Source organism: Sylvia atricapilla, chromosome 1 (assembly GCF_009819655.1).
Source record: "Sylvia atricapilla isolate bSylAtr1 chromosome 1, bSylAtr1.pri, whole genome shotgun sequence".
Classification (NCBI taxonomy): Eukaryota; Metazoa; Chordata; class Aves; order Passeriformes; family Sylviidae; genus Sylvia; species Sylvia atricapilla.
The window spans coordinates 5,503,912-5,792,269 of NC_089140.1; the positions used below are offsets into that span (position 1 = coordinate 5,503,912).

The 288,358-nt window shown below is 44.1% G+C and overlaps 2 protein-coding genes and 2 long non-coding RNA genes across 5 annotated transcripts; 1 reads left to right on the forward strand and 3 right to left on the reverse strand.

Annotated features, from left to right (window-relative positions):
• Window positions 1–15,933: 15,933 nt before the first annotated feature.
• EXOG (exo/endonuclease G) lies at window positions 15,934–34,958 on the reverse strand. Its single transcript, XM_066314157.1, has 6 exons — window positions 34,794–34,958; window positions 33,446–33,595; window positions 32,125–32,264; window positions 30,314–30,390; window positions 27,181–27,295; window positions 15,934–16,515 (listed from the first exon to the last, which is right to left on the reverse strand). Exons 1-6 carry the CDS (start codon window positions 34,939–34,941, stop codon window positions 16,054–16,056), a joined length of 1,092 nt encoding a protein of 363 aa, XP_066170254.1. The 5' UTR covers window positions 34,942–34,958; the 3' UTR covers window positions 15,934–16,053.
• Window positions 34,959–37,510: 2,552 nt separating this feature from the next.
• On the reverse strand, window positions 37,511–43,956 carry LOC136358212 (uncharacterized). The gene is made up of 2 exons (XR_010743026.1): window positions 40,838–43,956; window positions 37,511–40,447 (listed from the first exon to the last, which is right to left on the reverse strand). It is a non-coding gene; the product is annotated as an uncharacterized lncRNA (long non-coding RNA).
• A 2,390-nt stretch (window positions 43,957–46,346) lies between these two features.
• On the reverse strand, window positions 46,347–142,747 carry ACVR2B (activin A receptor type 2B). The gene is made up of 12 exons (XM_066319644.1): window positions 142,172–142,747; window positions 141,816–142,098; window positions 66,262–66,469; window positions 62,209–62,318; window positions 60,511–60,662; window positions 58,865–59,008; window positions 57,650–57,793; window positions 56,672–56,820; window positions 53,009–53,123; window positions 51,107–51,245; window positions 48,656–48,786; window positions 46,347–46,630 (listed from the first exon to the last, which is right to left on the reverse strand). Exons 1-12 carry the CDS (start codon window positions 142,745–142,747, stop codon window positions 46,436–46,438), a joined length of 2,346 nt encoding a protein of 781 aa, XP_066175741.1. The 3' UTR covers window positions 46,347–46,435.
• A 12,027-nt stretch (window positions 142,748–154,774) lies between these two features.
• On the forward strand, window positions 154,775–159,891 carry LOC136362671 (uncharacterized). 2 transcript variants are annotated; one of them, XR_010743837.1, is made up of 4 exons: window positions 154,775–155,882; window positions 156,411–156,641; window positions 159,064–159,117; window positions 159,807–159,891. It is a non-coding gene; the product is annotated as an uncharacterized lncRNA (long non-coding RNA). The 2 variants fall into 2 exon arrangements; XR_010743836.1 differs by lacking the exon at window positions 154,775–155,882 and having other exon boundaries at window positions 156,317–156,641.
• The last annotated feature ends 128,467 nt before the right edge of the window (window positions 159,892–288,358 follow it).

Sequence of the window (288,358 nt, forward strand, 5' to 3'; positions counted from 1 at the left end):
TCAGGCTGCTCCTCAAGTCAGGAGAAGGACGATCAACTGATGTCTGAAGCGAGGGTCAGCCCAGAAAGTGGCTTGTCAGGGGGTATTTATGAGCTGGAAAGATGCAGGATTCTGACCCTTTCACCTCGCATTTCACTGGGAGGGATTTGGAGCAGTAATTTTCCCATGCGTCATCCAAAGGGGCACCAAAGAAAGTCCCTAAAAACTGCTGTAAAAACTACACAGCAAGCAGCAAGAGTGCCTTTACTTGACAAGTGACTGTGTTCACAAACATGTAGATAAGCATGAAAAACTCTGGGAAACAGAGACAAAGAGCAAGAGAAAGAAAAGTAGTCCCAGGCTGCCCCCATACTTGAGCACTGAGCCAGCCATGTGCAGGCCCAAGCTGGAAAAGCCCAGCAAATCTTTGTCCTTTGCTCTGTTGTGAGAATGTTCCTGCAAAAGCATCGCCAAAACCTCCCCGAAACCACAGCCTCTCGAGGTGTGAAGCTGTGGTTGGTGCAAGAAGCACAAGACGATCACCAACAGGGGTTAGGCTCAAATGTCTCACAAAATGGACAAGACAGATAAGATGTGAAGAAGTTTTTCCTGTCCCAGGAAAATCCCATTTTTTTTCCTGTCCAGGGATAATTCCATTTATAATGGTTGTGGGCAAGAAACTCTTAGAGGGAAGCACAGGATTTGGATGAATGCCTCTTGTACCTCTGAAATTTTCCTTGCTGATCTGTAAATTGTTCCCATGACTCAGCCACACATTCCAGCTATGGTTTAATAGAGACAGGTCTTTTTTTCCTCCTGCTACATATGCCTGATTCACCTCTTTCACAGAATCATGGAATCATTAAGGTTGGAAAAGACCTCCAAGATCAAGTCCAATGAAATAAAATTCAGGTAGATACATGCAATGTCACAGGAGCACAGAAACAGTTGCTGCCAAGCAAGGAAATACTTTCCAGACCTGAGGTTTGTGTTCTTGTTCTCCCTTTCTCCTACATTATGGTTGTATATTGTATAATATGTATAATATTACACATTATAGTTGGCAGAGAAGTTTAATATCCAAAATCAGAGTCCCACTGTAGACACTGTGACGTTAATGATTCAGCCAGTGCCTTTCATCCTTATAGAAGGGTGTAATGCATTACCTGGTTTTGGTTTAAATAAATTCTGACCTTTTTTTTTTTTTTTTTTTCTGATCCTTTGATCTTTTTTGAGATCGTTACAGGCCACCACTGGGCTCTTTTAGTGTGAGCTGTCACTGATCAGGACTGATGATACAGCAGAAGTGTGACATGATGGGTTTCTTCACATCTCAGTCATCCATATGTTGATGAGAGCAGTCCCAGATCAATTGTGTTGCTGTGAATAAAACCCTCGAAAATAAAATATTTCGATACATAGCTTGTTATGAGGTTTTATTTGGCTGGGTATTTTTTTGTTGATTGGTTGAGTTTCTTTACAGGGAAAAGGAATATATCTTGTTTAATATAAACTCAAAATGAGGGAATAAATGTAGACCAAAAGCAACTTAGACCCTTGGGCCACCTACAAATAAGACAGCAGTTGAGCCACAGAATTTGGAACTTGACTTATGCCAAAATGTCTCTCTTAAGTGTTTTCCTTTTGGTTTTTCAGTTAAAGTTGCAAGGGATTGAAATTCCCTTCCAATTAATTTTACTTCTCCAGAATGTTGTAATGGGTCATTAATATGTGCAGTTTATTAAGCAGGCGCTAATAGCATTACAACAGGAAAAGAAGGGGAAAAAATCAGTGCAGTAACTTAATCAAGTGGCTAAGCCTGCAAAAAAAGGGGGAGAGCTTCTGAGTTTCACTGACTCCACATTTGACCTTGAGACAGCCCTGTCCATCTGTTCATTCATCTCCAAATTGATAACCTGGGTTACGGATGTGCTGCAGATTTCCAGCCCTGCCTAGGGAGACCTCAAGGTGCAGGTGATGAGTGCCCTTCACAAATTGAGTCTGCAGAGCAGCGGGCAGGGAAATCCTGTCACCAGAGACCACCGCAGTGTGGTCTGTGAAACCCCACAAGCACCCGATTCAGACTCTGCTGTTCCCTCATTTCCATTTCTTTCCGCAAACTTTTATCATGGCCATTGATTGTTCTGCTGATGCCCGGCAGCAGCCGACCAGCCCTGGATCAATTAATTACCTGATCAGGCATCACGCCCCATCACCTGCCTAATTGCATCCCTAAAATGAACGCTGCTCAGCCCTGTAATGCTCTACTTAAAGGTGATACAGTTGTTATGGCAAGATGCTAATGGTGCTGTGCTGAGTCTGGAAACAACACAGCTGTTAAAAACTCATTTGGGAGGAAGGCACTGATGGCAGGCTTTGAGAGAAGTGATGTAAAGCCTCTGTGTTTGCTGTTCTAATTGTTTACTGCAGGAAAACCGGCCGAGCTTGTCAAATCTGTCTTTGTTTTAAAGGCAGAGCCCGTAATTCGAGGGCACGCACAGGGAGGACGGGGCACACGGCCACTGGCAGGGGCTGGCACTGGCCCATCGGGGTCACCACACAGTTCTCCCATCAGCAGCAAATCTGGCTCTACAATTACACCTCTCCAAGGAGATAATTGCACGTTTCATGGCAGGCTCCGTCCTACCAGAGCAGTCCTTGGTGCTGACTCCTAAATAAAAGTGTATCTCAGAAGGGTTTGACACCAGAGGCTGCAAGCGCTATTTGGGTGATCTGCTGAGGGGATTGACATGTGCACAGGGACAGCAAAAATGCTATGTAGGGACGGCAAAAATACTGTGTGCTTTGCTACACCGGCATGATCCAGACTGCCTAAATCATGTCTTGCTACACTGGGATGATCCAGACTGCCTAAATCCCATGTGCCTTCAGCAGGAGGAGACCTCTGAAGCTGTAGCTGAACCATCAGAGTTGATGAGCTGGTAGGAGGCAACAGGCAGAGACAGGTACCTGAACTCCTGCCTTTCCTGGAGCTAGGGTCTCCCATTAAGTATCTTCAGTCACTTTGAACTCTCTTGTGAAATCAAAAGAGAGCTCCTACTCTCCACAGCACCAGCAGTGAGGGAGCCACCACCCAGCCTGTGCAGGATGTGTTGGCACTGTGCATCCTCAGAAGTTATCAGATGGGAAGTTGAGTTTCTAAGCAGCAAGAACAGGGTCAAGCCTACAGCTCCTCAACTCTCTCCTCCCACAGGCTGTGGGTGTGTCAAGATTCAGGTTTTCTCCATATCCAGCTCTGGAGCTGGAATGGCCAAGATGGACCACTGCCAGAGAGATGGACAATTAGACCATGCCCATGTAGTTCAGGCCACACACAGGAGCACAGAGCTGCTTTCTGGCATCTCCTCACAGTCCTGAGTTTTTCAGTCAATGACTGTCTCCTCCAAAGGGAATAAGCCATGCTTAAAGCAGGGATCAGCACCCTCAAAGAAGACTCAGCAGCACCCAAGGATCACTTGAGCCAGAGTGTCATAGTTCATAGTTACGATGGCTTTCCCTGAAGCCTAACTTTGATTTTCTTTGATGAAAAAATATGGCAATTTATTCCTGTTCTTCCTACACAGATATTCCCCACCATCCCAGATTAGAAATTCCTAGCACACAGAATAAAACTGTGTCTGCTCATTTCCACATTCTGCTCACCATTTTCTTTAGTCACACCTCTGTAATACTTAATAAGTTCCTCACTGGATGTGACAGCAGTCATATGCCAGAAGCACAGACATGGCATTAGTCATATTTCCTCTGGGCTGGAGTAATGCAATCATGGCTGGGTAATTAAAACTTCCCCACACTAAGGTTTGGCTTCATGCTTTTCCTTCTGTATATTCAAAATCTGGTCATTTTTCCCTGCTGATTAGCCTTGTCTGGAGTGGGCAAGACTAAGGAACTAAGGAAGAGCCAGTGAAATAAAAACAAAACAAAAAAATAAAAGGAGAAAGTATATGAAAACAATAAGATAGATGGAAAAATGAGTGCAGGACTATCTGTGAGCCACAAATACCTTGGGCCATTTTCCAGTACCTGTGCAAAGTCACTGCAAAAGTGAAGCGACAACACACCTCCACCTCTAAAGAGAAAAAATTCCTTTTTATGAAGAGCTCCCTTGGAAGTAATTGAGAATTTTTGTGTGAATAAGGGTTTGTAGGATCACACCCGAAAACTTTTAAGCCATTTGGGTAGGAACCTCATTTTCTTATGCATACACAGGGTAGGAAGTAAACATGTGATTCCTGTTGAATTATATGTCATAGTCAAGAGCATGTTGGATCTGTTCTGTGCTCCATTAAAAACAGTGGATCTACTTGACAGCTACTGGAACTGAAAATCTCATCCTGTGTTTTCAGATACAATGTCAGAATCAGAGGGACACCACGTTTAGGATGAACTCCTCAAGCAAGCCTGTCCTTTTGTGACCTTCAAGGCAGGGTCAGGTATGCCCGTACTAGTAAGTTAAATAGTGGCAATACAGAACAGCTTGAATTAATTACTGTGTCTCTTCCTTCCTCCTAAACCAGCTGCTTTGTTCCCAGTTTCTCAGGAAGAAAAGTCACCAGCCCATGTCATCACCCCACCTATGCCCAAGTGTCCCACAGAAGAGTGGCAGATGGCATGGGCCAAGCTTGGGATAGAAATTGTGCTGCTCCTTTGCATTGCATCAGCTTGCTCCCTGCTGCCTTGGAGTTCCCAAAAGCATGTTCCCCAGCCCTCTGCCCAGCTCAGGCAGCCCCACTGCCTGGGCACAACCCCCTCCAGAGATATTAGGCACCATCAGAGCAGGGCACAGCACTGTTGTGTCACCATGGGGGATTTCACCTGCACCAGGTGTCCTCTGGCATTTTTTGTTCTGTCTCCACCAAAATGTGGTGGATCTTTGCTACCAATTGCCCGGAGCTGGCCTCAGGCAGCTGCTTCTGCTGTGTCCCAGCAGATTTGTGTTAGCAAGCCCTGCCAGGGTGAAAACAGATCCTTTTGGGATCTGAGTACACTGAAACTACATCTCTCCTGTCCCTCAGCTCAAAAACAATACCACACTTCCTTTGGTAAGCCCAGTCCTTCTTTCCAGTTCCCAAGGATCTCTGAATGGTCGTGAAAGCTGCAATAACAATCCTTAGCAATGTCTCTTTCCTACTTGTGTTATGTGTTGGACATTGCTTAATAAAACATTCACCTGCAGGGCACGAAAACACCCCCTCAGATGCACACACATAAATACTGTGGGTAAAAGATCCTTCTAATTGCAGCAGGAAATATAGGAAATATGACATTTCCAGCTGGATGGATGAAGGCAGAAATCATCCCTGGTGAGGAGCAGTCCTGCGAGGATCGGGAGAGGGAGTGGGCAACAGAGCTGCTCCTTTCCAGCTCAGTGCCAATGTGCTGTGGAACATATTTTCTTAATTTAATAAATAGGCCTTTCCTCCCTCACACTACCCACTGCTCAGGAAACAAATCCAAAGCAGGGAGAGCCTGTGTTGCAGCAAAGGTTGGAAGCTGGTTTTGGTTGTGAGAAAGTTCCTCCACTTGTTTGTGCCATATGCAAATTACTTCCTGCTTCCAGGGTATTAAAGAGGCAGGTGGTTCATTGCCATTGACAGACTTGCAGTTACCATTTAATCCTTTTTTACTTCAAGAGGGAGGAAATCTGTTTCACATTTATTTGAATACAACCATATATCTTAAATACACCACACATAAAGCTGCTTTACTGCCTGCTGTTGTCCACTCCCCCAGGCTGTCACAGTTCCTGCGGGAAAGCCAAAAAATTATGGTAGATTCAGACCTTCACCTCAGTGTCAACCCACATATATGCAATGGGATATCTCTTGTTGAAAGGCACTTCAAATGACACATAGACACACTGACACATGAGCACACAGATAATAAATTATCTGTGTCTAATTAAAAAAAAAAATCTCCTCTCCCCTTTTCTCCAACCTCCAACCACTCCCTCTCAGGCACATATTTGCTGTGTGGATTATTTTTTCTGGTTTTCTTCCTTATCATGCCTCCTTTCACAGGCCCAGCCTCTGCCATAGGGTGGGAGGTGCTGGAATCAAGGCTCAGTCCAGAGTGCCCAATGCCTGGAGACCCAGCACAGGCTCAGCACTGATTAGGTGGGCAAGTCTTGGTGTCTGCCAGGGAAAGCCAGAGCTTCCCTTGGAATGGAGAATGTAAACCACCTCCCTTGAAATTATTATTCTAATTTTGAAATTAAGGGGCTTTCAGGTGAAGATACAGGAATAGGAATAATAGTTCTTTACTAGGAATATTAAAAATAAAAATGTAATATTATTTAAAAAAATAAAAAAAGGAAAATACTGTCAGAGTCAGAAAATAACCGTGTTGGTCAGGGTGCTGGGAGCAGTCCAATTAAGTCCTCCTGGAGTGACAGATGTGGTTCTGTTGGAGCAGAGATGATCTTCTAGAAGGGTCCAGTGGTGGTGAGATGGGTCTGGTCTTCCTCTGGGAATCCAGTGCAAACAGGCTGTGCTGGTGTAGTGACTCTCAGGTTTTATCCAGATGGGAATGCTTGGCTCCTCCCCCTGGGTGGAGCCTCTCCCAATGGGATGATGTAATTGTCTCAGCCCTGCAGTGAGCCTGGATGGCCCATGAACAGCAGATACCCCTGCAGGGAGGATGGGTGGTGGGAGAGATAAAGAACACTGCCCCACCTGGTTTGAACAGATGCCCATTAACAGAAGACACTCACCTCCTACCCACAGAGTAATAAGGAATGGGTTACATAAGAGATAAAGAAAAACACCTCCCCAAGGGGATCCAACCCATGGTAACAGAATACTTACTTTTGGCTACACCTTGCATTGCAATCCCAGACAGGGCACGAAGTCCACAAGAGGCCACCAGGAAGGGCTGACTGCTGCGTGCTCAACTCAGACTCCTCAAGGCTTGAACACGCCAAACTTGGGACAGCGTTGCCATCACCATGGACACCTTCCTGAAGACAGATGCTCAAGATGCTTTTTAGAAAGTCTGTCTGGGTGCTGCACCTCCTGATCCTCTGTTGGGCAACGCAAGAAAGGTGAAATTCAGCTTGGATTCATCTTATGTCATCCTTCCCTGCCAAGGCCTTGCCACAGCACATAAAGGAGAGGGAGATTCCCCATGCAGAAGCATCAGCAGTGTTTTCAGTGATCAAGCTGTGCAGGATCAGACATCAGAGACAGATGGATCTCCAGACATCACTGGGATTCTCACATGGAAAACAGGAGACACCAGTCCATGGACTGAGGGAAAATTGAGCATTTCCTTCAGTGACAGTTCAGTCTGGGAAATGTTTCATGGCTGGCACTGGTGGGCACCTTGTCCTGGGGCTTTCCTTGCCCCAGTGGTGGCTGTGGCCATCAGGGTGGAAAGGAGAGTGTCAGGAGGGACACACACTGTGCTCCTCCCATTTGGTGACACTTTGGTGACAGGAATGGACAAGGCACACAGGATAGAGGACACCCCACGCAGGGACACAGAGGTGAGTACTGGGATATGACGACTTCTTGGGCTACCTAAAAACAGAAGTCAGACAAAATTAATAGAATAAAAAGTTGTTATATTTATTAAAGGGCCTTTAGGTACATTTCAGGCAGACTAAGCCCCCACAGGGGCTACACCCAAAATGGAGAACAGGTCACAGGTTTTCATATTTTTATAAGTTTGGTCAATTTGCTTATTGCAGGTTAATTTTCCAATTACAGTTTCAGGTAATGAAGTCATTTACCCCAAGTTGGCTCCCCCTTAACTAACTTTTGTTTACATTTCTCAGAGCCTGAGACAGAGAGGTGTCTGATTCCCAGGTCTAGAGAGGAATTGTTCTGTTTGACCAAAATGGGAAAGCAGTAGGTAACACTCTATATGGAGTTTATGCACTGAAATATTGCAGGATTACAAATATGTATAAAGGCCAAATTTCATACATACAAATATGTATAAAAGCCAAAATCCTAAGGCATCAGATATTTGCCCACAGGACACCGACCATGGCACAGGCAAACCTGACCCACTGGGAGAAGGGATCTGGATGTGAGTGGCAGCATCATCCTGGGAGCAGGTACCAGGCTTTGGGCTCATGGGAGCTGCAGCAGGGATGTCCCTTGGCATGGTGTCACCACTACCAGGTGTTTCCCAGCCCCTTTCCAGCTCTGCCTCGATGGCATCTTGCTTTTCTTGAGCTTCTCATTTCAGTGTTACTGTACAGCTGTACTTGAGGTACAAATTTGTTGTCTTGGCGGAAAGAAAAAAAAGTAATTTACTGTGAAGCACTGGCTGAAAATCATTTTCTGAACCACTGCACAATTTTAATCAGACAACCATACTGTATCCAATCAAGGGAGGATTTGTGAGGGGGGCAGAGGGGTGTTTCACTGTGGCCTTCCCCAGAGGACAGTAAATCCAAGCTCTGCTCAGGAAGACGAGACATCTCGGGCTTCACAGCCTGCCCAAACCTAATTTGCACTAGAATTACATGGCCATTACTAATGTATACAGTGACTCAAATTGATTACCTTGCTATTAGTAAGAGCAACACGCTGGCTTTGGTGATGGCAGCTTCCGACAGAGGAGGAGGACAAAGGGGCAAGAGTAGAGTGAAATTGTGCTTTGGAAGACTACGTGGGGATGAGGGGGTGAGGAGGAAGGAGGGGGTGAGGAAGGATGTGCTTCAGGGAGAGTTCAGCACGAAAAAGAGCCTGCAAATGCCTGGACTTCACATTTTCTGTGCTTATCACATGTTGCATTAAAAACATCACCTGGCTTAATCGTCAAGTCCCTGAAATCTCAGCTCATGTAACAGGAGTGTCTCTAACTTAGGACTCCTTAAGCCCATGGGAAATCCCAGATCTCCCAGGGTTCTCCTGTTCACGTGTGCAGGACTGGGTGTGCTGCTGAGAGGGAGACCCCAAACATGCTCCTGCACAGCCTCACCCACCTTTTCCCAACACTTACAGCCTCTATGGGGTGGATTAACACCTTGCAGCACCCACAAGCCCTGCAGGAAATACTGCATCCTGCCTTGTTGGCCCAGTGGCAGCCAAACATTCTGACCAGCTTAGATACAGTAGATGCACTTTAGCAGGAGGTAAATCCCACTTTTTCCTACATCCCCACTAAGGAGATGTGTGCCCTGAAACAGGGAATGTGGAGTTCAAATCCCCAGTGCAAATCAGACACGGGTGGTTGAATATTGGCCTCCAGCGTATCCAATGTGTGTGTCTGCTTTTCACATGACTTTGGAGAAGAGCATGGCCTGCCCTGGACACAGACCACCTGGTAAGGGCTCAGGACAGGCAAGCCCAGAAGAGGTAAAAAATGCTGCTCTGCTCCCGGTGGGATTTATCCCGATGGCAGCAACAGCAACTTCTTTTCTGGAATCTCCCACACGCCACAGCACGGATCTCACATAACAAAAACACAACCCTGGAGCCAAAACTCCTCTCCCACACAGCCACACACCGATCCCAACTCCACACATTTTACATTCCCCCCCACGGGAATCTCCCCACACTTTAAAACACCTGAAGACTGGAACAGAGATAAGAGAGGATGGGGAAATTTCCATGCAGATTTTTGCTGCTCCTGTACGGCTTCTCCCTGTGCAGCTTTTTCCTTTCAAACTTTCTTGGCATTCCGGGATGCCTATGACACAGGACAAGGAAAGAAGTAAGGTGTTGTCTCACAGGATAACACACACCAAGCAATCTCTTCATCTGCTCTTTAACCCTGGCAGTATTTGCAGGGCTCCAAAGACCCCCACAGGCAGTGGGAAAATCAGCCCTGTCACCAGCACACCTCTCACCAGTGAGGTCCTGAGCTCTCAGTGAGCACTACTGGATTCTCTGATTAGATTCCTCTTGGCTGGAAAGTCAGTCTGATGTATAAATAATAAAAAAAAATAAAGTTAGCAATAGGGTAGCAGTAGGAGTAGCAACACAGATGTCTTCAAGATACAGATAAACCTTTATCTGGAGCTCCAGCACATCAGAGCTTGAGGTGAGCTGGTGCCTAATGTCAGGGTGATGCTCTGTAGTCCTTCAGCCCCCACTGAAGCAACTCAAGTTCAGTCCAAGTGACTTACTGAGGGGCACAGTTTGGCATCCTCCCCTCTAGCAGTGCCATCGGTTAGGTCAGCTCTCTCACCTACTTTCAAATCTTACAGTTTTAGCTTACCTTGCACCTTACACCACTTCATAGCCAAAATCCAAGCTTAAGCCCAGTTTTTCAGCCAGGCTGCCTAATCCTTTGTGTCCCAGTGTGCCTCCCCAGGAGGTGGGCATGGACACCCAACTTTTGGAGGCACAGCAGCAACAAAGAGTCTCAAACCAGCCATGTGGACAGGAATACTATTTTCTTAAGTTAAAAGAGGCTGGCAGGGAGGTGGGATGGATGAGATGGGAGATGTGGATGCATCCAAGGAAAGATGGGACAGGACTCAGGGCTGTAAGCACCAGCAGCTCAGCATTTGCTCCCCTTCCCTCCCTGGCTCCAGCCTGCTCAATGCCAAGCCCTGCCCCATCAGCTGCCAAGAGCTTACAGGGAAAACTTGCACAGTTTTTATTTGTTGTCTTGGGAAATATTTACTCTTGACACAACCCAAATTTATTTTTGTGATCTGCTAAATATCTCTGCTCTGTTTCTTACAAAGAGTTGGGACCATTTCCTTCCAGACCTGTCTCCTCAATCTCTCCCCACCCACTACTGTTGGAGACGCGGGGATGGCAGCCATCCTACTTCTCAAACCAACATTGTCAGCCTTGTGTTCAGCTCTTAGGAGGGAGTATTTTTGGAACACAACGTTGCCACAGCTGTTCATTTTTCACACAGCAGGTGGGGAACCTGCCCCGTTTGAATGGCACCACGGGAAAGGCCAGTTGCTCCATAGCAATTCACAACATGGGAAAGAGGGGGGTGTTGAGCACCAAGTTCCAGAGCATCCACACACACACACTCTTCAGATATTTGAGGCAAATACTCAAATCCCAGGTTCAGTCTTTTCCTCCATGGTACAGCAAAAGCAGAAAAGCCATTAATTGCACAGGCAGATGGTTAGGAAGTGTGTGAGATCTGGCTACACCACCACTGTGTGGGTGGAGCTGATTAGATGGACCTGTATCAAAAAATAACAAAAAAAAAAAAAAAAGAAACATTGAAACATTTCCTACATTTCCTTTGCTGCACAGTGAGAAAAGCTTTTCCCACGTGACTGCAGAAGAGAATTCAAAATTAACAGCAAAAATTGCTCCTCACGTCCCCACTGAGCCAAGTTATCAGCAACAGCACGCCGGGGTTTGTATGCAATTCTTCCACAGCTTCACTGCTGGGAAATAAACACATGGGCACCAGGACGGGCACAGGAGGCTTTGGGGTTTCCTTCACCAGGCTGGCAAAGGTTAAACAGGTAAAGAGACCCAGGTGCTGCAGTACCAGAGGTGCCACTGCTCTGCAAACTGCCTCCAAAAAAAAACCCTCCCTCTTCCTCTGCTGCCCCAGCTCTGCCTCACCCACCTGGGGAAGCACCTTTAGGGAGGCTTCACTGTGGAGACCTCCCACCAAAACCAGCCAAAGCAAGGCTGCTGTTCCTCAACAAGCCCATTCCACCCACCAGCACAGATGACAAAGGCAGCTGGCAGGCAGGAGACTTTCAGATTCTCTGGGGCTGTGTCTCCAGCGAGAAGCCCCAGGGACAAACCAGCTCTAGATGCCCAGTTTGGCAGGAACTGAACAAACTGGGAGTTCCCACCAGAAAGGTCAGGGGCTTCAAGTCCATGAACCAAATCAAACAAGGCTGTAAAAGCACATCTCAGTGGACACCTCACTTAACCAGGTGGTGTACTGGAAGAAGTATGGAATCATAGAATTTTTGAGGAAAGAAAGACTCAAATATGGAATCATAGAATTTTTAAGGAAAGAAAGACTCAAATATCTGGTTATCTTTGTGTATCTTCTGCCCTTCCAATTGTTGCCTGGTGTATCCAATATACATCACTTCTTCAGGAGAGAAGCTGTTTCTTTCTCAGTTCAGTGCAGCACTCAACACAACTAGTAAAGATCCAGCTTTAAAACTACAGGACAAATTGAAAATTGCTCTGAAATAAACCAACCACACAGAAAATTAAAAGGAGAACTTTTAATTCCACCCCCTTCTCCCCACCCAATTGTGTTTATAGATGTAAATCAACAGCAATGAAAGACATCAGTGCAGGGTTAAATCCTCGGTTAAATCTTCGCCTAGAATGAAATTCATGATGAAGTTGGATACAAAATTGTCTTTGCAGCAGATACACAACTTGGGAAGTCAATGTGAATGCACTTCCAGACATTACTGTCAAAACCCTTATCTAGGAAAAATCATTAGCTTCATACTGCACTTGATAGAGTGCTTCAATATAATGCTGGAAACAGATCTTTTTAAACGGGTATTTCAGTATCACAAAGAGAAATACAGTTATTATGGGCCAGAGACTCTCGAGCCACGTCCCCCATCATTTTTTGGCTGCCGGGGCAGACACTGTGGAAGGAGTCTGCCCTCAAAAGGCCAAACACTAAAGTGCACCGAGCGCAGCCCAAAGTCCATGAGCACAGCTACAGCCCCTCCCTTCCAATCTGCCTCGTCTCCCACCACTTCCACCCTGATTCCAACTCAGCAGAAACAATCAAGAGCAGCCAGCCAGGAGAATATCCGAAAACCACTGTGGACAGCCTAGCTGTCAACTTTCCCCTGTGATTTGGTTATTTACCTGCTAAAATAAAAGAACAGCGCAAGAACAAAGGACAAATTTCTCCATTTCCAGGACTCCTGCTGCTCGGCTGCAGCACAGAGGTTCCCACTGTCACTGCAGATGCACATGATTAATTGTGCCACAGGAATGACAGATGGACACGGACACCAGCACAGTTCTCACGGGCGTTGAATCAATTACTCACAGAGGTGGCTCAAACGAGTGTGTAAAGCCTCACCCCTTTGCTATTACTCATCTTGTATTTCCTAACTGTAAAGAAAACACTTTTTTTTTTTTTTGCTCCATGCCAGACTCCACAGTTAATTGCGATCAGGAAACCAGCAGGAGGGGAGCAGGTGAATGTTCTCTTTGGCACGGAGCAGCTCTGGAAGCGGTTTCACGGTTCACCACCTGCTGCTGCCCTCCGAGGGGAGCCGAGGAACACCAACCATGCTCAAACGGGGCTGAAAACGATCCAGGGAGGCCAGGCCACGCTGTAAGCCACAAGGCATGGAAATTATGGTAATTGGGGCTCGCAGGAATCCAAGGGGGCATGTAAGGCCTGAAGAGATTCTCTTAGGGAGCAGCTGTCCCCACAGCAGGACTCCACAGGAATGCGCTCGGTGCTTCTGCTGCTGTCACAGTGGTGAGCTGTCAGCAGCAAGGGATGGTACCTGGAGCTCCTCAGGCACACCTGGAGCTCCTCCACACACACCTCAAGTGCCTCACACACACCTGGAGCACCTCACGCACACCTGGAACTCCTCAGGCACATCTGGAGTTCCTCAGACACACCTGGGGCTCCTCAGGCACACCTGGAGCTCCTCAGACACACCTGGGGCTCCTCAGGCACACCTGGAGCTCCTCCACACACACCTGAAGTGCCTCACACACACCTGGAGCTCCTCAAGCACATCTGGAGCTCCTCACACACACCTGGAGCTCCTCACACACACCTGGAGCTCCTCAGGCACATCTGGTGCTCCTCACGCACACCTGGAGCTCCTCACACACACACCTGGAGCTCCTCACACACACCTGGAGCTCCTCAGGCACACCTGGAGCTCCTCAGGCACATCTGGAGCTCCTCACGCACACCTGGAGCTCCTCACACACACCTGGAGCTCCTCAGGCACATCTGGAGCTCCTCACACACACCTGGAGCTCCTCACACACACCTGGAGCTCCTCAGGCACATCTGGAGCTCCTCACACACACCTGGAGCTCCTCACACACACCTGGAGCTCCTCAGGCACATCTGGAGCTCCTCACGCACACCTGGAGCTCCTCACACACACACCTGGAGCTCCTCACACACACCTGGAGCTCCTCAGGCACACCTGGAGCTCCTCAAGCACATCTGGAGCTCCTCACGCACACCTGGAGCTCCTCACACACACCTGGAGCTCCTGACACATCTGGAGCTCCTCAGGCACACCTGGCACTGTCCCAAGGCAGGCTTTTTGCTATGGATGGACACAGATCTGTAGCACCGAGATCTGCTTCAGCCATCCAAAATCTCCCAGCAGGGGAGATCCCTCAGCTGAAAGGATACAGAGGAAGGTGGAAGGCTGAATTAAAAAACATAAATAATTCAAAGAATTGGGAAAAAGAGAATGCAAAGGCCAATGAAAAAGCACTTGTTTCAAAGGGTGACACCATGGCAGTGCCCAAAGGCTGCTCACACTCCAGTAAAGCACTCACTGGACCACCAAAAGGCACGTGAAGAATCTGGCATTTTGTTATTTCAGGCAGCCCCACTCCCAACATCTCCCACATTCTGCAAAAGGAAATGTGGCTTCTTGTTTTGCAATTTACTGCTTTTGTTACATCTGATAGGATTTACAACCACAGTTCTGGGCTAAAATCGAAATGAGCAAATATTTTGTCAGGATTTCACCCAATTTCTACTTCAAGTGAGCAATAGGCTTTTATGATGTCCTTAGCCAGTGACATTTCTCTAGATTTAACTGTCTGGATTTTGAGTACATGTTCTTGGCAAACACAAAAGTGTCATGGGAACCATGGCTTGCTTTATAAAGTGATCTGCTTTGGGATACTGGAACTGGGCAAAGAAGGAAACTTCCAGAGTTCTTACAAGCCCCAGCTGATGATTCACAGCATCCAAACAATGCTCCTGATTCATCCTTTAGGAAAACAGCCTCATTCAGCCAGGCACTACATGACCCTTCTTTCATGTGAAAACTGCTGAAGGTGTTTTTATGGCACCAACTCCAAATGTTTGTCAATTCTCACCATCAAAATAAATTCTAAGTATTTCCAGATTTTACTCTTTCTTTCCAGATATAAGATGTCAGAGGATACAAGTCACAGTCAGTTTCACAAATAAAAGTACGAAACTAACGAAAAAGAATTTCATTTAATCTTCCAAGTAGATGCATATCTGATAAACATCAGTTGCCACTGAAAAATAACTGGAAATGAATTTTTGGTCAATAAACAAGTTTTGTTGCACAGTTTATAGCCCAAAAGCAGATGTTGAAAAAAAAGCCAGTGAGTGACTATGACAACCAAAAAGAAAGTAGTGCTCACCTCTGAAATCAAACAATATGCAAGAAAACATGTTTATCCAAACTTAGTGGTGAAAATGAAACATTAAGCTTACATTAATTTGTGAAAACCCAAACTACACTGGTAGGCACTTGATTAAACTTTAGTTCTATTGGGGTTTTCTGACAAAAAAATTGCAGAATTACACAGGATGGAGTGAGTTTGCCACAAATTATGACAATTGTGAGCCCCTGACATGCTGAAGTATCCAAAGCACACAAGATCAGGAGAGGTTTTGGTTAATACAACTAAGGGAAGACCAGATTATGTGTTACACGTCTCTAATAAAAGAGTGTTAGATGAAATATTTCTTAATTTAATTTTCAAAGTATTCCAGAAAGTCCAATTGCTTCTACAGCACTGCAGTGAGAGACATTTGTGGGCAGAATTTCATTTAAACATGTTCCAGCAGTACTCCCAAGATGTCTACTGTCTATTTTTGTGATATTCCTAGAAGGGATTCCATACAAACCCTAAGTCTAACATCCCTGCTGGAAAATAGCACAAAGCTTTTCCTGGAGGTCCAAGTGCTCTACTCAGGCCAGGAAGGGGTCATTTACATTTCCCATGTCTGAGCAGTGCAGCAAACCACGTGTTTGCATTGTGTTACACAAGAATGAGCATTACTCCAACCCCATCAGCTTCCAAATGTTTCTTTATTGTTTTCACGACTCAAAAAAGGATGATTCAAGGAGCCCTTGTCTTCGTGTTCACCTTCAGTTCCTCTTTCCAAAAAGCCAAACAACCTCCTGAATCCTCAGCCAGCTCTCCCCTCTCTAGCTGCTACTGGTTTTTCCTGCAGCAGTTCTTCCTCCTTCTTCTTGTAAAGCTTCAGGAGATACTCATCAGGCTCGATTCCTGCCTCCTGTAACTCAGCCATGGCTTTCTCCAGCCGGCGCAGTGTCCGGGCGCTCCGCACTTTGCGGGCGGTGATGTACAATGTGAACTCCTTGAAGCCCATCAGTTTGCACGTATCCACCTCACAGATATTTTTAACGTCTTTGGTCTTGTCCACCTGAGGGAAGAAAACTAAACCTGACATTCTTTCCAGGTCTTCAACGCTGACTTGGAAGTCAGTGAGCTGGTGGCTGAAGCCTATGGGATCGTTTGGCACCACAAAAGCCCCCAGGACCAGGGGCTCCGAGGACGTTCTGCTCCTCCTGGCGAGGATCACCTTGTACAGGTGGGATGGTACAGCCACATCATCCTTTCCAATGACCTGCCAACAGGAAAGGACTGTTACAGATACAAAAACATAGAATTGCTTTGGTTGGAAAAGGCCTTTAGAATTGTCAAGTGCAAGCACTAATCCAGCACTGCCAAGTCCACCACTAAACCAGGTCCCTAAGCACCACATCTTCATGTTCCCTCTCTCGAGCCCCTCTCCTTTTTGGAACTACAATAACTTATAACATACAGTGAAAGTTCCTGATCTGACAGTTCCAAATCATGGAGGTTTTAATATCCATTTCAAATCAACTCTAAGTTACCATCTGTCACTTATTTTTTTCTCTCTGTTACCCACATCCGCATAGCATTAAAAAGCTACTTTTCCTAAGGAAGCATTTTTTGAGGGGATCTAGATATAAAGTGCATTCAGTGACTCAGTACCTTCTTGGAAGAGAAGCCTATCCAAAGAAAGTACACCTATTTCTTCCATAAATTCCCTACAATCCAACTTCAGTGCCTGTACGTGTTGGGTTTCCTCCTGTGTCCCTCAGAGCTGGATCCAGGGATTTAGGGGGAGCCCCAAGAGCGGAGAATCAGGACTGTTAAAATCTCCCACTCACATGTACACAGGGGGCACCCCACCCTGTGCCAGGGATAACTCCAAGGGAATTCACCTATTGATGCCAAATGTAATCTCTCCAGGACTCAAAAAGTTATGCTCATACATGCACTGAATTAGGCTTTTTTGTTTCTTCACTATTGCTGAACTGAATCTGTCACCTTAAGAGAGTGTAACAGGCTCACACGCGGAAAATCTGAGTTTTGCATAACCCTTCGTGAGTACCCTCCTCAAATCCATGCTTTTATTCTAACTGCAACAGAAGAAAAACCCTTACAAAAACCACAAAGGCATTTTATTCTATATATAAAATCCAGTAATTTGGAGCTGTTTCCAGGATTTGCAACACCTGCAAATGTAAAGACTGATTATTTTGATTTTTTGACAGCTTTTGTTAGATACAGTTAAAATATCATTTCAGGGAAAGCAGGTATTTAGCACATTAATTTAAAATATTTTACAAACTAATCTGGTGTCAACAGTTCAGACATGCCTTGTCCACTCATATATTGAGTATAACTCAATCCACATAATAAACACTTCCTATGTACACTTTCTTCTGAGTATTCAGCCCTTCTGCAAATGAAAATACATTTTTAAAATTAAATTTTGCCTGTGGCTACTGAACCAAGGTTCATGTTAGTCTATTCCAAGAGTTAATTAAATTTCAGCTACAAATTCTTTCAGTGATTTGTGTCCTCTACCTCTGTTACAGTTTTTTAAATGACTGGTCCTACAGTATTACTGGTTAGACCAAAACCAGGCTTAGTACCTTCAGGAGAACTCTGATAAATTTTTTCATGCTTTGTGCAATAACGTAGTGGAAACATTACTCCTTTTCCTGGAAAACACATGCTCTTAGATTTCTTTACTGTGTTCTAAAACACTTCCCTCCATTGCCCTAAATTAGGCTTTTTAATAGTTCTGCTGTAGTTTAAACTTCTTAGATTGTTTGGGGGGGTAGGGTTTTGTGGATTTGTTCTTATGGGGTTTTTTGTTTGGTTGAGTTGGGTTTTGGGTCTTTGAGGAGGAGTGGATTATTTGGCTTTTGTTTTCTTACAAAAATTATCTTGGTTATGCCACCAATCTTCTCCCAAGTAATACAATGCCTAGGCATCAGTCACTGAAATTGGTTAAGGAATAAATGTCTTATGTCAAATCTCCTCTCCCTTTCAATGATGACAGATGTGTTGATAGGAAAACGAAAGCTCCTGAGTGTCAAAGCCCTGTGCATTTAACATTCTGTGTATGTGAAACCAGAGCTATAGCTCCCCAGAACCAACCATAAATAATCAAAACTGACTGATGCACAAGTAATGCTAAAATGTACTAAAACCAATGCAACAACACGCTGTTGTATCTGGTGAGTTAACACTGAATTACAAAATGAATGGTGCAGGGAGTTTTAACTTGTTTGTTTGAGATCAGTGGCACTCAAGCTGGGGAATACCTGAAAAATACTGGGGGTGAGAGGAAGGGAACCAAGAAAATCCTTGAAAGGGTGAGTAAGGAGTTCATATTTCCATATTCACCCAAGGAAGCCCAGTGATGATACTGCCAAAGGCTGGGGCTCCTTTTCTGGAGCTTGCAGATTGCACTGCAATCCCACCTCCTGCACATTTTTAGGGCAAGGAGGAAGGTGAGGAAGAAGAGGCTGTAGCCTCCTGAGAGAAGGCAGTAGTGAGGCTAACCCCCAGTCCTCAGCATCTCCCCGGGCCACCAGCCTCCTGACCTGCAGCATTCCTGTGCAGTATGGCCTTTTCCAGGCCTCTTTGCATCCTTTTCCCAGTACAAACCCATGGATATGTACCAGCTCCTCCTCAGCTCAGCTCCCTGCTTCTCCACACCTCCCACACACATCCACACCCCGGCATCCTCACTCTGGTGCACAAAAGACCAGAGGAAGGGCGAGCACACAGATGGAGCTGCACAAGGATCTCAGTTAGGGGAGGTATGTGGAATATGTAAAACAAACAGGTGAACTCGTGTGGAGCGAGCTGAGGGAACTGGGGATTGAGGCTGAGGGCTGAGTGGGTGGATAGAGAGGCTGGGGAATGAATAGAGCTGCACACAAAACACTGAGGTATGAGATGGAAATGCTGAATGCCTGAAGTGGGTGTTAAGGGAAAACAGACCCGGTGCTTATGTAATATTATGCAAATATATATATTCTATGCAAAATAATGCACATTTATGCATAATATGGGCACCTAAGAAAGAGAGAGGAGAAGAAACAGAGAGGACTAGTTCAAAATGAAGGAAGGGCTGGCCTTTTGAGAAACACAGATCTAAATTCACCTCCATACATGTAATGGTCAGACTTGTAACTTACGTACCATTTCAGTTCTACGTAACCTCTGTTTTGAGAATTTAAATAAAATTTAAGCCGTGCACAGGCTTCACACCAATTTCTCTGAACAGCAGTAAACTACTACTGCAATGACTTCACTGAGTGCTAATACTGTTAAAGCAGTTAAAACCATCTTCAGCCTGCCAAACTGCCAGAGTCCACAGGTGTCCCTTCCTTACTCAAAACAGGGCGTGGAAGTTCTATCCCCAGCTAACTCTGCAAAAGAAGAACACCATCAGAGGGCAGTACCTGATTTCTCTGACAAAGTAAATATGCATGACTAAGAATGAATGTCTTTTTCTGCAGTTTAACACTTAGGTGCACCATGCACAGGATGCATCACCAGTAATTTCTGCAGTGTGACCCAACGATTTCTGTCAAAAAAGGAAATGCAGCTCTGGAGCACGGCAAAGTATTTCCATCACTGCTCCCTGTAATATCCCACACTTCGCTGTTTTATGGGAGTAAATAGAGAAGCTGCAGAGAAATGTTTCCATAGAGTTGCCCCCCTCCACCAGCTCAACTGCCAGAGAAAGAAGTGTAATCCTGCAAAAGTAAAGTTTGGAACAGGAGAAAGAGTTAGGAAAAACAAACTCCATGATTCCATTTCCTATTGCCACCTAGAGGATTTTCCTCCCAAACTTCAGCAGTCTCAATCATTACCCAGATCTGCACCATCCCACTTATCTCAGTGCTTTGCCTAACAGAGGCAGAGACCATATGCTCCTACTGTAACAGGATGGAAAATGGTTCAAGATTATCCATGCACAGATGTTGACTTTGATTTGTGCCTGTCTATCCACAGGCAGCAGATGATCTTTCAGAAATCAAGGCCTGAAACGGCTCTGTCTCAGCTGGAGAAGAGCAGCAGTTTTTTAAGAGTATCTGTGATTCAGAAAGGAATTTTGTGCTCCAATACAAGCAAGAAAATACAGCAATGGCCTGTTGAAATCACTGCTGTCCCACATGCTTTCACACCATGTTGGTAACAGCCCACAAGGCAAATTTTTGTGCAACTCTTTGAAAATTCCCATTTTGCTGCTGCCATAAAATTTTGCTTAATCTTCTGAATTTTCAACAGGCTCATAATACATTAAAAAAAGGCACTCAAGCTAAAAGCCTTCTTTTTATAGCATTAAATATATTTCTTTGCCATCCTCATTTGGGAAACCAATATGAAATTTCAGATGCTTTGCTGTCTGTATCAATTCAATGTAAAAATTTGCATTGCCCTAAATTTTTGCAGCTACTTATTCCTTTCATTTTTATTTCTTTGACTGAACTGCTATCTCCTAATAATGTGACACTACCATAATGTTATTTTCAGAGCAGTGTTTATTATTTTTCTATCATTACTGACATTGTTACTGACATTCCACAAGTGTGTGTGTGAATTTGTTATTCTTCTCAAAGTCCAATTAAAAGTGGACAGCTGTCACGAGGGCAGGCATTAAAATGTGTGCAATTCCTGATATTCAGAGATGTTTACATATCACTAAAACAGTAAATGTGTTGGTAAGCACTTGTCAAAGAAATCTAAAGAGCTCACAGGGGCAGATAAGATATTTCTTAAACCAGAGAGAATTCAGAGAACTTTGATAAACTCAGTCTCACAGCCAAGGCACTGGATGAGGATTTGTCTTAAGCTTGGCTCTCTTCTCAATTCTGGACAAATCTTGTTTTTGACTGCAGATTTTAAAAACAGGGGAAGCAAATTTGATAATATCTGTGGAGTCCTTAAGTATCAAAAGAAATAATGAAGACATTTGCTAATGGCATCTAGGGTAAGTTTAAGCGCCTGGCATTAACTAATGCCACATTTATGGTGATAATTAGGTAAACACAAGGCAGGCCCTAAAGATGTCACTCTGGAGTTTATGAGATAGAAAACTCCATGAACAAGTGAAAAAGAATGTAAGAAGTGTAATGGCAGAACAGCTGAGATTACATGAGAAGAAAACAGAGTGTTACTATTACGGGAAATTTTAAACACAAAACCAATGTTATCCAATTTTCATTTTACACTGGACTTGTTACAGCTTCCCACACTGCACAAAAAATTACCTTCCTCTGCAAGGGTATGGATAATGTTTAAAATAAAGGGCTCGTGAATCCAAAAGTGGTATTTTGCCACCTAGTGACTAGAAACTGAAAATCCACCGTGCACAGAATCAGCAGGAGGGACTAACAAGCCCTTCATCAGCAAGAGCCAGCTCTGGATTGTCAATTATCCATGATTCTCTCAAAAGCTGGCAAACAGAAATCACACTCAATCATGCCTTAACCACCAGCACACACTGCAGAGTCCTCACATTTGATGCTATCATCATCAAATACTTAAAAATGTCAGGTCCAGAAACTCCCTTGACACTCCAGCAGCTGTTTCTTCACTCTCTGTGAATCTCTAACTTGAAACCTAACCTGAATTTCTAACCTGAATTTCTAAATATGCCAGAACTGCAAACAGAACTGTGTGAAAAGAAGCACAACCAGGTTCCCTGTGCCAGAGTCCTTCCCTCTCCACCTGGCAGTAGCAACATTAACACTTCCATCACATTTCCTGGTGGCCAGAATTTAAGGAATCATTCCTGTCCCCCAAGCATGATTCTAACCAGGTCCCTCAGATCTTTCACTGGAGTTATAACATCTTTCTTCCTGATGTGATCCCATGTTTGACAACCCAGAATTTTATTACAACTTGATACTGACTTCTGTATGGAAACAGACTCTCTGGCAGTACAGAACATTCCATTTACTATCAGTGTAACTTTATTTACTCCATCATTGTGACAGCATTTACTGCCTCCACTCAAGTTCCTTCTGGGTTTGTTAGGCAGCACTGATTCTGCCCCAGAGTGTTTTCCCCCAATATTTGAGAGAGCTCTGTCAGATGGCACTGAGAACTGAGGGGGTGTGAAGGCAGATCTAGCAACACACAAACCAGAAAACATTACAGACAAAAATCATTGTAACAATCTGCACAGCCAAGCACTCCAAAATGCAAATGTATGTACTTCAGGAAAATTTAATTTGTTATGGCTCGTCTGATTGCTATTGCCAAATCATTTGGCAATCCTAAAAAGGAAAGGGAAAAAAGAGATGGTAAAAAAAGAAAAAAAGCTGCTCTTGAATACAGAGTTATGACATTAAAAGACAGATGCCCTAACCCCTTTTTACTTTTCTTCAATAAAGAGGGTATATATATATATACACATAATGTATGTAATACACTAAATTTACATGATGACAAACTACTGCTTCTACAGAACCCACTCGGATTAACTTAAAAATTAATCCACCCCATTCCTCAACCCTCTTTTCCTATAACAGCACGACCTTCAGGATTAGTACAGTACTAAATAAAAGCAATCTCAATTAATCTCTCCTGCACCTTCAGTCTCTCTTCCCCTCTCACCCTAACCCAAGGCAAATTCCACTCATTTGTACCTCACATCTGAAGTTAAGGCTGACAGAGCTCTGGTGGTTTACACCAGCTGACCTAAGATTGAGCCCTTTGCATAAAGCTTATGGGAGTTCTACAATGGAACTACATCCAGGAGTTACCTCTGTAGCCTTGGCACCACTTGGAGCAGCCAACAAACAAGGAAGAGTTCCCAGGTTTATTTCCCCCTTTAACAAGCATTCCTTCCCCTATAAGTACCTTAGTAAGAGACAACCTCTACTAGTTCTGAAGTTAACTGGGTAAAACTATAAAGTACCATCTTATAGCTGAGAGGTGCAATTTGTTTCCCAGTTATTTGCCACAGACACAGATGACAACTGTACCTTCTGGAATGGTTATTGTGCCTCTCTGGCCCAGCCTGGTGATTCAGTTTAGAAAATTAAACAGCAAACACAATTCCAGTATGAACCTCATGGATCAGTAAAAAGTACATTAAAATGTCTTTTTCAAACAACAAACAAAATATTATCTAAACTGCATTTTCATTTGCCAGCCACAGCTCATTCTTCTTAAATTAGCATTCACTAGGATGGCCTTGGGAATGGGGAGGGTGAGCACTGAGCATGACGTAGTTAATTATTGCAAAATTTGTGTTTCAAACTCCAAATCTGCTGACAGAGGAAAATCACTAAAGTGACAGTCACTGGAGAGCAGTAATGTATAAAACAAGACAATGTCATTTTGATTTGAACTGGACAAAGATGAAAAACCTGCATCTGCCTCTCCAGTGACACAGAACAGATTCTTCCTGTTGGCATTCCATTCTACATATATTCTCAAAATATGTTTTCCAGATACCAAGCAGAGTCATCAATCTACTCTTTGCAATAAAAATCTCTGCTGGAGACAGATGAAATGACAGAACATAGCTGAGGATCCCACAAGTTCAGCCAGTAGATAGAACAATGCTGGCATCTAAGGAGTTCAAGGTTAATTCCCTTTCTGTTGGTACCAGAGTCCAAGCAGGAACTGGGAACAAAGCCACGACTGATGCTCTGTTTCTCCTCTATAGTGATCTAAAAATAACCTTTTTGGACGTCTGATGAGAAAAACACCAGCATGTAAAGCCATGGATACATATTTCACCAGTCCTTTAGCCAAAAACAAGGAAACTAACAATGAAGAGAGGATCTGAATCAAATCAGTGCAGATACATTCACTGTAGCACTTCTGTTTCTTTTTTTCCTTTTCACAGCTCTAGTTTGAGAGAACAAAAACATTAGAGAGGAGCTGAGCCTTGCAGCAGCATTGCCAGATTACAGGTGGTGAGTTTCAGCACTCTGGTGTGTCTGCAGCACCTCTCCTTGAACAGCACAGACAAAGGAAAGGACACGTTCTCACACCAGCTTCTCATGCCCAAACAATGAGGATTAAAACCTCTTTCAGTCTGAAGTCATTAGTGTGAACTTAGCAGAGTTCACTCAAAGACAGCTGAGAGATCCCTTCCCTTCACAACCCTGAGTGTTCTTCCCTGAGGGGCAGAATCCCAGAGTATCAAAATCAATGGCAGTGACTGCAATTATATTCAAGGTGTCTGTTTGAAAAGAACTTCTCTCTCTGGTGCTTTTACACCTTGTGTCTCCTCCTCTAAGTGTATGTGTTGATAAAAGGAAAACAAAGAAACAAACAACCTCAACACACCCCTCTACTCTGAAGTCTCTCTCCTCAAAGTACAACTGCAAAGCAAAGCACAAAAACTTTAGCCATGAAAACATTTCAAAATAAAAAAAAACCTCAACATTCTCTGCCTGTATTTATTTAGAGGACTCAAATCAAACAATTTAGTATTTTAAACAAACAAACAGAAAACCCACAAAATCACTATTTTCCTCTTCCCACCTGGAGACAGCACTATCTGTACTTAATAAAAATCAATTTACATAATTAATCTCGCTGTAGGACGCTGAGTAGAAGGATTTATGAATGTGAACAAGTGGTGACACACAAACAGGAACACCATCACTTCATCATTAACAATCCCATACTGAACTTCAGTTCATTCTAAGACCAAAACCAGTAAAACATTCCTAAAAGATCTGTGTTGTCATCAAACCCAAAGATGACGAAGACAAAAGACAAGAATTGAATGAGGTGACAATCACAACAGCATGGGCATTTTGTGCCACTCTTATTTCACCACTGTATCCAGGTATCAAGATATTTTGAATAAAACCAGTAAGATGAAGCGTCTGCTCTGATTTTCACCTGTGAAATACTAAAATTTACATTTCAAAACCAAGACTGAGAATGACAATAATTTTTCAGAAAATGCAATCTTCCTCTTCTAAGCAAACACTTTCTCTAGAGAAGAAGGAGAAAAAGATGAGCAAGATTAAAGTGAAGCCATTGATAGATGCAGTTGATAGATGATTTGACTTCTTCCTGGAAACGATTTCCACTTATAAAATGTTAAAGTCAGCTCAGGATTTTTAATTCTTTGCTATGTAAGATGAATATATTTTTTAAGGATGAAAAATAAATGCAATATCCTGACAGCTACAAGGAATCAAATCCCAGCAGGCAGCTGTGCAAGCCTGGAGAACTCTGTACCATTCTGAGTGACAGGAAACCAAATGCTCAGTTAAAGATTGTTGAGAGGGAACATCTCCCTCCTGCTCTCAGCTATGTGCTTTTGGACATATCTCATGCTGTCACCAGGAAGCACTGGACTACTCTGTGTGCTGCCTCAATCTTTCTACAGCAGTACAAAACAAGCCCAGGAAATCCAGTATGGATGGTTTCCTATTGCACTGGGTAATTAAGCTTTTTCTGCAAGGATCTGACAGTCATCAGTCCTGGAAGATAAAACAAAGGCAGAGGAAGACCTGGAAAGTAGAAGGGGCAAGGGTGAAGTGAGCACTTGTGGGTAGCACAGGATAATTGCTGATCTAAAGCTGGCTTTGCCACTAATTTATCATCTGGCATTGGTCATATCCCTTAACCAGGGCTTATTTACCCACTCAAAAAATGAGCACAGTCTGCACCTCCCTCACAAAGACGTGAGAGCTGAAGTTTGGAACTGCCACTGAACATGAAGGTAACTTATTACTACTGCACTTTTATAACTCCCCCCAAAAATAACAAACACAAATCCAAAGCTGTGATTTTGTGACAGTCAAGGTTTGACATGTGTGGCTGGGGACATAACGGACAGTTTCTCAAGAAGTAAAAAGGTAGAAGCAAATGGGAAAAATCACATTCTATCATGACCGAGTTCTAAGTTCAATCAAATGGAAACCAGCTGTGTGTTTATAAAGGAGAAATAGTGCCTAACTCTTACTGCTAAACAGACCAGTGTTGAAAGCTGAACATCTCTCCCTTTTGTGTCTCTCACATCCCTCTGAAACGGGGTTGTTTTGGCAAGTTCATTCATTGCTCCTCAGAGAGCTGGTTGGAAGCTGAACTGCTCACAAGCTGAAGCTGCAGTTCATTCAATTACTTACTTTCAAGGGAAAGTGGTTTTGCACTACCTCCACTAATGCTGCAAAACGCAGCATTTATTATTTGCATTATGCCAGCTCTCATCTGCAACTGCAAATAGCAATAATGTGTCATTGCAGTGGGGGCAGAAGGTAACACTCCCTTGAATAACTTACTATGCTCAAACCTTTCAGATGTCTAAACATAAGTCTGGGTGAGCAACAATAAATTCACCTCTCAGCTTCATAGCCTGTCCCATCTGTCTGTCAGTGATGGGACTACAGACTGTACATGATAAATCTTCAGAGTATTTTAAGGAAGTAATAAAAATAGGGGGCTAAAAGAGGGGGAGTGTCAGTACCACTGAGCAGTGATTACACTGCACTAGAGTGAAGCTTCCTAAGTGATTCTGGCATACTCAGGATCTCAGCTTCAAGGCCTCATCCAAGTGATATCTGTGGTGCAGCCCCAAACAACTGCTTGTGAAACCACCAGAACACTGGCACACCAATATCCTGTAGAGTTTTGAGAGACTCATGCTGCCTTTGCATTCCAGTGTTTCTACAGCACATGGAGAAATTGATTGAATAGATGCCTGTGCATTAGTAAACCCCACTGACTCTGACTGGACAAACAGTTCTACTGCTGACTGTGGACATGAGATAACCTCTGTAAATAAACAAATTATTTTAAAATTATGCCATTTCATGTATAGGCAAGATGTAACATTTCTGCTAATCTTGTCTCAACAAGTATTGTACATTTTATACATTTTGCTGTACTAAGATGCCCAACTTTTGCTTTATGAAGTTATATCAATTTTAAATTACTGCACTATTATCCCAACAACATATATACATACCTGATAAGTAACACTCTTCTTTCCATCACCATTTGTTTGAGGCAAGGTAAGAGGTCCAGAAACAACCCAAACATCTTCAAATCTCTCAGTCAATTCCCGACAGTACATTTCCATTCTGGAACACATTGTCAGATAGGGAAAAGTCAGCTGGGAAGATTTAATCTTTGAGACACACTGTGAAGGGAAGGGTGAACTACTGACAGGGAGCATTTTTCCAGATTCATCTGAGTGACTCACAAGCCAAAGAAGATAAAATGTAGGCCCCAGTCCTGCTTCCCATTTGTCCTCTGTAAATGAGGTTCATTTATTTACAGATAGACATGTGTTACTGCACACATCTGAAAATGGTTTCTGCAGCCTTAGCACGTCTGAATAGCTGAGTTCTCTACTTACTCCCACACTTGACACTAGAAATATACTGTTGGTGGTCACTTGGGATTAGAAAAATAGAATTGTTCTAAACAGCATTGAGGCACTTTTACTTTGAAAGGTTTTATCATATTATTGGATTTATGTGTTTCTCCCCAAGGAATCAAAGTTCTGCAACACAGTTCTTTCTGCAGTTCAAAGTACGGAGGAAAGTTTCTGTGTGCCTGTGTGCCATTTTCACTAACTCTACCTTTTTTTTTTAATTGATATAAAACTGTTCAAAAATAAAGCAGCAACTCCTGAAATACTATCATATTTTTGCTTTTAAAACTGATTCAGTTTACAGCATATAAGATGTCTCAAATAGGAAGGTATCTGGATCACACCTGTTTTACAGAAAAAAAAGATTAACAAGGTCAGACTGGATGGGGCTTTGGGCAATCTGATCTAGGGGAAGGTGTCCCAGCCAATGGCTGGGGGGTTGGAATTAGGTGATATTTAAGGCCCATTCCAATCCAAATAATTCTATATTTATAGCACCTTTTTTGATCAAACTGTTACAGAAATCACATACAGTAAGCAAGCACTGGTTCTCTACAAAGGTAAGAGTTGCACTTCACACAGATGGACAGAGCAGTATCAACCAGATCATCCCAGCTAATCTGCCTGCCTCTGAAAGGGGGAAGTTTCAACTCCTTCTCTCATTCTTGTTCCTCACACCTCCCAAGGCTCCACCTTTGGGCCACTTGAAAATTCTTCATCTATCAACAATCCTCAATAAACCCGGGATTTTTTTTGGTGCTGGGTTAGTGAGCTGTATCAGCAGGAATGAGCCACACAAACGAGAATGAGCAAGAATGAGCCCTTTCTTCACGTGATACACCAAAGCATTGACTACCAGGGAATTCTTTTCCTACTGCCACCAGCTTTGCCTCCAAACTGCCCAGCTCCTCAGGCTGTCTCATGGCAATACAAACACCACCTGGAAAGAATGGGAATAAATGCAGCTAGGGGGCAAACTGCTTTTGGTGGCAGGAGGGGAGAGATTGCAGTGACCATGACATCACCTCCAAAACAAGATAGCAAACAGTTAAATATCAGTTGGAAGAGAATGAGGAATACTAAGGTGGGGTTAGAGCACACTACAGAGCCAGAGCAGCAGTTTACTATTATTATAGCTTGCTGGATGATTACAGTCCTGCTCTCCCCTTTCCTACAGCTCCCCCTTGTCTGTCTCAGCTGACCACTCCTAATCCATGTTCCATGTTGGTTCTAGAACTCACCTCACGAGTTGATCCAATTTTCTAATCTGGCAGAAACATAACCAGGCAAAACGAAACGAGAATCAGTTTTTAACTGGGCTGGCAAATGAAACTGACTCACCACAGTCAGCCTACTGCCAGAGCTGGAACTGGGAAACCAGAAAAACACAGGGCAGGAGGGGAAACACCACTTTAGAAAACAACAGACACTTATAATGACTAAGCTGCATTGCCTACCTGCACCTCAGATGACAAGTCAAGAAGGAAGCAATTAAAGCAAGAGAAAGGAAGAGGATACTGACGCTAGGAAAGGATACAATACATGTAAAATACAGTATCCTCAAAAATATTTATTATTAAAGAAATGACTGACAAAGAAAGTGGCATTGCTGCCTTTTTCATACATTTAAACTCTGGGAACAGGGTGCTGGGGTTGGGAAAAAGTGGCAATAATTCCTTAAATTGCAGGGTTGATTGTGCCAGAGGAAATTTTCAAACACTCCCCATAATTTCCTGATTAGGCTGCTTAAGGGAAACAAAAAGGGTTTCCCTACCTTGAATTGGTACAAATGCCTAGCTTTGGTATAAGGAAAATTTACACTTGAGTTATTAAAATAAGAAAAAAACCCTCTTAAAATGTTATGGCATTTTATTTGTCTATAAAACAATGTAACCTTACTGAATGGCTCATCTGATTTTATACACATTCTTGTAAAACAGGAAAGCAGTGTGTAGATGAGGGATGATGCAGTTTTGATGGACTTTTATTACAACACTGTACATAATTTTGCTGACCTTCCCTTGAGTGATCCTTGAGAAATCTATGATTCTCCCCTCCTGTTTCTGAGCCTTCACATTCTGTAAGTCCTATGCAAGGAGCACTGGATGAATGCTACTTTTACTCCATTCTCTGCTCAAAGGAAGGGAAGAATAAAAATCTTACATGAAGCAAGTTTAAATTTATCAACCACTCCACCTCAAAGCGGATGCAGTCAGCACTGAGAAGTGACAGAGACCCTGCCTGACTGCTCTTTGGGAGCCAGGACCTGAAGGAACACCTCAGCCCCGAAGCAGTGACAGCTCAGCAGGGAGTGCTCAGTTCTCCTATTCAAAGGGAACCAACATCCACACACAGACATGGGAACACTCTCACACTGCAAGTGCTTCTTTGAGGGAGATCTAAACCCTCTCCTGCTTCTGCTGAAACTTTCTGAAGGACAGCTAAGCCTGGCACTTTTACTCCACATTAACCAGAAGAAATAACTTTGTCTATTTTAAATAAATGTACTGGACAGTTTGACTGAATAAAGAACTAAAGCAGTCATTATACCGTTTCACTGAGAGGACTGAGCTGCCTTTCATTTCAGAGAAAGCTCCTATGACTTCTACAGATAAACTGCTCTAACATACCTGGATATGAAGAACCTTTAAAAATAAAAGATTTTTGATTTATGCTGCCGCTTGGTATTTTTCATTTAGTTTACTTACAAGTAATTTCTCACCTGTTCCAAAACCCAGCATTATTTTCATAATTCTGAGGCACAATGTTAGACAGATAAAACGTTTCAGCCATAGCTCTCTGCATAGAGAAAGAAAATAATATAATTTCACTGAAACATTCATGAGCTGAAGATACATTTTAGCAGTCTGTGGATCAGAATTCCATTTCTAGTTTAGTTTTAACATCTACTAACACAGAAAATCAGAAAAACCTAAGTCAGAACACCTACAAAATTATTTTGGATTAAGAAGTGCATAGTTGAGGTGAAACCTTGCAAAGTTATCTATTTTTTTTTTCCTGGCAGAAACAGCAGGACAATGTGCAATTCCAGAGGCACAGGAATTACTATCACCCAGCATCAGTTTGGTAATGTCTCTGAAAGCAACTAGTCATTTTTCATTTTGAATAGGAAGGGCACTTTCAAGCATGCTTTTCATTTATTTGACTGCTTAATGGCTAACTTTTTCTTTCCTTTACAAGAAAAAGGTTTATTAGATATGCTCATTAATATTTTACATATACATAATGTACAGGCAATGAAATGATTTATGAGACCATAATGATCAAACATCCATATATCTGCTTAATTTTATCTTGTAGAAGTGCCATAAACATCTCTGAATAGAAGCTCACATACCTCCAGAGGTGAAGGACCTGGTGCTAAAACACTAGACATATGCAGGGAAATACAGAGAGAAAAAAAAAATCCAAGATCTTAATTCAGAATTTTCACATGTCCTGTATTTGTCAGTATTTTTCACATACTACTGTTGTAAAGTGATGGGACTGACAGAAGTCTTTAGGATAATGAGCAAACACTACCTCCACTAATTAGACTGTGAAATTCAGTTTTTATTATCCTCTATTTGAAAGACTGTATCATCTCACTGCATTTCAAGTCAGGTCTGGAATCTCTGTGCACAGGGAGCTCGATAGCAAAAATTCCCAAGATATCACAAATAAATAACAATAAAGACACTTCTAACAGAAATAAAACTACTGATTCTTTCATTTACCACATGCCACTGTGCTGTCACTCCACCCCACTGAATACTATCTGCCTGGAGAAATACAAATTCAAACTGCTTCTTAATTAACAAATTGCTGCATTAGGCACATTTCACAAGAGGATCCAATAAATTCAAGGCTGCTTTGTAAGTCAGCCAAGGCATTAAGGCATGCTTCTCTTGAATAAATGGCAGGTGAAGACATTTTATAGACTGCAAGAACTATGGCAAAAGGGTCTAATTTACCTCATACACATTGCAAGAAAGGAAAAAGCCTTTTAAATCATCCAGGCAATCCCCTTGCCAATACAGAACAGTACTTAACAGCATCTTTGCTTTGCCCAATCTAGCCTTAAATATCTCAGCAGCTGTTGGCCACAATGACATCATTGTCCCTGTCTCCCTTTAACTGAGCTTTGAAGACGTTCAGGGTTTTCTTGGTGAAGGTTATCATCACTTTACAGGTAGACAATGTGACATGCAAGAGGCTGAGAAGACTTGCTTAACACCACAGTGTTAAGACATCATCTCTGTCAAAGAAGCTGATGTAGGTGTGATTTAATGAAGAGAGGTATGTCATCAGAGCACCTGATTTAGATGCTTGAGGCAGACTGTGAGAGCATCCTACACTGCTCACTCAGGAATAGACCTTAGAACTCCAAATCCAGCTCTGTGCATCAATAATGACATCATGCTCCACCCCAAAACAAACTGCAAAAGGAACACTGCACATTACTTCTAAGGGTCCTTTGACCCTTTCCAGTTGATAAACACAAATTTAAAAGATGGGAGAAAGCAGTCCTACTGTTGAAAATTTGTTATCTCCTGCTGGTGCCATGTGTCCTCGTGACCATCCACTGCCAAGGTAATCTTCATTGACAGCACTGAACATCAGAGGGATGTTTGGGTCTGGTCTGAATTTGCAGTGCCTTCGATCTGCATCACCTGAAGAACAACACACTAAATGGTCAGATTATCATGAAACCATCATAACCACAAGAGGGAAAAAAAGATCTAATTCTGTCATATCTTGCCAGATGACCCAGGTTTAAGGATTCAGTGTATTAATCTGAATTCTGTACATCTCATTGACAGGTAATGCCAATTTCTTTCTGCCATGTGTTTTAAATATTTAAGCTCTTACTTACCAATAAAATGTATGGGGTTTTGCATCATGACTTTTCAGTCTTCCCCAAACAAGACAGGTCTGCCTCAAATCTCAATTCCAGTAGCTACAGACATAAATCAGAACTGAATGCCTCAAGATGCTTAATTTCAGCTTGCAGGTTAGTTGTATCTGATTATTTGGGAAACATTTTAACAATCCAGCTCTTAAGGCCCATTTAAAAGTAAGCCTGAAATGACTGTTTTCTTCTCAGAAAGAAGTGGGATCAATGATGCTATTTAGGGGCTGGTCATAATGTTTTCAAGATCTTGCTTTTAATTTTGAAAGGTCATTTGAAGACAGTGATTAAGATATATTTAGAGGGCTATTGCTTTCATAAAACATTTTACAATTACACAGCTACCTCCATTACTAATAATCTGCCGTATAAAACTGAAGTAATGGTATAAACTTGATTTACAATGACTGTATACCACTCATATTTCATTCACCACTAACAGCAAAAAATCACTGAGCCTCTGCCTTGCATAAAGAACAGGGGAGAGAGCATGAGAACTCTATCAGAGTAAATAATGGCAGTGAGGAGTAATGCCCTATCTAGCTTTGAAGAACTGCTGATGCTCTTTGCTCAGTTTTTATCTCACAAATGGACATTCTCCTTCCATTCTGAGCAAACCTCTAAGATCTGTACAATAAAATCTCTGGCTATCACTGGCATTGACTCCACTGACATAAACTGGACCTCAGAGCTAACTCCACTACTAAAGAAGCAGGAGCCACTTTCATGCACTCAAACAACTTTGCAGATCCAAATCAAGTAAGGAAAAGTTAATTTTCACTGTTTCATCTTCTCTCCTTCATGTTATAAAAAGGCAAGTTGAGCTTCCCTTCCAGAGATCACTACAGGACTTTTCTCCCTGACTGCTCCAGGGTCCTCCTTCAGTGAGCAGCAAAGCCCATCCAGAGCATCACAAATGTAAGGAAATGAACACCTACGTACCCAGCATCTTTTGTTTTGAAAGGTGTTCAATCACCCATCTAGGCACCCGTTTTGCCTGGTCATAAGACAGTGCATGATTTGTGTAACATCTGGTCTCTGTTCCAGCCTCAGGAAATCCGTATCTTTCCAGCAGAGCCTCTTCTATAGGTTCTAGAAAAAAAATAAACAGAAAACCATCCAAAGATCAAATGTGATCATAAACAGGACCAGGAAGAAAAACATCTCAGTGGGTGTCAACCTACTGTATAGGGAATTATTTGAGGTTACAGCCACAATTAAGACCTAAAAAATATTAAGAGAGCTATCCAGTGAAACTCTCATCTGCCAAAACAGTTGTGGTTCTCATCACGTTTTAACATGAGGATCTCAGCTCTAGGATGAACTTATCTATCTACTCTAATGCCTACAGAAGGCAGAAGAAAAGTTATCAGGCATTTTCTTTCTGCAGAAGAAAAGCTATCAGATGTTCAGGAACAAATCAGGTAACAAGGGGTCACAGACACAGGAGATCAACACATGCATTTCTTTGGAGCTGTCTAGCTCCAAATTCCTCACAAACTGAGATTTACAAGTGGACCTAAAGCAAGTCCCACCCTCACTGGGAAGGCTTATGAAAAAAAAAAAAGCTGTGATAAAATAAAGTGAGTTATACTCTGTTAGAGTATATATACTGTTAAGAGTATATATCCAGTATATATACTCTGTTAGAGTATATATATACTCTGTTAGAGTTATACTCTGCTGAATGAATGAAAGCTTCACTGAATTTCTTTTTAATTTTTTTTTCCAAACAATAATATTTTTTTATCATGGAGGAATATTTACATCCATCTTACTGTCTTGTTCATTCTCGAGCCATCTGTCCAACAGCAACCCATGTTTTTAGAGCCGTTCTTCCTCTGCCTTCCAACAATGCGGTACTTCTAAAGCCTTGGGTGCCCCAAACACCTCTCCCCACAGCTGAAATGATAAACGAGCCTCATCCAGGGCAGCAACAGCTGAAATTTAGTTATGGTCTGACCAAAAATGCGTGTTTAAAACTAAATCCACATTCCTCTCCTGTCACCAACACCCTGCCGTGAGCAGGTGCAAAGGGAACCGCTTTTGATCACAAGCTACAGCCCAGCATCCCCAAATAATCTCCTCCCCACTCGGCCCGGCGCAGGTACTGGGGAAAACCAACGATGTCCCAGCGATATTTGGGCATTCCGGGAATGGAGGAAGGAGGCAAAAGGCTTTTCTGAGGGGAGAGTTTAGGCACAGAATTGGCTGCGGGGAGCGGGGCCGCGGGACGCTCCCGCCTCTCCGGCCGCTCACCCGCGGCGTCCTCACTGCCCGCGGCTCTTACCCTCTGCCGGGGCCCGCCCGGGGCCCGGCTCCGGCTGGCTCTGGCTGCGGAGGAGCCGCCATGTAGCCCAGCAGGACGCGACGGCCCCGGCCGCGGCCCCGCAGACGAAGCCGCCGAGGAAGCGGCGGTGGCGGGGCAGGGCGGCCATGGCGGCGGCGCCAAGAGAACGGAAGGGAAGGGAAGGGGCGGGCGCGGCCCCACAGCGCCCCCTCACGGCACAGCCCGGGGCCGCCATGGCGGCGGGTCTCCGTGCGGGGACACGGCGGGAGGGGACACACACACGGCGTGAGGGGACACGGCGGGATGAGGGGACACGGCGGGATGAGGGGACACGGTGTGATGAGGGGACACACGGCGTGAGGGGACACACGGAATGAGGGGACACGGTGTGATGAGGGGACACACGGAATGAGGGGACACACGGCGTGAGGGGACACACGGTGTGATGAGGGGACACACGGAATGAGGGGACACACGGAATGAGGGGACACACGGAATGAGGGGACACGGTGTGATGAGAGGACACACGGTGTGAGGGGACACGGTGTGAGGGGACATACGGGATGAGGGGACACGGCGGGATGAGGGGACACGGTGTGATGAGAGGACACATGGTGTGAGGACACACGGTGTGAGGGGACACGGTGTGATGAGAGGACACACGGAATGAGGGGACACACGGAATGAGGGGACACACGGTGTGAGGGGACACGGCGTGAGGGGACACGGTGTGAGGGGACACACGGGATGAGGGGACACACGGTGTGATGAGGGGACACACGGAATGAGGGGACACGACGTGAGGCGGATGAGCCCGGCGGGGTTTCCCCGATAGCTGTGATAAAATAAAGGGAGGTCCCTCACGGGGACTGCAGGGACTGTAGTGGTTAAACTGTCCCCATCCAGTTTGGCTGGGGGCGATCACTCCAAGAGCAAAGGATCACTGAATCACAGAATGGTTTGGTCAGAAAGGACCTTTAGAGTCTTCAGCTGGAGAAGAAAAACTCACGTCCCGTATGCAGAGAGACTGTGTGGGAGCTGGGTCTGTTCAGTCTAGAGAAGTTCTAGGAGAAGATCTCATTAATACATTTAAATATCTCAGAGGTGAGTGCCGAGAACGGTGCTGCACTCTTTTCGGTGATGCTCAGTGACTGGATGAGGAGCAATGGCCACAAACTAAAACTCAAAGAAGTTTCACCTCAACATGAGGAAGAACTTCTTTACACTAAGGGTGGCAGTGCACTGGAACAGGGAGGTCAAGGTTTTCCTTCTCTGGAGACATTCCAAACCCACCTGAGCACGTTCCTGTGTCACCTGCTCCAGGTGACCCTCCCTTGGCAGGAGGGTTGGGCTGGGTGGTCTCCAGAGGATCCTTCCATCCCAAACTATTCAGTGACTTGGTGATAATCCAACCCCTCTGCAATGACCAGGGACACCTTCAACCAGACCAGGTTGCTCAGAGCCCTGTCCAACCTGACCTTGAATGTTTCCAGGGATGGGACATCTACCACCTCTCTGGGCAACCTGTGCCAGAGCCTCATTACCCTCATTGTAAAACATTTCTTCCTTATATCTAGTTTAAATCAACCCTCTTTTGGTTTTAAACCATTCCTCCTTGTCCTGTTGCAACAGACTCCATTAAAAATTTGTCCTCGTCTTTCTTACAAGTCCCCTTCAGGGACTGAAAGGTCACCAGAAGATCTCCCCAGAACTGTATCTTCTCCAGGCTGAACAAGAAGATTGTGGTATGGGGTTGGCTTTAGTCAATATAAGATGATGTTACATTGGGGTTCTTTTCAGGAAAACCACAAGCCTGAAAATTACTATTTTTCCCTCCCAAAAGCCTGCTAATGTTCATATTTGCCTCATATCCGTCCACACTAAGCATCTCCAACCCAGCACCAAGCCAGAGGCAATTCTCTGGAAGAAATGATCAGTTTAGCAATGGAAAACAGCAGAATACAAGGATTTCCTGGCCATACCATCACTTTATTGCATGCAGATTTTCTGGAGTGGTCTGCCCATGCTTCAGTGTGTGGCTGAGGGCATCTTCTTACCTCATATGAGGGTTACAGACCTCATATGGTGCTATGAGTACAGGGAACTCAGGTTTGGGTATTTTTAATCTTTTTTTCTGTCAAGTTCCCCTGCCTTTGGCTTCTGGCAGTTGCAGCTACACTGCTGGACTGCCTTGATACAGCTTCACGTGCCCATATTGCTCTGTGTGAAGTTCTTTGCTTGAAGTGATAAGCAGCGTTACCACAGTGCTAGAAGAGGCAACACACTCAAAAGGGCAAATAAATAATGAGTTAAATAACAATAAAATAATAATTATAATCGAACAGAGGTTGCCCAGAGATGTTGTGCATGCCCCATGTCTGGAGGTGTTCAAGGCCAGGTTGCTTGGGGCTTGGAGCAACCTGGCGGAGTGTGGAAAGTGTCCCTTAGCAAGGGAGTTGGAACTGGATGATCTTTAAAGTCTCTTTCAACCCAAACCATTCTATGATTCTGTGAATTTGAGATAACTCCCACTTCTCTTTGGGTACTAGAGGCAGGCCTCAGCTATGCCTCTGCAGGGACTTTTTAGGGATTTTGGATAGCAGAAATGCCACTGAAACACCGAAAACCTCCATCAAGAAGGAAATCCTCCAGCTAGATGCCAAAGGCAATAAAATAACAATGAGTTTTAATGTCACACCAAGGAGGGAAACAGTTAATTGTAATTTACTGTTTATTTTCATATACAAAAAGATAAACTTGAAATAGTTCTTTCTAGGTTTTTTTCCTCCTATCTGTTGGGGTGTAGCTGCTTCACACAGGGCAAATACTACATTCATACTGGTTTATTCGGACACCCAGTGCAAAGCTGAAGCAGCAAAACTCCAACTTGGCAGATCTAATTTCAAACTTGAGACTCATTTCTAAAATACCACAGTAAAAAGGAACAAAGATCCACTGCAAATTCATGAACTATGATACAATGTTCTTTCCAAAATGTCTTCATTTCATAACTGCAATACAATGGATGTCTGCATTAGGCCATTTAATACATACATTTTATATATGTATACTTCTACAGAATATATATATATATAAAATGTACATATATAAAAAAATCAGCACACTTCAATCCAAAAGGGGTTACAGCAACGAGCTTAACTCTCTATACTTTTTTTCTTTAACAGGATACTTTAGTATAACTTTTGTTAACTCAGTAGTACAAGCTATCTCTGTTCTACATTTTTTTATAGCTACAAGAGTGAAATATAACCTACAACATTTACATTTCACATATCTTGGTATACAAACAGTACTTAGTGAATTTGAGCCAAGGACCAAAAGACTCTTTAAAAATTATTTCACCATCTGATAGAGCTTCCTGTAATTTACACTCAGTTTATTCTGCAATCTTCTAAATCATTTAATCTCATAGTTTGAGTTTAAATCCATTCCAACTGGAAATCCTGGAGAAACAGGTTACTGCAAACTCTTATGTATACTCTATATATACAAGTTAAGTAACACAGCGTAATAAGACTTAGCTATTTATCCTAAAACTGATATACACATATTTCACTACGCTAGACAAGTCTTAGGATTTTTATTTTATTTCTTTAAATAAAGCACAAATTTAGAAGTAGCTGGTAAAACTTACAATAGGATGGTTTTAAAATGACAAATGGTTAGGGTGAGATTTCTTCCTGCTGGTGCCAAAACATTTTCTTGTGAGTTTTTGTACTATGCTGTGTTGTTTAACTGTATGCATCTAATGTTACATGCAGAAAGCTCTTTCCACAAGAATTGACATCAAACTGTACTTAAGTCAACTTTACAGTACAAAATTTGTCGAACTTAAGGACGAATGTGAAAATATTAACAGGTGAAAGATCAGGCTTTCAACTCTATCATGAGAGTCATGCAGAATTCATAAGCAGATATTCTAAACAGATTGACAATGGCATTGTGCGGGCATATGGCATAGAATTGAGGCCAAAAAATGTTACTTAGTTTGCAGTAACCACCTCCTTTAATCCTCACTCACTACGAGATTGATTTTTTGCATCATAGTTATTCCATTGGAGCCTTCCAGCAACATTGCAAAATACCTCCTCTTGGGAGATTGTAGTACTTTGATTTACCAAAGATAATAATTGTCAACCATCAATAGCCATAAGAACATCAGGCAGTCAAGAAAAAAATTGAGGAAAGGGAAATACCTTGTTCTCTTCTTTTAGCAACAGTAAATTAATTACTATCCATTCATTATCAGTAATTAAATTACTAGTAATAGTAAATTAATTAGTATTTGGACAGGAAAGATACTGTGCTGTCCAAGTAAAATACAGACTAATGTATCAAATACATGGATACAGTGTTTTAAAAAACAGACATTTGGGAGGAGAACACATAAAATAAAATGGTAATTTTAAAAAATGGTCCAACTTTTATTTTCCTGCCGAAGTATAGCCTGAACATAATTCTCTTCAGCAAAGTAAGAAGTTGCTGTAGTTGAAGGTCTGATTTTATGAGTTTGTTCTTGGGAGCAGGTATTTGGAAAAGGAAAGGGCCAGGCAGGTCCTAGGTCTTGTCAACATATTTTTTGTTATCCACAAAGTTGCTAAGTCCACTTTCCAAAGCTATGAGATGCTCCAATCTCCTCCTCGCCTGTCATGGCTGGATTTTTTGTTTTAATTGTTTTCTGGAGTTTATTTTGGTGTTTTAACAGGAGTGGCAATGCAGAGATGCCAGTGACTACTGAATTAGGATTTTAATTGACTAGGATGGTTACTGGTTAAACTTCAGTTCCTCAAAACACTGGAAAACTGAGTGAAGTATGGCCTTCCTTGTCACAAAAACAGAAGCTATGAATTTTTCCTAGAACATGTTTGAATTTTGCAATACCAACCTTATTGGAATGTTATAAACTGAGTTTTTGGGGTTTTTAACAACTGGAAAGATTAAGAGGCTTCTGCTTCTAAATGGGCCAAAAATGCAGAAGTGGATGTTTATTCACATCATCTGCCCCATTAAAATACTGAAATAAAAGGCTAATAAAGGAAGCACTTTTCAGTAAACACTTTTTCTTTCTAGATATCCAGCACAATGCCATTATAGAGCTTCAGAAAAGCCCTTTTGGTTTCAATGTTGGAATACAAAATAAGTTTTGCTTTTTTTTCCTTCAGTCCTTGGAGATCACTTTCCATTTACATATATATATCATATATATACATGTGTATATGTATATGATACATATATATAAACACCCATATAGAGCAAGGTTCCTGTTTGTGTATGTTACAATATTGTAGTATCAAGGAGAATCCAGATAGCAACACTGTTTAACATGAGGTTTGAGGTAATTGGTTCTTGAAATACCTGGATCACAGACTGCATCCAGAAATGACAGCTGGGCAATGAAAAGTGGTTTTTTTCAGATGGAAATAATAATAATAAAAAACCTAGTAAAAGAAAAAGAAACCTTACAGCAGTTGCTTTTACATGGAAAAATAAAGGCACAACAGAATAGCATTACATTTCAGAACAGCTGGATGGACATAACACAAGTATGATCTCTTTCTGTGGAAGTGTCCTGACAAAAAGCATTGCTGCTTATTCCATAGGCTGCTACTTCAGTCAGGGAACTGAGCATCACCCTAAAGCGAGTCATGAAAAAGGAATTCCTGTGTAAGTAAGGGACCAGGTGTGCTTAGAAATTGTTCCAGGAACACACACACACACTTGTGGTCACACAGGATTGGATGGAAACTTCTTCCCTGGTTTCCACAGGGCCAGGACTTCACCAGAACACAGCTGAGGGACTCGGCAATCGCAGGAGCCTGCTCGAATTAGCGAGCACTAATTGCAAAAGGCACACTGTGAAACCAGCTCCAAGGCAGTGCCATGTATCATTTGGTTTAAAGCTTTTTTCAGTACCTCTCACCCACTGACACTGTGCTATTGTGGTTGAGAGGACTTAAGTCCAATGGAAAATTAGGTTAACCTCCCCACACACACATTTTTTTTCTTTAATACTTTTAGAATACCTTGGATTGGTTGCACAGATTTGAGGAGCTCTTTCTCTTAGTAGGACTTTGGACGTGACAAGTGCTCCTTTTTTTTAGTGCCTCAGACACAGACTGTTAAATCTGATTTTGGGAACACAGAGCACACATCTGTGTGTTCTGGTGAAGCCTGATTAGCTGTGTCACTTCAGAGAGAAGGAATTTCTAGGAACTGGTTTTATCAGGACTCCACTGGCAACAGCTCCTTACAGATCATATTGTCAGTGCAGCAGACACAGCTGCTACGAACGGATACGGCAGCGAGCGAGATCAGCCTGGCTGTTTGGCCTCAGTAAATTTTTAACACCCTGACTTCACAACTCACTGCAGCACCACAGCATATGCCAAAAGACACACTGCCCACACATGGATACTCGCATGAACACGTGATAAAACTCCTCCCAGGTTAACTGAAGATGGCCATAGGAAAGCAATAAGTATCTTTAGCAGAAGGGATGTGATACGCAAGATAACCTAAACATATACTCAGTGCCATCCTCAAAGCATGTCCAAGTACATCCAAACTTGCTTCTCAAACTGTTTTCAGGCTACACTTGTTCTATCCTCTAGACTTTGATGTAGTGCACACTTAATTTAAACATTATATATATATTTCTTTATTTATTTGCTGTGCATACACAGACCTTTCTCCCTTTTCCCTGCAGAAACATATTAGACATTACAAAAATAATTTGTGGTATAAAAGAATTCTCACGCAATGTAGAATTTTTTGTTTGTATATGTAACTAAAATATATATATATATTTCCAAAAGTAAAAAAGTCAAAATGTCCTTATTTTCCTCTATTATATAGTCTATTTTATTTACAATGTTACCAAACAATATCCTGTATGTAAAAGTGACAAAAAGTTTGTGGGACACTTCCTGCTTAGCAACTTCCCAAGCTCAGTGAGGCTTGAAGAGGACTGCACCAACAGCACTGTCACACCTTATCAGCCAGCACCTTCCTCTGCAGTACAAGTTCCTTCCATGCTGAGTGAAACCAGACCCTTCCCCTGCAAAACAGGGCAAGTTCTGACAGTCTGCCTAGAAAATCGTACAAGAGGAATAAAACGTGTGTTCCCCACTTCCAGTGCTGTGATGTTAAGGGGCATGGCCGGGCCTGACCCAGCCAGCCTGGAAATACCTGCTTCCACTGAAACCACTGACTTCAAGTGGGAACAGCAGGGAGTCAGGAGACCCAAGGAAAATGCAGGGGAGTTACTGAGGGGCACTCACAGACCTCTTCAAAACAAAGACCTCGGCACATCCATAGGTGTAACTGTCTAGCACATAAAGATATTCTGTAAGAGAATTTCAGCTGAAGAACAAGGCAGAATAAAAAGTGGGGTTTTGTCTTAATTAGAGATTTCTTAATGATCAAGACCAGCTAAAATCCTTAATCACAGCAAATAGGCCTGGTACTACTTAACTAATGGTTAGGCTGATTTATAGCCATCTCTTATAATATGCATGTATATTTCAATATAAGCCATATACAATTTCCAGCCTTGCTGTACCAATGCAATTTCATCAGCAAGTCACAGCTCCATCATCTCAAAAAAACACCCCAATTTTAGTTCCTGTGGTGTTTCCAGTTTGAAAATTTGAACTCAAATTTTCTGCAACTAGGAAACCAGCCCAGCCAGTGCGATAAATAAAAGAGAGTTCCACCAGAGAGATGGGGAATCCTGGCTCCTAAAGTCAAGGAGGATTTTTACTCAGGATATTCAGTGTTAATATTCACCTGAGAACTTCCATATGAGAGAGAGAGGTGACCAATAAATTCTGCAGCCAAATTTTTGAAGAGCTGCTTCCTCTAAGTCTGAATGGGAAGTGAAATTTAGCAATTGGGAAGTAGCATAAGAGGTGTTGTCAATCACCATCATAGTCAAGGGAGTGTTAAGAGGAAAAGAGCTACAGTTGCTTATGACAGCTACCTCTGTGGATGTGCCCAATTCCTGACTTGGAAAAACCCTCTGCAGTACCAAAGAGAACCAAAATTATGTTGTCAATGAGAGTTCAAATGGAGGTGACTACTTGCTTGACAGCTCAACTGTTGAAAGACCAAGTTAATTAGAGCTTGTCTTTGTTAATAAAATAAATAAATACCAGTTTAAAAAACAGCTCCATCCAAATTCATACAAATTCAAAGTTCAGGATTTCCTTCCATGCTGCAATAGCAAGACACACGTACCTACATACATATAAAACTTGTTACCCAGCACACACCCAATTTGGAAATTCTTTTTCAAATCAGTTTCTGAATCCTGCTGACAAGATGATCTATAAGGAGCCATTACTCCAGGAAGATGTAACATTTTACAATCAACATTCGGTCAAGGTTTGTACGGTCGTGCAGTTCCCCGCAGTAAAGATAAGCTACATGTGAGAATTTGTGTTTATGCTTTCTCAAAAGAGAAGATTTCAGACACTGTTTAATAGGCTATTAAAATAATATGGCACTTTCAATAAATACTTTAAAGCTTCTTAAAGAAATCAGGATAAAAAAGCAACTGCTGTAATGAGCCTGTTTTAGCTATAATACGTAATGCTGAAGGAAAAAATCCAGAAGAGCAAACAGATATTAACAGTTAAAAGACAGTACAGCTTTTTTCTTTCTGCAGCAATAGGAACTGGCTCCCATTCCCAGGGAAAAGGGAGCGAGCCCACCCCAAAACAAATATCCACTCAGTCTTAACTGTACGCTCCACCCCAACCCTTACATCACTTCACTTCTAAAACATAGTCACATTTTCATATAAATCTCAGTGCAGAAATGTATTAAACATGAAAAATACTGATCCTGCAAACATTTACAACCACACTTAACATTAAGTGAGTGCCTAATGTCATGACACCAGAAGAGCTACCTACACCCTCAATGCTAAGCATAGGTACGTTGCAGCATCAGGCCCAAAGGTGCCAACGGCCACCGGAGACATCGGCTGGGTCGAATGGTATCGTTCTGTCTGGTTTTGTCAAGGTTTTCTCAACAGAAGCACATCAAGAAACAGAAACTTTCAAACCTACACACGGAAACACAGTTACATGTGTGTACATACTAATATGCAATATACATTCAGTAACTTGAAAGAATAGGTTAAGACTTTATTCAGATAGACAAATTAAGGCAATTCTCTTAATGTCTCTTCAAGATAAAGGACCATGTCCTCGTTTGTGACCTCTAGGTTTTAAAGCTATACTTTTCAAGAAATATATTTAATTTTTTTTTAATATTTTCTCCAATTAGCAGTTTTGTTTGCTTAATAAATTACATCTGTGCAAGAGTGCACACTGATAATTTGGCAGTGGAGAGAAGTCCAATCATTTGTATATAATACAGACTTTTTACATTTCCATTACAGGGTGATTACTTTAGGACTGCATTTTGGCTTAAAAGAAAGAAAAATTTAGAAGATCTGGCCTTCCAGTGGACATAACTTTGTCAGTCTAGCAAGACACAGAATTCATGTTATAGTCAAAGTAAATAAAAGGAAAAAAAATTAAAGAAAAAGAAAAATTTAAAGAAAAAGAAAAATTTAAAGAGAAAGAAAAAGAAAAAGATGTACTGTCCTTTCACTAAAACAGACAAAAAAACCCAAAACCACAGAATGGAAACAGCCTTCACAAATAAGAGTGAATAATGCCCAGGTACCTTATATAGGCAGTTATTCTACAACTGTATACAGTTATTTACAATGGTGCTTTATTAAACAAAACAACAAAAAAATGGTAGCACTTCCTAAAAGATTTTGGAACTTTTTTTCTTTTTTTTCTTTTTTTAAAACTCCCTTGTCATAAAAGCCAACTTACATTAAAATATACTTACTACAAGACAACACAACTAACAAAATATATAATAAAACTCATACAAGTAGAAAATTTTGAGGTATTTCTGGTTTGAGGTGGTCTGTGGTCATGAAGTTTTTTAATTTTTTTTTTTTCAGTTTAAACCTCGGAAGCCACGTAATGTGTGTGTGTGTGTGTGTATGTTTTGTGTTTGGTTGTTGTTTTTTTTTTTTTTTTAAGTTTTTTATTTTTTTAAACATTGCATGTTTTGCAAATTAAAAAAATATTTCAATGTTGAATCAGCAGCATTAGGAACATTCACTGACTAGAGCGAGTTTATGGCATAATAAGAGTAACGGTATTTTCGGATATGCACCACTTTAAGACAAAAGAGTTTCATCACAGAGTGAGGAGAAAGCAGCGTCAAAGGAACCAGTGGGAGAGGTGCTGTGGGAACCACTGCTGCTGCTGAGCTGCCTCAGCTCCCTGCAGCCAGGCAGCTCTCAGGCTTCTCAGATGCTACAGGAGCCAGATGCCACCTTTCATTCCCCCAGTCCCAAATTAATAAAGAAAAAAATTTATACACCCAGTTTTCACCCTTTTCGTCCTTCCACCATCTGCATGCACCATTAGCTTGGGCTGAGAGATAAATCAACCCAAGGCCGAATTTTCTTAACTGACTCACACTTGAAACGAGATGCAAAAATTTTCTCATCTTCCAGTATTTTACCAAAGTGCTTCTGAAATCACACTTCCTCACCTGTCCTGATGACGTTGCTTAAAAGAATCCTTCCTACTAATACCTGGAACTGAAATATTGAAGTTACAGTCCTACTTTGTTCTTTTACTGCCCAAACCCAGACTCTGGAGGAAGAAACAAGTGCCTGTCTTCCAACCACTGCCTCTTTAACTCCGCTTTCTCCATACGCTGCGGCCGTAAATACTCTGCCCAGAAATGTCCTTCCCCTCCTCTAATGGTTACCTGAGAAGTAGCTCCATAGCAAATGATGTTTCCCCAAATGCTGCCAAGTCCAACGTCACTCTGCCCACCCCTATTCTACGCTCCCCCCTTCAATTATACCATCAAGAATTAACATTCTCTGCCCAGTTACTTTTTCTTTTTCCCATGTTACAATGACACCCGTTAGATCCGTAAAAGACACATCTGCTGTTTTTTTCTGAAGCTCACTTCCAAAAAAAAATTTAAAAAAAATAAAAAAGAAACTGAACCCAAAACCAAAATGGGGAAAAAATGCTTTTGAGGAAGGTGTATTCTTTACATAACAGTCTTAAGTTTCCTCCACAGTTTGCAGCATTGCGTTTTCGAAGGTGGTAGGTGGTTTTCCTTTATGTCACATAAGCTTTATGTCACAGATGCTCTGCTCAGAAGACAGACTGATAAAGAGAAACCCAGAAAACTGAATAAAATAAAAACAACTGAAGTGAGTTTGTTGAGGTTCTGAGGTACCTGCACCTTTTCTGCATTCATTAGTCGGCACCTGAATGCTTGCTGAAATGTCCATTTTTTTTTAATACAGTAGAGCAATGTGCTGGTAAAATTGATCCAATCCAAAAAAATAATAATAATAATAATAACAATAATAATAAAAAGTCAAGATAAAATAGCAGCTGCATTCATGGGTTTGTTGAATTTTTCTGATTTTGTTTTTTTTTTTTGTACTTTTTTTTTTTTAAACTCTTTTCCTTGTTGGTTTTTTTTTTTTTGTTTGTCTGTTTGTTTTAAATCCGCTGAGTCTGGAAAGACAAAAGTGAACCAGGACCCAGGACTCAGATACTAGACTCTTTGGGTGGCAAGTCCACGTTGGTGACGGACGTCACGATGGAGACGAGGCAGTCCGAGGTAGTGCCGTTGACGGATTTGCGGATCTGCGCGATGCGCTCCTCGACGCAGCCCGCCGAGAGCCGCGCCTCCGCGTCGTGGTCCCAGCACTCTTCAATGGTCACACACAGCTGCGCCAGGCCCTGCAACGGGGGGAAAACACCTTCAGCAACGTCACCTGCTCTCTGGGGGACTCCAAAGTGATATTTGCAATGTCACCTGCTCTTTGGGGGACTCCAAAGTGATCTTTGCTTTTGCGTTTCCTTCATGTACGTTTGTGGACCTGATGTTTTCTGAGCCTGAGCTCTTCCCGAGGGAAACTTTTTAACAGTTTTCTTTTTCCCAAAACAACCTTGTGTAAACAGTATTCCTTTCCCATAACAACGGGTGTTGTTTGCTATTTCTGTTACTTAGCCAATGGGAGAAGTGTCAGTCCTATTGACCAATAATGTGTCTTCTTAGTGCAGCATGTTATAAAAGGGCTGAATGAATTGTAAATAAAACCTTCTGATTTCTACTGCCTTCTGACTAGAGTCAAGCATCTTTATTTTGTGTGCTATTACGATGTATGTTCATAGCTCTGTAGACTATTGTTGTATAGTTACATATTTCCCAGTCACCTCCAGTACTTTTCCTACCCTGGTAGGCAGAAAGACAAAACACATTCCAAAGGCTCCTATCTCACATTTTCCTGGGAACCAAGGATGAGCTACCCTCTCAAGACACTTTCTCGTAAACAAAGTAGAGTTAGTACTGTACATTATAAGGCTTTTCTGAAGCTCTGTAATGGCATTGTGCTGGTTATCGAGAAAGAAAAAGTGTTTTCTGAAAAGTGCTTCCTTTATTAGCCTTTTATTTTAGTATTTTAATGGGGCAGATGATGTGAATAAAACTGGGAGTTCCAGAAAAGGTTGGACCAGGAGGGGGAACTACCTCATCACCTGTATTTCTAATTGGGGATTCTTGTCAATTATGCTAGTCTGCTAAACTTAAAAAACTGTATTCGTCACGCCTGTGACGTGGGCGTTTTTCCGTATCTGCCCCCTCCAATCAAAGACCAGTTTTTATATTACCTCCTATACTAACATTGTCTAAAAAGTCTGTTGTTTTATTTCTGTATCTTTAAGGCATCATGAGCATCACCTTGTCAGAGGGTGGAGAGGTCCATTCAACACAGCCAATGCTCTAAAAAAGCCCTACAGGTATTTTTTCCACAGTATGCCAATTACTGTGAGATAAACTTCAAAAATTACTTTAAATATGTGTTTTCATGGGTTTTTTTAAGCAACTGCTTTCTAATGCTTGGTTGCATTCAGCCCCAAAAGTGCTTTTTTTAATATAAAAAAAAGTCCCAAGATTCAGCAGTTGAAGCTTTAAAAGACAACAAGTATTATGATTCCCAGGATGAAACTGTGAGAGCTGGCAGCACTGTATCAGTTATTATGAAACCATTTGCTTTGTTTGCAATCACTTCTCTTGATATCCCCAAAAAACCTGAATTCAGTGCTTGAAGAATGCAGCTCTTATTTGAACCCTCATCTGAAATGGAACAATCATCTTCTTTTACAATCCACAGCTCTCCCTAACTTCTGGGAAATGAGTTAGTACACCTGAGTCCAGCCAAATCTGAAGCAGTCTGGGCAAAATAGAGGCATTTGACTTCTTACTGAAGCCCAGTGAGATGTCATCATCTCTCATCTTCCTGATCTAAGAAAAATCAGCTCTTTTATTAAAAATGTGAGCCTGAAATGTACTACCTCTGGGAAACCCATACTGCATTTTGCTTCATTGTCTGCTTGCTTTCACATCTAATTAATTTTTCCTCCATAAACGGCTCCAAGTCTTGCATGGTATCTAGCTTGTGAGGAGTGTGTCTCCAATGGTATGGATCATTTTCTTTTTCTTAATGAAAGGACTTTATTTTCCATTCTTTCACCAAGCTGAAGGAGCCCTACTAAAGCACCACATGCTCCCCATTCAGCACTAGCTGATTATTCAGCTTCTTTCGTCTCTAAAAACAAGAGATAAAAAGAAAATGGAGAACAAAGGTGTTGAGCAACCCCTCATTCCCCAGAGCTGACTCTGTCTAACGCTGGGAATGCATAACCACCTCCCTCATTCCCATCACACAGGAAAATATTTTCCTCTGTTAACCAGGAGGGACGTACGGGATGTTTTAGCCAGTGATCCTTGAACACAGGGCGCATCTTCTTGTGAACCACCACTTCCTGCAGGTCCTCAAGGGATGGGTGCTGACCTATTTCTTCTTCAAAAGGCAGCATGTATTCATCCACTGGACCTACAGTGCACACAGAGAATCAGGTTAGGGTAGAAATGGCCTCTGCAGAGCCATGGTGTCCCCATGCAGGAGTGAGCTGCAGCTCCAGAGCAACCTCAGCCCACTGCAACAAAGCCTGACGTTCACATGTCACTGCAGACAAATGTGATTTACATTCCTCCTGCACAATGGTCTTTGCTGTCCCTGCTGCTTGTCTGGCCATGCATTTTCCACCTCGCTGAATTACGAATCCGAACCCTCAGCCAGGTCTCTGGATCCCGCCATTTCCTTGAGGAATTTTGCCAGGTAATCTGTGATCTATTTTAATATAAAGAACAAATCAACCCATCCTCCCCACATTTTAACACAACAATCCAACACATAATAACCCAAAGAAAGATTTCAGCAGGAGATTAATTTCATTTTAGCACTTTACTAGCAAGGTCAAGTGTATACAACACTTATAATTTCTTGCTTTGTGATCTGGTTTGTTCTGAGTTTTGAGTCAGCCCTGACACACTGGAGCTGGACACACTTGTCCCAAGTACCAGCTCCTAAGTGTAAAATTATTTCTGAATGCTTTAGTTATACCAGTTTTAGCTGTGAACTGCCCAGGGCCATGGGAATGAGACAACTGTTATGAGTATCAGTGCAGATGCTGGATGATAGCAATAACTTCTGCTTATTGAAACATCATTTAGCTTTTGGTAACACTTAGATGCTCTCTCAGAAAGAGCAGCCCAACATAACTGATGGGCTTCTCAGGGTGCTCCACAGTATCGCATACAAACCGGTTTCTCAGTAGCAAAAAATTACCTCTTTCCAGAGCAGAGATACTTCCAGAGGGTCTTTCCAGACTAAAATTAAAGAGCTGATCACTTCATCTGCTCATGAATTGTGACACCAACAACACAGTGTTTAGATACTCTAAAGAATGAAATCACTTAAGTGGCTTACTGTTATTCTTGTTTATTCAGTGGCAGTCACTAAACCAAACTGAAACACTCCCTCCAATGTATGGCACAAGGTCACTTATGACTTTTGTTTTCCTCCAAGAGGAACCCAGGCTGTAAAGAGCTGCACTGGTGATCTGCAAGCTAAATGTGCTGTTTACACAACATCACTTCTGAGCTGGAAGTGCAGGTGAGGCTCAGTGTAACTCCCCCTCCTCCCAAAAGATGCCTTCCCTCTGACTCAGTGGTGCTGTGTGTGGCACCTGGGGTATCTCAGCTGCCTGAACTGGCAGGAGATCACAAACATGACAGGAAAAATGGAAGTGGATATTTGGATCACTTCAAGAAGGGAAATTTCTACGAGTGATTTGTGTACCACTGTTTTACCCTACTGTGCTCCCTGCTCCTCCAGCATGTTACCTCATAACATTTCTGAAGATGAGACCTTCTCTTACCACACACTTACAGGAGGCATTTTAATTATACTCATGCTCCTCAGTCCTACTGTAATGCTAACAAAAACATTTCAAGTCTAGGCGAGGTGCTGTTGTTTTATGAACCTGATATTCAGCTCAGAGCACCCATATCTATACAAGAATAAAGAAGTTGGAGGAATCAGCCTTGGAGCTACTACAATGACATGACTGCTTCCCTGTCTGCACGTGGCAAGGGTCACTGTGTTTGCACAGAAAAGATGCTCCACTTTGCAACATTCTTTTAGGAATAAAAGGAGAAAAGAGACACCATGGAGTTCATGCTTTTAGATCCTTCAGGAGAAAGTGAGATCCTCCAAAGCTGTAAATGAAACAATAAACCTAAGCCCACTGCTGAGAGACAGCTTGATCAGCAAAACTCAAAGATCAATAACTAATAACTTATAATAGCAGGGAAATGGTCTTGCTGACCCAGGGGGGTTCTTCCAGCCCCATGTTCCTGCTATTTCACTAAGGTGCTTTCCTTCAGGCTACCCCACCGCCCTGCCTAAGCAAGGTGACAGCCAAGCTGGCTGTGTGGCTCTTCTCAGGAGCCCAAGGCATGCCCTGGTCACAGGCAAGAATGTAAACTGCCACTGACACCAGCACAGAGCAGGCTCAGGAGCAAAGGACACCCATCCTGTAGGGATCACCTTCTCCCTCTGAATTCACAGCAATTTGCAAGGCAACCAACATAGTAAAAGGTACTTGGAGGCTTGAGCACTTACAAAGGTTATTACCTAGGGAGAGTAACACCTTAGGTTAAAAAACAAATGAAAAACAGGTTAGCTGCTTTTAATAAAAATATGCCATTGATATATTTTTTTTTTCAAACAGAGACAGATCCATTTTCTGGACAGCTGAACCACACTGAAACAGAACCCTCCCCAGGGAAGAGAGGATCTTTATTCTTACCATCAACTGCTCTACATCTGGAGACTAGCTCCCACAACACCAGTCCCATTGCATACATGTCTATTCTCAGGAAGGCGTCTCGCTGGAAGTTGATTGCTCCCTCCAACACTTCGGGAGCCATGTACCTCCTCGTTCCCACCTACAGAGAGAAAACACAGCTCGAGTTACATTGCTCTTGGGCCCCTCAGCCTCTGCTGGTTGAAGGTGAGTGACAGCTGGTTTCATTGGCCTGGAGGCCACTGCTGCTAAAGGTGCACCTCGCTCGAAAAACAAGCAAAGGGGAGCTGTTCCTTCTGACACTGATTCTCATTAAGATCACTCCAGTCCAGATAAGCTACATGAAGGAGGAAGCCAAAGTGCAAGGCTGTGTGTGTGATACTCATTCAGTGCACACTGCAGGTCTGCATCCTGCTGCATGTTGCTCTGGCAGCACACCCTGCATGAGAAAATGCTGTCTTTGGAGACACACATGACACTGTTAGGTCAAGTTTGACTTGGTTATCCTAATTATTGAATCCTCAATCCTCTTTCACTCAGAAAAACAAACCAAACCAAACCACCCAAAAAAAATAAAAACCCAAACAAACAAAAAACCAAGCAAAAAAAAAACAAACAAAAAAAAAAACCACCAAAACCAAAAAACTCCAAACCCAAACAAACAACCCTTCCCTCACCCTGCTAAACAAAAATACAATCAAAACAAAACAAAACAAAACAACAACAAAAAAAAAAGTGAGAAAAATTATGTATCCTGAAATAGTAGAAAAAGGTGTTGATTTGACAGCCCTAGATAAAACAAGTCTCCTGCATCCATAGAAGTAGTAAAACATGAACCCTAGTTTGCCATGGTTTGGAAAAGACCTCCTCTTGTTTTGAGGGAATTCAGTCCTCATTGTAGGGCCTCCATTGATATGTTTAGTATAGCTCACAATGTAGGAGAGTACACAGGACAGCAAGGAGAAAAGCACCTTTCTTGGGAATTGAAACACTTTAATAATTTCTTTTAGGGAAATTCTCATCTCTTCTTTCTGTTAGCTGAGGCAGTGGGGACAGAGTGAAGCCAGGATATGGAAAGAAGTGCAAAGTACTGGAAAAGTCAGAAATAAGGTGACAAAAATGAGGAAAGCTGAGTAAGGCTAACCATAAGAGTGTTCACTCCTTCTGAGATAAAGGTAAGAGAGGGAGTCTACATTGGAGATGGAATTTGGAAAGCACTGGAGGCACAAGGAGGGGATGATGGACTTGCTGTCCTAGCCTGAGAGCAGAATGAGGGGCTGCAACACTAAGGCAGAAAATTAAAAATCCATAAAATTGTGGTATATTGTTTACACAGTGCATGGCCAGCACTGTCAAAGGTCATCCAAGCAGCCAGCCTGGCTGAAATCTTCAAATTAAATCAATAATTTTAGGATTATTAATATTTGTATTGTAGTAGCAGTATTTATATTTAGGAACTTTAATATTTGTGCTATGGCCTAGAGTGGTGGTATGTGCAGCAGACTCCAAAACTAACCACTTCTAAGATTCAGCTGGACTGTCTTGCCTTGCTTTGGTCAAGAAAGGTTGGATCAGATGATCCTAGAGCTCCCTCCCATCACAGTATGGTTCTGTGCATATGATTCTATGGTTCTGTGGATATTTATAACCAAAACAATAGAGACAATGTGTCTGGAGGAGGAAGCCACCAGACCCCAGGGCTGGGGGAACTTCACCTGCACAGAAATCAGAAGGGTTTGAGCACCCTCCCCACTCATCCAGATTAAGGCAGCTCCCAGAATTTATGCCAGAACACAAGTTTTAATGGAAAAAAATGCATATCTCAAAGACAATTAAATGCATCTACACAAACTAGCCCCCACTCCAGAGAAGCCAGCTTTTTAAAATGTTAAAGGTGATGATTACCTGTCCATGAGTGTCCCCTGGAGGTTTTCCAGGTTCAAACCGTACGGCCAGTCCAAAATCAGCTAGCACAGCCGTCAAGTCGTTCTTCAGCAAAACGTTTTTACTCTTGAAGTCCCTATGGACAAGGCAGGGAGTAAGGGAAGGGTTTATCATGGTATGTGTGTAAATCACACTGCAGCACACACGTTGTCTATAGGCTTAGCAGCTCCCAGTAAATCAGCTCCTTTCCTCCTTTCTTGCCCAGATTCCCAGCATGGTCAGTGCTGCAAACTTGGCTGCTCCTCACTGCCCTTGTCCCTGAAACATGACCAGCAGCCCTGAGCTGACCAGCACAGAGTCAGCCAAAATCTACAGTGAATTAATGTCTAAATAAAATCTGATCTGAAGGGGCTCTTTTAATTAGAGCATGCTGTGTATAAGGCACCATTTCTTCCTTCAAGCACCAGCTCTGGACCCCCATTTTATGGGCCCTTCTCATTCCCAAGAACAAAACCAAGCAGGTTAATGGAGGACATTACTCTTTATCCTAGTGGGGATGTTGGCTCCTATCTACAAAATTAGATCTTTCTAGAAATTCACAGATGCTGGTGAGACTCTCTCCACCCTGACTCATGCTTCGACAGACTTTTGCCATAGTCATCTATTAGCCTCCTCTTGTAATTGCTGGATTGATCTTCCCTGGAGAATTCAGAGGGTTGGAAAGCAAGAGGGAAGGGGGTGAGGCCACACTCAGACGTGATGTCAGGGTTGGAGAGCAGGCAGCTGACAGGCAGGTGTAAGAATTTGCAGTAGAGATGGTGGGTCTGTGCTTGAAGGGGACATTTGTGTCAGCCCTGTGCTGCGGCAGGATCATTTCAGGGCAGCTGAGGTAAATCTGCAGGGGCTGGGAAGGGTGGGGGTTGGAGGAAGATCACACTGAGATGCCTAACCAGTCGAGCCCTGTTCCCTGAGCTTCCTGCATTTTCATCTGAAAAGGAATGTTTGGCAATCTAATTAAATTACAGACCTTAGACAGCAGATGGCAATTGTCCTGTATGCTCAGCATTATAACTTCCCTATCATCAATTCACTCGGTGACCCTGCTGATTGCAGGACATTGCAGGCCTGCACAAAATAATTAATGAGGGCAGATACGATTGTTCTGCACTAGAGAGACCTGTCAAAATTCTTTGTGAAGAGAGAAACTGCTGGACCATAGAGAAGGGGCTGCTCCTTGCAGCCTTAGATGCCAGAGCATCAGCTCAAAGCACTGCAAGCAAAAATCATCCTGTGCCACCCAGCCCCTGATTCTGAGCTTAAAATATCAGGAGAGAGGATTTATCCTTTCTAAGCTAAACACAGCATGATGGGCATTTCTGGCTTGAGGATTAAGATGGGGGAAGTGAACCCCATCAGAAACCAGCCTCCATCAACTCTAGGAACTCAGTACAGCTTTGCAAGCCTCCTAAACATTGGTACCCCTCCATTACACAGAAAAACTGCATTTCCCACTATTTGTCATCCTAGAGACTGCCTGCTTCCCTGCTACAGCAGTTTCCCCACAGGCTTAGGAAACAGCCATCATCTAATGACATGGATAAATGCCTTTGCTCGTTCAGCTTTAGGGGATTATGCCCTCAGGATGGTACAGATTGTGCACGAGATTTTTGCAAAGCTGTGGCTCAATGAGGGCCACAGAGAAATTATCAAACAATCTGCCTGAACAGTGTGATTCCAACGTGAAACAAGGTGTGAACCAGCATTGCTGTACAGGCATGTGCTGCTGTTGCTCAGCTGCAGTGCCCTTTGGGCATGCAACAGTTAACTCCTACATCGTGATACACGATGCAGGGATTTCTCTTTGCAATTCCATTTTTCCCCCTATTTCCATACATTCCCCCATTTTTCCATGCTTTCCTTCCTTCCTTCCACAAACCACCTTGAACCAGCACATCTGAGCTGCAATGCAAAATGTATCCAGGCCAGGGAGAAGGACTTAATCCAAGCCACACCAAATAGAATTCACATAACATTATATGCATTAGACTATCCTAAAATGGTCACTGACAAAGAAAAGTGGCACGAAAAGAAGATTTTGTTTTCCATATAGCACTTCAAACTAGGGAATACAGAGCAAGCAGACTTTGAGTAATGGGTGAGTTAATTCGATTGAGACACTGGAGATTTTATTTGCAGCTTCCACGTGGGGGCACTTTTGCACCAACAAGTGATTCCATAAGCTTAATCCTCCTTGTAATGCCGGGGGCCAGAGAGGAGTTTGCTGAACCCCTGCCCAGCAGTGATTGGGGAGTTCCACCTGGCAACCCCAGCATCTCCATCCATGTGCACTGTGGTAAGCCATTCAAAAACACCCCCCACGCCCCCCTCCTCAGATTTAAAATGCATTTAGTGTTTTCTTTCAAAAATAAAATTAAAAGGAGTGGGGTAATCCGAGGGAAATCCCTTGTGTCCTGAAATCCCTCCTCCACTAGGTATGTGCTAAATTCGCACAAATGCTGCATTCTCCGGCTTTTATCACTTGCTAAATGGACAGAGACACTAATGAGCACGATCTGTTGCTTTAAAGCCTTTCTATAGCCTTCCTCTGTTCCCCACCCTCAGGAATTTTCATCTATAAACCACTGCCTTTATTCTACAGGGACAAATGTCAGGGACACAGGGGTCAGCTCCAGGAGCAGCACAAAGGCAGCTGCAGGTTCTTTCAGAAACCCCCAGCTCTTCTAAACTTTCAGGTTTGGGGAGGTGGGATGTTTTGGGGGCAGGGATATCAGTGCAAAAACAGGGATTATCTTGCCATACATGAAGCCAGGCCTGCTAGATCTGGTACAAATTGCTGCAGCTGGACGTGGGGTTTAAGTCCCTCCTAGATGAAATGCAGTGGGTGGCGGGGGAGTATGGCCATGGATTACAGCCTGTAAATCCCTTCTGGAAATCTCCCCCACCCTGCCCTGCCACGAGCAAACCACTCAGAAGAGATGCTTTAGTCTAGGGCAAGCAGTGTGGGACTTTGGAGAAGGGCTAAAGCATGAGGATGGTTTAAACCAACTGCTTTCTTGTTGTCCCCTCTGCACTGCCAACCAGGTGGGTTGAAGCATGTGCCAGGAGGTCCCAGGGGCAGGGTGGCACCTGCTGTGGTGTCTCTCATAACACTCTCTCACCCTGGCATGATTTGGGCCTTATAAAACTACAGGGGAAAGGAACTATCAGCCATTTTCTGCATTTCCACTGTTTCTCTATTTTTACCTAACAATCAAAGGGTCTGTGGGAAGACATGCAGTGGAGTCATCAGTCTAAATCAGGGAAAAATAGGGTCCAGCTCCTGGTACAGCCATAGAAATACAGGGATCATAATGTGATGATATTATCAAGCCAGGCCCTGTCAAAGACTGGTTCTGCAGCAACAAGAATTCCCTTCCCAGCACAAGAGAAGAGTTGATGGACTGGGGAAGCCCTTACTCTTCATTCACCATCAGCCACTACCAACTGTGCTATTCCACAGGCAAGACACTTACTTGCTCCTCACCATTTTATATGTCGTCGAAAAAAATTCTTGTCACAGCACAGGATTTACTGGGTTAAAAGGCTTTTACTTCCTAAAAGCACAACTTCTTCCTCCATTCAACAGCATCATCTCAATGACAGTGTCAACAAAAGAGGCTTTACCTGTGTGCTATGGCAGGTTTGTGTCCTTCACCTTTGCACCAGGGGACATCTTCATGAAGATAGGACAAACCACGGGCCATTGTTTCTGCAACGTGGCAGAGCTCATTCCAGCTGATAATGTTGCCTTTCAGGTAATCTGTTAGAGAACCCTGCAGAACAGGACATGGTAATTTGTTAATTGTAGACTTCTCTACGTGACAGATGTGCCGACTGTTGGGCTGGGAATGGTTTAGAGAGTGCTTGAAAAATCTGAGCCTTGATTTAATGGGGGAGAGGGGAAATCACAAATGAAAGTAAAAAAGAAATAAAAATCAGAAGTGTCCATGAGTTTTCAACCCTTAACAGTACAGACCTCCTGATGGCTACTTATCTGCCAGGGAGGGGGAGGGTGGTAATGAAAGGAAAAAATCATCTTTAAAACCAGAGCAATTCACCTAACCTCAGCAAGAGGAAAGCCTTCCATGCAAGATGAAGTATTGTATCAGCTGGTTGTGGCAATGATTGACTCAAGTAGACCTTGGGTGTAACAGGAGATTACAACTACAGGCTCAGCCTCAGATTTGCACATTTATTTTAAGTGTTAGTCATTCTTTATAACTAAAGCATTTCATGAAGTGCCCCAAGCCTCAAAAACAAACATGGAGCATATCTGCAAAGAGGCAAGTTGGGTCTGCAAAATCTGCCTCCTGTGAAGCTCATTAATGTACATCAAGAGATGGTGACCACCACAGATGTGAGCTGTGGCCTTTTGTCCCTCTCTCACTTCCTAAAATCTCATTTTTATAACTGCTTTGTTAGTATAGGAAAGCCTTGAAAACTAAAGGAAGGGCCTTTGAAGCCGGGGAGCTGGAGCATTTTGCTACCACAGAGTCATGGCCCATCAGGTGCAGACTGGATAGATGACAGGGATTATAATCCTGCTGTATCACAACCAGCTCCCTCTTTGCCTTCCCAAATGTTTGTGCAATGATACATTACCTTGTCATGGAAAGCTGTGATCAGCCAGAGCTCTGTCTCCAGGTTTGTCCCCCTTTTCTCTGCTGCGATAAATTGCAAAAGGTTTTCATGCTTCATGCCAGGAGTGTTGAAAATCTCCCTCTCACTCTGCCAAGATTGCTTATCCTGAAGCAGGGAGAAATGCACCATCAAAGATCACGCTTCCCTTTAAAGCAAACAGCTCCTTCAGTTCAGTCAGAACTGCTCACACTATTCTAAAAATCATGCTCCAGTGTTAGGATGTGATGTAGCCCTTCAAAATGAGGCTGTTTTCCCTAAAGAAGAAAGACAAGTTGCTGTCCTCAGTCTCCCCTCTCCAAAATTATCCTCAGCTGTTCCTAAAGGACATGTGTGGGGAGCGGAAAGGAAGCCAAACTTAACCCTACTGAGAAATCAGATTTTTCAAGATTTCCTAAGGATACTTGGAAGAAGAAAGCCTGTGCATACAGCACCCAGGATCAGCCTTGTAGTGTAATTGTTGCAATTGCAAAATCTAATCTAGGCTTTATTGAATATTTACTCATAGGTCACAGCTGGCTTGGACAGAAGATGTGCAGATCTCCTTTAGCAACGCTATGACAACAAATACGAGGTGAAAAAGTAATGAAGGAGAAGCAGTGGAGCACAAGGATGTTTTAGTCATTTTTCTTTCACTTGACTTTTGATTGCTTTACTCTTTTCATCTGCAATTCCTAGAGAATCAAGTCAGGAGTGTTCAAAGGTTTCCTAGAGCAGAAGACAGGAGCTGACAGAAACGCTGCAGTGCAATTTGCTTTCACAGCACCAGGGCTCTGCCTTTGGAGGCTGTAAACTGCTCACAAGGTTTGGATCCAGATTTACAACCCACCCAGGCAGGGCACACAAAGCCAGGGCTCTGGCCCTTTGTGTGCACTCTGGGCACCACAGCTGCACCCTGCCTTGCTGGATTTAAACAACACAGGCATTTGAGGGAAGTTAACATACCCTGTAGATTTCAGAATGTGCTTGTTTTTGCCCTTCTTGCAACAAGTACTACTACAGGAAGCATTTAGTAATGAGATAATGCAGGGAGAAGTGTAGGAAGGAAGGGTCCTTGAACTTTTTCCCCCTGCCCAAATGCATCTTTGTAATGGTCTCAAAAACCACAATCTCCATAGCATCTCAATGCTGGTAAGGAAGTCCCTGGCAAGTAAGAACCTAATGCAGTGTCCCTCTCACCTGAATAGGGAAGATTTTCACTGCTACATAGTCGTTCATCAGCTGAGCCTTCCACACGCAGCCAAAGCGTCCCCTGGCCTTGATCTCCAAGAGCTGCAGGGGCTTTAGGCCAACCAGGGGAGAAGGGGGTGGTGGGCCAGGATCCTGCACAAGAGAAAAAAACACTGTCACCAGCTGAAGCTGGACTGTAAAATAAAGGGAGGGGAGGAGTCGAGAGACTTCATGTGGGAAAAGAGGCATGAAGAAGTGACATTTATTTAACACAAATTATTTAGGTGCACTGTTTGCAGCAAGAACAGCCTGAAATGTCCTGACTTGCTTCCTCTGTAGGGTATTGGTATAGAACACATATAAAAATTGACACCTCCAAGTGTCACTTTGTGACATTACTGCCTGCCATGCTCTGGGCAAAACCTGAATTCTCCTGTGTTTTCAAAGGTAAAGTTATTTTGGGCTGTAAAGCATCCATGTCCTCAAGGCTACATCCTGCCAGAAGTGGGAATCTTTTGATCTTTGTGACCAGACAGCCTACTACATCTAAAACCTCCCACTCATCTTCACTACATTACCATGTTCCATGTCGCCCCAGCCATGGGCAGTGAACAGGTTTGTCAGCATCATACAGATCACATCTGTTTAAATTCTGCATTTGTCCAGGAGAACAATGAGACCCTGTAGGATGTGTGGGGTTGGAGCTCTGTCCTACCTGCTTTCAGATGGGCAAGTTTCACAGTATGATAGAATGCTTTGGGTTGGAAGGGAACCTTAAAGACCATCCACTTCCAACCCCCCTACCATGGACAGGGGTACCTTCCACTAGAACAGGTTGCTCAGAGCCCCATCCAGCCTGGACTTGAGCACCTCCAGGGATGGGGCAGTCACCACTTCCCTGAGCAGCCTGTGCCAAGGCCTCACCATCCTGACAGGGAAGACTTTTTTCCTACTATCTAATCTAAACCTGTTCTCTTTCACATTTAGTCCATTCCCATTTGTCCTGTCACCACATACATTGTAAGAAGTCCCTCTCCATCTTTCTTGTGGGCTCCCTTCAGGTACTGGAAGGCTGCAAGTAGAACACCCCAAACCCTCATGCATCCATTCTCTAAGGGCTCATAAAACCTGGGCTTCATCAGGGAAAGCATCTTCCCTCCTCCCACAAAGCCACCAGGAACTTTATCATCTCTCAGATCTCTGATGTTCTACAAAGTTGGCTAAAATCAGGCAATGGCTTTGAGAGTTTGGGAGAAAGGACAGCCACCAAGCAGGGCTGTCTAATTCCCTCCCTCAGGTATCTCAGACATGGTGGTAACCCCACCTAAACCCCATCAGTCTGACACTTCCACGGAGGCCAACTGTGCCACCAACTTCAAAAAGCAGAGAAGAAGAGTTAGGCCACCTGAAAAGAGTACAGCAAAAGTGGAATGGTGTACCTGGGGAGGTGGTGGATTCACCATCTTAAATACATCTCTGGATGTATTTAAGAAAAGACTAGATGTGCTGTGGTTTAGTTGAAGTTAGGCTTGGGTTGAACTTGATGATCCTGGAGGTCTCTTCCCACCTAACAATTCTGATTCTGGATGTGAACAAACCCTGAGCAGCCCCTGTGCCTTTGGCAAGGCCCAAACCAAGGGGAGCAGCTCCCTCACCTCAATGATGTCCACGTGGCCGTAGGGAGGCTTCCTGTGGCGGTACATCCAGAAGGCCAGCAGGATGGCCATGGACAGCACGGCGATGGGCAGCAAGGAGTACACCAGGATGTTGAGCAGGGAGGGCGTTGGCGGCGGCGGCTCGTAGATGACTGTGAGAAAAGAGCAGGGGAAGTGAGGGGAAAGGACCTTCAGGAATGCAGCAGCACTCTCAGCTGCGCATCCAGGGGTGACCAAATCTCTGGCTGTCCCTCCACTCCAAAGCTGACAGTGTTGGTTGGCACATCCCATCACACCCAACAGTATTCGTAAGGCTCCATGGTTTTCTCTTCTCTGTAGAAGTAATGGAGTTACAATGGCCCAAACCACACTTTGCAAGCTGAGCCTCCATCTGACCTTTATTTAAGATGGGTGTTTCTTGTTGGGATACATAAAAGCAGAACATTTCCTCCTCTTAACCCTTCCAAATGCATTAAGAGAGCACGAAATCCCTTGCAGCGTTGCTTTACCTTTCACAGTGATTGACAAGTTGTCAGTTTTTAGTAAAATGCTGCCGGAGCCACAATCAAATGCACTATTCCCACAGTAGTTCTTGTTCCAAATTACATCAGTGCAGTTGAGACACAAACAATGGGAATACTAAATGGAGCCATGTTGCTATGTTGGAGACAGGGAAGGAAAAAATAGCAAGACTTGCCAAATTAAACAAAAAACTGTGAGAGAAAGAATATTTGCTACTAGGTTGCTACGGGTACGTTAATAACAGGAGATAATATAACCCATGTAAACAATTAAAAACCTATCAGGACAGCCCAGGAAAATCTGATAAAAGTCTATTGGGACATCTCAGTAAATGCAGGTAGTTCAAACCAACCTAAGGGAAAGATTCACCTGTTTTAATAGTTTTTCTTGAATGATACTTTAAAAAGTATACACCTAGAAGAATCATTGTTTTTCTATTACCCTCTGAAGAAGGTCCTGCTATTACTTTTATCCACAGACTCTGAAAGCTGGCACACACCCTTTCCCTTTCAATCCCCAGACCAACAAAACAGAATCAAATGCAAAAATCCCACACGCTCAAGGTATCTGGAGACTCATGACCCATGAATTTAATGAGGAAGGCGTCAAACACCTTTTAAGAGTTTGAGGCTCAAACCATGCTATATAAATCACTCTCCCCTCTTGCCCTTGTGTGGTATTTTGTTTTGTAACTCTGACAGTGAAGTGTCCACCATAAAGAAAACCAAACCCTTTACTGATGGTATCCAAAGTGTTGGTACAGCTTTAGCCATAGAGTGAAACCACCTTTTAAAACTATTCTTAAAGAACTGTAGCAAAAGTATTTCTGACTTCATAACCAAAACATCCAACAACTCAATGCTGACATGAAGCTGAATTTTAGGAGGAGGTTTAGGAGAAATATTAGGAAAAAGTTCTTCACCCAGAGGGTGGCTGGGCAGTGGAACAGGCTCCCCACGGAAGTGATGACAGCACCAAGCTCAGAGCTCAAGGAGCATTTGGACAACACTCCCAGGCACATGGTGTGAATCTTGGGGGTTTCCTGTGCAGGGCCAGGAGTTGGACTTGATGATCCTTGTGAGACCCTCCCAACTCAGGACATTCTATATTCCTACTGCAGTCCTTCGAAACTGGGTCTAGAAGAGACCCCAACTCCCTGTCCTCCCAGTCACTCACCTTCTGGGCCGGTGACTTCAGGCAAATGGGTAAATTTCTCATTGCAATAGTTGCCCTCGCAGCAGCAGAAAAACACCTGAGGGTTTTCTTCTGTGGCTACACACTCCTGCCTGTGCCAGACACGGAATGAAGGGGAGAGAAAAACATTGTCAGCCAGCTCCTGCCTCGTCTTTGGAAGCCAACCTGCCCCAAATTGTCTTCTCCACACACCTTTTCCTGCACAGATCAGCAGTCTCCACTTACACAAAACAACTTGGCACTCAAATACCCCAGTGGATAGCAAAGACCCTTGAAAGGACTGCAAAGGAAACAAATGCTTCCACATGTACTGAGGGCATTAGATGGTGAGTAATAAATAACAGCCGCTGCTGCTCACAGAATGAGAAGGAGAAAAAGGACGGAGAGACGCCTCAGTCCCTGAATAGTGACTTTCCCACAGCCCATATGAACACTGCCAGGGCAGAGAAGTATTTGATCATGCAATTAAAGATTGTGCCATAAAGCACACATGACGAGGGCTGAGCTAAGGCTGCTCCCACAGCCTTGAGCATCACCAGCTCTGCACACTCAAAGGGCACCAGACAGCAGCAGCAACAACAGCCCTGCTGCAGGTCTGAGGACATGCAGTGATAGCTCAAGGTAATGGCTTTCAACTGAAAGAGAACAGATTTAGGTTGGATATTAGGTACAAATTCTTTACTGTGAGGGTGGTGAGGCACTGGAACAGGTTGTCCAGAGAAGCTGTGGATGCCTCATCCATGGAAGTATTACAAGGTTAGGTTGGATGGGACTTGGATCCTCCTTGGTGCTGTGGAATGTATCCCTTCCCATGGCAGGGGGTTGGAACTAGATGATATTTAAAAGTCCCTTCCAGTCCTAACCATTTGAGGGTCCTATGATTCTCATTTTGTTTCTGGGGTTTTTAAGTTTAATTTTCAAGTGCCTTCTCCTCCATGAAAAGCTTATTTCTGCACAAAAACCTTTAAGAAAATCAGGTTGCAGCTCTCATTTTCTGCCTTTGCCTCTTATCCAGGTACTGCTAGAGCCTTCCCAGCACTGAGATTTCCTTCCACATTGTGCAAGGCCTTAGGGGACTTCCATGGATCAAACCAACTCCACTTCCACACATCCTCCTTCTCCCCACAGATCAATGCCAAAAGAGATGTGCAGTGATTTTTGCAGTACTCTAGCTGTCATTTCTTTCTGTTTCTTAAATGCTGCTTCCCTTCCCTGCCACCTTTTGCTGTGCTATGCTCTGCTTTTAGTTATTAGGCTTGCAGAGCTGCTCTCCACAAAGAACTGTATCAAACTATTTCCTGAAGCCCAGTTAAATTATATGCATAACTTCCTTCCCTTGACCACTTGGAGGAAGTAGCAAAACAATCATATGCGTTTGACATTATTACACATTTCTGAACCCATGCCAAGCCTCCCTTTCTGTGTTATCACTGACATACTGCCACGAGAAGAATGGAAAGGGCTCTCTTCAATCCTAGCACTGGTTAGTTTTCAGCGCTTTTCTCCCTTTGGAGGAAAAAAACTGGCTATAGCCAAACTGTCTCCTGCAAGGTCTCAGCTGGGAAGCACTTGGTTTGTTTTTCAGGCTCACATTTTTTTCAACTTCAAAGCAAAAAACCAGCCATTTGACTTATTCAAATGAACAAAGATGTTTCAACAAGTTAAACAACGTTTCCAGATGCTTTTTCCTGAAATCAGATAACAAGCCCTTTGGATTTAACAGCATCAGTGTTGGAGCCTTCAATAGAAAACACACCCTTTGCTAAATCTGTTGGTTGAAAAAATCAAGCTAATGAGTGAAAACAGCCTGCTCCACATCTGCAATTCATTATCCCTGTCTCAGAGTGAAGCCATCCAGGTATGTATGACATGTTACTCTTAGCAAACATTACAACTGAGGCAGTGGTAGAGAATGACACATTTTTCTGTTGCAGTGAGGGCACATTTCGGAGCGGTTCACGTGCTCTGCAGGGGAATGTGAACATGACCTCTCCAGCAGGGCTGTGTAAATAAATGAGAGCACACAAGTCGATTTTTAAACACTACCTTTTTCCTATAGCCTTAAATGTACATGTGCATCATTCTTGTTTCCTCAAGATAAAGACCAGAGTAAGGAGCCATCACGTTGAACATCCCAACTCCAAAATTTTTTCCACATTCTAGTGACAAAGGAGGCAGCGCTCAGCACATCCTGGCACTCACTGCCTGTGCTACAAAAGCAGCTGCAGCAGCCAGAACAGGACCATGCTCTGCATCCAGGGAGACAGAACACAGGTGCATCTGCCAAGGCTGCTCCCAGAAACTCGGCATCCGAAGGTGCCAGAGGCACAAAGGGCATCAGCACAGCACCGCTGATGGAAAAATCATCTTCTTAGTCATTTTTGCCACCTTGAGATGCAACACTGCCTGCATGGAAGTCTGCCAAGAGCACTCAAGGGAAGAGAAAAAATGAAAAGGACTGCATTTAAAGAGGCTTTATTCCTTTATTTAATTAAAGCTAACCTTTATTTTAAATGCTGCTTTTGATACTTGTACTGTTTTTTAATCCTCAGAAGCTCTTTTAGCTTTGCCCTGGAACTTGTGGCTTTGAGAAGTCAGGCAATGGGATTTCTAGGGCTGAAAAAGGCTGGTGAGGAGCCCTGGAAACTTTTTACCATTGTAACAGAGCAACACATTATGACAAAGTTTAAGAACCACTACATCCCTGCAGAGACACTCAGTGACAATACAAGTGTCACTGGATATGAGAGCAGGCACTGAAAGGAGAAATCTGTTTACAGTAAACACTTCTGCTTGGAAGTAGGAAACTACAGTGACCTTCTGTTCTCAGAAGAATCAGCATTAAGATGACTAATGGGCCAAGGAGGATTGATTTATTGGGAAAGAATAAAAATTTAACTATATATAGAGCCTGGCTACTCAATTGGCAAGGGAATAGGTGTGGTAGGAAAGTAACTCTGGAGCTAATAATAGAACAAAGATGAGGAACAACTTACAGTGGAGATAAGCCAAGAGAACAGGCACAAAAGCAAGGGAAGTGTACAGCCACCAAAGGGAGAAGACACTGGAGCCATGGGGCAAATCTAGTTCCAGCTTAACCCCACAGCTTAGCACCTGATCTTCCTAAAACTTTCAGAACAAGAAGCTACAAAGATGTACAGCTGAGAATTGCACAAAGGTGAGATCGACCTACATTGGTGTTATATCAAGGGAAATCCTTGAATTTTATGTTGCTAATCCTTATTGAAAGGGCTGGGCTTGGCTTGGTTGGTCGGTCATTGGTTTGGAGTTTTTTTTGACAAAACCCCTGAGCTTAGAGCTACTGAATATTGTCCTTTTCAACTGCGAAACTTCATAGGGCTGTTTTCTTTAGCTGTAATTCTTTCCTCCTTTGTCAAACTGCATCAAGGGAAGTGAGAAAAGACTAGTTAATTTTCCCAGCTATTTAATGAGGCTGGAGCCTTTGCACTACAAAACCTTACTCCTTTTCAGCTCGCTACAGGCAGTGACACACAAACTCACATTGCTTTTGCTGCCCCACTCTTTCTCCTGGCCCTTCTCTTCACTCAGCCAAAGAACAGTGGAACTTTTTTACAACATCATAAACGCCAGAATATCTCAACCCCTAACCACCCCCAGATATCTGTGCTCTTCTAGACAGCACCAAATGATTCCAAGTTTTCACTTCTATCGCCAAATGCTCCTGGAAGAACATATTGTTCTTCATTTGATGGTACAGGACAGGTTTTTCAATGAATGCCAGAATTATCAAAGCTTTGCTAGGGAAAAAACAAACAAAACAAAACACAACACAACCCAAAACGCCTAAAAGCGATTTTTGCAGCTTCTACTTAGAAAGTCAAAGCAGGTAAGTGACAATTGTGAGAGCTACATTAGCAACAGAAATAATTACAGGGGATGCTTTTGCCAATTAAACCGGACTCGCCTTCTTTTCCTCTATGCAAAAAACCCCCGAACTTTTACACTGAGAGGATTGATCAAACCCGTATTTAGGTAAACCAGTTGGGCTATTACCTGTCATAGCAGTTGAAGTCATCTAACCAGCAGCCTTTCTTCACCAGCTCGATGGAGCCGGAGTTGTTTCTCCAGGAGGCGTAGCAGTGGAGCCGCTTGTCCTTCTCGCCCTCGCAGCGCTCCACGCCGCTCTGGTTGGTCTTCTCCAGCTCCCAGTTGGCATTGTAGTAGATGCACTCCCTTGTCTCAGCCTCCCCATGGCCTGGTCCTGGAAACAAAAATCAAGCCCCAAGAACATTCAGGTAAAAATCAGATCGTGGGGATGGTATGGCTCCGGTTTAGGTGATGTATATATTTGATTCCCTGGGAGCTGAGCAGCGCAGCAGTGTGAGCTTCAGCTCAGTGTGGAGATTATTCTTCTCCTTTGGGGTGAGGTGGGGGATAGAGAAGTAAGGTTTGTTTAAGCTCACATAGGAGCTCATGGTGAAGTCAAGGGCCCAGCTGAGACCCTCCCAGATCTCCTCTGGACAATGCTTCAACCTTAGGAACATAAAAAGGGGGTGCACAAGGCAACGCATAGCCAGTAATGTCTAACCACAGGAACCCTGTTTAGCAAAGGAACCTCCAGGGTGCTACTTGCTGCTTGCTGGGATGTCATGCAGTGGATTTAATCTCCCTCTCCATCACTACTTTGGAAACACCACCTAAAAATACACAGTTTCTTCATGGTTGTAAATGAGAACAGATAATATTCATCCTGCAGAGGAGGGTCAGAGCAGTGGCCACACCTCACTCAGATCCAGGTTCAGGCTTATTTGGGTAAGACTCCATATGATAAATTCCATGTTTTTAGCTGCATTTGTCATGGCTCACAGTGCCTCTCCACCCAAGCAAGACCTTCAGCAACAGAAAATTCTGTTCCCCAAACAAAGCTGGCCACCCCAAATGGATGCTTGGCCACCACAAACAAAGGAGTCTTCATAGCCTGTGGGAGGTCCCTCCTACAGAGCCTTGTACCAAAGGACTGTGGAGCTCCTACTGTCCCCAGGGAAACAATTCCCTCATAACCACCATGTGGAAGAACTGAAATACAATTGCAGACACATCTATTAAAAGCAGAGTCAAATAAGGGAACACTGATATTTGCAGGTTGACCTGTTCTGTCCTAAACCTGAGAAATCCTCTCTTCATCTGGAAATATTCTGCTTTGTGGCATTTTGAGGATTAGTTTGAAACAAAACGAAGAATGAAACAAACACACGTCTTGCAAGCAGACAAACACAAAAGGTACTGTGAGCTCTCTACCATGATGATTCTGTAAATCCTGAAATGCCCTGCAGCCATCTCTCTTTGGGATTACCCAAGCTAAGGTAAGGTCAAGCCTGGCCATTATTTTGATGGATTGCAATCATGGAAAATGTAGGTATCTCAATAAAATGTGTTGACAACTGGGTAGAAAACACAAATAGGTCCCACAGGATGGTGAAACGAAAGTGCTGTGCTCCCAGAATAGCCAGACCTCTGTGAAGGCTAGAACTAATTTTCTAGATAGTAAACCACAGTTCTGAATAAGACTGGGGTGATGGGTCCAACCTGCTCTCAATCCCAACATCTGGACTCAGCGATGGGCAATTTGCATTGCACAGAGCAAACTCATCACACTAGGAAGACTTCTTTGCAAGCTGCTGAGGTGTTCAATCCTCCAATAACACTTTTTAGGAAGATTGCTTGATCTGCATCGTGGGAGAGACTGCAAGGGAGTAGGGGTATGAGAATGTCATAAAGCTGACTTCTGAAACTGGAAATTATATTCAAAGCACACACGAACAAGAGCTCAATTTCAATAGCACCTGCAGGTTTTATCAGCGCTTGCAAAGCTCCATCAGAGTTTTCCTGTGACAAGTTGCTTACAATAATGAAAACAACCTACCAATATCCCTCAACACAGAACAATGTCAATATTGACACTTCTTGTTAAAGCCTTGATATTTGTTCTCTTGATACTTACACCGTGCTTTTTTAGGGCAGATTAAGCATTTTTGCTAAGTACTGGTTAAATCAGCAGGAAAGCAAAAGAGCTTTCTCTTGTGTGGGGGGGTGGAGGGTGATATTTTTTTTTTACTTTTTTAAAGAATAAATATCCTATCTGCATAGAATCATAGAATGGTTTGGGTTGGAAAGGATTTTTAAAGGTCATCTAGTCCAATATCCCTGCAATGAGCAGGGATATCCTCAACTAGACCAGGTTGCTCAAAGCCCCATCCAACCTGACCTTGGATACTTCTAGAGCCACCACCTCTGTGGACAACCTGGGCTACAGTTTCACCACCATCATTGCAATAAGTCACATGGCTTCCAGCTGGCACCTGACACCTAACCCTCACTCATTATCTTCTGTTTCACTCCTGGAAATACACTTTGTAATATCATTTTTATCATCCCAAACTGAATATCACTTTTGATCAAGACAGAAATTTCCTCTCCCTCTCCAACTCCATCTCCCAGAAAGCTGGAAGGTTTAATGAACCATTTCACTGGAAAGCAGCCCCAAAATCTAATCCTGGCTCAGCCACCATCATTTGCAACCTCAGGCAATGTTGTGTAGCCTCTGTTTCCTCCACCATAAGTGACAGCCAATGCAATGCACAGGGCTGAGGTGAGATTTGGTATTTCCACTGTGCTTTGGAAAGGGAATGTTGAAAAGATGTGAAGCAGGAGCTGTATCAGCTCTGGGACCAACAAACCAAGGCTGCTAAATCCTGTGTTGAGCCCAGCCTCCCCTCCCCCAAGACAGTTGTCTTTTCTGGAACAAGTTTCTGCTGAGCACTAAGAGCTGCTTGCAAACACGCAAACCCAACTCTGCAAACAGCAACCACGCCAGGAAAAAGGCCTTTCCCAGTTTTCCACACCCCCCCCCCCCTCCCCGCTGTCAAAGTTTAGATGATTTGAATAAAAGCATGCATAAAGATTTAGATGACTAAATAGATGTATGCTTTCTTTATAACAGCTCCTAAGGATGCTTGCATTAAGAAGACACTTTAAAAACCTGCGTGTTTGTTACCTGCTTTCAGATCTCTTTAAAAGCCATTTGGTAGGATCCTCACCCCGCTGGGTGCTCACGACTGCAAGAAACCCTTCTGTTTGTACCCAAGATGGTCTCAGCAGGAAGGGGCACGGCTCCAGGTCTGGGTATTAATTTACCTGCTGCTTTAGCTCATCAAGAAACACTCACACCTTGCTCTGTAATGGATCATGCAGAGACCAAAGTTTGCAGCTAACTGCCTGTTCTGCACTCGCTGCGGTAAAACCCTCACTGAACAGAGGGAGGGGGAGTCAAAACAGGGGCTTGTCCCTTGGAGGGAGAAAAGTGGTGACTAAGACAAGGAAATCTGAGCTTTGCTCATCCATCCCCAGGGAGCTGTGCAGTTTTCCTGCCTCCTCTTCCCTCCTTGGACAATGGATACCCCCAAGGCCACTGTAGGTCTGTAAGAAACACTGATCCGGACATTGGGTAATGGTTTTAAACTAAAAAAAAAAGATTTAAATTTGATATAAGGAAGAAGTATTTTTCTCAATTAGGTGATAAAACACTGGAACAGGTTGCCCAGGGCGGTGGTAGATGCCTCATCTCTGGAAACATTCATGGTCAAGTTGGACAGAGTTCTGAGGAACTTGATGTAGTTAAAGATGTCTCTGCTCACTGCCGAGTGAGTCCCTGCCAGCCCAAACTATTCTGTGACTCTGCCAAGTGACAAAGGCATGGATAACCATGTCCTGCTTCTCATTTCAAGTTACAAGAAGAGTCAGAGGAGTTGCCTCAAGATATGTGGAGGAAGCACTTGTCTCCCTCCACCAGACACAGCTGATGCATCAGCACAGCAAAGGATGTGACTGTGCCCCCTGTGCCCCCAGCAGTACAGCCCAGCTCAAGAGAAGTGTTGTACCAAACTTGAGCATCTGACAGGGGTGACAACATTAATTTTGGCCAAAAGAGCCTTTCCTGAAGCAAAAGTCTTTCAGTGCAGTCCCAAACCTCAGTTTGAGACACATTAAAGTGGTTGTGTCCACACAGTCCTGTTCTCTCCTCCTCACTGTTGTCATCTCCCTCATAGCAGCCTGGGCACATAGGAAAGCTCCTGAGCTCCTTCATTTGGTGGCACTGCCTGGTAACATCCTGCTCATGTGGGATGGAAAATAAACACCCCAGAAAACCACCTAGCTTTTGGCAGAAAATCAATGGGACTTGGGTGCAATGAGAAATAAAACCTTTGCTAAGCAAGTGTTTGAAGATCACTGTTGGAACTTGGTCTCATTCAGTGGGCCCCCATTTCTCTCCTGCCAAAGCCTATTCCACCAGCCACAATGCAAAATTTGGGAAAACATTGCAAAGCAGGAGCATGGATGTGGGCAGGTGCATGGACATGGGGCAGGAGCACAGCACCCCCAGCACTGCATCCTACTCTCAGCCTCAGCTCTCTCCACAGAAAAGAGCCTCGTGTCAGCAGCCAGGCAAAAACAATCAACTTTTTAATACCACAATCCACAAATAGTCATTTAAGCAATAAAGCCTGAAGTCCTGTTTGAAATCAAAGTCTAAGGAAGAATCAGGCTTTGCAGGAGCAGATGGGTTTCTGGCATCCCACTGCATCCACCCAGCGCTTTGCGGATGATGCAGCGCGGCTTGTCCTCCAACAAAAGCCACGCAGAAATACCTTTACACAAAATACCAAGCCCAAATAACTCCCATACATCATTCAGGGGGAGGGAGGCTACCCACCATCACCCATTTTTGGGGTGGAAATCAACTTTTTGCCCTCAGTCCTGAGGAGCTGTCATTATGCTGATTCCCCTGGGTCAATTTGCTGTTCCAAATGACTGAAGTGTCACTAGGTTCTTGCCAAGCAAGACCCCCAGCACCCATCTGAGGCACATAATGATGGGAAGAGCAGTCGAAGCACCAAGCGACATGGGAAGACCTCTCGCCTCTACTTGGGAGTTGCAAGGCACAGAGGGAGCTCATTAAAAAAAGATCCTCGTGAACTGAAGAACTTCAGCCTGCTGAGACATGGGACCTTGCTGCTGATTTGAGACTAAACCCTGCTCTCCTAATTTGGAGTCGCTGACAGATCACTGAGGCTGTATCATTATCCTACAGCTTCTAAATTATAGTCAAGATCCAGTGTAGCAACTCCAGGTCTAGGTGTTAGCAGTTGCCGGGCTCCGAACTCATAATTAGATACATAGGGAATATCTTCCCCAAGGCTGAAGGCTGCTATAAATCCCAGCTCTTTATCTCTGCCTGTCCCCTTTTGAAAACCTAAAATGAAAGTATATACGAAAAGATGGGATGTGTCAAAATAGTCTGCATAAACACTGAGTGATTTACCAGACAGTCTGTTTGCCTGACTGTCAAAACCACCGGGCTTTATATATGAAACAGTGTATGCAACTGAAGTTATTTGCAAACACTTCGTTATGTCCCTATATAGCTATTTGTACATGTAATTTTATAATATAAAACGGCGGAGATTGTACACTGAATTGGGGTAATTGCCCTCTAATTTGGAGGGTAATTGCACGCAGCAATTAAGCAACTGTGGATGCATTCTTGCACGTGTGATTATGGAAGTCGGGCCCTTTGTTTGAGCTTTGGGTTTGCTTTCAAGAGCTCTCCCTCAAACCGTGACGGGGAGAGCAGAGCTGGGAAATCAGGGGCTGCTGGGTGCTCACCTTTCAGTGCAGCATCTGCTGGGATGAGCCACTTCACCCCCTTCCCAGCTGCCTCCAAACCCCCAGCTGCATTCTGGCACACCCCTCAATGGGGGACCACAATCCAAGCATTCGTGGAGCACTCTCGGAGGCACTGGTGGGGAGGGAAAGGCAGGGAAAGGGGGCTGCTGCCTCCCAGCTCTCCCTCTCCCAGACACCTGCCCAGAAATCACGTGCAGGACTGCAAATTAAAGCATTTCAAATAGTTGTTGCTAGAAATTGAAAATCAAGCCAGATGAAGGCTTGCGACTGGGAATGTTTGGAAAATGTTGCACTGCAGAGACCACCCAGTTGCATCTGTACAAAACGAATGTGAGATTTCTAAGTGTTGCTCCAGCACTTATTCCCCAAGCAGGGTGATTTCATTCCTGCTGTACTTAAATAATAGGAGCTAAATACATTTTTAGGCAAAGCATCAAACTTGTGATGACATCTGTGGTTAAGCACGTACCTGCACACGAGGATTTGGAGACTTGTTGCTTTTATCCCTTGCTCTTTCACAAAAGTCTTTAAACAACACAGCAGAAACAAGCCCCAGTGACTCTGCAGAGCCTCTTTCTCAAGCCAAAACTTCACTTCACCTTTGGAGACCTCAATGGCCAGGGTTTGTCCAGGCAGAGGTGCCCCATCCAACCAGCTAGATGCAGGGATGGCAAATTAGAAGCATCTGTTATTGCAAAATGTTTTGGTTCTTAAAGGAGATCAGGTAAACCTGGGCACAGGCAGCATTGAGAAAGCAAAGGTGTAATGCCAAGGGAAGATATTGCTTGGAATTTTGTTTTCTGTCAATAGATTTGGCTTATCCCACAGTAAAAGAGCTCCAAGTTTTTGAGTCAATCAATGGCTGTTAATCTATTATCTCAGCATATATTGCCATGGTAACCTGCAATGATGCCATTGACAACCACTCTCAAAAGGACAGGAGGCTTTAAGTCATTTTCTTTTAAAATTAAAAAAGGAACTTTAATATTAAGAAATACATCCTCCCTGCTCACCAGGGATGACAACTCAGGGCTTCTATATTCACACCATGACTCACACTTCACAGCTTCCACGGACATCTGTGTAGCTACCCCCCCCTTACCCCCCCATATATCTCTTTTTTAACTTGGGTTTAAGTCAGTAAATGATAACAAGAAAATTATTCCCAAGAATTAGATCTTTATTAGAATTTCCCCCCAAACAGACAGCAAAACCTGCTTTGTAAAATGTAAGGAGTGTGTTTTTAGGAGTTCTTACTACCAGCTCCAGGGAAAGGAGGAGGTTTAATGGTTTAATTCTTCTGAATGACTTCCCTGGTATTTTAAGTCAAACAGAGTGGGTAGGAGAAAGATCTGGAGAGGGACATGAAGCTTCCCAGCTCCTCACAAAGCCATAAAACAGGCAGATCCTGCAGAGGGAAGACTGAACCCAGTGAGATGACAGCGATGCTCAGTTGAGTGAAATACTGAGTGTCCACACACATACACATGCACACAGAGCTGATGAGATTGATCTCCTGGCGCAAAGGGGAGGATCTCTCAGGAAAAGGTTTAGTAAATCATTCCTCTGGCCAGGCAGAGTGATCCAAGGAGGTTTGGCCAGGTCACCAGCTGGCCTGCTGTGCAGCAGGACAGAAACATCGCCAGCAGTTAATCAATTTTTGGAAGCAGAGCATTTTTGACTTGAACTCAGAGGGTCACTTCTATATTTTATTTAAAGAAGAGATCATTTTAGTTATCCATTAGAAAAATCCTATTTTGTATCATTTCAGTTAAGGACAAAGCCAAAAATGTAATTACATTTCTCCCTTCACATCACTAACTGTATCTGTCTCCCCCAAAAAGGTTTTAGTTCTTTAATAAAACCATCAGGGAGATCAATCAAAAGCATTTAATGCCGTGGTGCTTCTGCAGTTCATGTTTAAATGCACTTTGGGTCACAAACGAGGCAATTTGGACAGCAGAGCTCAAACCAGATTAGAAATAACACACAAAAAAGGCCTAATTCCTAAGTTTTTAATTTTTTTTTTTCACAGAGACATACTCCTCCTCAGCTACACCCAAGGGAATGAAATCAAAATCAAGCCAGCCCTGACAAGCACGAAGTCACAGATCCAAAAAGGGCACTGCTGCAGCCTGCCTGCCTGTGCAGAGGAGAGCATGAGAAATTGCAGATCACCCATCCAAACTCCCAGAGCTGCTGAGCTGCTGCCTGTCCGTGTGTGACCAGCTCTGAGGATGCCACTTCAGGCAGCATCTCTGAAATGATGCCCCTCCAACCCCCCAGTTCACTAGAGGACACCTCCCGGATTCCTTTGCACTGCCACACCAAGAAAATGCCTTGCTCCACAGAGGAATTCCATAAAGGAGAGGTTGTTTTTTTCCCCCAGACCACAAGTTTCCAAGCAGGCATTTAGTTATTAGGATTTTTTTTCCCCTTGAATTTGAGGTGTGCATTTATAAAAGCATTAAGCATGGCCATTTATTTGGCTTGTAACAGCAGTGACTACTCTTTGGCATGAAAAATGGCCCCTTGTGGGCTGAGCTCTCTGCACACAAGCGACCAAGAAGGTGTCTCAGCAGCCAAACTTTGGAGCCTCTGCAACGGAAAATATTAGAGCTTAATTGCAAGATTAAGGTATTTCCAACAGCACTCCTGAAAAATCAAATAGAGAGCGAGTCTGGACCAGATCTCACAAATCACTAAGTAAAATACGCAGTGAATTCTGAAGTGACATTTAGAACACAATCATTTGTTCTCTCCCATTCTCCTCGGGAGCCTGCATGGGGTCTCCAAAGAGCATGGGAGGAGGAAGTGAAATCACGTACGTTCGTAAATATTTTCCCCACACACAGAGAAGTTTTGAAAGGCTTTCAAAGCAAGCCTGGAAAATTAATTTCCTTCCAGGCAGAGGAACGAGGGTAAGGGAGCATCTCCTTGTGGAGTGCAGAGGTTTAAGGAACAGCAATAATCATGTGGCAATGCCTTTCCCAGATTTTTCATGTGCATCTGCTCCATCCCACTGTCCTCATCATCCTGTGACACTGCCACCAGCAGAAATGCTTTTCAGAGCTCCTGGTTTTTAAGGTCCTCTCCAGGGGGAGAGTGATGTGTGTCTGACACAGCACAGCACACCTGGCAAGCCACAGAGAGCTTTGGTACCAGAACAGCAGCACCTCAATTCATAATCTACACAGGGTCCTCTGAGATGTATCAGCAGGGACATTTCAAATATGCTTTAAAATGTGCTGAGTCTACTAAGATTTAGCCCCAAGTGCTTTTCTATTGATTCTGCTTGACATTTCCAAATACCACAATTCCAAATTTAATTCACTGGTAATTGGAAAAACTGTAATGCATGTAAATGGACAAGAAGATGTGGGAAGTCCAAAAGGTCAAGCATCAGGAAAACGTTTCCCCAAGAACTAAATGATGCTTGTTTGTGTTCCTGTCACCCTCTTCTACTTGAATAATCAAAGCTTGGAGTTGAGCAGTTTTCCCAGCAGGACGGAGGAAGAAAGGCAATAAAAAAACACAACCACTCTAAACCATGGAACCGGTTCAAAAATCACTGTTTTAAACTCCATCACTGACCAGAATTCAAATACACCATAGAGATGAGTCACTTAATCAGCAGATTACATGAGCAAGTGGGAAACTCAGGAAAGAATTAATTTGAAAATGTTCTCAGTGGAAGAAAATGATCTCTACCTAGAAATCAGGTTTCTAAGATTACTTTTCTGCTACGTCACAGCTCCTCCTCGCCAGCCAGTTGAAGGGGAGACAGTGACAGAGAGAAAATCTTATAGATGTCTAAGTTCAAACCTCAGGTCCAGCTTGATGATCGAGGGTTGTTGGCAGGTGCCAACTGAGGTCTCGTCTTTATGGCCTGAGAAAACCAAACTTCTCCTTCAGAGGAGCCAAGGGCTTCAGTGACAAGAAATGGAGCAGGAGCATGCAGGGCATGTTTGCCCAGCTCTTTGCATAGAGCCCTGAGCTGCAGCAAAGCTCGAGGTTCACTGTGTTGATGGGGAATCCCTTTTGGGCAAAGACCATTCATATGCTGTACAAAATACACTATGACAAAATCCCAGTATTTCTTCATGTTCTAGAGAATAAAACATGCATGTTTTAGCTGTCAGGCTGACCTGCATTCCCCCCAACACAAGAACAATCACCAATGGTCTGACATCCTGGTGCATTTCAGCTCAAAGGGTAAGAACATGATGGAAGTGCAGTGCCCCAAAAAAGCACAAGCACAGTTTATAGCCAGTCTTACACTGATGAAGAACAAGCATCTAGTACCACAACCCAAACAGAGATTCCTCCAACCAGCCCACAGCAGGACATGTGGAAATACTTGAAAACTCCTTGGTGCAAGGGACATCTTTTGCATTACACTCTAGACCTTCAGTCCATTCAAGGTTTGCAGAAGAAACTACTGATTTTTAAAAAGCTCTCTCTCCAGTATACACTGGTATTTCAAGAGTTAACAAACCAGCAGAACCTAGCCTGAAAGAGAAGGGAGGCAGGAAAAAAAGCAAGTCTCTGGCCCTTGCAATCACAAACTAGCTTTAAGCCCTCCAAAAGGAAGTAAAGACATTCCTAAAATTCTTCGAGGATGAGAAGCAAGTTGCCAGCCAAATCAGAAGTCCATTTCTCCAGCCTTTATGCTCTTAATGGCAAATCCCACATGAGCAATTTTAAGAGCTTCTTTTACAATGGAATTTTCTCCCAAGTGGCTACAGCACATCTAGAATTTGTCTCATGTTTACAGAAATGTACCTTTCTCCTTTGGGTCTACTGAAAAAAGCTGCTGTCAAACGACCTGAGGAAGGAATGTAGCACAACCCAATACCATCATGCAATTTCCAGTGATTGTTTCTATCACAATAATGAAAGGCACGGAAGAAATGCCTGAATAACAGTGGTGATTCTCTAAAGGCAAGTTATAAAAGAGATGCTGAAGAGATTTTCTCTAAAGGGGCATGGGGGAAAATAAAGTCACCTATTAGCTTTCATTTTGATGACATGCATTAACCAGAATCCAGATCCCACTTTGAAATAAAAGTAGTTTTGAGCAGATTGTCCCAGGAAGCTGAAATCCTGCCTATTTCACAGGTGGGAAGCAATAAAATAACTGCATGCTTTGGGACAGGTCTTTTCCTTCCTGGTTTTCTCACACCATAGGAAGACTAAAACACTTTGGACCACAGTGTTCACACGGAAAGAAGAACTTACCCTACATCCACATCCAAGCTTTCTGGATAACCTGAGCTCAACAGCTCCAGCCCAGAAACTGGGTACATTCCCTTCCAGTTCAACTTTCTATTTGGATGCCATTTAGTTCCCATGGTGGCCAGGCTCCAATATTATGTACAAGAGTATAAAGTAATATTCTAGGATTCAGCAGAGTACTCCCAATTTCCTGACCTGGGATAGGTGAGGGTCTCCACCATCAGCACCATCTTGGATGCTGGGCCCACATATTTAGAGGCTGAAGTATGTGAATAAGAAGATGGGGGTGCCCTTGTCTAGGCACCTTCAGAGATACCATGAGTCTTTAGAGGGATTTATCTGTGGAAATACAATAGGACTCAACACAAGAGAAGACTCCAGGAAGATCTGACTGCAGCCTTTCAATGTGCAAAAGAGGTTTACAAGAAAGGTGGAAGAAGACTTCTTACAGAGATCTGTAGCGACAAGGAGAAATGGTTTTAAAATGAAAGATGTTAAGTATAAGTTAGGAAGAAATTCTTTGCTGTGTGGGTGGTGAGGCACTGCAACAGGCTGCCCAGGGAAAATGTGGATGCCCCATCCCTGAAGGTATTCCAGGCCAGTAGGGATGGGGTGCAGAACAACCTGATCAATGGAATGCCCATGGTGGGAATCTTTAAATGTCCCTTCCAACCCAAATCTATAACCTGTAACATGATCATTTTAGGCTGCAGTCAAACCCTTTCCTTTCACCATCAGCGAGATGGAATAATCACTTGTTTTGGTCCACGTGCTTGAGCTGAAGCATGGGAGAGGTGCCTACAGGAACATACACACAGAGGAGTGGCAGCTATGGAGAGATGAGCCAACTACTACCTGAACATGTCTTTTCACTGCCTGCCCTTACTCAGACTTACCTGGGGACACAGGCACACTAACTACTCACACTTCTCTAATAAAAAGGGACTTTATGTGACATTACTGTACACTCCTGCTAAATCAGCAGGAACAGAAGTGGAAGACATGATGCCAGTAAATTCATTTTTCACTAAAGAAAATAAAAAGTTCCAAGACAACGTGAAAAGCTTCACAGTGACAGCAGCCAGTTGAGCAATACAACCACTAATCTCCCCACTAGGTTAGAACACATGGATCCCAGTGCTCTTCAGCCAATTTCCCTGAACTTTGGTAAGGTGTTGCAGCCATCTGAGAAGAGCAAACAAAGCTTTTGATAACTTTTTGGAGGGCGCAGGACCATCTGCTTCCACATCAACAAGCAGGTGAACACACCTGGCCCAGGCAAGGCAGCAGCACAGAGGAGAATCCCTCCACCTTTATTTCTTTCTTTGGGAACAAAGACCACAGGGAAGTGTCAGCCCAAGCTGCTTGGATGTATTTTCTGTGGGCATCATGACACAGTGCAAGCTTTTCAATAATAATACTTTAGTAGAGGATTCACTTTCTTTAATAGAATAAGTCCAGGAAAATATAACCTACTGTTCTAGCTATATCCTGGGAGCTCTGATGAGCACTGAGAGATGTGCTCTTCTTCGTGCTGAATGAAAACCAGGGAACAAAACTCATGGAGGTGATCAGCCTCCTCCATCTCTAGAGGACCCCTGCTTTGCAGGAGTGAGGCAACTGCTGAGGAGTGAAACAAGTGATGAAAGATGAAATAAGTGGTAAACAATAAGTGATGAAGGGTGAACCAGTCACAGCTGGTGGGATCAAAGCACACCTGGAGAAGGCAGTTCCTCACCCAAAGGGCAAGTGATGTGGGGAGCCACTTCTCAGAAGATTCCCCATAATGTTTTAAGAATCATGTGCACTTGCTTGTTCTGCTGTTCCTCCCCTGTCATCTTTCAGCAAAAGGTGGGGTCAGACCACCAGGCTGGGTGGGCTTCTGTTCTGGCCTAGTCTGGCCTTTGTCCAGTTCCTATACTAAATGTCACCAACCTAAAAACATCATTTAAAAATAATTCAAATGTTGCAAGACCCCAGCAGCTAGTGACCAACTAAATGCAGTATGTCATTGACTGCAACTTTGCTCTTGATTTCCATCCCCACCCATCCAGGCTGCCTGCATTTCTTTTCCTGTTGGGATTTGAGGAACCCAAATCCCTCTGAACAACTGCCCTGAGCCCAGAAGTGCCATTTGGAGCCAACAGCTGCTGAGACAAGAGCACAAAGCCCTATTCCTGCCAGAGTCCTTCCCTGATGCTCTTGCAACCATTTCTCAATAGACAGAGATTTTGTACAGGCTTTTTATCTCTTTGCCGGTATTTTCCATCTTAACAAGTTTTTAATGTTTTATGTAGCAAGGATGCCTCTGCCATTTAAAGAGGAAAGCATGCAGTAGTAATTATTCATTAACAACACATCATAAGTGACCTTTACACTGAAGCAGAGGAAGCCACGTGCCTGCCTGGCTGTATTCTGGAAGGGCCAAGAGTTTCAAAGGGAGTAAGTGTTTTTATGCAGGATAGGCAGCCTAAGCTGTCTTGAAAAGGTGTCTCATCCTTGAGAGAACAAAAACTGTTTAAAACATCTCAGATTAAGTATCCGTAAGTAAATATACAGTTTTGAAAAATCTAAGTGGAAAGAAGAAGTCACCATAGTGCTTGGTCCAAGTTGGCTTCTCATAACCCCCTTTCATGTCAGCAAAGTGAGAAATTAACATTTTGTCTTCCTTGCTATACAAAGTACAATTTCTAGATGGAACAACTATTGGGTACTAACTGTCTTACCATGAAACATGAAGAATATTACTGTTTCTACTGAAAAGTAGTTCTACAGATTGAATCAAAATCCAAGGCACACCTACAAGCCTTGCAGCAAGAGCTGGTGCACTTTGCAGCAGCTGTTTTAGTGGGATATGAAGGCTAGTTTTGCTCAAACAAGCCACATAGCCCTAATGCAGCAAAAATATAAATCCTGGTTTTGCAGAAGGAGGTAATGTAGCTCTTTTATTCCTGGAAGAGGACGAGTCCCATCTTTGGTTTGTGTTTCAGGCATACATGGATGAATGTAGGAAGCAGAGCACCATACAAGCAAGTGAGAAGCAGAGCCAGCACACACACAGAATCCAGGCACCAGAATCATTTGCAAAGCAAAACTAATGTACATCACTTTATGCATGATTACATTTTCAAAAGCAAGAAGTGTTAGGAAATATTTTTGAAGACAGTCAGTAATGTTTTGCAAGAATCGCTGACTCAAGCCCTTGATCTGGCCATTTAGCTGATGACTGGAAAACAGCCCTGGTTATGTTTATTCTTTAGACAAAGTCCAGCTAAAAATGCATCCAGGCTTAAATAATCTGCATAACAATGACCTCAAAACCCCAAATACAACACTGCATTGCATGCAGGTTTCCCAACAGGATACAGCATTGTCAGGGCTCACACCCAGCTATCCGCTTACGATGCACAGTCTCCCAACGCGGCGTTTTCATCTTTAGACCACTCTTGGAAGTTATGCACTATTTCATTTCCATTTGCATTTCAATATGGCCCCAAGGGCTTTACATACATCTGGTCCTCACTGTGTTAAGATTCTTCCCGAACACCATATTGCCTAAAGATGGTGAGACAAAGGATGTGCTGCATTTTGAGCAACTTCACGCGTCGGCTCTCGGCCAGAACAGTGAGCGGAGCATCCTGCATCCTACCCCGTTTCACTCTGCAGGTCTTCATGCCAGCACTGCTCTACAAACAGCAGCAAATGTCACCATCCCAGCTCTCTCAGGTGGGGAGAGCCGGAGGAGGAGGCACAGCTCCAAGCTCAAGGCTATACATCCAGTCAGGAACGAGCCAACAGGAACGTTTGACTCATCCATGTCAGAAGATCCCAAACCTTCCATGTTACCTAAACAACAAAAGCCTAAGGGAATACACTATAACGGGTCTACTGAGCACAGCTTGGGAACTACAGATCTCACACACAGGCTGGGAGCTTTTTATCCATCACCTTGCTGTAAGTGCTTCCCTCTTTTCCCCCACACAGCAGCAGTTTTGCTCCCATCATGCATGTCACCTTCAGTGGGAGAGGACTTCATATATTTTTAAGACATTCATGCTTTTGTACAGTATTATTAAGGATCTGTGAGCTCTTCCAGAGAGCAAAATCTTGGGTTTTTTTTCCAGACTGAGGAGAATTTTTATTCATGCTTTCGATGCCTCCTGCCTCAATACTACCCCTAATTCCCCTGGCACACCCACCATCCTGGGGCTGAGCACAGGCAGAGATGATAAATGAGACCAAGTGCCTCAGACCAGCCATGAGGCTGATTACCCCTCTCTTCTCTTCAGAGAGCTCGGGTTGGACACATCAATTTTACCTGTGCCACCCACAGGGGCCTGGCAGCGCAGAGATGGTCCCCCCTGCCCGGAACAGGGTCAGCATCCAGCTGCTGGTAAGCAGAGAACTGCAGACAGGAGGATCCTCAGATCCATTTTAAAATCATCTTAAAATAGGGTGCTGCCTCTGAGCCGAGCCAGCAGCACAAGCCTTGCCAAGATGCTGAAGCTTTCAGGCGCTCACTCCTCACATTGGTGTTTACTCCTACCCAACCACCCGCACCTCCCAGCCCCTTCCCAGCCTCCACCACCGACTGCTGAGCTTCCTTTTGGCACAGGTGTCTGCAGCAAGGGCTCACTGACGTGGAGCATAACACACTTACCTCTCCATCTGTAAAATAAATATATAATTTTCGAAGCAAGGACACATATCAAAGAGCACAGGATGCAGCGCAGTGACTCATGCAACCAGCAAAGTAGAAACTTGGCTGCATCCATGCCTGCACAGGGCACTCTGCATCTCTTCCTATAATTAGTCCTTCGAATGCTAGAGGGGAAAGGAACAAATTCAAAGAGGTTTCACTTCTCAATTATTCACATATTTCCAAATCAAATGGTTGTCTGTCAGAGAGCAACATGCCATTGCCCTAGGATATCAAAATGCAAACTGAAAAGTCTCTCCAGGAACAGGATTTGCTTTCATTACATTTATATCACCTAATTCATTTTAAGATTATATATAATTAGTCTCTCCCTCCCTTCCCCACCCCAATCCAATATACTCTCCCAAGCAATTTCAGAACATGCCACACATGCCAATGGCACTTCTAAGGCAGCCTTTCAAACAATACATGGGATTTTAATTTCTTTTTTCAAGCATTTTCTTTCCTTGAATTGCCATATCTTTCAGGTGTGCATCAGTACCAATCTGCTTCTACAATATTTTTGTTTTAATATTTTCTTTTTGGAGCAAACACCTCTAAGGAACTTTATATCTTGACTCTTCATTTGCCTTCTGACTGTCTGAGATTTCAGTCTGCCATCCCTAATGTTTCACAGCCATTTTCTATCACCATCAGACTCTGTGTGCTACCTTCATTTGAATGTCTCCATTTTCATTCTACATCTCTCTGATTCCAGCAAATAAACCTGCTGTAAGGTTTAATTGAGAGAAAGCCAAAGTGCCTGGATCACTTCCCCATCCACACGTTATTACAGCATCACTCCCAGCAAGGATGCAATTTTCTTGAATCATGGAATGGTTTGGGCTGGAAGGGACCTTAAAAATGTTCTCATTCCAATCCCCTGCCAGGGGCAGAGACATCTTTCACTAGACAAAGTTGCTCAGAGCCCAGTCCAGCCTGGCCTTGAGTACTTCCAGGGATGTGAACTAGAAAAAAGTGAGCCCTCTCATCCTGTAAAAACTCCCAACAAACACGTCAGGAAAGTCCTGAGACAGGCAAGGGTATTCTGACCAGCTGTGAACATAAAATCACTTTTCCTTGTTGTTATTCTTCTGATTGGGAAGGAGGAGGATCTTTCCCCATGAGGGAGAGATGGTGTTTGCTGCTGCTTCCTGCTCTGCACCACCCTTCTGCTGAGATTTCCTTGAATTTAGTGGGGAAAATCACATTAACCATCAACCACTTTAGCATGGACGATGTTGGGGCTGGATGAAAAGCATCCCATTTCTACCAGAGGTGAAACAGCACATTATCAAACACAAGGAATCTGCCTGGAGTGCCACTACCATCATCCCAAACCAAACTCATTGGGTTTAACTGAGTTGAAATCGAGTGTTCCCCTATGGCAAGAAGATGCCACAGGGGTGTGATGAGTCTCATTAGTCCAAGATCCCACAGCATTTTACTGCTTTGCACTTTCAGCTGCAGCCCTGTACCTCTTCACTCTTTCAAAACAATGGATTTTTGATTTCTCAAGCAGCAAAACCAGTTTTGAGAGCTTCTTCCACTTTGAAAAACCCAATTTATACAAAAACCCAAAAAGAAAAGGGATATTTCACCCAATTTCCACACGTGTCCTTGACCCTGGGCGGCTGGAACTTGGATCAGCTGTTTGGCACCAGGGCCTCCAGCAGCTCTAAATGACCAAGAGAAAAACACCAGAGCTCTTAACTCAGTTAACTCACAGCCCTAAAGGTAACACCAGTGTGAAGATGAGCTCATTTTATCACAGAATAAAAGTGAAGGCAACCTCAAAGGAAGGAGCTCCTCTGTGCTGAAATGGGGACCAGCACTAGCAGGCAGTGTCTGGATATGTAAATACTCAAAGTAAAAAAAAGCATCACAACCCCCCATGAAAAGAGAGAGAAAGAAAGAAAGAAATTAAGTAAGAAAGAAAGAAAGAAAGAAAAAAGAAAGGAAACAAGAAAGAAAGGAAGAAAGGAAGAAAGAAAGAAAGGAAGAAAGAAAGAAAGAAAGGAAGAAAGAAAGAAAGAAAGGAAAAAAGAAAGAAAGAAAGAAAGAAAGAAATAAAAAGAAAGAAAGAAAGAAAGAAAGGAAGGAAGGAGGAAAGAAAGAAAGAAAGAAAGAAAGAAAGAAAGAGAGAAAGAAAGAGAGAGAGAAATAAAATAAAACCACCATTATTTAACTCTATCAAGGAGAAAATGTGGCATCCTGCACTGCTTCCAGAGGACCCAGGAGTCTAAAATCCCTCCATCCTGCCCAGCAACAACAGCTCTGAGTGCGAGGACACTGGGGACAACCACCCTGCCTGGGATCACGGCACAGTGCCAGCTGCAGAGGCAGGGAGAGGATGAGGAGGCAGCCTGGTGTGGAAACTTCTGCTGCTGTGAAGGCACCCTGACTGCACCTCAACCCCTGTGAGCTGAGAACTCCTTTCCCTACCCCAGAATCTGGCTAAAGGGGTCAGGGAGGAGAGTTTCTGGTTTGGCATGTCCACATGTGCAGACCAGCACCAAGAGAGAAGGGGGTGATGGAGGGGTGAGGCAGCCTGGCTTAGGCACATTAGAAGGGGAAAGTAACAGTGATAACTTACACCCACCATAGATTTATGTGGGTTTTTTAGCCTAATGAGTTCCCAGAACCACTTTGAAAAATTCCTCATCTCCTCACACAACCCTCAGTCCTGCAGAGCTGCCTGTGACAGAGCTGGCTAACTCAGGCCTCATGCCGGCACCCCAGAAAATGCTGCTTTGCAAGGAATTTTGATTAATCTTGCTGCTTTTAAAACACTGATCAAGATCAGGAGCACCAGCTCCGATTTCTATTTTTTCAACTGTTTTTACTTCTTATTCTCCAACATTAAAACCACTTGCTCCCCTCACTGCAATTCCCCAGTAAATCCCAGTATTTCATTTCCAGATTTACTCAAGTGTTTTTACAAGCTGCACACCTTCAACTGGGAAGCAAAAGTGCTGTTTGTTATCCCTCCCTCCTGGCTGATCCTCAGGTATGACTGACATATCATCTGCCAGGGATTTTCCACATCATGGGTTCCCTCTTACAACTGCAGCAGGCGAGTGCTGCCTGCAATGGGTTTGTGGCTTGTGCACACATGGAGCTGTTCCAGCAGAGCTGCTCGGGCTCCTGTTCCTTCTCAATACCCACAGGCGAGAGTGTTTATCCTGGAATAATAGTGTTTTGTTTCAATTTAGCCTCGTGGATATATTGCAGCGAAATAAAACAGATTACAAATTAATCTCCACTCCAGATTAGGAATAGCTGGATGGATGGAGCCATTTGGGAGCAGCTATTTCACATTAAATCCATATCGTGTTTTAATTTCAACAGCTCATCTGACCACATCTGCGGCAGCCACTTCCTAAAAGCTGCAGTGCTGAAAAGCAGGGAAGCTGTTGAGTTCCTGCAGACAGTTTCTGCATTCAGGAACTAGTAACACTTTAAACCAGGTAGGTAAACACAGGGTGTGCTGAGCCAGAGCATTACAACAGCAGTCCAAAGAGCTCTGCCCAATGCAGCATCCAAGGAGCTGCTGGCAGCAGCACGAGGCAGGTTTGTGTCACTGGGGGAAAGCCTCACGTGGATGTGATTTCCCACTGATTTGTTTCATTGGCAACCCACCCTCCTAGAGACTCAAAGTCACTCAAGAACTCGTAGTGCACAGCACTGAGGACAGGACCATCACAGCACTCAGGATCATCTCCACTGCATTTTTTTGTTTTGTTTTGTTTTAGCACCTAGATTTGCTGGTTGCATCCAAATTCCCATATTCCTGCCCTGTCCTCTTCTACAGGGCATCATCTTTGAGGAGAGTTTGCAAACCACAAAGCCTTGATTTTATCTGTACTGGACATCTCTCATGCAGCTCCAGGGATGCCCTCTGTGTCTCCCTGTGCTGAAGCTGTGCTGGATCTGGATTCTTCACTTCTAACATGAAGTGATCACCATGAAGGCAAAACGTGCTGAAAGCTGCTGCAGAACAGAAATTAAAAGTCTCCAGGAATGCTGACTATGTGCTCTCCACAAAATCTCCATTGCAAAAAGCTGCAGACAGAAAGATCAAAGCACATGTGGAAGTCCCCACTGACCTGAGCAACTCCAGGAGGGGTTTGCAAGTGCCTCAGCAGATATTTCCCTTGGATTCTAGAAATTGGGCTGAGTCAATATCATGTGCCTTTGGGAAATCCCTCTTTGCAAACCATCCACCTAAGGCGTGGCAAGAACAGGGCTCATTGCAGCAGTGTTAGAAAGCCAGCAGCTATTTCTCATGCTTTTTAGTACAGAGGGAAGTCCAATGAATCTGCAAGATGTTTTCTGGGGCACAACAGGAAATCCAAGCTCAGGGCATCCTCAGTAAAAGATTAAGGAACGACCCTTTTTTTTTCTTTTTTTTTTTTAATCCCCCCAGAGGAATCATCTCCATCAGCCAAAGGTGCATTCCAGATATTTTCTTCAGTGCTATATTACCTCATCTCACTGTCCTAGGATGGAAGATTTCTTCATGATCACAGGATGAAAGATTTCTATCTACTGATCCTTGTTTCCGTCTTCCACTTAGAGAGGAAGGACACAACTTCTCCCCAACCTATCTTCTCCTGCTGGACTGGCAGAAGATCTCAAGCAGATGGTTTTCAACTCAAACTCCATGATGCAATTAGGCTTCTTGGTCCCATTCCTTCAGCAGAGCTTTCTGCTGGTAGCAGCAACCTCTGCCACATCATGGGCATCCCTTCAGGATTTGGAATTGATTTACCCAGTATAATTTTGCTCCTCATCCAACCTGCTGTTTCAGCTCTACTGACTTCTAAGCAATCTTATAGGTGTAAGTAGCCTTTTATCTTGGAAGGGATTTTAAGCATCTAGCACAAAAAAGACAGGTTGTGTGTATCAGAAGATCAAGTTCTTCTGTCCATGTTATGTAGAAGGTTAAATTAGTACATCACTGTCCTTTTCAACAGCTTTAACACCTACAAAATCTCAAGCCCATCACACTAAACTTCTGCTGAGTAATTCCTTTTGTCATCCAAACTCTTCCTTGAATGGTCATCCTATGGCTGAGTATCCCACAGCAAGTTCCAAGCACACAGGTACATCATAAATCCTGGAGAGATAGCATCTCTCCAGCCCTGTTTGACCAGGGAAATGGAAATGGTTTGACTGGTTGCAGTTTAGTCCTGTTTTTAAAATGTGCTCGCTGGAAAGAAAGTGAGAAACGCACATCCCACCCTCCAAAAATGAGATATTTTGGAAAGTAAAGCTCAGGGCTCATTAGAAATGAGCTTCACTTAATCACAAAGCATTCCTCCCGGCTGGCCTTGTAAAATGTCATGGTTAATCCAGTCTCATTGCAAGTGGATATTTTTTGATAATGCATCAGGTGCAAAGCAGTAATTTCCTCGTGACGAGGCTGAGTGAGGAGGGGCTGCAGCAAAGGCAGCTCCAGCAGAGCAGACTTCTTTCCAGTCTATCCCCCTCTAGGGAAGAGGGACACGTGCCACTGATTTTCCACATGGGCATTTCATGGGGTAAAGATCACTCCTTGCCTGTTACACAGGGGCAAGGAGACCGTGATCTGCCTCTTTGGAGCCACTGCTCACGCAAGAGAGATTTCCCACAGCACAGACCCCAGCCCACCTCTGCCCCATCCCCTGGCTAAATCACCCCACACTTCTGTGTGAAGAAGGTAAGATAATGGGACAGAAAGGGAGATGAATGGGTGAGCAATTATATGTATTATATGTATTTTTCCTCAACCAAAACAAACCACCTCCGCTGTTACTGGTGGGATGAGTGTGTACTTTACATTCCCCACTGAACAATTGCTCTGTTTCAAGAGGATGAGGCATTCAGAAGGTGAAAGAGATGTGGTCCTCCTGAAAGAGATACTGTCCTTGAGGCAGTGATTGCAATGATGTGTGCCCACGAGAAAACACCTCCCTTAAAAGCAGATTCCAGCTATAATATGCAGTGATATAACTTCTTCCATTGCAGAGTCAGAGCCCAGCTGAGGGTGACACCTCTGTAACTAAAGGCAGAGATTTTCATATCTGTTTATGTAGGCAGAATCAAGCCTCTGTTTGAAGGATTTTCCCCCAAAAAGCAAAAGATCTGCCATGTTTCTGAGTGCTTTTAACTACTGCAGCATCTCTGTTCCAAAGCCAGACTGCTCACCCTTTTACTCTAACAAACAACAGAGCTTTTTCTTTTGTTAACATTAAATCATTCATGCCCATAAGTGTCCGTCCTCCATTTCATTTGTGGCATAGTTAAATTGAGAGTCACTGGTCAAACAAAATTAGCAGCCCAGTGTTCAAAGCATGCCTAATCTTCCTGTATAGTGTGAAACACAGGCAGATCACATGCAGGTTTTTTTAATGCAATCTCCTTCCACTTTTTTTTTTTGTTTGTTTTTCCCCCCACCCCCACCCTGTGGAATTAAATCTCTGTGGCAGGTACTATTAGAAACATGTCACATCCAGCAATCAGGGGCTGGGTGATGCATGCTCACCCTTGGTCACTAACACAGCTGGCCAAGTTTGGCCAGCCCAGCTGTGGCAGATAACACCTCTGCCAGGGGTCACAAATACAGGGTATCTATCCCACAGCATAAATCACAGAACAGAGGTTCTCCACTGATTTTTCCTTCCACCGATATTTTTCACCTTTTTTATTGTTGTTTTTTTTTTTTTAACAGGATGGTGTCAATGTAAAGCACCAACTCTTTATCAGAAAACGCTCATTCTGTATTTACAAAGGAACACAGACTGAGCCACAGCAACCATGGGAGGAATTAATGCAATGGCAGCTCCTATGTAGCCATACTAGGGCCAAAATAAGCCCAAATAGAAGCAGCACATCTGCTCCCACTATCCTCAGTGTATTCTTCAAACAATGGGAAGAAAAGCCTGGAGAAGCACTGACCCTCACTTCATTCAAAGAGTGCCCCTGCTCAATTCGTGAAAGTTTGCCTTTCCTTTTCAAGTGAAAAGGCCAGAAGAATACTTGGGAAACCAAAAGATTGCTTGGGAAAAAAAAAATCATTTTAATTGCAGGAGGCTTCAAACCATCAAACCCCATAAAACTTGTGTTAAAAGATTTGCAGCAAACTAGTGTGCTGGAGATTTGATTTTTTTTTCTTTCTGGGTTTTAGAAGGGGAAAGCAAATACAGTTTTTTAATCAATCTTTCCACAAGGAGATTTACAACGCTAATGTGCTGAAGCATAAACTGATACAGTGACAAACCCCCTTTCTCCTTAAATGTGCTAATAAGGTTGATCCTTTCTCCAGAGCTTTGTTCTTGGGAGGTTTCTGCAATGAGTTCACTTCTTTCACCAGCACAGAGCCCTGCTCATGTGGAAATCATCGGGCTGAATACATTCACTGCTTCATCTGGCCCTCAGCATCAGGTCTCAATTGGGATTTGGGGTGGTGGGCAACTGACTGGACAGCGATGCAAAAAGAAAAAAAAGGAAAAAAAAAGAATAAAAAAGAGATAAAGAAAAAAAGAAAGAAAGAGGGAGGGTTGCTTTTACAATGCAAAGTGAAGCATCATTTAAAATGATCTGTCTGGGAGTGGGAACAGCTATCACAGGGCATGCCAGTCCTGGGATGCAGCTTCCCAGCACCTTCCTGTTAATGGGCAGCAGCATCCACCTGCAGAGTCATCCCAGCAGGCCAGGAAGCCCCATCCCACGCCACCCATTTATCAAGGAAGCAGTGACTCCACACTATGAGTTTAAACAACAGAAACACTAAACTGAAATTACCTGCAGGGGTAAAAGGCCCTAAAGCAGAAGGTGAAGCCAAATGTAAGAAATCCCACCCCACTGAGACGTGCACAGGAGTGGGTTGACTTTTCAAGAGCGGTGAATGATCAAAGGCACACACAGCCAGAAGAGGACAGTCAGTCCTCAGGGTCAATATTCATTTTGTCCATTAATACACAGCAAACCAGGTGCCTTGCTCGAAGAGGAACTTTTGGTGTCACAGACTGATTCCTGAAAAAAGTTAGGCTGAGACCCTTCTCCTCTCCCTCCACCTCTGTGCAGCAGCAGATTGTCACACTGAGGAGCAACCTCAAAGGTGCTCCATCCTGCAGCTACCCAAGTTCAACTCATCTCAGTAACCTCCAGGTTTTCTGCTTTTGCAGGTAACTGCAAACAAAGCCAACAGCCTCCTCTAACTCCTGCTGCAAAAAGCTGCCAAGACCTACTCCTTGGCCATCAGTGGATGCAAACAAAGGTCAGCAGGGACTTTGGCTCTTCTGACACCCCATGACAGCATCACTTTGAAGACAGATGAAGTTTAAAAACAAGCAAAATCCCCGCGGCTCACAGCTGCTCTCCCGTACTGGGGCTGTGGCCAAGGAAGGATTCCTCCTGCAGTATTTTTAGCTGAACACGTGCTACTTTTATTTCTTGAAGACAAGAAATCTCCTCAAGGCTATGGCAATGAACACATGTGACAAGACATTTTAACTCTTTCCCACTAAAGACCCTGTGAGACAAATGTGAGGATAAGGGCATTACCAACATGGACGACAGGGATTTTCTTTATTATCCCACATGTTTCAAAACCCTTTTTTCCACCCCAAACCAAGAGGCATCTCCAAACCCCTTTTACTCATCTAAGTGCCCAAGGAGGAAGATGTGTATTACACAGTACCTTCTAGGGACTTCACAAGTGGGATCACTGCCATATGAACAGGCCCAATACTTGCTAAAAAATTATCATACGCACAGAACTGGGATTGCTCCTAGCCCAAGGCACATGAAAATATTTCCAGTGTGGAAAATTAAGCTGCCCAGGGATGGAGAACAGAGGCTTAGCACCACCCAGCCCACTGTTAACTTTCAGTTGCTGCAAGGTGCAGGATGTGGTCCTTGGGGAGGGACTAAACCCCATTTAAACTCCACTTCCCAGCCAGACTCCTCTGTCCAAACTGGATACCATGCCCTAAATATGGTCCTTGGGAAGGGACTAAACCCTGTTTAAACCCCCCTTCCCAACCATATTCCTCCATCCATTTGCATCCTATGGCACCCTGGCTCTTGCTGCTGACTGCTAGTTAGAGCAGTATTTATGGCACAGGCCCTTCTCCATAAAATAAACATAAACGACTTAGGAGCACAAACACAGGCTGGACACGCAAGACAGGGTATAAATAACCTGCTTACCCTTAAAACCTCTTTCCAGCTCACCTATGCCAAGTGTTTGTGCAGAATCCCCGTCTCGATTTAGAAACCAAATGTATTTTGAACAGGAGCTGACACCGAGCGTCCCCCGCCTCCAGGCGCGCAAACCGGCCACGCCGGCGCCGCTGACGAGCAGGGAGCCAGCTCCTTCCAGCTCATGGTTTCACCTTCCCAGCAGGAAAATACTGCAGGGGAAGGAATAAGATAGAGTCTTCTGTTAAGACATGCCTTCTCCTTCCTTTTAAACGGGGCCTAAGTGCAGCCTGGAAAGGCAAACCGCAGCCTGAGGTTCTGGGATCCATAGAAGGGGCGATGCCAACCTGCTGGCAGCACTCAGGTGAGCTGGCCAAGAGGGATTTGAGGCTTGGCCCTGGAGCCCATCGTGTGCGTGCCAGCTGCCTCTCAAGCCCATCGTGAGTTCAGATGTAGCCAAGGCTCTTAAGGACAGGAGTTCTGCTAATCTGAGCTCATGTCACCTAGTGCCACCCTGCTGAACTTGAGACATTGACTCATGGCACTACAGTGCAAGTCCCACCCTCACCCCTGAACAGGGGCCTTTCAATCTTTTATTTGGTCCCTTTCTTCTGTTTAAAGCTCCAAGCAGCAGTCTCTGGCCAGATGTCAGAGAAAGAACAGTTCATGGAGCACAGCTGGAGCCCTGCAGCACCCACCTTCTCCCCACGTGGCTTTTTGGCTGTGAAACGTGGTTCCTGCTCATCTGAGTCAGGACCAGCTCATCCATGAGCAGGCACTGGGCTCCATCACCGCTCTGGGCACAGCCAGCCCAGCTCATCCCCTTCTTGCACCATCCCAGGGTGACAGGGATGACACCAGGCAGAGCTGATGGAGGGGCAGCACGTCCCAGCACACCTGAATTTTCATCTCTGGTAGCAAAGGTGGAAGGCCAAACTCGAAGTTTACAAGCTGAAGTTGTGTTTACTCATGCCATAAGAGATGAAGGGGGCAAGACTATCACAAGATAATAATTCCCTTGATTTGTTATAAAGCAAAGCCAACTGCTTCTAATTCCTGCGTGGTACCAGCTGCTTCCCAAAGAACCCACCGGCTCAGGAAAGTTTCAATTGCTTTCCTCCTCAACTGTTTCATTCCAAACTTTAGAAAATAATCACACAGCAAACAGTCCTGCATCCACCTCCCAAAAGCACTCACTGCCTAAATGGAATGGATTGCTGCCTAAACATGAGAAAAACCACCCAGTCATACAAAAACTACTCATTCAAGATTCATCTGTGCTCAATTAAAGAACAGAGGAGCAGCTGATGAAAACATTTACAAGCTATTATTAAATTTTACCAGGTGGGGAAGCCAAGAAGAATACAGATATTCAAATTTTTGCCAGGATTGATTTTTTATTCCAGACGCACGAATGAAAAAAAAAAAAAGCAGTTGTAGAAGGTTGTTTTGCCTCAACAGAATTGGTAAGTGCAGCTATCAATAACCATTGCAATAAATAAAACATTTGCAAGGAATAAAATACCTGCATAATCAGAAATTCGATGGAAGTCATCTTTCCTGGTACAGTGTGTGCTAAGCACAGGGTACATGGCCTGGCACTAATTATTCAAACAGCAAAGTACTCCAGGACTCAAAATCCAGAAAGACACATGGGAACAGCAATGGTAAAAATTATGAAAATGGGGACGCCCCAGATGGGTCCAGCATCATCCTCACCTCCCACAATATGGGCATAAGTGGAGAAATCACTGAACCTGCTGCATTCCTTCTCAGTGAGGGAGAATTGAACTCCCCAAAAGTGATCCCAGAAGGAGCAAATCCCCATTTGCCTCATTCCCCACAACACCCCTCAGGGACCAGCTGTGGTGCCAATGGGAAGCATGTCCCCAGAGCACTCATGGTGCACCCTGCATGTTCCCCAATTCTTTGGGAGACTCCTGCTGGGCACCACTGCTGCCCCTCAAGCCTTGGGACAACTCCAGCATCTTTTTGTGACTGTGAATTCACCCAGAAGGCCACACTTATATGATAGGGACTCTGTGCTGTGGAGCTGCTGTGGCAGGGATCAGGTGAGAGCCAGCATCCCTGCTCGTGTTTCCCTAGCAACTCCAGCTCCTGCTTCCCTTTACACATTCCCTTCCTCTCTCCAAAGTAGGCCAAGACTGCTTCCATCATTCAGCCACACAAACCAGAGATTAGAGGAATTCAGTGAGCCCTGTGTCCACTCAATACAAATATTGATGGAGGATGCACTGGCATTAAATCCTCTCTCTACACATGCATTCAGCCTCCCCTAAAAACACAAGAGCAACCCATTTGGAGAAGGGGTATCTCAGCATCCCATCCAGAGCATCTCAACACTCAGTAAAAAAACAAGGATGAAAATGGAAGACCAAACTCCAGCACCCACTGGCAAAATTGGATGTGCCTGGGCAGGTATCACCTAAATCCAAAATTCACACAAAGGACGTCCAACATCCTTTGAAAAAAACAGCTCTAAGGCTCAGACCTGACCAGATATCAGGTATTTAAGTATTAATTTTTTATGGCTGATGCCTACAACATCTTTGCCAAGCTGGAGAACAAAGCACAGCCACGGTAGGCACCCCAGACTCCCACCCACCATGCCCTTCCTCTCACTCAACACCAACACTTCACCAGTTAAACCAGCTCCTGACACTGCTTTTTTTGCCTCTCCCTGTCATGAGAATGACACTTGGAGTTCAGGCATGAATGCCCAAACTCAGTTGTGGGCATTAATCAGGCTTCATCCATTCAAACCTATCCCACAAGAAAGGAATTTGCTTGAAAAGCAGATATTTAATCACCCGATGCTTCCCCCAGCATTGTGGCTAAACCATCCCTGGCTGATGTAGCCACAGCAATAAAAGCTCAAGTACAGGCACAGTGATATCAGTGAAAAAAAATACCAGATGGGTATTGTGGGCCAGTCTCACCCAAAATACCCCTGTCTGATCAACAAGGCTTATTGGATACAGTTTTGGAATGTATTTGGTCCTTCACAAAAGCACTGACCTGTTTATTTACTCATGTCACCAATGTGGCTGAAGAAAGCTGGAGGTTTGTGGCAATTTTTTTCGACCAATTCTCAGGGAAAGTGGCAGCTCAGGACTTAATCCTCCCCTAGCCAAGGGCAGCACATAGGCACATGTTTAAACTGAAACTAAAATACGCTCAGGCTTCTAGGCTTTGTGGAAGCAACCTGGTCTAGTGGGAATGTCTCTGTCCATGGCAGGGGTGTTGGAAGTAGATGATCTCTTAGACCCCTCCCAACCCAAACCATTCCGTGATTCTATGAAGGCACACACTTAAAAAGACCAACTAAACAACAGCAAAAGCAGAGCAAGAAATTCTACAGGGGAGAGGAGGCACTCAGTTTCCTCATAAGAAGATATGTCAGATTGCAGCTAAATCTAAACCCACACCACAGGAACACACCTTCATCCCCAGTGAAACCAAGGCTAATCTTTGACCCCTTGGATTAAAAGAAAAAAATACACCCCAAAAGCCAATCTCCCAATAAACTACTTGATCTCTGGTTATTTCTCCTGCTTTTATACCAGTGTAGAAAGAAGGGATCAAGCTAAATTATTTTGATTAGTTGGCATTAAAAGAAACCCCACTGTGATGCTGGGCCATTCAGTGCTCAGTGCACACCTGCTTTGCTGACCAAAAAGCCTGGAGATGTACTTGACACTGCACACCCAAAATTCAGATGTTTTATGCTAAAAACCACATGTGGCACTCCTGTGAATGAGAAAGAATAAGAAAGCACTCCTGTGGCACAGGAGAAGCTGACAATGAGGCACCTTCAAGTGGAGCTTCTCAGTCTGTCTCCTCAACATGAAATCCATTACAACCAGAGATGAAGTCAAAATGTTATCAATTAAAAAAAAAAAAAAAAAGGGTGGGGAAAGGCAGCAGCTGCACAAGTCTGCAGGATTGCACCAGCTCTGGGATGTCCCAGCAGCCAGAGGTTTGCTGAACAGGTTGTTGGAGAGCTGGCCCATGGGGCAATGTCTCCTGCAGCTCCACGTGGCAGCTGGGGTTTGCACCCCAAAACCCCAGACAGCCCAGATGGGAGAAGACATCTGGCCAAGAGGATGGCAGAGCAAAGCTCTCACAAGCCAGCAGCAAGAAAACAAAACCTTCAAAACCTCCATCTATGGAGATGGCACCAATACCAAAAGACTGAGCAGGAAAGCAGAGGGGGCAGAGGTGCAGTGCCATCACCAAACATCTCCTTTAGGAAAACAAGAGCTCATGGAAGGAAAACTCAAGATATGGCAAAGGAATTAGACATTTTTTTTTTTTTTTTTGAAAAATAGCTAAAACCTGGAACATTTCTTTTCATCAGGATATAAAAATGTGGAGGATGAAGTGCATGTCACTGTTACATTCCATTTACACACATCCCCCCCAAAGGCTGCCTAACATCTGGTTAATGTCATTAAAAACAATCAATTCAGAGCATTCAGACCACGTGCTTGAGTCCACCCCTTTCAGCAAAGGCCTTACAGAAATTAATATATGCTGGATCTAAACAAGAATAACAATATGTGCTCCACAGAACAGAGACTAACATTAGGACATAGGATGGCTTCAGTCAAAATTTCATGTTCCTGGAGTGAATTGAGCAGCTTCCACAGTAGAATAAATTAAAAGAGAGGGAAACTTTGTTTTAAAAGAATCAACATGTTCAACTCTACCCTGCACCCAGCTGCCCCATGGTGAGGGATTCCACTGTAGGCACTGCAACCTGGAGACTGCAACTCCAGCTGCAAGGGATGCCAGGCAAAATGTATTAAAATTGAATTAAAACACTAATGTACCATAACTAGCACTGGAAGTGAATATATGTTTATTTTATATTGATGTAGTCTATTTCTGTGTGCGCGTGTGTGTATACATGATATTTAAAAAACTCAATAGTAAACCTTTCACTGGCCACAAATCTCTTTTTTTGTTGTTTCCTTCCACAAAACTGAATCATTGCCTATGTTAGCTGGCCACAAAATCTCTGCAATTTTTTTAATATTTTTCTTCCCCAAGAACGATGCTGGTTTGGAGATGAACACCGTGGATCCAGCACAGCTCCATCACATGTGAATCCTCACACCAGGGAACACTTTGCATCAGCCTCGTCAGGTTATATGGGAATATAATTAATCAGGTGACACATCCCACATAAATAACTTATGAGAAGCCTGTTGCTTGGAGGAGAGATTGTAGCCAAAAGGTATCTTAATTCACTCCAACAACGGATTGAGGAGAAAACACAAACACCTGGATGAAGCATCCATCTTTGCACTTACTGTCAAATACCCTTGGCTAAGGGGAATCTGCCCATCTGCCTGGCAAATATCCTTTTGCTTTTCTTTCTTACCCCCTCAGTCCTTTTTGGGGATGGAGGGTGAAGTTTGCAGCACGTTGTGGCTTCAACGTAGCATTAAAATGAGTGAAGTCAGGAACAAATCAAACATCCTGCAGGGAGCTGTTGGTATCACACACCCTTGTCCACCAAGGGCAACTCTGCACCACAGCCAAAATCAGGTGAGATGTCAACCACCAGCCAGGCAGAAGAGAAGAGTTTATGAGGAATTTCTAGGAGCAGCAGGTCAGCTATTGAAAGGCAGAATAATCTATAAATCACTCCTACAAATGAATGGAATTAATGGAATGGCTTTTGAGCACGGTAAATCTGACCGTTCCCTCAAAACAGAACTTTACATATTTAAGTATTCCCAGTAGTGCATGTTAAATAAATTTGAAGTCATTTAATTTATGCTAGAGCTGTCATCAGGGACATCCACTTAGAATCAAGAGTTATTAAGATTGGGAAGGGCCAATCCAGGTTGGACTGACTAAGGCCAGTCCAGCCATGAACCCAGCACTGCCAGGTGCACCCATGAACTGCATCCCCCAGCACCACATCTACACTTTCCCTCTCTATGGAGCCTCTCTCTTTTCCCATCAGTGCTATGAGTGCAGAGCTCCTTTACAAGTCCTTCCTTTCCCCCTGCAAACTTCTGCTTTGGAGCTGCCACCACAAAGCCACTAAATATTCCAACCACCTGAGATCACCCCAGCCCCTGGGTATTTGCACCCCTCTCCTGCCCTCATAATAAAGCCAACATTTAATGTTGCTGTTTTTCTTCAGTGGAGAGGGCAAAGAGAAACCACCTTGAGGTCCACACACGCTCATAGGAGCACATCACTCCTACCACCCCTCATGAAGGAGCACAGAGCATTTCAGGAGATTCATTAAATCTTCAGCTATTACATTCAACAGCTCCAGATTATTTGGTATTTTATAGCGACAGAGCATGGGACGCCCTGGCATCGCTCCCACTCTTGGAGTGTAACTAACCTCCAAGACTGCTCAGACTGTCAGGAGGCTGATTACATGAAATAAAACACTGCTTTTGACTATTAATTAATATTGACTTCACCGTTTGACCTCCGAACATGTTGAAATTTATAGGATCGCTCTCCAGGTTTATTAGGGCACTATTAATAATCCGAGGAGTATTTGGAGTCAGGCACCTTAAGGAACTCAAAAGAGCTCTTTGGTATGATGCATAGACATCATCTCAGGCTACTTTTGGCTTGGAAAAAGCATTTGGCTAATTTTCAATTTGTCAAGTGAGCCCCTGACAAGTTGGTAACGTATCACAGAGCAGATCTTCGGGAATCTCCAGCGGGCTTTTTCCCAGCCGTGGCTGGCCACAGCAGCGTGGCACAGGGATATTACAGCAGGCAGGATAATAACCAGATGGAGCAGAGCACTCATCTAGGCTATTTTGGTAGATCCACTGCAGATGAACATGATACAAAAGCCAATTAACTCCAATATATCTGACATGTAAAATAGTTGCGCACTGAAATTCTGTGTGTTTTTTTTTTTTTTCTTTTTTTCTCCTTCCACATTTTTCCTCCAAAATACTGGGCTTTCTTAATGTACAACAGTCTGAATGGAACATAAAATTAGCCTTTTCAAAAAAAATAAAATTCAAAGGAAACATTCAAGGATGGAACATTTTTAAGTCCATAGAAAAGTGGAAAGAGTTAATAACGTTTCTTAAAAACTTGGGTTTGTACAAAAAAAAGAAAACAACCCAACCCAAACCACAAATCAAAACCACAACCCACCTTGTTATTTTCAAGCTTTTACTTGAAAACTAGAAAGCATCTTAGTTTCTTACATGTGTCACATATGAAATTGTTAAGGACTCTATTTTTGGGTAGTTTATTCAGTGACAGGGAAGAGACTTATGACAAAGTCACCAGAAATCCTACTTCTAAGCCATCTCATTCTTTACATAACACAACATGTTTTTTAGAAAGACCAAATCTGTGAATATGAATCTCTAAACATTACAAAGGGTAAATTTAGTCAGCATGCTTTCTTCTACAAAATAAATAAGCAAAGCGAAGTGCTGAGAGAACTAGTAGCATCCAGCATTTTATCTTCCAAATCTATTTGTGACTCACGGATGCTTAAAAGCAGTGGTCCAAGGTCTGGGAGCTGTTAAAAGCACTTTAAATCCTTTAGGCTTCTTTGAAAAATCTCCACGTCTTCGCCACATGTGGATATTTTGCACTGCTGAGCCAGGAATCAATGCAAGCATTTAAACTTCCTTTTGTCAGGAACGACTTAAAGAGGGGAGCACAGGAGGCTTGTAAACAAACCTCCCGCGTTATTGAAAGAGAACCATGATGCGGCATTAATTGAAGGAGCACCTTCAATCTGTCAAGTCAAACAACACCCACAGGGGCTGTTCCTGGCAGGGCTCGGGTTGATGCTGCAGCCTTCAGGACCGTGTCATTAAATGGGGAATTTTTTTCATACCTCCAAGAGGGTGACAGCGCTCAGGTCATCTCGGGAAGATGAAAGGACCAGGAGAGCTGCTGAGCCCGGCCTTGATCAGTGACTACATGGCTCCTGGGAGTCTCGCTCCACTCAAAGATTTCTTGCAGATTGGTTGATTGTCACCTTACTAGCAGATTGTCACCTCTGCGCTGACCCTCTGGTCCACGGAAATGAGTTTTCTCCCACTGAAACAGGTTCTCTATCCCAAGAAAGTGGACGATTCTCCTCCATACCCTCACACACACATCTATGTTTCCACCATGGGAAGTACCAGTTTCAGTAGGACAGCTCCGCTTTTTCACCAGGTAGAGAAAGGATTGGGAACTCAACACCTCATCCCAACACAAAAACCAAACCATTTCTTTCCAGGATGGCAGAGTCATGGCAGCCAAAGTGACCCGTTTTGCACAGTCTGCTGAGATAACACCGAATAGCTACAGCAGAGAGGAGCTTCTAGAAAATAAAAAATAGCACCATGACAAGGAACATAAAAACTGATGAAAGTCTGGGCCACCATATCAGCATGACTGCCCCTGCAGAGCTCATGCCTCTCCAGACCAGGAGGTTACACTGGACACCAGAAAACTTCCTTGGTGCAAATGGACGATGATGCCAAAAAACGGACCAAAAATTAAACCTGGTTTAAATGGCTGAACTGCTTAAAATCATTTTTGCCACAAACAATCAAGCCTTCCAGTGTCCTCCACGTTAAAACAAGAGAGAAATAGGAAAGAGTAAGCAGCTATTTGATTTTTCATCTCCTCCAATTCATTGCTACCTCTGCTCAGAGGAGACCTGCATTACACTTGCTTTCAAATGCAGAGTTAGAGAAGAGCAGCTCATCAGTGGAGAAAACATGAAAATTTGGGACAAAATTAAAGAGCAGCTAACTTAGAACCAAGTTTACAAGGAGCAGAACTCCAAACTGCTAGGAAGAGGCAGGCAGAAGAAAGGCAAGACCCAGCACAAAACCTGTTATCTCAAGGATGTTCTCTGATGGGGAAAATCAGAAACGGGTGGGCTCTGACCCTAAGCCCATCAGATACAGCTAAAGCAACCATCAGGCAGCTTCTTGTCTTTAACATGCCACTAACGAAAAAAGTGTTTTTACCTTTCCTTTCAACCCTCCATTCCTTTCCATTTCTTTAGGCCATGGCATTTGGCAGCCAGAGCTTCTGCTTGGCATTAGAATTAATTCTCCCTGCTGGCTCATTTTTGGTAAAAACCTGTTAGTATGAACACTTGAATTTGACAGACACTTGCACTATTCACTCTTGCAACTCAAGGCACAAGACCTCTCAGAACTCTCTCTCAGAGTAAAATTACTGGTTTTTCTTAATTACACCGGTGGTTAATGCAGCCTCTGACAGAGAAAAGGTTGAACATTTAATTTGGCGAGGTTTGGTGCCAATCTTGCATTAGGCCACAATGATTTGACCTCTACCTCCGTGGCACTGTGCCTACATCCTTCTCCTAATAGCACGTATCCCTGCCCTACATATTCCACTGGGATCCCTGTGGCAGCTCTGCCAGAGACCCCCGGGACCAGCAGCTCCCAGTGAGTCACCAGGGACACTGTGCAGCCCTGTCACAGCAACATGTACTCTTCCTTACCACCAGCACACTGTTTCGGATGTCAAAATCAAGACTTTTGATAATTAGAAGGCTAATTACACCTCTAATTACACTGTACACACCAGTATGCTCCTTTGTACAGAGTTACGTTTTTGAGATACAATCTCACACTCCAAAGTTCAGACAGAGGAAGTATCCAGTGACGCTTTTGCTGATGAAGTAACCCACAAACCCCTCTCCATAATTTCCATGCACAGACACATAAGAAAGCATAAGAAGTACATAACAGTAGCAATAAAGAAGAGACCTTTTCGCTGGGGATGATGCACCTTGCTCTTTGCAAACTGAACTCACTTGAAGCCCTTCAATCCAACCTCATGCAACCTCATCTCCTAAGACACCTTATACTCATGTAGGATTATCACAGTGGCAATTAATCCTGTGTATAACCAGGAGACAATTTCATAAGGCACGTGCTGGGTTGAGTACATAACTGCTGCTTAAACTATGGAGTTTATTTGTCTGTTTATTTTTCTTATAATTATTCATTCATGTTTGCTATTTATTATTAATAAACCATTAATAATGCATTAGTTTTTAATTATTATTTCTATTATTTGAGTACCCTGCAAACACTGATACATCACTTCCAGCCTCCCAGTGCAGCTGGAGAGTGTTTTCTGTGCTTACAGCCATGGGGTTGGGGCACTGGAAGACAAAGTGACTTATTGGAGGACCCAAAGGAAAATGGGCAAGAGAGCAGGTGATCAACCCAAGTATTTCCACATATCCAGCATGTCTGATGACTGCTTCATCCCTCCTCTCATCAACAGGATGAAGCAAAACTGGCCCTCAAGTATGGCTATAACACCTATAAAACAAATTCTGGCACAGGGTCTTCTTCTAAGAGGAACAAGTTTATTTTTTCATGCCCCTTTTTTTCTGGCTTAGCAGGAGCTAAAACACAAAGCCTCAAACTTTGCTCTGCCTGTCATTGAAAGGAGCAGTGTGGTTTCAGTCTCCCACCATTGATGCACCACCTTCTAAATCCGCACCAGGAAATATTAATCCCTTCTGGAGTGGTGAAACTTGGGTGCATTGCCCCACCTTAAGGAGAAGGTTTTCAGCTCCTAACTATGAGCATTAGGTGCTTAGAGAAAAAGAATAAAAACTCTCATGATGCCAGGTTTTAACTTAAAATACCTCAGTGTAGTTAAAAAAAATCAATGTAAAATAAAAAATGTGGAGGTGCTGTGCCATAATTATCAAAAAGAAGGCTTTGACCCCAGAAACAACAGTAAGTTCCTAACACCCTGATGAACTGTGCAACCCAGGAAGGAACCAAAGTCCACACAGGAAAGCAATCATTGCCAACAGCCCCCAAAGTGCCTGGGTGTTTGTTTCTCATGTGGCACCTTCTGCTCTTAACATCTCCTTAGCCGCTATCTCTCCTTTATTAGAGGACAACACTTCCCTATCAGCTCCGGTTCCACAAACAAGCCAAGGCCACCGAGCACAGGGAGCTCCCAGGGACCAGGCAGCAAAAAGCCTCTGTTTGGCTCAGGCTCCTTAAAGCTGGGTGATTTAACTCTTCCAGAGCTGTGACTGTAATAAGGCTGTTTGCCAAAAAAAACCCCAAACAAACAGAACCAAAACGAAATTGAAACAAATCAAAACAAAAACCAAACCAAACCAAAATAAAAATAAAACTCCCCAAATAAATACGCATTTTATCACAGAGATAAGAGTGGTAGCAAGTTTTTGTTGTCAGAAAAGGCAAGGGAGCCATCGGTGACCTCCAGTCCTGGCTCAGCAATGCTGGGGAGCCCCTGGAGGGGTGGCTGGTCCCTTTGCACCTTCTCATGTCCTCATAGACCTTCACACCATGAAAGAGGAGGAAAGGGACAGAAGCACAAGCTGATGATAGCTATCTGCTTCAAATCATCTCTAAGGCAAAGGGGTGGAAAAAAAAAAAAAGGAACTTTCAGCATTTTAAATGGATTATATCAAAGCAGAGCCACCCACCAAGGACCAAACAAAGAGCAGGACTTCATGCTTTACTCCTCTGCTAAGAGAGGGATGAGAAGATAAACCAAGTAAGGGCTGGGTTTAAGGAATCAGCCACCCCTTAACACTGCAGTGACATCCCTGTCCCATTCCTGGGGTCTCAGCCACCCTGTTGAGTTGGCACTACATCCCCTCTGCACACCTTTGGCCAGGCAGTCACTGATCTCCAGCTACCAAGGCACTCCCCGCACCCAAACCCTGTGTTTGCACCAATCAATGCAGCAGCACCTCTGAAATACCTCCCCCACCCCCACAGCCAGCCTCAGGGGGAAAGCACAGCCCAGGAGAAGGATCAGACCTGGTCTGGAAGGCGGTGTCCCCATGTCCACTTCTTTACAAACTCTCCAAACTGCCCCTTGCAAACTCCCAGCTCAGCCTGACGTTTGATCTCTGACCGGTGGTGAGCAAACACTGCCGTGCAGAACAAACTGTTCCCTTTTCCAGAGTGGAAAGCCAGCCCTGCACGTCTGGGTTCCATCCGGGAGGGATCCTGGAGCCTCACAGAGGACCTTGCCCCACCACGACTTGGGAGTCACAACCTTCACTTCATCACTTGACTTTAAGAAAGGATCCTCTCTGCTCAAATTCCCATAATGGCATTTCCAGCCAGCAGCTCCCACCTTAATCCATTCTCTCCCGAGGGTCTCACTCTGATCCAGCCACCTGAAGAATTTAAAGGGGGGAAAAAGCATCTCTGGGTCTCTCAAGCCATCCTGCACTTTGCAGCATCTTACATTTCACCGTGGCAGATCAAAGCAGCCCTGACATCACAACAGCACAAAAGAAACTTCATGTTTCACCTCCTCCTGCTTGGAGCTCTCTGTGTCCTGCTCCAAAAGCAGAAATTACAAAATCCCAACCTAAAGCTCTATAAAAGAAATATCAGCAATTCAAATGAAGCGGATTTTTGTTTTGTCCTTTTACTCTAGTCACATAAATCAGATAGTGGAAAATAAGACCATGACACAAAAGACCAATCATAAAAATAGTCCTATTAATTTTCCTCTAAACAGTTCAAATAAATAGAGTGCCATTCCTGCATTTTGAGACTATTCAATTACAGAAGGAAAAGAAAAAATGACCCGGCAATACAATGCAGTTACAGCATTTGAACAGCTATGAAACCAGAAAGAGGGAGATTGATTCATTTTTTTTAAATTAACACTGCATTACCCACATTGCAGGATGGCCAACACGATTAGCAGGAAGCTTCAAGGAAAAAACAACAAAAAAAAAAAAAAACAACAACAAAAAAAAAAAAAAAAAAAAAAAAAAGGAGAGAGAGACAGGAAAGGGGGGAGAAGTAAGTCCCCAAAATGTTTAAGAGAGCAAACCCCACAGTGTATGGCTTTTCTGAGGCCCACTGGAGAAGATCTGAGTTTATTCTGGTGACAATAACTGCTAAATCGTATCAGACCACAGCTCAGGGGACCATAAACATCTGATTCTATTGTCCTGCCACACAAGCAATCGTTGCCTCATTATCATCACTATTAAAATCCAGTGCTGCCATCAGCATCAGATCAGTTGATCCCTAATGTTCTGCTCATTTTTTTGCAGTGCTAATTCATCAGGTTGAAAGTTTTAAGGAAATCTTACATGGCTGAGTAAATTATTAACTGTACTTCTTAGACATTGTATTTATTTTAGCATAAATGTTTCTCACTGAGTTTGCAAACAAACTATCATAAGGAGAGGGAAAAGTGAAAAAAAATCCCTAAATTTCTACTTTTCTCACCTGGTTTTACTATTTCATAACTCATTGAAATACTCAAGCTTCAGACTAAAATTTAGCAAACTCAACAAAGGAAATTATGTGGTGGTTTATTTTGTTTTTAATCTGAAAGCCAAAGACCCCAGACTCTCCTCATCCTCTTTTCTTCTCACGAGGCTGGCAGGCTCTCCAGGCTGAGTAGTGGTTGTCCCTAGAAAGCCTTTCAGTGGAGCTGAAATAACTGGACAGAGAGAACTCAGGTTTTCCCCATTCCAATTCAGTCTTTATTGAAAAAGCGTCTCTAAGTGTTCTGATAAAAACTCATTTAATTCAATAGTAACTGCCATTTAATCCATGCTTCTATATGGCACTTAAAGGCACTTTTTACCTGCTTCTTTAATATATATATTAAGAGAAAAAGAGATAAAAGTCTTCTTTTAAAAAGTCTTTGATTAAAAATCAGTTATCTATGCAGTGAGGGTAAAAATGTATTTCTGAAGCATTGATTTTGAGGGTTTTCTTCAAGTTTTTTCTGGTTACATAGCCTCAGTTGCACCAGGGTGCTACAATAATTCAAGAATTCATCACCATCCCCTGGGTAGGAAGAGCCTCAGGAGTAGGTTTGGGGTTCTGGCTGCTCTTTTGGGGTACCCAACCAGCAGCTCAGCCCAGAGATGATGAGGGAGAAGGGAGCAATGATGGTCCCATCCCTTCTGCTGCAGAAGGATCATTCCCAATTCCTGAGCTTGGAAGTCCAAAACTCATCAGGGTCTTGAGCTGTCCTGAGAAGCCCTGGAGATGGAACACCCATCCACATGTGCAACAACCTCAGCTCAAATGCAGCATTTCCAGACCAGAAAAAAAAGGCAGAAAAAACTCGAGTGATATCAGAAGCAGGCGTAAAATCACACCCAAAACCTGCCTGACTCCCCAACCAGGCACCACTTCACCAGGGATCCTCCAGAGCATCCTCAGGTGCCTCCCGAGGGACCAAAGCTGCCCTGAGCCACCAGCAGCCCCTCTGACCCGCAGTCATTCATAAAATCCGAGCCCAACAAAAGACACACACAGAGACATCCACACACACACACACCTCTACCCGGAGAAAGACCATCTTACTCACTGCTCTCTCCTTCCCACGCTACCTTAAAAACACTCATCTGCTGAAGCAATGCGCTGCTTGGCCAGCAGCCAGCTGGAAGCCAAAAGGGGCTTTTCCTTTCCTGCCGCTCAACCTCATTCAGGCACTTCTTGCTTGTACACAAGGCTATTTATAGCTGCTGGCGAGCACCCAGGCAGGCGCAACCCAACCGCAGAGCTCCAGCGGTTCCAAAAAAAAAAAAAAAAAAAAAAACACAACAAACCGATTGAGAGAGAAAAAAGAAGAACATAAAAATAAAATTAAAATGATGATAATAATAATAATAATGAGGACAACAGGAAAATAAACTATAGTGGAGCTGTGTCTCGCTGTGACGCGCTGAAGTGTGCGGTGTAAAGGAGAGGGAGAGGCACGGGATGGGTTGATCCGGGTTAAAAATAACCCCAGCCAAAAAAGCCACCGCAGGGAAGCGTGACCTTTACTACTACTACAGGAGGGAAACACGCTGCACCCTGCGCCTGCCTGCCGGGGAAGAGCTGCTCCCCAAGGCAAGGATTCCAATGAAAATTCAGTGGAGGGAGAAAGGAAGATGGAGAGAGAAAAAAAAATTGCGCCAAGAAAAACAGATACTGAATTTTTTTTTTTAAAGCAGCTTTTTTTTTTTTCCTTTGAAAAATGGTCCTTTTTTCTCACCTTTTTTCTCATTCCTTTGCACACCTCTTCATAGGGAGTGATTTTGAAATATGGTTTTGTGAGAGGAGAGGGTGACTCTGAAATACGGTTTTGTGACAGGAGAGAGGAGGAACCAGCTCAGTTTCTTGCAGATTTTGATGATAATGACTATTATAATATCAATAAAAATATTAATTACAAACACTACAGAAAATATATAACATAGATGCAGCAACATATACTATATATTACAATATATCCTTTATTATTGTTGTTATTGCTGTGGTTGACATTGTTATTATTATTGCTACTTCGACTATTATGACTATTATTATTGTTTTGGAAGGGAAAGGCAGTAGAGAAGCTGCCGTTTCAATCCCAGGCACAGCAGCTTCTCCTGGGGTCTTGGTCCTTTCCTCTCTGTTGTGACATCTCTGGAGACAGAACATGCATTGTATAGAGAACATTCAAAATTTCTTTGGATTTGGGGAAGAGTGTCAGGAACTGGCAATGATGTACCCTGAGCAAGTGTGTGCACATGAGAACAATTAAACACGTTGTAAATTGGCCATTTAAAATCACATCACACCTCAATAAGGTGGAAAATGGGGGAACAACCCCACAGGTCAGCAAACATCAGAGACCCTCTCCTTCCCTCCCACTCCCCTATTTTCTCCTCCCCCCCCAAATGAAAACACTTTGATTTTGCCAAGACAGGTGTTTCAGATACAGCTTGAAAACTAATTAAATCATATCTGCAGCTTGAAAACTAATTAATCCTTTATTCCCTATTATAATAGATAATTACAATGCATGATAGGAAACAACTTGTCAGGCTTTCTGTTCAAAATCCTCACATTTTATGGAAAATAAAATGGGGGAAATGGTTAAGGGACGTTCCCATTCATCTGCAGGCCACCAAGGGAGGCTGCTAAAAGGGTGGATTTTTTTTTTTTTTTTATATGGCATAAACAAAAATTACTTATTGAAAATAGCTTGGAGAATGGAAGATTTTTGGGGTGATTCTTGTTCATTTAAGTGTATAGTCAAGAGACCACTGTGAGAGTTAAACCCTCATGCAAACAAACAGCAAAATAAAACATCTGTAATTGGAATAACAAGCAGGGTAGGGTTCAACTCTCGAGATGGGCAATAGAGATGCCCCTTTCTTGCTCTCCAACACCTTTTCCTATTCCAGAGGTATACAAAGCCAATAATCCAATGCCACCAGGAAGGTGAGGAAACACATCCATCAGCAAAAGCCCCCAGAACCGACCTGCTGCCCCCCAGGCTCTCTTAAATGCTCTGGCATCTTTACTCCCACAGTGAGGTAAAAAAACCCATGATTGTGCTGAAAGTTTCTGTAACCCCTTTGTAAGATAATTAAGTTCCCAGTTTTGCTCTGCCCTTAAAAAAAGAGAACTGAATGGATCAAAATCTATTTGATCCAAATTCTCAAAACCATAATTCAAGGGATGAGGATCTTGAAGGTATTGGTGCACAGACTGTCTATGAAGGGTCTAGGGAAGCAGCAAATAAAAGCAGGTCTATTGATCTATTGCCAATACTATTAAAAGGTACTGCCCAAGATCTGTAAATCCTTAGTAAAAATGTGGATGAGCCCACAAAGCCATCCATTTTTGGATTAAACCAATCAGGCACTAAAAACCAAAGTCATTCCAAGAGATGAATAAGATGTTATGACATGATTTGCACTCAACCAAAGCAGCGTGCAACAAAAACACCATGGATGGCCATTTTCCACCAAAACCTGAACCAATTCCACTCTTTTTGCTTCACTTTTGCCTTCTCTTCCACCTGGTTGCTATTCTGCAAAACTTCATGCCCTTGATGCAGCTGCATATTGTCATTCACCCCCGTTTTGGGGAAGCCACAAAAGAGCCAAGGGCAAGCAACTCTGCTCATTACTTCTTTTGGTTTATATCTTGGGTTTGCTTTTTTTCTTTATTTTAGAAACAGATTTTTCCAAGGAACTCAAAAAGAGAGAAGTGTCTTCCAAACTCCCCAGCTCCCCGCTAAATCCACATTGGGCTTCCTCTCCAAACTTCTGCCACTTCCTCCAACGCCCCCGAGCAGCACTGAAAGCCACCCACTGCCACATAAAACAATCAAAAGTACAGTCAAGGTTGTTTTTTTTTTTTCCCAAAGAAACTCTCTGCTGCTCAGGAAAAACCTCCAGAACCTTGTGTAGCTGGCAGCAGGGAGAGGGATGACACAAGCAATTAGCATCACAGACAAAGATCTTCAGCACGTTCTGGTGCCAAATGCACTTATCAGAATCCCTAAGCAAGACATTCTCAGGAGCCTTTGCCCAGAGATTGATTGAGGCCCTGTATACCCCTATTAATGAGGTTAATTAAAAACTGTGTTACCAGCAGGGGGACTAAAGGGTGTGAAAATAACTCAAAAGGGCCATCTCCCTTCTTCCCTGCCCAGGGAAGGTGTTATCCAGCCTGGTTTTCCTCTTTCTGCATGGGGATCACCAAAAGTCCCACATCCAACAGCAGTTTTAGACCGCAGCCCATCCCAGCAAAAAACATCCCCCATCTCCAAGGCATCCAAAGTCCTCCTAAGGCAGCCCACACCCTGCAAGCCACAGCCTCCCAATCCCAGAAAAGGTCAATACATCACCCAATTTCACAAGGTACCAATAGGTTGAATATGCAAAGAGATTTGGGGAGGGAGAAGCTGAAAGAAAAGAGGGGAAATGGGTTTTTAATCAACACAACTAATGGGTTTGGTATTTGTTCATATATTAGATTAGTAGATTCAGAGGCAATTAAGCATCCCTGGTAGGAGGATCCCTGCTCCTCCTGCCATTTCAGAGTCTGGGACAGAAGGGAGAGAGGAAATTCCTCTATTTTTTATTAGGCTTTTTTTTATTATTTTGTGCAAGAAGATATTTCCAAAGTTTGCACAACTCGTTAAGATACCAATTTCAAACTAATTCTTTGCATTTATCACTTTCCTTTAGAAAATGGAATTTTAAGTAACTAAGTAAAAACTAATAGCTGTGTATGAAAGAATATCAGAAAAAAATTAAACTCTCTACCTTATTTTGCCTACACTGATTTATTTCCTGTTTTTCACCCCCAAGCCAAACCAATACTCTTCTACCAATATTTAGTCAAACCTCTAATGGAAAGAAGTTTAATGCTTCAAGCATTAAATCATCTGAGGACACTTAAACTGACCTTTCATATATATTAGAGCCTATTAAAAAAAATCTCATCCCTTCCCATACTACTGACTTCATTTTCATCACTATAGTTTTCGTTTTCATCACTATTGTTGCCATCTCATGGACCTTTCTATCCATGCAACAACAACCCCTTCCAAAGCCACTGAAGCACAACTTTGGGGATGGATTTGAAACATGGCCAAGGTCATATCCCAGCTTTGATCACTTGAGCACAGCTCTCCCTCCAATTTGGTATTGCTTAATCTCCACCACCATCCTAAAGCTGTTTTTCACCCAAACACTCGCTTCCTACTCTTTCTGTAATTAAGGTTGTAATGGAACAGCCTGGCAGCACTTAATGCTGTTTTTATTAATGCTGTAACGACTCCAGTTACAAGTTATTGAGCCATTTTCATATTTTTGCAAATGAGAGTAAGAGTTCCCCCCACTGCTGCAGGGTTTCTTGTTCCCCATATTCCTATTCAATGGATCATTTAGATTCCGGGGCAGCACAGGCATTCCTAAGGAAGGCACAGCCCTACAGACTTGCCAATTGAACTATATAGTCGGAGCACAGAGAAAGAATTTTTCAAAACTAATTATATCATAGCCTTCATTTTTTCTGGTGTCCAGTCAGGTCCCAATTAAAGGGTCCTGACTTTCTAAGAAAGCACCAGCTCTTTATCCACTGACTATAAACCCCTTTAAATTGATACCTCTATTTTTAAGCCTCTGAAGGCACTGACAGTATTTGCAAGGCACTGACCCAACATCTTGTTGTTATGCTGAGAGCTGCTCAGTGGCATCTCTTTTGGTCAGTAGTAACAATATTTTCTTTAAGGAAACTTTGAAGTGGTTTCAGGCAAGTTACAAGACATATTAAAAATGACACGCCATCTGCTTCCCAATGTGATGTTTTGCATTGTGTAACTAAACCAATTTAAGAACTGAAGTCTATTTGACATCTAATTAGTCAGTTTGGTAGCCTGATCACTTGTAGATGTTCTGGAAGGAAAGAAGAACTCTAACAATCTTGATCTTTTTTTTTTTTTTTTAAAAAAAGACAACAATTAAAAATAATTAGTCACAGAACTGCTTTTACTTCCTAAATATTTTCTTTTTTTTCCCATTTAGGAATCAAGACATATGTTTCTGCCATGCTACTCTCTATTTCTGGTAGAATGTAAATCTAACCATCCTTTTTTTGGGCACCACAGTCACAGAGCTTTATCAGAGCCCTGGAAAAGGGAGAGGAACATTCCCTGGGTGGCAGAATCAAAGGATCAATCATCAACACCCAACACCACAGGGTGCCGTGCCAGGTCATCCATTTGCTTGCTCAAGTTAATGGTATTCCCCAGGAAATGTGTGGTCACCTCAGGAGTGATTTATCCTGGCAGGGGAGGATTGGGGATGGAAGTGGTAGGCGCAATCCAAACAGAAACAAAACAGCTCATACCAGAGCATTTAAAATTCAAAGTCTACGTTCCAGCTCCCAGACTGCTGCAGCTTCCTCACAGGCTACTCCAGCACGAGGGGGAAGACTGCAGATAGTCAAATATCAAAGCAGGCCAAACTTAAAATCAGAACCTGCTGAGATCTTCCCCCCACAGATGGGGATGTTCAGATTCACCTATCCCTCAGGAAGGCACAGGGACAAATAACTAAAGACCACTTTAGAAGGGACAGCCTGGATGGTGGTCACACCAAGGACAAACAGTGGGTTTTTCATGCATGAGTGGATGATGGAGAGGGAAGTGCACACAGCATCTCCAGAAGTGTGTCAACCATGCCTTGTAGAAATCAAAGAAGACAGTTTCCAGTGCTGCAGACTCACTGCATGCTCCCAATGCAGACACATGCCAGAAGACCAGTGAGAAAACTGGATTCCAGCATCAGCCATGAACACCAGCACTTGCAGAAGCACAGTGCACTGCTCCACACACCATCTCTCCAGAAAATAATGCAGTGGTTTTAACCCGTGGCAGTTGTGTGAGGTACACTCACACCCTGATGGATCAGCTGGGGAAGTTAATGACAACATCTCAAGCCTTTCCCAGGAGCAGCCATGTCCATCCCACCTCTCTTTGGAGACAACCCCATCTCCACCAGTCTTTGCCCATAACTCACATCTGCTGCAAGCCCCAAACCTGCTTGGAGCTATTTTGGATAGGGAAAGAAGATAAATGAGTGAGAATCACAATTAGGCATGGGGCAACAGTTGGAGAGGGGATCAGATCAGGTGACTCCCAGAGGACGTTGTCCCTGGAACAACAGCTTTGTAACCTTCATCACCTCCTACAATGAAATATGACCACTCTTCTGGCCCAAATTGTTTTCAAGTTTTATTTTCTATTGTTCTGTACTAAGCAACTGCCTGCCCTTATCAGCACTGTCCCAGTTGCCACTTGTTTTCCTGTTACCTTCCCTTGTATCACTCCAGTTCTCAGCCGTGCCTGGATGGGAGATGTGATGAGTTCAGCAGCCTGATCTAATTACCACCTCCCCGCAACGAGTCAGAGAGAAGAAAGGAGGAGGGGAGAAAAAAAAAAATAAAAGACCATTTCAGCTAGTTAAACATGCTGCTACCCAAAAAAAAAAAAAAAAAAAAAAAAAAAGAGAGAGAGAGAGAGAAAAGAAAAAAGATTTGGAAGGAGAGGGGGAATTTGCTAACTTTCACTCAGGGCTGCTTTCAGTGTGCCATATTGACTTACCGCTGCTGGAGGCACAATAAAGGCAGGCCTCGGAGTCAATGCGGGCTCCCGCGGCTCTGTGTAAACTCCGCTTAAAATGTATTTCAAGGAACTTGATCTATTGACATGGCAACTGTGAAAACTTGAGGCCATTTGAAATTTAAATGGCATTTCCACCCCTCGGTAAATGCCAGCGGCGGGGTGGGCCCCACGGCCCTTGTGTGGAAAATGCTTTCACTGGAAGACATCTCCCCCAACAGAATGCCTCCAGACACAACTGCTCTCCTCAAAGGCAGCCAGCACAACTGATTGGGACCCCTTTTTGATGCAAATTCATATTATTCTGTTGGGGAACAGCAGGTGTTCGGCCATGCTTTCCTTTAGAAAAATTAGGACCTTGCTTGCTCCCCGCTCCTTCTCACACTTGGCTCCCAGCGAGTCCCGATGGCTCTCACCCTCGGCACACACTTGGGTGCCCGCTGGACTGGGAAATACAAACTAGCAGAGCTGAGGAGTGGGACAGCATCTGCCAGCAATCGGTAAATATCACCTTTATTAAACACCACAAATGCCCGGAGAAGAGCGCTCCGAATTTTCCCGCTCCGAGTTTTCACATCCCCTTTCCAACAGCGTGGCCATTGAGACCCGGAGTGACACAACGTGAGGGTAAAAGTACAAGGGAAACACTTCACAATCAATAAATATTTTGTTTGCCTTATGGAGCTGGGCTACCAGCAATTATGCCCGTGAGTAACTTACTCCGGCTTCAGGAAGGAAGGAAGTCCTTGCCGAGTGTCACAATATCACTGTGGCCCTCACAAAAGATGTGAAATTGCCTGCCCATGCAGGGAGCACAAAGCTGCCCCAGGAAGGTGCCAGGGGACGGTTATGTTACAGAATTGAAGTCATATGCAAAGGTCTGAAACATGACAAAGCTCACAGTGTGGTAGGAGACATCAAAAAATGTGTTGATGTGGTGCTCAAAGGCATGGTGGGCCTGGCAATTCTGGGTTAATGGTTGGACTCGATGATCTTGAAGGGGTTTTCCAGCTTTAATGATCTATGATTCCATGAAGGGGTCCTGCCTTGTCATTTGCAGTATAATTTGAGAAGAAACAATGGAAAGGGAGAGCAATAGAGATAAGAACAGAAATCCAGGAGACACACAGAATAATGTGATTATCTCTTGGGTTTGGAAAGATCCCTTATCATACTGTGGAATTTTATCTCCAGGATCCTCTGAATTATCTGAGTAAATCTAAAGGGCCTTTTTCCTAGTGTGTGTGAATACCAGCCCTCTGTAGGATCCTTGGGGTTCTAAAGAACAATTAGAAGGAAGAAGCATCTTCATGGACCCATTTAAGGAGCACATGAAAGAGCTGCTGTGGACACCCACGGCAGAGCCAGATAAATGGATGATTAAGGCCAGAATCATCCAAGTGACATGACAAAGTACCACATTCACCGAAGTGACTGGGGATGGAGCTTGAAAGATGAGGAAAAGGAGTGTAAAAACAGATTGTGTGATTCTGGGGATGAAGGACATATTGGAAGGGAAAAGGAAAGGCTGGGGGATGTTCAAAGAAATGAGGGATGGCTGGAGTGAGTGTTGGTGGGTGGAGAAGAAAAGCCAAAGGAACAAATGCCAGGAGCCTTGACATAGGTAAGTATATACCATTTGTCCATCACTGCAACTTACTTTAAAAACTAAAAATCAAGAAAAAACAAAAAGAGTAGAAATTTATGCCTGACATCTTCCACTCAAGCTTCAACTCAAACCTGTTATTTACAGTTGAAGGCACCTATTTAAAAAGTTACACAACCAATATTTCATCTGACCACTTAGAAAATACTGCCACTTCTGTCTGCTTCAATAATAAAGGAGAAGAGTGATAAACCAAAGTGAATTTATTTCAGCTCTTCAAAGTCAAAACAAATCATGAAACCTGTGGGAATATTAGGCTAACTTAAATTCCTGATTTGAGACCCTGATTTGAACACAGTGTTAAGATAGGCATCTGAAGTTATAAAATCACAAGACACCTCCAGCAAATTTGCCACTTTTTATTGCCAGTAATGATGACTGTCTCTATTACAGGCTCCAGTTAGGACTCTATTATGCTGGGCTCTTTATAAAATACAATCCATACCATTAAAAATCTACCTGGCTCTCTTACAGCAGTTGGATGATACAAAGAAGAATAGCTAATAAAGATCTGAAAGAAGGTTTGAAAGTCTTCTCTATATTTCTTTTTATGGAATATTTTAATCAAACAGACCATTACTCAGTGGTTATAGCGGCAATGCTTTTTAAATATTTTTATATAAGTATATATATAGACATACACACACACATATAATTGTTTCCTTCATTTGTAAGAAGCTCAGGCAGGTCTTCTTTGGAGCAGCTTGATGTAAATAGACAAGCAGAGCCCACAGAAGCAGTCCCAGCAGTTTAGCAGAGATGTAGAACACAGTCTGAGAAATTCATCCACCAAGAGCTGCTCACAGCACCAACAGTGAGGTGACAATCGAACATTCAGGAGTGAAAGCTGAGATGTTCTTCCTTTCTTCTCAGCTGTAGAGTCTTAAAGCAAAAGCAGGAACATGCTGATGCAAACTAACTAGTTTTAAACCATATCAAATTTTTGGCCCTTATTTTCCACCAAGCAATCAATGCCCACTCATCCACAGCTCCACTTGAAACTATTCTTATTGCAGCAAGACCATCTCTTTAATGGCACAGTGCTTCTCAGATGAGAAAAGAGTAAAATAAAATTTTGGAGGACACACAAAGGGTTATGCTGCTAATAAATACTCTTCAAGATGAATGGATATATAGCATTTCCAGTAACACCCTGGCCTCCCAGGAGGATGGCTTCTCCTGTGACCAGCATGCATGGAAAGGATGCAGGAAGAAACCCAGATTGCCAGAGAGAAACCTGGGAAATAAATGCAAAAAGACGTGGGAAAAATACTTGTGTTCCCATCATTTCATATGCCTGGCTAAATACCATTTAACAAATTAAAAGAGACGCGCCGAATCAAAGTCAATGTCAAAGCACAATGCCTGACATTTGTTTTTCAAAAATTAGTTATTGGCAGCATCTAAAATGCACTGTCACACCAGAATTACAGCCATATAATTCACTTTTTAGCTGCTCAGAAAGAAGGATAACAAAATGTATTGGCCAGTCACACCATGGTTCATATTAACAACATTCCCGACATCTGAAGTTGTTTCATTCTGCCTTTGGCAGAAGTTTGGGGTTTCATTCTTGAAGTTGTATAATAGATACTTTTGATTTGTGACTGAATGGAAGATTACAATCAACCTTGGGACATCCACTCACTCATGGAATAAAGCCACCCATTCCACTATAAATATTTATAATTTCCCCCACATTTGTTAGTATAATTAAAGAGAACGAAATTCAATGCAACAGTTGGGGGAGGGAGGGAAGTAAAACCTGTTATTTACAGTGTCCTCTAAAATCAAATGTATAGACATTAATTGCTTATTACACACACTGTTATTCAACCAGCAACCACACGGAGAAAACCGAGCCAAAGAGAAGAGTCTGCTGCTTAGAAACACCCTGCAATAATTTGTCCCAACCGGTCATTCAGACGAGAACAGGGCATCTTGTTCACTTCCATCTGTGCCAGCAGCCAACCCAAGATGCCTCGGCAGCAGCTCGGTGTCGTTTTACACCGCAGCAGCCCCGTGAGTGACTGTGCAGTGTCAGGTGCCACCGGCCCGATTTAGGAGTGTTTTATGCAGCTGCATCCCGAGATAAATTCAATTGGCCCCGTTATCGCCGTATATAAACCACCTACGAGCACCTGGCACAAACGCAAGGGTATAGAGGTAAGGGAGTGAGGGTTGTTCCAGCTCCATCCTTGCTGCTGCTCCTCTTGGTGGGGAAAAAAAAACCCAACCAAACAACCAAAAAATGCAGCCATCGCCTGGGTGCTGAATTTGCAAAGGTAAACAAGCACCTCACCACGAGCTCAAAAATTCAAAGTTTACACTGCAGTCCCCAGGGAGAGGCTCTGGTTTTCAAAAGGGTCAAATATTTTCACTTAGAGGTTTTTAAAGCTTCTCTTCAGCGAGGAGAAGGGAGATTTTATTCTGGTTCCATCGCCTATTCATTCCTTCTTTAATAATACATGGTTCTGTTAAAAAGGGCAGAGCACTATTTTTAGACTATCCCATAACATATAAGAAAGCATCAACTAGGGGATTTTTTTATTTTTTTTTTTTTAAGCCTGGTACTGCAAAGGTTTGGGAGTCTGGAAAAATGGGGCACAGGTAGGAGTTGGTCTCAGGTTGCAGGGAAAGATTGGCAGGTTAGGTGAGAAAACACGGAAAATGTGTCTAGCTTTCTTCAACTCTTCTCAAACCTGAGATGTGCCGACAGGAAAGTAGGGAGAGAAAGAAAGAAAACAAAACCACTGAAGTGCTATTGCTTGGAAACCACCTTAATGAAAGGCACTGCAGAGTGTAAGAGACTGAACATACCCTGACAGGGAAAACAGGCAAAGAAAATCCACACAGCCACTTCTACCTGTCCTCCACTACAGAAATAGCTGGATAATAACAATTTCACAGCTCAAGACGTCTGCAGGATCCAACACTTCTCCGAATCTAAAGACAGAAGGAAACCCTTCTGGAAGCATCAGCTTTGAGGCAGGAAGATCCTTCTTTACTGCTACTGCAAAGGACAAAGAGCTTATTGGAATTAAAGGATGTCTTAGTCCCTTCTCAATGAAATACTGGTTCTTCTTATTTGCCTTGTTATAAATAGGCTTAGATTTCTTTTCTTTCTCTCCTCTCTTTTCAACACAGGAACACAGTGCAGAGATAGTTTCTAAAGGATGATGCCTATGAAGAAAAGAAAAAAGGGGAGGAAGGGGAAAAAGAAGAAATGGGGGTGGGGGGGGAGAGGAAAAAAAAACATTAAAAGGAAAAAAAGAAAAAGTATTTTTGCGTTTTAGCAGTGAAACCGAACTCCTGCCTCAAGATTTGATAAGCAAGGCTGAGTTCAACTGATAAAGCCCTGAGTCCAGGCACAAATGCAGGGCATTCATACACCAGGCTCTACAGCAGGATCACGTCCAAAACAATACACGTGGAAAAGGTCACTGATCCAACCTTTACTCATTAAATCCTTCCCAGAGCCCAGCATAGTTTGCTTACTGGATATAATGGCATCCCTCAAAAATGTGTGACACCTGAGCCTTAAAGCAGATCTCTGAACCCAAAAAATAAATGCCAAGCCAGAGGCAGCTACATATGTCAAGGGACATTTTGCTCATATAAACCCAAATGCATTTTAAACCTGCTCTGTTGGATCAGTGTCCAACCAGCACTCCAGGCCTACCTGCATATATTCCTTGTCACTTGTTTCTTGATCACAGAAACAGTGAGAAGCTAAAAAACAGTTACAGAATGATCTCATCTTTAGAAGGTCCAGTGGCAAATGGGTAAAACAAACAAGGAAAAAAAAAAAAAAAAACAACAAAAACCAAAACCAACCCAAGCCTAAGACTTGAATTACTGTTCTCTAGTCCCAATATCTGAACTAAACACCAATCTACTGTGCACTGTTCACACAGCCAAGCTGCCATGAGATTTCTATCCTAATCCCACCTTTATTCTTTTCAGGCCATCCATTATTTTTTTAAAGAAATCTCAGTTCAATGGGACCAGGCTTTATAAAGCATGAGGAGAAGGTTATCACTCATTCCAGTAAAACCGTGAAGTGACCCGACCATGTGCTACCTCTTTGGAGCAGCAGAGCTTTATGAGTGAGCATCCTGCCCTGTCAGCTGGAGCATTTGCAGGTTTCAGTGCAGTGCTGTGGCTCTTCCAGGAGCTTACACATGTATTTGCTGAGCCTCCAGCCCAGAAAAGCAGTTCTTTATGCAACACCAGTATGTACCCCTGCTGTGGTGAGTCTAAACTGGGAGTCCAGCTAACCACCTGGACCCCACCAAATTCATCCACGGGAGTGACAGTCAGGGACAGGGGCTCAGCTTCCTGAATTTTTCTGTATCCTCCTCCAACACCAGCTGTTGCAGCAAGGGGATGGGAACAGCCCCTCATTCATCACTCCTCATTTCAGAGAGAATATTCCTCTGCCGTGAGAAGCTACTCTGCGACCAAGAAAACCCCACTGTGACAGTCTTCACCTGCTGAAGAGCGGGAGGAGCTCTGCCCTCTCCCCCTTCTCCCAGAGCAGCAAGGTTTCCGTACCACAGATCCTCTTAAGAGCCACCAGTGCTCCTCACCCCCGGGGAGACTTAGAGAGCCTCAGCAGGAATACGTGCAAAATCCTCATCAGGTGATCAAAAGCTTTGCTTACTACCACCCCTTACGTAACCAGCAGCATCCTAATTATCCAGCTAAACGTAGTGAATTCAACTCGCCCTGGCTTCACACACTTTCACTAGATACAAACTAAAGAGCCCAGCGACTGACCCCATGGCACTTCAGGGAAAACTGGAGGGTTTGGGGAGGTGGAAATGCTCGGGGAAACCATCCAAAGTCTGCCACTGAAACATTAACCTAGATCAGGACCAGCAAAACCTGAGTATTCCCAGGGGAAAGCCCCATTTACTGTTTGAGGTGGGGTTTTCCAGTGCTCTTTGCTCAGCCAGAGATGGAGAAGAAACAGAACAGCTGCAGCAGAGGAGTAAATGGATTTTTTTTTTTTTTTTTGGTCCAGTTCCCTATCTCACTGTAAGTAATCTCTGCTTTCATCAGCAAGAATGCTTGCAATGACTGCAGAATGTAACCCAAATTTTCACTGTTGAGTCCCTCTACCCTGACTTAACATCTATATTAAGCCTATTTTCTACCCTCGCTTTTCAGCTTTGGTTCTTGCGTTGGGCTTTTTTTTTTTTTTTTTTTAACTGAAGCTCACTGTACTCCATCTGATCCTTGCACGTAACGAAGTAAACAGCACCACAATGCATTCCTCAGCACAAGCTGAAGCACTAAATAGCTGCCTGGAGTCTGAGGCTGAAGCAGCTGGGTGTTGGATTACAAACGCAAAACAAATGCCAAGGCATGGCCGTAATATGTGCGATACATTGATGACCTACTGTGCTTAAATAACTCCTTGGAATGCAGGCCAGCCACTCAAAATGGGTTTTTTTACACCTGAGAGAGAGAAAACAATTTGTGTTGATAATGCAGATTTGAAAAATATGAAGGAAAACTTTAGCAGGTGTAAAAATTACCCTGGCGAGAGGGGCAGGGGGAAAATCCAGCCCAATGCGGTCGTGGCACGCCGGGAGGGACAGCATTCCGTGCTTCTGAAACATTTCCAAAGGGTGAAATCCCTCCCCACCGACGCCAAGAGCGAGGCTCTCACTCAACACAGGCAGGCAGAGGATTTCCGAGGTCGATCACAGCAATTTGAGCCCTCTCAGATCCTTGTTTTCCTGCCTAGAGCAGAGCAGTGCTTTCCAAAGCACGTGGAGTCCCCAGCAAAATCCCCAGCCACAGTGCACATGGCATTTTGAAGCAGTGTATCAGCATACCACAGGCCCAAGTACTCCCAGCTAAAGCTTTCCTGGGAGTTTGCTGAGTGCCTTTGGGTTCCAGAGTATGCAGAGTCTGACCCCGTGCACAGCAGAATGAAACGGGGCGTTTTCATTCAAATCACAAAACGAACTAAGATAAAGCAGCTAACGAATACAATTTCCCCAAAATTTTATTTTTACCACAAGGTAACAATTGCATGATGGCTCTCCCCCTCAGAAATCACCAGAAAGGCAAAGCATGGGGGTTCTCAGCCACAGTTAAGCAAGCTCCTGGGAGGTCACCTAACCACGTCACCAAGAACACCATGTGTGTCTTATCTCCAGCAAACTTCACAGCACAGGAAGGAAGATGCAGCTTCTTGCCTTCCCAGCACAACATGCCTACTTGGATGCTGTCACAGCTCCCCATCACCTGGCCCTCTCCAAAATCAGAGCATGGCTTGGTTTAAAGCGGTAGTTGAAAGCCACGTGTTGTTAGACCACAAGCACCACTTTGAAACTTTAGTTTGATGCTGTAGAGTCAGCTGTGGGAGTGTGCACAGGACAGCTGCCACTCTGCAACAAGAAATGAGCTGCCAACACTCCCAGTGTCCCACTCCTGCTAAAGTGTATCGAAATGGAAGCAAGTCTTTGGCCAAGACTGCAAGGAGCTGTAGCACTTCCAAGGTTTTCTGTGGAGTCAAAGAAGGGCTAGCATCCACCTCTTCTTTGGCTTTTAAATGTGATATTCAGTGCAGACAGGAACGTCTCGATCTGCAAAGACTATTTCAAAATGGTTCTAAGGACTCAGAACTCCTTTAGTAACTCAGCAGCCGATGGGATGCAACCAGCAGCACTTCCCCAGTTCTGTCACCCTCTTGGTCAACTGGCTGGAGGAAGTTACAGACTCAGATACAGCACTTCAGAGCATTTGGAGATTTTTCCTTTAGGAGACTGGGGAAAAGGTCCCCTTTATGTTCAAATATCACAGAAATCCTAGAATGGTTTGGGTTGGAAGGGATCTTAAAGATGATCTATTTCCAGTCCCCCCTGCCATGGGCAGGGACACCCTTCCACTAGATCAGGCTGCTGAAATCCTCATTCTATTGGCCTTCTTTGGGCAACCTGTTCCAGTGCCTCATCACCCACGCAGTGAAGAATTTCTTCCCAGCATTAAATCTAAACCTACTCCCTTTCATTTTGAAACCATCGCCCCTTCTCCTATCATTACACATCAGAAGACCTTCTCCAGATCTTTTGCAGGCCATCTTCAGGTACCAAAGGTTATGCCAGAGCCTTCTCCAGGCTGAACAATCCCAAATCTCTCAGAATTCCCTCAGAGAGGAAGTGTCCCATCCCTTCAATCACCTTTGTGGCCCTATCTGAACAGCTAAACACCCCTGAGAGCACAGCATTGAAGCTGGATTCATTCAGTAGATCACCCCAGCAGTGGTGGCAAGGATGTGTCTGGACTTTGCTGGTCCTGGGCAGAGTAGCTGCCTCCAGCTGAACTGGGTGTGTACCTGACAGCAGAAAACAAACAAGTGCAGCAGGGAAACAAGAACCAAATTCCTATCTGTGGGTGTCTGATTGAAAACCTGATGGATTATGAGGCAAACTGGGAAGGAGAAATATTTAAAGGATGCTTCACAAACAAGAATTTGGCTCTCTCCATTTGTCTGGATGATGATATTCTTCCCAGTGAAAGATGGGAGATGCTGCCAGGAGAATTTTTGAGAATGCATCCAGGAGAAGAGTAACTCAGACACCCCTGTGGCTGTCCTGTGCTCAGCCCCCATCCAGCCCACCACCCCTGCCCCAGATGCTTGGGCAGGGAAGGACGATGGTGAGCCCCCAGTGCACAACCACTGCTCTCAGTTAAAGGGCTCAGTTATACCCTGGGGAAGGCAGAAAATCTCTGAGACACTGGATTGGGCCTGAGAGCATTAGACTGAGGCAGATGTGGAGAGACCACGAGGGGAAACGCAGACGTTCACAAGTGCCAAGATGGATTAGGATCAGCACGGGTGTACCTGTCCCCCAGTGGACCCCTCCTGCTCCCCTCTGGATGTTCTGCTGAGTTATCTCAATTACTGCAAACTTTTTCTCTACTCCCTCTGCTGCTGGGCCACTGGTTGAGCATGGCAGAGGGAGATTCACCTCCTCAGGGGGATGGAAAAACAAGGAAAACTGCTATCAGAGGAAAAGCAGTTCTCTCCATTCTGTCCCTTCACACATGCCATTGTCTCAGGTCGCCAATTGCCTGGACAGGCAGGCACAGGAACCAGCCACCACAAAGGAAATCACGGCCCTTTCATGCTGCAGACTTACAGCCCTCTCCTGGTGCTGACACAGCTCAAGTTTTCGTTAAAAAGTGCAGGTCTGTGCTTGTACCAGAATAAATAGGGGATTGGGGGGGGAAATCACTATGGCAAAACACTGTTTCTTTTTTTGGGACCCACCATGTGTATGAAACCCTGGCTGGTTTTGCCAACAGCTGGTCCACAACCTGCACAGTATTTCCAGAAGTGTTTCCAGTCCAATCTCCTCAATTTAGCTAGAATAACTCACTCGTTTCATAACGGCAGCTGGAGAGGTTTGAGCACTGCTGCTTTTAAAGAGGAGAAAATGTCTGGATGATTTTTAGGAATGCAAACAAAACCAAAAAAGAAAGATGCAAATCTTGATTCAGCTGTGATTTCACATTAGATGGCACTCTCAAACGTGATTCTACCAGGACAGCAGCAGCTTTTCCACACAGGGATTTTTACTCAAAGCAGTCATTTCTTAGAAGGAAAACCCTGACTGCCTCTCCCAAATACACACTAGTGCCTGGAAACAAGGGGTGTGGGGGAGCCAATATGTGCACCCTCCTAATGCATGCAGGCCTCCTTGCTTCCCTGGGATGACCCCCCTGAGGATCTCCAGATGTCCTTCACCTTCCTGCTGCCCCCCACATCCCACCAGCTGCAGGTGCCCACAGCCCTTTGGCCCATCCTGGTGTCCATCCTGATGTCCATCTGGGGGGGATGGCTGTGTGGATGTCCCTAAGGCCACAGCGGTGCCATGGAGAGCAGCTCCTGTCCCACAGCCTGGCAGAACACACGGAGCCAATGTCTGGATCACGGTGTGGTTTGAAGGGCACCCAGCAGGGAATCAGGGAGATGCCTGCTGAGACAAGGAGAATCAGGAATGTTGGACAAGATGCAACTGTAGAAAGGAGTGTGGGCAGAGAGTGTGACAGCAGAGCACCGAGCTGGCTTGTGGCTGCAGAGTTCCCCTCCCTACATCCTCGTGGGACAAGGACCATCAGATCTTTCTTCTGGCTCTTCCCACTCTTTGCCTGCACCCAGCAGAGAGCACAGTGAGAAATGCAACCCCAGCCCAGCACAATGCTGCACTGAGGGGGATACAGATGGGACAGAGGAGCAGGCGGCTCAGCAACCAGCTGCTGGATTTGGGGAAATGCAATGAACTGAAAAGATGCTGCCTTTCCTCCTGGAGACACCACACGTGCCAATGAAAACTGAGAAAAACACGATCTTTCAGCAACTTCTGCTCCCAATGACAGGCATTTCATTGCCTCAAACATCTCTGCACCTGTTCTGCCAGCCCAAGCCCCAGGAGCTGGAGTAAGGGCAGGGCACAGAATGGCTCCCACCCCAAGGCAGGACCACTCAGATCTGTTGTCTGCTGATGGCACACACCAAACTGTACAGTCGTGGAAAGCTGGATGGCAGGCTCAAGAAACCCTCACCCTGGCACAAAGTCAACAGAAAGTACCACGATGCCTCAAAGTCAATGCTGTTACACAAAGACAAAAAATAATCCAAGAAGAGCAGCAGTTGCAAAGTCCTGCCCAGGCTTAAAAATACCAGACCTCATTGAAAAAAAAAAGAGTATTACAGTATGGAGAGATGCTTTATTTTCTGTAACCTCTGGCTGAATGCTTCCTAGAGGAGGGACTGCTGGAGCACAGGCAGGATGCACTGGGATCTCCTTCCTCTTGGAAGGATGCTGCAAACTTGCAGCTCGTCCACAATGAAGAGCTAAAAAGGGTGCTAAAAGGAATCTATTGGTCCCACTTACAAGGGAACATGCACCACATCATCCATAAAACCTAAGCAGAGGGATCATTAAGGAGGCTTCTGTTTGACAGAATGGATGCAGAAGTTTAAGTACACAACAGCATCCCAACATCCTCCAAGCGAGGCACCAAACCTGTCAAGGACCCAAACAAGCTTAGGAGACCCATGGAAGAAGAATAAGTCTTCACCACAGAGTGAAAACCCCCTCATTTTACATGGCTGTAATTCAACCTGAAGATGAGTATCTTGTAAGGGTCTGAAGCAACTCCAAACCAGCCCCGCCACTTCCATCTCAAACCTCCTCTTTTCACAAAAGCGAAATGTCAGATGGCATCAGGTCAGCCTCAAATGGGATTTCTCTTCCCCTGCTCCGGCTGCCAGCCACTTACCCAGCTTACCTTGAAGGACATGTGGTACAGATCAGCTGAGGTGAAGCCTGGAAGGACACAGGTTACGTTATTCCCTTCGCAGATGGAAGGTTTGCACATACACACAGTGACCTCCGTGTTTTGCAGAAAAGATGATTTTTTTTTTTTTTTTTTTTTTAACTTGAAAAATATTTGTGTCAGCCACCACAACCACTTGAGGGGGAGAAGTTGCAATGTGCTCTGGAGAGGCAAGAAACAAGAAACCACTGCTGGGTTTTGGAGCAATATCCTTGTTACAGAAACTCTCCACAACTGGGTTTTGTCTTTTCTTGGCTAACGCAGGGGCAAGATTTCCAAAGTTTGTACTTTTACTGACAAATGAGGGGAACTGGTTGATCAGTCACTTCCAGAAAGTCTATCTCTTGCACCAAAATCTGATCTGCGTCAGGCCCAGCATCCAGGCCTGGCTAAATGCCACCACAGCACACAAGAGGGTTGAGCCTTATGCCTTTACAGAGAAAGAAACAGTAAGAAAAATTTAGGTAGTTATATCTCATAAAAAGATAATCAGCCAGAGACGCTTATATAACTTTCAAGCTGCTTTTCCCCCCTGTTTTTCCTGGACACTGGGGGTTTCCAGGTCTGCTCTGGTGCCCACAAAAGCCCCACTGCCCATGAATGTTCTCAGCTACACATCTGACAAGAAACATCAACGTCTCCAGGAGAAATTCAAAAGGGCATCAGTGCTGAGAATGCTCAGGAACACCTCCCTGTTGTTTTATAATTACTAACTCACATCCCAGGGCACCTGCAACAGCCCCCTGTGCAGGCCAGCCCCCAGGTATGCCCACACCTTATGTGTGCCACCACCTTCCTGCACCTCCTGAGCATCCCTTGTCCAGCCCCAAGGGGTGAAAGCCAGAGTTTCAACAGGAAGGGTTTAGCAGAGGGATAAACAGACATGTAGGAGATGCAGACACCATAAAATAATAGAATCACAGAATATTGTGGGTTGGAAAGGACCTTAAAGTCATGTAGTTCTAGCATCCCCTTCCACTAAACCAGGCTGCTCTAAATCACATTCAGCCCAGCCTTGAATGCTTCCAGGGGTGGGATGCACAGAGAACCACAAGCTTCTCAGGGAAACCTGTGCCAGGGCCTCACCACCCTCACAGTAAAGAATTTGTTCCTAATATCTAATCCAAATTTCCCCTTTTTCAGTTTAAAGCCTTGTCCTTTCCCTCCATGCCCTCCCCAAAAGTCCCTCTCCAGCTCTCCTGCAGCCCTTTGAGGTACCAAAAGGTCACACCAAGGCCTTGTCCTTTCCAGGCTGAACAATCCCAGTTCCCTCAGCCTTTCCCTGTAGAAGTGCTCCATCCCTCAATGTTGAGTCATGTGAGATCCGGAGGCAGAAGAGGACAAACAAAAATGATGGAAGCACTGACAGGCCGCCTTGTCTCGCTTCCTGCAAATCTTCCCGTTACTCCACTCCTTCCTCTCTAAATTGTGTTAATGCTCCCTGTTCTCCTTCCTTCTCTTCCCTGGGAACTGGACCCTGTAAAGCTCCAAAACCGTGATAACCCAAACAAACAAAAACACAAACAAATCCCAAATTTCCTGACCCCTCCTCAAAAAAACCCAACAAACAATAAAACAAAGGAAAACATCCTTCTCAAAACTATCCCTTTAATATCTTATCTTTTTAAACAAACTTCATATGCCACTAAACTGTAGTATTATTTTAAACACTTATTTTCTGGTGCTAGATCAGCTCTGACAAGGGAAAGGAACTGCTGCTTTTCCTTTTCAGGTTCATCTGTGGTAAATAAACACCAGAAAGCCAGTGAAACAAGCTGTGAGGGTTTTCTTGCTTTGTTTTGGTTTTGGGGCTTTTTTTTTAAGTGCCATTGAAGAAGAAACACCTAAACAAAACCATTACATTCGTGGTGCTGACCACAACACTTTACACCCATGAAACCTCAATAAATATTTTTACGATGAAGCCTGCAAGAGGAGATAATACTTCAGACATTTATAGGACTTTTATTTCTCTATAAATGTATCATGAAAGTTGAAAACACTGAATTATTATTTCCAGTCTAACTTTGAAAAAATTAGGGAAGAAAGGAAAAAAAAAGCAGCCAGAACATTTTACTAAGAGGAGGCTCTTGTGGAAGACCTCTCTCAGGAGCTCCCATCAACTCATTCTTGCTGCTTCTTTGAAGCCACATCAACAATGATAATTTAATTTACAGTCCAGATAAAAGACATTTCCAAAGATGTGAGGGGAGGGAGAAGGGGGTTAGTAGGGCATTCCCAGTTTAATTCAGTCCAGCTACCTGCTGCCTGTTTGGGATGTAACTCCTGACAGCTCATCCTCCACCAAACAACAGAGCTGCAGCAGATAACGGTGTCCCAGATACCCAGGGGATGGGGGAGGGACCCTGCAATGGCTATAAATTGCAGCCAAAATGGATCTAATCACAGCAGGTACTGCAAAAAAAAAATGTGGCAAGCTGGTCTTGCTGGGAAGAGGAGATGAGCCTAGGGCCAGGGATGCTCCAGAGGGTTTGATTCAGGTCCCCTCCAGGGCTCTTGGAAGACAAGGAGTGGGAAAAGAAACAAGCAAAAAGCATTGCAAGCATCCACCCATAAACATCTACTTAGGAGTTAGATAAATAACAAAGCTTTCATCAGATGTTGTTTTATGGAGAATAGACTAATTGCAAATTGTCACCAGAACCCAAATGAGCAAGGCAGAAGATCCCCAAATGGTTTGGGTTGGAAGGAACATTACAAGTCAGTTCATTCCTTCCACTATCCCACGTTGCTCCAAGCTCTGTCCAACCTGGCCTTGGACACTTCCAGGGATGGGCAGCCACAGCTTCTCTGGACAATGGAGAGGATTACACCCTCATGGGGAAGAGCAGGGACAGGTTTCTCCAGTTCTAGGCAGGCTCCTCCAGCTGTGAGGAGCAACAGGCATTTGGGGAGGGAAGAGTTCATTGCAAACACAGAAGGATTGGCAGGACCATCACAGCAGGATGATCTCTCCAGTGATGGAGATGCTGGAGGGTCCCTGCCCACAGCCCCCATCACTCCTCTCCTCTACTGAACTGTGAAGATTGACTTCAGCACAGCCTTCCCTGCAAACTGGAGATAAAAATCTGTAAAGATATCCTATCTGTCCCCGAATCTGGCTTTCCTGCCCAGCACTGCTGATGAGCTCAGCAGCAGTGTCCATAAAAATACCCTGGCAAAATCCCTGCACACACACAAGCAAAAAAAAAAAATCCACCAGGCTCAGCTGCTTTTGTTCTGGTAAGTGAGGAAACAATTACTGAAGCTGGAACAGACAACTTCTTGTAAAGAGAAGGAAAGGTGGAGAGGACACAAACAGAAAGCAAAACAACCCAAATAATGAGAGAAGTAGGCAAGTTGCACGAGAAGTGATAAAAGGAAAAGGTTAATCAAGACTCACAAACCAAGCTTGTGTGTCACTTGCTAGTGGCCATGTTTCCCATTAGGAAAAACCTCCTATGAGCACTGAACAAACCAGGATGGACACGGGTATGAACAGGAGGTGACCAACACGAGGCAGGGACAAGTCGAACACCTTAAAGGAGGTGTCTGATCCTGCAGCACCAAGAGAGCTGCTGGCAACAGGGTGGTACCATAAAACAACAAAAACACTCTCTGTTTGAAGGAAGCAAGCAATTACAGACAAACACTGCCTCTGCCCAGCTGACAAGAGCCAACCTGTCCCTGCAGATATGGTGGCATCAGTTCCTGCCCTGTTCTTCCTTCCCAGGGTTTCTCACTACCCCATGAGGAGCTGGAATTTTGCTGCTGCACCCCTCAGGGCCATTTAGAAGATGTAAAACATCGCTTTTCATTTAAAGAAAAATATTTTCCAGCCCTCAAGGAATGGGAAAAGAAATACAAAAAAGCACAAAAACATGATTAATGTGCATTCTTGTACCTGAAACCCCAGAAAACAAAACCAACCTCATTATGTTTGTTGCTGTCTGCTTTCAAGTCCCAATATCTAAAGCCAAGTCTGCAGGTTTTACTGAAAGGGAGGGAGGGAACAGAACAATGAACTCATCACTTCTACCACATTGAAAACAATCTGCTCATCGGACCTGTCTGTCCAGCGTGGTGATGGAAGGGGACGAGCAGCAGTATTTCACACTCCCAGACCCATGGTCTACATCCATAATCAGCTCTCCAGCACCTCCACACGCTTCAGGAGAAGATCCAAGCAGATTTATAGGAGGCTGATTCTGGATTACTAGTCCCCAAGGAAATTTTCCTCCCAACACCCACAAGTCAGAGGTTGATTTATACCCAACCTATAATAGACTGTATCCCTTAGAGACAACTCCTTGCCTTCAATCCCACTGCCATTGCTGAAACTGGAGGTCTGGCTTGGTTTAACAGCTGTAGAGTTTATAAATACCAAAAGCAGCACTCAATTTAGGCTGGAGACAGTTAAACAACCTTAGACCAACAGGATGCCACGCAGCAAGGAGCAGCAATGAGATGATGACACATTCATAACCTAAAGTTTTCATTAAAAGCTCGCAGCCCGAGGAAGCTCACCCCTCCAGAGCAGAAACATTAGGTTCTCCTAAATTACTCAAAGAGCAAATTCTTGCAGGGAGTCTGGGGGAGAGCCCTGATCCATCAGGCAGGAACTGGGGAAGCAGCAGCCAGGGGGTTGCAAATGAGGTGGTGCACAGCCCATCCCTGATGGCACTCAGCACCTCAGCAGGCATCACACAGCAAGCAGCTGCTGGTGTGGTACCAGCATGAGATTGGGAGCCCCTGTAAGCAGATTCAGGGAAAAGCAGGACTCCTGAAAAGAAGTTGCTAGATACCAAAGTCCCTGGATAGAGCTTTCTCCATCTGACAGCACAACACAGTCACTTTTCCAGTTTTTACTTGTTTTTAAAGGTGTAATGTGTCATCTGAGCAGAGCCACAGCACACACATGGACTGACTGCAAAACTAGGCAGTGTTTGTCATATCATCCACCCAGACAGAGGTGATGGACTCCCCAAAACCTAGAGAAGGAAGCTCTGCTGAAGCACAGATCTAACTTACACAGCTGTGCAAAGTCAGATCTAACTGCCAGTAACTGGGAAAGATCCATTTATCCATCCAACTAGAAAAATATCTGCTGGTTAAAGGAACAGCAGTTGAACAAAGAAATGGCAAGCGTTGGCTATGTTTTACAATGCACAAGTCAGAGCCACAAAAATACGTTCCTGAGAGTGCCAACATCCCAATGAAAACAAATCCCAGAACACAAAAACAGGGATAAAAGCACAATACAAACCTCTTTCTTTCCCCCACAGTTCTGCCCCATGACCATGTGCCGCAGAAACAGAAATCTGGCCTGGGTAGAAGGCTTTTATTCCCACCAAAAAAACAATTAAACCCCTTTTGTTTGGGTTTAAAGAAAAAGTAATGCCAACCACTAATAAATTTTGGTTTTGTGGAGTTTTATGGGAGGTTTTTTTATTGTTTAAGAGCACAAACCAAACTGAGTGATTGCTCTTTCCAGAACGTCCCCTCCTACTTCTCAACACGAGATGAGGAGGTTGAACATCCCAGCTCTCATAACCCTTGTCACAATCAGAAGCTTTCTGGGAAAGAAACATCCCAAAAAGAAGAATCCAGCAACTTTTCATCCCATGTCATTTTTCAGACCCTTCTCCTTCATGGGGTTCACGGAGCAGGAAAAGAAAGGGAAGCCATAACATGAATTCAGATACAGAAGTACATTTAAGAAAGCAAGGCACCAAGATTGATTAGAGTGTTCCTCTGCTTTAATAGAGAGCCTAATGATGTCCAAATTATAGCAAAGCTCAATTGTGTAACCAAGGAGCCAAGATTTCATCCTTGATAAGGACATGGATTTCTGTCTCGCAGGAGAAGCCTGCAGTTCACTAACAAAGATGACCTTTTATATTATACCCTTCAAGGCCACAATTAGCTGGAGAAATACTGAACTAACTTGGCAACATGAGTTTTTATACACTGTGCTAATTTTTAGCAGAACCTTGCCAAGACCATTACCATCATCTAACAAGAAAAAAAAAAAAATACAAATATGAACCCCACTGCTCTCCAGACCTAAATTACTTTCCACAATTCAATGCAATTTTAATTAAGATGATTAAATTACAGCAAAAATGATTAAGATGATATTCCACAGCAAACCACTAAAGGTATAACACCTTAATCCAGAAGAACCTGGCATGCACATATTCATGATAAAGTATTCATGAAAAGCTAGAATTTTACACACGAACCAATTCTACATCACTCAAACAATACCTTGGGAGATATTTGTCACAAGAAAAAAAAACCAGTGACATCCATCAACAGAGCACAGTTTTTCCGAGACTACACAAAAAGAAATCTACGTGGAAAAAAAAAAACCTGAAAAGGCTACAATTACTTTGACAATGTTTCTACAGCTAAGAGGAATTTGGGGGTTGAAATAAGTGGTTTCCTTCTCCTTCACAGGGTTCCCAAAATCAATTTTATATGTAATTCTTTTTCTTTTTTTTTTTTTTTTTTATCAGAAGTCAGATAAGAAGTGCATGTGAAATCAGGTCACTGCAATAATCATGTACATGGTACATTTCCACTATTGCCTATTAACTATGAGGTTTAAATGAATGAGCCAAGTCTCAGATCCATATTTCACCAGTGGAAATTATTAATATAAACATAGCACAGCTCAGGTTTTAACCTCACCATCCAACTGGGCCTAGTCTCCTTTGGAGAAGGGTAAATGGCATTAAATTAACAGACAGGGTTCAAAAGGCAGCTACATGGAGGCATGGATTCCATTAAGACTGGGAAAAGCTCTTAATGGAATAGGATAGGAGCCCTGGACATCGGGTAGCTGCTTGTGGTGGACCAGCACTGGATAAATCCAAGGTTGTGATCTTCAAGGAATGGTAACTCCAGCGTGTCTTTTTAAAAAGCTGTGCCACTGTGATGAAAAGGAGTGACAAGCCAGCTACTTGCAGGTGCAATCTTCTGGAAACCCTCCAGGGCAGCAGGGGAAAGTGGAAGAGCTCTGCAAAGAGGAGGCTGTAACCCCAAATTGTGTTGGAAGTTGTGGCTGGACACATGAGAAGGTACCAAGTGAAGAAGCTCTGGACCTCTCTAACCCCAAGGCTGACCCAAGGGGCTTTGCAGAGTTGACTGCATCAGATTAAAGTCCCACAAAGATGCAGATCGATTCCCAAAATGATGCCACATGTTGCATCTGAGACTTATTTTTGCACCTCTTCTCTGGGACAAGAGAGCTCCTAGCCCTCGAGATGGGGAGAGGGGTGAAAATCATCAAAAAGTAAAAGGAAAGAAGAAAGGAAACCTGCATATTGCATCGCATGGCCATACTAGGGAGCTACTAACACCTAAATCACACATTCAGGATACAAAACCCTCGGAAAGCTCACAGAGAACAAGTGAATTAGAGAAACTGAATGGTTTTGGGTGGTTTTTTTGGTTGGTTGGTTGGTTGGTGTGTTTAATTAATATAGCTCTGAATGGCTCAGCCACTGCACAGCTTCCCCTCCGTTGTAATGGATCTGCTGAGGGGTGAGCCCCACTCCAGGTGAGAGGTTAACTTCATATTTTTCTTAATCAGATGAAGAAAAACATAAACCGAGAAAGATAAGATTCCAACATAAATCCTCCACCAAGGCTGCAATGAAATAACTCTTTTGTTTAATTATTACTAGCTGGATCGGCGAACGCGGGATCGCGATGGACAGAGAGCAGCTGTTCCTACAACAGAAAGACATTCATCTTCCCTTCTCGGGACCCTGAAACTCTATCAACAATGCCTGTAAAACGACTCTCGGCTCCCCCCTCGCCCAGTTTTTGCCTGTCTTTCATATTCAGACCTATTTTTAGCCCAACTTTATTTTGTTGTGCCACACTTCAAAGCTATGCATTTTGGCTGCCTCGAAACCATCTCCATGTACAAAAAGCATCGGGGATGTCAACGGGGAGACCCTGGGGTGCAGGAGAAGGGCACATCCCTGGCTCAGGGTCTCTTCTTTCACCAGGGATTCATTGAGAAGGAGCCTACAGACACAGTTACCCAGACAGATACACTTGCATCTCGTTTACCTCCTCAGCTCACAGTTACCTTGGAGGGCTTCTTTCAGCTGCTACATAATAAATAGCCGATCCCTGCACGGGAAAGGAAATTCTATTACCGATTAAGAGAAAAAAGTTTCTGGTGTTTGCTTTCAGCAGCGCTAACTCTGTCCCATTAGATGATAGCAGGAACTATTTATCTAGAGGAAACTTTCTACAGCAATAGAAATTAGCTGTGAAAGCCTTCCGTAGTTATCTAAGGCACAACATAAATGTTAAAACATCGTCGAGGAACGGGCACGTGCAGCCAATTTCTGGCCAATATGAACAGGTAAAGTGTCAGGGCATCAGGGGACAACAGCCCTGGGGACAGCACATTCATTGGGGAGGGGTTTTTTTTTCCCTTTCCTTTTCTTCTTTTTTTTTGCATCCAGCAAAATTCAGGCTAGATGAGTTTGGTGCCACCAAATTGTGCCCACGAGAGGAAATGTCCAGAGACACCAAGTGTGCTCATCAGAGGGCTCCATCAGCCACTGCTGGTCTTTGTCACATACCCAAAGAAACCTGGAAACTGGGACTGGAGAGACATCGTGTTGTTTCAAACACTGTAAAAGGTGATTAAAACCTACACAGGGATTTCTTGTTATTACTGAGCCTTCTACAGGGCCCAGCTTCATGATTTCACTTTACATGATTTCATGATTTCACTTTACAGAGATGCTCCAGGAGCCTGAGGAAGAGCCTATGGCAGTAAAATAACAGCAATCAGATCAAGACATTCACCTCCATGAGTTTGGGGTTGTTGGGAGGATTGGTTTTTTTTTGCTTTTTTAGGTTTGCTTTTGGGGGGGAAGGAAGTTGGGGGTTGTGTTTTGGTTTGGGTTTCTTTTAAACACTTGTCTTTGAAATATTTCAAAGGAAGCCCAGGAGCATGGAAGATGCAGCTCAGTGGCAGGGCACACACCCTGAGACACCATCCCCACCTGAGGCTCCACACAGAGATGGTGATGCCACACCAGAATTCTCCAGAGGCTCCAGAATTCTCACCAGACCTGGGCACTCAATTCCACACCACACCTGACAGCAGCCAGAGCCAGCATCCCATAATCACCAAGCACCAAACCCCACCATCCTGCTTCAGGTTGTGCTAAGCTTTATCTAGTTCCCAGGCTCCTTACATAAAAAGGAATTTCATAGCAGGGAACTGTTCCAGGTGTGTCAGCACCAGTGCCTATTGCCCACCACAAAAACTCACTTTTTAGGAGCCGACCAGGTGAGAGTTTTCCAGCACAACTGCAACAGGAATTCGAAAAAAAATGCCTTACCCCAGCCATAAGAATGTGCTTTAACAGAAATTTTCCTATAAAACTAAAGGTGCTTGATAAGCTGTGGGTGCATGTGAAAGCAAAGGATTATGAGTTCAAACTTTTGTGCACCCGGGAGCTGCCCAATAGCTGCCGCCAGGCTGTAACTGGATACTCTCACCACAAAAACCCAAGGACAACTGAATTTCTCAGCCTGCAAATATACAGGGGAATTAGCATTCTTAACCCATTAATTACCCTCAGGAGCTAAAGCGGCCGTACAAATCCCATTGTTCCAGTTGCCATACTGAGGGGGCCAAAAAAAAACAAAACACAAAGACTTGGAGAAAGAAGAGAGCTGGGAGCCTGAAGGTTGCATTGCCATGGCTCGGTTGTCCCAAGAGTGAGACCAAGGTTACCACCAGGATAACCACAAACCTGTGCTTTGCTGAGCAGCTGCATCCCAAGCCAACTGCAGTTTCCCTCTGCTGAGTACAGGGGCTCCTGCAAATCCATGTGGCAAGGCAAAGCCAATACCTTCTCACCTATGGAACTCACTGGCTCCTCCAAAACCTGTGCCACAGCCTCCTCATAACTTTCCTGTTGTAAAGCTCAGCTTGTTGCCTCAGAGAAAGGCCTGGACATCACCTGTGCAAAGCTCAAATGCCCTTTTTTTCCAGAAGAAGAAAGTATCAGTAGCGAACAGAGCAAGTGGAGGGGAGACTTTGCAGACAGCTCATCCAAACTGCAGCAGCAGCCACCAGCCCTCAGAAGCAACCCAGAGACTGCAAAGCGTAAGAACAGCACTAAAAGGGCTTTTAAAACCCTGTAATATTCTCATTTTCTGAAATACTTTTTAAAAGACACAAGAAAGGAGACAAGTTTTGATTGAACATCTCTTCACTTCAAACCCATGGCTGCACTCTTCCCTCCGCAGGAATTCAAAGCAGTCAGCAAAGGTGAATTATGTATAAGCAAAGTATTCCTAAAAGCCAAATTTTAGAAGTTGCACCCATTACACAAGCCATTTTTAAATAGCTAAATGTCGAAGAAAAGAACAGTTAGTGACCTAGATTGACCATTTGATAGATCAGGCACAAATGGAGCTAACTTTATCCCTCTCATCCACTCAAAGGCTTATCATCTCACACCTCAGAGAATAAATTAGGAAGACGCATTACATTAGCACTACGGCACCGCACAGAAAATTTAAATTCTGCTACCATAAAGAAAACACGTTCTATAATGGGAAAAAGCTTTAAAAACAAGACAAATAAATATTATTTTTAAGGCAGAGGCAAGTCACAGCACCCTAAGACCCTAGAGTGTAGCTACTATGGAATTTTTGAAGTGACAACCTTCTGCTGCTGTGGTTGGGAGCCATTCAGAACAGGTATGGGATTTGGGGTTGGTCTGGAAAGTGCCAGAAACAAAAACTCATTTCCCCCAGGTTTTGTTTATTTCTCTGCAAACCTGACAAGCAACACATTCCATCTCCAGCTTTACTGGAAAGGATTACCTCACTCCTCTGCTCCAGGAGCATTCTTTTTCTTTCTCCCTCCTCACACAAAGGTACTTATTAGACATAAAGAGTCCAGTTCAAAATCCAGATCTAAATTTGCATTAGTACTCACTTTAGTGAAAACTAATGGAGCTCAGATTGTAAAGCACTGAATCTTTTTTATGCATTTGCTTTTTTATTCTCTGCATTTAAAGAGGATACACTTGCACACTATACATTACTATGAGATTGAGACAGGGAAAAAAAAACCAACAAAATTATACATCTGGTTTAATAAAATTACCAGAACATTCTATTTTTCCCAGTGAATTGAATTCCAGGTGGACAAAAAGGGATAATGCAGTGCTCAGAGCACCAACCAAGAGGATGGGGAGCAGTGCCCTTGCCCTGCCACTGACTTCCAAGATCTCAGAGAAGTCACTCCCACCAGGGAAGATGTGGTAGATTTTTGTTATGCTCCCAGATTAAACCTCCAGAGATACAACTTTCACTTCTAGAAAATATTTTCCAAGCTTGATTTCAGCTCCTTAACATACCCCAAACCCATCATGAAGGTCAAAAAGGATGCTCCAGGCTGCCTCTCACTCTGCAGCCAGGCCTGAGCAATCCTCTGAGCAGAGTCCGAAACTGAATCTGTGGTGAAATGTCACACCAAGGTGGAAATCCTGGAATTATTGATGAGAAACGGGTCATTCACATCTTCCTCAGCCAGGCACAAACAGGCTGCTCCTCCTTTCTCTGCGTTTCTTTTTTGCACACCTGTATGCATGAGCCAGAGCCTGCTTGCAGGCAGCCCAACCTAAGAGAAAAGGATCTTTCCAAGACTGAAAATACACCAACCACCTCCAGCACAGCCACCAGAAGAAAAGAAATTCAAAAATCACATAAGGTGGACAGAGCACACTCAGGTTTACCCCATACAGAAACAGTTCTTCATGCAGATTATTCTTTCAGTACAAAATACCTGGTGTGACCTTGGCTGAGCCGCTTCATGATGCAGCAGGGAGCACTTGCAGACAGAATTTTCTCCCTCTTGGCCCCTCTGCTCAGGGTTTTTGGGGCAGGGACCTTCTCTCTACACAAACAGCACTTTGCAAAAAGAGGAGCCATATTTTTTCTGAGGCACCTAGGCACCAGCAACAGATTTTTTTCTTAAGTAGCATGATGGACCAATGCCACATGCAATAACCTAATCAGAGTAAAAGACTCAAATACTGGCAAAATAAGAGGCACTTGTGTGCTGGAGGGAAGCATATTATTATTTTACAGTGTTGTACAGTGTACACTGACAATTGCTGCTCTTAACTTTTAGTTTGAATTGAAGCTATACCACAGTAAAGGAGGAAGATGATAAGAGAGAAAAGAACATGAAATTGGTGAAAAAGACGAACAATTATATTAAAATCTAAGCATAAAATGTGCTGGGTCTGCAGAATGCAGGCAGAGTGTTTCATCTTTACCTCTTTGCCCCTCTGACTTCAGTGGCTCCAAGAAGCCTTACAAAGAAGACTGGGAGAGAGTGATACATATATTTCTAATATACCTTAAAGGAACAAATGAATAATGAGATACAACATTATTTCAGAATGAAGTAATAATGAAGAGAAGAGATTAGACATTAGTTGATCCTCAATGGTTAATGGAGGGGAAAGGGAAGAGGAAGAGTAGAGCTTATACTGGTGAATACTTCAGCCACAAACACCTCTCTTAAACACATCCAATTGCACTGATGTGAAAATCACCACATGAAGGAACAGGCAAAAAAGAGCTTAAGTGGGAACAGGGTGCAGAATGCCAAGTGCTACACTGAATAATTCAGATCCAGGCAGCGCTATTGGCCAGGCAGGAAAATCACACTCCCCTGCTAGTTTTAAAATCAAAGGCCAAGAAGGGATAAAAGAGAAAGACAACACCTCTTTAAAGCAGAGATTACACTCTGCGGTTCCCATTTCCCAAGTTCCCACAACGTTTTGTTGCAGGGGGAGCGCTGGAGGCCGGGGGCTGCGGTGGTGCCAAGGCACAGCACCTCACTGCACAGCCCAGAGCCCGCTGAGGGACCTGGGCAACTCGGCCACCTGCCCTGGTGACACCAGCAGCAAGAAAATGCCAACTCTGCAGCAGCCCTGACTCCCCAAGCTGCCTCCAGGAGACTTTCTCAGTGCACAAGCATTTCTCCAGTTGCCTGAAGGCAAGACCCCATCAGGGTTTTCCCGTGGGTCTAGACCACCACTGAACTCCTGCAGGCTTTCTCCTCTGCCTGTACCCTTCCCAAATTACAGCCACACTTTTCCAGTGCCAGCTGGCAAGGCTGGACACACGGATTTCCAGGCAAGGGCTGGGAAGCACCATAAGGAGATGTCAAGAGCATCAGGGTCTTTCCTTGGCTGAGGAGTCATCAAGGCACTGTCACATCTTTCAGACCACTGTCCTGGGTGTGTTTGATAGAAAGGTGTTACATTTTATGGGGCTTGAGAGATCCTGTGCTCCTAAAATCTCATTTAATTCTGACTATTCTGGTTCAGCATCACAAGGTCAACTGCTTTTAACACTAAATTTTAGAAACGTTTCTAAAAGCAGGTCCTGGAGCATGACACCTTCTGCTACAAGGCCCCAAACATGGAGCAACTTTGACTTCTATTCATTTTATTTTAAAGGTGTCCTGGCTTTCTAGGAACAAGCAACTTTTGCCTTTGGGCAGAGCACACAAACACACCCCTGACGTGTTCAGAGCCTCAAAAATTCTCTGCCATCCACCTCCTTCACCCTTGATAAATAAAGATAAGCACCCCTTGGTTCCTTTTACACCTGCAACACTTCTGCAGGAGCCCCACCCCATGGAGAGGCACGATGCAAAGCACAGCAGCAGGATTCCTGAGCCTGTCCCACCATCCCATACCAACATTTCAAAAGGTGCCTTCTTCCATCTCAGCCTGTGCACTGCTCCTGCCCCCCAGAGCTGGAGAAGGCAGGGAGCCCTCCTAGGCTGATCTGCAAAGCAAGGAGTGTGTGCATGGGGATGGAGGGAAATGGTGGGAGGGAGAGAGAAAAGAGAACAAAACCAACAACAAAACAGAAAAGAAAAGGGGAGGAAAAAAAAAAAAAAAGGGTGGGGGAGTGGGGAAGGAAGGAAAAAACTAGTGAGGCTGGCCTGCTTCTTTCTTCTCTACCATCTATTCAGTGTCAGCAGGGGAGGTCCACAACTGTTGCGTCACATGGAGCACAAAAAAACCTGACAAGCGTGTTTTAGCTGACGGAGAGCAGAGTGGACAGGAGGCTGGTGACAGCTCCGACGCGGGCACTGCGAGCCCTCCGCTTTAATTGGCTGCTTCTTCCATCGCATCCAGCGAGCAGGAGCCTGACAGCCTGCACGGGCTGCTCAAAGGCACCAGCAATGGCAGAAATTTCAGCCTGTAAATACTTTCGTTAACTCCCCAGACCTCTGCTCTGGTGCAGGGATACAGGATTTTTAATGCTGCTTGGTCCACAGGCGGCAGAGGGAAGATGCTTCGAAATGGAGAGGGAGGAGGAGGAGGGAGCTAAACCACAGGTGGTGCAAGACCTGGAGAGGTGTTTATAAATAATGTCACTAAAAATAATACACTGATCACTGGCATCTCTAACGCAGCATTTTCTTCTCCACAGAACTCTGCCAGTGGTTATCTCGGTGGTATAATTATCTGGATTTGATAGCAGATTAAAAAAAAAACATATATATCCTAAACACCTGTTCAAGAGTTTTGTGTTTTTAAAGGCCATTGCCATTAACCTTGGGCCACGCACTTCATTGTGTTTAATTAGCAAGCTAATGAAGCCAGTTTTATTCCCTTTCTCAAGCACAAGAGGATAAATACAAGACAGTGAAAGAGGAGACCAGATCCATCTGCAGCACAGTTCATTGCTGCATGGCATTACTTAAACTTGCACCGAAATAAAAGTAATGTAATGGCTTGGAAAACATGTTAGCAATGCATTCTGCAAGACAAATCCTTTTACACCTTCTGTATTTTCTGAAGCTCATCGATTAAAACATGATTTCTGAACATTTGGGCTGCAGAGAATTTGCAAACAAAGGGCTAAAAATAAACATAATGTTTTCCTCAATGAATCCTCAGTATTCCAAAAAATTAAGCATAACAGATTTTATTTTTTTTTTTAAAGAACAGCAGCCTGTGCTTGCTTTGTTACAGCCAGCCAAGGTAGAGATGAGAAGCATCAACAATGGAGGTCAAGCGATTTTCGAAAAGCCCACCACTTTCACAGAGCCCGAACATGTACACACACAAAAGACATACTTTGAGCAAAGCCCAGTGCTCTGAATCCCAGCAACACGTTCCAACTTTGGGTATCTCAGCTTGGTTTCCTCTTTTTCCCTCCCCCCCCCTTTTTTTTTTACTGAACAGCTCTAGGAAAAACTGGACAATGAAGATCACGTTGATAAATGCTCATAAATATCACAAGAAAGGCTTTAAAAAGAGGGAGGGATCTACAGAACGGCTAATGCACTGATTTAGTGATTCAAGAGGACCTTTCCAAATAAACAGAATTATATTCATTTTCTGGGGTTTCTTTACTGTATTTTCAGGAGGGGTGAAAAAATTCAGCATAGGTATGCCCTGTCAGATTATCTTTTTCATAACATGATTCATTTAAGATGCTTTCAGGGTGCTATTTTTTTTTTTTTTAAGCAATTGCTTTTTTTTCCCTCCAACTTAGATTTCAGTCACTCTGTGCACAGAGCCATAGGATCAGGTTAAATACCAAAACCAAACCAAACAAAAACCCAACGCCATACCCAAAACAAAACCAAAAAAATCCGGAAGCCATCTCTTTTATTGAATCACCCGAGATAAAAGGATTCCAAGATTTATGGAAAGAAAATACATTGACCATAAATCTCCTTTATGCACATAATAGAATTTTCCAGCCAGGAGAGCTGTTGTGATGATAGCAACGCCGAGCACCAGGAATGCTGCTGGCACACACACACCACCCCCCCACTTCCAAAATACCTGCTCTCCTCAGCGCTGCTATGTAAATACAAACCCGCACAACCCCCTTCTCCCAACACATGGAAACAAGCTGCGTACAAGTGTCCCAGCCATCAAATAAAAAAAGCCCGAGCTGGCTTTGCTCACTAAGACATTAATTTAATTTTTTTTAATGTTTATTGTCCGCTCTCTTTTTATTGCCACTCGCACGCACTGTCGGTGTGACTTAAAAAAAAAAAAAATGATAAAAAATAATGAAGCGCTGGCACCGCCGGTAATGGCAGAGGCAGGCGGTGGCAGCGCATATTTAATGGGCACTCGGAACAAAGGAAGCCCGGCTGCAGGAGCGCCCCGGGGCCGGCTCCGCGCCCGCTCCCCCCGCTCCGCGCCGGGCAGCGCCTTCCCCGGGCCGGGGGACACGGGCACGGGCACGCAGCGCCCGGGAAAACCCCCCGCCCCAGCCACCATCTGCCACGGGTGATGGCAAAGCCGCCGGGAACTCCCCGGCTGCCCATCGCCGAGCGGGCACGGCTGCAGCAGCATCGCTGCCTCCCTCCCGCACGCTGCCCCCCGGGAACCCCCCGGCCGGGAACAGCCTCCCCTGGGCCCCGGAGGCCTCCCGCGTCCCCCCAGCCCCCGGCCGGGACATGGACGGGACGGAACGAGTCACTGCCCAGCGCCGGCCCGGGGGGCTGCGGGCTCAGCCCCGGGGGGGTCGTGGTCACCAGGCAAAGAGGGGGAGGCAAAATTGTTGCCGCACCGCTTTCTCCCGAGGAAAATGAAGGGATAATAATAATAAAATAGGGGAAATAATAATAATAATAATAATAATAATAATATAAACAATAATTAAAAACAAGGAGAGAGAGTGGGGGAGCGCGGGGATTCCAGCGTGCCCGCGTTTTCAGTGCCCCCGAGGGTTGCGGGATTGGGCACCCCATGGAGACCCCTCCCCTCCCCAAGCGCTGCCGGGTGTCCCCTCCAAGTCCCCCGGCCGTGCCCGGGCTTTGGGCGAACTTCCACTCGCGTCCCTCGGCACGACGCGCACCCCGCGGGTTGGAGATGAAGTTTGGGGGCCAGCCCACGTCCGTAAAGTGAATGGGATGAAGAGGATACACAATAAACAACCCTCCTCCGCCGCGGAAGCCTCCTCCGGAGGGATGCTCCCCAGGCACCCCCGCCGCACACACCCCCTTTTTCCCAACTTTCTCCCGGCTCCCCCACGGAGCCGCCAGTCCCAATAGGCTCGTTCCGTGCTAACCCCTATGGGACCGCGGCGTCCCGGGGGGCTGATGGAGAACCGGGGGGGTCCCCTTCGGGGAGGAGCGGGGGGTCCCTCACACCCCACGAGTTACACAACCGCAGCCCGGCAGGAGCCGAGCGCACACTGGCCACTACCTGAGGGACTCCGCACCATTCCGGAGCGACCCCAGGTCTCCTCCCGCGCTCCCAACTTGTCCCCCGCCTTGCAACCTCCTCGGCTTCTCCCCCACGCCCCTGCCCAGAAGTAAATGGCCATTTTTGCAAAGTTTCCCTCGAGATCGCGCCGTGTTTACATTGCCATGAATTCCCACAGGCTGCCTGGAGGGAACAAAAAGCAGCACGGGAAGGGCTCGTCCTGCGAGCAGGGAGAAAACGGAGAGAGGGAGGGCGAGGGAAGTGAAAAGAGAAAAAAAAAATAACGATAATAATAATTATAATAATAAAAGAAATAAAGCCGATGCAGGGGTGGGGGGATTCCCCAGCTCGCGTGCTCTGCTCTGCTCCGGAGGCTGCTGGAGGGTGGCTGCAAATAACCGCACGGCCCATTCATTCTGCGTTTGGATACGCGACCGGAGCCCGAGCGGGAGGTAAACACGCCGAAAGCTCTTACCTGCACAGAAAGTTCCCCAGAGCACGGCGAAAGTCAGCACGAAGCAAACATAGTCCTTTACTTTTTTTTTTTTTTTTCCCCTCGCGTGCACCTCTACCCCAAGGGAAGCAAAAATAAAAATAAAAAGATCGAGCGCGTGAAAAGAGGGGGGGAAGAAGCGCGGCTCTGCCTTCCCTTCGCTCTCAAAAAAGAAAAAAAGAAGAAAAAAATCCTGGAGGTAAGGGGGTGGGAAAAAGAAAAAGAAAAAAAAAAAACAACAACAACAAGAAAATCGGATTAATTCCTTCGCAGTTGCAAAATTATCCAGTGGAGACGAACAGACCCGGACGGTTCGACCTGCTCCTGCCCGGCCCCACCGTTCGCTCCCAGCTTTCCAAGAGTTTCTTTCGCTGGGCTTTTGTGCTGGGAGCGCGGCGTGCACCACACACCGACTCCCCCTCCTCCTCCTCCTCCTCCTCTTCCCCTTCCCCCTCCTCCTCCTCCTCCCGACCCAGCCCCTCCGGCTCCCCCAGCAGCGAGGGGCGAGCGCGCACACGCCCCCGCCCCCCCCGCGCGCTTCCCGCGCAGTGCCCGCGCAGCCGCGCGCCTTGCGCGCTCCCCCCGATCCCCCGCGCACGCACACGCGCATCCCCCCCTTCCCCTTCCTCCTCCTCCTCCTCCTCCTCCTCTTCCTCCTCGCCGCGCACCCCACGCGCGCTCCCCGCGCCAGCGGCAGGAGCGGGACCGTGCGCGGTTCGTACGGAGCCCGCATCCCGGGAGGCTGCGGAGCGGCAGGCAAGGGCCGGCGGAGGGGGCGCGGGGCGGCCGCGGGGCGCCGGAGGAGAGGGAGGAGGAGGAGGGTGAGGAGGGTGAGGAGGAGGAGGCGGCGGGGGGCCGCGGCATCGCGGGGCTGCGCGGGGCGGCGGGCGCGGAGGCGCGGCGGGAGGTGCCATGTGCGGGATGGGGAGGCGGGAGAATAAAATAAAACAAAACACAGCGTGGAGAGGGAAAGGGAGGTTTGATGGGGGGGTGTTGTTATTGTTGTTGTTGTTGTGTTGGGGTTTTCTTTTAATAATTAAAAAAAAAAAAAAAAAAGAAAAAAAAAACCCTGAACCGCGTCCAAAATGGCTTCTAAAAAAAAAAAAAAGAAAAAAAAAAAAAGAGGGAGAAGCCAGCGGGGAAACCCGGATGTTGGATACAAAGGGGCTGGAGGGGGCGGTGCGGCGCGGGGGCTCCGCGGGCGCTGAGTGGGGAGCGGCGCTGCCCGTCACGGCCGCGCCCCGCGGGGAGGCGGGGGACAGCGGGGCCGGGGGCTGCGGGGGCGGGGTGCGCACATGGGCGGGTTTAGGGACAGGGGGTGCGCAGGAGAGCTTCAGGGGGGTAAGGGGGCAGAGGGGGGTGTGTGGATAGGGGCAGGTTTAGGGAGAGGGGGTAGAAGTGCAGGTTTAGGGGCAGAAGGAGACAGAGTGGTGTGTGGATAGGGGCAGAAGGAGGCAGAGGGGATGAGTGTGGATCGGGGCAGGTTTAGGGGTGTAGGGAGGCAGAGGGGTGTGTGTGGATAGGGGCAGAAGGAGGCAGAGGGGTGTGTGTGGATAGGGGCAGTTTAGGGGCGGAAGGAGGCAGAAGGGTGTCTGTGGATAGGGGCAGGTTTAGAGGCAGAGGGGTGTGTGTGGATAGGGGCAGGTTTAGGGAGAGGGGGTAGAAGTGCAGGTCTGGGGGCAGAAGGAGGCAGAGGGGTGTGTGTGGATAGGGGCAGGTTTAGGGGCAGAAGGAGGCAGAGGGGTGTGTGTGGTTAGGGGCAGGTTTAGGGGCAGAAGGAGGCAGAGGGGTGTGTGTGGTTAGGGGCAGGTTTAGGGGCAGAAGGAGGCAGAGGGGTGTGTGTGGACAGGGGTAGGTTTAGGGGCAGAAGGAGGCAGAGGGGTGTGTGTGGATAGGGGCAGGTTTAGGGGCAGAAGGAGGCAGAGGGGTGTGTGTGGTTAGGGGCAGGGCACTGGTGGAAGCAGATTTGGGAGAGGATGTAGGGGCAGGAGCTGGAAGGAGACGTTTAGGGACGGTGTGTGTGAACAGGGGCAGGTTTAGGAACAGAGAGTCGTGTGTGGGTGGAGATTTAGGGGCAGAAGGTGGTTGAGGGGATGAGTGCATGGCAGCAGTTTTAGCAGCCGGGACTGGAGGTGGAGATTTAGGGACAGGGGATTGGGGGTGGAGATTTGGGGCCAGAAGGTGGCAAAGAGTGTGTGTGGATAGGGGCAAGTTCAGGGACATGGGGGTGGCAGGAAGAGTCTGTGGGGCAGAGGGTGGTGGAAATGCAAGTAGGACAGGGGATAGTGGAGTGGGCTGGCGGGAGAAATTTGGGGGCAGAAGATTTAGGGACAGGGCGAGGTGAAGGATATGTGTGGATAGGGGCAGGTTTGGGGACAGGGTGCTGCTGTGGATAGGGGAAGGTTTAGGGGAAGGGGGACATTTAGGGACAGAATTTCGCAGTGTGGATAGAAGCAGGTTTTGGGGCAAGGGGCTGCAGGGGGGAGGTTTAGGAGAAGGGAGAGATTTAGGGGCAGGGAGGTTTAGGGGTAGGGGAGCAGTTTTAGGGGCAGTGTCTGGAGAGTAAGGTTTAGGGGAAAAGGGTGGTGGAAGGTGTGTGTGTGGATGGGGCAGGTTATGGGGCAGGGATGGTTTAGGGGGTTTAGAGGGAGGGGTTGCAGGAAGTGCAAATAGGGCAGGGAATGCTGGAGGGGGCTGGGGGGTGAGGTTTGGGGAAGTGGATCAGGCCAGGGGGTGGCAGTGGGTATGTGTGGATAGGGACAGGGGACTGTGGTGAGGTTTAGGAGCAGGGGGTGGCAGGGCAGAAGGTTTAGGGACAGGGAATGGAGGCATTAGGAGCAGGGAGTGGGAGGAGTGCAGACGGGCAGGGAGTGGCAAAAGGGGCTGGTGGGGGAGGTTTTAAGGGCAGGGAGTGGCTGGGGGGATTGGGGTCAGGGAATGGTAGAGGCAGGGCTGTGGATGGGGTGGAGGGTGGGGTAGCACAGGGCAAAGCCATCTCGTTGTCTTGGAGAAATTCTCTGGCCCCTTGTCTTCCCAGCAGAGAGGGCAGCACAGCCCCCACCAGGGCCAGGAATAAACGGTGTCCTTGTAGAAAAAAACAATCCTTCTCTTGCAGGCAGTGGGAATGGGTGGTCCCTGCTCGTGTCCTGGAGCCCCCTGCATCCCAACAGCCCCTTGACTCCAAGATCCAGCAGGAGCAGTGGCTCAGTGACAGTGTCCAGGGTCCCCAGGGCAGAAGGGGCACCTCAGCAGAATCCATTTTTAGGCCATTTCAGGGTTAATAAGATTTTCTCCATTGCCAGGATTACAGGAATTGAACACTCTCCACAATTTATTTTAATTCAAACTGAATAATATAGGGAGCACCAAAGGAATCCTAAGGGAAAGGAAGAGAAAGGGGGAGATGCTGAAGTTGGGTCATTCTCAAGACTTTGGGTCTGTGAGGTCCACTGACTCATCAGAGAAAGGAATGTGGCACGGATGGATGCTGTGCAGAGCAGTGGATCGCAGGTCAGCTCCCTCAAATTCGTCCAATGGGGACTAAGGCTGAAAATATTCCTAAACTCATTTTCTTTTTCCTCTGGAGTGAGATAAGAGTAAACATGAATCATTCTTCTAAAAGTTTGAGAAGCGTTTTGTTCCAAGAAGAAATATGTAATTTTTTTTTCTTCTTCTTACAGTAACAAGTTCACAGAAAACTTCAGGAGGCTTTTACAAAGGCTTGTAAGCACTTTGAAGCTGGAGACTGTTTTTTATATACGTACAGCACTTGCGTAACAAAGTCTTGACAGTGAATGGGATTCCAGGGTGCAGTTGCAATAAAGTGATTAATAGTATCATTCATGGTATCATACCTCATTCATAGGTTTCCTGTAAGTTAAGAGGAATACATTGGCAGGAATACAGTGGTTGTGACTTTAAACACGATACTCTTGGGGGGGGAAAAGTTATGCTAACACACGCACTGAAGGGGTAGGGCAATTAGTAAAGCCGTGTCAAGGCTCAAGAAATAATTTTAGATCAAAAAGTGTGGAACAACAAGCGCACAAAGATCTAGTTCTGAGCTGGTTCTATGGCACAGAAAAAGAACAGAAATATAAGGTGTGTCTGTCGAAGGGATGGGTCAGGGGTGATCACTGTTTATTCAGAAACACACAAATAAGGTTTGGGTTTGTTGCTTCTTAATTTGTGCGCGATGAGGACTGATTTTGTCACCAAAATGTTTGTCACTTGCTTGTGGCAAAAATCACGGAGAAGGCCAGGGAAGATGCAAAAGGGAATGCAATACAGTTGTCAAAGGAGAAGTGAATGTCCTGGCTGTGAGCTGCAGCAGCTCAGGATGCATTTGGAGCCTCAAGGAGAAGTGACAAATAATGGGTCAATATTTCCTGTAAAGCTGCTTATTTCATTTGAAAGCAAATAATGGGCCAATATTTCTCCTTATTTCGTTCGGGGAATAAGTTGTTAAACATCTACTGCATGGCTGAAATCTGGAAAAATGCGTGGGGCGATAAAATACCTAGTGTTCGCTTCACCAGCATCCCCACGATCAGCTAAAACGAGACATTTAGCTGGCTCCAAGAAAACATCAGCCCTCCGGGGCAGGCGGGGTGAGTAACACAGGATCGCTTGGGCTGCGTCCCTGCCCGGCCTCAAACGCTCCCTGGCCAGCGCTGCTCCTATTTTTAATGGCTGTGCTATGAAAAGCCCCCGTTTCACGGCACCTGAATCGCTGCTTTGCAGCAGGGAGCACGTTCATCACGCGGCTGTCATCGCTTTTGAGGAAACGGGCCCAGGGCGTTTCGGATGTTGTCCCAAAGCCACCCGGTGACACAGGCACAGCGTGGCTTTTCTGCACAGGGACAGCTCCTGCTGGATGGCACAGGCAAAGCCATCCACCCGCCAGAGCTGGACCCCGGGGGGATTTTTGCCCTGAGCCTAATGACACCCTGAAATTTCATTTATTAAACTGCCTCCCTTCTTGTTCGCAGTGTTTTGCAGGGAGGTGTTCACCCGCCCCGAAAAGCTGAAATGTTTTCTCTACTTGCAACAAAAAAAAAAAAGCGCTCAGGAGTGAGTATTGTCACCGGAGATAATGTTACAGCTTTGGCAAGATGACGCTTAAAGACTTCATCAGCCTTCCAAGAATTTCGGAAACAGTGGTGCATAAAGGCAGCAAGTGCTAAGAGCAGGCAGTGCTTGCAAGAAGTGCCCTTACCAGCAGTGATTTCAAGAGCTGTTTTCTGTTTCCACCTATCATTAGAGCTGCGCAGCTCAGACTGCTTTAAAATAATTATACTTACCAGTTAAAAAACTCGCCCGTGCTAAAATAATTTTAGCTGAGATGGTTTATGCTTTGCAGCCTCATATGACACTCAATCTTGTCGTGTGACTCTTGTAACAAGTCAAATTCATGTATTTGATACCACGCACGTGATTAAGGTACTTGGATCACTTAAGCCTGCACAAAACTGCAGTGCTCGCATGTCATTTATCTTAAAATCCTATTGTCGCGCTGGTGAAGTGTAATTTCTTCAGTGAATGGAAATTTATACTGACAGAGGTGTTATAAAACATGGGAAATACTGGGAGGAGAGGGCCCAACATTTTCTTTATCTCTTCAAGTGTTTCACTAACGGGGATTTATTTTTCAGCTCAGCTTTGGTTCATTGCAGGTTACAGAGCTCTGGTGCAATTAAAGGGACCCGTTTCCAGACTTCTTAAGCAAAACTCACATTACTTGCAACAGGTGGGAACCGTGTGCTGTGGCCTCGAGGCAGCAAACTGGTTCACAGGCTTCTCTTTCCACTTTGGTCCCTAAAGCTACTTGCAGAAAATCACTCAGCCTAAAGAAACTCCTGGGATCCCAGCCTCTGCCTCCCCGTTTCATGGGTAAGAAAAACCAATTTATATTCATAATCTTGAGTAAATAAATTGTCACTTTAACTACACATTTTATTGTAATTAAGTGCTTCCCGGTAATCACCAACCCACACTATGGAACTGTTTCTTAATATAATGGTAAGGCAAGTTCTCCGTTGTGAGCACAATTAGGAAGCTTTTAAAAGCACAGACCAGTTGATACAGCCGGGTGATGTTGCACAGTTCTCAACATGTGGAGAAAAGGTGGTTTTGCTAAAGGGCTTTGCCCATATTTTCAAGGAATGCTGTTGCTGTGGGGTCAACAAAATCCAATCTCACTGCTGAATTTCTCAGTAAGGTTTTTACCCTGTGTTAGCCTGGGTAACATCCTCTGCTCCCACTGGATTTGCCTAACTCCAAAGAGAGCACCACTGAGGCAGATTTAGACCTTCCCCAGCTTTCTAAGGACTCCCTGCTGTCACCTCTCCATAATGCAGCTACAATTAACTTCGCTGGAATTTCTATATTTGAAGCAGCTTGAAATCAGAGCCTGAACTTCCAGACGTGGATGCAGATAGTCTTTGCTACTGTCTGTACGAGCCCTTGGGCTTCACGCTAAAAAAGCCCACCCGTGTTGACAAATTTGCCCTTTGCAGTCTGGCTTCAGTGTGGCTGGCAAAAATAGCAAGTGATACAGCAGACAGAATGGGCCCTAAACTATATTTTTTGATAGCTTTTCTTAGCTCCAGACTAAAGAGCAAGGCATCAGATGTTGACAAATTAGCAGGGAATATACGGAGCAAAGGGATTTGTTACTGAAGTGCTCACAATCCAGCAGTTTTGCTGTCCCCCACAATTTGAACTTTTCCCTTGGTTTTCAGCTGTATTTTGATTAGAGTGTAAATACCAGCCACTGGCACGTCAGCTGGCATCTGAGCCACATGCCAAAGCTTTGTTCAGGTCAGAGCTTTAGTGTCATTTTACTCATCCATGGATTTTGTTAGGACTTCTGAGGCATAGCTCATTATTTTTACCTCTGTAAATAGCAGTCCTTGTAAAATTATTCCTCTTTAAATCCAGGAGAATTTGTCTGGCCTTTTGGGTGGGGAACTTAATTGCATGAAGGCTCTGGAGGATGGTCGGTGCTGGATGGTTTGGAGTGTTACCTGCCCCAAAAAGGAGAATCCAGGCTCAAATTTGTACCCCCAAGTCATGCCAGCTTGCTGGGTACCAAAGCACACCCACACTCGAGTTGGAGTGTGCTCAGACAAGGAGGGTAATGGACACCACATGACTAATTCTGCAATGACTGTATATGTTTAATTGGTAAAGGACTGCATTTTCTATCCTTTTTTAACCCAGGTCACAGTGCCAAAGGACTGCCTGATGTTTGAGGTTCCTTTCAGGTATTTTAGTCATTGAGATGCACTGTACTTAAGGCTGCTGTGGTTGCCAGCTTTGTCTTATGCCCTCAAGCACTACTGTGCCTTTTAGTGTTCAGAAACCAGCATTCAAATTCCCCTGAAACACCAGGCTGTGCTGCTCTCACAGCTCACAGGGGGCCTTCCCTCAACCTCAGGTATGAAAGCTCTGGCTGCTCCAAAGCCAGTGACCAGGAGTCAGGAAAAGCACACTTTATATATATAAATATATATAAAAGCAAACTACAATCTTAAACTTTAGACATCTCCTGCTTTTAAGCTCTCTGCCTCAGATTCCCTTAAAATACAAATAACAGCATTGATGAGCTGTAGCTCATAAAAAAGTAAACATTTCTAACTTCCAAGAGCATGTGTTGAAGTCACTGCAGGTTAAATTCAGTGGAAGGAAGATATTTCTACCAGCTGATGCTACGAGACCACTCAAACACTTTACCAAGTGCCACAGCAGCAAAATTCCTTCTGTTTAAGACTGCCTGGTTGCATGGCAGGAAAATATGTTCCCAAATTGGTGTAGTAACACTGGAATCACTTCTTGGTGACAACCCTATTGACTGACAGCCTCCAGTAATGGCAGTCTATTAATCTCTTGCTCTGTGGCCATAAAGCATTCTGTCCTCCTTCCATTAAAAGCTGAAGGTAAATAAATGCAGGTCCCATCATTGGAGCATTTCACTTGCATTTTTGCTGTCTGCAAAGCCTCTGCGTGAGAGGGACAAGCAGAAGGGCTAAAGAAAATGTCCCCATCGTTGGCATGAGGCCAGCCAAGCTGTGACACTGCAGATGTGGCTCTGAGCTGCCCTGGTCATTCCACTTTGCTGTGCACAAGAGCCCACGTTGCTGACACTGTCTGGGGGACGGGAGAGGTGTGAAACCTGCTCTGAGCTCAGAGACTGTTTGGGCCAGGTCAGGGCAGCCTGAAGTGCTGCATGCCTTTGGGTGGCTGCCAGCAGAACCTCTGGGGTTTTACAACACCTGAAAAAGAGCCTGAGAACGCAGCAGCCCCTGAATCTGCAGAGTGAGGAGCGCCTTCGTACTGCCCCTCAATTTTTTTTGCTTAAGTTACCATCCCCTATAAAAGAGGATGGGAGTTATTTACCTCCATTGTGTTCAGGTGTTGGTGTTTTGCATACAAATGCACTGCAGGTATTTTAAAGCACATATGGTGGCTGCAGCAGCCTAGAGCCAAAGCCTGTCATCTCTCCCGCTCCCTCGCCTTCCTCTCTCCCCAGGTGTTTAGTTGGCAGAAGAACATCTTTCACATTCCAGTATTTTATTTAAAAAGCTCAATTCAGGGTTTTTGAACTGGTTGCAATTAAGATTTAACAACAGGAAAGTTCTTACAGAGGTGCCACGTCCCTTTGAAATGGTTTTGCTGGAGAAAATGATCCATATCCCTGCTGCAGCCAGCTGGACTGCACTGCAGGGTTAACTTTCACTGTTACCTGTGGCCTTGTGCCTCCTGACACACTCAAAGCATGTGTGGAAGGACCAATAAAATATGTCCTGGAGTGTTTGGTGTATTTTTAGAGTTTGTCCCAGATTATTGGCCTTTGTCCCAGATTTCAGTGGTTAGGGTATAAGAATGCCCGGTGGGGCTGAGTGCTTCCTGCCTTGCTCTCAGGAAGGCTTTAATCAGGAAAAATACCCTCTCAGAGAAGGCAAATAATTAAGTTTTTGTGGCAAATCCTCTATTGCCATTAGCGGGAGATGATAAACACTCAAGACCACAGTATAAATAGAGCCAGGCAGATGCACTAAGATTGAAAGTGCAACTTTATTGTGTTACATAGTATTGAGTAATGAATTGGACATTATAACAAGGTAGTTTTCCTTTTGGTATTTATTGGGAGCAGAGTTGGTCATAAAGTGCCTGTCTTGGGAGATGCTGGTGTAACCCTCCTGGACAAAGCTCATCCCACATCCTGGCAGAGTGCAAGCAGGGAGCTAATGCTGGAAGGGGTCTGCACATATCATCCCATCCATCCTCCTCCCTTTGGCAGTGGTTAATTGACCTATGGCATTCCTGGTAAATGCTCATCCAGCCTCCTCCTGCCCTGCTCCAGCCTTCTAGGGCATTTAGAGTTTCACCTGCAGAACTTTTTTCCACATGTGTAACATCAGCCTTTCCTGATATAATTTGGTCTTTATTGAGCACATGGGAAACAATTCCTCATTTTCTCTCTTCAGCTTTTTCACATGGGAGGATTGTATTTCTTCATCCTGCCAAAGCCAAACAATCCAATTCTTTTGTCCCTTCCTTGTATTTCTGATTGTGCAGCAGGACCCTCACTCCATCCCTTGGCTGCTTACCCATATCTTCAGGGGCTAAGTTTCCTTGCTGAAGTCCTGGACTCCCCATGCCAATATCTCTGTCATCCACTCCTCAGCTCTGAGGGACTCCTCTGGATTCAGTTGTACTGCAGGTCATTGGGATGCTGAAGACTCCCTGATGGACTCATCCAAGCCATTTCTGCCTTTCATGTGCTTCCACCTTGGTCTTGCCTCTTTACCTGCCTACCAGCTGTTTCTTGCCAAGCTGTCTTAGTGCACTTTCTGCATAGGACATTCCATGTGTCACAACAAATACCAAGAATAAAAACTATTCTGTTGAGATTCCAGTCACTGGTCCATCAGTTTTGTCGGGATGTGAGAGTGACACGTTGCCAGTACAGACGCAGAAGTCATCCTGCTGCACCCAGTCATGCCTATGAGAACTTGCTTTCCTTCCCAGTGCTCCCCAGTATTCAGCTCTTGGACATTTTGGCACGTTATCAGTGATAAATGTATTCACAAGTGAGAGCAGACAGCCCTGCAGGTTGTGATGCCAGGGTATTATGGGTTCTTGGCATCGGCAGTGCCTCTCCATGGATTTCAGACGAATGAAACAGAAATGTTTTTATAGCCAGCCTCAAGTTTTTTATCTATTTGTAGGTGTCTTGGTGCTCCCTAAATAGGGTTAGGACCTTTGGAAGGAAGACTGCATTTTATGTCTTAACTTTCCTGGCCCTTTATTCACCCAGGGCTCTCCTGCTCCCAAAGGCCACTGATCTTGTCCTTTATTTTTGCCGCTGGTTTGTGTTGAGAAACAGGTACTGGCAGCTGGGAAATCACCAGTAATACTGGATGCAAACAGTCTGTTTCCTATTCTTGTGGCCTATCCATGCTGTGGGATGGTGCACAGACCCTTAATATTCACCTGCATTTCTTCAAATGCTTGCAGGTAGCTACTAACACCAGGTGAGAAAATGATTCAATAAAAATGGAAGGAGAAAAAAGATTTTTTTTGAAAACCAAGGGTAGCCTGAGGCAAGGATGAGAAGGATGAAGGACATATGGCAGAGGTACTGGTTGGGGTATTCTGGTATCCTGGGTTCCAGCTCAAGATTCTGCAGAATTTCTGATAGGCTTTGCTTTACTTATCTCTTAAGTCCAGATCAGAATGGGAACAACAGACTTTATCCACAGAAGTAATTAAAATGTTGCACTCCCTGGCAGGGAAGCTAAAATCAATTTCTCAAATGCAAGATGAAGAGCAATTGGCCAGGCTTCTGCCATGGGGAAAAAGATCCAGGACTGTGATGCTTGGGAGTAGAGCAGAAACCCAGTGCTGCAAAAATCCAGCAGTTCTGGGATGTCTGTTCTGAGGGGCACATCGCAGAAGACATGGGACAACCTCTCCATTTCACTTGGCAATGATCTTGGCCCAAGGACAATTTCCACACCTCAGGAAAGGTATGGTTTAGCTGGGAAAAGCCCAAAGAGGTGCATAAAGAGTGGCAGGAAAAATTTTCCAGTGTTTTGCATAGTTCAGCTCGGGGATGTTCCCACAGGCTCTTGTGGACTTGGCACTGCAGGAAGTTGTTAGACAAAGCTCTTGCAGGGATGGTTGAGGTGTTGTTGATTGTACTGGGAGCCTCTTAAAGGGATTTATCCATCTGGGGATTTTTTCCTATTTCTTCCAGTTGCCACTGAAATAATTGGAATTCAGTTCTTCAGCGTTTGGGAAGTCCTGCCACAATAGCAATCCCCTGTTTGTAATCAAGAGGATTGCAAGAGCAATCAAGTGCATATTGAGCTGATGTGCAGCTCCCAGGATTGTGGGGGCACAGAATCAAGCTGAGAAGTACGTGTGCCATAACTGTACAAGTTGGTTATTCTAAAGGATTGAAAATCCAGCTTTTCTTCCACGAGGAGCTGCTGCATGTGAGGAATATCACAGGTTATATTTAGTGTTACAGAGGCACGAGGGAAATCTCATTAGAGCCCAACGACAATGATCCGCTATAAAGGGAACAGGAGCAATTTGTAAGCCCTCAAAAAAAAAAAAAAAATAGTGTGTCTCTGTTCTTCCCTGTCCTCACTGTCTGCTGCTGCTCTAGGACACAGCTTTCCTGAGAGAAGGGTCTGTGCCTGCCTGCTCAGTTAGCCCTGATGCATCACGTTTTATTTGCTGGGAGATTTGAACAATGAGCAGCAAACACTCCTGTTCTTCCTTTAAACTCATGGAAACTACAGAATAGAGAAATAAAATGACTTGCACAGAGTCACAGAGCAATTTCATGGCAGAGCTCAGACCAGAGTCCAGCTCCCTTGCTCCCAAACCCACGTGCCAGCCTTTCTCTTCATTGACCCTGAATTTTAATCACCTTCCAATAAATTCTTTTGGCCTCTTCCAGTTGATTTCCATGAGAGTAATGCCTGGGTATCAAATGAAGTCACCCAGAATATCAAAGCAAAAGAAGACAGTATTAGATGCAAAGAAAGAACTGATGGAAGGGGAAAAGTGAATTTTACAGAAAAAAAATAAAAAGGAATATGTTCTACTGCCAGTTCCATAATATCATTCCTCTTTTAATTTGTGCCTGATCAAAACTAAAAAAAAAAATTAGATTGCTAATATTAATAAGTGAAATGAATCTTGAATTTTATAATAGTGGAGGAAATGAAAGGACCAAAGTAATATTGTGTTGTTAACTGAGATTTTAATAATGATTCTGTCCTCAGTTGGTGCATTTATTCCACAGAAAGTAAATCATTAATGAAGAGGAGGAGAAAACAGTTTGGTGGTGATGGATTTTTGAAAGAAAAAAATTAATTTTGCTGAACTTGTAGAAACTCTGAAATGTGCTTGGAGCACTAAACCTAAACTACTACCACCTCAAAAATGGTTTGTAGAGGTGGAATTTAGCCAAGGGGCTGGCAGTGCCTGGGGTAGGATGGAGAGATGTCCAAGGCTCTGTTCCAGGAGAGCTGAGGTGAGTGAAGAGATGGGTTTGAGATGTTGGGGCTCATCCCATATTTTCTGTGGAGTTTTGCAAGATTTGCTTCCACCATGTCCTCTGCAGTGGAGAGGGTGGACTCAAACCCTTCTCGGTTCTGTCAGGGTATTTGACTTCCCAGGTGAAGAGAAAAGCCCATCAAGGCTGATGTGTGACTTCCCACCTCTATCTTCAGCCACACCCAAGCAGTCCCCAAAAAGGGGCTCCCTGGAGCAGCAGCCCATGTCACACTGAGCCCCCTGGTTTGAAATGTCAGACACTGGGGGTTCATGGTTGCGCAGTGGTGGAGAGGAAAAACTCTTGTAGCTGAGATTTGCTGCCAAAGAAAAAGCAAATGCAGAACATACATCCCTGTGTGTGTATAAAGGAGACGGGGGAAAATGCAGAATTCCCCTGGTTCCTTAATGAGCACAGCACCCCGACAATGAATGTAGAAATTTGCAAATTAAACCACATTTCTGTATCTAAATTATCAAATCAATAAAGAGATGTAAACATTAAACAACATTATATGAGAGCCTGGAGTGTCACCACAAAAAAATTAAGACTGTGTAATTAAAAGTACAATGCAATTTATTTTTATATCGTTCTTCATTCAAATCCACAAATCTTATTACTTACCCAAAAATGTAAAGCAGGCTGCAAACTAATTCAAAAGATGAAGACAAAGTGGTTATTGAGAAACTTATGTTTCTTGTTCCCTTACGTCTGGCAACAGTCATGATTTAATATTTTAACTACTGTAATAGGTTATACTGCTGAAGAAAAGTGCATTAATTACTATGGGAAACCTAAAGAAATCTAATTAAGAACAATAAAATCACTCTTATTGACTGGGAAAAATAAAACTATGCAAAGGGAAATGAGGGATGAAAAAAACTGACAACACACAAATACTAATAAATGTCTGCGCAGGGTAGGAAACACACTTGTGCTGTTATTGGGGATGTGGATTTGAAGTCTGGCTGGAGATCACAGTTTGGCTAAAGCTCTTCTCTCAACCCACTGGAAGCACCTTCTAATTAGCTGCAGCTCAGGGGGTTGAGTTTGCTCCAAATGCAGCCCAACATGTCTGTGCAGAGTCAATCCCACTGTCTGTGTCTGAAAAAAAACACACCAGTGTAGGAGACTGAGCTGCATTTCTGAGTGCACTGTGGAGTAATGGAATAATTATCTCAATAGGTGCCATCCTTCCTGCAAAGTCAGAGAGGACACGTGTGAGGAAGCAGCCTCGTGTCCCAAATACTCAGCGTGTCCTGCCTGGGGACACCACAGGGAGAAATCGCCACAGGCAAATCAGAATCCGTCTTTCAACCAGCCACAGCCCTTTGAAGCCTTGTGAAATTTCTGTGTGAAATACCCACCACCTTGTTTGCTCAGCCCCAGCTAAAGCCAGCTGTTGGCTTTACCATGAGGAAGGTAAAGCACCCCCATCCATGCATTCACAGGATCCCCAGGGATGCAAGGTTGCTTTGGGAGCAGGTGCATCTTGCATCAGCCAGAAACAGCTGCCAAACGTGTTAGGAGGTGTTTTTATTTTCCAGATGTGAAACTAGATGGGACTGCCTGGTTTTGTCATTGTGGGGATTGGATTCTGGGGCTGTGATCTTGAGATGTCATCCCTCACGATCTTGAGCATTCTTGTGATGGCAAAAACTTATTTTCTGCCCACCCTGACTGTCCTCATTCCTAAAGATCTCACCAGTGTTGAGATGTCTGTGGTTGTTAAAAAGAAGGGAGAGGATCCCATAGGGTCAACATCTACACTAAATACTTGAACAAATACATGTGGTTTAATTACTTCAGCTGATATTAGTAGTATTAATGCCTTTTCAAGCCAGAGGTAGCCCTTAGATCTTGTATATTTACTTCCCACATAAAATAAACTGCAGCAGTTTGGCCAGATCCCTGCTACTGAACCCAGTAGCTTGTATATCATTAATATCTCCAAATATGATAAATTAGTGGTATAAATTTTTACACAGTCCTTCTAGGATTGCAAATCTTCATCAAAGGCAAGAGGAGATGTCTGAGGAATAAGGATTTCTTGATTCAATAGGTGCACACTGTGTCAGAGAGGAAGAAATGAAGTGTAACCTTTGCAACAGATGATGCTATTGTGGATGTGTACTTGCACAGGAAGCCAGAAAAGGGACACTGCAGCACCTCAGCTATATTTTGGAGGTTTCACTGACACCCAAAGTTGCACAGCTTTGTGCTCAAAGGTAGGCACGTTCTTCTTTCCCACCTTCTCCCACAGGAAACAAGGTTGCAAAGCAGAAAGCACAGACAGGCGTTGTTTGAAGGAGTTTTGATTGACTGGGGGTTATTTTGCAACACAGAAACACCTGAGCAGCAATGCCTTTTGATTAGCAACAGATTTTTACTTTGAACCTTGCAAAACACACAAGGATTACTCAGGAAGAGTGTCACATAGACCGTGTGCAGTTACCCACACAAGGGTTGCAGAAACAGCCTTTAGATATAGAACAGGAGTAAGCAAAGCCTTAATTCACTCTTTGAGAGGAAGATAGAAGGGGTTTTGATGTGGTAGCATCTGAAGACCATTGTATTAGGACTTGCCATACTCTACATGCCCTACTAATCCAGGATCCTTAGTCATCAGGACTTTGTGTAGTCTGTGTGGGGCTCTGCACTGCCAGACACCCAGGGCTGATGCAATCCCAGCTCACACACTGCTGTGGCCCTGGTTCATGTGTGGAGCTGAGGGCTTGGGGTCTCAGGGGCACACAGGGGCTGTGAGATGTTGCTCAGGGGTGGAATGTTTCAACTGCCTGAGTTTGGGACTGCCTCTCTGCTGTGGCATCCTTCAGTCCCGCTGTCAATCTTTGTGCACTGTGGGGTACAGGGAGAGCTGCACCACCAAATGCCTGGGGTCCAGAGGGCACCAGGGCAGGGGAAGGTTGTGAGGGGTGAGGATTAACTCATTTCAGGTATTTACAGAGTAGATTTCTAAGTGTGAACTGCCATGCTGGGCTTTCCAGGCAGCAAGGAGAAGTGGGTTTATAATGCCATTCATCTGCTCTGGTTTAAGTATCTCCTTTAGAAAGAGATGAATCACTGTAGACTCCATCAACAGTATTGACTGGCTCTTCATTTACTCACAAGGGAGCCACAGCTGACCTGCCCAGGAGCAGATTCCTGCTTTATTGGGGTGAACCTGCCAAGAGCTTCGTGCCCATGGTGCAGGACTTGGCTGCTCTGAGGAACTCAAACTGTGGCATTCCAGTCAATAACTGCTTCAGCAAGCTCAGTATTTTTGGAGAAATGACACCCCTCGGGAGGAGTTTGCAATGTTAAGTAGATAAGAGAAACAGCAGGTGGGAGACAGAGGTGCCCTGTGGTCAGTAGAGAATAAAGTCTGTGCTTCCTGCACCACATGCCTCAAAACCTGTGTCTCTTCTATAGCAGGTTTTCATATCTTCACGGAGAGATTAGCTCAGGTGTGAAGTCATCATGCTGATGACTAGTTCATGATGACTGCTGTCATCTCCCTCCAAACTGGAGGGATCCTGTTGTAGCCATATCTCATCCCCCATGGCTATTGCTGCGCCTTATCCTCAGAGCATCAGCTGCTTCTGAGGAACTCTTGGGCCATCAGGAAATAAACTGTCTGGGTCACCAAGAAAGCATTCGCTTGCAAGAGAGAAAAAAAAAAAATCCCATCAGACTGTAGGAGTAAAAAGCAAAAATCCAGCCTACACGTGTAAGAGTGGCAGCCTCTACAGTGTGGTGTGTGTCCACACGTTGTTTCAGGAGCCATCTCCCTTCGGCTGTGATCACTCCCGACTGTTTGCAGTCTGTGTGTGGTGACGTGCATGGAATATTACTAGGGAAATGTGCATTCTTGTTAATAGGTATAGTTTAGGATGATTGTTAGCAGAGCATAAGGCCTTATTGATTGAAAGTGGCATATGGCAAGGATGTATAATGATTCACTTTGGCTGCTAGCTCGAAATCCTATTCATGGGTGAAAAAAAACCTCTGCTCTCCTTTGCAGTCAGGCTTCATTCTTTCTGCAGCGTGTTTTTCAAACCAGGCCATTTTACAAGTGATCCCAAGGAGAGATTTCCTGCTCTCCTGGGTGTGTGCTCAAAGCTCTTTTCAGTCTTGCAAGGGCAGGTCACAAGAACAAAAGCTGAAGTTATCATATGCCTCCCTTTGAGGGAAAGGTTGTCTTTCAGTTCTCTTTCTAAAACAGTTTTTCTGGGCATTTTGTGTTTAGGAAGGGTGGTGGACTTGGAAGTCTGATCACAATAAATACCAGGGATAAGTACAAGGCTGGTTTCTAGCAGCATTGTTTGGTGCCTGGTGGCAGAGGGTATAAATCCTCACCTGGAGCAACAGCCATTATTAGGAATGGTTTTGATATTTTTTTCCAACTGCATTTTTGAAAGACAAAGATGCCACTGTTCCAGCAAGCTGCAGGAAAAGCGAGCTCTTCTCTGGATCCAGCTTCTCTTCACCAGGGGAAAAAAATGCGTGTTCCTACATGGCATTAGCAAATACAGAGTAATTAACCCGAGGTAAAATCCCAGTGAAGGCAAAGCAGACAAAGTATTAATAAATGTGAACTGACAGAGATAAGCCCTGAGGACCTCATCTATCTTCCCCATGTGTTAGCAGGCCCAAGTGAAGCTGAAGTTGTCTCACCTGGTTTGCCTTGGATAGACTGACAGGGTAAGCACAGAGCTTGCACTGGGTAAAGGTGGCACCTTGTGAGTCCTGAATGTCCCCACCTCCCATCACTGGTGCTTCTGCGGGGTCTGTTGAACCTCAAGAGAGTTGTCCTGAAGGATGACAGCTCAGAGTGGCATTGTCCTGGTGTTTAAGAGCAAACAAGGCTGCAGCTGATCCCAATACTGACCCCAGGACTCCCTCACCCACCACAGCCAGGAGGACAGTGCAGGGAGGGTTTTCCAGGTTGGCTGGACATTGCAGGAGAAGATGGTCCCAGCAACCCAGAGCTATCTGGCAACCTTCATTTAACAGGGAAAAGCTGCAGGGACTGATCCTAACCCAAATGGATCAGCTCACACAGGAAGAGAACTTACTGACAGAGGAAAAGTGTATGATCTGTGCCATTCCTGCAAACCTCCCTGACCTTTGTCTGGCTGATGTTCAGTGATATCTGGACACTTTCCTTGGCAACAGCACTGAGAACTATTCAAATGACATTCACTTCACTACTGGAGGCACAGCCCTTGTGTTTTCTCACCAACAAATGAAGAGCAGAGCCTTTATATATGTCTTTTCTGGGAACTGATGCTTTCTAGGAATTGCTTACAAAGAATTAAGTAATCTATTTGATTGTCATCCAGAAATCCTGGGCTTGCTAAATGATCTTGCACAGTTCTTTTTTTTTCCAGGAAGATACTCCTTCAAGATGGTCTCAAGGATTTTCCTGTGGTAGGCAAAACAGGACTCCCTTGAATAAACTAGCTCTGAACAGGCAAATAAATGGAATGTCTTTCATTATACCTGTCACCAGTTTATTTACTCCGTGTCCTCTTTCTGCCATAAAAGTCTTGAGTGATTCCAGCACAGTAAAACATCTGCACTCATTTTCAGAAAATAACAGCAACTGCCAATGTATGAAATCACTATTTTCTCAGAACTCCTATTGTTCACTCTCCGGCCCTTATTGTTTCTCATCTCCTGTGAGTGGTTTACAATCAAATCCGCTTTATTTACAGTGGAAAGCAAAATGTGTCAGAGCAAGACAACTGACTGGAAGCCTTCAGTCAATAACAACTTCTTTTGGTGCATGTTAAAATGTACTCATTTCTTGTGTTCATTGAAACAGGTGGCAAAATTCCCTTTGGAGGTGTCAGGTCAGTCCTGAGCCAGGTCCTGGGCTCCTAAGCCTAAGCTGCCACACCTCACCTTGTACCTTCTAAACCTGGATGCAGCACACACAGACCATCTTTCCACAGGCTCCACGAGCCATCCTGCCGTGAGCACTCACAATTAAAACCTTGTATCAAACAATACTTTAGCATTGTTCAACTGGTTTGGTGATTAGAGACTTCTGTAAGATACTGAGCTGTCAGCAGGCAGATCATCTCTATCCCACAGTGTCTCAGTCTTTACTCTTGGTTTGTGGCCAACATCAACTCCCACTGAAGGCCTTTCTTATAAAGTTTACCAGTTAATGCTTTCTATGGGGTCATCACGTCTCAGAGATAAACACTGAAAAGCTGAAGCATGCTATTAAGCTTCTTAAAACATTAGAAAGACAATCATTTTGACAGAAGAGATGTTAATCACACTTCTATAAAAGCTTTTCATCTTCAAAGCATTTAACCAACATTAATTACATGTAATTGGCTTTTCCATGTACATCATGCAAAACACACCTTTCATGTCACTTGTCTCTGCTATCTTACCCAGGATCTCTGAGACAAAGCTGTGCCTCTTCAGTGCAGCACAGCTTCCTGAAGATACCTGAGGCCTCATCTTGCAAATCCCAAAGGGCAACATTTAAAACAGCAGTTGCACGGAATACAGACACCTCAGCTGAACTGAGAGATCTGGGAGAAAAATAAAGGCCTCCCACTCAGGTGCCTCTGCAAATCTGTGTCTCTATTTCCCTGACAAAATCATCTGAGGAGACTCTCTGGAGTTTTTGCTGTCCCCTGTGCCTGGGGATGTCCCTGCCCTCACCAGGCTCATCCAGGTCCCATACCCACACTCGTGTCTGCCCAAAATGTCCAGGATGCCCTAGCCAAAATCAAGGTGCTTCCTGGACTCCAGCAGCACTGCCTTTGACAGGCTGGAGTGAGAAGAGAAGGGACCACATTTCCCATGGATACCTTGTCTTCAGTCACCCAAGAAGTTGAAAACTTGGGTCCATTTCTTTCCTCTGTCAAGGGACTTCTGAAACCCCCATCTGCCACCACACTGCCTTGCTTTTCTTGCATGACCTTTACATTGAAACAACTGCTACATTCAGACACAAACAACTTGAGCAACTTAAGGTTTTTATTCCAATTTACAGCATGTGTGAGACAAAAAAAAAACCCACTTTCTTGCCCAGTGAACTGTCAGGATTCAACCAGGAAATACGAGTTCTGTGTGTCCTTGGAAGTGCTGGCTGGTATTCTAGCTCCCCACAGCTCAGGGCTGAAAGAAAAGGATTTTGGAAGCATAAGTCACAAAACCATAAATTTCACCAAAAACGATAAATTAAGAAAATATCCAAGAAAACAAACAACAAACAAAAAATAATTACAGCGACTAGATCACAGCGAATTTATCCTGGACATGAGCACTGGTTGGAGGATAAAGTTCCCAACAGGTGAGAAACCAAACCCAAGCACTATCTGGGATCAATAGCACCACTCAGGTCAGGAGATAGGTGAAGGTCCTGATAAGTGTCTTCCCTCTCTTTGGCTGCCTTTCAGAAGGCAATATTGAAGGTGATATTATGCTTGTTTTCATATTGAGTGTGCAGCCATTTACAAGCTGATTAGTTCCATCACTGTTTATATATGTAGCTAATAGAGCTAAAAAATGTGCTGTTAGTTCAATGGTTCATAAAGGTATGAAAGCTCCACCTGGCAGCCTGGTATTCCTGCATTGCCTTAAAGCAAAAAAAGGCACATTCCCAAACGTTCAGGATGTTCCTAACTTTTATTCTTAGTCCTCAACGTTTATTCTTAACCCTAGATGGCTACAGAACCAGGAAAATGAGTTTCCCATGGAGTTGTTTGGATCTGGAATAATAAATTCCAAGCCTTTTGAACTGTCTTGCCCATTGAAAGACTCTTCATCCCTCACCTGCCAAAAAAAGGGAGACCTTTGTGGTGTGGTCAGGATGGGCAGAAAGCAGCCCGGAGGATTCAAAGTGTCCAAGAACCTGACCTCAGATCCCAGAGAGGGAGATATTTGGAAAAGCATTGAAGTGGCAGTGCAACCCACAATTGTGCTCCTGAATCAAGAATATCCTGTAAAAATCCCACACAGAGTCACCTGCCCCTGATAGCTGAGTAGGTGTTTATTTTGCAGACTTCTTCAAGCACCTCATTCTCGATATTCTAATTCAGTTATTGGCCACACAGTTCTGTCAGACTACTCCCACCCCGGCAGTTAGGTAAATGGTTCAGTGTGTTATTGGTTCAGGGCTAGGACACTCCCCACCTTGCTGGATTGAGCCCTGTAATCTATTCCTATTTCCTTTTCGACTTCTGCAAGCAACCCCAAACGGGCTGGGGACGCACTAAAGTGCAAAGTTGCAGGAGATGACTGTGGCAATTTCTGAATGACAAGAGCATTTAAAAGAAATGTCAAGAGTCTGTGGGGCTGCGAGCTTTTATGTTTCAAGGAGAAACAAGAACAAAGGAGGGACAATAAATCAAACAGCAACAGCTTAGCATGCTCCATCTCTGAGAGTTAACCTCTTGAAAGCCACGGCCCCGACACAGCGAGGGCCACGCTCCTTTGATGGGGTCCATTATTTTGTGCAAAGTGATGGAAGCAGCGGGGTGGGCGCCTCCGTGCATCCCCCCATGCATCCCTCATCTGTGCTTTGCTGCTTGACATGTGCCATGCGTTTATGGGTTAACATCGAACATGAGCTGATTTATAATTTTTAATCAAAAAAGGATTATAACCTAATAAAGCCTAATAAGGTATTCTGTCTGGAGGTTACGTGGTGTAGGCATGTAATATACTGGCAGCTTTGCTCTCCTGAGCCTGGAAGATGGTGTAAAGTTTTTGATTTGTCCGTAAACTGTTCCTCGGAAACGCTTCAATGGATCAAGACCTTCCAAGCATCATGGTGCAAATGATGATTCCCTTGGGTGGAGCTTTTCCTGCAGGTTTGGAAGTACTCGAATGAGACACACTTGGAAGCTTGCAGCATCCCTGTGTGATGAGTATCTCCTCTCACTTTCAGAGGCCGAGCATTCCTGCTTAAGTGCTAATTATTGACAGTTAGCTAGTTGAACCTAAGCACTAAACATCTCAAACACATCACTGATGTTAGTCAGAGCCCTAAGGAGTCCTCCAACCACCAGAGGGTACGGGCTGGTTTGTAAGGGCACATCGCATTTTGAAGGTAAAAAATGATGACCGGACAGAAAAAGACAAACTGCGCTACTGGATTCCTGGGTTTTGGTCCTCGCACACAGATGGACAGGTACTATCCTGGGGAATCTGCGAGGGAGCCAGAGCTGGCAATTATCGGAGGGGATTTCTAAGCCTTCTGTTCCCAAAGAATGATCATCTTCCCTCCCATCCATACTCTGCCTCCCAGCAAAAGGCTGTCCTGGAAGAACTTTTACTTCCCAGGAGACCTAATTAACATTACAACACTAACGGAGACTAAGCGTAAAGAATTTTTTCAAAGTCCTTTGACTGCGGAGCCATTTTTAAAGCTGCTCCTCCCTGCTCTTTGTTTGCACACAATGGCTAAACCACCACAGTGGGGATAGGCCAGGGGTCAAGAGGTCTGAGGTATTTTCCAGCTAGTTTTAACTAGCTTGCTGTTACCTCGCTCTCTTCCGCTGTGTTTGCACCCATCTGTTGTATTTTTCAGCCTCCTCCTAAAGCTGCCGTCCAGCCAGGGATGTTCTCTTTGTGACAGTGCAATGCATGTCCTGATAAGGCTCGATGGGTGGGCAGGAGGAGAGGACCTCAACAGGAACTCTGAGTCCTGCTACATCTTCATCCCTGCTGGAGGATAATGTCACCAGGATCTGATCCGAGGAGCCCCAGGAAACTCAAAAGGGGTTTGGAGATATTCCTTCAACGCTGGTTTACTAATTAAGGAAAGATTTCCAAACGAATCAGATGAAGGAATCCATCAGAATCAACCAATCTCTGTCAGTAGAATCGCTCCCACTTGGGCATCACAGAATCATTCAGGTTGGGAAAAAAAACCTCTGAGAGCATCGAGTGCAGCCTTTGACTGATCACCACCGTGTCAACTGCACCACGGCATGTTTAATGTTTAAACATGGACCCACTGGACTGAGTGCCATGTCCAGTCATTCCTTGAGCACCCCAGGCATGGTGACTCCACCACTTCCCTGGGAACCCGTTCCAAAGCTTAACAACCCTTGCTGAGAAGAAATTTCTCCTCACATCCAACCTGAATCTGCCCTGGTGCAGCTTGGTGCTGTGTCCTCTCATCCTGTCAAAAATGGGAACGTGGAGAATGTGTCCTGTGCCAAGAGGAGAGGATATTTCTCCAAGTTGATCCACTTACAACCCTTTGGTTAAGAATTTTTTTTTTCAGTACAGCTGAGATCTTGCATATATATATCTGGAAAAGGCAACTTTATGAGCTTTTTTTTCCCCACTAGACTACAGTTGAAGCCTTTACCTTCTTCAGGGTTCAGCTAAAACCAGCCTGGGCTGATAATCTTCAATTGCAATCTTTTGTGATAACTAACAGTGCTTCCCAATAGGCCTTGCACATGGAATTCATACACCTTCATCCTGATTCTACCAAAGCATCCTAAAATTACTGTTCCTGCCACACTCCCTGTGTAAAGAGGGCACACAAAGAGTGTCTTCTCTCCTCCTGGCTCAGAGGAAATGGTAGCCTTCAGTTTTTATTGTACTAGCATTGACTGTATTCCTGTAATAAAAGCATCACCCTGGTATTTCCAAAGCCTTCTTCTGGGAAATAACTGTGGTGCTTTCACTGTTTCACTGAAATTCAGGATGAAAAGGGGTGTCTGTCTCCCCACACAGGCCCAGACATCCTCACCATTTCTTTCCTTGCACTGTTTGAAAACATCTTCTGCCCTTCACTTCTTAATGGTTGTGGTGCAAAAGCAATAAACACAGCCCAGGAGCCAGCCAGGCTGTGCACAGATGAAGATGTTAGAGCTGAACCCATTTCCTGGGAGAGAGGGATGCCTGTGAGAACAAACAAAAACTCAGCCAAATTCTCAAAACAGAAAGTTTTCTGCAATCTCCAAGTGAGATTAATCCAAAACCCTGTCGTGAAACTCCAGATTTCCAAGAACAGGGCTTGTTGGGCTTGACAGAATCCACCCAAAATTCCTCCAGTTTAAAGGCTGTTGCAATTAGAAATTGAATTGGTTTAACCGAAGGATAAATCTCAGTTTAAAGCAAAGTCCAACTGCAAAGAAAGAAACAAAAAGCAGAGAAATGTGCCTAAAAGTGCCACAGAGAGTAGCCTGGTTCATTGCAGTTATTCCTTTCCACCAGCTTCTTTCTGGAATGTAAAAACTGAAGTTTGGAGAACAGGTAATTCACAGATCCAACTCAGCTTTTAATTCTGCTTTGCTCTTAGCACATCTTGACCCTAACCGCGGCCCAAAAGGATGGATGTTCCTAATGGCTGCATTCAACAGGCAGAGTTCTAATCTCCTCTCCCTCCAGCCAGTCTCTGCTGTATCTGCAGCATCTGACTGTGCCCTTAATAGGCAGCTGGATGAGCCCATCTATTACCACCACAATCATGGCCAAAGCCCATAGGCTTTAAAGCCTAAAATGGGGAGCTGCCACAGTTTGGATTAAAGAGACCAAAGGCTGTCTTGGTGGAGCTGCAATTGATCTTTTCTCTGATGGTGAGATAGCAAGGGAGTCACGCTACACACACCTGTGGCTTCTGTCACCCACTTCCCAGCCCAGCCTCTCAAGAGTCTGGCATTTTGGGGAGCAGGAGATGCAGTCCTAGGGTGCAAAATGATTTCTGCATTCCTGCAGGGCAGTTGGGAATTCTCAGGGAGGTTGGTTCTTGGCCCGTGAATATCCCTGGACAAAAGCGCCTGCAAGAATTCATGCCGCAGTTTCGGATTTATAATCAAAGTCTGAGACTGTATCGCAGGACTTAAGGAGTTGCTACCATTTTTTATGAAGGCAAAACACCCATTAAAGACTTCTTTAATTGCACATAAGCCTTGATCTTTGTAGCTCTAATTTTATAAAATGTGTTCATCTCTCATTGCCTTAAACCATCAGGGGTCACAGAATTGTCCCCAGTTTTTTATAGACCTGATTTTTCAGTCGCATTTTAGGGTGTCCTGGGACTGTTATGAAAAATGAGGCTTTAGCCTTGCTAATAAAGAAGTGATAATAATTAGAAAATCTCCTGGCTGGTGCAGATTTTATAACTCCACAGATACCACGGTATTAACATTCTGTTTGTCCACCTGTTAGAAGAAACAGATCTGAAGAGTCATAACTCTAAAACAGTGGGTGACAATTTAATGAAAAATTGAGCTCTGCATTTAATTTCCTTTTAAGTTCAGTTGAGCATTCTACGAGATCAAAGGGGCTTTGTGGCTTGCAAATGATCTATGATATCAGAGAAACAGATTATAACTCAGGCACAGTTTGGTATTTAAGTAAGTATCTGCTTTTAATACCGATGCTTAAAGTAGGCTAATGGAACTAAAGCACAAGGATAATTTCCTATGATACAACTCTATAATCCAGTTTAATATATCAGTTGAACACTAAAACCAGATTTTGAATTTATTTCAGTTCTTTGGCCCCCCTGTGGAAAGTATCCTGAGACACCATAAAACATTTTTAACAAAACAAAAGGTTCCTGCCTTAGTTTGTAAGATTTTGGAGCAGGGACTGCACTTATGCTCCTGTAGAATTCCTGGAGAAACAAATCTCAGGAGTTCAGAGTAGGAGGGATAATTAAGCAACAGCAACACTGCCTGTCAGTGAGGACTTACTTTTAGTGTGGGTTCTGGAGTTCTGCTTAGAAGGTTGCTATCTTCCCCTTTCACATTCATGCAACATAATTGTTGGCATTTGAACTGAAAAAAAGAAAATGAAAAGAAAGAAAGTTATTCAAGGTTTAAAACTGCTTCTGTTTTGTTTTATTTGTGTTCTTTGGTTTTGTTTTTTGCCTTTTTTTTTTTTTTTTTTTTTTTAACGAGTCCCTACAGCAGCAGATAATCCATATTTTCCTTTTCAGAAATGATCATGCTCCAAATTACACCTGGCCGGGGGCTTCCCTCCATGACTTAGAGAAGATGCTTCTACAGACTTACCTCTGTTGCTTGAACCCTTCTTCCTCCTTACTACCTTAAATTTATGGACAATTCATTCTTGTTTATTCTCCTGATAGTGTTGTCCTTCTTCCCCGTTTAATGTTTTACCTTCCTGATAGGTCTGTAAGCCACCATTATGCACATCTGTCTTGCCCAGGCAGAAGGAGTCACATCTGTAATCTGCTCTTGCAGAACAGTTTGATATTTCCCTGATCAGTGATCCTTCCTGTTTCCATCTGAATTCATCAGTTTGGAACCCCAGGGATAAAAATTGCCCATGTTGCTCCAGAAGAGGCTTCACCAGCCACGTGTACAGTAGCACTAATGCAGCTGCAGCTTTGCTGGAAATGTCTCCTGATGCATCACAGGCTTGTGTTGGCCTGACATGACATGTGGTGATGTTGGTCTAGGCCTGAAATCTCAGCAAATCCACAGAATCTTTAATTATGTCGGGAATTAAAGCAAAGTGCATCCAGGGTTTACAGTTTCACCCCCTTTCTGCTATTTTAGTCTGTGAGGTCATCCAGACATTCCTGTAGGATATCTGGAGCCTCTTCAGGGCTGACAATGCCTCTCAGCTTGACATCACCAACACATTTCTTTCCCTCTCTTCTACCTTTGGTGTCAAGATCTATCTGTATCTTTTGTCCCCTAAAGAAGTCACTGTTCAACTCAACTGATTCATATCTTCCCAAGCTAATTCCTTGCCCTTCTCATAGTCTACTGCTTATTCTTGTTTTTGCCAACTAAGCCATCGTTTTTTAAGTGCCATTGCATATAAAACAAGAGGTTTAGGTGGATGGAGAGTGATAATGAAAACTCCAGTCAAATTAGCACCAAATTTGAAGTTAGATCCGTTTTACTAATGCCCACAAGGAGTAGTCTGCTGCACATCTTTGATCTGCAATATCCATTGTCTTCTCTGTGAAAACAGCAACAAAATGTTTGTTTCCCAGGTTAGAGGTATGTTGGAGATTTTGATTCCTTTGTCACTGATTTGTAGAGGTGAGCTTTTTGCTGCTCTTGTGATAAAAGGAGCTCTTTGAGCTGGGTCAGGCAAGGTTATCCTGGCTAGGTTGGGATGCTGTTGATGCTGTGTACTTCTGCTACTTGTGGCCTTGCAAGGAACAAGGCTAATATTTTCAAAGAAATTCAGAGAATATATTGAAAGATCAACAGGACCTGAAACTTGATTCCTCTGCTTTGAAAGTCTAAATTTATAGCCACCATGTTTTCACATCCTAAATTCTATTTCTCATATCCCCAAAGGAAGGAGGAGGCATCTAATTAAGCACAAAAATGCCTGATTCAGTTGCTAAAATAGGTTTGTGGATGTAGGGATATCCAGGACACTTGGGGCAAGTCAGCACCATATAAAATCTACTTGTGCTCCTCTGCAGCAGCAAGTGGGAGAAGTGTGACCATTTCTGATGGACAGATACCTCCAGGGAACTGAACACGCTGGTTCTGGCTAACTGGAAGTATTTGCTTTGAGAAATATTATTGGAAAAGTGGATATAAACCTACTGCAAAACAAAGACTGAAGCTTTGGAAGAAGCTGAAGGATAAAGACTTGAGGTCTGCAGGCATCCTGTAATGCAGAACAGTGGGAAGAGATGGGACCTGGGAGCAGGGCAAGAAGGAGAACAAAGTCCCCAGACTGAGTCCCAAAGATTCCTTTTAACATCCTTGACCCTACTGACCCATTTTTAACTGAGTTCCCTGTTCTGAAGCTGGACAGACTGAGGTCAGCAGTTTGCTTGGACAGGAGGAGCAGAAGAAACACAAGGGAAAGTGTCTTAGGATAAATTAAAATAGAGAAGTATCAAAGCTTGGCCATCAGTTGAAGAAGAATAGGATGGGTGCTTCAGTTTTCACCTCATTAATCCAGTTGTTCCACTGGATAAACAGCTCTGCCTTGCAGTTAATCTTCAAATAAATATGCTCTTAAAATCCAGTGGGTATTTATCTAATATAGGATAACTGTCTTACTGAAGCTAAATTAAATGCTTTTGGATAAACTTAATTTGGCCTCCTGCTGAAATGGTTTTTTGAATGAGATGGAGAGGAAATGCTTAACTCTTGTTTGGAGCAAGGCCCCCACTGATGGCCAAATACTCTAAATAATCTGTTCATGTTCACTGTAGCAGAACTGGGTTTTAGCTCCTCACAGGAATGGTCAGTACCTCCTTAAATCTTCTTGAATCCTTGACCACTACAACATTTGGTGGAACTGAGGTCCACAAACCCACCACGTTTTCCATGGTGGCATCTAATCTTGCATTCCCTGCATTCTACTCTTTTATTTTGCACTATGTGTTGGGAAACATGAAAAAAAAAAAGAAAACTGAATATGAGCTCCCTTCCCTTTGGAGCCCTCACCTCCTCCAGCCTTGCAGGATTTCTGGCTTCTTCCTGATCCTCCCAGCACTCCCATCACCCTGCCTGGTGCCTTCCCCAGCTGGTTCAGCAGCCCCTCTGCCTGCAGGCTCAGGCACTTTCACACCTCCTGTGTTCCTCTCACCACTCCCCCTCTTTCCCTTGCCACAGGCCTGACAGCTCGGCCTTTTATCACAGCCCTTCTATTTAGCTCCCTTCCACCATAAACACCACTTATCTTTTCAATCTCTCTCCATATAAGACTTTTTTTCCCCCCCAAGTCTCAAATTATTCTTGTCATCCTTATCTGAACATCCTTTAATTCCCTTGGCAGTGACTTATAGCATTCCAGATGAGAGAGAAGCCTTGGTTTTTTATACCACACTGAAATTTACTCCATCCCATTTCTTACACATCCTAACCTTTTGTTTGCCTGTTTGACAGAAGCTGCACCCGAGCTGAAAGTTTAAGTGAGAAGGGTGCAACAATGATTTCAGAGATATTTTCTGTTGGTCAGAGCTGTTAATAAGATAATGCATTGTTTCTAAAGCTTTCTGCAAGGGCATTCCCCCTTTGAGCTCATATTTCCAGTGCAATACTCCAGATAGGGAGCTGCAAACAACCTCCCATTGCTGCCAGCAGTTCATGTCCTCCAGGGTGGAGGAGGCACCTGTAATTAGTGGCTGCAGAGATCAACATTCACTACTCCCATAGAGGACTGGTATTGAGCCAATATAAGTTAACATAACTCAAGATATTTTTTCCCCCCCCCTAATTAAAATCTTCGCGATTAATAGAAGTTTTTTGTAAGCCTTTTGAAGTCCCTTTAAATTACCCTGAGACCTCCTGCCATCTATCACTGCAGCAGTCTTATGATAGTGCTGCATCTGCAACTGATAAGCGTTCTCATATTCCTTGCTACCCCGTGTATATGGATTATTTTCCATTCAGCAGCAATGGTTTAACTGAAGGATAGCAGGGCAAGGTCTCTCACCTTGATGTGGGTTTATGTGGCACCTAACAAAGTAAGACCTTGATCCACAGCTAAGCCCACAAAATAAGGCTGCTGCTAATAGTGACTTGTCAGGTCCCTTCACATTGTCCACTCGCCTATTTCAGTTATGACCTTCAGAAATTCTTTATCGCCTGTTGTGGACACACAGGAGTGATGTTAGCCATAAATTTTACCACCTTGTTTTTCCATCCTTTTCCTGTATCGCTCTTTCTTCTCTATTAGTTCGTGTCTTTTTGCCTGTCAGCCCTACATTTCGAGCTATTTTGGATTCAGATGTTCCCTTGTTGAATATGCGGTCTAACATGCTATGCACTCTTCCAAAAATAAATATAAATTAATAGTGCCTTTATCACACAAACCAGCCCACTGAAGTTAAGAGAACTCCTGATGGAAAAGGGCCCAAGGTAAATAACAGTAGTAGAATGTGTCCCTAAGAGTTTGTCTTAATTAAAAGTATAACGACACACATTAAAAATTTACAACTGAAAAGGTTATGAATGTGTAATGTTTAATAACAGTAATGCAAAAAGGTGATATTTAGTTTCCAGCACTCGCATGAATGCTCATCCTCTGAATTTAGAAATAACTGTAGCTGTGTGGTTTGATCTCTAATTAAGATTTAATTAATCCCTAAAGCTCAGTTCAACTTAGATTAGACCTATATTGATTTGAAATTCTTTACAGTTGCACTCCTGGTAGAGCAAACTCACCTGCTCCTCATGGTGCTGTTCACAGCATTAGCAAGGCATTTAAGGGGTCTGTCTGACCCTTAACAAGGCTGTCACCAAGAATCTTATAGAAAAAGTGTCCACATCAAGGGAAAATCATCCAGCCCACTTTGTTCTGCATGCCATAATGAGCAATTACTGATGTGAGATGAACATCAAACATCGCTTCTTCCAGAACTTGCTCCTTACCTCTTGGGGCTGCAGGGTAGGAAACACGAACCAATGTTCTTTAAAGACGATGAGAATTCATTCCCCTTGATCACAAACACACAGCTGTGGGTCTGATCACAGGTTTGTCTTCTCACAGAGGAGGCAAAATCCCCACAATGGCACAAGGCTTTCACTGGCAGTGGTTACCACAGCTGGAGGAGATAAAGGCATACCTGTATGAAGGTAAATTCAACTCTTTCCTGTGTGGGTGGTGAGGACCTGGCAGAGGTTTCCCAGAGAGGTTGTGTGTGTCCCATTCCTAGAAGTGTCCAAGGCCAGGCTGGACAGGGCTCTGAGTAACCTGGGATAGTGGGAGGTGTCCTGCCCATTCCAGGGAGCCTGGAACTTGATGATCTTTAAGGTCTCTCCCAGCCTGAGCCTTTTATGACTCCACGACTTCCCAAGGCAGGAATAGACCAAAAAAATCTTTATGCAACCTCTGTTGAAAATCTCACTGGTGGAGGATGCAGTTCCCCTCACTTGGTCATTACAAGGCCAAAGAAATCTTGAACCTGGTTAGTGAAAGTCTGACTTTTCTGGCTTGAGCAGAACTGCAGATGATTGTAATGGCTTTACCCAATGACTCGGGGAGTCAGTCATTCAGAACAAACATACCAGGCTGCAGATCTTGGCTATGCTTAAAAAAAAAAGAAACAGGGAATAATAAAATGCTTCTCCTAGACTCTCCAGTAGTCATCCCACAATAAATCAGGGAATCACAGAAAGGAACTTCTAACCCTGACCGAAGACTTGGAGAGCAGCACCCTCCCCAGGGTCGGCAAGAGCATCTCATCACTGTGCTGGTGGCAGTTTTGGCTTGAGTCCCTTCTCCCATGCCTAACCTTGCTGCCTCGGACAGAGAGGTGCTGAGCTGAAAGGCCACCTGAACACTCAAAAAATCCTCACACAGATGCTTGCCCTGTGCCTAACAAGCAGCTCCTCTTATCCAGCTTCTGAATGAAACCATCTGTTAAACAACTCCCCTGATCCACATCAGCTCTACAGGGGCTCTGGAATTACGACTGCAGTGAACCAATCCAGCCAGGCTTAAAATGCATTATTAGGACGATTCATGGGGACTCCATAATATCCAGAGAAATTCTGCTTTCTAGAATTATTTGGCTGAATATTTGTTTTCAGGACCTGCTGGCTAGCTATTAGCAGTGTATTACCCTGAAGTGGCACTTCTAAAATAGCAAATTAACCTCCACAGGGCAGACAGCATCCTGCCCACAAGAGGATACCTGGAAAATTAACAACATTTGTTTTCCATGTAAGACTGCCTGGTAATGAATGGCAGCTCATTACAGCCATTACAGACAGAGCAAAAGGGTGTTGGACTCATGTCTGTTGCAGTGTGATTTTTGTCCCTTGGGCCTCCCCATGTTTTAAAAGAGGCTTCAGAACAAGGTAGAAAAAATCAGACTCACTGTTCAGCAATGACAGCTGGTGGGTAGGGATGGTCCAAAGGCAAAATCCTGAGCTCCATCCCCCAGTGTGTAAGGAAGGGAATTTCAAAGGCAACCACCTGAGAATGTCCTGGTTTTGAAGCTGTAGTAACATTCATCTGTCACTGCAATTGCAGACACAAAACATGGAATAAGAATCATGATCCCTCCTGTTTAAATGTGCTGCCATCCCTGCAGGTGGAGGTCATGGCTTTCTTTCAGCTCCTAGAAATGGGAAACACTGTGTAAACAAGGATGAAGGCTGTGTTGTGCAGGTTCCTGAGGTCTGAGCCCTCTGTTTCTGTTCCTAAAGAAGGGGCACATCTGCAGAAGTGAAGAACACGAAGACTACAGCAGCTTCTTTAATCCTTCTGGTGATTCACACAGTGGCTCTGCCTCAGGGAGAACAGGAGAGATGGTTCTAGGGAAATCATATAGACAGTACGTACTTTCTGAGTTATAAAAGGAAAATCCTGGTTGCTGTAGACAAATTGGAGTAGCGTAGCTTTATATCTAATGCAATGTGCCATGCAGTCTCCTGCTGGAGGTGCAAAGGAGAAGGTTGCCTGTAGGCCAGGACTGATCTCACCTTGCACCCCAGCGCCTTAGCCAGGGCAGGCAGGGAGCTACATCCCCAATAACAGGGAAAATTCTTTTTAGATTTATTTTTTTCCCCTCACATGATAATCAGAAGATATTGTTATGAAAGTATCAGTACACATTGCCTTTCAAACTCTTAATCTCAAAAGCTTGTTCAGTTTGGGAGGGGGATTTAACTGTTCACAGCTCAGGTTGTCTGAAGCACTGTGAGGATCAAAGCATCCAAGCCTAAAGAATTTCATTTTGGGTTTCCTCTATTCCCATGCAGTCTGAAAAGGATGCTGTTATGGGGTTTTCAGTTTATGGCTCCTGCTGCTTGAGGGGTCTGTCTGAAACAAGCTGCCCTCTCCACAGATATGCATCTATGGTGGCTTTCCCTTGCTGAAGTGACCTGCAAGGTTGACAGTCTCTGCCACTACTCAGGACAGGGGAAACTGGGGTCTGAAAGGGATGATCAGCAGGCAGAGAAGAGCAGGCAGTCTAGGCCTCTAGATATCTCCAAATTTCTCTTGAAGACAATTGGCAGAGCTTCTGTAAGAGCTCATCAAGATTAAACCCAAACTTTGGTCCATCAGTTTGGATACTGTTGAGTCTGAGATCCCTTTAGCCAATGGCTCTGGAGGTGGCCTTTAAGATCTGTACCCCTTCCTGCACCATATGATTCCTAAGAATCAGCTTACACAGACTTTAAATCCAACAGCAACCTTCCCCCTCACCAAAAATGCTTCCATACCGTTAGCACAACTCCTGGTTCACCTTGACAGTGTGAAAGCAGCTAAGGATCCCAATGGCACATTTTAACAGCACTCCTAAACCCTGTGCACACTTGACACAGATGTTCCATCATAGTTACAGACCTGCAGGAACACACTCCTGAAAATCTGGGCAACATCCTTCCAGAAAGACCCCAAAACTTCCCCATCTTGCCCTTGATCTGTTGTTGTGCATTCACTAAGTCTCATTCTCTAGAAAGAGTTTTGCTTATACAGTAGTTCTCTTTGATTATCACAGTGCCCTTTGTCAGATACCCACCTGAGCTATTTGAGGCCACCTTTTACCATGGAAGAAATCCAGCCTGGAAGAAGAATCTGAGTGGAAGCTGGATCTCCACCCACAGAGGTTTTCCTCTGAATAGATTGCCCTGACTGGACATATATATTCACTTTCTGCCCTGTTCCAGGTGTTTTCTCTAATATTTCAAATCAAGTCCCCTGCACTTGCCAGAGCAGTTCAGACCAAGAGAGAGGAATTTGTGCAGAAGAGAAGCACAGTGTCATTTGGCAACTAAAACAGCATTCACAAAAAGGGTGAGTTCCCAAGCACTTTCATGTGCCACTATCACAAGTATCTATGCTGACCAAAATAGGCTCAGAGGGAATAAAAAATAAAAAGGACAACATGGAAGTTCCATTCCCACTTCTGTCTGTTCCATTTAAGTCATCAAGACTTTCTCAAAGTGTAATGAAGCTGGGAAAGCAAAGAGATAAAAAATCCATTTCTAGGAAAGGCAGACCAAAAAGCTTCCAAAATGATAAATTCCTCATTTTCTTAATTCATTTTCTCCCTGTGAATTTGGAGCTGCAGAACATGTACCCATCGGTGATGAGAGCAAAGGTAATAAACACTGCCATGTAACCTTGGCTGTTCCCTGCAAACTGCAGTTACCCAGAAGCCCAGCCACCTAACATAAAAGGAAACTATCCACTTTAATTAGCAGAGCAATCAAAAGACTCTTACACAGGAAAGCATTTATCACCAAATAGAAAATGAATGATACTTTAAAATTAGAATATGCAGAATTCATAGCCAAAGGCACTCAGGGGAAAAAGAGCTTTGCACCAAACCAGACGGGGATTTTTTTTTTTGGCTTCAGTCTAATGAACTTTAACAATAGATATCAAATTCTGTCTGGCAGCATATTTTAGCAGTGGATCTGATTTTTCAGAACTACTAAGCAAACCTCACCAGTTACAGGAGAAGGAGACTAGCATTTAGAAAACCTATTTTAACCTGTATTGAGATCTCAAACCCAGATCCTTGGAAATCCAGTTTAAAAAAAAAAATTATTGCTGCCTATAATTTCAAAATACAGTACAAATAAACATCAAGGAAATGTAATTTTAATTTGTCATGTTAATGAAAATTTCTTTGTATCCCACTTAAATGCTGTTCAGGAAGAAACCAGACAACACCACATTTCATTATCAGGAGTTTGGGCAAAGCTTGAATTGGAAGATGACAGCAACCTTCTCTTGGTCTTCCTGTACTTAACAAAAAAAAAAAAAAAAATTGAAATCCCCAAAAATCAGGGAAGAGCTAGATAAAAATACCTTCTTATCAGCTTGGAAGCTTACAGGGATATTGAAGTATAGAAGACTGGAGATGTTTTGAAAACAGTAGAAGAAGCTGTCACTAAGAGGTGAGTCTTCCTAGAAATCATTAAAAAGCAAAACACAGAGTTTTCCAGTGTTTTGCAAATCTTGTCTTGCAAGGGAGCTGAAAGCTATGGGGACTAAGCTTTAGCTCAGCCAAAATGTAGCTCCACACCAAGGCAGTTCCATAATTACAGTAAATCAGCCTGCTACAGGCTCCCAAGTACAGATGGGATTATTTGATTACAACATTTCAAAACGCACAAGCTTTGGTTCATATCAACACAATTCACCCAAGTTGCCTTAGGTCTGCAAAGTGAAGATCCCACAAATTGCATCCAACAGGAAAGTTGGTCTAAAAGGGAAGTAAGGTCTTAATGACAGATTAACTCACAGTAGCTGTTCAGCCATTTGATGTATAAAGAGCATAAAGGGAACGAGACAGGGTGTGAGTCCTGATAAACAGAAGGGAGACAAATGAGGAAGTCCACCCATATTCAGTCTGTTTGTTTCTGCTTTCTTCAAAGGCCCTTTAAGGAGATCTGTGATTTTTATAGACCCACTGGAGTTTCCACGATCTGCCAACTGTAACTGTTAGAACTAGGATATACAAATGATACTTTGTCCAGGGGAACATAAGTTTGGGTCCTCAGTGTATTGCTGCAGCTGCATATTCCTCAGTTCTGGGAGTGGGCAAGGGATATCTGTGCTTTTGGTTACTGTTGGACTCCCAATTCTTTTTTTACCAACCTTTATAAGCAAGCACACATGTTAGCTGAAACAGATTTGCTGGATCAGAAAGTGCTAATGCAGAACTGTGTAAACAAGAAATTCACGATCCAACAAGAAAGTCCTTGTCTGAACCCAGCCTCACTTCACATCTCCACACAACCAAGCCACCCTAATTCCATCTACTTCCAGTTGGTACTTGCCTTTTGCTTTTGGTATCCAGGATATTCCGTGCTTCAAAGACACTATAACTACCAAGATAATTCCTGAAGCTCTGTGCACTAAAGATATAAATTTGTCTGCAGAGGTTTTAGAAGCACTTAAAAACCCCTGTATATTACCCTGCTGTTTGTGCAAAAAGCCCTCTTAATGCTTAAGTGCCCTTGGATGCCAAACTAGCGTGACCAGCACAGATATGCACAAGATAATCTAAATCATCCCTTTTACATCCTGGTGGAACAGTGACTTCCTCGTGGCTTAGCAGAAGATTTGAAGAACTTTATTCAGCTTGCTTGTGAAAAGTGTCTCACCCAGTACCTGGTAGCAGTCATAAGTTATGGAATAGGGAAGGTGGTGTCTGGGTAGAGTCTTGCAGAGCAGGTCTAATGCCATCTGCCAGGAATGGCCTGAGAATTACTCAGGATGGCAAATCCATCACCATTTTTCTGTTCATGGTTTCAGTGGAAGTGGAGCTGGAGGTTGCCTTGTGGATGACCATATGCTATGGCTGATTTTTATTGTTTCCAGATCTAGATTTAAATGCCCCAAGCAATAGAGTTGCTGCTGGGAATCATTCCATTGTGTAAGAGATAGCCTTGTTAAGAAATTATCTTGATTTCTAGGATGGCATTCCTTTGGCCCAGACTTTGCCCGCTTTTGAACACTATAAAAGACTAAAAAGTCTTATGAACACTATAAAATGCACATGTTGAGTGATGGGAGATGCCAGATCTGCTTCTGAATGGTCTGGCTTGACTATGCAGCACCACATTGGTGCCCTGGCTTTAATCAAGCCTCCAATACCCACAGGAGCATAGAGATCTGCCCAAACCCATTAGGTCTCCATCTCAGTTGCAGTTACTGCTCCAGATTTGGTAGAGGCACTTTTTCCAAACTTCTACTCTGCCTTATCTATGTCTCCAAGGTTATCTGTGTGGGGACAGTGCAGAGGACATGCATTTGCAGCAAAACCAGATGCAATTGTAGCTGGAATGACTCCTAGCTCATTGAAAAGTGTTGTAAGAATCTCCATCGTGAGTTTGCATGGATTTAGTGATGGCCTGAAATGAAGACAAGAGACATCCACAAAAGAAATACTGAAAATGCTGTACAGGCCAGACACAGACATGGAAGCAGCAATCTGACTATTTACAGCATTAAAGGAAACACTGAGTTTCCAGTGATGGTTTGCAAACATGGAAAGGAAAAGAGAAAGACTCTTTTCAGAGAAGACTGAGGGGTAGCTCCTCTACAATCAAGGCTTGAGTTGTCCTCATACACAGCCAACACAACTCCTCCAGTTATGTGGAACTGTGGTCCAAGGAAGTGGGCACCTTTTGGGAGCACCTACCCCTCAACCTGGACCTGTGCAGAAAATGAGATCACCAGACCCAGATAACCTGTATTTACCCTGAGCCCAAAAGTTTCTTGCCAGTTTTGGTGAAGGAACAAACTCTGGGAAAATGGATTGATACCGCAAAGAAATAAACAAGATTTCTGAAGTCACTCCCTCTGCAGGGAGATGCAGTTGGTTGGGAGCAGTGGGGAACATATTGTTCTTTGGCTTTGGCATCTCTAGGACCATTCTGCCCATTTGGTCTCACCTCCCTCATAATACAGACTGCAGATTCTCCCCATGGGAATCACGAATCAGACTCTTGACTTTTAGCTAATTTAGTGTATTTTCTAGGAACACATCCAGACTTGATTTAAAGCTGTCAGATGATGGGGAATTTAGGTAAGTTGTTCTAGGATCTAAAAATGCCTATGGTTACGTGTGTATGCTCATTTTTAGGTTGAATTTTGAGATTTTTCAGCTTTCAGCTACTGTCATTTCATCATGGATTTGATCTCTTCTGTTGGGGAGAAAACAAGCCTTATCCCAAATACAAGTTGTAAATATATAGCACATAGTACTAATGCTGCTTGTAATAATTCCACTCTTGAGGAAAATTTACTCCACTTTGAAAGTGAAATGGGCCTCCTTGTACTTACTGAGCCAGGAGAGTTGATGCACTCTTTACCTCACTCTGCAACAGCTTCCCCAGGTAGCCTTTAATCTGCAAGATGAAAGAGCTTTCTAATAGTGTATCAGGAAATTTACCTGCACAGTGTGATTAAGTCTCAAGTAAATTTCTGTTTACTAAGTTACACAGAATAAACCTCTTTTCCCCTCCTTCCCTTTTTATGCCTGGTGCAGAAGCTATGGGATGTTCCAAATTCCAGAAAACCCTGATTATCTTCTGTCCAAAAGGCATTTAGGGTTGTTTTTTTTTTTTTCCCTTAAGTCAGAAATTGCTAAAGATGTACATTTTGAGATATGCTGCAGACAGGGATTATTATTTTTTCTGCACAACATAAAATAAGGAGACATGAACAGAATGTCTATTAGGAACACATAAAATATGAAAGCATAAAAATCTTCTTGTTGTTAAAGACTTTTATAAGATGCTGTAGGATTGCAGGCTATTTACTCTGACATCTATGCAAAAGTTGCTGAAGCTGCCAACATTAAAAAAAAAAAACAACTTAGCAAAAACAGTGTCTTTAGGGATTTCTCCAATGATAGTTCTTTATTTATGACTCCATTTAAAAAATTTAACTCAGTGCATTTGTTTACTTATGATGGGATTGGCTTCCCCCCACCCCACATGCCTTTGTAGGGGAACAAAGGAGTGCCAAGAGCCAGCCCTATAGCAAGCAGCCTCTTGGGATGTGTTAGTGCTCTCTCTCCAGCATTTTCCCCATTATGCCCAGGGCAGGGAGAGAGTCATAGCCTGGCATGTAGGAAGCTAAGAGGAAATTAATTCCTCGGGCTCATCTGGGCTCATACCAGCCCTTGTGACAAGTGAGGCAGCGTTCAGTGCTCCTGGATGGGTACAAGGTCAACTTCCAGAGCTGGAAGTGGTCGAGGGAGTCCAGAGAAAATTTCTACAAGGGAAAAACACAGTCAGAACCTGAATCCACAAGAGCCAGCAAACCTTGACCCTAACTGCACCCCCAACACCCCCAGAATTAACACCCCCTTTTCCCCCCACCGTGGATGCAAATCCCTACCACAGCCAGAAAGAGAGGGATGTACCCCCAGTCAGAAAAACCGCAGGGGATCTGGGAGGAAAAAGAGACAAAATTTAGATGGGAAGGCAAAAATGATCCAGTATGGGACAGGGAATGACAGAGATGTGCTCAGTCAGAAGGCAGCAGACCACCAAAACCTGCACCCACTCAGATTTCTGCAATAGCTCATGAGCATGGAAAGAACATCATCATTCTGTGCTTGGAACATCCAGAGATGCTCAAGCAGAGACACCCCAAAGCCTGCTGTTAAAACTTCCTATACCTTAAATACCCTTGCAGTTTGCAGTGGTAATCGAATGCACATTTTTTACATTAAAGATGGAATGAAAAGATTTCGAACGCGCTGGATTTCTGCCTGGCTGCAGGACTGGATTGTGTTAGAGAAACTTCACAGAGCTTTAAAAGGGATTGTGTAAGGGCAGCCATGCCCCTCCAAAAAATAAATGTCTCTCCGGCCTGAGTTTTGTTTCCCCATTGTCTCCCTTCAGCAGCCCAGTAATCCCAGTGCTTCGCTGTTTTGCTTTGTCCTATTCAGAAGGAAACCCCTTACACAATGAGACCCCTTTGGCACAGGCAGGACATCAGGGGTGCTGAGCTGTGAAGAGCTGTGTCAGTTGTAAACCCGGTCAGAACCAGCACAGGGTGGTTTTGTCCCCAAAATTTGATTGAAACGGAGGAAAAAAGGCAAGAAAAAAAAAATGTAGGGGCCAAAAGAGTATGTGCAGACCTCTGAAGTCTCAATAATAGCAGGAATGTCCTATTTCCAAGTGCCACTTGCAAGTGCAACCATATGGATGAGTGAGGGGAGCTGAAAATCCCAGTGCTCACTTCCACAGGCAGGCAGATGCCTCCCAGGCTTGCAAAACCCCTGCCCCAGGGAGCAGAGGATGCTGAGCCCTGCCTGAGCCTCCCCCAGCCCTGCACACGCCATCAGGGACAGCATCAGCACACAATGCCCTTTTTCCACCCGTCCCCTTTGAGGATGTGTTTTTGCCATGCAAGGGCTGAATGTGAAGCTTGAATGTCTCCTTAGAGCAGTGATGATTTACCATGTTGGAATAAGTCTGTAAAGTGGCTTTTACAAAGCAGCAGGCCTCCAGCCAAGGGGCCTTTTTTTTTTTTTTTTGTACATATTTCTGAATGGCAGAAATTGGCATTCATCTCTCCAGGCAGGTCTCTGAAACGTATACTGTCCTTTAAATGATTCCTTAATATTTAATGTCGTGGTAGGATGAAGTCTGATTTTATGGTTAAAAATGTCAATTTTCACAGCTGATTGAACTTGTTTAAATGGCAGGCAGTTTACTTGTATCGAAAACCATACAAACAAATCAACTTATTTACTGACATTAAAAGAAGAGGGTACTTTATACTCCAAAGCCTTTCAGATTTTGAAACTGAAAATGAGCTCGGATGACTAAGTTTATTCTGCAGTTTCCCCCCCAATGGCAGATTGATTGTAGTTTATAAAACAAGCCCATGTATCTGGCAGAAAAAGGAATTGCTTAAGATGCTAAGCCACCCTTTCAAAAGTTCTCCGTAATTAATTATCAGCGGCTTGCAAAAAAAGCATTCTGCTTTTCCTTTTGTTTGTATTACTTTAATGGTGACTGTAACATACATATAATGAGAAAAGCTGTGTCTTATAAACATACAAATAAATCTTAAGACTTTAAGCAGGATTAGGCAAAGCTAAAAAAACCCCAAAACCCACCCTGAAATCCAGATGTGTGGAATCACAGAATCAACTTTGTTAATGCATTCCTAACTCTGAAGCCAATTAAAGCATTCACGGACATGAAGGAACCAGAGTTCATACTGGCACAGATTTCCTCTGCTCTTCATAAAAATAGAAAAATAGCTGGAAGATTCAGGCCGATAGCTGTGCTTAAAAAAAAAAAAAAAAGTATTTTGTATTGATTCAAGGGATCAGGGAATATAAAGAGATCTGATTATTAATTGGTGTTAGGATCTTACCAAAAGTTCTGGTGTATGGAGGAGTTTGAAATCTATCCATTAGAGGGCAATGCACTATCCATAGTGATGTCGTGGAGAGAGAGCAGCAGCAGGAGCTTCAGGAGGGGGCAAAGAGAAAGGCAAAAGTGATAGCCAAAGAGAAAATCCAAAAATGAGGGCTTGGGTGGTGCCTGGAAGATGTGCTGGATGATGTGAGCCAAAAGCAAATGCAGATGAACAGAGGGTCAGAACAGGGAGCACCAGACCTCTGGCAACATCTGGCTGCTGGGACCTACAGGTTTGTCCTCAAAGGAAAGTGGCCCAAGAGGGGACTTCTCAGGACAGTTGCCATCAGCAGCTGGGTGACTTTCATGCAGGACCCACAGGTAATGACCAGTGGGAACTTAGAGTTCAACTGATTACTGAGATCAGTCTTTAACATCTAAAAGGCCTTAAAGTTTTGAGCGTGCAAGGGGAAACACCATCTGAAAGCTGAAAATGTGAAAAATTTTCCACTTAGTAGTGGAAAATAACTTTGACTCTACCAAAGGGTTTCCAGGGACATGATGTTTTTAAGGAGCTTGTTTGCCTTCCAGTACTTGCCCCCAGGGCAACTACTGAATTTGCTGTCTGAGGCAACTGCTGAGACTCCCCTTGAGGATTCCTCATCACCTTCCCACGGTGCTGATGGATCTGCTTCTTTGGAGACTTTCCTGGGAGCAGCCCCAAGATGAGGAAACTAATCCAACCTGCAGTGCCTGGAGATGCCCCCCATCACCCATCCCAGGCTAGACACAGGTCCACAGCCTGTCTCTAACCCCTTCCATGAGACATCAGTGCTGTCCCCATCTCCCTGGCTGGAACCTGCAGGGCTGCTCTCAGCAGGCAGCTGGGATGTGGCCTCCTTTTCTGAAGAAGAGGGTTTGCCCATGTGGATGACAGCACGGCCGTGCCACTTGACAGGGAGGTGGGAGGATGGATGGCAGCCTGCTGTGGCTGCTGGCCCAGGCACAGCCTCAGGAAGCCCTGGCTGGGAGCTGGGGAGCCGCACTGTGAGTCTTGCTCACCAACCGCCTTTTCGTTGCACTCAGAGCTCCGAGTGATGGGGCAGAACTTGTTCAGTGAAGAGAGAGTGGAGAAGGCACTTGGAGATCGCTGAGACGGCTGCTTTCAAGAGAAGAGTAATTTGTCTAATACACAATCTGTCACCCTCCATTCGTGCTGGAAAAGTGAGGAGCTGCTGGAAACTAACCACACATATGGTGACATTGCTCCATCATTAGCTTGGGTAGGAGACAAATCTCCCTGCGTGGCTTTGGCATGCTGCACTGCAAACACTTATCTCTTGGGCTCGTGTTAAAGACTGGCCAAGATGGACCCTTCTTTCCACCTGCTTTCCCTCACAGGCTGTGCTGTCACCACACATCCTCCATCAGGAAAGAAATGTTCCTCCTAACTCCAAGCAACTTGTCCCTGGAAAAGTTAACTGGTTACTCTAGGGAGCTGGATGCCATCTATTCGATGAAGCAAAACCCAATATATATATGTACATATAAATCAGCAGTTTTGTCTCCCAGTGTAGCTTCTCCCCGAATCAAAAAACACCTCTGGAAGTGGCATCTTCTGTGATATTTTAGAGTGTAGAAACGGCCTTCTGGGATGTTGTGGATATTTCCTCTAGTTCTTCCTTCAGTGCAGTGTTTTCCTAATAACTGTCTCCAAATGGAGCTCTTCCCACTTACTGGGATTTCCTCAGGCTTCATTTTGAAGGACCAAGGAGGATGAGTATTTATTACACTAATAATAATAATTAAATAACTACTAATTCAATTACCATGTCTAATAATGACGATTACCGCCTGCAAATTGTTCTTTCAGGGCTCTCCCTACAGCAACAGAAATGTTATGGTGGCTCTCCCAAAGACACCTGAGGGCTACTGCATAAATATTAATGGCAAGTGGGGGGGTCTGAATCTTCCTGGCAGCATTGAAATACTCAGCCTCACTGGACAGAGGCTCACGCACAGCAGTTTTGAGGTGGTGTAACTCTAACACCAGCAGAGTTATTTCAGATTTACACCACAGCAGCTGGGGGCAGAGTCAGCCTCTGATCATTTAGCAGAGCCCATAACACAGTGATGCATCCACCCGACTTCCCACCAGCCTCGACACCTCCATGCCAATATTTGTTCCCAGGCCTTCTCACTTTCCTCTGCCATTCAGGCATATGGCCAGCCTCTGCTCAATATTTTATTTATTCTGGGTGTGGCTGGAACAAGTTTATGTTGGGTGAGGGGTGGTGGTGTGTTTGAACACGTCATCCACAAGGGCCCTCTGTGCACTGGCTCTGCTCCCCTCCACAGCTGCAGCCAGCCCCAGGTGTGCACAAACCCTCACACGGTGCTCTGGCCCTGCTCATCTGCCAAGGACAGCAGAAAAGCTTTAACAGGGCTGTGGGATGCAGACCCCACAGGAGAAATCCACCCCAAATGAAGATGTTGCAGGAGGGTTAGCTGGCTCCTGTCTCCTTTTGCAACCAGCAGATTTTGCTTCTGACTTGGACTACAGGAAGATGCAAAGGCACGAAACCACTTTGGAAAGCAAAATAAACTTCAGGGCTAAATGAATGATGTTTTCTTGGAAAAAAGGACCGTGCACAATGAAGCAAAATAGCATAATCTTTCCATGCCACCAGCCTTGCTCCTTTCCCAAACACAGGACAGGAGGCTGCCTTGCTGTTTGCCTAGGAAAACCAGCTCTCAGGTCATTATTCTGATGCACAAACATGCTGCCAGGTCTGGCTCAGCTGCCTGGATCGTGGATGAAATTTTATTCCAATAACACTGAGGCGGGTTTCTCTTTATGCTAATCCTCCAGGCTTCAGGGTGTCACGGTGCAGGGGAAGCACAAAATCATGCTTTATGAGTGTGATCTGTCTGCAGACTCAGTATCACTTCCCTCCCAATCTTACCTGCCACAGTCAGCCAGTGATCATAAATACACTCCTAATGCCACGATTAGCATACGCTCTTGAAAGAAAATTGTGCTTGTAGCAAGAGTCCCCAAGGGCCAATATCAACAGAGAGACATTACAGAGAGAAACTGGAGATCAGGGCTGAGCTTTCAAGTCCGTGCTTCCTTGCTAGGCAATGGTCTCTGCAGAGATTATTCCTGCTTTTATCAGGAACAGACATTGCAAAAGGACTGCACATGTTGACTCTGCTTTGACTTATGGTTAGACAATCTTTTTGGTGGGGCAATAATCAATGCCAGGCTTTCAGCTCTGTGCTTCACTAAGTCTGGCTGAATAACTATAAAAACCCCCAAACCAATCACCCTATTATTTAGCTGAATATTCTTGCTCTTCTCCATTGGTTTTGTAAGCTGCTCCTGGCAAAGGGAACCAACTCTGTTGCCAGTTCTGACAAGACAGATTGACAGGGTCCCTGCACAAAGCAAGAAGGACAGATGAAGGAGAGGAGAAAGCAAAGGTGAGGAACAAGACCTAATCTTTGATTTGGGTGTTTGCCATCTCGAAGCAAAGTCCCATTTTGCACACCATTTTTCCTAGGGGTAGAGTTGGACACCTGTTTAAAGGTTTGCAGCTGGGGTAAAATGCACTGCAAACCCTCCCTAGCAGCCTTGGAGGAGTGTGGGTTTGTCTGCTGCCTGCTCTAACAAGCCTTTGATCTTCCTGAGACTTCTAATGGGATCCAATTGCAACCGTAATCATAAATAAGTGAAAAATATAAAATAGGTAACAAAAGCCGCATAAATGTGTTGCCACTTGAAGGTTTCAAATTCCTCCCTTACTCAGCGTGGTGCTCCAAAATAAATGGAAACAGCAGACCTGCTGAGGAGGAATAGTGACATTTTGTGGTGCCTGATTTGTGATGCAATGGGGATGCTGGGGGGCGGTGGGGACAAATTTTCACTTTATATTCTGCTCAAATGAGACAAAGATTACAGTTAGGAGTCAAGTACTATCAAATTATTTATTGAATTCTGCTGGGGTGGAGAGGGTATTTGCTCTTTTTTCCAGAAAAAAATATTGATTTTAAGGATGGCTTTGATATCAATTAGGCTCAACATGAGAGACAGGCAGTCACTTTGTATAGGGAATTTAATTAAAAGCTCTGTACTTAGTCAGAAGAGTGTTCTAAGGATAAAATTGTTTTCCCCCTTTGGGTCAATTTTCTGTTATGTTTGTATAATGCAATTAAAGAAGGACCCATGCCAAGCAATACTCATGCCTGGTATAAAACTGTCCATACATAATGACTGACTTCTTGGACTTCCAGCCCACAATAGATTAACGAGTGTTAGCTGCATTTAAATGTGGTTGTCTTTTGTTTTATTGCCACAAGAACACATTCTTACAGGTGCACACCTCTTATAAGGCCCTACAAGGACTGCTTAGGCACAAGCAAGGCATTTATGAGAAGGGTGGAATTCTACAAAACTATTTTCTTTTAAAAAATTAGAAGTAAAAACTGACTTGATTGGAAACAGTTGAAGTACACAGATAGTTACTAATGAGGGGCCCATCTCAGAGCTTGAAACTAAGATTAATATTTAATATAAAATAAAGGGACATAAATGGGCTTTTTTTTTTTTTTTTTTTTTTTTTTTTTTTTTTTTTTTTTTTTTTTTTTTGGCAAAGAGCTATAAGGGGCACAAATCTGTTTGTTGGCCTGGAGCTGAATCACTAACACTGGGTACATGAAGGGCTTGCACAGAGCTGGTTCTCAGCCCAAGACTTCCCATCCCTTCAGTGGGTTTTGGAGCATCTGTTGTCTGGCTTTCCCTGCAAAGGAGCTCAAGAAGGATCACAGCAATCAACTGGCAAAAGGCTGAACCAGAGCTGGCCTTGGAGGATCCTGAAAACTGCAAGTGCTGCAGTCCTGTGACTTCTCTGCAGACCCCTCTTGGCACTCTGGATATGAACACAGGGATTGTGCCCTTGACTTACTCACACATGTGGAAGTTTGAGGCTGTGGGTATAGAATCATAGAATCCTGGAATTGTTTGGATTGGAAGGGATCTTAAAGATCACCCATTTCCAACCCCTGCCATAGGCAGAGACACCTTCCACTATCCCCAGTTGCTCCAAGGCCATTCCAACTTGGCCTTGGATATTTCCAGGGGTGGGATATCCATATGTTCTTTGGAAAAGCTCTTCCAGTGCTTCACCACCCTCACAGAAAAGAATTTCTTCCTAATATTTAAACTAAACCTATCCTTTCTCCAGTTAAAAGACATTCCCCCTTGTCCCATTTCAACATGAATTTGTCCAAAGTCCCTCTCCAGCTCTCTTGGAGCCCTTTTAGGCACTGGAAGGGGCTTTGAGGTCTCCCAGGAGCCTTCTCTTCTCCAGCATGAGCAATCCCAATTTTCTCAGTCTAATTCTATAGAGAGGTGAATATCCATCCCTCTGATAATCTTTGCAGACTGCTCTGGATTAATTCCACCAGTTCCATGTCTTTCCTGTGTTGAGGGCCCCAGGGCTGAACATGGCACAGCAGGTGGGATCTCACAAGAGTGGAGCAGAGGAGGAGAATCACCTCCCTTGACCTGCTGGTTACCCATCTTTTGAGGATATAGTTGCATTTCTGGGCTGCAAGCACACATTGCCTTGATTCTGAATTTATATGATCTTCTGTATGTATGTATGCATATATATACACACACACACATATATATATTATATATATATTTATATACATGTATATAAATATACAGGATTCAGATTCCACATCTATATATATGATTCTGAATGCGTTTGACTACAGCTAGCTTCCTTTTTGCATATGATATTCTTTTCTTAAAAACTATTTCCATCTCCTCTATTTTAACTCCTTATTAGAGATGCAACAACTAACACTTAAGCCTGGACAAGGGGGAGAGGGTGTCTGAAGCCCTTCTGATTTTCTGGGGAAGTCACAGTCAACTACCTTTTGTTTCTTGGAGGATACACAGCAACTCGAGGCTGTTTCTGTTGCAGGAGAAGGCAGGATACTCAGAAAAACTCAGCCCTGCTCTGAGTCTGCTCCCAGTGAAGCTGAAGGGAGACCCTTCATCCCAGAGTCAGAGCAACACTGCAGGATAACTGAGAATCCCAGCCATAACTGTAGAGGAAAAGTGCAGAGCCAAACACACAGAGGAAAGAAGCCAAAAGAATTGTGGAGGATGATTCCTGCCTTGTGTACTGCAGTGGTGGGTACTAGGGAAAATAAACACATCAGACAGAGATGTAAACAGAGAGAAGAATCACAGGCAGACACAGGAATACACAGGGCTGATGCCAAACCTGCTGAAGTCAATGAGAACCCAAGGATGGATGTACCAGGTGACTTCAGAAGAGGTTAAGGTAAAGGAAGGGATAAGGGAAAAGACCCTGCTCATGGGGGTGTCTGCTCAGATGACTCAGGCAGACACTGAGCCTGTAAGGACACAAACCTCTCCTTTATCCTCTCGTGCTCTGCCATAGCACATGCAGTGCTCACAGGTCCTCCTGGAGAGGCAGACAGCCCACACCAGCCTCCTGCAGCACTGGAACCCTCCCCACATGGTTTGCAGCATCCTCTGCAGATCCTCCGTGCTGGAGAGGGTTTCTCTCAGATGGAGTTTATTACACACGACAAAGCTGGTGTATATTTGCTCTGATGCAATTATCATTTTACAGCAAGAGGCTGCAAATCACTCAAGAGCCTGGCTGATTTTAGGCGCCTAGGATTTTGAGGGCAGATAGGCAATGAAACACCTTGGGGGATGTTCATATCTCTTGCCTTCCCCTCCGAGCCTGTCAGGAATTTTCAGCCTGTGCTGCACCAACCCCATTCCCTGGCTGCTACAGCAGCAACAAGTTTCAGGACCCTTTGCACCCTTCAAGGAACGTATGGAGGCTGTGACCCCGCAGGAGGCCCCATGTTCCAAGTGATTTCTCACTTAAGTGCCATATGGATATGTCAGCACATGCAGCCTTTTTTTTTGCTCTTCCCTTCCAATTTCCATCTGCTAAGAGGGAGCCGGACTGGAGGGATTTGCAAGTAGTAGATGAAAATGTTAAAAAAATGAAAAAAACCCCTACAGTGTTGTTCAGGAGACGCAAAAAGAATATTGTTCATTGGATCTGATTTTTCTGCTGTACACAAGGAGAACGTCTTTCCTTCTCTCCTTGCACCCAGTTCAGCAAATCCTTCAGTCTAGCAGAAGCAGTTGCCTCAGGGATGCTCCCAGTCACACACAATTCCTTTGATTTTAGTGGGGCCCTTCCAAACTTGGCCCTTTTGAGAGCAGGAATGTGGCTGGTTCAGCAGCTTCCACTGACATCCCTGGAACCAAAAGCCAACCTGTTGTTCTGGCCACACAGAACAGCACCAACCTCTCAATTATTAATATTCTGATATTTCTTTTGGGTCCTATAATCGTTATTTGCCCTCACTTGAGTTATTTCACAAAAAAGGTGGACATCTTGGTATCAGACTTATTATGCTTTCCTGTCATGACATGGATCCTGAAGCAAGCTTAAGCCATGGATTGATGACACACAACTTCTGGCTTTGGGGTCAAAGTTCTGGATCTAAAAGACCATGTGGCATAGAGAATTGGTTTGGTAGGGGCTTATTAACTGTTCAGAGCTATTCAAAGGTTCACCCCATATGAGGAATTGTTCCTTTGTTAGTCTTCCCACAATTATCTCATCCCATTCCTGGAAGGTATCTGGTTGCCCAGACTCAGGTGTGTGGATGTGTCTGATCTGGTCTTGCAGAGACCTGACACCAGAGATCATCGAAGCCTGATTTTAAATGTGCAGCAGCAGAGCTCCCCTTCACAAGATGCCCTTCCAGCATTCTAAGTTTCAAGTATTTTGTAAAAGGAGATGTGTAGGAGCAGGGGCAGCACCTGAAGGCATTTGCAGCTGAGTGCACTTAACCAACCTTAGAAATGAAGGAAAGATGAGCAGATTCCTAATGACAGGCAATATGCTGGGTGATAAAAGTGTGAGATGATCCACTGCCACCCAGACTGCACTAAAGAAAGATGCCCATTACTCCCCAGAAAGAAGAGACTCATTTAACCAATCATCATATGCAGGTAAAACAGCAGAGGAGGTTGCACAAGACAAAACAGACCAGCACAGAAGCCCTCCCTTGTGGAATAAAGTTCAGCAATACAAATAGAGCAATGGATACCTGCTTGCAATGTACTTTAGCTGTGCCTTCTAATCAGAGATCTGGCTAAAAAGGAACAAGTTTTCACTACCAGCAGTCTTGGGAGCTAGAGATCCCCCACGATGGTCATTGAGTGTTGTGGGTTAGGACTAAACTGGTGGGAAGCAGCACCAACAGCCTCATCAGGCACTGGGACCTGCCCTACCCTTCCCACTCCTCACTGCTGAGCTCAGCTTTAGCTCTGCTGCGTAGAAATACCCCCTTACACATCCAGTCCCCATCCCACTGATGGGAGAACACATTTCCTATTGAATTCCTCCACACACACAACTCTACACAGCTCACCCTCTCAGTGTGGGATGTCCCCCACTGGGGGATGGAGCTGCTGACCCACAGATGCTTGCAGTGCCCAGGCTGCACCTCTCTATCCATTCCCCCAACACTCAGACCATTTCTGCAGCAAGAACAGGGTTACCCTCCTTGGAATAACCGGGAAACCAACACTGAAAAGAAACCCCTGTCATGCTGTTTTAAAAGGCACATTTCTACCAGTCTCACATGGCAGCCTGTGTATTGTGTTCCCTCTTTCTGCTATCCAGTAAGGAATCCTGCAGAGACAATGATGGTCCCTGTGTCTCCAAGTAGTGCAGCTCCTGCTGGCAGCAGTGCTGCCTCCAGCATCCAGCAGAGCATCCTTCCTGTGCCCTGTACCCACCACCCATGGAGGCTCAGCCCCTCTAGCTCTGCTGCCTCCCCCCACGGGGTCACACCAGCTCCTCTCCCCAACCCCAAGCTCTGAGCTCCTCATATGGCTACGGAATTCCTCTGTCCTCCAAGCCTGCAAGGATCATGTTGGGAAACAACAGCAGGCCCTATCCGAGCCCACGCAAGTCAATGGGAGCTCTCCCATTAAATCAGGTCCCCAAGGCATATGCCTCAATGGCCAATAACCTTTTAAATGAATTACTTTCCTGTGCTGGTTTCAGGAGGCCCAGATAGTACAGTTATTTCAAAAGACACTGCTACAGGCATGATCTTAACATTTAATTACATAACATTTTAATAAGCGCTCGAGAGCATTTGAATGTGTCTCCCACCCTTTCTGATTCTGCCAGGTTTGTTTCTCCTAAAAAAAAATTTGAGCAAACTGTGCAAAACCAGGGTCTAGCTCTTTCCAGCTACCAAGATCTCCCTAAATTTCCCCAGTGAGTACAGACTCTCTGCAATAGACAGATCCTCATTCATTTTGGGAAGAAACTGGGACGGAGAGAGTGGGGGAGAAGAAAAGACAGAGAGGGAAAAAAAAGAGGCTTATGTTTCAAAGATCACTAGAGGCCAAATATTCTCAGGCACCCCGGCTTTTACAGAGAAATCCTTAACAGTATAAAAATGGAAACACTTCAAAGATAAAATAAATAATTTAATAATAGTCTGCTTCTCCAAAGGGTTTTGAACAAGTTTTAGATTTGCCAGTGAATGTTTCCCTTAGGCTGTAGGCCAGTGGAAAAAAAAAGACACAGTGTGCCTCTTCTTTCGTAAAATGTACTTTGTGTTATTTTATTTCTTGATAAGATTCAGAAACAATTCTTTCCCCTCTCACCCTGCCTTCATAGAAAAAAAGAAAGTTTGTTTGGTTTTTTTTTTTAAGAAAAGCCAAGGATTGTACAGATGCAAATGATCTCTTACATACAACACACGCTAAAATAATTGTTGACATAGATCCAAACACATCCACATTGCATATTTTCCTTTCTGATTGTTTCACTTACAGTCACCCACTGAGAAGAACATCAGATTCTTCAGCCAGGTGTGTTTAAGGGGAAGCCATTTGAAGACCCCAAGAGCCTTTTGTGTAATTAAGAGAGTATTTATAAGCAAGACCCTGCAGTATTTATAGGCTTGTAAGGAAAATGCACAGAACTGTGGCATTAGTGGTTATAACATACTTGATAGGTCAAAAAGGCTGCAATTTAAGTAAAAAAATCATTTATTTGGCAATCACATGAACAGTAGGAAGGACTGAGCTACATTAGTGTCCTCTTCAGCCACTACACTACTTGGCCTCTACATTCTACATTGTGTCATCTCAGTTTAAACTCCATTTCTTGCAATTATTTACAAGATAAAAAAGATGAGAGGCTGCCTTGGGTTTTGGGGCTGGATGTTGTGTTTTTCTTCTCTTCACTGATAAGTTCAGCCTTTAGGAATCCCAGAACCCTGTATCAAAATATGGAGCAAGGAAGGTTGTCCTCAGCAGAGTAGGATCAGGCTAGGGAACACTTGAAATATCTGAAAATACAGAAGTCCCTGGAACCTTGTGGTGTGCACCCAGGAGCACTGAAGGACCTGGCCAAATGTCACTCTATATTATTTTTGGAAGGTCATGGCAACTGGGACTGGTTCCTGAGCACTGGGAGAAAGCAAATACCACCAAGATCTTCAATACAGTCCAGTCAGCCCCGCCTTGATCCTTGTGATGATGATGGAGCAAATCTTCACAGAAGCCTTTTCCAAACACTTAGAGAACAAGAAGGTAGTGAATAAATACCTAATGTGAGGTGCATAGAAAATGAAACCAGACTCTTCTCTGTGCTGTCCTGTTCCTACAGGACAAGAGGCAATGAGCATACATTGAAATACTCACCACTCCATTTAAATGAAATCAAACCTTTTTTACAGTGAGGGTGGTCAAGCATTGAAACAGGCTGCCAGAGACGGTGTGGCAGATACCAAACCTCAGCTGGAACAGATCCTGGGCAGCCTGCCCCAGTGCTGGCTGGGGGTACACTGTCCCCACCCTTTGCAGAGCACATCCCCACCTCACCGAATGCAGGGACCTCTCTCTCACTAGAAGTGGACCAGCTGCTTCTGTGGTTTTGGGTGTTGCAGGCTGTGGTACAGACTCCAACTATGATGATAATAAAACCAGTCCTTTCCTACGATTTCACCACCTCTTTATTTTATTCTGTGGTTTTCCATGTTATCTGAGCACAGATGCCTGTGATTTCTTTTCCTGATCCATTACCCTCTCTGTATTAACCTCTTCCTACCCAGGAGTTTACTTTACCAAGGTGTGTTTAGACACATCTGGGTAGTATAAATCTTAAGCCACATTGATATACATGTACTCAAATTCAAGGGTGATAATGAGGTCCACACTTGGTCCAAAAGAGAGACCAGAGGAAGGGAAGTGATGAATGATGAACAAAAGGCAAAATGCCTCCCCTGAACCATAACCTTTTCTTCACTTTCCCGTGGGCTGCAGACTTGCATTCAGCATTATGCAGATTGCCTTTGAACAAGGGTTTTGCAAATGGGATGCTGACACAGGGCAGGAGGATCTTTATGCAGATATCCAGTCCCTCAGTGCTGGAGGTGTCAGAGCAGGAGACTCACAGGCTTCCTAATGGCAGATGTGGGATGGAAGAGGTGGTATTACGGCAAAAGAGTGCTGAATTTGGGTAATGGCTTGACCCTCTTGAACTAGCACAAATCAAGGATTATTCTGTTGCCATCCAGTGAGTTATGTGGCTGTAAAATTGGTACAAGTGGAGAAACAAGCTCTCCATCTTCCTGACACTGTGTCAGTAAAAAACATTTTGACTTATTTTGTCTGTGCCACCCTGATATTTACCACCATAACTGCTTCCTTTGACTTTTTTTATTGCTGGTTCACTTTAAGCTGTTCTGTATAGATACACAATATTACCTTTAATGTGCAAGATCATCCTTCGGTCAACACATCATTCACCAGCAGATGACATTTGGGCAAAATGGGGAATTTTCACTTCTCCTTTTCCTGTCTCCTGCTTCCTACCAAGCATGGGATATACATGGAGATAACATACTGGACCTGATCTTTATCCTTGTTGCAGCCCTGGCATTGATCTGGATCTACACAGATGTAGCAGAACAGAACTGAGCTTGCTGCCTGTCTCTTTTTCATGCACACACATCACGATTCAGGATTTTGTTCTGACTTCAAAGCAAATGCAGGATGTAGATTAATATGCTCTACCTCAAAGGAAGTTGTCACCAGGCACACAAAGTGCTTCTTCTTTTATGATAACTCATAATTTATCAAAGAAAATCAAATCAATTTGTTGGTAAAAGAAACATGTTTTTCATGAATTTAGACCACAATGAAGGTCTCAATGACAAAGCAAGAGAAGGATGAATTAATCAGACTTGGCACCTAACACTTAGTGGGGAAGAGCACACAAAGCTCAGCTGGAACATTTATTCTCCTGGGAACTCAGTGCCCAGATGGCAGCTTTGTCCCCTGGTGTCACTCGCCCTCTCCTCCCATCTCCCTGCTGCTCTTTGCCCTCTGAAGATCAATAACTGCGTGGGGTGGATGTAAAACTCGAGCACATCCTGGTGCAAATGACTGCTTGGGGTACAGGTCACTGGAGATGGAGCCAGGAGCCGATCTACACGGCACAGTGGATGTCCCTGTGCTTCCAGGGTAGAGTCCCTTGCCACAGGCACAAAAAGTGAAGGCCAATTTCATAACATACCCAGAAGTTGTCCCTCAAAGCTGGGCAGAGTTTTTTTCTCACTTCCCAGTGTCTCAGACTCAGGGTTTCCATTAGTGACCTCTCTATTTAGTTCAGAATCAAGGAACTTTCCGCAAACACAAAACAAACAAATAAACAAAACAAAACAAAAAAAAAGCTGGAAGAAGAATAAAAATAAGAGAGATGATGCCATCAAATGAAAGAAAGAGCAGAGCAGTATCCTACAGCTTAAACAGAAAGGTGATAGCTAAAATAGTCACGTCTAGTACACATCCAATCCCAGGGCTGGATCCCAAGGGACATTGTGTGCAGACAGACAATACAAAGATTGTTATGAACGAGGATTACTTCACCACCTCCCGCAGCCACTTCAGAAGAGAGCTAAAGGTAACACTTGAAAAGTGCCTGGAAAAACTGCAGCACGTCTGAGGGCAAAAAGTGTTATATTTATAAACCAAGAGAACTGAAAGCGCTGGGGCTGGAAGAAAGACACCAAGTCCCAGTCTCAGGGCAGCTTCAGATGGAGCTTAACTATTCTTGATGGTTTTTAACCTGTTTTTTGTTTGGTTTGTTTTGTTTTTGTTTTTTGGGTTTTTTTGTTGTTGTTTTTGTGGTGGGTTTTTTTTGTTTGGTTGGTTGGGGTTTTTTTTTGTTTGTTTTTTGTTTTTTGTTTTGTTTTGGGTTTTTTTTTTTAGTTTTAGTTTTAGTTTTTTGGGGTTTTTTGTTTTTGGTTTTGGTTTTTTTTTTTCAGACCCACCTGTTTTGTTGCAGAAGAAGGGTTTAGCTGTGCACAAGAAAGCCGGGCTGGGCTACCAGTCCTCAGGACCCCAGACCATTTCATTTAATAACCCTCTTCTAATAAAGCCTTTTTATATTTGCAAGCAACCACCTCACCTTTTCAGTAACATTTTTTTGTAGTTCTAATGGGTCTTTCTCTGTCTTAGAGGACCAGAGCTTCACACTGCATGAAAGATGTGGTCACACCTTTAGTTCAGCTTGCAATTTTTGGAAAGGTTTCATTTTTCTGTTGAGACCACCCGATAAGTAGCTGGCAACACTGAGCCGTGTTTCTGGAGTCTTGATAAGCTTAAATTGAACAAATGCACACATTCTTGGGATCTCAATAATTGAAAGAGTCTGGTTACAGCAATCTAAGAGAAGAAAGGATGATTTTCCCTGCTGGCATGGTTTTATGTAATTGTATTATTACTTGTTCCTTTTTGAAACTAAGTCAAATGAAGTGTGCCCTCTTATGATGCATTTTGAACATGCTGATATAATTCCTTAAGTACAGTATTCATGGCACCAAAATGCTCTTCAGTATTAATTACTGTGACAGTGACACAGGCTTTTTTTGTCAAATGCCTTTGGAGCTTAGCTGGTCAAGGCTCCTTTTCATCATTCATACTCTGCTCAGTAACTCCTGCTAAGCTTGTGATGCAGCCTGAACTCAGCAGATGGGCCAGGTTACATCATGGAAGAGCAGAAATACAAAACTCTGAAGCTCCAAAGTCTGCTCTGGAGACAGACACGATGTAAGATCCTTGTCAGGGTGAACATAAACCACATCCTCTCAAATTTGTTCTTATTAATAAGAAGTAACAAGACCAGCTGTAATTTATATGTGCTGGTTGGTCATGATTTTCTTTGTACAAGCAGCCAACATATGCTTTCAGTCTAACATCACCTAGTTCAAAGAAAACAATAAAAAAGGACAAATGTCAAAGGACCATGAACATCAGCTCAGCAAGTGTGTCTTGTCTGTAGCACGCAGTGGCTGTGCCAAGGTTTTAGTGACAGCCTCTTGCCACATAGGCAGTGATCTGGAGCTGCAGAGGAGTGGTATGTGGAAGACAAGATGCTGCAATTTCAGCCAGAGCCTGGAGCAGTTTCTCTCCCCTTCCATGATGATAATCACTACTGTGCAATTCTTAAACTTCAGGCAGCAATAATATGGCCAAGATCAGTTTTGTGCCAAGATCAGTTTTGTTTGTTTTTAAATGGGAGTTCAAGTCTCTTCACTATTTTCCTTCTGCAAGATCAAGCCTGCTGATTGTCTTTCACTTGTCTGGGCTTGGGACTCCAGCCATTCACTTTTTGGTTCCCCAGTGCAAGTTTCTAGTCTGTGATTATTTGTGGCAAGTCTTTCTTCAAAAGCATCCACATTTACACATAGTAATAATGTTTGTATTCTTCCACCTCCTCTCTGGGCTTCATTTCAATGCTCAAGTGTTGCTTAAAGCAACAAACAACATGCAGATATGTTAAAAAAATCTTGGGTGTTTTGTTCTTCTCCTTTCCTTGTGCTGGTGTTGATGTGCCTCATGAAAATATTCACCTCTTGATTTTGCCTTTCCACGTGTTTAGCAGCATCTTCCAAATTGCCCTGTAGGAAGGTGAAAGGCAAAATCTCTGTGTTATTAAAGCTCAGATCTCTCAGAGGGGTCTCTTTCCCTCAGCTGAAGTAGTTGATGTTTTCAGAGGCAGCACCCTGGGGCATAGCAGAGAGGAGAGAGCAAAATTTCAGCATTGATATATCCAGGAAGTAAGTAAACAAAGCAGTGCCCAAATAACATGTCAGAACTCCATTTTCTTGGGCTTATCTTTGGCTGGACCACTGCAAAGCACTACCACCTCTGCAGTATAAAAGCCAAGCTGTGCAGGAATAGTTCACAAGCATTTCCAGGGCTATCAATGGGAACACAGTTTTAGGAAAAATCTGGGTGTTGCACATGCCCATCGTGTCAGGTTCAGAAGTTCCACGGAACTTCTGAATGTAGTCAGTCATGCCAAAATGCTTTCCAGAGAGAGATGAAGAATCATCTTCTGGAGAGGAGAAAAATTTTAAATAAAAGCTATAGCTTGCTAATCTACTGCTCTTCAATCTCCACCTACTGTGACACACATCCACTTTAATTTCTTTTTGTTCCTAAAATGCTTTTAAGTTACATGAAGCTCCTGTCAACTGCACAAACTGATTCTGTATGATAAATACTAAAAGAAAAAAAAAACCCCACAGAGTAAAAATACCAACTTTGCTCACAGGAATTGCATTTACACACCTCTTACACTCCATGTTCCTTATACCCCTTTGTGGCATTCACCTTCTCCTCAAGAAGACAAAGTAAGGAAGCACGTCTGTGACTCAAACCATAAAACTCAAAACCACCAAACAGCTTTTAAGCAGTGCACTCCTTTTTCCAATCTCAAATGCAAGAAGGTCATTTGCAGTCCTCAGGGTTCTGAGATTATTTATGAAGCAACAGCCACTACACTCATTGTACCTCCTGCTCTCAATGGGACTCATCGTTCAGAGCTGTTGAGCAGTTGGGAACAATTACAGAGGATAAACTGAATGAAATATGGGATGCTGTGAATGTGTCAAGATTTCAACCAGTGGAATTTACATACATGAATAAATATCGAATACTGTTTAGTAATGACACTCCTGCATAGCCTCTGCACTGAGCATCCTGCAATGAAAAAATAATTGCTACCTTTATTAGCAGTTACCAACCCTAACAGCAAGCGAGAAGCAGCTTCAAATCTGTGAGACAAAGGGGGAATTAGGAGATGTATCTCCATTAGCTTGTGCAAATAGTAAAAGCTCCCTCTCAGCCTCTTTTTTCAGCAGGGAGAGTAAGTGGACTGTAGTTTTCTCTCTGCCTAAATTTAGACTATGACGAACAGAAACATAAGCGTGTTGTGGATTGAGACAAATTTCCCCAAGATGTTGTTGTAGCAGTATTAGGACCAAAAAAAAAAGGGATCCTAAAAGTCGACTGAGCAAAGCTGTTATTCACAGAAGAGGAGAGCTCTCCAGACACAAAGTGATTTCACAACCCTGGCTGGGGCCTCAATGTTCAGGGAGGCTCATTTCCACCATGACTCAAGCCCCAAATAACTCTTTTGCTCAGCCAAGCACTTCCTTGGCTTCTAAACCTGGCTAAGCCTCCATGGGGTACAAACACAACATCTGAGCGGGAATCACCCAGGCACCTGCCAGGAAAGGCACCCAAACTTTCCTTTCCCCAAAAAGCATGTGATTTGCAAGAGGGAAAGCCTCGTGAGGGTCTCAAAAGTTCATAGCTTTTCAAAGGGTAGAATTTGCCTACAGCTCCTCATCCAAACTGGAGTGGCAATGGGTTGCTTTTCATTCTGGGCTTGGTCACAAATTTCCCTGACTTCTTCCATCACAGAGGGAAGGAGATGTGTAACACTGTATGAATGTGTTCAATGTCCCAGGCCAGAGTGCTTCCCAGCAGTGTAAGCTTGGCAATAAGAGAAATAAGAGGAACATGCAGAAGGAAAGGACAAAAATGAATCAGATTTTACGATAAAGATCACATGGTCCCAATTCAGGGCAGTGTTGCTGTCCAGAGTAAGCTCGACAACATTCCAGATATAAAAGCGGCCAATCAGTAGTGGCCAAGAAAGGACTTAAACAAAATGCCCAGTGGGCTGAAAATGGCTTGAAATCAGTCTCTAGAAGAGGTGTGGCCCTTGAAAAGGCAGAGAAATACATTTGCTGGTTTTGAGTTCTGACCATTTTGGAGGGAACTTCAGGCCAAGTGTAAAGCTGAACACTCATCTTTGAGTTGTCCTAAATGCAGAGCTGTGGGTTTGGTCCAAGGCTCAGCTGTGTGTCTCCTGCACAAAGAACTCCAAGTTCATGCATCCAACAGAGGATTCAGAGTGCTCTGGCAAAAATGATTCTGCACTTCTCCCGTCCTATCCATCCCTGCTCCTTCAGCTGCTGCAGGGTCTTCAGTGCAAGGTTTGTTTCCTAGAATGAGCCTTAGCTCTTCCAGGAGCTCTTTGCCCACGAGCCTTTCCCATTCCTGAGGGCAGGAAGGCAAGATGGGTGGATGGAAACATTTGTTCATTCCTTTTTTTCCTTCCTTTTCACATCCCAGTGTCACTCATAAGGCTCTGAAAGCTACGTCATGTTCTCTTAATCATCTCTTGCTAACTCATTAATTCAACAATTGCTATTGTTTGGTCCTGCTATTAAATGCAATTAATTGCAAGAGCTGATGAAGCAGCACAGTTGGGTTCCCCTCCCCGTGGCTGTGTTGGTGTGGACAGACCTCTCAGGAGAACACCAGCACCAGCCCCTCTGCCGAGGTGTTTCTGCTCTGGCAGCTGCTCTTGTGGAGGCAAGAAATGGAAGGATTACAGGTTTCTCAGCCACAGGTTGGAGATCATCGCAAAACTCCCCCAAAAGCTGACCCAACACCTCCTGGCCTCTGAACTGCAAGGTGAAAAACACCCACACTGCTGCTTTGTCCATCAGATTGTGTCACCTGCAGGTTTGAACATGGAAGTATTGGTTTATCTTACTTCCCCTTCAATTTCAAGAGGACATCCTCATCAAACCTCTAAACAACAATTTTCCTATGAGCCAGGCTACCTCTCTGGATAAAAAAAAAGAAAATTTGTCCTTTTTCTTCCCCATATGAGAATGGAGGTTAAGGAAATTTATCTTCTGTTTCCACTGGTAGCTGTAATGTAAAGATACATTTATTTTATCGATGCATACATACACTTTGCTGTGCAACCTTCAGCTTCAGCAGGATGGGCTTGACCTGATTTCTATGCCAGAGTTACACAAAGGATCAGTGAGAAGTGATGAGGGTCTGGACAGTTTTAAATCCGTCCACACTGACAAAATCAGGATCATCAGGAAAACACCTATTTGACTCCTGGGCTGGGAATAAATACAGGTCCCAGGTAATTATTCAAGTTTCTAAAGGACTTCCTAGCAACCTGTGGGTCTGGGGATTTCTTTCCATTTTAATGAATGTTTGGTTGGGTAGAATCCAATGGCAGTTTACAGAGTGAAACTTCCTACTTGCCACAAGCTATTGGCATTTTCATGTCCTGTTTATATGTCAGCTGGATGCTCAGAAGTATTGTTTAGGTTTTGAGGGAGAGGTGGGTTGTTTTAGAAGCACAGTTTTCACAGAGGAGTGCTCTATGATTTCTGAAAATCACCTCTCTAAGGTGTTTTAATGTGCACACACACAAATAATGGCACCAGCTCCACTGAAATCACTGTATTTGTAAATCTCAGCCAAGTCTCTGCTTTGTAAATATTTTAATGCTCTTTTTTTTTTTTTTTTCCTTCTATATTCTGACACATGCAACCACCATCCATGCTAGACTACAGAGACAAAAGATTTTACAGGCCACACACAGCATCTTTCACCCTTAACATTTTCTTTCATCCCAGTCTGGTCCAAAACAGGCTTGGAACACATTTGTGTGATGGTGTCTCACCCTGCCTGGAGTCTATTCTGTCACTATTCTGGCAACAAGCAGAGTTGTCAATCTGGCACTTTATACCAGCTCAGGGTACACTTAAAAATGTAAAAACAACAGCAAGATAGAGAAACTTCCTTCAGGATTTATTTACCAGATAGATAGGAGGGGAGATGCCCTGTTCATTTCAGTGAGCAATATGCATTTTATGACCTTCTCATGATGGTTTTATGCCTATTATGATCAGTTTGCCTTTTTTATCAAATAAAGAAAAGCTAATGTAAAGAGCTAACATTCAAATAACATTTAAAACTGAGATAAAGTGACAAACCTCTGCTGGGCTGACGTTATGACTGACATTTTGTCCTTTGTTGGGAGTGGCAAAAGGATAGAAATGCAAGGGAAAAAAGAAATCATTTTCAACCTTCTGTTTAATTATGGGAGAGTCTGTCAGTTAGTGTCACAATTTGTCATTTGAAGGGTAGACCTCTAAAGCTGCAACAACAGTTCCTCTCTAAGCATCACTGTTCACAATCTCCACATGCTATATGGTGTCTGCATAGAAGATTTGGGTCCAGAGGTTCCCTGGGTGGAGGAAAAGTGGTTTTTTTTAATCACAGCACTGTGTTACTCTGCAGCTCTGTAGAGTGGAAGAGGCTAACTTCAGTTTGAAGCTTCATTTTTATCCCTGGCCTCTTGGACAAGTGGCTATTCCTGCCTTTAAAATGGGGGTGAGGATCCCTGGCTAAGAAAGGGTGAAATAATGATGACACTAGAGACATTGAGAACTCTGGAAAAAGTGATATTGATCCATGCATTTTTCCCTCCTCCCCTGCTTTCATAATTGAACAGTTATGAAATAAAGTGTTCTTTCCCCCTTCTGTACTTGGAACATGGTGATTTATCAACATAGACACTCTGAGGCCCAGCAGATAAAATGCAAAGCGTGAACTGAAGTAAATAACTGAAGCTCACAGCATGAGCTAAATCACGTTTTATTACCTTTAATATTTCAATTGCTTCTTAGCTTGAGAAGCAGAGACCAGGATGCATTCAGGAGCTCTAAACCTCCCTCTCCTTGGAATGGTTTCAGCCATTCTCCTCCTTTTCCTTGGGAGCCATCTCTGTCTGCATGGAACAGCAGAGATGTAAATTCACCCTCCTCAGGAACCAGCTCTGGGATGTGGCAATTTCAGGATTCCTCCCAGAGCAGATCATTAGGGAATCTAAGTTGGAAATATTTATCTCATCAAGCTGCTTCTGTAGCAGAGGGAGGCAGAACTCCCCAACAAGGCATTCTGACCTCACACACCCCAAATTTTTCTCCAGCAGGTGCCTCTTTCTCTCTGACATTTATGGAGAGCATCTCAGGTTCTTCAACCATCCTACCAACAAGCTGACACATCTGGCAAGAGCAAAAATCATCTTTTCTCCTGCCTTTCTCCCAGTAGTTTATTAACTAATATCAGTTGGGATTTCCATCTCGAATCTGGCTGACCCTGAAGATTCTTCGTGTTTCAATACATTCTTTCCTCCCCAGCAGACCATCTCTAATGTGTTCAATCCTCCTCAATAAATCAGTGTCTCCTGCATGGGTCAGTTCAGACTGAAGTCTGCAGCTGCATGCAGGCTGGAGGACAGCAGAACTTCTCACCTTGCTCTTCCATAGGCTCTCCAGAGAAAGTGAAACACATGGGAATTAAAAGCACACTGGATCAAAAACTGTGGGCTGTAGCTCATTAGCAGAGACCATGACTAAATGACTTGCTGCAGGAATTTAAGCACTGAGCAGTTTGCTCACTTTCTACTAATTCTCACTCCTGAATCCTTCATTTTCATGTACTACCACCATCAAGTCAATTAGTCAAGCCACAGATCCACAGATAAATAACCACATGAAATGTTTATTAAACTGATTTTTACATTTCAGCACCTGAAAGAATCACTGCGTTAAATTTTGATACACGATTGCTGAACATTTTAAGCACTTCTACTCCAAAAAGTTTTCATTTTTCATGTTTAGGAATTGGTTCAATTCTTATTCCTAGAAAAAAAACTGGTTTGGGCAAACCAATTACTTAAAATGACTGACTTGTGCACCAACAGGAGAAAAAGGAGGAAGGGGTTATAGCACAATATATTTGGGAAAATCTTTTATCTCACAAACCAACAACTGCAAACTTTAATTCAGCTGCTCTCTCAAAAGGCTTTACAATTTCACACACAGGTTTATTGGCAGTGTCTACTGAATGAATGCGAGGATGATTCTTTTAAGAGAGTTTCCTGGAAAATGCCACCTTTGGTTGATATTTTTCTTTTCCAGGAATTCTGAGAATTTACACAAAAGATTCAGCGGAGCTATACACACAGACAAGTGAATGTGTTATTTTCAAACCACTCTGCTGCTACTTTCTCACCATTTCATGCTTTTTTTACTCAGCCATTCCGATCATCTTTTCATTATCAGACAAATCCTTAAGAATTTCCTCTGGCGACTTATCGCTGCAACAAGAGAATGTTTTCCTTGAGCAAGGATTAATCAACATTAGGTAAAAGCTTCAGGATTTAAAAGGCTGGAAAGTACCAAGCTAAAGCACATGTGTCTTTTGAGCCTCATTCTCTTTTCACCTACCACACTTAATGCAGTCACCCTCGTTTTACATCCACTGTTCCAAGAAGAAAAGCTTGTAGGGTTGCCAAGTGTTTGTAAATGCAGCTGAAGTCATTAGACCGGAGGATTTCAGCAATTCTGAAACTCAGGTTGTGTTTTCCTTCCTTCCCTGATTGCTATAAAGAAGATTTCCACACTTGCAACAGCTGCTGCCTTATGCACATCTGCCAGCACACGGTCTGGGACCTGGGCACTGCTGCCATCCTAAACCAGGTGTCCTAAAGTGTAATTGTTTGGGGTGTGCTCTCACCCATGAACCTTTTGTTGTTCAATAAAATCCAGGTCAAAGTTCTCCAGTGCCATCTCTCAGAAGCAAGTTTCCATTTAGGCTGGTCCTGTGCCTGGTCTCTGTGCCTCAGGGAGGAGCAAAGGAGCAGCCCTGGAGCTGCTGGAATTGCTGCAAGGACTGAGGAGAGATGGTTTTCTCCATCCTCTCCTGCCCACTGAATTGCCAGCAACAGATGAATTCTTCCCCAGGAGGATTTTCTTTCCACTCACACCAGTGGCACCATTTTCCCTCCACAAAATCACTCATTACCCCCATCCTAATGTGTCTTTTCTTCCCCAGCTTACCTTCCTCTAAGGAGAAAATTATTGCAGTGATGAACAGATTTCCCAAGCAGGGGCATAGCTGAAAACAGCATAGAGGCTGAAAAATTGCATTATGCATTAGGCATTATGATATTTTAACAGGGCTCAGTATCACTTTGCCTCCAATCACCCAGAGATTCTTCTGCACTGGGAGCACCAGTAAATATTTGATCTGTTCAATCTGCACTCAGCCAACCAAACAAGGACTGACTGTTCCACCAGTCTCCTTATTTTCTTATCCCATGCTATTTGGAGGGATTCTTAAGTCAACAGACTCTCTCCCTCCCTCACTCCTTCTCTCCTTCTCTCTCAGCTAATGCATCTCAGCCCTGATTTCACTGTTGAACTCCATGGCATGATGGAAAATGCCATCCACAGATGTTGCCTACACTTCATTATATTGCATGTGCATAACAAATTCCTCACCACAAATTTCCAGGGTTGCATTATAACTCATCCCATAATGTAGGAGAGGAATTAAAGCTGGGGGATGAGAGCCAGGGAACTCTCAGACACACAAACATCCCCGTGGCACAGACCCTCTGAGCTGCTGCTTAGCACGGAGGAGCGTTTATACCCCAAAGTTGTGGTAGGAGTGGCAATGATTCCCCACAATACAAATTCCCCACAGCACAAATTTAGCAATTCATTCTCCTTTGAGTGGTCAAAAGAAGCTCAGCAACGGTAAGATTTTATAATTAAAGAGCTGGAATAAGGCCTGAGAGAGGTAGGCTGATTTCTCTTCTTGAAACTTGCATATTCTCGAGAAACACTTCACTTCCCCAGACAATGCTGGCTGATGTTACTCGTGATTTTGAATGTTCCTCTTGACATACACAGCTTTTCAGAGCTTGCTAAGCACCTGGAAATTTAAATCTCTGCCTGGCATCTGCAAGCATCCACTAGGGTAAAAATGAAGAAGTTCAAAGCATCTGACCCTTGGAAATGCCCCACCAGCACCACAGCAGCTCAGCTCTGCCCAGCAAAGGATTAAATGTGCCATTGAATTAGGACTGGCAAATCATCCAGGCTCCATGTGTACCCACAAATAAAATCACAGCTTTATGTCCTGGGCTGGCCTGCAGTGACCCACATACCCTGTTCCTGGGGTGGGTTTTGGCTCATGCTCTCTGTCCGTGTTCCTGTCAGGGGTTTGTGTACCTGGCCACAGGCAGGAGGCAGTTTGGACACAGCCACTCTGAGGCTGGAGGGAGAAAAGAAGGAAAAAAGGTTTAGCAATAAAGGTGTAAAAATGTAAATTCACAGTCAGCATCCATGGGTTTGGGCATGGGCTTCTGGAGCCCAGGGCTGCTGGATCAGGATGTTCTCTTTGGAATGCTCAAGCGTGGCCAAGCAAGAGTTGGTATGGTTAGAATGATCAAGAAAGAGGTGTAGAGGTCAGAAAATACATCTGGGCCCAGATCAAGGATTTTAGGCCTTTACCTTCATCGAAAGAGACTTTAAAGTCTGCATTTCTGCCGCCTCTCTTGTTCCCTCTCTATGAAGGAGCAAGCCCCAGATAAAGAAATAATAAATAAATAAACTAATAAACTAATAAATAAAGCCTCTGTTAGATACTTTCCATCAGGAGACAAAAAGTTAAAAACCTGGGAGATGTTACACATACAGACAGCTGGTACATCCTTTTGCTGTCAGTTCTTTCCAGCAATCAATATTATGAAATGTTATGATTATTATCAAATATCATTATGTTAATTTTGAAGCTGTTAGGAGCCCCATCTACTGCCGTCATTACACTTTGAATAAATGATCTGAGTTCTAAAAAATAACAAAAAAAAAAAAAAAAAGAAAAAAAGAAAAAAGAAAAAGTTTAAGAGAAAACTCCCTGCCTAGCTGTTAACTAGCAAGGAAGATTTAGGTAGGCAGACGGATCCGCTCCTTGTGGTGTTCAGCTTGATAAATCATGGCTTTCCTCCAAATAGAGGCAGAGTTCAGTATTTCACACCATGACAGGTTCTCTCTGTACTTTGTGGATAAGGTTGCTTGGATCAGAACCAAACTTGCAGCTCTTCACGGAAGGTGGTAGAGTTTCTAGAGGCATGCCTTTATTGTGGGATGGGGCTGCTTGCTGCAGGCAAGCTGAGCCCCCAGCCCCACGGTGCCAGGCACTGCATAAACACTGGGGAGAGACAAGGCAGCTACAGAAAATAGCTGTATGGAGAAGCTGGAGAGTGTAGCTGAGGTTTTGCTGCCCAGTCCTGTGCTCTGTACCTAACGGACCAGATGTTTCACCAAAAAGCTTCTCAGACCTCTAGCAGGCAAGCATCACAGTCAGGGCAAGAGTGGCAATAACATGCCAGGTTTTCTTAATGACCACAGTTTTTGAGGTCAGGAATATTTGACTATAAGAACTTATAGAGGGGAATTTTAGGACACCGTCAAGACCAAAGGCTGTTGTCCCAAAGGTGTACTTCTTCACCCCATGGGATTTGGACCTTCATGGTGCTGTTTCTGCTGCTCTCCAACTCACCTGGATTTCATTTCACACATGAAGCTCAGCTGTGTTTTGTCAAAACGGTAGTGGAACCCAGGGGCTGCTGCTGCTGATTTATGGCTCTGAAGTGCAGAAGCCAGGTGCAGACTTGCCAGGGGGTTCAGGTCTCCTTTTCCCCCAGCCCAGGGCTCCCTGCAGCCGCCTCTCCCCGGGGCATGTGAGGCAGGAATGCCCCACAGCCTCCTGGGGATCTCTGCTGCATCCACCTTTCATAAGCTGGATGAATCTCACAGTTTCCTGGTATTTGCATGCCAATGCAGAAAAAACACAGAGGGTAAGGCTGAGATTTGCTGCTGAGAGTTTGGGATTTGCAAGAATGCCAGATTCAGAGACGCTCCAAAGGGCAAACAGAGGGTGAAGGCACAAAGGTTAAACAAGCAAAAATAAAAGCGTTTGCACCAAACCCTGTGAGCAAAAACCACCTAGATAACTTCAGCTCTGAGGTGCAAGCATGAGGCTTTTTCCCAGGATTAAAAAATATACACTCTTCCATTTCAGACCGAGAGCTAAATAAAGCCACTCCTGCTCCTCTCATCTCACGTGCTAACAAAATTAATGGCAGTGGGGTTTTTTTGAGCCAATCACTCATTACCCTCTTTCCCTGCTCCCTAAACCTCCATAAACACAAGGCAAAATCCTCCCTGAGAGAGATCTCAGCTGCAGTCAGGTTTTGCTTCTCTCCGGGCCGGTGTGAGATTATAATGCTTCTCAAGGTGTTCCCTTCCTCATAATGAAGCTCCATCTGTTCTACAGATGGTAAAGATCACAAGAACCAGCACTAAATATCCCTCCCCCACCGAAGAGTTTTTACCTTATGGTAATGTTGCTCTTTGTTTTCCCTGCCTTTCCTAGGAGCACGGGGACACCTCTATTGCCCCAGCCAGGCTCTGTGCTGGTGGCTGCTTCTGCACAAGCTTCATAGGCTTTGTCCAGGGGAAAGGAAACCTTTTCCAATGAATTTTTAGGGAACTGCACAGCGGCTACCCTTAAATACTTCTCATCTCCTCTTGACTGCTGCTCACACTAGCCCCAGCTTTGTCCCCAGCAGATCCCTCCCTTTCAAAAGCAAACTGGAATATGTCATGTTAAGAACCTGACAGGTATGACACAAAGAGAATTCAGGGGGTCATATCCTCAAGGATGGGAAAGAAATTTACAGGTGTTAACTGCTAGTCTCTGCCCTAGACATTTCTGCATGCCTCTGGCTCAGGAAAAGAATTTTATTTTTTTTTAGGATACTTACATGAGCAGGTATCCTAAAAAAAATTTTTGAGCCTGTAGAGGGGCCATCAGAGCAGAGCTCCTGGGTGTGCTGCAAGTTTTGTCCTCTGGTGTAAACCCTGCTGAGCACTCAGACATCGAAGCAGAGAAAATGGAGTCATCCTTGATGATCTTGCCCTCCATACATAATCCGAATAATTAAATTCACTTAGCTAGATAAACAAGTTTTAGTTCTGAAACAGGATAACCACAGTGGATCCTTAGACAATCCTCTAAGGCAGCTGGCAATGGACTAACTTCATTTATGTGGTTTAACATTTGCCTAGCAGAAAATACTACTACTTTTCTCTTCTTGACAGGTAGATAATCCTAAGAGGTTTGACTACCACATTAACATCCAAACCACAAATGATGGGTAATCTGAAAAGCTGGATTTTCTGACACACATGCACCCTTTACATCTGCTTTCTACATCAGAGCCTGAATTAGTTCTAATGTTGTGTTTGTATTAAATATGTGGATTAATGGAGCTCAGCAAGAGTGCTGAATTAGCTCTTCCTGTCTCCAGTGGATTTGGACTGCAGCTCTCCATGCAGAGACAGATGTGCTGCTCGTTATATTTTGTGTTTTGTGCTTGGAAAAAACTGTGGCTCACTACAAAATCAACAGTTGCCTGTTCAAAAGAAGCGATTCCTGACATCTCTTAGAACTAAGTAAATTTGGAAGTGGCAGGGACAAAGTCCTACAGGGAAATATTTTCAGACTGTTGGCTCAGAGTGTAGCCCACCAACAGTGCCATGGCTCAGGGAGAACTGACCCCTCTCATGCATAGCAAAAGACCAAAGTCCTGATCAGAGAAGATTTAATGGCACTGGGGAACCCAAACAATGAAGATATTTTGCTTCAATGTCCTGGCTCTGTCCCAGTTCAGGTAATTATTCCCACTTATCTAAATTTCTTCCTCCATTTTCTCTGCCATTTAGCAATTTTCTTCCCTTCCTGTCCAAGACAGCAGTTGAACAGCCCAGCTGGCTGCTGGATACTCACTGTCCTTTGAATCATGGCTACAAGTCTGTTCTGTGCAGCTTGAAAGGCAACTTGGGACTTAGGAATTGGGCAAAGGAGAGGAGCAATGTGCAAGTGATGAGTTTTGTTTCCTTCCTTCCTGGTCTTGCAATTGTGGCACAAGATCTTAGAAGCTGAGAACAGGTAAAGCAACTTTCCCCAAGTTCAGAACTCTCTGAAAATAAAGGGAAAATCACAATGAATGATTGTGACCAATTTCCATGACCAATTTCCACGAGTCAAATACCTTGCTGGAATAATAGTGTTAGCAAGACTGTGACCCAGAGAGAGCACATGTGCTCATTGCTGAGCTGATGGTGACCCCTCTGGCTGCCTGGCCATGGTGTGGATGCCACAGTGCAGAGCTGGGCCTCAACATCACTTAGGTAGAACCTGGAGGTACATCAAGCTCTGAACACACAGACTGGGGCACCACAAGACCAGAACTGCTCCAGGCTGCAGATGCTGATGCCTGAATCAGGGCCATGGACAAGGTGACAGCAATGCCACCCCCTGGGCTGAAGGCCTGGAGCTGTCTGTAGGCACAGGGACTGAGATGAACCGTATCTGCAGATGGGGAAAGGGAAAACCTGTCTGCCAAGCTTTCTGCAAAGCTGAGCCTGCAGCTCCCCGTTCTACAGGTTACAACAAGTCTGCGGTGACAGCCTCTCCTTTTCCTCCTTTTAAATATAGTCGAGCGTAGAGGATTCACAGGATCAAGCAAGGGGGGCTTTGGCTTTGCAGCCCAGCAGTTGGGAGGGACAGATCTGCATTGGCGTGACTCATCCCCTAAAAATATCTGCATCTCTCCATTGACTGAGCAGGGAGCCCAGGGTGACCAGCTTGATGTAGATGTGCTGCGCTCTGGAGAGGTCTGAAATTAGACGAAGTAAATCCCGTCCCCAAAGGCAGCCTGGTGGGAGGCAGTGTGGGATGGTGTAATGCAAGAGTCTACATGTGAGCTGGAAGTCTGCACTCCCACTGCCGGCTCCGGGGATCTGCTGAACGTGGTCGGTGGAGCCTTTAGGAAGCGATTTGTCTCACTGTAAAGCAGACTCCTACGTCTGGTCAGTGAATCACTCTCTCTGTACACCCACATTTCTGCAAGATGGATCCTATCCCTGGAGTTAGGAGAGATGAATCTCACCCCTATGTCTTGTTCCTCTTTTTTTGTGTCTGCTGCTGAGTTTCCAGCGTGCTGTAGGACTAAATCAGTCGCTTGAGTTAGGTTTTACTTCACCTTTCCTCCATCCCCAACTGAACCACAATAAAAACATTCTGATGTTTATTTTTCAAGTTCAATTTCCAAGCTAAAGTGAAGCTCAAAATCTTCCAACCCTTCCTTGGTCTGAGGGAAGCCCTTCAGTATACATACACCTCAGTAGTTCATCAGGACCTTCTTCCTCCTCCAATTTCTATGTTAAGCTTTTAAAACTCTCCAGTTTTACACAGGACTCAACCTGGCTGGCCCTTTTGGACTGCAATTGAAATAACACACATCTTCAGCATTTCTTCATTTCCATCTGGGTACTGTGGAACGTTGCAAGGGGAAAGTTTCTCGTAGACAATTGTGTGTCAGGTGCACAAATTACAGAACTAATACAGGCTGTGATTACATTTTGTGTATGGGTTTTCAAGGCATATGATAATGAATATTAATAGAAACTATTTCTCCGGTAAATGATTATTTTCTCAATAGTTGGTGTAAATAAACCCACTTGGATATGAAACAGATTTTTTGATGTCTATATCAAACAAACATAGCGATGTATTTCCACAAGAAAAGGCACACCTGCCAGTACACAACAGTAGAAATGTAAATATTTGCAACTTTTGTGATAATTAATCCAATCCTCCCAGGCCCAACTCGCAGCATCTGAAGACAGAATTTAGGTTCATTAGCTAACAGAGAAGGAAGAGGCACAAAAGAAGAGAGACTGAAATGAAACTTGTGGAATCAGCCTGAGAAGGCAGAGTCTGCCTTGACAACCTCCAGGTGCTTGTAAGCAAATGTCACAGGTGATTTGGTCACACAGAAACTCATTCCTTCACAGTCAATGGAGATAAACAAGTACCTGAGGCAGGATTTTCTTATCCATTTTAAATACTTAATTATGATGAAACGAAGCATTAGTTCCCTGGACAAGACCTCCACTAACTAGAGAGGGAGCTGAGGGTGACCAGCCAAGATTCCAGCAATTAGTCTGATGTACAAAAGGTATAAAAGCCCACCTTATAATCATACATTTTAGATTAAATGCAAATTCTGCCAATTTTAAAATAAAGAAAAAGTCATGGGCCCTAAACTTTGCTTATTTATCTATTCGAGGGACTGTATCCCAGTCAACTTAATCTTCCACTCCTTTTTATTGCACTGTAGTCAGAGCATCTGGAGCTGTAGCCTCCTTTGAATTGCTTCACTTAGCAAGTAACTCTTGTGTAAGGATGGAGTTGTAGAACTGTAAAATAGTAGAGTGGCTTGGGCTGGAAGGGACCTTAAAGATCACCTGGTTCCACCCCCTTGCCATGGGCAGGGACACTTTTCACTAACTTTGATGGCTCAAAGCCCCATCCAACCTGGCCTTGACAGGTAATGGGCACCAACATCAACTTTAGGAGGATATCCAGAGAAAAATTCATAAAGGGAAGAGAAGGCAAAGCAGGGCAAGGGAGGAAAAGCAAACAGAAAGGAAATTTGTGTGTAAATGCCAATGCTTTTCTGCCAAAGTGGAAGTCTTCTTCAGGAAGCAGATGTTATCCCCAAAGAGCTGTGTTTACTGAAACATTAAAAACAAAAAGGAGTTTTGACAGATTGTTTCTGGCCTCCTACTGTTTAGTTGCAGTCAAATCTGTCAATAAGGAGTGGACAGGGGACTTGAGGGAATATCTGCAGACATCTATTCTGAGGAGATCAAAGGGAGCTTCACTGATGAATCCGCTGTCCTACTGACTCATTTTTTCAGAATTTCTGGACACGTGGAAAGGTGTTGAAAAGACCAAGGGGTAGAAAAAAAAGAACAATGTGATGCTCTTCAAAAAATTACAAAACTTACTCTATTACCTCCTCCAAATCTGGCTTCAATATCTTACAAAGGGAACAAATATTGAAAGAGATGAAAAAGCCACAACAGACCTAATAGCTCTTACACTATCCATACTTGTGGGTTACGACCTTTTTAAAACATCTAATCATCCAACTAAGCCACTGTGTGCTCTTCTCATGCTCTTAGTGTTGCTTCTTTCCCTTTCCTTCCTTCTTCTTTCCCTTTCCTTCCTTCTCTGCTGTGTTTTTTGCTGTGTTATCTTCTATTAGATCACAATCTCTTCAAGGCAGGAATCTTCTCTTGGCCTTTGTGCAAGCAGGAGAGACATCTGTCACCACTGAAGCCATGAGGTGGTGTCATGAGACACAAGAAGGAGCAGGAGAGGAGTGGTGTTTAAGATGAGAAAATCAAAACCTGACAAACTGGGTTCATGGAGATTTTTGTTTGTACATTGTTGAAGTGTCTGATGTGCTGCACTTGGATTCTGCATGGTCGCTAATTCTCTGCGCCTGATTCCTTATCCAGTTCAAAAAATATAGGAAACAAAAAGCAAAGTGCTCCAGAGCAGGCTGCTGCTTTTCAAATGTATTCAAGAAGCTCAGGTGAACTTTGTATTAAACCAATTTGTCTTCACGAGCAGAGAAGCGGAGCACAAAGTTTAGACACGGGGTTTGATTTAAGAACCTGAGCAAGATCCTAAAGTTAATGGGATTAATCAGAGGCTGTGAACGCTGGGCAATACAAGGTTCCAAAGTGTCACAAAGATGAGCCTTTCTGAGGGAAAACATTTCCATTCTCTGCCAGGTTCCTTTTCCTCGAAGTGAAGAGGAAAAACAATTGCTCTTGACTTTCTCGGACCCTGAAGTGCCTTCCACAGTCATTATTTCCCTTTTAAGCAGTGCAAATGGGGCCAATAAAAGCAAAGATCAGACCCAGAAAAGACATTTTAATATCAGATGCCATCCCAACCCCACTCTAGCCAACAAAACTGCTCTGTGTTGGAAACATATCTGGCCTTGGTTCATAGGTCTGGGTACTCCTAATTCACTTCAACAAGACTCAGATTCCCAAAAAATAAGGCAGTTTATAACTATTTTCTCTCAGTGACAGCAATGGCGTTATGACCTTTAAGAGGAGCCTTCCCTGCCTGAGGTGCTGAAATACACGAGTTCACATGCCCCAGGTAAATGGCCTGAAATTGGCCACTTTTCAGAAATATAAGTTCAAATGAGTCAAAAAAAAAAAAAAAAGTCTTTGTTCTGCAGCCTGATTTAGATACTTGGGAAGGGCTAAGGTGTTCGGGGACCCTGTCCTGCTTTCAGTCCTGATTACAAAATTGATATTTAATGGTATTTTTTAAAAAGACACACTGACTCCCTGAATACAAACCCAAGCTTCAGTGACATGGTTCTATTTTCCTGCTGAATAGCGTAAAATGAAGACAAGGAGAGGAGCAGTGTAAGTCAAAAGGAAAATTCAGACTGATTTCTCTGCTCTTATGTGGATTATTTAAAGAATATGTTGCTTTTTTTGGTAGGAGAGAAATGCAGTGACAGTTTAGCCCTGGTGTCAGTGAGACACACACAGCTCAGTTCTAATGCTGCTTAATTGCCAATACAAAAGATATTATCTCTACTAAAGCATGAACCTAAAGCTTTAATTTTCAGGAAACTGGTAGGCAAAGCTGTGGGAGGATTGAAAAAAAAAAAAATCCCATCTTGTTTGCTAAATCAGTTGGTGTATGTGGTAACGTAGGGACTGAACTCCCCGAAAGCCATGCTAGAAATCAGACAGTCACTTTTCCCCAGGCTGAGCTCAAGACTGTGTGGTCTGTCCTGTGAAAAGGAGATGAGAAATCCAAAAATAAAAGAGCTGACAGTAAGTTGCGATCAGCAATCCATACATATGTAAATCGTCGCTGACCCTGAGAGGAGCTGCCTCCGCAATATGATAAGGTCTGAAACCTGATTGAAATTTTTCATAAAGGGCATTATTTTTGAAGGCCACCCTTAAACAAGCAAAGCAGGCAGATCATCAGCCTCTTTCCTCAACAGGCAGAAAATTAGGTAACTGGTGACAGGGACTTTGGCCAAATGAATTTCTTTTGAATTTGTTGATTTTTTAAAAAAATCTCAGAGCCCTTTTTAATGGCAGCATAGCTCTGGGGCACAATTATATAATTATTATTGTGCTGATAATGCACAAGAATTTCCTTGTTTTATTGCCTCTGCCGTCACAATCTAGCTGATAAATGCAGTATTGATAACACCAGGGCAGGCTGGATGCTGCATGCCATCACTGTCCCCCATTGTGTCCTTTTAGCTTCAGTGAGATGATGGAGCAGAATGACACAATCCACCCCCATGACTAATGTATTTTTACTTTTAATAAAGAAAACTGAAAGAACAGAAAGACTTGGGATTTGTGCCTACATTTCTCAGCTACAAGAGGGTCCTTTTTTTCCCCCAAGAAGTCTGAGAGTTTTATATTAACTGAAAGACAAAATTATTTCTGTTTTGCTGTGAACATGACCAGGAGTTGGAAGGGCTACCTCTCTGCTCCACGTGGGATCCATGCTCCTGTAGCTTGGAGGAGGAAGAGGAAAGCTGGATCTTCAGAGATCCTCTGTTTGTGCTGGTGTCTCTCCTCACTCAGCGATATTCAGACCAGACTCATCTTCTTAAGATGTCTTTCTCCTGACTTCTATTGCTTCAAACCTCAGACACAACCACTTCCTTGCTGTTTTCCCAACAGCTGACCATCTGAGAGGCTGCAGATGTTCCAGCAGCATCATGCTCCCCTTGGAAGAAGGATCACAACAAGCTTCAAGGCTGCCCTTGCTGTGGCTTTGCCAAGATCCTCTCAGCAGCTGTGGATTTGAGCTAGTTCCATTCAAATATTGTGTATATACAGTTTGGATGGGAAAGACTGGTCGAGTCACAAAGCTCAGTCTGTCACCCCTAATGAGCAAGTCTTGTTAATGTATGCACCTTCAGAGACATCTGGGAAGCCATGGAAAGCCCCTTCTTCCCATCCTTCTGTGTGTCCAGCATTTTGCCTGTTTCCTTGCCCAGCAGCTGGACCTCATCTGCCTTGCTGCCACCCCTACAACTAAATTCTATTTCACCTCTCATCAGTTGTGCCCCAAACTGTCTAAAGAGCCCTCCCTAAGAGACTCACACCCCATCTCCCTGGCGTGGGGCAGAGGCAGAAATTTTATCTCTTTCCACCATCAGTCTCAACTCTTCTCAATGTTGACTCATTGCTCTGAAGAGATGTATTTTACCTGCCTGAGCCATTCTAACTGCTACATCTTTTTTTCCCCCTGACCTACCTTAACCATTACCCTAAAAAACCCCCATGAGGGAGAAGGTGGAAGATGACTGTGAGGGAACTTCTCTGGTGCAGAGGAAGAAGGACATCTCCATGTCCTCACTCACAGTCCTGCTCTGCAAATGCTCTTTTGTGTGAGTTCTCCCTTCCACCCCAGGATGGTGGGTGTTTCTGCACACTGTCCCTCTGAGTGTTTGTGTGTTGTGCTAAGTAAGCCATCTTTCCTAAATTAGCCCTGGAGCTTTTCCCCACCCTGTCTCCAGGTACATCTTCTTCCTTCCCATTTCTTTCTCCCACCTACAAAGAGAGAACATTCCTGATTTAGTAATCTCCTAGGTGCTTCTGCCTGTGGGATTGTGTGTAGGGCTCACAAATGGAAAGGACAACTCCCAGACACAAGTATTCCACTGTTTTTGGGCCAAGACTGATGGAGGAGAAGGAAGGAGGGGTGTTTTCAGGTTCAGCTGAGGCCAAGCAGCTCTCAATTAATCTCCTGTTCACGACAAGGGCTGCAGCATCTGTTGGATACACAGAGCTTCCCTTAGCTTTCCAGACAAACAGGCTGTCCTGAGCCCCTTCTGTGCTCTGCCTGAGCTCCAAGCAGCCTTCCTTGCCCTGACACATGGCACAGACCAAGAACCAGTGACCTTAGAAGCCCCAAACACACTTGAAATGGTGGGATGTTCCAAAAGAGACTCTTCAGCTGTGCCTGGCAAGCAAACAGAGAGCTGGGGATGCTGTGAGTTCTGCATCCAGCCACCTGAGTGACCACCCCAGATACACCTGCACAGAACTGTGGGCCTCTGTTCTCCACCCCAATATTCACAAGTTAACTCACACATTTCTCACCAGCGTCCACGACCACACACTGCACTGAACTGTTACCCAGATTTGCTCAATGTTCTGGCTACTGTTTAACTTCATTTTTCATAAACTCTACAAAAACGTATATGAGAAGTCAGACTATGAATTGGTTATAACGTAGAACTTCCCCTGGTAACGCCAGTACCAAGACTCAACTGATGCACTACAGAATCAGTTCCAGGCACCTTCAGAGTAAAACCTGTATCTGCCTTCAGACAGGAATTAGATTCACAGTCTATGAATTTATACAGGCAATGAAAAGGAAAAAACTCTAAAATAACCTGCTCACTGTAAAAAGACTTGAAGAAATTTCCAATGAAAGCATTTCCAGGTGGAACATGGCTTGGAATCAGTTTTTATAACAACTAGCACTGGGGTAGTAGACATTTAACACCCACAAGAATTTAAAGGAGTTGTTTTATCTGCTGCAAGAAAACTGTACTATTCCACTAGTGTGATCAAACAGACTGAAATTTATAGGAAGAAGGAAGAAAGCTATTTGAATTGGATCAAAATCACCTAAAAGTTCAGAAAGGTTGTACGTACAAGACACACAGGAACAGAACATGCAAAGGTCTGAGTTTTGATGCTTTGTGTCAAGCGATGTGAGACAGGAATCTTGACATAAGTCCTTTTTTAAATCTAACATTTTGTTCACAAGTGTATTTGTAGCTGGTGCCTATAATCCAGTAATGTATTCAAGTAACGTTAGTGTAAGAAGGTTTATAAAAAAACCCTCAACTACTAAAGCTCCATTGTCTCTAGACAAATCTCCAAAATCCTTGTCAAATTCAGTGCATATTATATAGCATATGTAAGAATATTACAGCTTCTTTCACCCTTGGCTTCAGGTAACTACCCAGACCTTAAATCTGAGACTCATTTATTTATTACCTCTAGGTAGACATATTAAGTCCATTGCTATTCTCATTAACAAACAGTGGTTTCCCTGTACATTACTTCAACGGCCAACTATTTTTATAATTAGCTGCAAATTTTAGCTCAAAGTTACACTCTCCTTTCTTAAGCTGGTTTAACAAATTCAGGCCCTTGGTCTCGATCCAACTGAAAATCCAGCTAAATTGGTGGAAAGGCTTCCATGGACTTCAAGGGGTTTTGGAACAACTCCTATGAACATACCATAATTTGTCCTTAGAAATGTGGTTATTTGCAATCTCATCCATGGATAAGCAATACTGTTTTAACAGAAGCTAATACCACCTATTACTGATCTAAGCCAATGCTTTTCATTAAAAATGTTCTGCTTTCCATTTCCTATAACTCTGCAAATTTTTGGCTGCATAAGAGAAGGTTTTCCACATTGACTCTTTGCCTCAGGTTGATTCTTTTCAATCTAATCAAAAGCAGTCCAGGGCTTTCTAAGAATACTCTTGGGGGAAAAGAATGGATGAAAATCCAGCTAACTAATATTAAATATCACTATCCTTTTTTTTTTTTTTTTAATATTTTCCAAAACTACCCATCACCTTTTTCCTTAGGAAGAAAGACTTGATATTTGGGAGGAAGGGTATAATTTTTCTTAGCATCTTTTGCACCCCATAATTTGCTGTGGTTTTTCAATGTACTGTTGTTTCTCGATATGTTGTTCCAATCTCTGTCTGGACTAGAGCAGATTTTGGGAGAGAGTATTTTTTACTTCACACTTTGTTCATTCAACTACCACTTTGTATTTTGGTCTAGGTGGATCACAGAGCTGGCAAACACTGTGATCCTCATGCCCTAGAGGGACAGCAGAGGGAAGAAAAGCCATCTTCCTAAAGAGCCTGTGAGTGTTCTGAATCCCCCTCCCTTCTCAGAATGGGCTGTATGTTTTAAGAAGCATTCACTTTCTTACTGTTTTGCCAAATGTTTTTTCTACCAAAACCTGAGGCTGTCATTCCTCTGCACTCATCTGCCAGAAAGCAAATTCTCTAGAGATCTGGATTTGACATCACTAAATAACATATCTAAAATCATATTTTGATAGCAATTTATTGTTCTCTGGATGTAAGTGGCTTATCTTTTTCCACATAGTTTCATGGTAACTTAGCTAGGGTTGCTTTTCCTGTATCAGATTTTCATATCAATAGGTTTGGCCATGAATATATGTTATCCTTTATGGTATGGTGGCTGGACAGAGGGAGAATTTTGGACAGCAAGAACACTCAACAAAAGGAGACACTTCCATGTTCACCTGACATGAGCAGGAGGCATAGTGAAAACAAGAAGTGGCCAAAACATGACATTTCACTTCTCCTGAGTAAAGGTGAGAAAAATCAGGGCATTGCACAGACACTGTGCCACAGGGCTAAGATGGAGAGGCAGGTTTTTATGGGTCTGTGTGGACCCTGGTACCACTCCAGCCAAAATGAACCCAGTATCATCTGAATGACCTCGTTGGAAATCCAGTTGTGTGTTCATCGCACCACAGCCTCAGGAACAGTGCTCAAATGCAAAGGATCACTAAGGTCCAGTGGGATTTTTGCAATTCATATTTTTATCGTGCTGGTAAATGATCACTTCAAATCTCTTATGAGGAGGATCTCTCTGATACTCTGACCATCACTCCACCTCCACAGGCTCCACATCCACAGGTGAGCCCTTGCTGAGCTGACAGTCCTGGTGGAACATTGCATTGCTGCTACTACACCAATCCATTACTTTGCAAAGCACACAGTCAGTGTACAGCTCTAAATAAAGCCAAACTATTCCCTGCTGTGTGGTGCTGAATATGTCAAAAGAAAAAAGTATTCTTTTAAAAAAGAAAAAAGAAAGCAAAAATAAAAAAGAAAGGTAAGAGAATTCCACTACAAGCACAAAAATATTTACTGTTGTTGCTGCTGCACAGCTCTGCACCCAAGGTGAGACAATTCCTCTCTCATTAAGCTGTGATGAATGATAGACATGGCCAGCGGCTAGGACTGGTTCTTAGATCAAGGGTTGTGAGAAATGCCTCTCTACCACCAGGCAGGTGAGATCATTTCTTATTCCCATTATACCAGTTTCTTCTCTCTGTTCCTGAGTAACACAGCATGATTTGATAGTTTCTGCCTCTAAACTATTGACGTATATTTGCTTTGAGAGGGGCCTCCTAAAGCGTGAAGAATGGGCCAGAGAGCTCCTAACTACTCACAAAGAGTGTGGCTGTTAGGCTGGAGCCTTTGTAGTACTTAACTCTTTGCCAGGTGTTATAGAATTAGGGGACTCCAACTGGTCTTGTAGGATTTTTCTTCAGGAGAAGCAAGAAAGCAGTTTTCCTGCATTCTCATTCCATCAGCTGCAGCCTCTCTTGAGCTCTAGATGTTCTTTGTCTGCCTCTACCTCTTCAGAGCTTGTGCTTGCACATTCCCAGGTGAAAAACCACCTGCAGCAGTACTGCAAAGTGTCCTTCAGAGAGGACAGCAACAGCTTCTTCGTTGAAGGAGCCACTCAGGGGGGTTTGGCGGACTGATGCTAAGGAGAATAGAATTTTGTTTCTGGTGCTATTCCCAGTTAATTTTGACCATGAGCAAACCGTTTCTTCCCTGCACTTCTCTCAGTCAATGCCTTGTTCATTGTGGCCCTGGCTCTGCAGATTTCCTCATATATCAGGTTTCTGTGTGTAATATTAAGCAGAGCTATGCATTTTTGGAGGAATGAGGCCTGAAGACTGCGAAGGAATGTCTTTACAATTAATCAGGAGAGGTGCAGGGAGGAAGCCACAGTGCTGATCCCCTTGTCACCTCTGCTTGTCCCCTCCCTTGCTGGTGGTGTCCAATCAGACAGTTAAAAGCACTAAGAATTTTAAATTTTTCATTCTTAGCTGAAAACTTAAAAAGGAGTAAAAATTCAGCTTGTTGGTAAAGTGTACATGAGATTTGCCGTTTTTTTGAGACGAGGAAAGAGAGACAGTTATGCAAATCCTTGTTTGTAAACCCTGGATGCTTGACCTGGACATGTTAGTATGGATTGCTCGCGAGTGACAAAACAGAGCTGGAGGTGAAAGGCCAAATTCTAAACCTTACGTTATTTGAAGAAAACAACAACTCAATTTAAAAATACCTTGCAATCCCTTGGAGAGGAATGCAAGTTGCAGAAGTTGGGTCTGGATCTCAGACTCGCCAAGAGTTCCAGGATATTTATTCCTGTCGAGAATTTTGGCTTGGATTGTTGGCGGGAAGAGTCAGCCATGAATTTTGGATCTAACTTCAGACTATACTATCATAAGTTCCAAAGAACTGGATGTTCTCATCTAGGAATTCATTTTTTATTTTTCTTTAAAAAGTGATTCACTCAGCATGACTAAGGGCATGTCTACATGGATGGACGAACAACTCCTTCCCACTCATCCCACCAGCCAGCTCTTCTCCAGGGGTCATTTATGGCCACCTTGGCATGGTGCTGCATGTGGGTTAGTAGAAGTACTATCAAACAGATGCCTCAAGTAAATGCTGTGATGTGAAGAACAGCATTTGCCTCCTTTTGGATCTGAACCTTAATTTAGGTATTTAACGAGAAAAAAAATTAATCTGAAATATTTGCGTGGATGCATACACGTTCTCAATACATACAGAAAATCCCTTTGATATACCTTTTGAATCTGATCCTATAAAATTTCTGTCCATTTGAATGGAATCCTACATGTAAGTGCTTTACTGGGTCAGTGCCACTGCCAGGAGAGTGGAAAGTATTTCCTATATTATTCTAATTACACAGCAAAAGGGATTGTAATTAATATCTGCATTGCATTCCAGCATATCAAACCTGCAATACAAACAAAGGTGTAGAGACAATGCCTATGTGCTTTTTTTTCCAGGATGTTTTACCTATCAGAAATTTAGTAAGTCTCTTGTTTACACCAGAAAGGTCAGACATAAAGATAGATGGAATGTATATGCAGAAGACAGCACTGTCCATAACTGGAGCTTCACAGTATCAAACAGAAACTTCTTAAAGGTAGAGGATGCACCATCTAAGAAAAAATAGATCTTGCAAAGAAACACACAAAGCTCTTCATCTCTAATTCCATAGACCAAAGGTAGTGACTGAGTGTCCCAAAGTAAACAGCTGAAGTCTCTGTGACTTGACATAAAGCCATTTCATTCTCCTATTCCAGACATTTCAAGAGTATTTCATGTCCCAAAGCAATGCCTGTGAATCCTATCAAAAAAACCCCATATATTAAGGCACAACCATATAAACAATTTCTAGTTATTTACAAAAGGAACCAGGTAGCTCAAATCCTGCTTCTAATGGGACCTAAACAGTGGAAATTCCTCAAAAGTCCCAAAGAGGCTGTGTATATACCAAGACTGCTCTTCCCTGGAGCTGTCTAAGGTCACTAAGCTTCAAATCTTGCTGTCTGCAAAGGTGTGGTCACCAACCATCGCCAGATATCCTTGATTTAATACATGATGGCTGTCTCTTATTTTGCTAGAGGTACCAAGATGTGATCAGGACTGCAGCAAAGACAGCATTACGGGGTGGTGGATTCTCTCTGTTCGTGTTTGTGGTGCTGATTTTTCTAGCAATTAAATTCTCATCCTCAGTCTTGGATGTTTCCCAAGGACTAGGTAAAGACTGAGGAAAGGAGTGACTGGTGGTCAAGGGAAAAGACCTGGGCTTGTGGCCCCTTTCCACTGTTCCTCCCCTGATGATTTAAAGAAAATGACAGGGGATTGCCAGGAAGCCAGGCCTGGAGCCCAGCTGGGATTTCCTCCAGCTCAGAGCTCTTATGGTAAGGCTAAAGTTAGATTTTTCCTTCCCCACTGGCCATGGGGAAGTTTGCCAGTCCTGGCTGTTCTGCAGCCCCAGGAGAGCGGTGAAGGCAGAGATTGTCCCAGCATTGATTGGGATGGACAAAAGGGATCCAAACCCCTCCTGCTGAGCACAGCTTTGAGACCAGGGTGCTCCTCCTGGCTGGATGTGTTACTGCTGGGTAGTGGCACCCGGGGCATAGGTATCTTAGGAGAATTGGGCAATATCACCTCCATTCTTCCCCAGGATGAGGCAGCTGTGATTCCAATGAAACAGCATAATAAACATGAAGCAGTGAAGCTTGGCCAGTGGTTTTCCACTCTCATAGCAATGCTCATGGACTGGAGAAGCCCATCTGGTTCATCTGGGCTCTTCATGCAGGAACAGCACAGGGAATGGATGTGGTGTCAATAAGGGCTGCACACATGAGGGAAGCTGTCATCCCAGATCAGGCTCACCTCTTCCATCACACAAAATCAGGGAGCAGAGTCCCTGAGTTTCAGCTTCTCGGTGCCCCTGAACACCAGGGGAATTTGGTTTTCCCCTTTAATTCCCAAACAAGGCAACAGTGTCTGCCAGGTTGCATGCAAGGAGTCAAGTTCTCAGAACTCGGCCAGAAACTAGTCAATCTCATAGTGAGAAAACACCAGGTCCTAATGGACTTTCTAGCAAAGACAATTTATCTGCTACATTCAGCATGCAGAGGTTCAATTTATTTTGAACAGAAAAATGCCCATGCCTAAAAGTTAAGTAATGCAAAAATTAAGCAGAATACCAAGAGCAAAGGAAGGTTCTCCATGGATGGTGTTATCCCAGACAAAATGAGATTTTTTTTTTTTTCAGGAAGAGAATACTTAGCTGGATATACCACTAGGATATTCACTAGAAGAGTAACAATGGGATTTTTAGTTTTGTTTTTATATGCTGTTCGAAAGGTTTTCTGGCCTAAAAAATGAATAAAATTTGCTCTCTATAGCCATTTAAAGTTCAACGGTCTTATAAAGATCAGGCAATTTTTGCTGGTTATGTTTAGATTTTAGGTGTGTGCCAGTGCAAACAAACATTTGAAAATACTGGTCTTACACAGAAGCAAAGCTCAGTGCATTCTTAGATTGGAAAGTCATGATTTGTGCTGGGTGAGCAGGTAATACCTTCTAAGATTAATTTCCATCCTAAATTGTAGCATATGCAAATAGGTCCACATTTTCTACAGACCAGTATTCGAAAGTTATTTTTTTTTTTTTTTTAGTATTTCATTTAAGAAAAGACATTCTTGAATTTTTTCAAAACAAAATTGCTATTTATAAATTTATTCGGTCCCTTTCACATTATTTTGTGACAACTCATTAGTTGCCTTGGTTTATACCTGTCATATAATGGGGTCACAGCAGCATTATCAAAGTGTGTATTTTTGTTCTTAGAGCCTGAGAAGCAGTTGTGATTTAATATTGATTGAGGCATTCTATTTAGCAGCCCATCCTCTCGGAGTTGTAATGAAATAGCTTTGTGCTTTGAACAAGGAGAAAAGATGAGATTTCTGTGTACTCTCAGAATAGTGACAGTTTTCAGTTTCTTGGAAGAGATTTCTGAGTATCACAATAAATGGTACAGAAAAGGCATGTTTTTCTTAACCAATTGAAGTGCATAAATTGTGCTTCTCTCTTCTGAGTGTTCTGGTGGAGCCATTCTGTTTTCCCCATAGAATTTGACCAGGACAGTCTAAGCATGGGAGATGGCTCACCCCAGTGCAAAGAAAAACAAAAAATACTCAGGATATGCCCCTGTGGGTGCCAGGCTCCACTCTGTAGGCATGGCTGGATTTGGGTATGGCTCTGCCCAACAATCTCACCACTGCAATTCAGACAGCCCTGTTTTGAACACTCTGTAGACAAATCCAGAAAAACACCTATTTGGGAAATTTCTGAAGATTTCTGGAAATTCAGATAATTTACCTGACGGCCACTCCTCAATTACCAGGTCAAATGAAATCCTCATCTCCTCAAATCCTTCCTTTAATTCAAGGTTAATTTCTGTTTCACATGTGTAATTATGACTTTATATTTTTGGGAGGGGCAGAATTCTACCATTGAACTGAAATCCATCAAAGTCACTTCTCTGAGGCAATCAATCTGGTTCCTGAAATCGGATCTGATTTGAAACCTGGACATTTACTTGAATGGGAGAGATGAGATGCAGAATTTGGGCTTGGCCAACATCAGGGGGATTATTTTGGAGCTGATTTGCTCTGCTTAAGCTGAGTCCAGCTCTGCTCCTCCCAAAGGCTTTGCATCCTGGAGTCCATGATTCTGCTTTGATTCTGCCTTAATTCACATCCATCTTGAGGAGCATTAACTCAAATAATATCACCACAGTTCCCACACTGGCCATGATCAGTAAGATGGTGAATTTGTGGACAATGTTTTGAATTTAAACAACTCCTTACCCAGTAGGTTTCCATATTATGCTGTAAGCTGCATGCATAACAACATACACTGAGAACACTAAAAGTATATTGCTATTGAGAAAATACAGCATTTCTCAGGATTCGCTCTTCCCACTTTCCCATAAAAAAAAAAAAAAAGGGGGAATCAAAAGGAAAAGAAAAAGAATTGGCAGCAGAATGAGAATCAAGATTAAGTGTTTATCTTCAGAATGCATATGGTTTAGGTAGTTCCAATGTGACCTTCCACTCAGATCTGACCTATGAAGAACACAGCTAAATTATGTATAATGGTTTTGTGATGAAATGCAATGCCAATTATAGGAGTGAGATGAGGCCATAAACATACTGCACATAAAAATCAGAGAAGGAACTTAAATTCCAGAACCAAAAGATTAGTGCTCTAACCACTGACTGTAGTCAAAGCTTCCTTCTGGAAATGAAGGTTACATTTCTTCTTGTATTCCTGCTGTGTGGTCAGGAGAGTAATTTAAATGCTTTCAATAATACGGAGGTCAGAGTTTTCATCCTTTTTCTTTAGGAAGTCTTCTACTTTTAGTGCAATATTTTTCAATCAAAATTCAGGCAATTTACTTGTAAGGCTAAAAATGGATAATGACTTTTCGGTCAATTGCTTTTGACTGTCAATATGAAGCCTGCATTACCATTCCACAATATCATTAAACAATCAATAGCAATTAGTGTCTAGTCAAGCCTGGTGTTTTAATCATTTAAATCAAAATGCCCATAATTGTTATTGTATGTAAATATTTCAAGATGTTTATAGTGGAGATGAATTTTATCCATCTTGCCAGGAGAACTAGATTTAGAGAGAGCAAAGGCAGGCTTTAAGCCTCATTTCTACTCTTGCTGAAACTGGGACAGAAAGATTTGGGACTTCTCCATATCAAGGGCCATATAAGTTTGTTGATGAGTGACCACTGTGTGCTGGGGCTGTCTGAGCTTTGCTTTGCCTAATTTCACAGAGGCTCAGGAAACCCAGAGACTGCAGAGTGCATTCCAGCCATGGGTTGAATTTATTCTCCATGTCACAGATCAGCACAGGCTTTTTGTACACGGGAGAGTTCCTGGCTCACAGAAACCACTGTGGATTATTTTGGCTAAAATATCTCCAGGGCACCACACAAGGACCTGGAACTCAGGCCACTGGATCTGGGGTACTCGGTGTCTCAGCTTACACAGGGGTATTTTCTGTAATCATTCTGCAGAACATGTGATAGGATTTCACATTTAGGGACATTTTGCTGATAGTGCTTTGTGCTTGTAGCAGTGATCCTTAAGCAAATGACAGAGCAGCTCTCCCCACTGCTGGCTTTACCCAGAGTTGTCTCAGCTGAGCACAGGGAGTCACATCCAGGGCTGCAATAAAACTCACCAAAATCAGGCAGAGAATGAATTTGTCCTATTGAACAGACCAAGAATCTTTCCAAGCAACAGCATGTGAATTGCTTTTTAATGGGGCGGACTAAAGCCTCTCAAACCACAGTTGCAGGGGTCAGCCACGCCCCAACCTGCCCCATCCACGTTTATAAATCCACATTTATTTGAACACTTCCCGGGATGGTGACTCTACCACTTTCCTGAGCAGTCTGTTCTAATGCTTTGCAAGTTCGCAGCAAAAAAATTTTTTCTAATATCAAATTTAAACCCCCCTCACACAACTTGAGGCTCTTCTCTTTCATCTCATTGCTTGTTCCTTGGGAGAGGAGGCTGATCCCCACCTGGCTACAGCCTCCTTCCAGGTAGTTGCAGAATGATAAGGTCCTCCCTGAGCCTCTTCCAGGCTAAAAATCTCCAGCTCCTTCAGCTGCTTCTCATCAGACTTGTGCTCCAGACTCTTCTCCACTCCATTGCTGGACTCACTCCAGTGCTTCAGTGTCTTTGTTGTCATGAGTGGCCCAAAAATACGTGTAACAAGTTCATCCAGCCTCATCCACCTCCCATACTCCTACACAGAACATCTCCCAGTGATGTAGGAACGATTTTCCACAGTCACACACAATTCAAGCTCAGGGGTCCCATTTTGAAAGCCATATGGGAAAAAACAGCAGGAGAAGGTGTTTGGATTGCATCATTAATAGTCTCAGATGATTAAAATGTCATTAAAAGGTTATTAACTGGATAAAGAGAAGTTTGGAAGAAAGATACAAGAGCCATAATGTTCATGATTTGGGTGTTACAGGGCACATTAACAGCTGCAGCATTTGATTAACAGGGTGATTTATATTCAAAGGTTTTAAGGAAACACAGAATGTTCTGTGAATTCTGCTGCAAACTAACATGACCCCTGCAGCCATTAGGAGGCCAAAGAGATAGGTAAGAAATTCAGGAGACACAAGAGAATACAACACAGGAAAAGCATGGCTCATCCTGGCCTATTGCTGGAGCTGCCATTAAACCAGAGCCATTCCATGAAGTCGAACCAGGCTGCTACCACAGACAGTACCTTCATTTTCCACTTAATACAAGGAATAGAGATTAACAAAGTGCTGCAGGGACATTAAAAACAACCCCATGTCATGCACATCAGTTCAGAATATGCAAAATCAGTTCAGAATATGCAAATATACAGAATCTGCTTTCTTTGGATTCAGGTCCTGGAAGCCTAAGTATTTTAAACCTGCTTCTTGGCATTCTAAGCCACTACTAGCAGTTTATTGTCCTGGTTACTAATCCAGGCTCCAGCCTGAGAAAGGCTTGTATGTATGCTTAACAATAGGCTCAGGTAGTCCCAATTAAGCCCATGTGTTCAGGGGGCAAAGTCCTTGCAGGATCAGGGCCTTAGACCTTCTAGACTTTTTGTCTGTGTCACAGCTCTACCTCAAACAAAGAACAGGAGGTTCTTTGTTCTTACCTGGTAAGGCAAAGCCCAGAAAACAATTTGCACACATGCCCACAACAGGAGAGTGTTCATCTCCACAGTGGAGTGGTGGCAGAAGGACATTTGGTGTTTGACATTTCAGTTCAGTGGAGTCTCCATGGCTCAGATGTCCCTAATGTCACATGGGTACTCTGTTGCAATCTGAGTGTCCCACTGTTAGACACAGCATTGTTGGGACTAGTTTAGTCCTGGCTGCCTGAGAAACCCAGCTTTGTTCTTCTGAGATATCTAAAAAATTATTCCCTCTATAGTATGAATAACCAGTGATTACTTGGAAGCATGAAATTGCTGACCAGAAGGGAATCTTTGCACAATTGGGATTCCCAGTTCTCCCATTACACACAATTCCTCCTGGCTTTGATAGCTCATGAACAGTCAGGTTTTAAATGTTACTTTCTTCAGATTATTTTCTTGTGTAAACCATCAAACTGCAGCCTGAAATAGGTTCAGCAGAACCGATGCAAATTATCAAAGCCAGCCTCCTACACCCTCAAAGTGTTAAGAGCAGAGCCTGCCTTTGGAATCTGAGCCCAATTTCCAAAATACCACACCAAAGGAAGATGCAGTACCAGGATACAATGCCCCGAAACAGAGAGGTTCAGAAAAAAACACCCAGAAAAAGCCATTTTCCATTTCAATGACAAGAGGTTTTATGTTTAAAATACCTCTCAGAAACTTCACATACCTGCAATTAGGATCTTTATTCATTGAATATAATGATGATATTATGTTTAGTGGCTAGATTAACAGTAGCATTCATGAGATTCCTGGACCAAAGAGAAAAGAAGACCTGGTTAAAATGTTCCACCTCCCAGGGTTGCTAACATTTTTGCCACTTTATTTTTGCTCCCTCCTTCCCCATTTCTCTCCTATTTCTCTGCAGCATGTGCAGTTTCTCTTTACCATTTCGGCATCTGAGGGTATCAGAAATGAACCTGAAAGTCTGTTGAATATCTCCCAGAATTAGTTTCCTAATACACGTTTCAGCTAAAATTTTTCATCTGATTCCAGTCATCATCCAGGTTTTTTAAAAGACAAACCAGCAGCACTGGACAATCAGTTCTGAAAGCTAAAGGCTCTCCAATAACATAGCAACAGAGCAAGAATTTTAATAGAACCCACAGGAATTTAGAAGCTACATTTTTTTGCTTATATCCCTTTTTGTCTCTTTTTTTTTTTTTTTTTTTTTTTTTTTTTTTTTTTTCTATGTGTCTAAGGACAGACAGGTTTTCCCTTGTGGTGAACTCAAGCAACAGGCAATTTCCATTCATCTCTTGAGTTCAGCTATTCAGACTGATGGCCCGGATGCACATACATCATTTGATTTTTCGGTGAAGTCACTGCCCAGTTTCAAGGCTGTCCATAGGGCTCCAGCAGGGCTTTCACACTAAATTTTGGGACACCCTACCTTAAAAACCAGCAGTGCAGCAGGACTGACGTGTGCAGCCACAGCCAATTTCCCGGGTCACTCCACTGAAGGGCTCTATCATTCATACAAGGAAACTGCTCCCATGCAGAGTGATGTCAGGACCCCTAAAGGAGCTGCTTCCACAGAAAATCGGGAGGAGGAGGAGACGTGAAGATCCCTTAAATCAGAAGGGAGAAAAAAAAAGACGCAATGAAAGATTTTCAACAATTTTCTAATATAAAACAGCTCTGCGAAACGAGAAAAGTGGCTGTGGGAAGCAGTCAGAAATCTGCTCTTTATCCCATCTCAGCGCTGCTAAATGGTGAGAAACTTGGCAGAGGGCCCACACTTTTACTTATCTTCTAAGTCTAAAATCATGCTGCTTTATTCTCCCTTCTTATTTCTGCGCTAGGCGTTGTGCATCGAAGGGAAAACACTGCTTTAGGTTTGAATTCAGCAGCAGAGACTGTGGCATTCGGGTATTTCATTCGATCAAAATGAGCTTTTCTTCCGAGGTGAAGTGTACAATGTAACATTACTTAATTGCCCACCACTGCTTGGTGGATGCTGACACGTATTGTAGAAATGTTAACTGTTTTACATTTCAATGCATTCCCTCTCCCAGCCTTGCTACTCCGCGGCTTTGCTGGGATGAATCTGGCCAGCTGCCAGATAGGAAGCTTATTTTTCACTGGTGATCATAACTCGGGCTGGTTGTAGCAAATAACGTGACTGGCGGTGTTAGGAGGTTTACACACGAAGCCCTGCTGCGCTGCCTTAATTGGGATCACTGTGCTAGCGATGGAGTAAAAAGGCATTAAGTTAAGACAAATGAACTGCTTATTGGAAACCACGAACGTCTCTCCGCATCAAGTTCACAGATAGGGAGAGGGAATGCCGCTCCTCTGTCCTTTTCTCCCGAGCCCCTCCTTCCATCACCGCAGCTCCCCGGCCGCATTCCTCTCCTCCAGCCTAGCAATGCTGCTTTACAGCCCCGGCCGAGATTACACGCATTTGTCTGCCCTAAAGACCGGATGGCATCCTGGGGCTGACTCAATTTTCCCTTGTTCTCCATGCCCTGCAGCCCTGATGGAGTCAAACTGCGGGGGCTTTTCTCCGGGCTGGAGCCTCGCAAACATCTGGCCTCTGGTTCCTTTCTAGCGCTGCTCTCCGGAGGACTCCCCACGGCAGGGCGAGGGACTCAGAACACAAGGCACAGACCCACGGGAGGAAGGCAATAAACATTTACATTGTGTGGCTCTGGGCTGCTGTGAGATGCAGTGTCAAGCTCGAGGTTCCCGCAGCCAAGACCAAATCTTGTCCCTCTGTTGTGGGGATGCTGACTCCAGAGACATGCAACACGCATCCCACAAACCCTTCCTGGTGTCATCCCATTGTCTGCTTAGGTCCAGGCAAATTGATTCCAGGGATCTGTCCAGTTTGAAGGAGGAGCTTAGGAAAGACACATTTACACAACCCTATGGAGACCAAAATTTCACATCAATGCATTGTCCCAGCAACCAGTGCCCACAAGAGATGCTGAGAACTTTGAGAAGGACCAGCTGAGCTGCACTGTGTAAAGAGACAGGCTCTACGTGCAGTAATGCAATGAGTCAGTGTTTCCAAATGGCCATAATTAGGTTTAAAAAAAAAATAAAGAATCTTCTAGGTGCTGATTTAGTCCAGGTAAATTCTATTTCAACAACAGGTCCCTCTCACCCTTCTATCAAGCTGATCTAAAGCTACACGTGAGAGAATCCACACCAACAAGGGAGGTGTCATCAGAAACCTTGACTCATCACCCATGCAGATCATTGTCTCACTCTGGAGCTAGGAAACAAGGAGATTAGGAAATCTTGCTGATATTGTTCTTGCAGCAGCACACTGCTTTGTCCTCAGATATGTATCATTAGGACAAAAGGATAGAAGACCTGATTTAGATTATTTGGATCTGATCACAAATTCCTTATGCTTATGTAAATTAAGCATTTGAAACAGAGCTTTCTCTTTTCAGTGGTGAAACAAGTTCAAACAATGCAAGGACTCTATGAGCACTTCTTGGAGGAGCTGAATTCTCTTTCCCTCTTTATTTGGCTAGAAAGGATGCCCTGAATCGCTTAAACTCAAACTGTCTCAGAGCTTGCAAATAAAGCTGTCTTTCAGGTGCATAAACTAGGCCAGCTAAACCACATCTCAAGCAGTACAGGTGTGAATCCTCCACCCTGTTTCTCATAGGAATTTGCTCCCCTCTATAGGAACATCAGCCCCAAAGAAAGGTGCAGCACCAGAAGGCTTCCCTACAAGTGACCACCTTCTTTCACTTCATGGGGCAATCAAACACCTCTGCAGAGCTAGAGCCAGGCAGAGGGGTTCCTCAGCCTGAATCTTCACCCAGTTAGATGCAGGAGCAATCCCAGTGATTTCCCTAGGACCAAGATTTGGGAAGCAGCTGAAGACTCAGCCAATGTTTTTGGAGGACAAACTCTATGCAGCAGAATGAACAAATCACCCACTGCTGTACCAATAGCTCACTGCTTTCCAGGCTGGCTCTGCTAGTCATACTTCAATAGGAAATGAACTCATTCTTCATGCAAGACAAAGGTCTGACATTATCCTTCAGTTTTAAAAATACTTAGAGGGCAGGCAAGAGACTGGTTTAAATCATGGTAAGTGTCCTCTTTCACCTTTTAAGTGTAATATTTTGGTGTGTGCTCTATGTTCAAGGAGGATAACTGAAACCCGGGTCACCCAGCCCCCATCCAGCTTCCTCTGCCTCGTTTCCTGGAGGGTGGGATAGAGATCACTCCATTCAAAGCCTTCACAACCATAAACTGGTGTTTCACTCACACTATTGTCCTTCGAGACTTGGTGGCAATTCAGCAATAGCTTGTTTACAACCAGACCCACCAGCAATCTGACTGATTTGATGAGTGCTGCTCTTCCTCATATAAATACCTACAGCTCACTGCTGCTCCACCTTCCAGAGCTCATCATCATCCATGTTCTCCTTGCTCACACGATTTAGATGTCACATCAAGATTGACCCCATCATAGCCAAGAAGTCTGCCAGGCTTTGGTCAAGTCATGTTGACCCACAAACATTGTGTAAAGCTGCCCATGGGCTCACCCCACCTCAAGCTGTGACTGAAGACTCTTAAAGGAGGAATTCCTTGGATTTAGTCATTCTGAGCCAAGGATTTATGCTGTTGAAATGAAGCCTTGCAAAAACAGGGGCTTAAGAAGAGACAAAAAGACAAGCTGTTTGCACTTTAAAGCTTTTTAAGTAGATGGGGATGCCTGTTCATTGCTTCCACTGCATTTAGAGAAGCGAGATTTTGTTGACATTCTTTGACGAATAGATGAAATCATATCCCTTTGGTACCTGGCCCACCTTATTACTTCTCATACTGAAAAAAGAAAAACCCTTACAAAGTCCAAATACTGACCTGCCACAAGGCCAGCAGTTGTATTTCTTTCTTTTATCTGGTTTTTGCACTTGGGCATGATGGCAGAGAATGAGACTGTGAATGAAGATTTTTTTTTCCCTCCTCTTTTTTCACTGAAGAAATCAGCTCCCATATCCACAGCGGGTTTGGGTGGGCTGTCTGCCCTCTAGCACCCACAGCAGGGACCTGACACCCTCCAGTGCCACTGCCCTGGGATTCCCACTGCCAAGAATCACAGCGTATGATAGGAAAAAGCTGAACTCCATCCTCCAGCCCAGGAGAGAGACCTGGAGCCCCTGGGAGATGTTCCCAGTCACATCCTCCTCCTGCAAGGGGTGATGAAGAGCTGGAAGGAGTCCTGGTGGTGCTGCCATGAGCAGCAGAGCACGGGGAGGGCAGGGAAGAAGACCTGCATGTCACCACTGCCTTCTTCCACTCGGATGACAAGTGACAAACTGCGAGTGACATTCCTGTGCACTGTCTTGACAACCCATCAGCAAGCTGCCAACAGCAAAGTGTGGCATGATAAGGGGCCTGGCACAAGGGCTTAGGCAAAAGTGCAGGTAAGCTGCACTTCAGAGCCAGCAGTTCACATGTAAACATGACAAGGGTGTTATGTCCACAAGGCTCAGAGATCTCTATTTTGGCCAAATAAGAGATTTTTTTTTTTTTTTTTTTTTTTTTTTTTTTTTTTTTTTTTTTTTGCTTTTCAAGGGCAGAAACATCACAGGAATATTTATCCAGGATACATCAGCACCCTCAGTGCAACGTCTGCGAGTGAACTCTTACCCATTCACACAATCCCTCAGCCCTCCTCTATTTGCTCTCCACCTCCCACAACCCTGTGCATGGCACAGTGCCCTCCTATGTGAAATCCCACAGATCTCACCATGGTCTGCATCCTTCACATCCCCCCCAAAAGCCCACTCACCCATACACCCAACAGTGTACCATCGCAGCCCTCCTCCTCCCTGAGCCACATACTGCTCCACAAACCTCATCCACCAGCCTGGACTGGCATTCACCAGGGGAGAGGGATGTTCAGCTGCTCCCCATGGGTACCTCCAAGCTGCCTCTGCTTGGTCTCATCCTACCACAGCTTCTGATCCCTGCTACTCAGCTGGGACCAAGCTGACTGACCCAGTCATCCCACCCATGGGGTTTTTTGAAGGCATCATATTCATGCCACGTGTTTAGGAACCTACTTCCATCAGCAGGGAGATATAATGGTGCTTCAGGGAGGACATACTTCGAGTTTATGAGGATCTAGAGACACTGAAGTTTCCCCAAAAAAGAGAAGTAAGAGATAGTGAGGAAGGCTTAGGAAAGAGATTTGTTGCACTGAATCCCATGTACTTCAGGCATGGGAATGGAATACTTGTGGACATTCCACAAGCCACAATTCCATTTCATACAGCTCATGAACACAATGTTTCTTGGCATTAATAGGGACTGACGTTCATTTCTGGTTCATCAAACAAGTCTGAAAGACTGATTCAGCCCTTGGAAAAGTTTTCTTATTCCTGCTTCAAAATGCTGAATAAAAAGCACCTGCCCTGCCCAAAACACTTCACCCTCTGTTGCCAGTAAATCCTTCCAGAGCAGACATCAGCTCCAGCCTACATCTCTGTGTGATTTTCTCCTCCCTACACAGCATTGCTCCAGAGATGCTTCTGTGGAGCTGCTTTCCTAGTGCCTCTCCACTGAGATTTGATCTGGTTGTTTATCGAGCTTTGTACGCTGTTTGCTACCTTAGGAATTCACAAGATAGAGGTGAACACTTCCAGCCTAGCTGTGCTCTGAGTTACCAGGACAATAATTTAACATGTCCCAGGCTCCATGGGGCTATTTTCCAATTTAAAGGGTTCCAGTGGGCTCCTGTTAACCTCCCTGTATATTAAAGTGAAGTAATTTTTATTCTTAGTTCCTAAATTTCCACAGAAGTTCTTCAGTCATGCCCAGAGCCAGGCAACCTGCTGGCTGTGAGCAGTCTCAGAAAGTTAGCTTCTTTTCCTGTTTGTGACTTTGCCACTAATAGATGCTGATCTTTCCCAAATCTGCACCTACTCACACTTAATTAGCTCAGCTGGTTTATACAAACCTGTGCTGACATCAGTGTTGCTCATACACTGATCATCACAGCTATGAATAAGAGGATCCTGGCTCTTAATCTGCTCTTCATGCTGCTGGGACCATGCACCTCATCCCATCCTTTAACTGCATAAAATGAGAGTCACACAATTGTGGAATGGTTTGGGTTGGAAAAGACCTTAAAGATCACTTGGTTTCAACCCCCCTGCCATGGTCAGGGACACTTCCCAGTAGACCAAGTTGTTCAGAACAATCCAAATCCAAACCCACTGCTGTCATGTGCTGACAGCAATGGCTCCTTCTAAATGGTTATTTTTTGAGAGCTCCCCCATATCCCACCTGAATTTCACCTTAAAATCATATGGTGAAGACACTCCATGGATTGCCACCCAAACTAGTCTACTTTTTGCTGCTGTTCATTTTCCTTTGGAGCCCCCACGGATGTGGGATTTCAGACCACACACAGGTATCCCTCAGTCCCATAAAGAGAATTTCTTGTCCACACTTTTATATGACTGCTATGATCCAGCAAGGATGGGGAGACACCTAAATTTTGCCCACATAGGGGCTCATGTCTGCTCACGTGATGAAGGAAAAAGAAGATCAGGAAGGGAGCACAGGCACTGCTCAGGTCCATTTGGGCCCAACCTCAAAAGGACTTCAATGGTCCATTCACTTTCCTTCTATTTTTTCAGCGAGCCGATTTTCCTACTTATTTCTATAGCTTCATTTCTCAATCCATTCTAAGCAACATCCATGAGAACAGTGAAGACAGGCTGAGCAAATATCCAACATAACTGTCACCAAAGTGACAATTTCCCTGGTGCAGTGACAGGCAAGGTGTCCTGTACGTGATGAGAGGCAGAAACAGAGCTGCTACACAGCTGGACACAGGCATGTACACAGGTACATGGTGAGAGTTGGGTGCATTTTGGTCACCACGAGGTGGTTCTCCAACATTTTTTGGGGATCTCACATGTGTTGTGGTTTGAAAACCAACCAAGTGAGAGGCTCTAAGTCAGAAATACAATTTAATGAGAAGAAAAGGAAAAAAATAAAATAAAATAAAATAAAATAAAATAAAATAAATGCAATAATAATAAAAAAAAAAACAAAAACACTGACAGAGTCAGAATACAACCTGATCAGGGTGATGGAAACAGTCCAGACGAGGTGGTCTTCCTGAAACAGAAATCTTGTAGAAAGGTCTGGTAGCTCTGATCCTCTGGGAATCCAGTGGGTGAGGGCTGCCTCTACTGTCCCAAATCCCAGTTTATATCCAGGTGAGAATGCTTGGCTCCTCCCCCTGGGTGGAGCATCTCACAGTGGGATGATGAGTGATGCAGTGGGTCCTTGATGGCCCATTAAAGAGAGATAACTCCTGGAGGGATTTATCTATGAGTCATGGGCAAGGCATTGATGGGCCATGAACTGAAGATGGTGATAGAATACATCCTAAACTACAACCCAGGACAACATGGTAGACTTCCAGAGTCACCCACACAGTCCATGGCGTTCCCAAGGAATAAGAACTTTTGGGAGAAGGGAAAGAGAAATGAGCTGGCCAAGCTTGCCCATGGGCCACAGCACGAGCAACACCAAGCTCTGGAAAAAACACAAGCCCAAGAGCATCAGTGTTTTTGTGTGAGTTATGGGATTGCAGTCTCATGGATACTTCCAGTCCTGCCTTCTTGCACATCCAGCTGCAATCAGTATGTCACAAGAATCCATAGACAGTCAAAAAAAATTACAAAAACATGGTGTGGTTTGTTTTTTTTTTTTTTTCTCCCTTTCTACGAGCCACCTGCTCCCAGTCAATGTGGAGCACAACCCTTTGTGTAGAAAATCCAATAAACAAAACTGTAAAGCATCTGTCCTGCAACTGGATCCCAGCCCATGGAAAAGAGTGAATCTGAGCCATGGCAAACAGCTGGGAATAGCATTTAATTTTTGCACTGTGCCTCATAGCCTGTACACAGCTTCCAATCAAAAAAAAAAAAAAAAAAAAAAAAGATAGGGGAAAGAAAAAGGTAAAGGAATTCTACCTTACGAGAGTTTCAGGAAGTAAAAGGGGGAAATGGAGTTTGCCACAGTTTTATCGTCACCACATACTACAGGTGAGCAGCCCATGTCTGCTCTTATTAAATTAAAATGCAAAAATTTCTGAGGGGTTTTATGTGATTAGGAAAAAAAAAAACCCCATAGGTCAACTTCACCTACATGATAAAGCATCACTCTCAGCAGACAGAAAGCCTTGACTTAGTCTTTCAATCAGAAGAGATCTGAGTCCTGGTAGGCCAGGAGCTGAGCTTACAGCATTCAGGGCTAGATTTAGGGAGTTGCCATGTCAACACACCTCCACCGTTAGCAAGAACACCTCAGAGACTGGGATGTGAACTAGAAGCCCTATTTTTAAGTCTCCATATTCAAATTCAGCTCAACACAAACCTCGGACTAAATTTCCCCTATAAGTGGAGAAATGCTGCCAGCTTCACCCAAGGTGAAATTTGTTCCACAGCCCCATGACCACCTCAGGCCAATAAAGTAAAAAAAAAATGTCCTTTCTGCAGAGCAGTGGCTGGAACATCCTTCTTCCTTAGAAGAATATCAGCCCGTGGAAAAGTAAATTCACTCGGATATAACATTTCCAAGGGAGTGATTCTTCTCTCTCACTCTCAAAATGGGGGAAAGCTCTTTGCCAGTATGTAATTTCTTTCCTAATCACATTGCAGTGTCACATACCAGTGAGCTAAGGGCTCCCACAGCAGCGTTATCCTCCAGCATATGTGACTTTGTATAACATGTGCTTCACTCGGCAGTCATCAGCAACAGAGAGCAGGAGCATACTTCTTCCTCTATGACATTATTAGGCATTGAGAGCACTACATAGCAGTGCATTTCAGCTTCTTTATTTTCTCCCAGTAAAAGCAGCTTGGCCACCTGGTGTGCTGCACACACAGTTAAATTCCAAATGTAATGTATTTTGTAGCGAAAGAGATTAGAAAGCTGCTGTAATGAATCTCATTACCAGTGTCTTTATATCCTCATCTAGTTGGAAGCAGGGATCATCCAGACCTAGGTACTGCACGTATTTAAAAGAATATCATCTACCCCTCAACCCTGTCATTACAAGACAAATTGTTTCCTTTGGCCTGATGTTGCAGCCGTGTTTTTCTCAGTCCTAAAATATGTTAGCAGCCAGATTTTCTCGACAACTGAAGGCCATATTTCTAAGTGCTCAGCACCCACAACTGGGCTAGATTGTTTTACAAGTGTTTGATTCCCATTTAGACACCTAAAATAAGAGCCAGATTTTCGGATACGCTCCAAAGCCTCCAAGATCTTCCAAAAATCTGGACTTAGAGTTACTCCAGTAACTTGCCAAATTAGTGGAAATCAAAGTAGACAGCAGCTCATCATGTTACTCTCTGCAATGATAAACAAGCAAATTTACTGTTGTATCCATTTCAATGCCCCATCCCCCCTTCTGAAGGCAGTTATTTGCTGGTCTTATTCAAATGCAGGACAACATTTACAACTGTGATTTCTGTGTTAAAAAAAAAAAATCCAGGTTTTCATATCACTCTTCACATGGTCTCAGAAGAAGAGAAAGATAATTTAAGTTATATTTGATTGGTATTTCCAAGGCAGTTTATGTACATATAGATGGATATGGCTAGGAAACTTCAACCCAGAAAATGAATATTGGTAACATAACTTCAGCTGGTGGGTTAGAGGGCAGAGTCCTTTGCATCTTTGAAAGCTGAATGCGCACATCCTCCCCTGGACCACACCTGGTTATGGCAGACAGGCCTCTCTCTTCCTGACTTTCAAATATATGCCTGCTCAAATATGTATAATTGCATCACTTTTTCAAGCTGTAAGTGCTTCATAAGACTGCAACTGAAATGCAAAGACCACCCCTCCCTTCCCATCCCATCCCTGTGCTCTTCTCTGACCTTGCACTTCAAGAATAGTTGTGGGCCAAAACTGATTATCCTCTCTCAGAAATGTTTCTAAAATTCCAAGAATTTTCATATGAGCCTGACAGAAAGTCTCGAGACAGAAAATTATGGAGAGATTCAATCACCGAGGAGTAGTTGTGCAGGAGAGAATTCTTTAACCAGCTCCAGCCAGAGTGGGGATTGCTCTGAGCTAAGCCTCAAATTCTGCCAGGGCTGCTCCTCTTCTGCACAAGTAACTTCATGTTATTAGGCAAGCAAATAAGATTTACTAGCTATCATCTGGGTGGTTGTAATAAACAGAACATTTCAGTTTCAGTGAGACACATTCCCTTCTACTCCTTCCTTGGATGAACCTTCACATTTACTGATTTATAAGCATTGAGATTTTAGATCAGCCAACTTCTGACTCGTGCTTCTATTTATCTATTTATTTACATAAACTTGTCTGATATGACTGTTCTTGCATGTGCTGTACCACATCTCAATACAGCTTAACTCCTTCATCTATTCCAAACACTTCAGTGCAAATACACAAATTACAGAAGAACATTTGAACTTATCCACAGTGGATCTTCTGACTGGATGGGAACACATTGCAAATATCCTTTGTAAGCAAGTTTTGCCCATTCTAGAGGTAAGTAATATATTTCAGTGTGAAAATATAGCAGATTTGGATAATATAGCTTGCCCTATAATCAAAACTCTGAAAAAAGACCTGGTTTTAGTTCCCTGATCTGATGATACATATTTTCTGTATGACCTTGGGCCAATTGTTTAATGTTAGTTCCTCTGATGAAGATAAAGTCACCTGTTTCCTCCCACTCTGTCTGATGGAGTGGTGTGGTCTCTTCCTATTTGTTACAACGCCAAAAAAATTAAATTTAGGACTTCTGCTCCACAGTATTTAATAACAAAAGTATTTCAAGGAGAGCAGAGAAAAGGAGCCAGCCAAATGTGCATGCACCATTAAGAAAATCTCAGTCATTTCAGGTGACAGATTCAGTGCCAAACAGTAACAATACTCGCATACATATTCTAAAGAGAGCTTTCAGGTTTCCTCAACAGCCTGTTCTACCAAGGCTGGCTCTGAAACACCACCCTGCAAACCCTGAAGGCAAAGATACGCTTTGCAGATTGTTTAGAGACTAGCAAACAGGGTGGAGATCTGCTGGAAGATGCAAGGAGAAAGCCAGGCGAGTGAAAATGCCATCACTTAACAGATAAACACAGAGCAGATTTTATTTTTGAATCCATGAGGCTTGGTAGGCACAACAAGTTCCCCGCCCCTGCCTCTATCCTTCATCTCTTGCTCCAGTCTATCAGCATTGTAAGTCAGTGTATCTGGATGTGAAGCACTCCCCATCTGAATGGGCCATTCATCTTCTGACACGGCGCGGGCAGAGCATGTGAAATGTCGGGAGATTACACACTGCCAGAGCGAGAGATTCCTTGATGCAATTAAAGCGTGGAGAACACATAAATCCCGGATTTAAACGGCTCTCTCCAAAGAGCCACCACACATGGCCCCCTCCACCAGGAGGGTGGGCTCAGCACCCCCGAAAGCAGCCCCGAATCCGATGGAGAAGGTGATGTTTGAACCATGGAGATGGAGGTTTCCAGGGTGCAGCTTTTCCTAACGGGCTGAGGTTGAGGAGACAGTGATGGGTTGCTCTGACAGGTGAGGCAGGCCTGGTGAAACAGCCCAGGGAAGCAGAGTGAGGAGCAGAGGCGAGATGAAACAGCAGTATCTGAATAAAAACGGTGTCAGGGAGGCGGTCATGCTGATATAATATCAGCAATGAGAGGGAGAATGTAAGAAAAAGTACATGGTAAATTAAGCACCAAGGCTGTTAAAGGTCCAGTTATTTTCCAGCCAGTTGCCTTCTGATTGTTCGTTAAAGTACAATATCCAGCCCTGAAAAACAGCCAGTGAAAGTTCACTCATTTTTCCTGTTGGCAAGTGGTCACAGGATCTGGAGACAATCTGCCTCCCCGGAACTTGACTCACCGCAGTGGTGCCTTGGCCATTAATATTCATATAGAAGCTAATGGTGCAGAATTGGGTGTTTGCATTTGTCCTTCCTGGTGTTTCCTACACTTGAATGTGGGCAGCACTGTCATTTTTCACGGGACAGGCACATAACTTGGTACTGTGCTCAAGCCCTCCCAGAGACAAGATGAGAACTCCTATTTTCCATTAAAAAAACAAACCGAATAAAATCATGCATTCTTCAGAGCTGAGGACTGAAGCATGACCTCCACATCAAAAAAACACTAGAGGACAAGGGAGAAGAATTGATTTCTGTTTGGTAGAAATCTTATGATTTTAAAGCCAGACTCCTGATTGTGGCAGTGCTGAGCGTGATGTTTTTAGCAATTTCTGAGTCATCAATCCTGGCTCTCCCGGCAGGAGAGGAAAGGGAATGCACAAGCAGCAGTGTCCTAAAACACCATGTTTTCAGAAAAAAATGAAAGAAAAAAGAGGGCCTGTGCTAGCTTAGGGGAATGGTCATAAAAGCAGCTATCTTTTCTTCCTCGGTGCTTAACCCCCTCAGTGCCCATGGAGGCAGCCCCGGGGTTAGCAGGGTACTGACTCCCCATCACTCACCCTGCCATGGGCTGCAGCCAGGGAGATGTCCACTACATCGGGGGCCTCCAACTTAGACCAGGGTCTCCAGTCCAAACCCTGCCAGGCTGAGTGCCACCCGGGGCCTTATAGGGGCACCTAAAATCCCTGACTCCACTCCCAACCCCACCAGCAGCAAACTTGTGACCGTAGCAAAGCTGACATCCCTAAACTCCTGCGACTCCGGCCCTGCTCCCTAGGAGCTGTCAGTAGCTACACCCGATGTTCAAAAGGTGCAGAGGCTTCACAGCCACATGCCCGGAGAGATGCTGAGGGCTCAGCACGATCCCCATACAGGAGGCGTCTCTGCCGGCACCCACAGCTGGGTTCTCGCACGGAACGGACCTGCCGTGGCCGCAGACGGAATCCTGCCCCTTTCCGTGCCGCGGAGGGGCTGTGACATCCCCCCACAGCCCGTGTTCCCCGCCGCGGGAACGCAGCGAAGGCGGCGCGCATCCCGCCGCGTGGGCACGGCCAGACGAGCCCGCCGCCTCCCCGAGCGTCTGCGCTTCCCTCTCTCTCCTCGCTCCGTCTCCGAGGACGGCGAGGGGGAGAAACAAACAGCCAGAGACGCAGGCTGGCTGAAGGTAGGCTGCCAGCGCCCCGAGCTAGCCTTGAAAAGCGGGGCAGCGCCGTTCTCTCCGGCGCCTGGCAGCGAGTCCCCGCCGCGTTCTGCCCCTGCTCGTCGCTCTCGCAAGGGGGACTCTCGGGGCAGGGAGCTGCTCCCGGGTTGGCGTTGATTCATCTGCCGAGCGGCGTTGAGGGGCTGCGGTAGCTGGCAGCAAGCTCCCACACTGATTTTATTTTTTTTTGTCAAGAGCGCCGGGCAATAATGGAACGACACCTCGCCATGTTTGCAAACAAACACTGCCTCCTTTCCTGTTTAACACCATCTGCCACCCAACCCAATTTCCCTGCCCCCATCCCTTCCCAAAAATGACAGCCAGAGACAACTCCAAAAAGCAGCTGCTAAGCCAAACCGTGCTCTTTTGTGCTCAGTTTTGAGAGGTGCTGGCAAGGAGGCTGTGGTCCCACGCACAGCACACACCTCGCTGCGCGCTCACGGATGAGCAGCCGAGGCAACGGGGTTTATTTATTCCTTTACTGCAGACAAACTGGTTCAGTGTGGGTTTTCTTTTGGGCTTTTCCACTGCATGGCATTCCTGACCTCTCTGCTCTGCGGTAGGAGATGGTGTGGACATGGGGATAGAAGGAAGAGGAGACTACACTTTGCTGCCCATCTCCATCAGCAGATCAGCTCAGCTTTTCCCTTCACGGGTTCTTGTATCCTTCTCTAAGAGCACTCGTAGGCTCCAAAGCTGGGCTGATCGGGTTAAGGCACGTATCTGGCACCCACACAATCACAAACATTTCCCCAGGGCTGCTGCACCACTGATGTGCCTCCAGGGAACAGATAAAAGTCTTCCAGACTAGCCCACCTTTTCTCGTATGCTCTCCTTGAAACAAAGAAAAAGGGAGTAAAAGGAAGTAACTTCATATAGCCGAGGAACACGTTTACCCAAAAAGGATCAAGCTCCTCAGGGCTTCAACCAAGGTGGGGGGGAAAAAAGATTCCTTGAGCAAAGAGACTGTTTGGTTGAAGAAAACCAAACACTGCTCACAGCACTGCAGGTGGGAACCTGCTGCCGTATTTATCACAGAACTGCAGAAAAGAGACAATGAGGGTGTTGCATTCCATATAGTGCCCTGGTTAAGATATTAACACTTGTGTGACATCTATACTATTGCATTAGCAACCAAGACGATTAACTAGAGTTAATCAGAGGCTCTTTCATGTCACTTATTTCATACCTGTTCTCCATGGCAGTGGAAGAAGGGTCTTCTTCTTCCCATGGCAGAGACATGGCAGTGGAGGCCACTGAGGTCACCATGAACATCCTTGTTCTGCAGGTGCATATGTCCCACAGTACAAATTTTTAAATCACAAGAGATCAATCCTACATCCTTTGAGCACACCAGTGATGCTGGGGAGGGGCAGAAGGAGAGGGTTGCTTGAAAGAAACCACCCTAATGGATTTCTCAGATCCTCATCACCTTTGAAAATATATTAGACCAAAAATATTCAATGCATTTGATATAGTTCTTGGTCTCTGAGTGGCTGTAAAACAGCATGCACTGTGCACAGGACATGTGTTGTGTCCAAGCTACCCATTCCTGTACTGGGGAAGGAGATCCCCTCTTTCTTTTGAGGATTCCGTCTCTGCAATACCAGTGGCTGGTGGAGGAAGGATGTCTACATTATCCTTCACCTGACAGACTATTTCCTTTTTTGGGTGCACTGCCCAGCTTGTCTTTTTTCCATGCAAGAATCCTTTCAGCAGGCTATGATCTGCCAGAAAAATAAAGTACTTCCCATCTAGACAGTGATGAAGATGTTTTATTCACAGCACAACAACTTAGCTTTCTTCTATCAGCTAATTTAGTCTTTTCTGCCCTAGTCACTGACCTGAAGGTGAAGCCATCTGTCCACCCTCCAGTAGCCTTCACGTTACGTACCAAAATGTCACAGGATGTGGCACTGATGATCTTTAAAGACATTCCAAATGGAAAGCACTTGCCATGACCTCGTGGCTTTTTAGATTTCTCATGATCCTCTCTGGCTTTTTCCCCTGGTACCAAGTCACCTCAGGTTTTCATGTGATGACTCTAAAGGAATTTAAGTATTTGAGAGCAACTATAATACTTTTTTGAACCGTGCTTCATAAGTTACTTGTCTCTGAGGTGGCTGGCCTATTTAAAGGCCACAAGTGAACAGCCATAAGGTAAATCCTCTCCCTGCCCACAGGTACTCCAGGTACTGCACTTTGGAGCTTACAACACTTCTAGTTTTACAAGAGAACAGATGCTTGGTTATGAAGTCATGCTGCTCCCAGTTGCTGAAATAACTTCTCTTGCACTTGGGGCCACCACTACTCTTGCTGTAAAACACAGGCTCCCTTTCAGTGAGCTTTCATTTGCTCTTTGATGCTCTCTGAGGTTTCTCATTGCCTATTTTGTTCTCCTGGCAATCCTGTTCATCTATCCCTGTCTGCAGAGATTGCTGCTGTGCACCCATCCCCCTTGCCCTGCCCTGACAGCCCATGTCCAAGGGATGCTCTTTTCCTCCAGGGACTTGATTCTGAGAGGCTTCATGCTCAGTTGCTTCAGGGGAATTTTTTTTTTCCCCTGATCCCAACACAGGAGCTCAGAGTGCAATCCAGGCAGAGAAGAACAGCCGTAAATGATGCCCTCCTTCACCAGCCCTCCTCAATCCTCCCTCCAAGGGCATGGGGAGCTAACCCTACCAGCAGCTATTTCAGCATGAGCCCATCTTCTCCATAAATCCCTGTTACTCTCCTTTCTAGATGTCCTAACCCTTTTATATGCACCTGCATGTGTTTTCACAGAGAAATAGTATATCTATAGGGTCTATTTGACATTTCCCTTTTAATTCTCTCAAGCAATATCTGTTTGACAGATTTGAGGTTTGGCCTGGGTATTTAGGACAAATCAATATTTTATCGCTGCATTTGTGTTTTAGAGAAACAAACCAGGAGTCTGTCACCAGAAGGAGTCTTCCAAAGCAAGCCCACAAATCAGTGTGGCACTAGGCAGTGGGTTGACCTCTTTTGCCCTTTGGGATATAAATTCGTTGATGGGTGTTGGATGTTCTTCTTTGGAAACTGACAGGCAGTTCAGCTCTACACTTATGCCATAAAGTCCATCACTGCCTTTTAGAAAGCAGATATCTCTTACATCTTCCTCCTCCTCAAAATAAAACCCTCCCTCTTCTCCCTTCCTTTACCTCTGAATGAAAAAGTGGATTTCAGAGGCTGTTTTTGAAAGCTGCCATTGCTTTTTTTGTCTCCACATCCCATCTTGAGGCATAAATGACTCTGGGCTAGCTCACATGCAAATTTTGCTACAAAACGAGCTGCTCTTTCATTGATTTTTTTTCCATTTTATGGTTGGTCAGCTCAGTTGATTTGGGTATTTATAAATACCCATCTTTTCAGCCTTTCAGTTTCCTCCACTGCTGCTGCTGACAGCTCTGTGCTGGGCCAGGTGAAGTTCTTCTCCACCAGCAATCAGCAATGGTTTATGGCCCTCGTAATGATGAAATTCCATCTGTCTCACAGCAGATCCCTCAGGAGGTTGCTAATCAAACAACATTCAATTAGCCCCTCCAGCTCTGCCACATATTCAGCTACATCATCTCCTCATCCTATGAAACTCAAAGGAGACAACCAAATACTTGGCTGTGGTGCACAACGTTCTGTTACATCTTCTGCAGCTTTCCCAGGCATTTATCTCCTCTTTTCTGAGGTTGTAACAAACTCCTCAAAGGTGAGTAGGTTTAATTGCTACAGAAATCAATTTTCCTTGGTGCCTGTTGGTTCTTATCTGTAATCTGTTCTGAAAGAAAATAGCGGCCCTACTATCCACTATATTGCTTGTAGCCCTCCTTTTCTTCCTTAAGGACTTCCACTTGTCCAAGAAATTTCCAGTTCCAGTTATTTGGGAGGTTTTTTTTACAAAGGTCTTCTCAGGCCACCGCAAACTCTTTGCTCAAACTGGAAACCTGTTGCTTTGCTTAAGCTGTTGCTTTGCTTTAACTGCTTTATGAACTGCTTACAAAACTGGGGGAAATAGGGCTGGATACCAAAAGCACCAAGCAGCTCTGCCTAAACCCTTCTATCTTCATTAACACAACCTTCACTGTTGTCTCCAGAGATCTATCACAGTGATTTTAGTAAGGAGACTCGGAAATGTGTGGAGGTAGGATTGAGTCCTTTAGCAGCGTTGGGGCAGAGGGACATCGATTTTGGGGAGCTACAGCCATCTGCCTGAGTAATGGACAGACGACATACGTTATTTAGGTTGTCAATTGAATGTCTTCTAGGGTCATTTGGTTTGAATTAGCAAAAAAGACATTCGTCTGAATTGCGGTAATTGATGAGGGCTGAAAAGCCACGATAAGATCTGGACTTAAAGGATATAACCTGGGCTCTTCCCCACAGCTGTGCTGGATTTTAACAGGACTTTTTCAAGCCTGTTAAGTGAGCACAGTGGAGCCTAAATGGAGGTGTGTCCTTCCTACCCATCCAGAAAAACCCTACAAAAAATTTGCTATCAACAGACTTTGCATGCAGATTTTGAATAGAGTTTTTCCAAGCCTGGAGAAAAAAGGTCGGAACATCCCCAGACACTTGGGACTATCTTTTAATTTACACAAACCTGTTCACCCACCACTGGTCTCAGAGAACAACCTTCCATGACCTACATGCTGAGTTTGGTTTGGAAGCAATGTCCCTTGAAAGGAGCTTCACAAGCATCTTTCCTGTCTTGCATGAAGTAGCTGCAATGGTGTGGCTCCGGATGGCAGCAGGGGGTGGGCAAATTGGATTGCATGTCACAAAGAACCCTTGATCTTCAGCGGGGGCTTATCTTGTGTTGCACATCATTATCAATAAGAGGAAATATCAGGAAATATTCAGGACCGTGTGCCTTGTCTAGACAGCACACAGCACAGACTGCTCTTAAAGGTTTGGAGGGTAGAGTGTGGTGTTGGAGCTCCTTTTTGGCACAGCCTCTGTTTTTAATGGCAGGAAAGGATGGACAGATCTAATGAAGTGTGGAAGTGGGATCAGGCAGAGCAGGGTCCATCCCACTCCCCTGCTGAGGGTTTTTGTGCTCTTGATCAGTGACATATTTTCTCTGTGGCCCAAGCTGCCATGTAAAACACAGACATGATATTTCCCTCCTCTGATGTCTTCCTTTCATGTTCAGCTTAAAGCACATCAGGCAATGGTCTACTTCTTACCTTGTTTTTGCTGTGCTGCCATCAGTGCAGAGCCTTGTCTCACTTCAGCTGTCTAGACATGACCATAGTGCAAATATTAAGCAGCACTGACAGCTGAAACCCTGCTTCCATCTTATTTCCTTAGATGTCAGCAAATAATGTCACGGCATCAGGGATGATACACCACGCCCTGACATAACAGAAGTGACACAACATGCTGAAACCAAGACATGACAAAAACTTCACAGGCATACACATATCCACTCCTGAACCTCTTTGGAGCTGGCAGGGAGAGGCAGGAGTAGATCCTGCAAAGCACATCACACTTTGCAGGAGTTTCAGTGCTTCCCGCAGATGAACCAACCGAACCTCAGCTTGGCCGGGTTTTGCCTTCATCATTAAACTGCTCTGAGAAAGAGAACAGCACTAGACATCAGGTTGTTAGACAGAAGGAGATATGAAGCTTTATTTCTAAGTCATCATTTCCAGCTGAGCCTTGTGTAGCTCACTAGGTAGGTAAGAGCCATTGTCACTTGACTTCCACAGTGAATTGAACAACAGTAGGTTTCACCTCGACCAGAGAGGTTTGATGGCAGAGGGGGAATGGCAGGGCAGGGCTTACAGACCCTGGTGCATCCATACTGAGGTGGTGACAGCTACACTGCTCTTGGTGCTACCAAGAGCTACACAAAAACAGATTCAGAGCTCAGTAATTCCTCTTTCAAATCTGTCTTGTCCTTCTCCCAGGTCCTCTCTGATGTGCATGCATCCAGAGGGGTGAGGAGCCAGGTTCTCAGCATCCCCACCTCCTCCTAGGCAGACTGTGCTGCTGCCAGCAGTGCTATCCCCCCTGCTGCTGAGGCTATTTTTCTTCTGCAGATCAATAGAGAACTTCAGTTCTGTCTCATCCCAACTGCACTAAACAAGTGGCACTTCAATACCATAATGACAGCTTCCTAAAATACTCCAAGACAGATAGTCAAGGAAAGTCCCATGGGTTAGACTGGAGTGGGGCAGAGGAATGACACATCCAAAACACTAAACTGTCTTCAGGGCTGACCTGCCCCTGCCCCAGTCCCAGAAATGAAGAGATTTCCTCTGCCAGAGGGCTGTAGCCTTTGCCATGTGCAAGGTGCAAGCAAGCAGTCACGGCAGAATTTGGTTTCTTGTCACTTTAATCAGCACCTCAAAAGTTGAAGGTAAGTCCTTGTGGATGCAGCAGGCTGCAAAGAAGTCTTTCAGACAGCCTTGCATCTGGAAACCCTCTGCCAAACACAGACTTTCTGTCACAGAGAGGCTCCTCCTTGAAAAGAAATGTGCCCATGACCATTTTGGAGCAATCTGACCTTTTTCATGGAGATATATGCCTCCCTGTCAATGGCTCATAAATGGATGAACAGCTCAGCTCTTTTTAATAGAGTTAGGCACAGGGTAATAATAGACTTGTGCAGCTCTCTCTCTTTGCTTAATTCATCTTTCTACAAATCATTAACATTGTTGGAATAACTGCTATCATTAGCTTGGATTCCTCCTCGCAGCAGCCAACGGCAGCATTGCGGTGAGCAGCTCGTGGGAATTGGGGCTTCCCACTCCTGTTTGCACAACAGAGACTCAGAGCAGGGCCTTTCATCCTCCTGTCAAAGGAGGAAAGGTGCCCAATAAAGCAGGCTGAACTCCTTTCCTCCTCCACCAAAGAGCAGATCACAGGGAAAAGAGGAGACAAAGCGTGGGCTTCAGCTGAGGCTCTCAGCACAGAGGTTTTAGCTCGAACCCAGCACAGGTAAAAGCCATGCAAGCCTCTCCTACACTTTCTAACCCATGTAAATTATCCTGTGGTCTCCACTCACAAGCAAATGATGCCTTCCTGCTGCCACAGTTCCTGTGAGGATGATGATCAACAGCCAATAATGGTATTTTTTTCTCTGCTCTTGTTTTCAGAATTTCTGAGCCAAGACCCAAGTGCCTACAGGCTTCATGGTACAGCATGGCCATGACAGTGATGTCCCTGTACAGCATCTATCAGGTTTAATGCCAGGTTGATATTCCCTTTGAAGTGCTGGCAGCTGCTGGAAGCTGAACAGAGCCTTGCTGCTGTGTGGCCTGGTGAATCCAGAGCTGGTCTGAGCTAAATTCACAGCGGGTATAGCCTGGTGCTGGATCAAAGCAGCCTGTTCCTGGCACTGCTCTGGGCAACCTGCCTGTCTGCATGGTGGAAGGAGCTCTGCTTGTTGCTGCTGCCAGCCACAGGGACATCATGGAGAAGGAAGAAAAACCTCTGGGTGCATTTTTTGGCATGTGCTTTGGTTCATCAGCAAAACAACCCAAAGCCCAATCCTGTGGTTCATCAGTCCCCAAATTATTAAAGAAGTCCACAGCAGTGGATGTGCCTCAGCCCTCAAGAGCTCTGGGCCTGATCCCGCGGTTGGAATCTGCACATGTATCTGATTAGCATTGTGGGATCATCCTTTAATTAAATTTACTGTGTTTGGTTTATGAGCACAGCGGTCTGGACTTGATGACAGCAGTACACAGGATGGGGTCCGTGGCTATTTATGCGTGTTGGGGCTCTCTCTTCGTGTGCACAGCCCTAAATGATATCCCTGGGATTGCACATGTGCAGCCGAGAACAGCAATTGGCCTGGGCTCGGCAGCGTTGTGTGACCCTTCCAGTAATCTGAAATGGTCATTTCCTAGCAGTCTGTTTGTTTCTGTGTCAAGGGAAATAATCTAATTTGAGTGCTGTAAAATTTACAATTATTGTGCAACAGTTTTAACGAGGTGGAGTGGAGGGGGGGTATCAGGAGAACATTGGGATAAATTGATGCAGTGTGAAGGTGAAAGCAAGGCAAAGATTCTCCCCAGAAACCAAAATCTACCACTCCCTTAACAGTGCTGCCATCTGCAATTAATGAAGGCTCACAAATGAACTCACTCCTCCCATATACCACAAGCAGAGTTATGCAGAGATGAGAGACCTGTAAAGCACACGGTTTAAAGGCATCCACATCCTCACAAAGCAAGCCAAGCTGGAGTTTGCTGCTCTGACACACTTTTCCAGTAAAGTGTCTGGGCCAGATGACGTGTACTATCAAACCTGCTCAGACCACTGGGAGTCAAAATGTCCTGGGCCAGGTTTGTGCACATTATGTTCTCTCTTAAAAGATCTCTGTGGTGAGTCCTGTCTCTCCTGCATTCAGACCATTCCAGTATTATAAATTTCCAGTCCAGTGGTTCCAGTTTGGCGATGGTGCAGAATTGAGGCTGTGTCCAGGTCTTTACTGAGACTGACCCAGAGTCCAGAACCCACCCAGCCATTAGCACTGACTGGTGCAAGGCACAGTCCTTGAACAGGGGATTGTAGGGGCTTCCCTGGTAGCAGGGTAAATGAATATCCTCCAGATATTGCTCACAGGGAAGCATTCAAGGACCTAGACAAGATTTTGACTCTATGGTCGTGATGTTCTACTCTGCTTGTTGCTTTACGTGCAAAAAGCCAGGCAGTCCTGTTGTATTTAGCTGAAGGAGAGAAACTGCTGTGGAGGTGGCAGCATGGCCCAAAAGGCCTGCTGTGCTCCTGTAGGGTGGAAAACCAACCTGCAGATCCCTCTGGTATGGGGTAACACAACAGACCCACCTCAGTGAATAGTCCTTGTGACAGGCAGCTGGGATGAGAAGAGAATGGACTTCTGTGTCCTTGGCAAGATGGGAAAACCTCAGTGTGAGGGGACCTGACTGGTTCTTCTCACTGCTCTTGCTCCCACTGACAAGGCTGCAGAAGGGGTGACTTGCACCAGTGCCTCCCAGAGTGTTGAGGGAGCCAATACTGTGGCACTTGGTCCTATTTTCCTCTGAGAAGTAGTTTTGCTGGCTGTTTTTCCAAGAAGAGAAGAGCTCTGCATTCTTTTTCATCACTAAACCACAGTTACACATGCACCACACGGGCAAAGACCATGAGCACCAACCAAGAGACCCCAGGGTAAATTCTCCGTGTTTCATTGCTGTTGCAGGATGGTGAAAGAGAGGATGGGGTTGCCTGAACAGGGTTTTGCATGGTTCTGCTCATGTTTTCCCCAAAACACTGTGCTCCTACTCCTGGGAAGAGTATTCTCTCTGTTCTGACTCTGCTCGTATCTTGCAAACAACTTGACCAAGTGCATCTTTCTCTAGACAGGCAAATCAGTCCCTCTCCACTGCCCAGGCTGTGTCCATGGTGGCCATGATCCAGTTCCTCCTATCCCCCTCTGGTGTCAGAGAAAAGGGGAACCACATCTCAACCACAGCTGGGGTTTGTGTCCTGTTTGAGGCACTCCCCAGGAGGACACTTCATGTTTCTGTCTGAGCCACTTTATTTCCATCACAAAAGCTGCATTCCAGCAAATGCACAGTGAGCTTTAGAGGGAAATTCTTCAGGAGGAACCAATAAGCAGAGTGGTTAAGGAGCTCATCACAGGCAGCAGTGCATTGGGTTACCACCACCAGAAGTGGCTAGAGCCGAGAAAACAAGTCCTCTTCTCCAGCACCTTCAAGCCTCTCTGCCCCAGGGCCAGGAGCACTGAGAGCAGGCAGGACGAAAGAGAAAGTCACATCTCATAAGCCAAAAGCAAGTTAGATCATTGAAATAAGTGTCCCTAATACTCCGAGGCAGTAGTAGGAGAAAAACCCCAGGATATGTTACAACTCCCTCTGCAACGTAAAGCCATTCACCTTGGTGCTCGTGTGGTCTCTTCCAAAGTATCTGGAATGAAGAAAATAGACCCTAAATAACAAGAAAATGGGGCTGTAAAAGATAAAAATCTGCTTTTGGAGTAGGAGGAGGTAGAGAACCAGGAACAGCTCCTCCATTCCTCTTTTGGGCAGTCTAGGTTAAGGTATCATTAATAGTAGCAGGTTGACAAGGACTGTACAACAACCTTTAACAGATATCACATAGCCCACAGGATAAATTCAGAATTCTGCAGGAGAATGGTACATGGCATCATGTGTAACTCAGCAGTGGTGTGCTGCACCAGGGAAACAATGGCATCTTGACCAAGGCTGAGAGTTTGAAAGGATGCAGAAAAGGGAAAAGCCATTTAAAAAGACCCCAGACTATCCAGATGTGTCACAGACTTAATAAAGTCACAGAATTTGGAATTGACTGCAGCAGAAGGGGAGGACAAACCTGTCAGGGCACTTGGAAAAGTCTGAACAAGGAAATTGAGTTGTGAACATAGTAGGGGAAAAGCCATCTTCTGGCTGCCACAGGCCTCTTCAGCTGTCCCCTCCAGTACCTGGTGGTGGCCACTGGCTGCTGTCCTGGGCTGGTAGAGCCTCTTTCCACCATCATTTCCCCATGGGAATCAGTGCATGATAAACCCCAATGATGACACAAGACAGTGCCATTGGGCATGGGCACAAGGGGCCATGAACCAGAGGCCAAGTGTCACTTTTAAGAAGCCTGGAAAGAAGATCTGATCTATGGGTTCATGTTTTCATATCACTGTAGTGTTACAACACTGAGACAAATATTCTGTCATCCCGAAGAAGTGCATGATGTTGAGATGAAATAGATACGGGAACAGGAGGCTCTTGACATTTGCAATATGCATTTCCACAAAGAAAACAAGCACAAAAAGAAAGGAGAATACAAAATACAAAGCAATCCAAGTACTGGGGGAAAATGAAAGAGAAAATTTCCACCCAAGCTACTTAGAGTGTAATAAAACCTCAAAATTCACACAAGGCCCTTTTTCCTCACTTCAAAACCCACAGGGTCTCTTGACCCAGGTCAGCATTCTTCTGCTTTACACACTCAACCTGATCATTCACGTGGTGGTTACAGCACCGGGATGAACTGAGAGAGGTTGTGTTGCAGCAGTACAAGGAGACACCTCCCTCATATCATGTACCTTCATCTTTCCTCACTTGCTTCCCTTCGTAAGTAAATATAGCCCAGGAAATAGCCACTGCTCAAGAGGTGTGAGGGGATAGATCTTGACCTTTTAATGTTGTTGAAGTAAAATGAGACTAAATCAAGGACCCCCATCAGTACCACTCTAATTTCAACACATTAGTCTTTTTAGGCCTTCAATCTACTTCCCTACAGAAACAATAAGTCATGGAAACATGTGAGAGATGGACTTGAGGCAAGGAACAAGGACAGGACAAATCACACTAATTTAATTTACTTGCTTAATTACATTTCATATCTCATTTATTTGAGATATACAGATGAGCAAAATTCATATGGACACAGATATTGAAAAGCCAAAAATAAAGCCACGAGCAGTTTCATCTTTGAGTTGTGCAGAAAATGAAAGTGAGAAAAGGAGAGAGAGAATGTGTTAGCTAGCAGATGCTGCAAGGGGACAGGGAATATACAGTTTGTTCTTTCTGTGATGTCTCTGACCTCATCTTTCCCTTTCCCACACTATTCCATAAGTATTTTTGTCTTCTTGGTTCTATCACTACATTTTCCCATTCTTGTTTTTGTTTTGCTCTATAATCCAACCTCCTTTGAGAGGATGTTTCCTGGGCCACATTCTTCTGGTATTCATTGAAATACTTCTAGTGGATGACCAAAGGGGGTTATAAATGACTTCGAGTTACTCCATCTACAACTCAAATCCATCAGAAGTAGAGTTTCTCTGACTTATACATGTGATCCTAAGAAACAGTTCCAACAAGCAAGATTTCCTAATTTTAATTCCTGAAGTGAATGGTATAAAAACCTCCAGGGATCTGCAAGTTCTGTGTTACCCAGAGCTTCAAATCCTAATTTTATTGCTGTGTTGTATTTTGAGAGCAGCTGGGAACAGTTGAGAATCTGGGCCTCAATCTTCACACATCCAAATCTGTCTTTAAATCTCACTTCTTCAAAGAATCTCTCCTTACTTTTTTCAGCACTGACAAGTTCCAGGTGCCCCCATACTCTTCTCCAATGTCTGCTTATCATCTTAAGTGTTGTTCTTATTTTGGAAATGGCCTAATCCGCATTTACAGCCACACAGAGCAATAAACATGATCATAAAATGATGTTTTTCAAACTATCAGCCAGTGGCCAGATGTGAAGCTTCACAGACGTAGACTGGCACATTATTTCAGCTCCATGAAGTCCTGCACTCTTGCAGAACCACAAAATTGTCACCTGGAGGAGTCTCCAGTGCTCATGACTGTTGAGAAAAGCCTGGATAAAGCAGTGGCAGGTTCACCCAGGGTCGTAAGCCTGGACAAGCAGAAAACATCATGCCTAAAACCTCATAAAGCCTTCTGTCCCTCCTCTGCCACCAGTGATGCAAAGCATCCCATTTGATGAGAGAGCCACAGCCCTCCTGCCTTCCATTTCCTTGTCCTGACTTTCACAGATCACACCTCCATGTTTTCTTCATCCCCACATATGAATCCTATGATCAGCATCCACATCTGATCTAATTAAAAAAAACAAAACAAAAAAAAAAAAGAACAAAAAAAAAACCCAATAAGACCTTCAGATCCCTTAGTCTAATCTGGGGCACTTTTTAGACTAATTGTGAGTGTAAGAGACTTCAAATGCAGGAACATGTATCTGTGAGATGCCAGTGGCTCTAGCACCAGAACACAGCCTTGGCTTATTTTATTTGTAAGAAAAGATGTAAGCATTAAGTCTTTAGTCATGGTGGTTTTTTTGCTTCTCTGCATCTCGACCAATCCCATCCAAAATTCCTCATCCACACAGTGTCCCAGCTCTCACCTTACACTGAGATAAGTCACACTTGATGTTGCCTCAAAAGTCAGGAAGTAAAAGGAGCACATTATGACCAAGTTACTGAAGAACAGACATCAACAAATGAAAGAATTAACTCACAGGAATCATCTCAGATCAGTATGTGATCACAGTTCTCAGGGCCTGGGCTAACACTGTGTGCTTCAGTGACCACCTAACCAGCCATCTGGGAGATCCATGTCCAAAGCCTGGTGGGAGAGATTCAGCTGACCCAGTGGACAACCTGACTCTGTGCAGAGAAGCAGACACTTGTGTTATGCAGTTCAGCTCATCCTAAACCACACAGCTTTAGGGTCAGATAATCACACCCATTTTCTCTACATTGCCTGTAAAAGAAGCCATTTTGTGGCACCTTCAGTGCCCACCTCTGTCTCTGCTCTGACCATCATGCCAACACTCAAGCCAAGCAAATTCCCTGAAATATGGGATTAGTGCCTTCAAGCACACTCTGTAACAAACACTCTAGTATTTATCTTCAGGTAGGACTGTGTTGGGAAATTATTTGGCATTTCCCCAGCGGGCTCTTGAACACACAGAATTCACAGATGTATCGAATTTACCTTTTTCCTGTCCAGGTCTAGCACCATTAAACACACTGAGAAGACTTTCAGTACCATCCAAAAGGAAACCCTATCCTTAAAAATGGTCCTCACACAGTTTAATCTGAATCAGACACATTCTGGACTGTATAAATATCATCGTTATGCCTCATTCCTATAAAAACAATGAGTATTGAGAGCTTTGTTGTTTGCCTAGGAGGCAATGCTGGTGCCAGGCAGCACCAGGCAGGCTGCCAGGCAGGAGGTGGACAGAAACAGTCTTTTCTAGATCTGGCCTCTGAAAATGGTGAAAAAGGCTTCTGTGAGTGAAGGTTTCCACACAGGTTGCACATGAAAGGCAGGCAGATGCAAAGAAAGACTGAATGCTGCACTGATCTCACACCTTGGGTGAGCTACAGGGGCAAACTCAATGACTCTTTGGCTAAAATGAGGGGAATGACATCAAATTTCAACTCTAATTACACCTCCCTATCCTCACTTACAAAAGAGTTTTGATTTTTCAACAGAAATTTAGATATTCTACAAATTCTTCAGAAATTTGTCATTTTTCATCCAGAAATGCTGCAGTGTTTCCTGAAGCTGTTGTTGATTTATTCCATGCTCCTATTGCTATCATCGTTACCAACAGACCAGCTGGATTACATCCTGTGTGACAAATGTGAGCTATCTTTCGGGAACCCTTTTTTGCAGCACAAAAGGACAAGCACAACAGGGACTTGGGCCTTAGAGGGCAGTGGATGAAGTAGGCTGTAATTTCCACAGGTCTCTCTGGTTTTTACTCTTCTGACAATGCCCCTTTTTGTGTTTGGCTATTAGAAAGCAAGAGGCACTTGTCGTATTAAGGAGTAAAAGTTTTGGGAGGCCTCTAAAATGTTCTTTGTTCTCCCCCCATCCCTTGGACCCGTCTGGAAACCCTGACCTGCTGTTATCTCTGAACACCTGCATCCTTACATGCAGCACTTGGCGAAAGGGTGGTTAGAACTGTTGCTGCTCCCTGGGTAAAGCTCATAATCAGGCACAGGAGTCCTCAACCTCATTTTACAGGTATTTAGAAATAGGTCTTTTATTTTACAGAAATTTAGACTAGAAATGATCAGGTAAGCTTGCCAGTAAGCACTTAGGAGCTATAATCTTGTGCTCTGGCAGAATGGTAAAGCCAACCAAGCTACATTTACATATTTCCTTCCTGTCAGACATATTTCAGCCATAGTTAAAAAAAAAAAAAAAAAAAAAAAAAAAGGAAAAAAAGGAAAAAAAGAAAAAAAAGAAAAAAAGGTCATCAAAACCTAGCCAAGTTGTAGCCAAGTTGTAAAAATCTGACCATCTGCAGGGTGGTTGGTGGAAAAACACTTTTATTTTGACTTAAGAACATTTTTCCAGACCTGTCTTACAGCTACCACCAAAGACCACTAGATTATTTACTAGTCCAACATCTGTCAAGAAATAATTAGGTTGTTAAAGGGAGATTGTTAGTTACCGGCATTAGGTGTCCATTAACATTAATTGAACTCCTCAGAATTATTTAGGAGAAAAGTCTGGCCCCATTGCAGCTAATGGGAGCCTTTCAATTAACTCTTGACTGACTTGATGGATGGCAGACAGAAAAGTGATGGGTTTCTTTTCAAGCCATAGATCCATGAATGGCAACATCTGCTACAGGGACATGGTCTCAGAGAGGCTACACACTGAGGGAGTGTTTGAAACAACCCATCCACTTCGGGGCACTCAGTAAAATCTCATCCACCCCTGAAAATGTGCTCACCTGTCATATTTCTTCCCTGCTTGAACTGGGAATACACACTGGGGCATGGAGGTGCTTGTTTCTAAGTCAGCCTGCACATCCCCCACACACAAACCAGCACCAGGGATCCACACAGTGTTTTAAAGGTTCAGTTTTTAAATCCATCAGCCTGAACCCAGGGCAGTCCTTGGGGAATATGTGTCAGAGCATTCGGAGGTTGGTTCAAGGTGTAAATCAGAGCAAGGTGACTTAGCCCACCCTTGCCTTCATCAGAACATTCTCCAATTAGAACTGATGTGATTCTGGTCAAACAAAATTTTTTGGTCTGCTAACAAAAGTTTCTGTGATGACTTTGGGATACAAGGATTGACTCTGCTGCAACAGCGGGACAGATGGAAAAGTGGCCCTCACGCAGCTGAATTTTAGCCCATCACCCACAGTCCTAAAACTGAGAACAAGCATGCCTTCACAGCCACATGTGTCTGAAAGAGAGCAATGAAATCATTGGTGGGTGATTAGCATTGCTGATATTTATGCCATTAAGGATCCAGGGAGAAGTGAAACAAGGGTGTGCCACGTGTTCACTGATTGGAGATGATTATGTTTCTGCTGATGCTGATATTGCAGGGTGATAATTTGCCCTCACCATTTAGTCCACAGGGACAGGTTTGATTTGATCTTCTGGTTGAGAAGGAAGGGTCTAACCTCGATGTCACCTGCAGCATGGAACAATAGACTTTCCAAATGGAAAACGTTAGTTTTGTGCTAATACATGAATACGGATTTCTGGACTTCACTGCTAGGTTAGGAGTTAAACTTTTAGTTATCAGATCCCCTGTGTGATATAAACTATCATTATGAGATACATTTTCTTTCCATTATGCTGTAATAAAACCCTCCTGCTTATAATATAAATATATACATTTCCTCCGAGGCATCCTATTTGCTAAAGAACATCATGGAAATCTAATCTCCTTTTAATCAATAAAACACCAAATGATGTTTCTATTTAATGCAAACTTTGCTTCTTACCATGTAATGAACCTGTTTCTATTAAGAGCACAGCCATTAATGGAATAAGTAATGCATTACTACTATTCCACTGCTACAGTCAGGTTTCCCTTAGTATTTCCATTATAAACTCAACTATTTAAGAGTCTGCAATTTTCTGAGCTGGTTTGCCTATAAAATCCTTTTATACTGCTTGAGGGCTTGGGGCTTAGAGGCTTGGCTGGTTATTGTCATGTGCAGGGTCTCTCTCCCTTGCCCAGCCACAGATTCACTATATGACCCTGGCCAAGTCATTTAACCTTTTAGAACTTTAGTCAGTCCAAATGGAAAAGGGTCTAAAAAAAAGAGAGATGCCTCAGAGGCAAGAGAGATCCAAGTTTAACTACATTTGAAAGAATGACCCTAGGGAATGATAATGGACTGGAGAGACTTTTGCTTTTGGGACACAAGTGCAATTTATTGTAAGCCAGTAATGAAAAGAAAATGGAAGCATGGCATTTTGCCAAGAATAAAAACTATGGGTGACTGCTCAAACCATTTCTGATGGATGCCTACAAGAAGAGATAAACAGCTGTAATTTGGGCCACAAAATACTTATGACCCAATCTTGCAAACGTACTCTTTACTCCTGCTTTTGTCAAACTATTGCTGAAGGAAGTTCAAGACCTTTTTTTTTCATAAGATGCTCACCCAGAATATTTTATATCCTTATTGGGTTGTGCTAGATCTCAGTCATACTGTTTCTATTATCTGATAAATGACAGGGCTTTCAAGAAAAAGGACAAGAAACATGTATTAGGAAACTCTGAAACATGTATTCACTGGAGCAGAAGTTGAAGGGAATTTGAAGATTAACAAACACTTTGATGAGCAGACAGCAGAATAAAACAAGGGGACAGACATTTCACAGCTGAATTTCATGCTCACACCCTCATGAATGCTGTTTCCTCCCATGCAAGCAGATTAGACTGTGAGACTGGATTCTCCACTGGGGCAGGGGGAATGTGCCTCCAGTGTAAAAGGTCTGTCCCTTGCATGGATTGCTGACCTGACGTTGCAGTTTACAGCAGCAGTGGTAGAACAATTTGAATTTCAATCTGGTTTAGCAGCTCTAGCTCAATCTAAAAGGGGGGATGAAGCTCTACATGCTGACTAGAGCTAATGTCCAAATTACCTTCCCTTTGTTCTTGCTCCAGCCTGAGTGAAGAACTTCTTCACTGTGCTGGGGACCGTGCACTGGAGCAGATTGCCCAGAGTGGTTGTGGAGGTGTTCTAGAACTGTCTGGATGCAATCCTGTGCAATACGCTCTGGGAAGAACCTGACTGAACAGGGATGTTGGACTAGGTGACCCACTGCGGTCCCTTCCAACCTCACCCATTTTGTGATTCTGTGAAGGACTTGTAGGGCAGATGTGTGTGAAATAGCCTTAAGGCTTAAGGTGTGTGAGGAATTCTGGCTGCAGGAGAACTGGAAAGGCCATCCTTGACTCCTCTTCCTTTCTCTCTTGTCTCTGAACACTGAGACTGAATAAAGGTAAACACTGGCTAGGGAACATCACAAGAGGGACACCAGAGCTTTGAACTCTCCTAGACACCTTGGACACCAGCCTGGAGAACACTTGTCTAGCAGCACTGGATAAGGCAAGACTCTGAGGGTTAATAAAAGGTCCTCTCTTACTAATTCAATAATCAGAATATATCTGCTGGCACTTACTGCCATCTTCAGTTTCCAGTCAAAGCTAAGGCATGGATGGCCTGGCACTGTGGCCTGGCAGTCTGGTGGTGGGACAATGATTCCCTTGTGATGTTCTTCCAAATTATAGTGTCAGTTGCCTCTACACGTGTATAGATAATATTTTTCTCCGTCATATTCAGTTCAAGTTTCTGAGTTTTGCTTCATAGGTGTGAGTGTAAGAATCATCTTTCTAGACCTGGGAGTGAATCCCTACTCTGATTGCCTGACTCAGGAAGCACAGACAAGACTTGTCCCTAAACATGCAGGAGAAAAAGCAACATTTACTGTCTCCTCTCAACAACTGAGGGAACACAAAGCATGAACAATATTTAAGGTCATTGGAGGTCCCCATAGCAGAAATGTTAGTTCTCCTAATGTTAGTTCTCCTAATCCCTACAGAGAGCCTAAATCATGAGATGGGTCAGGTATGATGCATGATGTGCAACAGGTTTTGATGAAAAAAGATGTCTGAGTTGTTTCCTGCACCTGAAGCTCCAGGAGGATGGTCCAAGGGAAGGACCAGTCAATCCATAATGTCCAGTTGCCAGCTGTGACTGTGCTGGTGGAGGGGACAAGGAGGAAAGAGCAGAGGAGGAAATTGGCAGAGAGAGCCATCACATCCAGAGGCTTTATCCTAGCACAGGTAACGCTTTCTTTATTTCACATTTATTTTCTTGCCGTGTTAAGGAAGGGGAAAATAGACACGCTTATTTCTCCTGCTCATTTTCCTGGACCATCTGGTGCTGAAGCAGGGATGACATATCACTGCGAAGAAGGGGAAGATGTCACAGCTTTCACTAATAGCTGTGGGAGGAAAATAATTATTTTAAAAGTATGTGGGCTGTACAAACCGTACTTGTTAAGTCAAACTACCAGGAAACTTATTTCAGACACAAAACATTTGATATTAAGTAATCAGTAATGTTAAAGATCAGCAGTCCCAGCCGTAAATGTCGGGCTCAGTTCTGCTGTAAGCACAGCCCTAAACTCAGGCACCACTTCACTGAAGCTCATGCACAATCTTTCAGGTTTTTTGTTTTGAGGAAGAATGAGAAATTATAGACAAGTCTATGCCACAGATTGCTCTCAGAATGTTTATCAGGAATTGCAATCAGGTAGGGAAACAGGTCAGGGGAAGAGGTGAAGCCAGTAATGTGACACGTATCACCTCCTAATCAATGACAAGAACATATATTGATTTAGTCCCCCTTAGCTCTAGCTCCTTCTGTATTGTTTCTCTAAAGCCCTCTGGGTGTCTATGTACACTTGCAGTTCTAGATAATTTCATAATTTATAATTATTAAACCTTGAAGTGCTAGAGATGTGAAGAGAAATGAAGTACATAGGGAATCCTACATAGGGATACTCAGAAGCATCAGTCTCACTGGACAGAATCAAGGTAAATTTGCAATTCTCATAGCAGCTTTTTTAGGGGTCTTTTGGAAATATCTTAAAAACCTTCCAATTCAGATGAGAAACTTGCAAGATATGTGGAATGATAATTGAAAATAGGGCTTTTTAAAAAATTAAATTGAACAATTTGACTCATGAGTAGTCTTCTTTTTTTGGAATGAAGTGAATATTTCCTCTTCCTCCCCCCAAACAAATCTGTTTCACAGAAATGTTGGCATTTGAAAAAATGTTGATAAACTCTAGCTACAATGAGAGATAGTCAGAGAATGGAAACACATTTGGTAAATGAGTGTAAACAAAACAGCTTGAATTTGATTCCTGGTATTTTGTGGAATTGCTCTGCTTGTTCTTTGTAAACAAGTAAAGCAAGGACTTTGGACATTCCAAAAAATAAAAACAAGAACAATGCCCAGAATGTTTCCAAGTTTGTGCCAGGCTGAACTAATAATATTCAGCATTCAATAAAGCACGATGCATCATCCTATTATTTTCCTGTTTGGAGGACTCTTTTAATCAGATAGGAGCCAGTCACCCAGTGGAAGTAGTGGATGCACAGAACAAACAGTTTGAAAACCAAACACCTGATCATTGCTGTCTGAAAAAATTACTGAGTGCTGAGTAGGAAATGCTCATGAAGACATGTGGCTCATGTCTAGAGAAAAGCAAGATAGTATTCATAATTTCTCTCTTTCCTGTAGATATTTATGGAAATAGAGAAAAATGCCCCACTCTATGGTGCATCATCTCCTCATATACAAAAAAAGGTCATCTTGGAGTGATCTGGATAGTCCTGTGAGTCTAGCTACATTGCAAATGTAAGTTTTCAAGTGTTGTCAAGCCAGAAATATTTATCAATATTAGTACAAAAGTATATTTTCTAACAAAGTAAGTACCTAATCCAACAGGACTTCGCTAAAAGTTCTGGAGAGAAGGTCACAGATAAGACCTCTAGAGGTTTTTGTTGGAAACACTGCACTTGGTTCTTTTTCAAAGGGAGATGCCACATCCAATTGGAAACAAAAGATGTCTATTGGAAACCTAATGCAATTTTATTGGAGCTAAATTCAATCTCTCCTTTTTTGATGCAGTAATGGGTCAGCAAACAGAACTCAAGAGCGCAGCCTCAGACAAGTAATGCTGCTGTGGTCAGAGGTGCCACTGGCAGAAGTGCACTTCATCAACAAGAAACCCCTGGAAAGTTGTTTGAGAATATTTAAAAGAATAGTGCTCTTCTCAGTCACTACAGACCTGCACACACTCACAAACAAGGTTTTTCCCAGCCATCACCACAAGCTCAAGCACCAAACAGAAAATCCATGCCCTAGATAAAGAAGATCACTTCTCTAATGTTATTTTTTTCTTCTCCTTCCTCAAACAGGTTATACAGCAAGCTCTCTGCTTCAGCTGATTAAAGCATGCCATGCGTGAGGGAGTGGGAGACACACACACAGAGCCAGAGACCCTCGATTTATATAATCCCCATTGACTTCAGTGGAGTGCCACAAATTTATAGCAAGAAAGGGTCTGCCTACAGACTCCTAAGGGATTGATTAGTAACCTACAACAAGCCATTTCCAGGGAGTAAGGTATTTTTGTGAGAATGATTCTTCCCATGTCTTGACTACGAAACAGGAACTGACAGAGGCAGGGGTTACACTGTGATATTTATGATACCCAAAAGGGAACACAGTGTATTTGAAATGCTTGATAGCCCAATTTACATGTTTATTGCACAAAAGAGCCCTTTATTTATGGGCAGAAAATCCACCTATACATTTAAAAGCATTTTTTTTTTAAAGGGAATGATTTTGAAAGTGCAAAACGAGAAGATATTTTTCAACTGCTTTTCTCTCTTCTTTCTCTTGTCTTGGTCGCTGGGAAGAAATACAGTAAGGTAACACTTCAAATGGTAGAGATCATTCATAGCATCTCCATCCACTTTCCACGCCTGCTTTGGCAGCCTGGCTTGTGTCATAACTATCACAAGTTTATTTATAGTTCAGGGGCATTGTGAGAGGTCAAGCAAGGAGGAAGAAATTCTGATTAAACCACTAGGGAGTCCAGAGAGGAATTTTGTTGTGTTTGCTAGGGGTGTTCTTGGAGTTGTTTGAGTTTTGTGGTTTGGGGTTACTTTTTTACTTTGATGCTCATTTACAAAATAGCATGCATTGGAAGTTATTCCTTCTTTTGATTTTTCCACATTTCTGCTCTGTGGCTCTTTTGGCAGTGATGGTCTAGAAAACAGTGAGTGCTGAAGACTCTTCTCAGAGGTGTCACAACAGGTCATGAGAGGTTTCTGTGTTGGTGGCTCTTGGTGAGTTGACAGAGATGGTCCTCTGTGGACTCAGCCTCAAGAAGAGCTGATACCCTGCTGTCAAGAATGGCCTGTTCTGTCTAAGAGCTGCAAAAAATAATTGCAATTACAGAAGCAATGAGCTGTCCTGAGCTGGGAGAATTTATGGGCAGGCTTTTTCTCACTGCTGTGCTCACAGATGAAAGAGGCCAAAAATTCCCAATCCCTGCTCTCTTTCCTACTGATGTCTATACACCAGCACCAAGGAAGGAGCCAGGTCCAAATTTCCTGCAGGACTCAACTGTTTGCTTCTTCTCTTTTTCCTGCAAGGCATTTCCTTCCCTCCAGAGGGTCCTTGGTTCTCCGTAGAGGGTTGGAGGAAGCTCAGATCATCACAGGGCGTAGAAGAAAATTTATGATAGAGGGTTTCAGTGCACCTCAGAGGACTCTTGGGGTAGGAGTGGGCACATCCTGGGAAAACCAGGCTCTCCTGCCATCTGTTGTGCAGCAGAGCTCTCTCTGCAAGCTGGAATGGAGCATATCAAGGACTCCCTTAAACAGATCCAGGAGAACAATTTCCACAGCTTTGCATGAAAGGTGTGCTCAGGGTGTTACTTGTTGAGCAAGGCAGTAACACAGTGGTGGCAAGTCAGAGACAGTTAATACAGCAGCTTTTAGCTGAGACTCACTTGGTATATGCAGATACAGATGAGGCTCAATTTTCAATCCCATGCTGCCTGAACACATGACAGGGTCAACAGGCTGCTGTAGAGATCAAGAGAACAGATCAGCCTTCCGAAAATTCAATATTAATTATTGAATATTTATGTGTACCAGGGGGAATGAGTGATCAGAGTTTCTCTCCAAGGCTGTGTATGAATCTTTGTATTTCAAGAACAATATAAATCAGGCCTTTTTATTTGTCATCTGTGTGAGATGAAAATTAACATCACAAGCATTATTAATAAGGCATGAATGACAGAAAGGAGAGGAAGCAGAGCAGCTCGCTCCCTATAAGTTTTTCTTTCTGTATATTAAGTAGATTTATCATGTGCTAATTCCCGGCTCTCCTCACCACTTCTCCTTTCTTTCTGGCAAATTAGGGTTTCGATAGCATTCACATGCCCCTGATTAATATACCTGCTCCTCAGCCATCAAATTATAGCCTTTAACAAATATTAACAAATTCATCCTCGCAGCAAGCCTTGTATCAAAGGCACCAGGTTCCAGATCTGCTCTCTGGGGTGGCACTGGGGGAGGCAGATGGAGCTCTCAGGGGTGGGTTAAGGCACAGAATAACAACACACCAGCACTGAAACAGAGGCTGAAGGATCGGTACAAAGGATGCGCAGAGGAAGGGTGTGCGGGCAAGACCTATCGATCTCAGCAGTCCTGCTGGCCTCCAGAATCCACTTAATAAAAGTTAACTCTCCTTGTCTTCAGGCCCTTTGGCCATACATCTCCACCTGTTTCATAAATGGAATTATTGCCCTCAGTCTTACAGGTGAGGAAAGTGAGAATCCGAGAAATTAGGGCCCCAGGCTCAGGGATACTCAGGTGTTTGACTTTAACAGAATTTCACTTAAAATTGCAAGTCTGTCAGGTGTGTTGGCTCAAGAGCTTAACCCTCAGATTTACAGCCCATTTGCTCAGTCTGAGCACAACGCCAGTGTGGAGGGCAGTTTTTGTCCACCTTGGTCCTTCTGGGTGACCAGAGAGCGGACACACAGATGCCAATGCTCACAGAAAAGTCCACAGAACTGAGGACAGGCAAGATCTGCCTACCCAGATAGAAACCTGAACGTTTGGCACAGACATCAAGGGGTGCAGATGAAACTCCTTCAGCAACCACCAAAGCTCCTATAACAGGGAAGGAAAAGTTCTAAGTGGCTGTTTGAATCACCCTGGGGACAGTCCCTGGGCTGCAGTCACCCCTTTCAGTGCTCAGCACCAAAACCTGCCTTTGGACAAAACACATCTTAGCAAAAACATTGCTGCTGGTGATGTTTTATTTTCCTTAAAATGGACTGAAGAAATTATGCTCATTCAATAGTCATTTTTTCCAATATTTGGTTTTAAAATGCCGCTGTGTTCTGTCTTCTCCCCACTCCTTACAAAAAATTCACACAGTCAGTCTACCACCAAAATAGCTTTTTGACTATTCTCCTCCCACTGCTTGCACCCTTCAGATTCCCAGACCAGGTTTGTGTCCAGTGGGTAGATATGTCTCCAGCTATAAAGACAAAACATCCATGACTGCTGAGAAATCCTCTCTCATGCTCTTCACGCTATTTACTGTGCAATATTTATATATTGCAATATTACACCTAATCATAATTAACAATGATACTTAGCAGCATCTATATGGCTCTTCACACCTTTAAAGTGCTGTGCAAACACTCACTAATTAATTTTTGCTTCAGGGATCCTGAAGCAAAGTCTCTTCCACAGGGCACCATGAGCCTGTCCCCAGGAATGGAGCTGTAGCTGCCAGAGCATGCCTGGTGCTGGGGAGTGGAAATTTCTCCTGCAGGGGAGGTTCAAGTCTCCACTTCTGGGAGGCAAGGAGATGTGAAATGGCAAAAAACCTGAAGGAATGGGCAATACACACAAAAAAACCTGAAGGAATGGGCAATACACATGCCTTGCTGTCCCCAGAGCAGATGTGAAATGGCAAAAAAAAAAAAAAAAGGAAAAATGGGCAATACACCCAAGAGAGGGACAAATGGTGGGGATTAATTGCTCTTACACCCCAGTGCTGGTGCTGGCCCGGCCTGAGGACCTGGAGCCACTTGGTAAAGGTCAGAGCCTTTTCTTGGGGCAGCCCCAGTCCTGTGTGCTGGTGAGGCCAAGGTCCCCACACGTAGCCCAGAGTGGGGGAGTGAGGAGAAGGAAGGGGGTGATGGTGGGACAGGGCAGGGAAAAGGTGTGGCAAAGGCCACCAGTGTAGGACCTGCTCCAGGAGCACGCTGCAGCCTCTGCCCCTTCCAGGTCTCCTTCACACACCACTCCCCACTGCTCCTATCTGGGTCCTTGCAGGGGAATTCTCTCCAGTTTGCATGAACAGCAGGTACTATTTCTTTCTGCATCTTGTGGAGTCCTTTCAGTGCTGGTATCTCTGCCTGGATGAAATGCGTCTTTTCTCAGCTTTTCACTGTCTTGCTCTGAAATCTCCACTCCCATCCCTCCGCAGAGCTCAGTAACAGCTTGCTTCGTCTTCCTACTGTCAGCACTCTGCTTTGACCCTTTAATCAGGGGACTTGGCTTTTATCTGGAAGACATATGCCTTAGGTGTCTTGTATAAGGTGCCACACAAAGCAAATTCAGCCAGGCCTGCCAATAACACATCATCTAACCAGATGGGGATAAACAGACTTGAATTCATTTGCTCCTTTTTCTCTACTCAGTAGCACCAGAGAAAAGGCTGTTGCTAGCTTTATGTAATGTCTCTGGGTACAGGGGTTTTGTGCTTTGCATTTGAGGAGAGCTTAGGTCAGCCTCACGGCTTCTTTCCATTAGAGATGGTTGACATTAATAAAACGAGAACCCATTTGCCACTTGTCCTTATGACATTGGAGGTACCAAATATGAATGATGTCATGGAGGCCTTTTTTTTTTTTTCTTTTTTTTTTCTTTTTTTCTTTTAGTTCAGTGAAATCTCAGTGGTGCTTTTTGTGCAATTTGGGTAAAATAAGGAGGAAGTGTGAGGTGCCCTAGGCAGAGATACACAGTTTGTGTTGAATCATCAATGGAAAAATGACTAAACTCCTTTTTTTTTCCTTTGGTGACCTCAGCAAGATTGGTATCTAGATCTCATCAGCTGAAGTGAAAGAGTTATTATTACAGAGCCTGGAGCAGAGCTGACATACTTGCAATGAATGAAGCTGTTTCTAGCTTAGGGAATCCAAGTGGCCAGGAACATGATCTATACAGTAAGAGCAGAGACACCAGGATTCACACCAACAAAATGGGCTTCAGCCAGTTGAAAGAACAAAGAAACACTTCTGAAAAGAGTTTTCTTCTGAAATTACTAATTGGAATATTCAAAAGCAGTATCATTATCTGGTTCCCCTCCTCTTGGCCCTAAATACTTTTTAAAGATTTAGATTACCTTTCCTTTGCCCCCCCCTCCATTAAAACCATCTATTTTTTCTCCTTCAGAAATTTCAAAAATGACGGAATGTCCTTAAATCATCTTTTCGAAGCAACCAGGTTTTATGCAGTTAAGAGCAAACAGACACGGGGACAGTTGCCTTTCTGTGAGGGGACATATTCCTCCTGTAACAAGGCCAACCTATTCCCTGGATTACCCTCCTTGCCATTGTCACAGCTGAGTTACAGCTGTGAGTCAGAGACAGTGACACACTATGAAAGTCCTTGGCCGTGGGACAGCATCCCTCTGGGAGGGTGGCAAGGCTTGGTATTTATTACTGGAGGTAGTTGATCCAGCAGGAGTCACCAGCCCCCACATCACCATCCTGGAATCCGTACAAACGGTGTTCAGTGTTCGTGAGGAGCTCGCATTTTAAATAAAGCAAAGTGATTTAACTGATTGGGATTACAGACACATGGAGATTAGGGCCCTGATCAGACACCCCCTGAAGTCAACAAGAGGGGAAAAAAAAACCTGCCATCAGCTTAAGTGAGCATATGGCCAGTCACTCTCAGAGTCAAGGTCATCGGGGAAACACGCAGCATTGCTGATATTTCACACCCCAGGTGAATGCATTAACCCTGCTTGGAAACAGTCATCTCTGTGCACAAACCTCAGCCTGAATTTACGCAGAAGCGAGGCTGTGATCACACTGCCTGCCAGCTCCTACGAAAACTGACAGAGTGGAAGAGGTCTCAAAGACCGTGAAACTTTTGGAGCTTAATTAAAAGCAGCATCTGGGCAAATTAAGGGAGGGAGACTGAAATCAGTGCCTCTGCAGACAAAGAGGCAGGCAGCACCTTGCTGCTGCACATCTGCCTCTGCCCAGCCGGGGCTCTGCAAGGAGCTGGAGACATGACAGGGACAGCTCCATCCACCTCCTCTGTCACCACTCAGGAAATTGCTTGTTTTTAGTTGAGATTGTGCAACTGCACATGCATCCAAAGGTGTGGGATCCCATTTAATGGATATTTTATCATGTATTTTGGGGGGAAAATCTGCCCATAAATAAAGATATGGAGGGTACTGTGTGTAAGTAGCATTTCTACCTATTTCAAATATCCTGGGCACTCAGAAGCAAAAAAAAAAAAAAAAAAAAAAAAAAAAAAAAAAAAAAAAAAAAAAAAAAAAAGCCAGGCAGGCCACTCTTCTACTTTACAGAGGTTTTTTTGGTTTTGTCCACTTAGATCTAGATTCCATCAGTCTGTCCACAATAGTCTTTTGAGATGTGCCACAGCACAGCTCAACCTGGGGCCTCCTTAATCTGATACAGCAGAGTGGTGAACATAGGCAACTCCAGATGTTCAAACACCTCACTTTGGCAGCAAGAGAAGTGAATGGAGTAAGAGGTCAAGGGCCAGGAGAAGAGAAAAGGGAGAAAGGCCACAACTTTCAGTAAAAAAAAAGTACCCAAGCTCAGAAAGGGCATGGAAGCAAAATAATGAAGTCAAGGACCTCAAATGCCTCTGCTGCAGCTGGAAAGCGATTAAGCCTGAAAGTCGGATTTAAACCTGTCACAATAACACTACGGATTTCAGATTGATTGAATTATAACTCACAGGTGCTCCTTGCTCCATGCATTTCTCCCTTCTTGCCCCCACAACAGGCTTTAAACTCCAGCACACGAGACGGATTAAAAAGGTTGTTCCTTGCATTCTCCTCAACACCACCAGGTCTGTCATATTTACAAACGTGTATTTTAGCACAAAGGGCCCTATGGAGGAAACCCAGCTGCTGTCAGAGAGGGCTGTTTTGATGGACTGAGTAAACACGATATTTTGGTGACAGGTAATCTTCATACTGAACTGATTAATTCCAGAACACAGGAACAATGGCCTTTTTCATCTGCTGAATAATGCATGGATGGCATTGCCACTGGTAAGCAGCAGGGTTCCCGGTTAGCGATAGAAATTCACACACCCATGCTATTTTAATAAGCTATCACTGTTAAAGAAGTCTATTTACGTTATTCATCTTCAACATTTGCACAAACATGTCAACTGGGGAAGTGTGTGGGGGGAGGTAGGAGGGAAAAATGAGGTCATATTCATATACACTTTCTTAGCTCTTTAATTTATATAAGCCTGAAAATTAAGCAAAAAAACCCACCTCAGTTCCAAGAGAATGAAAGCACCATGACCACCACCTGAAACCTGGATGATACGAACTCAGTGCAAACAGAACATAGCAGAAGAGATAAGCCAGGTCGATGGTTAGATGGAGAGCTGGGCATGGGCTGCTCCAGAGCTTTGTGAACTGGAACAATCCTGGGTTTTGGCCATCAGGCTGCTCCACTGGGCCACTGGTCCCTTTGGAGCCACCTGGGCCATGACCTTGTCACTGTCTCCCCGTGAACCAGCTAAGAGGACAGAGGCCACCAGTCCAGAACTCAGGGCTGTTCCACTTGGGTTGTGACTTGTAGGCAGCAAAAGGAAGGAATCAGCTCTTAATTATGGGATCAAGGGTCAGACTGACTCTTAAATTTAAGTGTATTGTAAGCTAGATGCTTAATGTCTTTTATAGCCCATGGAGATCCAGTCAGTGCTCATCATCTGTAGAAGTCCATTGTTCTTGATTCTACATATTACTGATCAGGAGATAAAATATTTTGCCTAAAAGAGGCATCTGGTACCATTACAGTTTCTGGTGTGCCCTGGCTACCTCCCAGCTACTGCTCCATAGGGGTGCAGTTTTCCATAGATTTTGGGTAATGTTTGCTAGCCTCAGGGAGAGATCTTGGATAAAAGAGGGCATTTAAAATGACATCAGATGACTATGTTTAGACAAATGCGTGGCATCCTTGACCTTCATTGACTATAATGGGAATTTGGACAGCTGGACATCTAAATCTGTGGGTTGAATCCCACTCAAAAATGTCAGAGTCTCCTCATTTTCAGCAGAGAAGGCTATTAGAGGCCAGATTTTCAAGAAAGCAGCTCCTGTTTTGGCATCTGTTCAGCTGTGAAACTTGCAATTGTGACCAAAGCAGGGCTGAGACCCTCAGAACGAGATGGGGGCTGAGCAGGGGAAGTCCATCTGCTCCCCCTCTCCTCATGCCCCAACTACTCCGTTCAAAGCAGAGGTTAAATCTCATCTGAGGACAGGCCTGCAGGTCTGGAAGGCCCACACCCAGGAGCACAGTGAGTGTGCAGTGGATCTGCATGTGCACAGTATGGGACACACAACCACACGTGGTCCCACATGACACTGAAAACAGCAGATCACTCTCCAGCCAACAGCACTGATGGAAACATGACAATTGTTCCTTTTCCTCATGTCTTTGCATCCCTTATCTATTTCCTTCAGAAATACAGGGCTTTTAAAGCAGGAAGCAAACTGCCCTACCCCAAGCAGTTCATCTCATGCGTGGCTTCCATTTTATTTCATCATTTTGGATCTTGATGCTGGGTCCAGCTTCATCCCCAATGACCTCACACCTAAGGCACCATTTGCAGGGTAAGTATTGCTGTCATAACATTCATTCCTTTAAATCCTACTCCAAAATTTTGCTGCTTGTTAGCTGTCTGGAAGAGTATTTCTCTCCCTTTTTGAGGCATACATCTCTGGAAAGTTACAGGACAAGATTTCCTGCCATTTGGAGAGTGAGGCTGTTCCCAAAAGAGCGTAAGAATGGTGTAAGTGTGTTTTTCAGGGCATGACTATTTTACTACATAACAGCCCAATGATGTATATAATTCTATGAGAAGCCTTGAGCCTTTATTATTTTTATTTCTTTTGGCTTTGCAAATAGAAAAATAGGGGGAAAAATTACCCAGATCTTTGCTATGGGACACATTGGAATGTATTAATGTACGTGGGGGTAGAGGAGTGCCCAGCTATGAAAGGAAGGAGCTGAAGCCCAGGGGCGGCCCCAGAATCACATTGTGAAATGTGTTTTTTCAGTCTCTCTGGGGACCAGTAATTGCACACATCAGAAAAGCTTTAAGGTGACCAATGTAGAGGGTAATGGCTGCATAAGGAGATCAACTGGCAGAACACATTGAACTAATTTTATTCCAACCTCCCCCAAACTTTTCTTTAAAATCATTCCTGTTCTGTTTGTGGAGAAGCATGAGAAATTTCTCTGAGGTTTTCTGAGAAACCAAGGGAGGAGGAGAAATAATGGTCAGTTAGAGAACCTTTTCTTCCTTTTGTGGCTCTCTCTCATCTCCCTCAGTCCAACCATAATTAAACTTTTTGTTGCACCCGCTGTGCTGGTCACTAATGGGAAAATGCAAACAGGCATCCCTCCTCTGCAGGGATTATATTCCAAAATGGTAAGACCAGGGGGAATCGTTGTGCTGTTAGCACAGCTGTGGTAAGCAATGGGGACTTTCGAAAAGTTATTCACCAGCACTTCCAGCCAGCCTTTTCAGCACCTGCAGACAACAGGGTGTTTTTGTTATCCTCAAACAAAATTTGAAGGAGCTGGTTTTGTAGGCGCTGATTTCGGTTGTTTGCTGCAAAACACCACAGAAGCGTGGCCTGGTTTTCAGCAATTTGTCCTCTAATACTCCAACCTCACATAACCTGGCTCACTTTTTTTGAATATCTTTTGAGCTCCCACACAGTCTATAATGGGGTTTTCCCCATAGCTCCCTGCAGAACGCTACTCTGCAGTGAATTGGAGGAGCAAAGGAAGCAGGAGCTGAAGGAGAGCGGAAAAGGAAGCTATTTTGAGCACAAAGCCTCTAGGCAGATGTAGCTTGTGGAACTATCACATGCAGCCCGAGTTATTGGAGCAAATCAATACTAATTATTTTAAGGCTGAGGCCTCATGCTGGGGCTTCTCAGAGTGCTCATGGTGATCTTTTATTGCTTCTTTTGTAAATTTGAGGTGTGTGCTGTTATCGCCGTGTGCAGAGCAAGGATGCTCTGAGGAAAGTCCCACTGTGTAGTCTCACCATACTCTCCAGCACCCTTGTACAACCTCTGTCTGCAGCAGGGTGTGCAAACCCCAGTGAGGGATGGATTTCATGCTTTGAGTCCTTTGCAGGATGGGAGGTTTCCAAAATCTCCTGTCGTTCAAGGACAGGACCATGCTCAGGTCTTTGCTTTAGGAGAAAAGATTCCTTGAAGGCCCCTTCAAGTAGCCTCACCACAAATGAGAACAGAAAGGAGTTTGAGATCCACAAACTGAACACTGGTGCCACCTCAGAGCAGGAAGACTGAATGTTCCTAAATCAGCGTAGCTGAGGGCACCTTGTCCACACTCTTCCTTCAAGGAAGACCCTTCAACCCCTTCATCCCCAAAGGCAGCATTCCCTTGGCCATTGCCAAACTCATTTATAGGACACAGTTCATGCAGTTTGCAAGCTTAACTCAAGACCAGGGTCCTATCAATGGTCCAAACTCTCCCTCCAACCCACATGGCTGTTTATTGGGTCTCCACTGATACTGAAGATGAATTTTCCAGGGAAAATTGCTCTTATCTGGCAGCCAGATACCTAAACTCTCAACCCAGTGGCTGCTCAGCCCAAACTCAAGAGCTGTGCTGTGGTGAAGGCTGATGTTTCACATGTAACTGCTGCCCAGCACACATCTGTGTGGTTTGGTATTACCCATACCCCACACAGGATCATACAACAGAAGTGCTCTGCAGCAGCCATCCCACAGTAATTATAATTACCTCCAGAAGCTCCTGTATTCCTTCTGCTGCCTGCTGGTCTTGAAGGAAGAGAAGCTAAGAGGCAGAAGTTCTGTGCAGAGCCATTCCTGAGAGGGGCCTGGTCTGTACAGGATGAAGGAATGCAGCTGCAACTCAGCACCGTGCTCAAGTAATCGCGAGTGCAGCAAAGCTGCTTTGATGCATGACATGGGGCTGGGAAGGGCAAGGGTAGCCAGAAGGTCGACCATAAAAATCAGTGCAGTGGTATCCACCACCATTTAGTTTCTCCATTTTACGGGAGAGGTTATAATGTTTTTCTTTTTTAAAGGCTCTTCCCTGCATTGATTTTATTTTCCGTGATCCAGTGGCTGAACCAGGAAACATAAAATGAATTATCTGTTTCATTCTATGAGGTTTTTTTCGTATCTATGATTTTTAGAAGAAAAAAAATTAATTATATTTCCAATGGAAATATTGATCTGATATGTAAAGTTTTGGGTTAGTAAACAGCAAAGTGCAAGACTGCAATATTTTCAAAATTTTTTTTCTTACGTCTTTGGGGGTGAAAAACCTTGAAAATGTGTGATTTTGCCAGGTTTCAGTTTAACCAAAAATGACTTGTTTATAGTGAGTGAACTACTGTCTGAGAACTTGCTTCACATAGCTCCATTCTCCACTAACCCCTTTTTGTCTTTTTAGATTTGAAATTCTTCAGGGAAGGGACTGACTTTCCTTTCGCACAGGGGAGAGCACTTTGAAGATAAAAATTGTTAGAGCAGTGCTAAGTATTGTGTAGCCTCAGAAGAATGTGTTATCAGCTTACAAAGCCCCTTTGAAAAGTAGCATACACTCAAAGACACTGACATCTGTCTGTAAAAAGAAAAAAAAAAAGGGAAAAAAAAAAGGAAAAAAAAAAGAAAAAAAGGAGAAGTGTAGGTGGGGTTTACTGTCTGCTATATAACTTTCTCCTAGACCTTGACTGCATGGAACATACTGCAAGTGAGGCAGAGTTTTTCACAGTAACAACTACTCTTGATGAAACTGTTCTTAAGGATTCTGTAGCAGCACGAGGATGGCAAGGATTTCTGCATTCAGATCCACAAAAATGTCCTTGGATCACAGCAGACCAGCCCAGACTGCACAAAGACGTGACTCAGCAGATCAAAGTTTGTTAACCAACAGCTGATTTTCAGGTGAGCCCACCTCTTCTGAGAAATTGTATTCTAGAAAGGTTTTTCTCATTGTCTCAGTGAGTATCACTGCAACAAATGGAGGCATCAGCACAAACAGAGCTTTGGAGATACATGTGTGAGATCCATCCATTCTGTTGTGTCTTTATAAGGGGAAATAACTTGTGACTTCTCCCTCCCTGGCTTAGCTGTCTTTCTGAGAGGCTGTAGGGAACTCCAGGAATAATGTCTGGTATTTCTTCAGTCATGTCTAGCATTCTGCTGTATTCTGGCTGGTGGGAGACAGACACTGATGGAAAGAGCTGGGACTCTTTACCCATCTTCTGAAGGAGTTGCCCTTCCTGCCTCCACTCTACCACTGCTGGCTATGCCTATGCCACAGCCAGTTCTACAGACCCATGTACCCAGGGTGCTCCACTTCTAGTCCAGTCAGTGCTGCTTTCCAAAGAAAAAATCCTGCCTGTACATTCAAAGCAGGAAAAAAAATCCTCTGAAAAGAGTGAGACAAGCAATCAGTGCTGACAGGCTGTGTCTGTGGGCACACACTCAAGTGTTGCTGCTCATCCAGCACCCTTCATAGCCCAGCACCAAGGCTCCTCTTTGGGGACACCCTGTGTCAGCTGGGGCAGAGAGGCTGAGCAGCTGGGGACTCCTCTGGAGTGCTAGATGACTTTTTAAGGTCCTACAGATGCTTTAGTGCCTGTAGGATTGAAGGATGGATGATGTTTTAGACCTGCACAGAGACATGCTGTTCATCAATCCAGTTGGTGATTTCAGATCTCATTAGAGGTCTGTAAAGGTGCCTTGTGGTGCAAGAGAGGCTCTCTGGGGCACCCAGCTCTGGGGACAGCCCTTGGAGTTGGTGACATGTTCCACCACGTAGCAGAATCTCACTTGGCCAAACCAAGAGGTGAGTCTGAAGGACAAAATCCCCACAGAGCAAACAAACTCTCTCCTTTCCCTTAACCTCCGAGACTGATTCTTCCAAATCATCTTCCAAAACTGCTTGGGAGCACGGGGCAGTCTGACCTTGCAGATCATCCACAGGAGTGGGAGCCACCAGAGAGCTTGGAAAGGCACTACAGCCAGATGGAAATTTTCTTCAGAAACCCCCTAACTTCCCTAAGCCTCTGGAGCACTGTCCTGGATCTCACATGGGTGCATGAAGTACAGCTACTTCTCCTGCTCTTGAGACACTTGTGTATCAGCTAAGGGGCTATTCAGCCTAATTAAATCAGAGGTCCCTTCTACAGCTGTTGCAGAACTGCATCCCCTTTTAATTGTTGCAAGAAGGCCACAATTCACAGCTCTCCATGAAGCAAAGTACAGCCTGTGCCTCCTATTGACCCCAGCTGCCTCCCCACCTCTGAAAAGTTTAAACAAAATGTATAAACTCATCCACATGCAGGAATGCAGGAGAATTACTCATGAAACAAGGGCAAACACCTCAAGCCATAAGCTCTCAGCTAGAGCACAAACAGTTAATAAATAGTTATTATTTTTGTTTGCTTTTTCATTTAGTTTCAAGACTTCCATTAAAAGCAAACCCATGTTCTGGGGCAAGATAAGAGCCAAACTTGCTCTGTGAAAAAGTTCATTAAGGCAAGTTGTTTTCTGAGGACAACATCAATTATAAATTTTGGTCTAAAAACAATTAAAAGAAAAAATAATAATTTAAGCACTATTCCTACCAGGCATGTCTACCCTCTAGAACTTGGTAGTCCTTTTCTATACCTGGAGCAGTAAATTTGCCTAATCCCAGCTCAGATTTAACTGGTGATTTGCCACAGACAAGAGAAGCCTTTGCAGAATCTCAGAGTCACTCCCATCTTGCCTTTATGCAGCAGGGGATTTCAGAGCCATCACAGTGCCCATTTATTGCCGTTAGGTTTTCAAAGTATCCCTCAGAGATGACAGCTAAACTGCCAACAGCTCTTTTAGTCACCTTCTGAACTTGAGCCTTTATATTCTTCTTCCCAACAATACATAATTTTTATGGGCTGCTTCCCAGCTGAAGACCCCAAAGCACTTTACACAAGGTCAGTAGCAGCACCTCATTTCACCAAAGAAAATTGCAGCACAGAGAAGGTGGACACCTCAGAGCACATCATCAGAGTCCCAAATAAATGTGGGACATAGTTCTGCCTGCTGGTTTCAGCCACCCATGCTGGTGCCCCAGAAGGAGACCACAGGTTCAAGGTTACTGGAAGATGTCCCCATGCCCCAGAAGACATCTTCAGGAGGTCTTAAATGTTCTTTGGGATATATAGGCACAGATTAGGGGTTTTCTCTCTTTGTTCAGATCTTATTGCTGCACCACACTGACTCCATGTGGTGTCGGCTGAGGGAAAACTACCCAGGAGAAGGAGGGATTGCTGGGATGTGTTCAGAGGGAAAAGACCAGTGAGCAGTGATGTTCACATCACACTAATTATCTTTACTCAGAGCCCATGTTCATGGTGCTTACTGAGCATTTGCAATTACATGTATTCAGATGTTCATTTAAATGGGGGGGGGGGAAAAATCACATTTTTGTGAAATGCACTCAACTCCTGTTGAGAGGCAAGGTGGGATTTGTGACACTGAAAATGAAGGGTTACCTCTATTTATGAAATCCCAGCCTCTTGTTGATGTATCTTCATCCCAAACAACTTCTAAACCAAATAGACCTTTCACACCAATAAGAAAGAGATGAAACATTCCCAAAGCTTAGAGGTTCCTTCAAATTCCATAAAAACAGGCAGCCAGGTGGATGAGAGAGCTCCAAGATGAAGGAAGAGTAGAGACCCTGAGGAGTGTTAGATGTGAGACGAGCCAAATAGAGACATCCACACATACGAACACATACAGCTCTCTGTGCCCCAGCTGATGGATAATCCTGACTTTGTCCCTGTGCCAGAGAATCCAAACATCAGACAAACGCTGGAAACGAGGCTGCTTTGATCCTGCCACGGGCTGAATCGCTGATCGCCTGTGGAATTTGCCCTCCTAAGGCTGGAACAAAGAACTCAGATGAATGTGGGGAGGCAGGACAGCAGCAGCGACCTCCCAAAATCCTGCCCATGTCCTCCCACACCCCTCGGTGGCTCACCTTGTCATTTGCTTGCCACGTACTCACTGCAAACACTGCTTCCTTTAAGCTGTGACTGTGGACTAAAACAGAAAGCGTGGTGGGGAGTCCTGAAAGGATGGAGCTTTCCCACAGTGACACCCCAGCCCATCTAACAGCATCCATTGGAAATGCTAATGAAACATATCCTGTTAAGGGGGTAATCCCAAGGGCTGCAGAGTTCCTAAGGTCCTCATGTCCATTGCTTTGTCCAAGTGGAAAACCAGCTTTTCTCCCTGAAGCTCACAGAAGAGTGTGTTACACCAACCAGGAGGAGTTCCTCGAGGGTCAAAGTCCCCAGCATGAACTCCTGTGCTTGCCCCTGATGCATCCTGTGCCTCAAAACATCAGGCGGTAGAGATGAACCAACATGGCTTAGATGAGAGTCCTGAGGAGCATTAAGACCTCCTTTTCCCCTTACTGGCACCACTACACACTCTCATGGTGAGGCAACAGTCCCATGGGCATGATCTGTTCCCATTTCACTTTGGAGCTGTGCCCATCCCCAGGCTGGGCTGCAGGAATGCTGGGGAGTTTTCAGAGCCTCTTCCAGTCTCTGTGCTGGGAGCTGACAATATGGCCATGCTCCCCGTGCTTCCTTTGTCTGTAAAGCATCAGGGACTCTGAGCATACTCACAAAAAGGTGTTTTGTGGTAGCCCTGAGAAGCCAACCAGGTACCTGCCTGTTGCATTCTGTGTTGTGGAAATCCCCAGTGACAGCTTCTGCTGCAGGGAGCTGTGGTAGTGGTGAATGTGATTCCAAACCCACCACCCTGCAGGCCACCTTTTATCCAGCTGGTGGGCAATGCTGCCCCCAGATTACAATTCTTAATTTAGGGAGTCTCTTCTGACATTTTGACTACTACGGCCTGATGCTCGCAAGCTGTGCTCAGAGAGGGTGAAATTCAGCTCCTCCAATCACACCCAGTTTCTCTCTCACACTTTCTTTTCTTTCCTTCCTGATTCATTTAAAATAATCTATGAAAAAATGTCACTGGTTTCCAGGAAAAGCATGGGTCTGACCAAGGCAAAAGTCAACCCCTTAATTTAAAACAGTTGAGGGGGGTGATAGCCCATTGAAGCTGCTCAGCTAATGCACAAACAGTTTGTAATTACAGCAGCAGGCTGAGAAAACAGGACCTACCTAGGGAATATTCTTATTAAATAAAGCAGAATTCTGTCACCTTCTTAATCATGAAATATTGATGAAACTGTAAGCAGCCCCTCTGAGGTTTTAGCCTTTGCCCTCTCCTTGTGTGTGTATATGTGTCCACACAAAGACAAAGGGGAAAAAAACAAGCTCAAAGCCTACCCCTGGAGATGCAGAATTCTAACCAAGCTGCTCTGTGCCCGTGGATTTTGCTGAGCTTGCATGGGCATATGGATTGGGGAAATAAAAATTCTTCACTCGGCACAACCAGAAACTTCTTTTAGACTGAATGAGTAATGAAGGGGCGATTAAACAGAGCTGAGAAAGAAAGGACATACTAAAGGGAGGACTGTCCCATGGATCAGCAGAGGAAGGGCCAGTCTTCCTTACTTTGATCCACCTACATGTTCCAGAAGCACTAAAGAGCTATTGAACTCCAGGTTCCCTGGAGTATCAAACCTTCCCCTGGTCTTGTGAAGATATGCTTGTAGCTCTAGGCCTTGTTCCTGGCCAAACAAGCAACAGGATCTGTCTCCACAAGCCAAAAGGCCAACCAGAGCAGCTTTTGGGTTGCTGGAGCTCTGACTACACATGTTTTTCCACGGGAAGTAAGGAAGCACCAGAGAAAGCAGTGCCCAAGACACCACAACCTGTGAACTCCAGCTGGATGGACTCAATATTCACCAAGAGCCACGCCTGGGGACATCTGGAGCTGGGAAAATCCCCCACTGGCCCTTGGTCTTCAAAACTACCTGAGATGCTACAGCTTGGAGGTTCACACCATCCATCTTTGGGGTACCAAAAACTCGTCAGGCACCCAGGAGTGAGTCAGCTCCAGGCTGCACCACAGCTCTCACACCATTTAGCTCATGCCTTGGCACTGCCAGCTGCAGCCATCAATTTTCTGGGGGGCCTCAGCAACAGGAGCCCAGAAAAGCCCTGAGGGGGAAGAACTAGGGACTATGAATAATGTGGGTGAAAACAAGAAGTGTAGGGAAGAAAAATCACAGGCAAATTTTCATCCCTTCACACTCCTCTGTGCAGTGGGAAGGGACAGAAACTCTTTTCAACCCAAAAATAACTATGCTCCATTCCACTTCTGTGACTCAACTCCATGGTCCTAACTGAGACAAATAAATAAAGAAAAATGGGAGCATCCCAGAAGCAGAGAAACAGGCATTAGGAACCACAGGCAAGAACTGGGAAGCCAGTGCATTACCAGTAATGGATCCCAAAATGCGGACACTTGCGTGAGCCTGAGTTTTATTATCACTTCTGCAAGGGTGGATGGGGCTAAGGAAAGAAAAAAAGATGGGAAAGAAGGACTGACCACAAGGATATGCCAGGAACAGCACTTAAAACATGAGGATATTGGGACTTCCCTGACCAGGAGACACCACGATGGGGAGTAACTGGAAAAGTGAACTGGGGCCAGGCTGGCTGGAAAGCGGGGGCAGGAAGGATCAAAGCACTAGAGGAGAAAGGAGGACAAAGAGGGGGAGGCTGCAATGGCTTAGAGAGGGAGAGATGCATCAAGCAGCAGGGGAGCCTTCTCTCTGCCCACTGCGGTAATGGGGTCTTTGTTCTGCTCCTTTCATGTCCGCGCACATCCCGGCCCATGGGCAGCCGACAGGAGCTGAATCAATCATCCCCGGTCCCAGCGGAGGGCAGCCCGTGATTGATTTGCTCTCCCTGATGGTTGGCTCTGAAAGGACACGCTCTCATTACACTTTGTTTCTGGGTACTGTTCTTTGCTCCAGGTCTAAATGCTGCAAAACCTCCCACCTCCACCCCGCGATGATTCGGTGCCAATTTCCTTCCAGTCCCTGAGAAAGCTGTAAAAAGCCCTCCCAAACACCCCAAAAACTACATTAATAAAACCCCTAAACAACAAGTCATGTCCCCCCAAATTTAAAACCTGCTGCTGGAAACATAAAGCCGAGGCTGCTGCCATGGGTCATTTTAGTGCTCATCTGCTCCAAATTCCAGTCATGCTTGTCACACTCCCACAGCCTCTTCTCTAATTGTCAGGCACAGCCCTTTGTATTCCTAATCACCCCTGAAAAGGGCCGTCTCCCGTGATCTGCTGGGCACCCTGGGGTGGCTGTGTGGGGGAAGGCAGCCCCGCTCCTGCTCTGGCATGCTGCAGCTGCCAGCTGCTCCGGGAGGATGCTGCAGGGGACAGAGATGGCCCCTGGTGACCAGAGAGAGAGATGGAGACACCCTGCCCAAGGGCAAAAGCTGGGACACGGAGGCAGGTGGCTCTTGGATGCACACTGAGGAGCAGGGAGGGGGTGGTGCCACCCAGCTCAGGTCCATCTGTGTCACCAAGCTGAAGGCAGTCCTTCTGGCTGAGCTTATGTTGGACTTTCTGCAATGGACAGAGCTGCTGATGGGTCAAATACATATCTGTGGGAAAGGACAAACCATTTCAAGAAGTTTTTTTTCCCTCTTCAGTGTAGCTTAAGCATCCCACCCATTCCAGATATGGGTGGAGGCAATGCTGTTTACTTACCACGTCCATCAAGATGTTAAGCAAACAGTTTATCTGCAGGATTTAATTATTCACCATTTTAAATTCTCCCCGCCTACATCTTCACTTACCCTTCAGCCACTTTTACTTGTAATCAAATCATCCACAACAATGCCATGTTCTCCTTTAAGTGTTGCTCATAGAAACATGGAACAATTTCAGCTGGAAAAGGCCCTTAAGATCATGGAGCAATGAATGATGCTGCTCTCCAATCCATCACCTTGCTCACTGAAATGCATCCCATGAGGTGCAACTCAGCTACATAAAATGGACTGTGCTGTGGAGAATCTGACAATTCAGAGCCAAACAAATTGCTTCCAAAAAGTCCTGCACAAACCCAAATCTTCTGCATGGATTGGTTGGAAGAGAGAAGGAGTCTCAGAGAGAGGGAAGCTTTCAGGACCAACTCATCTGAGTAGTGTCCGAGAAAACTAAAGTACCTGAGTTATAGTAACAGCAAAATAAGGCAAAATAGTGAGTTTGAAGCATGTTCGAGCCACCAGACACTAGACACCGATTCTGGTAGTGATGTCCTTCTGAGCAGGTCCCTATAACTATCCTGCTCTCTTTCTGGACTGAGGAGTGGTTGTCATACCAGGACTGTGCTGATGCAATCTAGTTCAAGAACCCAGCACAAAGCATTTTTCCCTGGTTTCAGCACCTGATGGGTTAAAAAAAGTGTTAGCACAGCCAAGGCTTCCACAGGCAGTTTGCAGCTTAGCTGTTAATTTGGGAATGTCTCAACTTCACCTCCGAGTTTTGAAACTTTGCCATGCCTTTTCATTAAGCTGTGTTTTCCTTCTGGAAACTACCACGTATCTGTATCACTAGATCTTTACAACAAAGCCCAAAGGGTTTTATACTCTTCAGTGAGTGTTCCTAACTATTCCCAGCTCACTTTACTAGGAAAAGCTGCTTCTGCTGGCTGCATTTACTGCTCATATAGGCAATACATTTTCCAGATTCTTTCCACCTTCCTCCTTTTTACTAGAGATGTGCTCCAACATGAGAACAGACTAAGCTGAAGCAGAGGAAATGTTGCAGCCATGTTGGCCCAGTAGTTTTATAGCAGAAATTTCTTTGGAAATCAGCACAGAGCTCTGCACAGACAACAGTAACTGTTTGTGTAACCATTTGTTTAACTCCAGCCTTGCTTCTTATAGCAGCATCCAGTGGATGCCAAAAATCTCAAGAAGTAAAATTCCTACTTTCAGAAAGAAAAAAAAAAAAAGAAAAAAAAAAAAAAAGAAAAAGAAAAAGAAAAAAAAATTATATAATAGTGTAATATTAAAGAAGACACTATTCTGATTTCATCTTGTCCAGCTCTATGACAAGGTGCAGAAAGGGCCAGCTGTTCCCTGAAGGGTATCCCTCAGACCAAAAGAGACACAGCAAGACACCAGCCACAACATACCTTTGAAACACCATCCTAAACACAACTCTGAAGTCACTGCTTCCAGACATAGATTTTCAGTCAGCTTTAGCACAGCTTTCCTGCCTCTTTCTCTGTCTGCTTTGTCCTTGCTCCAGCAGAGCTGCTCAGGTTTGTACCAGCTCAGATCTAGGCTATCCAGTCCTACATCTTCTGGGACTTATGCTGGTACAGAAACCACAAACACCAGGGAGCAATTCCTGCTGCACCAAGTCCTACACAAATATGAAGTAAGAGATAATATCTGAATAAGCTCACTAAAAGGAAAAGGCCCCTCACTCTACATTTAAGGTCTGGAGCATGTCCAGAGGAGGGAATGGAGCTGGGGAAGGTTCTGGAACACAAGTCTAATGAGGAGCATCTGAGGGAGCTGGAGGGCCCACCCTGGGGAAAAGGAGGCTCAGGGCAGGGGGATGTTCTCCCTCTCTTACAATTCCCTGACAGGAGGGTGCATCCAGGTGGGAATTGTTCTCTTCTCCCAGGTAAGAAGCAATAGGACAATAGGAAATGTCCATGAGTTGCACCAGGTGAGATTTGGACTGAAGAGCAGGAAAAAATTCTTCACTGAAAAGGTTGTCAGGCATTGGAACCTGCTGCCCAATGAAGCATTGGCTCACCATCCCTGGGGGTATTTAAAAGCCATGAAGGTGTGGCACTTGGGGACATTGTTTAGTGGTGAATATGGTAGTACTGCATTAACAATTGTACTTGATGATCTTGGAGTCCTTCTCCAGCCTTAAGGATTCCAAGATTCCATGATTCTAAATGACACAAGGAATGACACCACAGTGACATGGAGATGTCTGATGGAATGTGATGACACCACAGTGACATGGATGTCTGATGGCAGAGTGTTGCAGGTTGGGTGTCTGAACACCACACACTGATTTTGCTTTCACAGCACTGCTTTAGGCTTGTATTTCCACCCTAATGTACTAAACCCTTCTGTGGTTAAGCTCACCCAAATTAACACAAATAACCTCAAAAAGCCCCGTTTGGGAAGCCTCTGTTCCTTGGGGAGACTGTGACAGTTCAATGATGTTGCCCTAAACTCTCCTCTGGGCAAACCAATCACTGCCACGAAACTGTTACCTTCTTTCTTCCCCATTTGACACTTTTCACAGTGACAGTCATCAGCCTGTGTATAATATAATCAAAAAGCTGATTCTGGCTTCAAGCCATTCCAGAAAAAAAATTTTTACAGCACCTCACATTAAAATGCAGCCCCTGTCCTGCACCTTCCTGATAGGTAACTTTCTCCTCCTTCCCTCCACTCCATGTTTTTGGGTTTAGGGGGTTTAGGTTTGTTCATGCTTTTTTTTTTTTTTTTTTTTTTTTTTTCCTTTATTCTTTTTTTTTTTGGTACTATCGCATTATCCCATGTTTGCAATAGTAAAACCACATTATAAAAGCAGCTGATATTGAACTAATTTTATCACAGGGCTAGTAATAAAGTTTAACACCAACTATAATATTGTTGTACACCAGAAATATTGCAACAGAACTGTAATATCCTGTTAAATTCATTTTCCATCCAAGACCACAAGATCTGTTGAAAGATGTTAGGGGTGAAAGGTTTGTAGATTTTTAATTTTCTTCTTTTTTTTTTGGCCTTATTTTTGCAAGACACTATAAACGTTTAAATTTCATAAAAATGTACATCACAAGTTTGGCAGTAATCGTTCCAATGACACATTTAAAGCCTTCATTGTCTGAAAAGTAATGTATGGCCAGTAGCTACCCTGCAAAGCAAAATACATCATTAGAACCAGCTTATAGAAAAGAAGAGGTACTTTTAACATGGCCCCTGTTACTGCAGCATCTTTTCCTCTCCTAGTGCTTTATATATTTATTCTTAGGCACCCCAGGGAATTAGATGCAATTATCCTTTTCTTCTTGGGCAGAGAAATGGGTAAATTGTTAAGCAGCTTGCCCCAGGTGACACAAAAAGTTTTATGATACTTCATGGGTCTGGATCAGCATCCCTGGCCAGCAGCCAGGCTCCCATGGGAGGAGAACATGGGTGACTAAAAATCCTTCTTCCTGCCATCAACCCTATCTGAGAACACCAGCCACTTTCTGCTGCCTCCAAGGAAGCTCTCAGCCACCTATAGGAATGCACAGGATTAATTAAAAGCATTCTTTTAAACCAATTAACTTACACTGGTAGAAACCCTTGTGTAGATACTCTCAGTGGATTTAAACCTATTTTTTTAAAAATTCAGTTTAACTTGAGGCTCTGCATTTGCCAGCTGTGTCCCCAGCATCTTCTGCATCTTTTCAACTGCTTCTGTTTTTAAACTAATTTTAATTAAGCACACACAGTCTGTGTGGTCAATCCCAAAGGGGCTGTGGGAAGGCAGGCAGAGACACTAGGAAAAAAGAGCACAAGTTGGTTCAAGGCAATCCCTGGTTCTTCAGCCCAGCTCTTGGCAGGTGCCAGCTGTTTTAAATTCAGTATATTTGGACAGTGAGACCCCAGCCCTATCCTGATGAACTCATGGTCTCCACAGGAATTCCTCTACTCCTCAAAGACTGCATTTGTTCGAAGTAAAAGCAAAGAAAATATGAATGATGGTGAGTGGTTTGCTACAGAAAACCAGCAACAAGCAGGAGATCTGATGTGTCCCAATGGTCAGTGCTGCTGCTCTCAGCCCTCCTGCAGAGCAGGGCTAGAGGTGACCTGGGGACAGCCCAAGGCTGGGCTTTTCAAGGTGATCCAGCATGGAAACCAAAATATGTAAGTATCCCTGGCGTGGAGTCAGCCCCAAAGGCACAGTATTTACGGGAACTGTCCGTGTCTCTAAACAAGCTAAAAACCACAGAGGGATGGAGGACTGTGGATTTCATTGACCATTCTCTGATCTAAACACACGCACTACACATTAAGCAAGATACCTCAGGAAATATTTTTAAACATGTTCTGAACTCATTAAGAAAAAAATTGGAGGACAAAATACCACTTACCCATAAACCTTTTCTCTTTTTAAAAGATCATTCAGTATTGGGGTTTTTTAAAAATTTGTTGATGTACGTGCCAAGGAGACAGTGGACTGAAGTGTAGAAGGCTCCAGTCCTTCCTGAGCTCTAACCCACTCTTTTCCATCTCCCTCTAACTAGCTGAATACTCCCAAAGATTTTCTTTTGTGGATTTTAAGCCCCCCAAATCTACAACTCAGCTTCCTGTATGGCCATTCTGGCTACCACAAAACAGCAATGACAACACAACCCTTTTCAGATAGGATCTTTCTACAGTTACGAAGCATTTTCTTAAGATTTGATCCTCAAAATGTCTTTACAAACAACTTCTCCTGCAGTATTGGGCCATTTGTGCTGTGATTGTGATCAACCTGAACAGCCACAGGGAACAGCATTATGTGCATATGTGTATAAGCATCAAAGCCACAATCAGTGGCCAATATGTACTGCTGCCTAAAATAATTTTGCATTTCTAGCAGGAATTGTAGCCTTCACAGGAGCTTCTTTTTAGGTCACTGTAAGGGGGAAAAAAATAAGTCACTTGACATCCACTATGAGAGGCTTTGCATTGTTCATTAATTGCCCCAGAAACTAGGAAACTTGTCAAAGTGTAATATAAAAGAGTAAGGAAAGTATTTAAAAGCCCATGAAAAGCTGGAAGAAAGAGGAGAATCAGAAAAAAAAAAGTCACATGCATTACAAGAAAACCAGATACCAAGAAGGTTTTCAGAGACCAGTGTTAGAATTGCTCATGATTATTTTCCAACAGCAGCTCAGGAATATGAGAGTTTGTTAGATGGGAAAACACCAACCTCACAAAAACTTCATTGGAAGTGGAGGGCAGGAAGGCAGCAGGAGTGAGTGATGAAGGCAGCTGAGGACTGTTTGTAGAAGGCCTCTGGGAAGGAGGTGGAGGACCAGCAGCCCCCCAAAAAATGTGACAAGAGTCAGGATGTCAGGGAATGTTTTCCCAGTGAAGGGATTTCCTGCCTTCTCACATCCTAAAGCACTTTTCAATGCAGTGACAATTGGATGTGAAAGGGACCTTCCTGAACTACTACAGGTTTATGTGTGTTCTGCAGAGGTGAAAATAACATCATAAAGGGGACATGGCTAGAAATAAGTCCACTTTAAGCATCATCATACTGTTGTGTACTGGCAATAAACCCCATTCTTTCCTTTTTCTCTATGTTTACCCTTCTACTAGTATAATTCTTTACTTAACTTGTCTTAAGCTACCTTTGATTTGCACATATTTAAATGAGTAAGAACTTTTACATTACTCCCTACAGAGGAGAAGTAGTGATTTACTCATGCTAGAAACTTGGATCATACCCATAAAGGTAAAGCCAATTCAGCTTGGTGATGGCTTTGTGTTATCCTATAGTGCAGCCCAAGGGAAGTTTTAAAAAAAGGAATATGATTGTGTGAAGCCAAGTCACAGAATTTAGGGCCAGAAGAGACTGATAAAATCAGTTTATCTACCAAATAGCATAGATTTCTAGAAATGCTCCAAAGTAAGTCTCTTAGGACTACAAAAGACATCTGTAATGGAGCTGAAAAGTGAACCCAAACACACAAGTCCCACTGCACCAGGTGACCTGCAAGGCCACAGTTCAATTCTCCTGGGTGGAAGCAAGTCAGGCATTTTCTTTATATCTCATTGAGGGACCATTTGCTTTTCCTGTGTCTCACATGACTGACCCAGGACCATGCCCTCAAGCAGGCAGCAGAACAAATCACAGAGCACAAATTGCTTGAAAAACTTGTGCAGGTGGCTAATGAAAAGCTCAGCTGAAAACTCTTCTCTGCAAGAAGATACTGAGGGCAACTTCTGCTGAAAGCAGAGTCATCACTTCTGATGGCATATCCCATTTCATCCTCAATGCAAGAAAACAATGCAAAACTGTTATCTGGGTGATTAGATTCATGCTGTCCACTTCTGGATTATTTATTTGTAAGGATTGCCACCAGACAAGTAAATGTTGGGGTTTTTCAAAGTAATATTTACTTTTCTATTCTTTAGTTACCAGAAGAGAGTTTCTAAGTTCCCTTGATAGCATGTTCTCTTCTCCCTCCTTCAGCTGCAAACTCATGTTCTTCCCCTTTGCTTCTTCCCACCCATCTTTTCCATTTGATTTTTTGCTTTTCATCAGTTTGTGTGGACGGTGAGAGGCTCCTCAGTTCTGTTTTAAATGCCTTTAGTGGCTTTTGAAAGTCAAATCAAACTGACCACACACATGAGCAGAGGAGCCTTAGCAAAAAGGCAGGAGTGAACTGTGACAAGTAAGGAAGAAAATCCCTTATCCACTGTAAGGTCCTGCCATTCCCACTGGCTCCAGACACAACCATGGAGCAGAGGAACCTGGGCCCCACTCAGACTCTGTGCTGAGTTTTCTACACTGAGATCCCACCGGGAGAATGTGGAACTTAATTTATCTTCCATGTTTACCAAGCTGTCTTCTGGGGACATCCATAATGATTCTGTTTTTATCTGGTACCCGAGGAGGACAAAGGCGCAGTGACGTGAGGGAAGATACATTAGCTGTCAGAAGACAGGTAACACATCTTGCTAACATACTCTGTTCCATTTTCCCCCCAATAGCCTGAAGCAGTGTTTTCCTTTTAAAAATATCCTATCAGCTCTGACAGATGGATTAAGGCTTAAAAGCATCAATATTTTGGGAAAGTAGTACCTGCTAGCAGGCTAGATATAGGTTTGTCATTCAAGAGGTTTTATATTTCCTATTAGGTCCCTTTCCTGAAAAGCACCAACCATTTATTTTAAACTTTACTTACTGTTAGGGGTTGAGGGGTTGGTTTTTTTGATGTTTTGGTGTTTTGTTTCTTGGGGTTTTTTTGGTGAGG

Excerpts from the sequence above, each read along its gene's own strand:
- ACVR2B (XM_066319644.1), bottom strand. The coding sequence starts at position 142,747 with ATGGCACCTCCCGCCGCGCCTCCGCGCCCGCCGCCCCGCGCAGCCCCG. Across the intron at positions 59,009-60,510 it reads GCCACGTGGACATCATTGAG|GATCCTGGCCCACCACCCCC; the intron begins GTGAGGGAGCTG and ends TCTCTTGTGCAG. Across the intron at positions 51,246-53,008 it reads CAGGGGACACTCATGGACAG|GTGGGAACGAGGAGGTACAT; the intron begins GTAATCATCACC and ends TTCTCTCTGTAG.
- EXOG (XM_066314157.1), bottom strand. The coding sequence starts at position 34,941 with ATGGCCGCCCTGCCCCGCCACCGCCGCTTCCTCGGCGGCTTCGTCTGC. Across the intron at positions 33,596-34,793 it reads CGGGCGGGCCCCGGCAGAGG|AACCTATAGAAGAGGCTCTG; the intron begins GTAAGAGCCGCG and ends TTTTTTTTCTAG. Across the intron at positions 32,265-33,445 it reads TTCAAAACAAAAGATGCTGG|GTGATGCAGATCGAAGGCAC; the intron begins GTACGTAGGTGT and ends GTTGTTCTTCAG.